At 39.9% G+C, this 284,316-nt stretch overlaps 19 protein-coding genes across 22 annotated transcripts; 7 read left to right on the top strand and 12 right to left on the bottom strand.

Annotated features, from left to right (window-relative positions):
- Window positions 1-9,552: 9,552 nt before the first annotated feature.
- Window positions 9,553-11,998, top strand: snrpd3l (small nuclear ribonucleoprotein D3 polypeptide, like). The gene is made up of 4 exons (XM_029516216.1): window positions 9,553-9,671; window positions 10,386-10,525; window positions 10,809-11,001; window positions 11,787-11,998. The coding sequence occupies exons 2-4, from the start codon at window positions 10,400-10,402 to the stop codon at window positions 11,849-11,851; spliced, it is 384 nt and encodes a 127-aa protein (XP_029372076.1). The 5' UTR covers window positions 9,553-9,671; window positions 10,386-10,399; the 3' UTR covers window positions 11,852-11,998.
- Window positions 11,999-12,430: 432 nt separating this feature from the next.
- camkk2 (calcium/calmodulin-dependent protein kinase kinase 2) lies at window positions 12,431-28,764 on the top strand. Its single transcript, XM_029515637.1, has 17 exons — window positions 12,431-12,741; window positions 16,794-17,071; window positions 17,438-17,779; window positions 19,068-19,115; window positions 20,084-20,137; window positions 21,089-21,140; window positions 21,327-21,460; window positions 22,006-22,042; window positions 22,220-22,241; window positions 22,368-22,456; window positions 23,435-23,634; window positions 23,807-23,860; window positions 23,956-24,029; window positions 24,282-24,369; window positions 24,508-24,639; window positions 25,100-25,203; window positions 26,059-28,764. The coding sequence occupies exons 2-17, from the start codon at window positions 16,838-16,840 to the stop codon at window positions 26,129-26,131; spliced, it is 1,737 nt and encodes a 578-aa protein (XP_029371497.1). The 5' UTR covers window positions 12,431-12,741; window positions 16,794-16,837; the 3' UTR covers window positions 26,132-28,764.
- A 9,695-nt stretch (window positions 28,765-38,459) lies between these two features.
- Window positions 38,460-69,636, bottom strand: nsmfa (NMDA receptor synaptonuclear signaling and neuronal migration factor a). Its single transcript, XM_029516306.1, has 15 exons — window positions 69,566-69,636; window positions 60,668-60,729; window positions 59,464-60,393; window positions 58,696-58,762; window positions 57,287-57,292; window positions 51,828-51,880; window positions 49,353-49,442; window positions 46,210-46,340; window positions 45,494-45,577; window positions 45,263-45,296; window positions 44,294-44,364; window positions 43,601-43,680; window positions 42,701-42,803; window positions 39,575-39,650; window positions 38,460-38,557 (listed from the first exon to the last, which is right to left on the bottom strand). The coding sequence occupies exons 1-15, from the start codon at window positions 69,634-69,636 to the stop codon at window positions 38,460-38,462; spliced, it is 1,956 nt and encodes a 651-aa protein (XP_029372166.1).
- A 19,223-nt stretch (window positions 69,637-88,859) lies between these two features.
- On the bottom strand, window positions 88,860-109,171 carry pnpla7a (patatin-like phospholipase domain containing 7a). The gene is made up of 36 exons (XM_029515616.1): window positions 109,055-109,171; window positions 108,615-108,666; window positions 108,470-108,544; window positions 108,256-108,343; window positions 108,013-108,095; window positions 107,451-107,551; window positions 107,230-107,370; window positions 106,987-107,146; window positions 105,836-105,916; window positions 104,996-105,124; window positions 104,699-104,779; window positions 103,755-103,884; window positions 103,569-103,640; window positions 103,375-103,451; window positions 103,107-103,262; window positions 102,906-102,983; window positions 102,269-102,474; window positions 102,018-102,149; window positions 101,768-101,891; window positions 101,117-101,230; window positions 100,730-100,796; window positions 100,436-100,585; window positions 100,084-100,147; window positions 99,736-99,904; window positions 98,844-99,026; window positions 98,543-98,661; window positions 98,221-98,377; window positions 96,999-97,115; window positions 96,726-96,795; window positions 95,961-96,077; window positions 95,581-95,729; window positions 95,255-95,407; window positions 94,964-95,083; window positions 93,363-93,447; window positions 92,721-92,836; window positions 88,860-92,031 (listed from the first exon to the last, which is right to left on the bottom strand). The coding sequence occupies exons 2-36, from the start codon at window positions 108,663-108,665 to the stop codon at window positions 91,909-91,911; spliced, it is 4,038 nt and encodes a 1,345-aa protein (XP_029371476.1). The 5' UTR covers window position 108,666; window positions 109,055-109,171; the 3' UTR covers window positions 88,860-91,908.
- A 269-nt stretch (window positions 109,172-109,440) lies between these two features.
- Window positions 109,441-115,220, bottom strand: clic3 (chloride intracellular channel 3). Its single transcript, XM_029516010.1, has 7 exons — window positions 115,091-115,220; window positions 112,812-112,908; window positions 111,897-112,006; window positions 111,440-111,565; window positions 111,163-111,269; window positions 110,891-111,066; window positions 109,441-110,780 (listed from the first exon to the last, which is right to left on the bottom strand). The coding sequence occupies exons 1-7, from the start codon at window positions 115,099-115,101 to the stop codon at window positions 110,616-110,618; spliced, it is 792 nt and encodes a 263-aa protein (XP_029371870.1). The 5' UTR covers window positions 115,102-115,220; the 3' UTR covers window positions 109,441-110,615.
- On the top strand, window positions 115,028-118,597 carry fut7 (fucosyltransferase 7 (alpha (1,3) fucosyltransferase)). Its single transcript, XM_029516009.1, has 2 exons — window positions 115,028-115,448; window positions 116,800-118,597. The coding sequence occupies exon 2, from the start codon at window positions 116,836-116,838 to the stop codon at window positions 117,871-117,873; it is 1,038 nt and encodes a 345-aa protein (XP_029371869.1). The 5' UTR covers window positions 115,028-115,448; window positions 116,800-116,835; the 3' UTR covers window positions 117,874-118,597.
- A 1,969-nt stretch (window positions 118,598-120,566) lies between these two features.
- Window positions 120,567-122,659, bottom strand: pou5f3 (POU domain, class 5, transcription factor 3). The gene is made up of 5 exons (XM_029516146.1): window positions 121,901-122,659; window positions 121,703-121,814; window positions 121,454-121,584; window positions 120,981-121,145; window positions 120,567-120,827 (listed from the first exon to the last, which is right to left on the bottom strand). The coding sequence occupies exons 1-5, from the start codon at window positions 122,657-122,659 to the stop codon at window positions 120,567-120,569; spliced, it is 1,428 nt and encodes a 475-aa protein (XP_029372006.1).
- Window positions 122,660-126,376: 3,717 nt separating this feature from the next.
- Window positions 126,377-145,498, bottom strand: npdc1a (neural proliferation, differentiation and control, 1a). Its single transcript, XM_029515943.1, has 9 exons — window positions 145,167-145,498; window positions 134,681-134,767; window positions 129,415-129,510; window positions 129,062-129,295; window positions 128,697-128,763; window positions 128,015-128,105; window positions 127,798-127,877; window positions 127,604-127,703; window positions 126,377-127,507 (listed from the first exon to the last, which is right to left on the bottom strand). The coding sequence occupies exons 1-9, from the start codon at window positions 145,282-145,284 to the stop codon at window positions 127,436-127,438; spliced, it is 945 nt and encodes a 314-aa protein (XP_029371803.1). The 5' UTR covers window positions 145,285-145,498; the 3' UTR covers window positions 126,377-127,435.
- A 1,550-nt stretch (window positions 145,499-147,048) lies between these two features.
- On the bottom strand, window positions 147,049-160,555 carry LOC115052304 (ER degradation-enhancing alpha-mannosidase-like protein 3). The gene is made up of 21 exons (XM_029516358.1): window positions 160,280-160,555; window positions 159,534-159,949; window positions 159,376-159,421; window positions 158,489-158,589; window positions 157,987-158,026; window positions 157,779-157,891; window positions 157,481-157,634; window positions 157,225-157,359; window positions 156,983-157,088; window positions 156,694-156,791; window positions 156,382-156,507; window positions 156,128-156,211; window positions 155,620-155,703; window positions 153,470-153,594; window positions 153,192-153,357; window positions 152,753-152,910; window positions 152,152-152,269; window positions 150,896-151,069; window positions 150,647-150,812; window positions 150,358-150,549; window positions 147,049-149,183 (listed from the first exon to the last, which is right to left on the bottom strand). The coding sequence occupies exons 2-21, from the start codon at window positions 159,680-159,682 to the stop codon at window positions 148,921-148,923; spliced, it is 2,598 nt and encodes an 865-aa protein (XP_029372218.1). The 5' UTR covers window positions 159,683-159,949; window positions 160,280-160,555; the 3' UTR covers window positions 147,049-148,920.
- A 3,567-nt stretch (window positions 160,556-164,122) lies between these two features.
- anxa3b (annexin A3b) lies at window positions 164,123-170,546 on the top strand. Its single transcript, XM_029516623.1, has 15 exons — window positions 164,123-164,239; window positions 164,658-164,697; window positions 164,798-164,845; window positions 165,053-165,140; window positions 165,312-165,406; window positions 165,522-165,635; window positions 165,832-165,922; window positions 166,042-166,121; window positions 166,301-166,357; window positions 166,745-166,838; window positions 167,160-167,255; window positions 167,394-167,452; window positions 167,800-167,922; window positions 168,035-168,126; window positions 168,684-170,546. The coding sequence occupies exons 2-14, from the start codon at window positions 164,686-164,688 to the stop codon at window positions 168,092-168,094; spliced, it is 1,017 nt and encodes a 338-aa protein (XP_029372483.1). The 5' UTR covers window positions 164,123-164,239; window positions 164,658-164,685; the 3' UTR covers window positions 168,095-168,126; window positions 168,684-170,546.
- rcl1 (RNA terminal phosphate cyclase-like 1) lies at window positions 168,617-176,641 on the bottom strand. The gene is made up of 9 exons (XM_029516621.1): window positions 176,399-176,641; window positions 175,865-175,936; window positions 175,313-175,488; window positions 174,670-174,744; window positions 174,457-174,581; window positions 173,901-174,026; window positions 173,624-173,780; window positions 169,734-169,837; window positions 168,617-168,791 (listed from the first exon to the last, which is right to left on the bottom strand). The coding sequence occupies exons 1-9, from the start codon at window positions 176,526-176,528 to the stop codon at window positions 168,638-168,640; spliced, it is 1,119 nt and encodes a 372-aa protein (XP_029372481.1). The 5' UTR covers window positions 176,529-176,641; the 3' UTR covers window positions 168,617-168,637.
- Window positions 176,642-176,990: 349 nt separating this feature from the next.
- Window positions 176,991-184,493, top strand: ak3 (adenylate kinase 3). Its single transcript, XM_029516624.1, has 5 exons — window positions 176,991-177,656; window positions 179,162-179,281; window positions 179,455-179,627; window positions 181,858-181,976; window positions 182,552-184,493. Exons 1-5 carry the CDS (start codon window positions 177,509-177,511, stop codon window positions 182,661-182,663), a joined length of 672 nt encoding a protein of 223 aa, XP_029372484.1. The 5' UTR covers window positions 176,991-177,508; the 3' UTR covers window positions 182,664-184,493.
- An 8-nt stretch (window positions 184,494-184,501) lies between these two features.
- On the bottom strand, window positions 184,502-191,632 carry cdc37l1 (cell division cycle 37-like 1). The gene is made up of 7 exons (XM_029516622.1): window positions 191,281-191,632; window positions 189,921-190,220; window positions 189,706-189,799; window positions 189,055-189,170; window positions 188,200-188,322; window positions 187,740-187,913; window positions 184,502-186,670 (listed from the first exon to the last, which is right to left on the bottom strand). Exons 1-7 carry the CDS (start codon window positions 191,383-191,385, stop codon window positions 186,554-186,556), a joined length of 1,029 nt encoding a protein of 342 aa, XP_029372482.1. The 5' UTR covers window positions 191,386-191,632; the 3' UTR covers window positions 184,502-186,553.
- Window positions 191,633-192,196: 564 nt separating this feature from the next.
- On the top strand, window positions 192,197-226,864 carry exd3 (exonuclease 3'-5' domain containing 3). Of its 3 annotated transcripts, none has more exons than XM_029515573.1 (21): window positions 192,197-192,251; window positions 193,794-193,851; window positions 196,423-196,487; window positions 197,413-197,574; window positions 197,858-198,043; window positions 198,162-198,215; window positions 198,341-198,480; window positions 198,577-198,683; window positions 198,764-198,837; window positions 199,336-199,374; window positions 199,495-199,661; window positions 199,993-200,146; window positions 200,330-200,528; window positions 200,608-200,717; window positions 201,257-201,440; window positions 201,601-201,773; window positions 202,492-202,710; window positions 202,809-202,862; window positions 202,984-203,115; window positions 223,947-224,013; window positions 224,237-226,864. In XM_029515573.1, exons 2-21 carry the CDS (start codon window positions 193,824-193,826, stop codon window positions 224,605-224,607), a joined length of 2,685 nt encoding a protein of 894 aa, XP_029371433.1. In that variant the 5' UTR covers window positions 192,197-192,251; window positions 193,794-193,823; the 3' UTR covers window positions 224,608-226,864. The 3 variants fall into 3 exon arrangements, with proteins under 3 accessions (XP_029371433.1, XP_029371432.1, XP_029371434.1); XM_029515572.1 differs by lacking the exon at window positions 192,197-192,251 and adding an exon at window positions 192,447-192,549; XM_029515574.1 differs by lacking the exons at window positions 192,197-192,251; window positions 223,947-224,013; window positions 224,237-226,864 and adding exons at window positions 192,447-192,549; window positions 203,473-203,649.
- A 3,415-nt stretch (window positions 226,865-230,279) lies between these two features.
- nrarpa (NOTCH regulated ankyrin repeat protein a) lies at window positions 230,280-235,130 on the top strand. Its single transcript, XM_029515971.1, has 2 exons — window positions 230,280-230,694; window positions 230,923-235,130. The coding sequence occupies exon 2, from the start codon at window positions 231,429-231,431 to the stop codon at window positions 231,765-231,767; it is 339 nt and encodes a 112-aa protein (XP_029371831.1). The 5' UTR covers window positions 230,280-230,694; window positions 230,923-231,428; the 3' UTR covers window positions 231,768-235,130.
- An 11,810-nt stretch (window positions 235,131-246,940) lies between these two features.
- ambp (alpha-1-microglobulin/bikunin precursor) lies at window positions 246,941-254,160 on the bottom strand. Its single transcript, XM_029516405.1, has 9 exons — window positions 254,038-254,160; window positions 249,681-249,823; window positions 249,259-249,335; window positions 249,034-249,150; window positions 248,628-248,729; window positions 248,458-248,510; window positions 247,951-248,032; window positions 247,667-247,834; window positions 246,941-247,245 (listed from the first exon to the last, which is right to left on the bottom strand). Exons 1-9 carry the CDS (start codon window positions 254,152-254,154, stop codon window positions 246,941-246,943), a joined length of 1,164 nt encoding a protein of 387 aa, XP_029372265.1. The 5' UTR covers window positions 254,155-254,160.
- Window positions 254,161-256,530: 2,370 nt separating this feature from the next.
- ptgdsa (prostaglandin D2 synthase a) lies at window positions 256,531-260,088 on the bottom strand. Its single transcript, XM_029516059.1, has 6 exons — window positions 259,878-260,088; window positions 258,342-258,481; window positions 258,185-258,261; window positions 257,447-257,557; window positions 257,256-257,357; window positions 256,531-257,148 (listed from the first exon to the last, which is right to left on the bottom strand). The coding sequence occupies exons 1-6, from the start codon at window positions 259,974-259,976 to the stop codon at window positions 257,099-257,101; spliced, it is 579 nt and encodes a 192-aa protein (XP_029371919.1). The 5' UTR covers window positions 259,977-260,088; the 3' UTR covers window positions 256,531-257,098.
- A 1,404-nt stretch (window positions 260,089-261,492) lies between these two features.
- Window positions 261,493-277,439, bottom strand: slc27a4 (solute carrier family 27 member 4). 2 transcript variants are annotated; one of them, XM_029516289.1, is made up of 14 exons: window positions 277,008-277,438; window positions 275,419-275,580; window positions 273,586-273,796; window positions 273,184-273,367; window positions 271,187-271,345; window positions 270,538-270,607; window positions 270,251-270,342; window positions 269,576-269,685; window positions 269,248-269,457; window positions 268,833-268,959; window positions 267,886-268,023; window positions 267,649-267,813; window positions 266,856-267,002; window positions 261,493-266,105 (listed from the first exon to the last, which is right to left on the bottom strand). In XM_029516289.1, the coding sequence occupies exons 2-14, from the start codon at window positions 275,577-275,579 to the stop codon at window positions 265,948-265,950; spliced, it is 1,932 nt and encodes a 643-aa protein (XP_029372149.1). In that variant the 5' UTR covers window position 275,580; window positions 277,008-277,438; the 3' UTR covers window positions 261,493-265,947. The 2 variants fall into 2 exon arrangements, with proteins under 2 accessions (XP_029372149.1, XP_029372150.1); XM_029516290.1 differs by lacking the exon at window positions 275,419-275,580 and having other exon boundaries at window positions 277,008-277,439.
- Window positions 277,440-279,146: 1,707 nt separating this feature from the next.
- On the bottom strand, window positions 279,147-284,048 carry swi5 (SWI5 homologous recombination repair protein). Its single transcript, XM_029516144.1, has 5 exons — window positions 283,871-284,048; window positions 283,106-283,148; window positions 282,923-283,026; window positions 282,533-282,627; window positions 279,147-279,701 (listed from the first exon to the last, which is right to left on the bottom strand). Exons 1-5 carry the CDS (start codon window positions 283,966-283,968, stop codon window positions 279,637-279,639), a joined length of 405 nt encoding a protein of 134 aa, XP_029372004.1. The 5' UTR covers window positions 283,969-284,048; the 3' UTR covers window positions 279,147-279,636.
- Window positions 284,049-284,316: the final 268 nt, after the last annotated feature.

Genomic DNA, 284,316 nt, shown 5'->3' with positions numbered 1-284,316 from the left:
GGGGCAAACACTCCCCCACAGCAGCGTATGTGTGTTTATTTTATTGAGGTGTGTTGTGAGACCTTTGTGTAAGATATGAGTTGGACTATGTTTCAAATCAGAGTCATCTGTGTTGTGAGTTTTTACTCACTTGACATTGATCAATGGCTGTTTCTTCTGCACAGCTGACACAGTCCAGCAGAGAGGTGAGTGGAGCCATGGTTTTAATTGTAGAAACGCAGGGGCTCCACGCAACGTTGATTTGGCGTTAGCACTGATGACCACAGAGAAACACATCAGGCAACAGAAACTTACCGGCACAGGTCCTGCAAGTGGACCCGCTGTGGGAGTTCGGCTTGAGTTGTTGGTTGCGGCTTCTTGGTCCTCTGTTAGCTGGATGCTAGTTGGCTCCATTTAAAGGCCCAGTTGGCTGACGCTGCACTGACAGCTGCACTGGTTCTGTTTCAATCCCATGACAGCAGTAAAAGTTCAGAAAAGTCAGTGTTGTCATTCAGGTGTTTTGTTCATTCAAACCAAATAATGATTGTATCGTCATGACAGTAAAATATGCAGATACTCTCCCCCATACTCTTAAATTTCTGCCAAGGCCTTCTCTTTGTTTACAGTGTACCTTGCTTCCACCATTGCCTTTACTGATGGGTGATGTATGATGTATGATGGGTCCAGGATTTTAATGAAATTATGGAACCCTTCATCAACAACAACAATAGAAAAAGGCTGACCATCTTTAGCTATCATGTCCACCAAGGCCTCAGTCTGGACACTGTGTGGGAGAAAAGTTGCTATATGAATATGATACACAGCATCTACAATAAATAGACACACACACATACATATATACAGTATATATACGTATATATTTAGCTTACTGTCAGGATTTCCAGCGTCCAGTGTTGGCAGTGTTGATGTGTTGTTGCTGTAAGACAACTCTTGTGTGCAGAGCAAACACCTCACCTACAAGCAATTGTAATTTGAGACCCGTTTAAAAATGATCCCAAACTTTAGAATGTCGCTAATTGGTGACACTCGCCATGAAACTTGCCAAAACACTCTCACTCTCACTATCCAAATCTCAATCTCCTCACAACCTCATTTTGAGGCACAATGATGCATCTTATTTAGCTGGTATGGCACCAAACCACTCAAATCTGTCAAGCCTGTCAAGCTGTCATTGGCTCAGAATGCACTGAAACGCCACGAGCCAATGACACACACTGAAAGATTATGAACCAATGAAAAGCTTTGAAACATTTTGAAGCAATGAAGCGTGAAGCGAAACGGGTCACGTGACACTGGTGTTTTGATACAAGCCCCGACGCAGTGTTTTGAATTCCTCCGCTTCAGGATGAGTGGCCCGAGCTCCGAAGCCTCTGTATCATTTGCCCATCACTACGTTTTCTCTAAAATGTTAGTGTTACTAAATTCAGTCTAATTTAAGTAAAATAAATATTTGTATTTTCTCCATAAATATTACCAGGACATTGGCAGAAAGAAAAAGAAAAATAAAGAATCACAACTGCTCCTGCCAGAGAGCAACTGTGTTATTGTACTGCTCAAACAAACCGCAAGGTTCACCACCACAAACTAAGCCACGATCGCAAAGGATGAGAAGTAAATGGGGACAATCCAGGACAGGTAGCTGGAATAGCCGGCATCATTTGGGCGACACTCCCTCATCGTGTCCTGGCGAGACAAGAGATCGAGACTCAGAGAGGAAGCAGGAGAGGCACATGGACTAGATACAAGGTCAAGAACAGTACTGTAAGAAACAAAAGACTTAAGAACAAATAGAGTAATGGATGTGGAGGTGTTTATGTCCAGTTAGAAATAAGTGCCCCTATAGTTTGAATTCTATGCTTCCAGGGTTACCGCTCAGCTGTTGCGTGTTCTCTTACTTTGTGAATCTGTGTACGAGTATGAATAACTGAATGAATGTGTGCACACTTTCAAAATGCTGCTCCAGTTGTTTCCCGTGCACACTTGGTAGAGTGTGATAATGGCAATCCCCAAATGCTTAAATTTGAAATATCGATACAGATAAATTGAGTGCAAATTAAGCAGCCAGATTGTTTTAAGACCCAGCAGAGTAACTGATCTGCTCCTTTGAACATGTCCTTAACCTGGACAGCAAAGGCAGATCCCAAAAGGTTACAACCATGTGCGCTAAAGCTGTTAAGTTTGTGAGCTGTTGTTATGGTTGCTAAGCAACAGAAGCCATGAGTATCACTGCCCTAGGCAGCCAAAGAGCTCCACTCCAGTGTATAATGTGGTGTAATCCGTTGTCCACTGTGTAAAAACATAACTATACCTGCTGGTCTACTCCCACCGCATCAAACCCATCATGCATTATGTTGACCCAGCCATCCCTAAGGAACATTACAAACAGGGTACTCGGAGCCTGGATGGGGAAAAACAGACAGACATCAGCAAACAACTGATATAAATGTGGTAACGGCACGTCCGGCCAAGTAGCTTTCTACCGATTCTTTTTCAAAAGCTAAAAGATATTATTTATTTTTGGGGGGGAGCTTTTTATGCCTTTATCTCAAGAGGCCGCATAGGTCCCATGCTGTAATGAAACCCAGGCTGCTGTGATAACATGGTATGTGTGCTTACCACCCGACCACCAGTGCTGCCTGAAGATATAATTTCTGACTCCTAATTCCCTTCCTCCTGCCTCCTTAACATTGTCCTGTCATTGATGTCCATACTCCACTTATCTCTCTTCCTCTTCCTTTCTCTCCTTCTTTTCAGTGCATTTCCCGAGGCAGGCTGTTAAAGTTGAATGGCTTTTTGACCCATTGATAGTCTGCTGAAAGACACTCGTCCTTGCTGGTGATGTTTCTTAAGTCCTCACCAACACAGTGGTAAACCTCCCTTTGAACCACTACAATGTTTGTGTGAGATAAAAACAGTTTCCATTACTTTACTTTACTTTTAAGCAGCATTAAAGCAGGAAGGTAACGCAATTTTCGTAGTGTTTTAATGGAAGGGATTATACCCATAAAAAAAATATTTGTTGTTTTAAGAACCAAAAACCAAATCTTATTATTATGATAATTTAATCTGACCTGATGTATGAGTAAAAAGCGACTTAGTAATTCTAACTTTGAACAATATGGAACCTTTAAACTATTAATGCCAAAAATAAAAAGAGCAATGTCAGTGTCATTTTGTGTTAAAAAAAAAAAAATCTGTAGGCATGTGTGCAGTGCCAATATACCTGCACCCCGATGAGGCCATAGCATAAGAACAGGATGCAGCAAATGAGAACAATGTTTCCGATGGGTTTGAATGAAGCCATCGGAGCCTTCACAGCCAGCTTCAGTTTTGGTGCTCGCTTGATCACCCTGGAGCACAAACGTCAAGCAACTAAACCAAAACATGTAACACACACACACACACGCAATTAAACGCGAGTACACGCAAGTACCTCAGTGGGCAAAATGCACATGGCAGGCGCAAAACTTTAAAAGTGCCAAAGTTGTTGCTTGCTCCTGAACTGATCAGCTGGAGGATGATGGTGACCAAAGACACGATCCATGGCATTCCACGAAGACCGGCAGTAGCTGTTATCTCCATACACAAACCCCATAGCTACAACCTGGTGTGACAATAACACAACATCAATTCAGAACTTCAGAAAATTTCATAGCTGAAAATCTGAACAACAGGATCTGTTTGCCAATCACACTAACACTGGAGAACCCATTCACGGCCAATCTAAAGTCAGCAGGGGTTGGCGAGAAAAAGAAAGGTCATGAAGTAAATATTTATCAGTGAGTTAAACATTTTTAATGATCATGAAACATGGTTGAGTGTGATTTCAGACATTTCATGAATCACGAATCAACGGACACACAAAGTTAAAATGTTAAGCTAACTTTGTGTGCTAAGATCTTAATCTGGACAGCTAACAATGCTGTAAACATGCCCGTTAATATGAAATGTTGTCAAAATTTTATTAACTCTAACACCCACAAAACAAACTCAGTTGGGAAAAATATTTTCTACTTACCGAAAGAGCAGCAGGGTCGAGGGCAAAAATTGGGCAGCGGGAAAATCAGAGGCATGGACAGCTCCCTAGTCTTGATCGTAGGTGGGTCTAGACCATTTTTAGATTTACTTTGAGGCCCAAACCCCCTTAAATATGAGTTTTTTTGTTTATCTCTGATAACGCAAAATAAATGTTAACAAATTGGCCGCGGGTCTTAGGCTGAAATGTAGTAGTTTAACAATTCAATATGTCAATTATTCAATAACATATTTTCAACAATAAATTATTAGAAGGTTGATATGCTGTTGATTTTTCAACCTTAACCAAAAGTTAACCTTTCTCACCATATATCAATGTTGATTCAATGTAATTTTGCTATCTGGGATATCATCACTGCTTTTGACAACTTTATTTTGAGTCCTTGCTGCCAAAACCTGATGGCATCTGACCTCAGCTGAGTTGCAATTATGTAGCAGGCACTTCTATTGAGATGCACAAAAAAAAAAACAAACAAAAAAAAAAAGCGAGAAATGATTTGGGTAAATGCGTGGGATATGACAGACTGAGCAAAACAACACAACTGTCCAAACTGTAATTACTTTCTCAAGGAATCAGATAGGACGTCACAATAGATTCTGAAGGAAGAAAATGACTGAGGAACTTGCCCTTTCCACATTGTTTTCGTCACTCTGACAGAGGCTGCTCTCAGCATCTGTTGAAGGGGAGTTTTCAACTGAGGTGTCCTAAAACAATGTAATTGAGACTTCTGCAACAACTGTAAAAAAAAACGAAAAGAAAAGAAATTAAAAAAAAAAAAACAAAGCTCGTGTTTTTGGTGGTAAGACAAGAGGTCTCCCACCATGTGTTGGAAGGCCTTGAAAACAATGCCCACTAGTATGTTGAGGAGTGCATATCATCCTCCAGCAATGATGATAAAAAAGTAAAAGAAGGTCCATGGGGAGGTGGCGGCCATTCCATTATATATCACCAGATCTCCCCGTTCAGGATCTACATAAAACTGAACGTCACAGATGGAGAACATTGTACACATTATAATGGAATACGATAATGATGATGATGATGGCACAGATTGGGACTAAAGAAAAACCTGCAATATAACTCAGACAATATGAACATCCTGTAAGTGATGGTCATCACAACATTACAGTAGTGGTGCAAAGGAGAAAGATACATGGAAAGAAAAGATTTTGGTGTGCATGCCTGAAGCTGATATTGAAGAACAGCAGAAGCGGGAAGAGTGAAGCTCCCTCCTTCATGGTCAGCGAGAGTCTGAGTAGCTGTTTCTTCAAGTAAGGGAGCAAACCAAGCAGCTGCACAAGACGCAGTAGACGAAATGCATGCAGGATGGGCAGCCTGCTATCAGTTTTAGCTATTATCTCCCACAAGCTGCAAAACCACAATAAAATAATAATACAATTCTAATGCACTCTTTGGCAGCCACAACCACAAACCCAATTTGGATCATATCCACCTGATGATGACAGTAAGACAGTGACAAAAGCAAAGATTTTGTGTTTTCATGTTTCATTCCTGAAATACAGCAACTAGAAAGCCAGGAACTTTAAGACCAGCTCCACAAGGAATGCAATGGTGAAGATGATGTTACTAATATTCAGTATTTCTGCAACTAACTCAGACTGGAAAGGGCCAAAGGTGAAGAATGTACAAATGCAAAGAGGTATAAAAAAAAAAAAAAAAAAAAAAAGCGGCTGATTGTTCATTCTGCTGTTCCCCTTTAAGATTGCTCCTCACCTTTCCATGATGGTCTATGGCTTTGGTCATGACATTAAATATGATGACTATCATGATAGTGAAAGGATTTGTGGCTGACAATCTCCATAAGCCGTGTCCTGATTGGAAACCACGCAGTGTTCTGGAAGACAGATGAAGTTGGAGTTGGTGAAACATGGTGACGCTGCATCTGATGAAGGTGATTTTGTGTGAATTACACTGTCTTACCTGCAGTTTGGTTTTCACTTGCCTTTGTCATTCTGATCATGAACTCTGAGAACTTAGTGGCAATGACGACCACGCAGACATTCATCGTGATGAAGGAGCCGATCTGGTTGAGAAAGTAAAGAACTACAGTGATGCAGCAGCATGACACATAAAGAGTTATCACTGGCCTTAATTCAATGAAGCCCTGACAAAAAAAATGTGGAAGCATCAGATTTACTGGGTGGTCTCAAAAGAAAAATAAGTTACGCACAACGGTGACGATTATAAAAAATATCCAGAAGTCCAGAAGGAATGAGCATCCATGACATAAAACATGATGTCTGTCCATCCTTCCAGTGTGACAACCTGCACAGGAACTGAAAACTTCACCACCATGTCCTCAAAAGTGATGAAGGGTTCCTCGCAGATGATTAATAGATGACATGCGACAAATCGCACATGAAGAACATTATGTTATACATATATTATGTATATGTTATGTATATGTCCTCCTTAAGGACAAAAGGATATTCCACCAGCTGTTAGGTAGAGCTCTCCTCCGTCCATCCCTCTTTCGCTCTCTCTGCCTCCATGAGTATGATGAGCGAGGGAGGGATCCAGCAAGGGGAGATTAGATTAGATTAGATTTCCTTTATTGTCCCACAATGGGGAAATTCACATTGTTACAGCAGCAGGATTTTTTAACTGAAGAGATAGAGAGAACAACAAACAAACAAGCAAACAACAGAGACACACAATAGGAGGTGTGGGAAGTGGGGGGAAGGAGGGGTGAGACGAGAACTCCAAGAAAGGGTCAGAGTTTAGATAGTCCTTGTGAGATGGGACCAGATGGGGGAGCAGGGGGTGGTGAAGAGTGCGAGAAAAGAGCTGTTGCATTGAGTAGAGCAGGATTGGGAGTGGCAGAGGAGGAGAAGGATGAAGATGGATGGAAGGAGGAGGCGTCCTTGGTTTGTGAAGCTGGATGTAAGAGGGGAGGATGAGAGAGAGGAAGAGGCTTGGGTGAGAGGGGTTCAGGTGGTCAGAGAGAGGTGGGCCTACAAGTGGATGGGACTTTCGTATGTCAGGTGACCTTTGAACTGCCAATGGCATCGTCAGATCTGATGGCTCAGATCCTCCTGCACCCCCCCGCTGCCACCTTTTCCTCCTTACCTCTCATTCTTTGCTCCCCTCTTCCTCGTGTTAACAGTCCTGTCTACACTCTCCTCTCCCTCCCATCATTATTTCTTTCCTCCCAGATGGGAGGAAAAAAATAAGGGCAGAGGAGAGGAAGGAGTGGAATGTGTTGTTTCGTTGTAAAGGTGGAGAACGCATTCTTCCTTCTCTCTCTTTTGGTCTTTCTTCTCTCCATTCATGGATGTGAAAGTTATTGAAGGGGGAAGCAGAGATGAGAGAAAAATATTCTTTTTCCACCTCTCCACCATCAATGCCCTCGTCATCATACATCCCCTCTGTAATATCTTCCTCTTCCATCATCCCTATCGCTCCATCTGCCCTATCTGTTGCTCTTCTGTTTCCAATGCTGTGCCTCCTTTTATTCTGCGCCTACTTTCTCCTGCAGAGCCTGCAGTCTCTTTTTTGCCTCCTCCAGCTGTTCTTTCAGCTCTTCCCTTCTATCCCTCCCTCACGCTTCCTCTCTCCCTCACCCCAAATTCCACTGGATGCAGCTCCGGAACAGCTTCTGGCAGCCTTCCTCAACACATACTCAGAGATTCTATTTTTGCCTGATGCCGGAGCACGGCGTATAAATCAAATCAATTCAAAATAAAATACCCCGTGTTTATGGCGGATCATATTTCATACCTTGCAGCCGTCATAACAGGAGAAGACAGACCTATGTTATGTTATTGTCACTCAGAAGTACAATGTAAACTTAGCTTTTTGTTTTGTATATTTCTTCTATTTCCAACAACACCAATAGTTAACTTTATTTACATGGTCTAGTACTTTCCAAATGCATCAAAAAAGACAACTCAAAATAAATGTTTGCTTTATCATCAGTTTCATTTATAAATATAATGATTGAACTTACTCATGGTTGAATCACAATAATCTCCACAAAAAAGGCGGATCTACAGGACAGCACCTAGTCGATTTCCTTCTACTCCTCTGGATGGTCAGTCAACGCTGATGATGGGTTAATATGCATGGAGAACTATTATAGTGAAACTTTTATTTTATATTTTAATTTACTATCAAGGCTGCAGAATAATGGGCAAAGCACATGATATGAAGATATTGAATCTGGACTGTGGGTCATAATGTGTCTTATTACCACCGCATTGCACACAATAATAATTACACATGACTAGAAAGTGAGCTATTTTGTGGAACAGTGCCGTTGATACAATTATACAATACTATATTTGGGCTGCCATTTTATTTTCGAATACAAGTTCAAGTGCAGGGTGAAAAGTTTAGATTCATATTGTAATATATATTCATATTAATTATGTTGTATTTTCAGTGTATGTCAGTTACCTACTCTTGGTGCTGTGTGGTCAAGAAGCATTGACGCCACTTCACAACCTTCCTGTGCATGCTGCAGGCCAGGAGTGCACTCAGGAATCCAGAGTATACAATGGCGAGACTGAAAACACAAGAATGAATGCAACGTTTTTCAATCAATCAAACAAAACAAATGTTTTCTTTTGTCTTGTTTCTATCTGCAGTGGCAGCAAGAAGCAGAGGCCGCGGTGGAATGGGAAGAGGAAACATCTTCCAGAAGAGGCGATAATTGCTACAGCCTATAAGACTTTTTTTTTTTTTTTGAAACATTTTTGTATTTTTTTGATTGGATTGTGATCTTTATGCTATCTTGTGCTTTGCAAGCCTTTGCTTTATTTACATTTTTTATGAAAATAAATATTCAATTTGACGTGTTCCATGCCCGGTTTGATTCACTGTACTATCAACATTCTTGTTTATTCTTCTCACTGGAGGCTTGATTTGCATATAGTGGATATTTAAAACATAGTCAGTGGTCTGAAAAACACTTTAAATAACTTCTTCCCTCAGTGTTTACCATTGTTATGTTACCAGTAACAAATGTCCCTAACAGGTGAAATCATCTTGAATATATTTTCAAACATACAGTAGGAGCATCAGTGATGCTGCAGGCCAGGTGTATACGGAGTGGACCACAGTGAGTCTGAAAACATTGTAATGTAAGTCAGGAAAAAAAAAGGCCAAATATATGTTTTACAATGAAATGTGTGGCAGGACAGTTGAACTGGATTATATAAATGTATGTGTATGTACATTTGTGCACTCTTTTTGTTGAAATTATGTTTGTAGGTGAGCACAACAGACTTTCCCTGGGGTTAAAGTAGTATCTATCCATCTGACATAAACATGCTTTCAGCACGTTTAGCCTTTACAGTAATCAGGCAAATTAGCAGAGATTCAAGTTTTGCATAGTTGTGGAAATGCAAGCTGTATACAGCTGCAGCTGTCATTCAGAGAACAGTTAAGGGTCAGGCAAAAACAAGCCACTTAATTGGATGTCTCACTAAATGAGTTGAAAAATACAGTTCCCACAATCCAACGCAGCAGGAAGGAAGTGCTTCTTTTAATTACTGTTGCATTGTGGGTAGGCGGAAAAAGGCTCGAAAAGGGACGCGAAAGCGACCAGCGCACGTTGCAGTTTGTCAAGAAGAATACAACAAATAAAGGCTGCAGTGAAGACATAATTAAGGTAACGCTCTTAACACGCTGGGAAAAAAACCGCTTCAATATTTAGTCTACCCAACACGAGTGTTTGTCTTTATTGTCAATGGAGCGCATTCATCGATTTAGCAAACATGGCTCCCTCTGTTTCCCGAACTCACAATTTCTATTTCAAGAAAGAATCAGGTGCAGATCTTCAAATTGTTATTAAACTGCATTAATGTTAGGCTTTTGTACTTTATCAATTATATGGTTCTAGTTATGTGTAAGGCAAGAGCTTTGCCCTTAGTAAGTAACTGCATCATTGGGTAAATTAGCATAGCTAGCTAATGTGGCTAAACTAGCGAGCGGTTTTATTTAATTCCTTCTGCAACGAAAAAGGTTTAACTTTTTCAACTTTCTCACACCGGCTCCTTGTAAATGACGAATCAATTCATGCCATTTTTAAAATAGTCTTTACACACAAGTAGATCGGAACCGGCACCAACATAACAAGGATTAGTTGAATGAATGTGTTCGCTTAAACATTTTTTTTACTCAGATAAAATACAAGTGATGTTTTGCAATTTAAACAGATGATCATGTTTATTATAGTCAAGATGCATTATTTTAGACCAACTGCCTCGTACCTTCTTTAATAATACGTTGAAATCAATGATTTCACAGAATGTGTTGGACAGTAATGCAATATCTAGCACGGTGAAGCACACTGTAATGTGTCTTGCAATATGATGTTTTTCAGAAAAACAGTACAAAATGTCTATTGGCGTACCAATCAAGGTTCTGCATGAAGCAGAGGGACACATTGTGACCTGTGAGACTAACACTGGAGAGGTATACAGGGGCAAGCTGATCGAGGCGGAAGATAACATGAACTGCCAGGTTGGTTTTCAATAAGAAGTTAAAAAAAAAAAAAAAAGATTTACAATGTGCCTCATTTTTAAAGTAAGTCCTGATCCTTAAGTACTGAACTCCTGGAGCCTGACCCAGGCTGCTTAGAAATATGAATTAAAATATAATCAAGAATATTAAAATATCACTTATGAAGATTTTCAAGATTAATATTGCTACTGATGAGTTCTTAGTAATATAATTAAAGACTATTAACTATGTGACAGAATCTGTCATGTAGGTAAAATTTTGACATAATTGTTCATTGCTACAGATGTCCAATATCACAGTGACTTATCGTGATGGCCGAGTAGCACAGTTGGAGCAGGTCTACATTCGTGGAAGCAAGATCCGCTTTCTGATCTTACCTGACATGTTAAAGAATGCCCCCATGTTAAAGAGTATGAAGAACAAGAACCAGGGCTCTGGTGCAGGAAGGGGCAAGGCAGCTATTCTCAAGGCACAAGGTGAGTGGTGTATGATTCAAAGGAAATTGGGATTCAATAGTCTCATCGGATATATTGCACTTTTCTGAATTTTACACATTTAATATCTTTAAAATTGTTATTTGAATTTTATACTATTGGCTACAGATTAGCAGAAAATAAATACTTCTCCCAAAGCTGCTAGACATACATTACCAATACACTGACTCAGTCTAAGCACTTAAATTATAGAGTAGACTCGTTTAAATTTGTAGTAAACTTGTGAGAAACATTGAGCTTTTGACACAGTGTATATTTGGATAGGTGTCCAATTAAGGTCCACACCACATATTGATCGCAAAATTATATTATAGTGACAATGGGGCCATATCCTAGTGTGTATACACAGTGCAGATATAATAATGTTGATACCTGTATATTATCATTCAGTGAACTAAAATAAACCTGCATCAAACACTAGTATGTCCCAGTTTTGGATCTGTGTCAGAGAGACAGTGATTCAATTCTGGTTAATTCAGAGTTCTCTAAGTTCTTCCTAAGGAAGGATACAAGCAAGGATACAAAATCAGACTTGTCTTAACATCTGACAAAAAACAAATAACGAGAAAACTATATATTCACAAAGGCAGAATTTAATGCATGAATAATATACTGCGTTGTATTCATATCTCATTAGTAACTGCATTATCTACCTCTCAAATATTTTTAGCTAGCTTGTAGAACAGCAGTGTCATGTGCAGCATTTCCCCTATCCAAAGGGACAAGATTTTCATAAATGTTTTCTTTTGTCTTGTTTCTATCTGCAGTGGCAGCAAGAGGCAGAGGCCGCGGTGGAATGGGAAGAGGAAACATCTTCCAGAAGAGGCGATAATTGCTACAGCCTATTAGATTTTTTTTTTTTTTTTTTTTTTGAAACATTTTGTGTTTTTTGGATTAGATTGCGATCTTCTTGCGATCCTGTGCTTTGCAAGCCTTTGCTTTTATTTTAATTTTTTATGAAAATAAACATTCAATTTGACGTGTCCCTGTTTCACAATGTTTGAATGTCAGAACCGATTCACTGTACTATCAATGTTCTTGTTTATTCATCTCACTGGAGGCTTGATTTGCATATAGTGGATATTTAAAACACATTTAGTTGTCTGAAAAACACTTTAAATAACTTCTTCCTTCAGTGTTCACCATTGTTACGTTGCCAGCATAGTGAAATATTAACTAAATCCCAGTAACATTCATAAGATGTCTGCTTTGGAGTCCAGGATAATATATTTGTGTGGTATCAAGCTATTTGACGACTGCTATTTTTTAATACCAAGCTTTCAAAAAAGAAATGATCCAAAAAGTTGTGTCAAAACAAAGTTGTTGCCGAGTTTGGGGTGCAGCTCTCCAGCAGCCCGCAGGAGGGAGCCAGTCGGCTGTGAAGCGTCACAGAAATTCCCCAAGATGAACAACCAAGGGTTTCACAAAGAGGTGAGTGAAACAAAGGGACGATCACACCTTGTTCCCAATGTGGGACTGTTTCTTAAGGATATTTGTTTGCGAGTGTGCATGTGGTGAAACAACAGCGCCACACCGCCAGCTGTTTCCACACTTCCTCCATGTGAAGCACGGGATCTGAGTGCTCAGCCGGATTGGTCCTTCCCCTCCTCGGCTCTCAGTCCTCCTCAGCCTCCGCTCCGCTCGGAGCTAGCTAGCCGTCCCAGCTCACACCGGAGCCGTGAAGGAGCCTCGCAGCAGTGACCCGATGGCTTAAGATACCCGGTAAGGCAATGCTTTTGTTTTTCTCACGCGGGGTGTCTCGGTGTTGCCGTGTTGCGGTCGTGCGGTCGGCCGTGCTCGGCTGCTTTCTCACGGTCTCACTAGCATCTCTGACTCCAGACAACATCTGCATGTTGACAGATGAGGCAGCTGCTAACGTTAGCTGAGCTGTTGGTTAGCTTCCTGTCATCCCCCCCCACACTAACTGTGAGTTAGCCGTTACTGCCGTGTTAAAGCTAAAACTTATGTTAGTTACACCCACAGCACTGAGGGTCATTTGTATTTCTGAAATTTAGAAATAGACGCGTCAAGTAGTGTGAATACGTCAAATGATTGCTGCGTTTCATTTTCATTACTATTATTATTGTGGTCATTGTTAACAGAGTCAGGAATTCACCACGTCCACTGACAGTCATTATTTCATTAGTTTCAGCTCTCCCTATTTACATCACAGTTGAAATCATCTGACTTTACTTGGTAACATACTTGGAGGCAAACTTGTTTTTGCTGGTCGACTGTGTGTTTTCTTAAAATGGTCAAAATTAGTTTCATTATCTTGTCGCTGAGCCATGAGAAATTAAATGAGATATACTAAATGACACAGAGGAAGCGTGGCAGTTTATATATTAGAACAAAATATATTAAAAATACTTAAGTTTCGTGTTTGAGTTGTACTCTATTATTAGGAGCTCAGGCAGTTGATTAGTTGGTCAGCAAAACAATTTTGGAAATCAGCAATTATTCACAATATTTCCACACAAAATGTGTCATTGTGAATGGAATATCTTTTGGTTTTGGTTATGGGATTTTGCGAATGGGCATTTGGCTCTTTTTTGTGATGAGTAATTGATTAAAAAAGTACTCTTAGGCAGCTGTTTGATTCCATGTTGGTGATATGTCGACACCGCCCATGAGTATGTCTTGACGACAGTGCCAAACTTTTTGTGTATTTTAGGAACACATGTCAAAGCTTCTGATTAAGTTGTTCAGATTTTCAGCCACACGAAGATGAGACTGTGTGATAACACTGCAGTTAAATTAGTCGATGAAGCTCATCCCTCCGTTTACAGGAGCTCGTCTCTTGTATGGCTCCACAGATCGCTGAAAGGTTTACCCCGTTGATCTTTTAATGAGTCTGGGGCTCCTCCTCTGCTCCAGATGGCACTGTGATGTACTTGTATGTCTGCAGGACTATGTCTGTGTCATTACTAATGCTGTACATGGCTTCATGGCTTGGACCCCCACAAGCTCTGATAAGTCCTCTTCCCCCACCCGCCCCCCGGCCCAGATAGTGAAGGTCAGGTCATGTGACTTTTGTCATAAGAGGCGCAGAATGGCATCTGGAGCTGTGCAGCATCTGTTGATATAAACGACTGCTTATTTTCCGTCAAACTGCTGTGATAAGCAGTGATCAGGGAAGTCTATCCATGATATTGAGTGCCTATGTGTAGGGACATTAGGGACACTGACGGAGGCTAAATTATTTCAGCGGTTTCAATTTCGAAAACTTTTGTCTCTTCAGTGCTTGTGTGTGCCATGCGTGTCTAACAAGCGGGGATTTGATAGTCTAAGCGTTGTACAGAACGCCCATCTAATGTGACGTAAGAGCTGGATGACGTAACAGATTTTTAAATATGGCATGCAAGTTACTTCCGTCAAACTTAGTCAGTAATTTTCTCAGCTCCAAGGTTACAGATTATGAGTGCTAGGCTAACAGAGTTTGAAATGTCAAAATTCAACATGCCAAATAATGGCCTTGCATCATCGGCACAAACCAACTCATTGCTAATCTGGCTAGCCCGACCGATTTACTGATATTATCAGCGTACCAGTGACATCAGCGATATGAGCTATTTGCCGATTGGCCGTTGTGGTGTTTATAATTGTCGATGATATGACAATTAAAAAGGATGTAATGAATTTAGTCTTGTCATATTTCGTCCTCTAGAGGGCACGCCACACCTTCATCTTTTGAAACTTATGAACAAACGCCACAAACGACAACAATCAGATGAGCCAATCAAAGTGGAGCAGAGTCGCCCACAACGGAAATGATTAAGTTGATACATTATAAGATAAATATACGATAAGTAATGATCAGTGGTTACATTCGTAGTAGTAGTGGTAGCTGTAGCAATAATTAAGTCCCCTTTGTTTTTTACATGTTTGGTTTACTGGTTTTTTGTTTAATATTTAGTTTAATATTTTGACACTCGGGTATGGGGTATGTATAAGCAACATCGGAACAATGAGGGATCTGGCACCAGTTGTACCAGTTTGTTCAAAGTATTTTGTATGGTAATAAAATAAGTTAATTTAAAAAAAAATATGCATTATGTCTCATCATTTTGGTGAGGGATCTCAAATAATTATACTTTATGTAATGTTTTTTACATTTACATTTCTTATCGTTTTTTAAAATCCAACAAAAACAACGAAATTGATATCGGTCTTAAAAATCAAATGTCAGCTGGGCTCTAGAGAGTATTTTTTTCTTGCTGTTAGTGCCCATGTAATGCAATGATTTTCTACCACCAGCAATATTGAAACTCTTGATACAAATAAAACAGGCCTTGATGTACGTCTTATCTGAAATCAAAGTAGGTCAAGCTTGGTAAGTTGCCCCTCTTCACTGGATATAAAAAGCCTACTGTAGCTGGTGCACTGTGAGATTCATACAAGGTCATGTCTCTTTTTTTCCTGTACTCTACCGAGCTTAAGTTCATTTGTCTGGGCACACCATGCGGCTTTTGTGGTAGAGATGTTAACTAAATGGGATCAGATGAATACTATCTTTTTTTTTTTTCTTTCTTTTTCCCAGATGTGTGAAATTGGATCGTATTACTTGGGCAGCAAAGAACAGAAGAGTGTCTACTTATAAGAAATTCACAGGTCATTTATCTCAGATTTGATCCTCCAGTTGGGAGGAGTATTATATTTCACCAAGGCTTTTACAGGATGTGTGAAAAGAATTAAAAAGACCAATCTGTCCCCCAGACAGTTGCTTGATATTAATCTCTTTCTGAATGTGTGTTGAGACTTCCTTTTTATTAGTTTATATCTCTATATATGGGTTAGCGATTTAGGTAGATAAGGCCACCCAGAGTAGGTGTCTCTTCCCACACACTGGCTGTAGCTCCCGCTCTCTTGTTTTTCTTGTGGCTTCCCTTTGTTTTGCTGCATCCGTAAGATTTACACAGCTCCCACACACTGGCACTGCCGCAATCCTGTCAAATCCCTGACAAAAAGCAAGGAAACATCTATGTCTCTTTCCTTATTCCTTTTTTTCCCCTTCTCTCTTCCTCCTTGTTTTTCTCCTATATCCATGTCTCTCACTAATGAACAGAGAGTACGCTGAGTGGACTTGGAGAAAGAAATGGCCCTGTTGAAATTATGCAAAAAAGGTTTTGCTCAGATGCTGTGCAGATAATATTTAACCATGTTGCATAACTGACATCAAAAGCAGACTGAGCCATTGCTTCAACAGATGCATTAAGTCCATCCACTTACAGATGAACTTGGTGGTGTCAAACATGTTTGCATGCATTAATTAGCACTTTTTCCACACATAGAATGTGTGGAAAAAGTCCAGACTTCACGGATGCTTCACGTGGAAAGAGCTGTACCTTCTTCTGTTTCAGAGCTAGCACACAAGATCTCTGGTTGTTTTCCCCATAACCTAATACAAGTATTGAAAGGGAGTCAGTGAAGATGTTAATGAAGACTGGAGTAGCTTAAGCTGTTTTTGGGGGGTGCTGCTATGTTGTGGTTTTACAGCACATGCTCACAGCCCTGCCACAGGACTGAGTCTGTGGTCAAAGTCGTTTTTATTATCTGTAGGAAGAGATGATCAGGACATCAGAGCTGACTTCTCTGTTATTGCTTCATGCAAAGCAATATGCTCAAATGACAAATGCACCGTTTTCACAGAAATTTAATTAGTCTTTATTCTGGGCTTTCATTTGATTTGATTTGGCAGATCTTGCAGTGCAAATCAATTTTTTTCCCTAATCCCAACCAATCTTGTCTTGTCTCTGGAACAATTCTCCCTGCAGTTTCCATCTGATGGAGCAGTGGTTGGTCTTTGCGAAGAGGCACTATGTTTCCTTGTCACGTGACCCCATGGCCGTCTGCTGAGACACCAGCCACCTGCAGCAGCCATGCACACCCAGCGCAGCCCTCACCACCCCTTCCTGACCTGCTGTGCAGCTGTCCCGCTCCACCTTTGAACACCTACTCTGAAACACCCTCGCCAGACCCCATGGAATCACTCATTGTGGTCACGGAGTACGAACAAAGCAGGCCACCTGGAGAGGCCTTAGAGGATGAGGAGGTAAGATGAAACATTTCCTGGTAAAACTATATGTCCCAGAGATGTGACCTATTTGGTTATTTGGGTTTCTGCTGATTGGAATGATTGCATGGCACATGGTGATATGTGCCCATAGCTTTATTTTTTCCATGGCACCATTATTGGTCTTTAAGTCAACACTTTGTAGCTATGATTTCAAGATCATGTAAACAATGACGGTATTTTTATTATTTTTTTCACTTCAACATCAAGACATTAATGGAATTAAAACAGGTTTATAGACATTGAAAAGGTAATAATATTAAACTTTTAAATGGTTGGCGTGGCATACAGTGTGTGAATATTCAACAAGGAAAATAAAAAGTATTTTAATGTATCACATCTCAGGTAGAAGAGATGGACAGTTCTGAGACCCCCCAGCCAGCTTCCTCAGTGGCAGCAACTTTCCCGACTCCTTCCTGTGACCTGCTGTCCCACACAGTTGGCCGGTCGGAGGCCCTGTTACCTGAAAGCCAAGGGCAAAGGGGAAGATTAAACCTTTCCGACAGGAAATTATCTTTGCAGGAGCGCTCGCAAAGTACAACATCACCCTGCAGCTCTCCGGGATTCAACGGGCGCTATATTTACCCATCGTTACCTTACTCACCCATCACATCACCCCACTCCTCTCCACGGTTGCTCCGCCGGCCCACTGTGGAGTCTCACAGAGTTTCAATCACAGACCTTCAGGTATGGTGCTGTCGTGGTTCCAGGCTTGCTTGAATTGTTTAAGTTGATTTCACTGTCTGCTATGTGTTGTAGCAAAATCAATTCTGGAAACATATAAGAATGCAATAATTATGGTTTGATTTCAGGTTATTTTGTCTGTGATCAAGAAATCCCCAAAAATGAGCTAATATGTGGTTAAATTCAGCAAAATAATAATTGTAATTATATAATATATGATCTTTCAACCATCCAACCTCTATATTCCTATACTATATTATTATAGGACTGTGCATTAAGTACAGCACATGAACAAACTCATTAACCTTACTATAATGCCAGGTTCTTGTAGAGTTGTTCCTCTTGAACATCAGTTTGTTCATCAGAATATTAGTTTATCACACTCAGTAAATTAGAATTGCCTGTGTGCTTGTCTTAAAAGCAGCAGCACACTGGTAAGGAATGAACATTGTGGATGTGAAGGTAAGGTTTTCAAGTATACTGTATCTGCAGTCCCAGTAATATATAGATTCAGAGTCCTGTAGATGTCATGTATCATAGGTAGAATTTAGTCACAAATTGTAGTCGCGGCAAATGCACATATTCGCTAATTGATAGAAATATTTTCAAATATCATCCCATGGTGGATACTCCTTATGCTGGCATTACTATAAGGTACATGCCATTTAATGCTGGGATTCTCTGAATTCTATATTCACATCGCCAACTGTTTTAACAAGCAAATGATCGAGTGTAGAGAAACCCAATCCAATAAACTACAATTGGAGATACTGGTTTAGTCACTGCATCCTTGATTTTTGCAAATTATTCTCTGTAGGCTGGGATCCGGTTGTTGTAAATCAACACTTATGAGCCTAATTCCCCATAATCATAGCAAAATACAATAATACAAAACAATCGTAGCTATGCAGCGCATCCTATGTCTAGATCCCACGCATACTCCAAGGTTAACAGATAGGATGAAGAGAAGATGTAAAGTTTTTATCCCTGTTCACCTTTTATGTGTTGATTTTTGCTTAATTTCAAATCTGGATTTGTCAAGATCATGGTTTTATTTAAGAATGATTGCTGCACTGAGCACCCTTGGGGAATGCTAGCGTGCAGAGGACTGTGAATGGAAAAAAGGGAAGTTAATTGAAGGGAAATTCAATATGCCAGATTTCAACGTGCTTATGAAAAGCAGAACACATAACGTACATGCAAGTAAGATGTCAAGCTTCTAAAATGTGACTTTATTTGATTTGAAAAGAAAGAATTTTCTCCTCTTTTTATTTCCTTCCCCCTCCTCAAGGACTGCGTTCAACTCAACCAGTACAAGCTGAAAGATGAGATTGGAAAGGTATCATCAGAGACAACTCACTGATTGCTCCCTTTCACTGACTCTTCCATTTGCTTTTTCCTTCCCCCTACTGCATGTCTGTCAAGTAGTAAACATCATCAAGGACATGCAGTAACAGTCTCTTATATCCTCTCTCTCGGTTGTCCTCATTTCTTAAACTCTGTGAAAACTACCAGGCCATGGGAGAGTTGGAAGATGGATGAGAGGCTGGTATAAATAGCACTCTCTAAGGGAGGTGCAAGGCTTAGTGGATACAAGTTTGTGTGTGTGTGTGTGTGTGTGTGTGTGTGTGTGTGTGTACATGCGTGTGTGTGTGAGGGAGTGTGTAGTTGTAGAGACATTTTAGGCTGTGAGTTTTCTAGATCTCTGTTGGCATGTAAATATGTATAGTTTTGTGTTCAGCTGAGAGAATCTAAGCCGTTCAGGATTGTTGGGGAGACTCCTGTTGTCAGACCGTCTCTGGGCCTGTAGGATGAGCCTTATGCTTCTTTTCCAATCTGCGCCCTCTGCATGAGCTGATCCTGCTTGCCCATATTACGCCCCCTGCTCCCTCCGTTTCTCTCTCTCTCTGTATCCATCTATCTAGCTGATTGTTTTTAAGCATGGATTTGTGCACACTGGCTTCTGATTGGGCCTAGTTTTTATCCAGAATTTTCTGTGTGGGCAGGGATGGGGCTTGATGACAGAAACCAGATCCAGTTTACTCAATTAGCCTGAAATCAAAAATGAAAGAGAGAGGGAAAGATGATTTGAATTTCTCTGTTCCCACTTTGAAGCAGCTGGTACTCTTTCAGTGTAGATTGCCAGCCCCCTCACTTCCCTCATGTGTATGCATTTGTGTATTTGTTCCTGTGTGTATCTGTATGCATGTGTCGAACATTTGCTTTGCACTGTGTGATTTAAAAAAAAACTTACTGCGCAATGTCACATCATTGACTTATTTTCTGCTTTACCTACTGCTGGACCAGGGCTCCTACGGTGTTGTCAAACTGGCTTACAATGAGGATGACAACACGTACTATGTGAGTTCTACACACACACACACACACACAAATGTGCTATCTACCCAGCACTGTGTCTGTTTCTCACTTTTCTCCCATTCCTTGTCACTTGTCACACACAGACACAGGCAACCCTCATAATAATCAGCCCATTTGTGGTGTGATTTTATTTGAAACCTCCGCACATGAAAAATGTCTCCTGTTAATTGTTTCCTTGCTGTGCTGTTATGATAAATCAGCTCAAGTTTTTCTGTTTTATACTCGTTATTGCTACAATTCTCATTATGATGCACAATATTAACAGACAATGACATAGGGATTAATTTAATATTCCTCCAAAGTGACAAACCCACATATCGCATTTAGTGATATCATCATTATTGTTGCCATTATAACAGAGGACATTGGGACTATTAAAAAGCGTATTTTATCCCTGAGCAGGGAGGATATCTGTAAACAGGAAGGCTTACAGCACTGCCTCAGTGGTTGTCAGTTAGGGTAAATGTTCTTACTTATGACTCATTTGACATCTATGGAGTATGAGTGTTTACTGTTAGCTTTCACACAGATGGTTTAAATCATTTTGGGATTTTAAGATGTGCAGAAACAGTACAAATCTAAGATAAACCAACGAAATGAAACCAGATTTGTCTCAAAAATAAATATTCTTTCAAGTTATTTTACTTCCAAAAGCGTCTATTCTTCAAGCTACGGAATGATGATGAGCCAATGTACATTACTTGCTTGTCTTCCTTTTATAATCTTTCGATGATGCTGGTCAGTATTAGTCACAGATGGCGAAGGGAAAAATGTATAGGCTGTCGGATATTCTTATGTAGGTGCATGAGTGGGCACATTGTCATCACCTGATGTGCATCACTCCACTCTCCAGTAAATTTCATTCTTTCAGTGGCTCTCTTACCCACCCCACCCCCTTCCCCAACCAAAACTATCTCGCTCTCTCTCCTGTAGGCGATGAAGGTGTTGTCCAAGAAGAAGCTGATGAGACAGGCAGGTTTCCCACGTAAGTCTGGAGCCAGGGGCAGATGATTACCACAACAGAGAGCACAGTCTCCCATAATGCCACAGTGGAACATTAACACAGCAGCCCATTACTGAAACCAAGTCTTGTCTTTGGCCTGATTATTACCTTTCCAGCTTCCCTTGGCTGTCACCTATGCTCGCCCACATTGTCTTTCTTCTTCATCAGGGAGACCTCCACCTCGTGGAGCTAAAGCAGTCCCTGAGGGTCCCCCTAATCCTAAAGGGCCCCTTGAGCAGGTCTATCAAGAAATTGCCATCCTGAAAAAGCTGGACCATCCCAATGTAGTAAAATTGGTGGAGGTAATTTAAATGTACATTTAATATATACAATTTTATGTTTTGAGTAGTGATGAACCTGAACATGTTTAATGAAAATTCATAATTGATTTTATTTTAGGGTGAACAACTGAATGCATTACTGTACATTTAAATAAGAAAAAAGCAACACAGCATTTGAGTGAAAAACACAAACACAAGATACGGCACAGTATATGCACAGGCTATTGAAGATGATTCTCCCCAAAAAGCAACAGAGATAGGCCGCCAACTCATTAATGGAACTGTTTTGAAAGAAGGCATTATGAGTCAAAATTAAATATCTATCAAGGGTAATTAAAATGACCTCATCTGCTTGGAATGAGTGTAAAAGTTAGAAGTTATTACACCGCAGGTGTAATAAAACAGCGTCATAAAGTAACACTTTATTGAATCTTTGCCACATGCAAACACAGATACTCATGCATGACCAATTGACTGTCTTTATGTCTGGGTGTGTGTGTGGGTGTGTATGTGTATGTGTGTGTTTGTGTGTGTGTTCACACTCATTTTCTCTGATTTGATGCAAGGTTTTGGATGACCCCAGTGAGGACCATCTGTACATGGGTATGTTGTAACCACTCTGCCAGCCTTCAGGACACACACACACAGTCAGACTTGTCATGCATGGTGCAAGTGTAAAAGAAGGTCATTTTAAGCTCCCATTGAAATATATATTTAGTTTTTTATGCCTTGGTAGCTGAAAAGCTCTCATCATTAACCTCATCTGTGCTTCTGTGACAGTATTTGAGCTGGTCAAGCAAGGGTAAGCTAAGCCTCTTTTATAGTAATGACTGTGTCACTGAAATAAGCCAAATCTCATTAGTTATTATTGCTAATTAACTCGCTCTCCCTCTGTCTGTTTGGGTGTGTATACCTGAAATGTATTCAGGGCTGTGATGGAGGTGCCAACAGACAAACCTTTCAGTGAAGACCAGGCACGCTTTTACTTCCAGGATGTGCTCAGGGGAATTGAGTATTGTGAGTTTTCCAAACCTCCCGTTTTTATTGCTTTCATTCTAAGACATTATTATATAATGTTAAGAATGTTATGATTGGGATTTTGTTTCTCTTGGATCACTAACATTATCTTGTTGTGTTGGATCACAAAAATAGTACAATTGTAAACCGTAAAGCAGTCTGATTCAAAGCTTATTCACTGTTGATTCCACTACAATTGAATATCCTGCATAGATTCAGATTAGTTTTGACAGTTTAAAAGGAATTTTGCATCAATTGCAAAAATATTCAATGCAATTAAATATTCTTTGAAGAAGAAATACCAGACAGGTATTTAACTAATGTAGAGAATTAGGTCTTCAGAATAAAGCGATCTTGTTGCACATCCCCGAATCAGTTTACCTAACAAGATCTGCAATCGTCCCACAGTTCTTCCCTGCCATGTAGTCCTCCCTCTGTGCTGTGCTTGACTTTAGCCACCCACCACACTCGTTTCACGTCATCTCTGAAGCTCTTACTGTATTTCAGCAAAGGAGAGGGGAGGGAAAGAGAGAGAGCGTTCTGCACCAGGCACACTGAAACAGCCAGAACCTTTTTTATTTTTATTTTTTTTAACTGTGAGTTGTTATAACTGAAAATGTTATGCTTGTTCAAAGTCTTGCCAAAGCATGACACTGTCAGTTTTTTGGTCTTCTACATCTCTAGCAGGAACTGTGTGTGTGATCTTTTTGGATGATGTAATAGCTGAAATGTTTATTCAACTTCCTGTTGAAGTGTGCCACCAGAGATTTCTCTACATGCCAAGCTGTTATCGATTTTTCCCATCAATCCAACAACTGATTTGCTCACAATTACATACACAAATACTCAGAAGGTGAAAATGTTATTTTAAGATCCTTTTGACAACCCAGACTTTTACTTTTAAGATTATATTTCTCTTGCCATAAGCAGATATTCTTAATGAGGCAATATAAGAATAAATATTTCTTATTTCTTCAGTACATTACCAGCGGATCATCCACCGAGACATCAAACCCTCTAACCTGTTGGTGGGAGAAGATGGGCACATCAAGATTGCAGACTTTGGAGTCAGTAACCAGTTTGAGGGAACTGACGCCCTCCTGACGAGCACAGTGGGGACGCCTGCTTTTCTTGCCCCGGAAGCTCTCTCTGAAACCAGAAAGAACTTCTCTGGAAAGGTACTCAACTCACTAGTGCCCTCTGGGGCAGAAAAGAAGGACTTTCTCCTCTTAGTATTAAAAAATGTAATTTACTGGTTTTCATATTTCTCCCAGTACTAAAAAGGTTTTCTCTGTGTTTCTTCACACAATATTCACTTTACACTAACCTCTACTCATTTTATTCATGAAGGCTTTGGATGTTTGGGCCATGGGAGTGACACTTTATTGCTTCGTCTTTGGCGCGGTCAGTCCGTTTTCTTACATAAAACTCTTTATGGAATATATTATTCAGTGACGAACTGCTTCCATTTAAACCAAATACTTCACTTTCATTGACAGTGTCCATTCATGGATGAGCGCATCCTCAGTCTTCATCAGAAAATCAAGACACAACCAGTGGTGTTACCTGAACAGTTGGTCCTTTTTTATTCAAACTCTTTGATGTCTGATCCTCATTTATATACATTTTCTATTTGACATAACTTTTGTGGGTCAGAGGGTTCAGAGTCCAGAGTGTTTTCTGTTGGTGGGGGGAGAGGGATTAACTGTAACTGTAACAGAGACAGGAAGAAGAAGAAGCAATGCCAGCATGATTAAAATTATGAAAATTATGGTTATGATGAATGGATGTAACAACTGTACTCTGTTTGTTCTCGTTTCAACAGTGCCGACTTATCTGATGATCTCAAAGATTTGTTGCTGAAAATGTTGGACAAGAATCCAGAGACGAGAATATCAGTCGCACAGATTAAGGTAAGCAATCTCTTTCAATTAATCAGCTGGTGTATATTTGTTAATGAAGCATGTTTGCTATTAACACATGTACACATTGTAACCTGTTTTACTGTACTGCTCAAACGGAACAATTTCAAAAGTCTTTCCATTTTGCAGCTGCACCCATGGGTGACAAGGCATGGTGCTGAGCCCCTACCCCTCGAAGATGACAACTGTTGTATGCTGATTGAGGTGACTGAGGAGGAGGTGGAGAACTCTGTCAAACACATCCCAAGTCTGGCCACAGTGGTGAGTTCATGAACGTATTTTCTGTCACAGCACATACTTATTTTTGCCTCTGGTGTCACAAAATGAAATAACTCTGGCAGGAAGAAAATATTTGTAGATCATCTTTGTATCAGTATATGGAGAATATTGCGTTACACTTCTTCAACCCAAGCTATAAATTAATGTCAAATAATAAAAATATGTAAGTAATGGATGAATTCAAAGCCTGTTAGTGCTTTGTGTCTGTCTGTTGTTTTATAGGGTGATAGATGTAGGCATTCTAGAAATGCTTATATAGTTGATAAGTTTTTAGGCTGTAAAGTGCATGCAGGATTATCTTTTTACATCACAAAATAAAAGTTACTGCTTGTTGCCACTATTGTCATACAGCGAAACACTTTAGAGTGAAAATACTTTACTTCTTACGTTTTCTGAGTACAATGTTGTGATATGTGTGTTATTGTTCACTATTCTATTTCAGATCCTAGTGAGAACTATGCTAAGGAAACGTTCCTTTGGGAACCCCTTTGACTGGGGCCGCAGAGAGGACCGCAGCAGTTTGTGTGCTCTGGGGCAAGCTAATGCGTAAGTGTTGTTCACAAAAACACAGCAGGCTTTAAACTCTCTCCCTAAGGTTTTTCAGTGATATTACACATACAGCCACACAAGCAGCTGCATTTCTAAATGTGGCATTTATGCCCAAATACTTCACTGCAATGAAGTTACTAAGACTAGTATCTGCAAGTATATTTGAGTATTTTTTATTTCTCATGCATTTGGGGAAGTATGCGCTGTGTCATGCAGAATATCCTTAGCTGCAGGAAGATACACACAGAATTATATCCTGCAGACTGCTAACAAAATGCACAAACTAATGTTTTACTTTGATAAAAGTTTGGAGTAGTATATGAGTAATAATTCTATATATAAGTGGTTTTGTACTGATATCTATTATATTACCCTGTGCCTAATTAAACCTTACCATCCTTACAAAAATCAAACCTTAAAAATGTATGCCTCTCTGACACAATGTAACCATTTGGTGCTTTTGCCCACACTGTCGAACCTGGACCATTCATCTCTCTTGATAGGTTTTCCTCCCTTCTTGCATGAATCCTCGACATGTACCCAAAGCACATACCTGTTAATTAATGTCTCTCTCTCTCCTTGACAAACATCATTTCCCTAATTAACCTGTTCCCTTTACTTATATATATATATATTCCATTTACCCGCCTTTATTTTGTTGAATTTCCCCATGTGAATGATTTATTCCGGCTACCACCTTTTCAGGTTTCCTTGCAGCCTCCTGCCTTGGTTTTTGTAGCAATTAAAAAGTTTCAGTTTCCTTATTTCTCTGAGCTGTGATGTGGGATTGACAGGAAGCTCCCCTCCCTAGCATTTCTATAATTAGTTCTGTATCTCTGGTGTGTTATTTAGAAAACAGGAGAGTGGAGATGGCATGAGAAGTATGGACCTGCCCTATGTGGGAGAAGATGAGACTCTTTCCTGATGCAGAGGGTTATTATGCACGCTGGTATCTGCCTGCCAGCACGACGCCCCTTTACTCACAGGTTTATTCTGGCAGCCTACACCTACGTGCGTTACCTGGGAGGTGTGTGAGCTTGGCAGACTCAGAAGAAAAAATTCCATCTAGGGCACTTTGACATCCCACTGCTAAGTTTTTAATCCATTTCATATGGCTTAGCATGGGTCTGGTTGACGATCCCATAGGAAACTTTCAAAAGAGGCTCAAACTTGTCTGCAGTTCTAATCAAGTAACCCAGTCTTCTTCTCTTATCCTGCATGCATTGACAGTCCTAGCATGCTTTGTCTCAGGCTTCAATTGTACAGTTTTGTGTTTTATCGTAGTGTAGCCATTTGTGTTTCTCCTTGTCTTTACTTGAAGACACTTTCAGGTACACAGGGACATGGGAGCAGGAGATTTTTATGGCTTGCAGGGCGGGATGGTTGTTTTTCACCGTCACCGTGACGTTCGCTTTAGCACACAGCAGGTTTCCTGACGATGATTGTCTGGTTCACCCTGCTTCAGTGGTAGTACCCAGGTTTTGTAATATATTATATTGAGTGAATAATGTGTACAGTTTTCCTGAAATGGAAATGGGAGTGATAAAAATGTTTACTTCATTGAATGCATGTTTATTTTCCCAATGCAACTCTGTATAAGCTATTTATAAACACTGGCACACTCATAGACTTGTTTGATGCAACTTTTCTTTTTTCAGTCTTACCACTGGCTCTTTGTTGAGTCTATTTACTGTAATCAGTAGAAAGCTTTAAAAACACTTGATACAATGCTTTGTGAACAATCAAATTCATCTTTACTTCATACAAGAGAGTATGATTGTAAAAAAGGGTATGTTCTTTTGCAAAGCTTTTGCTTCTAGTAACTTTGTGAGCAATGATCTAATTTGTAGGTGCTTGCTATCTTCTTAAAACGTAGGGCTGCAACAAAGTAAGTAATGAAAGTACTGATCCATATGAGAAAAACAGTGTGTTGGTGCAAAAAAACAAAAGAATCTTAAAGTTAAACAGTAATTCAGTTCTCTCTAATCGTTTGGACAAGGTTGTGTGTTGTGATTCTGAGGAGCAGCAGAGTTTCAAATGTGTCCATTTTTTGTTTCACTTCTCAAACTGGATGTTTGTGTATAGACTTAAATAAGAAAACAATGAGTATTGAACCTCAAGTTAAAATAGTGAATGTTCTTACTTGTTTTGTTTTGTATTGTAAGAATAACTGATATTTTAAAATGGCACATTTTCAGGACGCTAAAAACCTTTGATTATATACAAAGTTGTCAAGTCACTTAAATTAAAAACCTTTAATTTGTTCTTTTTGAACTATGAGAGCTGGCTACGACAGTAGATTTTTAGATGGAGCATAGTGCAGCTGCAGACTTTTTGTACAAATCTATGCATATCTGTACAAGTGTTGAATCGCTGTTAAAACTGTTGTCATCTTTAGCTGGAGATAAATGCCACTCTGCAAATATTTTTCTAATTAATTAGAAAGTCCTTTTGTTATTTGTTGATTTGTTTCATATTAGTTGATCCCAAAGTATAGATAAAGTCACTTGATGTGTGAACGTAGAACATTCACATTATATCAATTATAACATTTGATGCTTCCGTACTCTAATAACCTCAGCACTTAAGTGCTGAATGTATGAGAAAGGGACTGGACTTTGGATTTTTTTTATTTCTTACTACTTGCATGTCACTCTAAACTTTATGTACCATAAGTCTGTTTTTTAAAACAACCACTATGCATATGATATGTCTTTCTCTGTATGGTGCAATGGTTTGCTCTTTCAGATGCAAACTCAGTCAATGGATGAGTCAGGCTTTATGAGAATGACCACCTATTTAGACTTTTGCTTATCCAGTATTTCAATTTAATTAATTTGAGCTGTCCACTGTGGACTGCTGCAATTTGAGACAGCCAGTTTGGCTTTAGGTTTGCACACACCCTTTTCTCTTTTAGAAACTCAATGATGGTAGTCCACTATATTTTATGCCCTTCATTGAGTCAGAAATTTGATTGCAGACATATTTAAAAAAAATAAATAAATAAAATTTCTTTATACTGTGAAATGTTACCTCGTTGAAACATGCTTTCTCAACATTTATGAAAGATTATACATTCTGATATACTGTAGGTTATCTACGTGAGTTTACCTTGAGCAAAATCAGATAGCTATTTGGTTTTGGTCCGACTATGTTGTCATCTGTGAGCAACAGGTATGAACTGAAGGGCAGATGAAGGGCATGAATGCTATGTGACAGAGCAAGCCACAAAACATCTGTATGATAAATGTTTTATACATACAATATTTAAACTTGTAGTTTCTTTAAATGAAGTCTCTGCCCATTCTTGTCCGAATGGCCAGTCTACAGTGAGTGATTAGCCTTTATTATTCATATAAGTTTGAGTTGTACAATGTCATTAATTAGAAAGCTTTGGGGTCTCTTTTCCCCAGAATGCATGCCAACATGATGAACACATACCACTGCATTGTCATAGCATGATGGGTCCTTGACAACAATACTGGACCTTTAAATGAATTATTCTATTAATTCTGTATCTTGTTTATCATTTGAATAAAATATTATTACCTTTCTGTAACATTATGCTCTGGCTTATGAGGTTTTGTGTTTACAGTTCCAGAAACAAAAGTCAAGTTAATTCAACTTGATTTCTAGGGTATGTTCTAATAGATCAAGATTGCCAAAGTGCTTTACAATAGTTAAATAAGTAAAACATGCTAAACAGAAGTAAATATAGCATAAAACATTTTAACATACGACAGAACAATAAAGCAAATGAAGAAAATGCACAATACTGAACACTAGAGGTCAATGTGCACCATAACTTTACTAAAAGCTGTGCTGCTCTGAAAAAAAAAAACAAAAACCTGAATATCACACTTTGTTCCACTCTGATATTGTTTTAACATCAGCCATATTTTTTTTGTTTTTAATGAAATGCACTAAGTTATCTACAGTCAAATAGTTCGGTACAATTTGAATATGACTCATTACTTAAACTGACTATTTTGTGTACATCTTTGAAGTTACTTCTGATTACTTAAAAGAAACTTCTGCAGTAGTACTTTAGATACTACTTAAATTACCTGGATTGGAGTTCCTCTAATGGCCATTAGAGGAAGTGACATTTATGGTACATCATTGGTATCAAGGAAATGATCATTACAAGGGTAGTCTAAAATAAAATCATGTGATTGAAACCCCCAACATAATACACAGTGCCCTTTAATATTGTATGTACTTTCTGCAATGATATTTACAGTGAAGTCTATTAACATGATGTTATTTTTAATCCTTTGTGGACTCTACTGACTCATGCTCAAATCAAATTAAATCAAATCAGATTTATTTGTATAGCGCCAAATCATGACAAAGTTACATCAAGGCACTTTACATATAGAGCAGGTCTAGACCAAACTCTTTATAAAATTATTTAAAGAGACCCAACAGATCCCCCGATGAGCAAGCACTTGGCAACAGTGGCAAGAAAAAAACTTCCTTTAAGAGGCAGAAACCTCGGGCAGAACCAGGCTCAGGGGGGGCGGCCATCTGCCTCGACTGGTTGGGTTGAGAGTGGTAGAGAAAGAGGCATGGGGGGTGTAGTGTAGGGTGAGAAAATTGATGATTCTTCTGTGTACAATATGTCAATATACAAGATTTTGATCTCTGCAAGAATGGAGGGTTCTGACAACTTGTCATAAAGTGTCACACTGACCTCTTGTGTTAATTTCACAGTGCTGCAATTTATGTGTTCCTTCGTGAGACAAGACGTTTAAAGTTTATCTTTTACTATCAACAAATTAAACACACCACATGTTATATTCCAGAGAAAAAGGAAGTACTGTAATAATGATACACGTGCACGTGTCATTTGTGAGGACATTTCAATGCTGACAGTAAAATCTAAATCCAAAGGAAATACAGTTTTATGTATGTAGGCCAATATAACACAAACTTTTTTCTACATGCACTGTGAACATTGAAATGTCAGCATAAAAATGTCAAAAGGGCAGGTTTGAAATTGGTCAGGTCTCCAGGGCTGAAATCTATCACACATTAGGCTCACGGCAGAACAAATGCGATGTTTGTCATGTGAGTTACTGAGTAAATGCAGTTCAGAGGCCATTTCAGGTCAGCTGCTGGCGGTTTGTGGGTGGTGGGGTGGATAAGGGAACCCAAAACCCCACATCAGCAAATGGGAACTCCTGATTGTGGCAGATTTCTAGCCTTTACCCATCATGCTCAGTTAATTGTTTACCTACGGGGGGATGTCAGGTACGAAAAGAACAAAAAACTAAAAAGTAGTTTTTGTTGATTGTTAACTCTTTCTAATGACCCACTTTCCCTTCTGCATCATACTGTCTCTGTAGTCTGCTCAATTAAAGCAGACTGGACTCTCCAACTTCCAACGAATGTTTGAATGTCTATTAGTTAAAAAAAAAAAAAAAGATACAGAATAAAAGCACCTTTCAATTTGTAGCGGAATAAAACTACATGTCCTGCTAATGCTCGAGAAGATTAAGGGAATGTATGAATTATGAAGGCTTGAAAATGGAGCAAAACTTGCATGAGGAAAGAATCTAATTGTGAAAGTTGCCTCTGAATGGATGGCGCGACACTTTGTTTGTCTCGCATTTGAATTGTGAAGTATTTCTCAATGTAGTTTTTGGTAGAGCCGATTTTACAAAGCATTCACTTATTTTTCAAGTATGGCTATCTCAACAAACTTTTGCTCAGTAATTTTAGGGGGAATACATGTTTTGTTTTTTAAAGTAGAAATGACAGGGCTGATGTACAGTATGCTGTTCAAGTAACAGTTCAAGTAAAATATGTCAGCTGCCATTGAAATGATACTGTTAAAACAAAAAAATAGTGGACAAGAATGATTACGCTTTACCCAAATGTGAAAACAGGAGTGGAGGGCGACACAAAGCCAGAAAAATTTACACAGTGGGGGGGGGGGAGGAAAACACAATCTCAATTTCCTTCATGAACAAATTGTTAACAGATGTGAATTGTGTACTCTGTTTGGTTAAATCTGGGCCATATTTGAAAAGCTGATCCAAATATAATCCTCCAGAATATGAGGATGTGATATGGTACATAATCTTGATTATTAGGAAGTGCACAAATATATAAACTCAAATGCTTACTTTGTGTATTCTGTAATCTTCCAAATGTCAAACAGTCTGTTTGGTTCCATAGTTTCCTGGAAAACTGGTCCATGGAGCCTGTTGCCTTTTGAAAAGGTTACATTTTGAGAGCATGGTAATGTAATGCGTTGAATGAAACCTTTGAACTGTTTCAAGTAGAACAATTCCAAAAGCAGTGAAGTGATAGAAACAAATAAATCAGCACGTTAATCTACTCTGTAAAAAAGTGAAAAGAGTAAAATGTTGAGTGACTTGTTTTTTTATTGCACTATTTCAAATGTTTCTCAACTGCGCAGGCAGAAAATATCACATAAAGGTTTTTACTTCACTGCATATAATTATTAACCAGCTGCATAGACTGCATCTTTTTGAAATGAAGAGTTTATCTGCAAGTGGATCATTTTTTAATCGTGCTGAAAATTAACGAAGTGGGCAAACATACAGTGCTTTTATGTTGCTGTGGTTAAGTGTGATAGCACATGAACATTCATGTTTGGGTTTCATTGTTATTGGAGTGTCATTTAGTTGATTTTTATTTATTTGTTTTCATTTTGGTTGTTTCCCTGCTCCTTAAAATAAGTTTTGGAGTGTTGGGATTCCCTCATCTGCATTTTTCCATGCTAATTTTCACCGAAGACAAAATAATTCACGTGTTAGCTTTCTCGTTGTCTCTGTCTTGCAGCGCTTCCCGTTCATTCCCTTTGATTTTGAGGATGAGTGGTCTGTTTGGTCAACTAAGCTTTCTCTGCTGGCTTGTGGTATTTTTGTTGTGGTATTTGCTGCTGCTGCTTACCTGAATGTCTCATATCCATGCAGTGAAGGTATGCATATGGCTGCTTTCCACACTCTACAGCATTTGACAAACTGTCCACTCCGAGCCATTATTTTGTTAACCTTCCTACCCCTTTTCTCTCCCTGGTCTCTCTCATCTTTTTTTTTTTTTTTTGAAGCATTGAAGATCATTGAAGTTTCCCACATGCAATCATGTCGAAATACATAGACGTAGGGATAATTCTAAGTGCAATCATTGCACACGGAGGTGAAGTGGTTTTACAAATTGTATTGCATTGCCCACAGGGAGTGAATGTTTTGAATAGTCGGTTTCATGATTCTGGGTGTAATTGGTCTGAGGCTGAAACCGCTATTGAAAGATCCATGGGTTTTTATCACAACACTGGACAACAGAACGTGGACGCTGATGCAAACACACAGTTACAGTCGATTTCTGTACACATTACAGATATAGTTTTGTGCTTTCCTACTTGATCGATTTTGGCCTGATCATGATTCAGACATTTAGCCCGAGGTAAAACCTTTTACAGTGTGTTCTGTAGTTTATTGTTCTTTGAAATTTTTGACTTTTCACCTCCCAACAGGTGTCATGCTTGCTCGAAATAGCCCCCAGGTTGAGATCTATTGGTGTAGAGATCACTTTTAACGGTTGGAAAAAAATCACTTTACTCAAATAAAATACAGCAGAAGCTCTGAGATTAGTGAGTCAGTTTCTGTTTGAAGAACGACACAGTCTGGTCCTGCTTCATGCAGGGACATGCTGAAAAGCTGATATTTGAACAAACTATCTACATACAGTGTAACCTGTTTACTTTTCCAAATCGGGAAAATCCATTTTCTTTTTATAAAAAGAAGCAAAGGAGATCATTTTTGCACCGCGGTTAAAGCAGCAGAATCAGACAATAATGGCCTATATTAGCATTATTTTTCATTGTTCAAATAAGAAAGAAAAAGGTTTTACTACTTACCAGATGAAACAATTTCTCTTTGATGTCACTAGTAATTTGTCTTGTAGTGACTACAGGAATACTATATTATTTTTAATACACGCATAGATACATATAATATTATATTTATTTTATATATGAAATGGAAGTAATTTTTCACTACAGAGATGCATCATTACGTAGCTATCATATGAGATCACAAACAGCAAACAGACCTACCTAAGAATAATTGTATTTTGAATTGTGCAAGTGGATAAAATACCTCTTTTAGGACCCCTACAAGAGTTAAACATTATGTTATATGTTGTGTTATGTTATGTTATACATAACATAATGTTGAACAAAGTGTGGTTTCTTCAGAAGCATGCGCGCTGTGCCTCAGGAGTTGCAAATCAGATGACGCATATTGACCTTGAGCGAATCAGCTTTAGATCTCCTGCTGTGGGGTGCTTGCTCCCATTAGCTGTCTACGGTACTCAAATGTTGTTTTTTTGTCTTTTCTCTACCCACTTATACATTCCCGCTCAGCTTTTCTCTTTGCCTTATAGCCATGTCTGTGTCTGTCGCATACATGAAATAGAAGGAAAAAACTTAAATTAGTGAGAACGTGAGGTTTGTGTAGGAAAAGAAGTGGACTTAAAGCTTCTGGACACTCAGGATATATTGTAGATTAGGTTAAGATTACAGTAGACTACAAAAAAAAATTAAATTTTTTGTATCAAATCAATGTTAATTCCCCATTTTAATTCAAATGCAGGACAGAAAGTTGTGCAGGTGGAAAAGCAATGCATAGGGGACAGAGTTTGTGAAAGGCAAGTGCATGGAGATTAGGGATCGAGGCATTTCTGGGACAGGGAGATAAGGCCCCTTAAAACTACTTACATGTGAGGACGGCCTTATCTGCATTTTTTCATACTAAGTTTCACCTAAGATAAACTAATTAAAACATTTTGTTTTAACTCTGTTGGTCTTGTTGTGCTTCCACTTTATTTCTGGCTCCTACACTGAACTGAGACTTTTTAAATGAAATCAGCAAGAAAGTTAAACCACCTTCTAAACACGAGACTGTTTCTCTTCCTTTCACTTCTGCTATGAATGTTCTGCTGTTCTTGTGAACAAATCAGTCTACTCTACAGGAAGTGTGCTAGTTGGTTTTTGCAGCAATGGGCCTTTTCATTTGACATTTGACTTTCACATCCAGAGTGATTTCACAGCTCTAATAAACTGTTCACTTTCAGTGTAGTAACAATGGTGTGTAAGTTGACTTTCTTTTGGATGAATGTGGGGAGTGCAAATCACTGAAATGAGAAATGAGTTGAGACATGATTTTTTTTTTTTTCTGTCTGCAATTAACATATATATGGTTTTAAACTTAAATCTCCTTCATTCACCTTTATAAGGGTTAAATTTCAGAGGTGCTGTCAGTCTTTATCTCAGTGAGTGTTGTAAAGGTGGTGTTTTGAAGATCAGAATTTAAATTTCAAAGATGCTGCTGGGGCCAGCCTAGCTCACGTTGGGCGAGGGCATGTCTTTGGATGGGTGGGGTAAACCGGAGCACCTGGAGGAAACCCCCGCAGGCACAGGCAGAACATGGAGACTCCACGCAGAAAGGCCCCAGTGAGGCATCAGTGCTAATCACTATGCCGCCGTGCTGCCCTATTTTTCTACTGAATACTTTATTTAAATTCAAAATGTTTGACTTCCTGCCAGAAAACATCTCTGGCTGTTTTTTTGGGGGCCAAGTTTGATTCAATTCTGAATTAATTAAAAAAATAAGAATAAAAATGAAACTGTGCTCCCTGATGCTGCTGTTATAGTTCAAATTATGGGAAACTGTTTTTGAAAGGCCTCCTGATGGCCTGGGCCAAACGGGAGCAGAACCTGGAGACGGGGTTTCTGCTAGAGTTGGTTTTGGCAGGCGACCTCTCCAGCCCAGCATCAGAAACCCTTCGTCTCGATCTTCTTCGTCTTCTTCTTCAGAGTCCGTTTCTTCAAGCAAACTGCCAGAGTCCTTTAAGCGGTCCTCTCATGGTTCTCCGAAACGGACACATTTTAAACAAAATACGCTCTAAGTGATTCACCTGTTGGAGAACATACCATACAGATGTCAGACCTGAGGCCTTTTGCTACATTACTTTACTTTCATTACTTTTATTACACCTTGTTCCTCTTTTCTTTGATTTTCCCAATATGTTAGCTGAACTGAAATGGCAAGTAAAGCAACAGAGACAGATAGACATAAGGACATGTTTGCATCTTTAATTAGATCTCCGGTGAAGAGGAAAACAAGAAAGCGCTCCCAAGCTCCTGAGTCAGAGTGCTTGTCACATCATGTTCATTTCAGCCCCATAAATTCAAATAAAACACAAATCACCACTAATTTCAGTATGGACTGCGTATGTGATTTTCCTCTCCGATTTCGGCTGCACATCGTGTACAGATTCCTTTCCCAAGAGGAACTTCCTGCATTGACAGAATCTACACAATCATAGCTGCTTGCTTTAGCGTGACCAGTGTCCATTTGTCTGATCTGAAAGTTATGCCTCAAAAAAATATTCCATAAATCCAGCAGCTGTTAAGGGCAACATTTTTGAGGGTTTTGGCAGCACAATGCTTCTGCTGAAATTAGAATGGTTTGACAACATGACAGGTTGTGTAACTGTTGAACTAGAAATCTGTAGCGAAAACATGTAAGCATGACTCAAGCTGAGAGCACCATAGGCCAGCACTGAAATGTCACAGAGAGGACACCAGCAAAGGAAAGCTGGAGTCCTGCTTATAGAGAGACAGAAAACTCTACAATGAGGTAACCATTAACACACTCAAGTAAATCATGACGAATGGAAAAGTATTAATCATAAACAGTTAGAGTATACTTTTATTCTGTGTGTGTGTGTGTGTGTGTGTGTTGGAATAGCTTACGTGTGTGGACATATGTTTGAGCAAAATTTATTATGTAACCAAAACTGTAAACGTTCTCTGCACAGACCACTTATACAAGCACTAAATGGTTCTTAATAATAATGATTTTGTATGACATTTAGGAGCTGTTGTGATTTCAGGACACGCTGTTCCAGATGAGGCATTCTGCTGTGATTATCTCATCTGTGGTGTGACCGACCTATGTCTTCTTGCACTGCCGCTCTCTACCTGAAGTGTGGCAGCATTTTGAGAAGAAGCAGGACAACAAACAGTGTAAAGAATTTCAGACAGCCCTAGTAGACCCTTTTAGTATCTTACATCATTTGCTTCTTCAAGCAAAAAGAAAGAAAGAAATAAGGAAACAAAACAAAAAAAAAAAAAAAAAAAAAACTACAGAAACATAAAAAGTGGAGTGCTGTTACCAAAAAAGTACAAATATTCTTCACTTTACAGGTCGAGAAACAAGCTCATATGCACAAGTTTTTCAGAAATCAGCTTATGGTGCTCAGTTTGCTTCAAATGATGACCTTCTATCTCAGATGAAAACCTGAAGGAAACTTTCTTCACCCACCAGTCCAACCACCGTAACGTTTTCTATACAACCAAACGCAACACCATCCATGCTTTTGAGAGGATTTTCAGAATTCATATGTCCTGCCCCTCTTTATAACAGCAGACCACCCTTTGGACAGTGGTCATTTGGACCAAGTTTAAACAGCATATTTTATGTATTTTGAGTGCCTCTATGCCATTTTTCATGTTAATGAGATTTTAGCAGGCTCCACTCCTCTCAGTAGATGTGTACCTGTCTTGTGTCTGGGTGAATGCATTTAGAAGATCAAAAGCTGTTTTGAAAAGGCTAAAACTGTCACTGTTTAATGTTAATTTTGCCATGATTTGATTTCCTAACCCCCCCCAGCCCTATTGCTTTATCTATGTGCTCTTGTGCTTGGCTACTGCTTTCCGCATTTGATAGTTCTTAAGCTGTCTGAGAAAGCTCAGGTCACTCCAGCAGTGTGACGGCCTCGGACGCAGACAAACACTCAGCACATATTTTCTGGCCTAATAACTAGCTGACACCTGGCAGGAGCAGCACATAGCCGTTAACATCTTAACTTGTGGCAGATCTGTTTCATTCAGAGAGCTTTGGTCCTCCGACTGGATCGCAGCCCAATGAAGTGAGAGGTGCCAGAAGCTTGTTTGGCCATTAAGAGAAGCCAAGTGAGTTTGGCAGAAAGGAGAGCAGCCGGCACTGTTGACAGGGGCAGGCTAAGTATCCTGACTCCTCTGCAAAAGAGCAGAAGGGATCAACAGGGCAACTCCTACTCCACAGCGGTAGGAGCACTTGGATGGCTGTTAGATCCCACTTGACATCATGAATCATACAACACTGTCTAATTGAATATAGAAAGATAATTGAAGGGATAAAGGGGACAATTCTTTTTGCTTCGAAAGAGGAGCAACTAGAGAAAGTACACACAACACATCTGCATGTTTTTTTTTTCTTTTACATGGAAAACACAAACAGACAGACACACACACACACTCACACTCACTCACTCTGGCACTCACTCACACACACATTGCACATTTTTTTTTTTTTTTTTTTAACCAAAACGCAAAGCTCAATTTCTCAAACTGAAAATGCATTTCTAGGGACATAATACATTCATTCCAAGCAATGGCAACAAAGATTACAATATCTTGATAGAATAGACAAACTGAATAATTACTTGATGGCTAAAACCTGAGTTATTCCAAAGTATTTCCATATGAAACTGCACAACAATGCACATCAAAAATAAATGATGCATCATTATTCTCATATAGAGTATTATTTGCATGACTAAAGCTATGCTTATATATTCATGTGATATATACACACATCATTATATGGATTATTCAATCTACATGTATGTATCCAGGGTTTGAGATTATCTAAGCTGTCCAGTCAAAACACAGAACCATAGTATGACAGAATGACTTTCAACGATTTCTCTGAAGCACTTGAGCCTCAAAAAGTGTGTCCTTGCAACATATGTTACTAAAATGGGGTTTTTTGTTTGTTTGTTGTTTTTTTTTTGTTTTTTTTTTTTTGTACACTTTAGAATTTTCTTTTGCTTTCAAACTCAATAGGCAGAGAGAATTGATGTGGATAGTCCCGTTGTGTCTACTTCTTCCTCATTCTTTCTTATATTTGTATTCTTTTGGCCCTTTTTGTTAGTCTTTAAAACTTAATCTGAAAATGAGGAGGAACAGAGGCGCAGCATAATTTAGTTGGTCTTCAGCCATCTTGTCCTGCTGTCCCTCTCCCAGTGACTCTCCAGGATCAAAGCAGGTATATTGAGCTGTTGCTTCGGGTACTACGGGTTGAGCAATGTTCAGTCATTGGATCAGTTTGAACAGGTTCCTCGTGGCACTCGAGGGCTCCTCTGCACCTTTCATTCTGCTGTCTTTGTCACAAAAAATCCTCGTAGTCCAACAGTTTGGAGTGCTGGCGTGTCTTCCAAAGTCGGTACAGGCGGAAGTCAAAGTACATCTCAATCATCTCTTTGCCTTGATTGGGTAAGACATGAAACATTTTAATTCATATTTTAGGGAACAACGATTTTTTTAGGAAGAAACAATATTAGGGCAGGATTTTCTAAACCAGCAAATTAAAATATCGCCACACCTTATATGAAAACACTTGTATGAGGTACAACTTAGACTTAGAAAAATGGTTTTATAAGACCTTCTGTTGCACTAGAGGAACCAGATGAAAGACATTAAAATGTTTTAGGAAATGTCGGATCAGGTATTTGGAGAATGACCCATGGGCAGTACAAGTAAAAATATCTTGGCCTTTACCATGATTGTGACCTTGTGTCTCCTACCTTTACAGGACGTGTAATACGAAACCATAAGAATATCCCCCCTCAGTAAGCATTACAGTTTTTCAGTGGTGACGGAAGAAATTATTTGGTTTTTATAGGTGGTGTCCTGTGCAAATTGATTCTGTTATTGGTGTCACTGTAAATGTCCACGTGTCATTCATAAATCCTCAGGAGGACAAAAGTCTGTGACTTTTTTTTTAATGGACATGTAGCGGCTGATGTACTAAGATCCCATGGGGCGAGGGATCATTTTTCTCTGGACAACTATAGGTGAGCGTTAAGAGGCTTAAAATGACGATATTTGGCTCAAGACAAAAGTTTTGAACCCTTTTGTGATGACCTGTGTCCCTGCACTCCCACCTGAGGCCATGGAGGAGTGGAGTGGGTTTTTAATATGGGCAAAGTACCAGAATACTTAGTACTTAGTACTTGCACTTAGTATGAAGTTTATATGACTTAGCTCTTGGACTTGAACATCATATCAAAGTAGCAAGGATAGAGAGAAAATGTGTGCATGGACTGGATGCTCATATTTGAATTGATGGAGAAGCTAATAAATCAGATATTTATTTATTTGTTTTTTCAGATTTGTCATATTCCTCCCTCAAGTGTTACTGCTTCACATATGACATCTTCTCTCATTCATGTGCGGGTGTCCTTGTGATTGGCATGTTTGAGTGCATTTGCTCACACCCACCCTGTGCTGACAACTCCAGCGGTGACTCAAACTCGACAGAATAAGGCCTCATCAGATTCTTCAGTTTCTGGAACAGCTGTTGGACCGAGATAAGAAACCAAGCACCAATTGATTGCACTGCACTTGGACACGCTCACAGCAGGAGAACCCGCATCTTCAGACATAACACACAATCATACCCAAATACAGCAGTGCGGACAAAAACTGACAAGAAATTCAGCTCAGTTCTGCCAAAGAGACATTTGCACATCCATCCTGGGAAGGTAACAAAGAGGAGAGGAAATGTTGCAAATGCGTTCGGTTTTCTGCCATGATATGACCTTCTGTAGTATCATGAAAAATGGCTTGTCAAAAGGAGAGCAATGTGAGCAGCACGAGCACATTAAGGAATACAGGAAATTAACTAAGCAATTAAAGTCCTAATGTCTTCACTGAAGTTTTAATGTGAATTGTGCAACATTTTTTTCAGTTGTCTCTTCTCATTGTCATGCACATCAAACTTGAATGTCATTGATGCCTCGGTTGGATTTAATCACGAGGCATCTCTAGACCTTCCTGTCAGTGAAATCAAAGGCCAAATTCACCTTTTTCTTTTTTTTATACCGCTCAAAATGAGGTGGTAAATAAAAAGCTGCTTTCATCCTGTGTGTTTTCACTTTGAAGAGGATAAAAGAAGATGGTTAGTTGCCAGACGTGGAGGTTTGGGAGATGCAGGCAGCACAGCTCGTCTGTAAGTGCAAAGAGAGCTGCAGGCAAATAACAGATCTCATGATTGTTCGATTTCTGCCTGTCCTGGGTGGCACTTAGTGGCTGATATTGCCGGGATTCTTTCATATTTTGTGATGATAAAACTTAAACATGGTTGAAATTTTCTGAAAACTGGGTCACACTACATCTCTTTCCTGCTCACCTAAATCCATCTCCAGCTTTTGTTTTCATTTCTATGTCCTCCAAACTGTGTTTCAAAACGACCGTTACAATGTTTAGGTGCTGTGCTCTTAAGTGGAGCCTCTAGTCCAACCTTCACATGGCTGTTTAAACACTACTTATCTGTAATCACCACCAGTTCAGCAGCTACTTAATTTTGCATTCAGATGTGTTGTTTCCATCACTTGGTACATTAATTACAATTAAAATAGTCCAGAGCACAACCCCAGATATTTGCATGCGATATATGAACATACATCAGCCAGTGAGGCAATGGCTTACTTTCAAATGTGTATTAAAAAAAACATGTGCTGCCTAGAGTGAAGCATTTGGCAGCATTTGAACTGTTTAAAAATTGGTTGAATAGGGATTCCAGCAATGAACAGGTTTACAGTTCAACATGCCCCTGATGTGGGCTGTCGTGTATTTGTTTGGCGAGGGTTATGCTAAAAAGTTAAATAGCAAAATTCATTAATTGTATTTTCTAACTGTGCTGAAAAAAGTGCAGTGTGAAGCTATCATTCTTGAGATTGTCCCACATCACTGGAGAAAAAAATTAGCCACACCCAATTGGTTGTTTTAGGATTCACACTCTACTCAAATGATTGCATTTGTGTCTGCAGCAGTGCAGATATCAATGATGTGCAGTCTGTTCTGCTGGCTGCCAGACTGTCCATCAGCGCCAGAGATCCACTTTATATAACAAAGCATTTTGGCAGATGTGGATGGAATCGGCAGTTAGGTCAGACAAACACTGCTGGCTATGGTGTGTGTGTGTGTGTGTGTGTGTGTATGGGTGATTTGTTATTTGTTATAGTCAGGGAGTGACTCAGTGTCACTCAGTTTTTACCAGCATTATTACCCAGAGTGAGATGATAGTCGCTCAGGTGGAATAAGGCAGCGAGGGAGAAACAGGAGATTGATATGCTGATTATCAGACAAAGGCTGACAGACACAGGCACAGCAAGTGTAAATACAAAAGCAAAGAGCAGCAATCAGGGAAATGAACACAAAGACACACAAATCGAGAGCCGTAAGCATCAAGAAGTGTAATGAATAGATAACTTTCAATTCTTAGTTTTTCAATCAGTTTGTGTGGCACAGATTTTGACCATGATGGTGGACTGACACTGGAATAATAGATTATTGGTTTTTGTTATTAGTAGACCAGATGTATTGCACATTTAATAGTCCAACACCATCAGAATGTGAGAGAACTGTATCTGTGAAACGAAATAAACACTAAACAAACAAAAGTAAGTCTCGGCAGTTCGCTCAAGGTAGATTATATACATATTAAATAATACATAGGAGGGACATAGTTTAAAAGGGAAGCAGAGAAGGCCACCCACGTCAAACACCCCCTCATCACAGGAGCAAGTCCGTGACACCACTTGTTCCCAACCTACAATGGTGTCCTATTGTCCCCTCCCAGGAGATCTAACAACCGCTGACACTCTGTGACAGGTGACTCATTACAACAGCCCGACACGCTAACAAGTGACATTTACGATAATGATCCCAGACAGATTAAATACCTGGCTCCCCCAGGTGCCCCACCACCCCAACCAAGTCCAACTGTACCTTAATCCAACATGTCTGGGTATTTCTAGTATACAGCACACATCTAAAGCCTCAGAAACAAAACCAGTATACCTTACATATGATAATCACAAAGCAACTCATGAGACATAAGACAAGAACGTGCCCAGTCTAGTGGATGAAATTAGCTCATCCAGTGTCTTTAAACTTCCACTTTTTAATTTTGTTCTCAGAATTGTTTATCATTTCATTCAAAGAGAGTTCAGATTGGGGGAAAATTTGTGTCAGTAAGTAACAAAGTAAGGACACATTTTGTTCAGTGCAGACCATCAGCTGCTGTCTCATTACCATGCATCACTGGAAGAACAGTAGATACTCGAAAAGAGCCGGATTAGAGAAAAATGGATGGTACCACACAGCTAATGAGCTGTAAAGACTTTCTCATTCTCCTCAGTCTGTCAAGACAGGTTGCTGTTGGTGGGGGGTGCAAATTTGTCCTGTGTTGTAATTTAAATTGAATTGATGCAATTCATTGCTTGGATTAACTTTTGGGTTAATCCATGGCCTAATTTTTAGTGCCATTTGTTATGTGTCATTTGTTATTGTAGTTACGGTTTTTCTGTCTGAACACAGTGTTTTGTGTGTTAGTGTCTATACCTTTTCTCCATTGGGGTTGCCCTGGACATAGCATCCCATAATGTGGATCAGGTTGGGTTCTGGGTTGACTTTGCTCATGAAACGACTCAGTCGCCTCCAGAATCTGACCATAGACAAAGGTAGCAGTCACGTGGATATCCAAAAACAAAAGAACAAATCTAAAATGACTTATTTCCATTCACCACAGCAAAAAAACCCAAAAAACAAAACAACCAAAAAAAAAAAAAAAAAAAAACTAAACCCAAAAACAACATCTGTCAAATATAGACTGCATGAGTAACTTTTTTAAATATTCTGTCAAGTCATTGGCACTCTTTACTGATTTGCTGTCTTGCTTTTGCAGTGAAGCAAGAGTTTTAACAGAATATTTTGCGAAGGAAATTGTGGAACAGAAAGTGAGCCATGTGTTTATATTCCTGAAACAAGCAAACACCACATATTCAAGTATGGCTCCCCTGGGAGAGACAGATCACTCAAAAGTAGGAGTGTGTTCTTATAACTGACAAACAAATGTAGGGAGAACATTGTACAGTCCCAGTGGAACATTTCTAATTTAATCAAGTGGGAGAGCTTTCACAGAAAAACATTAATATACTCTGAAAACACAGCAAGGAGCATTTAGCTGACAAATCTGTTTCAGGGCATGCGATTCTTTGAACACAAAATGAAAATGAAAAGGAGTCCGTTTATTCTGAGTGAAGTGTTGATGTGAGGGACTTCTAACACACCCCTTACTCTGATCACTGGTGCAGTTAAAGTGTGCAGTATGCTAATATTGTTCTCAGTCATGTTTTCTATGTGTTGACATGGAGATTGTTGCTGTCAAGATATATGATGATAGAAAGCTCAAGCTAAGATACGTTAAACACAGATGGACCCAGAAGTCTAGTGATAACTTACTGGCTCATGTCCTCCTCCTTTTCTACCTTGGCAAAGGTTGCCACTTTATTCTTGAGTAAATACAGATGACCAGGGCCACCCTAAGAAACACACACAGGCGCAAAACACACTTCATTTTCAAGTCCTTCTCCATCAAGTGCTGGAGCCAATCCCAGTGGACCAAAACACATTATCAGAACTGCTAATTTGCCTTCCCTTAATTAAGATTTTAAGCACTGAGATCCCAAAAGGAAGGTATTTAATAATGCAGTCTAGCTAATTATTCAGGTCGTTCCTTATGCAGTGTGTGAATAAACAAATATGACTCCACGCTGGGGCAGCACGGCAGCATAGTTATTAGCACAATAAAAAGGTTGCAGGTTCGATTTCCGGGCTTGGGGCCTTTCTGTGTGGAATTTGCATGTTCTCCCCGTGCTTGCATGGGTTTCCTGCCACCGTTAATTGGTGACTCTAAATTTTTCCGTAGGTCTGATTGTGAATGCGAGTGGTTGTTGGTCTCTGTCTGTCTCTGCACGGACTCATCACATCATCACTCATCCAGGTCCCCACCTTTTCCCAGTGTGAGCTGGGATTGGCTCCAACACTCCTTGCGACCCGGAAACGGATAAGCAGTAGAAGATGAATGGCTGAGTGAGTGACTCCACGCTTCCATGCAACAAAACACAATTTTTCCCCTTCCTCTCTTTGCCTCACCTGACAAAAGATGAGCATCCTCCAGAACTTGCATCCTCTCCGGTAAGCTGTGAGCTTCTTCTCTATTTCCTCTGTGAGATAGAAAAAGGCTTGGATTTATGTAATTGACAGGGACCAAAGATGGAGACAGAAAGGAATGGGGAAAAAAAATCCAAGAAACAACGTACAGAGAGACGGAGAAGCAACAATCACTTGAACACAAAATAAATATCGTCTCTGCATGGTGAGTTTGGATACAGATGGAGTAAAAAACAGCTGAGACACTCCACAAAGAAGATGAAGTTTAAATTAAATTGAAGTGCGAACCTGAGACAGCAGTTAAATAAAATCAAAGTCAATGAAAGACAGTAAATTGGAAAGCTGAAATATACAGTACATGTGTAAACCATTTATTGGCAACCTTTCAATCAATGTGAACTTTAGTCCATTCTGAGTTTGCAATGAGTAAAAGAGGCTAATTTTCAAAATGCAAAGACTAGCTGATGTCATTTTGTGGGATTTTAACTGTCTCCCATGGAGCAGATGGTATTAGTCTGATCTCAGCTACATTTTCAGAGTTTTGAGATGTGCAGGTATAAGGTTTAGCCTTTACCTGCAAATCAAACAGTGACCTTTAACTCTCACGGTGTGAGTCACAGTTTAGACTCCAGCTGGTGCAGTTCAACTTCATGACCAGAAATCAGCTTTTCCAGAATCATATTCTCATACTTTTAAATTAATAAAGGTTAATATTCCTCGGTGTTGGAAATTATGGCTATTTCTATTATTACTTATGACTAATAAAAAGAGTTACACACAGAAAATTCAGCAAGAGCTAATTTTAACATATCACATATATACAGCAATAATTATTATTATTTCATATTGATCACTTAATGATTATATTTAAAAAAAAAAAAAAAAAAAAAAAAGGAAAGGAATGAGTGAGGGTCTTCTAAAACAGAGTTGAACAGACAGATCCAAACTTACCCAAAATATCATCAAAAGTTGCATGTTCATGGTCCTGGAAAAAGACATTCATACAAAACATTACCATTCAGTATTTCAAAATATTAATTCGGTATGCCATCTGAGAGAAACGTCTTCAACAGACAGGACTTATCTGAAAGAATCAATAGTGTATAACTGGCACGTCCGTGTGGCTGTAAGCCTAACGGTTGCTGCATGCAGCATGTCAGTGCTTCATTGTGTGTGACTCACATAGAGGATGGGGATAATGGAGGGGTCATCCCTGCGAATTATTGTGGGAACATATTCCGCCTTGGGGACCTTAGAGGAGATCAGCTAAAGGTGAAGTAGAAACAAAGGAGGATCAGGAGAGATTGGGTGGGTGGGTTGGGGGAGGAGAGGGGGGCAGCAGTTTGAGAAAAACAAGAGAGAGAGAAGGGGACAAGAACAAGCTCTATCACCTTGCATGTCTGCAGGGAAAGGTACAGCTCTATATAATATGCACAGTGCTACAGCAGGAGTACTTCAGATGCATAGATATGAATATCATGCTCTACTGTAGTGCCAAGAGTTTGGAATAATCTATCAATATGCTATCGTGAAGAAGAAAACATTTCCTAAAATGACTCACTTACTTAAGAGGGAAAAATTCTGATACCTTTCTTCACATATTTTTAAGCATTTACTTTAAAGTAGACAACTGTGATTGATTTTCTTCATCATAAAATGTTCAAGAAATGACACTGAAAATTAGGAAAAAAAACACATTCATTTCTTTTTGTTCATTACTGAGGATACATGTCAAAGAAATCCAAAAAACAAAACACTGGCGCAACCACCAAAGAATTTACTGGAATATGGAAATTGTCAGCTGGAGGGTAATCTAACATCTTAATTAAAGTAACAGTTCCAGACCAGATACCTGGTAATGAAACAATCTGCAGATGATTAAGATCCTTATCGCCTACCATGATTTTGGGAGGTATAAAGTCATCTCCCTCACAGGCAAGCTGCTCCATTGCTCGCTCCTCCTCCCAGTCTATATTGTCATGAAGACCTCCTTCATCCATGGTGCCACAGGAGGTCTGCAGGTCTCCGCCTAGGAGAGAGCATGTGGAAAATGATTTGAGATAACAGGGTGTAGGCTAAAGTGTTGGAATTAGAGTGGGAGAAGAGAGAGGTGTCAGAGAGAGAGGGGATATCAAAGTGGAGGGAGGATGTGTCCAGTAAGTGGAGAGAGGTGAGAGTGTAGGAGAGGAAAACAGATGGCACTGTTAATAATGGTGACAAGAAAATGACAGATGGGACGGGAAAAAGAAGAGAGAGACTGGCAGAGGCAGAGAAAAAATGGCTGATAGTACTGTAAATGTTCCCGCAGGATTTCTGGCATTACCAAATGTACATTATGAAACTGGAATCAAAAGGCAGCTACTATCTGATGGTGCTTGAAGTCGCGTCTCTCTGACACGTTATAATGCAAACGACAGTCTATTCATCTCTTGAAAAGCCAAATGGTTAAATGCTTGTGAGTCATTGGTTTCTTTTTTTTTTTTTTTTTTTTGCTTTACGTTTCTCTGTACACAGATACTTTAAGTGAATGGAGTCCCAGTAAATGAATCCAGCCCAATGAGAAACAGACTCTGTAATGTCTGTAAGGACTGCGACCAAACAGTACACTCTACTTCACGTCAAGTTTGATCAACATGCTTTCTCAGGCTCATCTAGCCTGAGTTCAGCTGACTCACATTTTAAAGGCAGCAGGTGAATTCACATTTCTACAGCATTCACACTGTTATTTTTAATTTTGGAGAGAAATACAGCTCATTAACAGCAACTTATTATCAAGCTCTGAATGATATATTGTCTTGGCTGATAATGGACTATTTTTGGGTGAGCAAACTTTTAGTGGCTGAAAATGAGACTATAATTAACTCCTTAATTGTCAGAAATGGTCATGAAGATGGATATAAAAAGTTGGCTCCTGGAGATAGTTATGGGCACAAATTCTAATACAATAACAAATGTCTGTACCTTGAGTTTGTTTCATTGAATTTCAGTTTGCCTTTACCAGTCAGTTGCTTCAGCTACCAAGCAACACTTTTCAGCACAAGCTATTTACATTTCTGATCCAGTGTTCACTCCTTCACTGGATAATCCTTGCACATTTGTTTTTCATTTTTCATTTTGATTGGTTTAGCATTCTTCAACTGAATGTTAACAAAGAGATGTCTGATCTGAATAAATGGGATAGTTACAGCCTTTGTTACTGTCGCGTAGAATAGAATGTAGAAGAATAGGCTGATCGATTATTATAACTTGGCTGTGAAATAGTTATTATAATATTAATCTGTTAATTATCAAGTTAAAAGGATCCTTATACGTGTTTGTCCATGTTCTGTTTAGGATTTTAAAACATCTCATTCGAGGATTTTTAACCCCAACATCATCAAAACTCCAGTCAGTGTTCTCCAGTTTCAGTATGTGCTAGTCGTCAATAAGTGGTCTAAATCATCTAATAAAACATTTTATGCGCTCAATGAAAGGTGGCGGTGGTGGAAGGGGGTTTGAAAAGGAGAATGGAAGAACAGCAGGTGAAAAAATGGAAACGACAAGACAAACAATTAATGTCACTCCTCCAGAGAACAATACCTTTCCCTGAGGAAAGGGGGAGACTAAGGGATCAATCATGTCTTCAGCTGCGTTTATCTTTCATCACACTCACAGACACAGACACACTGATGATGGAAGTGACGAAAAAACATAAACAACAGCCACATACTCAGACACTGACAAAACAGCACATGCAAACGTTGTATGGTCAAAACCCTTCAGAAACCCCGAGATGTGCATCACACAGGTCCTTGCATTAACATTTGTACCACGCCACGCTCAGACCGGGACACATGTTCCAGTTTGGAAGACATACTCACAGAAAGAGAGAGCATCACAAAGTTGAAGAAAGAGCCACGGTCATAGGGAAACAGACGGACAGGGGTCAGAGTCGACAGCAGGGACGGTCAGTTTGTACATGTGACTGTGTTTCATGTGCGGGTGTTTCTGTTTTTCTCGAGCCATCAAAGCCCGGAACTGCTGTGAGGATGAGATGTCACCCCTTTTGCAACAGAGACGCTCTCAACACATAAAGTACAGTGTTCAGTTACAGCACGTGTCCTGCAGTGTCCTTGCTGAAAAGTTTAACTCTGAAGTAACTAAATCGCCACTTGCATTTCATGCCCTCCGTTTGCTTTCCAGCATTTCATGTTGTGAGGCATTGTTAACAGTTAACTAATATTGCAATAGAAAACTATTTAATTACTGTCTTCTATTTAAGATGTTTTCATATTTGCAGGAATTTGAGTTTTTCTTTTTTGTTGTTGTTGTTGTTGTTGGTGTGTGTTTGTTCCCCTGACATGTTAAATCATGGAGGGAAATGAAGCAGTTGCCTAATTGTCAGCTCTTGTTCATATATCAAAGCTTTCATTACAAGCCCCTTTTTTTATGGCTGACAAATGTTGCTAGGAGGGTTTCCACGGTTGAGTCACAGCGGAAATAAATTAATGATAAAAGTACTGAGTGAGCACAGAGCAAATGTAAGCTAGCATCAATCTGTCTGTCAAGATGTGAGGACATAAATGGACGTATGAGTAATTTATAGCTAGCCACATGGTATATAGACCAAAATATACTCTCACTCCAGCTGGTCTGGTAGGTCATACACTCTAGAGAGAATTAGGAACTTTTGATACAGCTTTAAATTGACTTTTCTTGTAGTGCAAATGATTTCAAGCTTACATTAGCATTAATGTGACGTTAATAAACGTGTGGTTTTACAGGTTCAGCGTGCATGTTAAAAAGGCAAACCGGGAAAGTAAAAGCAAAAATCCTACATTTACTATTGAAATTCATGAAATTCATCGTTCTTGTTCACATTAAAGCTGCTTACTCTATGCTTGCATATAAGATTAGTTACTTCACAGTTAAAGCCTTGAATTTTTGTCTGCTCATGGCAGTATGAAGGAAGTATGTGAGTCAGCATCTGTGTGGCTTTGTGTTAGTGTGTGTGTTTTCCTGTGTGAGCACATGCACGTGGATGAGTCTTTTGTCAACTCACTGTCTCTGGGCTCATGAGGAGAGTCATTCTTGACAGGGGTGGGGTCACTCCAGGAACGGCTGAAACTCTTCGACCTACGTTCAGCGAATGCTAGTGCAGGTGGGGGGAGAGATAGTCACACGCACACACTCGCACACACACATGCGCGCGCACACACTAACAAGCCAACAAACTGCTTGTTTCCGCTGTATACTCACAACCTAAAATACATCAAGTACAAAGGCGAATGCAGCTCAAAGTGCACAAATATAGTGCGCAGACAGTGCCATCCCTAGACTGCACAAACTCACACACAAATGTCTGCATATACGTAGTGTCCAACAAATGCACACATACAATACAGAAACAATTATATATCATAATCATCCAAAGGATTTTGCTTTTTATGTGATTGTCAGTATGTATTTAAAAGGATGCTTTTTGTTTCGCAGTTTTCACTGTGGTCCTGAATATTTTAGGCTGAGTTGAAAGTGTTTGGCGCAGTCAATCAACACCGTCCCTCAGGGTGCCATATTTAGCCTCTGTAGTTTCTCTCTGCTGTAGCTTCACTAACACTTCTCTTCTCAATTTGTCGCTGAAGATGGCCAACTTGTTTATTTTAAGTACAAATTTTCTTCTGGAAATAACTTCTGTAATGGTATAAAATCATTCAGATGTATTATTTTGTGCTTGTTTGTACACAATATTTAATTTTATTTAGTCAGAACCTGGTGGTTGCAGGCTCCAATGGTTCAAAATTCCCACAGTCGATTGCTATCATTTAGTTCATTGGTCTTGAATTTCCACTGCTCAGCAGGCGATATCCCACCTAAGGTCTGATCTCAGAACAGCTTTCTAACTCTCCCAAAAAGGATGTGAAATCTGCTGGTTGTACTAATCTTTTAATCGTCTGCCTTCTCCTGACCATAGCAGGATATTGTCTCTAGAAGTTGGCTTGACTACCAGCAGCTCCATCTAACACTGATTTCATTGTCATGTTTCCAGTTGCCGAAGGCTTGTTCAGCAGAGGAGGAATAGATCTTTTTCACACTTTTGCGTAAATGGCTTTGAAAATAGTCTGGGGATCTTCATTGGCGACTAGTTATAACTCACACCGGCTAAGTTTGATTTTCAAGCAGCCTCTACTTCTCTGGGATCATTTATAAAATTACACACATTATTATATACATGCCAAAATGCTCCATACTCGCACATAAGAAAATGAGCAAAATTTTTCTTTCTAACTATTAGGAGGTAGCAGTTACAAGTAAGTCACATAGTTGGTTTGGTTCTTTTACTCTGCTTCGCTTTCTGTAGAAGTCTATGCACGCCACTGGACTTAACCAACTTGTGAAACACTGCAGCTTTTACAGTGAATTCTGTGACACCCAGGTCACCCAAAGTTTTGCAGAAATGCAAGAAACTAGAAGAACTATTTGAGGAGGAAGGTAGCTCCAAGAGACCAAGTAATTCCTCACAGCGGGAAAAGTCACAGAGTTGGAACAACATGACACTACTTTCAGCATCAACAAGACCTGGAGCTTAATGAACATCTACATTATGTTATCTGCCAACTTGGGAAGTTTGTCTCTACAGTGATAGGTGACATGTTTGGGTTTTAATTGGGCTCAGGGTTATTAAGGTCAAAGCCCAGCCGAGCTATCATCTTCGTGTAACAACCTTTGCTTTCAAATTCAAAATAATGCAACAATGTTTATTTTATTTTGCCAAAGTTTTGCAGACCTGATAATCAGAAGTCACTTGCAATTCTCAACTTGCATTGCATTACGAGGATGATTTTAAGGTCGATTTTCAATGCAAAACTAAAATATATGAAACCCTCCCAAAACACACCTTCAAAAGCTTTCAGACTATCCAGTAAGAGCTACTGGATTTTTGTTCTCTGAGACAGAAACCAACCAGTTAACGCTTTTTGTTTGGCCCTCATAATGTTATTTTTGTCAAATGTTAAAGCCAACAGATAGACTTCCAGTGAATGCACATACAATCCAGACAGTAGTATTTATAGATTTGTCTCATAGATTCACACAGATTCAAACAAACACTAATTCATTACTGCCCCCCCCCCCAAAAAAAAAAAAAAAAATTATGAAAATTTCCCTATCGTCAAACTGTACAATAAACCAAAAAGAAAAAAAAGAAAAAAACAAAAAGAAGCACCAAAAACACTGAAGCGATGCAACAGGAAAACACCAGCTACACTTAATACACTCATACACCTGCATATACAGATCCATATGGCTGGCTTATCACACACACCAATAAAAATAGACAGTCCTTGAGGAAACACTACAGAGGAATAACTCCAAGCGTAGCAGCAGCAAATAAATAAATAAATAAATCCCAAAAGCCAAAAAAAAAAAAAAAAAAAAAATCCAACAGCAACACAGATGATGGTGGTGTGAACAATATCACAGTCAGTTTTAGCGAACACACACACCCACACCCCCACACACACACACACATCTGACTCACTCTGTGCTTTAATCCTTCTGCTGCCCACCATACGGAGATGCTTCCGGAAGTTCCTTTGGGTGAAAGAATCAAAGCGGAGGAGGGACAACCAAGGACAGAGGAAGAGTAGAGAGGGAGGGGTGAGTGGGAAAGGAAGCAGAGCAAGACAAAAAGAGAGGAGTTTCGTGTCAAGTTTCTATTGTAAAAGAGGTTGAAAGTGAGATAATTAGAGGTAAATATATACATTTTCATGTCAGTAAGAGAATAAATACTGCTCACAGGGTGGTGTGGGTGCAACACACCACAATACAAAAATATCTTAGTTTGTTGGCTGTATATTTAAGAGATTCATTCTTGTTACAAAAGCCAAATGAAAAAACTTCTGTTGTGTTTTTGCACTCTGTGGCACCACTAACAAACTAGTGTGTTGTTGTATGGTTCTCTACTCAATGGTTCAAAATAGATAAGTTGTTGCTTTCTTAACAATGTCTGTGGTCAACATAAGTGTAGTTTGGCAAAGAATTCCAATCTTGGCTGAGTTTATTTACATCTGAGTTTAGAACTTAACATTGGTTTCTGTTATGGTATTGATTTTGGTGACCAATGCAGTGACATTTTTAATGAATAGCCTCTTAAGTTGATTAGAAGGGAACAGTGACCAAAAGGTATTCATCACACCTGTACAAGTGAGACAAGCATATTAGCCAATATCTTTGGAAATGACTCCAAGTTGGAAAAAAAAAAAAAAGGCAAGGTTTGGTGGACAGAGAGACGTTTACATTAACATTGACCAAAATGCAGGGCTTTGCAGTCTGGCTGTAGCATTGTGATACTGACACTGGTGCATCTGTGATATCAACAGATAGTAGTCAGGTTGCCTTTGAGTCCGTTAAGAGTTACCTGACTAGGCACAGAGTTTCTGTTCTTCATTCACAAACCAGGCTTTTTCATGTCATCATGATTCAAATGTTGTAGAAAAGAACTAAAAATACCGTATTTCAACAAGGACAATCACTGCTTCATAAAGCTCTGCAATGAAAATAAATGTTCTGCGGATGCTCACATTCAAAACAGTCAGATAAAAAAAATGTCTTTAAATGTTTGTGATCTGTTTTATGCTGCTGAGCAACATTTGCTTATTGAAAAGAATGCTAATTTATCTGATTTATCTTGGGAAGCCTTCCTCAAAATGTCTACTGCTAAATGTGGGGGGAAAAAAAAAAAAACACCTGAAGTTTAATTTCCAGAGATACAAAATTATACACTGTTTAGTCAAAGAGGAAAGCATTGTTAATTTATCAGTGTTGTTTATTAAAACTCTTTGCGTACCATTTACCAAACCATGCATTTTCTCTATGTATCTGTTGGCAATTACATGTAAAAATGTAAAGGCTTTGCATGACCATGTTGCACCTGAAATCCCTTCCGTGTCTTTAATAACAGCGAAGCAGTAGGGTTTATATGTTTTTCTTTCTGTGACTTGCTCCCAGTCCTGATATGACAGCTGTGCAAGAGCCCCAGATAAACATGCTTTCATCTTTCTGCCTCACTCCCATGTCACATCCACGCAAAGAAGTGTTGCACCTAGCACAGTCGATGCTCATGATTAATGACCTGTCTGTGTTTGCGTGTGTTTATCTGGCAGCACAGAAGCACAAACAGGATGAACATAAAAGGAAATAAACAATCTCTGGGGAATATGGGTCCTTAGTTTACCTCCAAAATGGCGCCAGCCATATAAGGGTTAACTTGCAGCATCAAACAATTCACTGCTCATTATATCTGCAAAAAGCATTGTATTACACCAAAACATCACATGGCTATAAAGAAACCAATGTAACACTCCTAATTACAAATTTGCTACCTTACAACATCACTGTTGCCTCCATGATAAAGAGATCTCAACTGTAGTAATACGGTGTTAAAATCCTTGGTGTCCACATCGGGGTGGTGTGGAGACAGTTAATGAGATTTAGACGGTAAGCTAAAATGTGAGAGGAACCATGTCCACCTCCATCTAAAGATGGTCTGAGATGTGCCCCTCACCCCCTGACTCACTTTAACACTGTAAGTCATTTCCAGATATTTTTTGAAGTGATTAATTGGTGGATTCATACTTTAAATATGAAATTTACAGGCTGTGTCTTTGATTCTGAATGGCACATTATGATCAAGTCTCCATTATCTGATTTTCTCTGTTCTTGACACCTCACTGCAGATTTGTAAAGTAAGAAAAATATGTCCTTCATTAATCAGGAATAAATACATCACATTCTGTACTTGGATTTCTTTTCTCTTAAGATAAAGGCGGCCTTAACATGTTAAATATAATCTTTCTTGAGGAGGCGGTTTCAAGTGAGTGCAGGATTTTTCCCAGTGGAGTTTAGTACAAGAAGGCAAGGCTGCTACATACATACTTTTTTTCTCCAAATCTTCCAAATAATAAGAGTAACTCGCACAACACTAAAAATGCTGACACTGCAGATGGTTGGGACCAAGATGCCAAAGGAATTGGGATGTACTGCAGGGAAATGCATCCTGGCCTGAGTAGAGTGGTTTCCGGATATGTTACTGTCTTGTGAATGTCATTACTACTCCAAGTTTTACTAAACCTGGCTGTGTTTCCAATAACCAACAAATTTAATGTTTTCCAGCTTCATTTCACATTCGGCATCCTGCCTTCAAAAATGTACACATTTTTACAGATTAATTGTGACATATATCTTTTAAAGCTTATTTTAACCCCCAGTTTTGAGGAATTAAATTTCAATTCACTATGGTTGGCTATGGCAGTACAAATCTGGCCTAGAAATTGGGGCACCCAAGCAGGGCACCCAGTAAGCAGATCCTCTTCCATCTTATTGAAAGCTGCTGATGTCCTCACACCTTCACGTCCTCATTCTGAATCTTTAGCTTAGCTTGATTAGATACGGCTGTAAATAAGTCACAATGAAAGTGCACCCAGAAACAAGCTCAAACTGCAGTCAAGCAAAGCACATCCTGGCAGAGGAAGCTTCATACCTCTGGATGACTGCTGCCGAATCCTGCTCCCTCTCTCCCCTTTTTCTCTGCACAAATCCCCGGAAAGCCCTGCCAGGACGTGGCACAGTATTAAAGGGATGAGAGAGGGAGAATGCTGGAATAGCGAGGGGTAGGACAGTGCAGGGAGGCTGATGCCAAGGCTTTTAGCTTTTAGGGTTATTTGGCTGTGAGGGGAGGCTGTTAGCAGCAGCTAGCTTTGACTTATAACGATCAGAAAGTCAAATCACATGCCAGTTTCAATCCTCTTTTCTGTTCACCTCTGTAACAAAATTTGTCCTGAATATGTATGATATACTTTATGATAGAAATGTATGATCTTTTGGTCTTGTGTATCTTTTCTGTGGTTCCACTTCAGGTCAAAGGTTAAAGGGAAAGTTCATATTTGGGGCGTTTTATGATTCCTCATACTTTCCCAGAATCACTCATGGATACTTGTTTTATTTGCAAGCTTTAACAATTGGAGGTGTTTTGGCTTTATTAGGAGCTCCACACAGGAAAGTGCATATAATTCAAAGCCTGAGGCTCACTGTTTTGGATATTAATAATATAAACCACTTGCAAAATTTCTCCAGCAAAATTATGCTATAGTTATAAAGTAATCTGCCTGGTATCAAACTGGACTTTATGGTTGACAGTTTTACAAACACGTTGTAAAATGCATCAATGTCAATGCATTGTTATGTCTTTAACAGCCTTAACTAGCTTTAACCAGAAAGGACTTACCCAACAACCCTGTGAAACTGGTTAACAATTATCTGTGGCAGAGACGGATCAAGGGATGAAGCATCCCCAACAATGTTTAACAGTCGCACGTTTAATGATGCCATAAAGTGTATATTTGGACTCTGGGTAAGCAGAGGAAAGTAGCAAGTAAAATTCCCTCTGGACATTTCCCTTTTATGCAAAAATTTGGTGCTATTTTTGTATCTTAGTGTTACCAAAGCCTATTAAAAGACCAAAGCCAACGCACAGGCTCATCTCAGAGAACTTCCTTGCCTGTGGCCTCAAGCTCTGTATTGCAAACTAACGACATACATTTTTGAGAGCATGTCAGAATACATAGAGACAGTTTTATCTAGGCTGAAATAACTACCTGAGACAGAATGGCTTTATAAGTTTTAATGAATTGTCAAGTTCTGTATTCAAACAAGAGTGACTAATGCATTATGTTACCAATGTTCAACATAGTGGAGGAACATGTCATGCAGATTAATGGCATGGCTAATTAATGCGGCTCATGTTGTATGCTGTAGTTTTTTAGCTGGGCAAGGACCACTATTCCCACTATAGTGCTGGTGATGTGGGAGGTTCAGTCGAGCAGAACAGCTGAAGTCTGTCCTTTGGTTTAAGATCAAATAACTTCCATTTTTTGATAAACTGAGGCAATAGCATAATAAACTTTGTACAGTATCTCCTAGCATTGTCATATGAGTACTTTTTGCTGGTGTTAATTAAACGTAAAAATAAATAAATAAATAAAAAATAAAATTGAATAATTGAATAAATGCCAAATTTATGTCTTGATTTAGTAAGCAAGTTCACTGTGTTATAAGAATAATAAATAAACTTGATAACACGTCTGTGTTTAGGAGCAGCTTGGATTAGCTGAGTTTAGAGTTTAGTTAGCCAAGCTTTGGTTAAGCAGGGAATGTGCAGAATGAAATATCAAATTTTGGCTTGGCAACAACACTTTAGCAAGCTCAGTAAACAGAAGTTAGTGATTGGCATGCAACAATTTCTGTACAGAATATTTACATAACGGGTTCATTAGGGTTATTATTGAATTACATTTGAATAAATAGCTGAAAACTGATTTCATTTTAAACTACAACTGAAAAAGCAGTTTTACAAGAAGACTCTAAAGAGCACGCGTGTGTGTTTGTTTGTGCATGTACTGTATTTGTGTGGGTGTGTATGTCTGTGTGTGTTTGTGTCAAATTGGCAGACGGGCTGGGTGGATATGGGCCGACAGGGTTTACGTCAGCCGATATGCAGAAGGAATTGAATTTACACTGAATAAAAATTCCTAAAAATAAAAATAAGAAAAAAATGAATCAGTAACTCAACCCTCACTTCCAACCTGTTTCTCTGTTTTAAAATGAAATGCATTATCCGTGCTAAGCAGGCTTCTGTCTGAGAATCTGTAAATCTGAAAATTATTCTTTGTTTTCTTCTAAACACAGGTTTAATAAAACAGCAATTAGCGGATTTGCAGTCATGGTTAGTGTAAGCCAGCAGAAAAGACAATAAGTTGCAGCATTACATGGAAACTCTTTATCCATGGTTGCCTGGTGCAATTACTGAGTTTTTTTGTTGTTACTCAAATTCCCAGCCCAAGGATGAAAGTTAACTGGTTGACATAAAGTTAAGGAACAGCAGTTAAGGATAAAAGGTAAGCACACTCAGAGAAAAGAAATCTCCCATGGAAGAATACTCACGATATCCTGTGTCCCAAGAAGAATTAGCATGTAAGAAGAGACCGAGTGAGAGAGAGAGAGAGAGAGAGAGAGAGAGAGAGAGAGAGAGAGAGAGAGAGAGAGAGAGGGAGAGAGAGACAGTTTAGGCACTTGTGCAATGAGTACAATAAACCACGAGTAGAAGTGGGGGAGAAATAATTAGACAGTGAATGTGCCATTATTTGACCTCCATGAATAAAACATCATAATTGTTGCTGGCCTTTACTTCCTTAATGAGCCGAAGTAATAAGTGCTCGTTTATTGACTAAGTCTGACTTTGAGCACTGAACACTGTCAAATAAACATTTGATACAAGATCAAAAGTGAAAGGACAGAATTTACATTTGAAAGCTGATAGATCTTAAATTGAAAGTCCCCTGATTGGAGAAAAGCCTACTCTTTGGTGTGAAGTGGTTGTGACACTTTCAATGTCTTTCAAAGCTCCGGGTGAAGAATATCAGCCCACGTTTATGCCCACTTCCCAAAGCACACACTCAAAAGCCTAAAACCCAAAAAGTAACTGAGTTAGTAATTGAATTAGTCCATTATAAAAGTAACTAGTTAGCAGGCGTTACTTTTCTTTTTTAAGTTTAAGTATGCGTGAGAACTTGAATTTTTTTTCTGAATGGGTATAGGCAGGTACCTGCACAGAACTTATAATATTTATTACACCTCAAAAGACAACAACTGGTAGACATACTGTACTTCAAGTATTTTCCTCATCACAAAAGTAAACAGTTTAGCAGTATTTACTTCATGTGTACGCACTTGCCTTTTACCTCAATGAGGTTAAAGTAGTGCCTTTAAAAACGACAACTTTACCTCTGAATGCTCCGGACTCGTCATTGCTGCAGGATCTCTCTAACAGTTTGAGGCTGCTGTGCATAATCAACGCCCACCAAACCGTCTCTGGCCGGTTTACCATGAAATCTTACTCTACGTTAGCCAAACAGCATCATCATCATCATCTTCTCACACACATTTGAAAATTCCCTAGCACACAACCAGCTTGTTAACATAGGAGCTTGACCGATTTATTGGCGATATTATCAGCACAAAGAGCTATTTGGCGATTGATTCCCATTGGTCAGTTAACATTGTGGCAGTTGTAGCGAGTGAATGAACAACGGTCCTATCATTCCTCCCTCATCAGTTCTAAAAATATTCTGGCATCGTTTTTACAGCAGCCTATAATGTCATCATTGCTGAATGAGGTTAATCACAAAGCTACATGGTGAATGCATTGTTTATCAGTAGAAGGCTGCTTGTATTGATGAACAGATACGCTATAGTGTTTATCCTATTCTGCCTAAATGAAGCAAAGATAAATACACAGTATCTTTGTGTGTACATGTTAGGTGTATATATGTGCCTTAAGGCAGCAGACTCACGCTTGCATGGTTGTTGTGGCAGTTTGAAAGGAGAACATATTTTCCTTGGGGCACCAGTTGGTGTCCTCTGCAATCAAAGAGAAAGAAGTTATTGACACCAATGTTCAATGAGCAGGAAAAAAATCTATCTGCCGTATTGGCAATGAATATAAGGAAATATGAAAGCACCACACCAGCACTTCACAGTCCACTACTCCACAAATGGAGAGAGGGAAACGCACAGGAAGAGACAGCAGAGGAGAAAGACAGGGAGACGGAGAGTCAGAACTACGGACCACCACGTCACATCCAACATCAAACCCCCAATCCCTACCAGACCTGAGAAGATATAGATTTGAAAAATACCAGCTCACCTTCATACTAGTTTATTTTGATTGATCCAAAACTAAGCCAAAGCTATATGATTGGACTGATTTAAGGATGACGTACTTTCAATTTGTTAGTATTTCCTGACTACAATTTTAACCAAAGGTTTAAGTACATCTTCACAGACGTTTTCAAACAGTAAACCACTTGGAGAAAGAAAGCTGAATGGATCTTCTATGTTGAACAAAAAAATGTAGAACTCACTTCCCCCATTCATCGTCACCCTTAGTGTTTCTCCTGCCAAAGATAAAAAAAGATTCAAATGCTATTTCATCTCTGGTCTGATACTGATCCATTCCCTGGCGCAGGGCCTTATGAACAGCCGTGTTTCCCCCTCTTGCCCTTCCACCCTTGTTTGGATTTTAGCGCCTCTCCCTTCCTCTGTGCCCTCCGCGCTCTCACCTCTCTCCATCCCAGTCATCCGGTCCACACTCCACATCCGCTCTAGGTGTCTGTGCTGCTTGCCTGCCTCTCGGCCCATGCTATCCAGGTCCAGTGAGCCCTGGCTCCGTGAGGGGGCCCCGCTGCACGAGTCACAGGTCAGTCCACTGCACTCCACCTCCCCTTTCCCACCATCGCCCCAACTGCGGATGTTGTGGGCGCTGACGGAGGTGTGCAGTGGGGGTTGAGACGGGTGATGGTGGTGGTGGGAGTGGTGTGCTGCATGATGGTAGCGGGACCCAGCCATGTTTAGAGGCTGCTGCGGGTTGCTACTGCCACTTCCGCTTGCCCCACTACTTCCTCCGCTGGTGGAGGGCAAACTGGTGCCAGCAATGGCATGGTGGTTCCCGTGGTGATGGTTACTGTGGTGATGGTTGCCGTGGTGGTGGCTGCTTCCAAAACTGCTGGTGCCACGGCTGCCGCTGGCGCGGTGGTACTGGGTTGGAGATGAAGAGGTCGAGGAAGGGGAAGTGGAGGGCTGGATCAAACCACCTCTGGATCCCACCCCGCCACTCCCCAACTTCTCCTTCAGGACGTCCAGTTCTAGGCTCTCCTTGCTGCCCCGGCGGCTGCTCATCAGAAATCCGTGCTGGGTAGTGATGGTGTACACACAGGCAGGCTGCAGGGTGCACTCCACACACTTCTGCTGGTCTTCCTCTGCTGAGAAGCTGCGCTCAAGGGACAACCGTACCTGCTTGGTAGAAATGGTGATGGAGGGGGGAGGTGGCTGGAGCAAACCCAGTGGCTGTTTCACGAGGCTGGGCTCTGGGTTGTCCTCGCAGCCGTTGGTGGTGTTTTTGCAGGGGCGGAGGGGGTTGTTGTTGTTGGGGCTAATGGTGTCACTTGGAGACTCTGGGTTAGGACCCACCAAGGTTTCACACAGAAGATGAGCTGGAGTGTTGGAGATAAGGACAAACATGGATGTCAGAGAAAGTGACATTAATCAAGAAGCTGAAGCAGCAACTCAAGAAACAGAAAGAGGAAAGAGGCTAAGGTTACGACGACACAAAGGCCCGTTATCAGCCCTTGCACTGACACTAGTGTTCGAAGCATGGGATATCATCTGAGGATGAGGTGAAGCGAGTGGAGGAAAAAGTAAGGACCCACAAGAATACTCAAACAGCGGACAGGGAGGGACAAATGACAGAATGGCAGAGACGCTGACCTGATCCGTTTCGGTTTTCAGAGTGTGTGTGGGACAGGTTCTCTCCAAATGCTCGCGCTGCTCTGTGGGGACACACACATGACACACATAAAGACATTAATTCATGGGTGGAAAGGAGGGCTGAGTGAGAAAGGAGAGGAAAGGAAAGGGCAAGGGAATTGTAAATTATAAACCTAATTGCTTTCTTTGTAGGCTTGTGCCACCCACAGATTAAAATGCAGCTGTTTTATCTCCACACTTCAGGCAGCCTGAGACTGAGAGAGAGACAGAATATGAGACAACAGGAAAAGATAGACAGGATTTTGTTTGGGGCTGGCTTAATTTATCAGTATGACCTCGGTTTGTGTTGATGGTTTTAATTGCTACGATTCGACCATAAGTGTTTTTTTTTCCCTCTTGTTTTACACACAGAATGTATGCATGGATGTATATACAGTGTTTTTCTGTTTAGAGAAACCCTGACAGCAACTGCAGCGGATAAATAGATGTTGCCACCTGGTTCTTTTTTTCCCTCTTCTATCTTTGACTCACCCAGAAAAAGGAAAAGAAACCTCTGAAGATACTCAGCCAGCTGCATGAAGCTAAAATGCAGTATTATATCCCATTTAATGAAATGGCCCAAGGTCTTGCAGTTGAATAATACTGACCTCCTTATCTAGCTCTAGTCACCATCTGAAAGCAGTGACAAAGGAGCAAAAATAGAATGAAATACAATTAGCTGAAGATGTGTTTTCAGTGTCAATATGGCTACCAACTGAGAGGAAATGTACTGCAGTCATAACTATTATTAATAATTATTCATAGTACAAATTAAGAATAAGGAGAGAAGAATGGCAAGCTCTAACACTGTGTGCTATATGAATTCATTCTGAAAGCAAGCACCATGATTTCAGTCATTTCCCCAAAATGACTGAAGGAGGCTTTGCCATATGGTCTAACACATTTTTACATAATTACACATTACGTTTCATTCATTCATTCATCTTCAACCGCTTATCCATTTCCAGGTCGCGGGAGGTGCTGGAGCCAATCCCAGCATACTCTGGGGCACCCTCATCCTGGACAGGTCGCCAGTTCATCACAGGGCCAACACACAGAGACAGACAGAGACCAGCAACCACTCACACTCACACTCGGACCTACAGACAATTTATAGTCACCAGTTAACCCAAACGTGATGTCTTTGAAGTGGGCACGCAGGCACAGGGAGAACACGCAAACTCCGCACAGATAGGCTCTAGGCTGGGAATCGAACCTGCAGCCTTTTTATGGTGCAGCAACAGTGCTAACCACTATGCTCACATTATGCTTACTTAAGTATAAGTTTAAGGCATTGGAACTAGTCATCGTTTCCCTCAGAAATACTGTAGTGTTTATTTATTGACTCTGTGGTTTCCTCTAATTTTGCATTACAGAACACCGACTGTGTGGAAAATGTTCATCACTAACGCTCTTTTAGAAAGGAAAAGGCAGTGCAACAGTTAAAAATCTAAATGTTTTGTTTTTTAAAACCTGATGTGAAAAGCTTTATACATAATTTACACAGTCTATATTGATGTGATCCTAAAAAATAACCTGACAGTGTCACTGTCATGGGCCAATTAACTGTTTTCGCCTTTCATTATTTTAAGGAAAAGAGCCTGTGCTCCTGCTGGTTATGTTTCCTAATGCAGCTTATGTCAGGGGTGACTGCTGACACACACAGATACACACACATTTATGCAGAAGAACCTCCTGTACGGAACAAAATCTGTTGACGTAATCCTTCCTGTCAGCTCTGTCAATTATTAAAGCCTGTCCAACACACCAGGCGCGTGCGCACACACACACACACACACACACACACAACCAGACTACAGTCAAAAAAACCAACTTTTTTTCAAATATGGTTCTGATGTACCTTTCTTTCTCTCTTTCACTCAGTTTGTCATTATTTGTTTTAGTTCCAGCGGACCAGGAAGTAAAGTTAACCTACTACACCTTTTAAAAACAGCAGAGTCATGATGAGATTGAATGAGAAAATTATTTTGTCACTCAAGTTACTTCAACTTCTTCAAAGTCTGACCCTAACTGTCGGATCCATCCAGTTCAATGGAGGATTTTCATTGCCATGCAGTAACTACAAAGATATTAAACAGCATGTGAAGTAACAGAGCCACTTTGGGTAAAATGTAAAAATGACTGCATGAAAACACATCATAGTAAACCAGACTGCAGAATTTTGGGGTGTTACTGAAGCAACGCACGTGCTGCAACACGGTCCAGCTCCCTTCACTATACTTCTAAAAATAGCTCATCATGCATGTCACTGCAATTCTAGCGTGCTACATCTTCTTCCCTGAAATCCCTTACTTCTTCTGTTGAATGTGAACCATGCACGTGCATGTGTACGCACTTGTGTTTATGCACGTGAGTCCCCGTAGAAAGGCTAGATAAGAAATCTTAGCATCTTTGTGCATCCGTGTCCACATGTAATGATGTAACAAGCGACAACCCTTGTTAAGGGTGTTGTGCTCTAATCAGCAGGTGTCCCTCAGACGTGTTAATTTTGCTCTCCTCTATTATTCAACAGACTCTGTACTCTGATAAGAATCACCATACAATGTTTAAAAGAGACTCGCATCATCCATTATGCATGAGAAGAAACTGAGATGGAAACCAAGAGACCAAAAACCAGGCAATCCATCCTTTAAACAAAACCTCTGTCTCCTCTGTGCCATCTCACATTACTATTTTGCACCCTCTCCATATGTGATGATAATGAGCACAATAGCATATTTTGGTGTTAGGTTATGTGGAACAGATACCCCTAAGCACAGGTGAAAATGAAGAAGAGATTGCGCTCAATGGGAAAATTTAAAATTCATCCTTCATGCTTTCAGACATGTGACAGAGGTTTGGGGAAAGAGGCGAGTTAGGGAGGGGAGTTACTGGGAAGGAGGGATGTGATTACAGCAGAGAGGAGAAGGAGTGCACATAGAAAAACGGGGCCATATTAAAAATGGAAAGTGGCATAAACTTGAGGAAATGGAGTCAGACTTTGCAAGCACAGTCGAGATGATGAGAAAGTAAGAAACTAAACTGACAAGTTTCAGGATTATCCTCAGGATATGTGTTTGACCTTAGCCCTAATGCCCTTGAGGTCATTTAATAAGCGTGATATGTATGATATGTATGCATGTATATGTGCATTATGAAATGCGTTATTGCTACCTTTCAAAGATGCTGATATAGTACATTTTATGTTATTTTGGAATGGGACAGTGAAAATTTAGTCTTGGATTCAGATGAGATTGAATATCTTGTGATGGAGAGGTGACTAGAGACTAGCTTTGTGAGAATATAAAGCTAGAATTTTCAAGTCAAAGGGTAACTAAACAATATATTCCACGTAATGGGCTACATATAAAGAGATTATATTTTGGTATGGATGCCTCACACTCATTAATAGCACAGTATTTGTGTATAAGTGATGATAGCCTTACAGCTGTGCAACTGTAAGGTATGTTCTATATTTGATGGAGTTTATATCAAAAAAGTCAGAGTCACACATAGGCTGAATAAAAATTTAAAAAAATAATTTAAAAAAAACCCCACTCTCAACATTCAAATGCATTTCCTCAACAAAAGGTTTCTGATTGACTTCCAGTTTTTCAGGCAGCAGTTTATTCTTAATATTTCACACAGCAGCTTATGGTGTGCTTTCACAAGTATTCCCTCATACAATTTCTGAGCTGATGGGAAATGGGATTTTAGCCCCAGACAAACAGAAATTTAGTATGTTTCGCTCTGACTGGGTCTACAGTTGGACAGATACTTTAGTGTACTTAGTACTTCAAAAGCCCAAGTCAGACATAATTACATGTACTCCAAGTACTCCTGGAACCTGTTCTGTCACAACTGCACTAACCACTCCACACAGAAAAGGATCCTCCGCAAGGTGGATATTAATTCTTTCATCTATTAATCTATCTGGATAAGACAATGCATACATACTTGATACATGGAAACATTACAAAACTGTGGACCCGGCCTCCTCTGCTTCTGAATAGTATACATTAATATTATTCACAACATAGTCCAGTGCTTATTTAACTGATTATCCAGTTGTTTTTTCTTGCGTTGGGTTTCCTCTGACAGGTGAAAAACATTCAACAACATTTGGAGACAACCACCTCACTGACCAAAATACAGATTAATACACTACTTGTAATATAAAATATTATCCCTCTCATATGACAGAGATTAAACTAAAGTGACTATCTTATGTTTGAATATCTGGCCAATTCACAGTCAAAGATGAAAGTCTGTTTTCCTGGTAATTTCCTGTTTTCTGAAACGACTCAATATTAACATATAAAATATATTTTGATTTCATGTTTTCCCTTGTTGTAGCCCTGTCAATAAAATTTCAATCTGAATCAAGTCTCAAGTCCCAAGTGAGTTTATCAGCAAAGAGAGTTTCAGTCAGAATCATCAGGATTGACTCTGACTCAGGCTCCTATGCTCTACAGACCAAGCTGCTATACAGATAAACTGAATTTACCAAATAATAAATGACTAGGCTTATTTGAGTCAAAGAGCTGAACTCAAATAAGACGGTTTTTGCCAATTTTTAGATAATAGATTAAATAAAAAAATATTTCAATGACCAATAACTACGTCCCATTTGTTCCAACACTAAAGGATTTCTATGGTTACAAAATGAATCTAGGACCCTCAGGGAATAATCAATTGATTTAGTGGTAAACATTACAACAACAGCAAAGAGTATTTCCAATATTGATCCATATTCACATATCCTTGGCTGTTTCCCTGTGGATTCTGCTGCAGTTTAACATTTGGCTTTTAAGGACAAGATCAGTGCACAATGCAAGTACATAGACACACACAAAACTGCTCAGCTGAGGTGATGAGGACCTGTTGGGGAACCTGTTGCATATACTGAGGACCAATGGGACTTTGGTATGTCTTGAAAGTGCAGTGCATTATGGGACATGGTGAAGCAACTGATTCGAGGGCTAATTAAAATATCATTGCCCTAGAGGCACACTGCAGCCTCCCCAACCACATCCAGCACTGAGTGAAGCACACACATGCTCACATTAGTAAGATACAACATCCCTGTTGCTCTGCAGCAGCATAGAGTTTTATTTATTTAGTTTACTTCAATTTTGAAAACTGCCAGGTATGAAAAAAACGAGTGTGCCCCTTCATCACACTTAATCGTGATGAACATTGAGATTGTAACTTCTCAAAAAGCAGATGAAACATCAGAGCTGCATGGATTGATGACAAAACCTCCTCAAATTAATTTTAATACAGCTACCTTCACCCGTATATTAATGTGGCATTCATGAATATTAGTTGTAATCCAGAAATTCTAATTAAAATCACTTAAAATCACATCACAAAAACAATTGTGTTGAGAGGGGCCTGGCAGGGACAAATTATTTCAGTAATTCTGTCGGCCATGTCTGAAGGGCTTCCTCAACATTTTACGCTTCTTTGTTACTTGAAAGCCAGCTTAAAGTGAAAGTGGAAAAGTCTGAACATATCTGCACAATTTGAGTCAAGCATATTTGTCATATTGTGAACATCATCACAAAGACACAGGCAAACAATCAGACGATACTGCTGGAGCCCTAATCAGTGAGTAAAGTGAGTAAAATCAGCCTCAGTCAGCACATTTATGGCCCAGAATTAAACCTTCTGATTGAGCAAAGGAGGAAAACAAGAGATGGAGTGGGAGAGAGATGACCTCAGATGACAATATTGATCTTGTTATGATAATTCTAAATACAATGTGTATATCCCTTTAAAATGCACAAGTAAAAAGTAAATAAGAAAGCCTGAAAGGTTTTAGAAAAAAGTGATCAGTTTCTCAAATTGTAAGAGGAAACATTGTTTCCCTCTAGGCATGTGTGAAAGGGAGATTGAAAAAATATTTCGAAAATAGGGCAGGTGTACAGATGGATGACATAAAAGACAAAAAGAACAAAACCAAACTGTTATGTAACAGCCCTTGAGCCTTGAATAAAGGTAGTCACACCTGTGCTGGATAAGCGTAAACATTATATTTCATCTGCACGCGTGAGTAGAATGACTGAGCCTTTTATTTTTCATGCCATCTCTTAAACCCACACAGCTCGTGGATGGGTGCATGCTGCTGTCCGATGCCCTTCAGCACAAATACAGCACATGCCTCTTCACAAACTGACAGAGCGATCAAAGAATTAGCTTTTTTGACTCATTGTTGCAGAATACTGGCATGCACTTCGCTGGTAAGGTCTCCTCTCTTTTCTTCCTGCTCTCACTTTCTCTCCCTCTCGTCAGCTGCTGATGGGGAGAGTGTGACCTGTTTCATAACCAGCTATCTATAAACCTGCGTAAACTGACACAGGCGCAGAATAACGCCAGGTACCAGGACCCTGTCTCTCTGTGGTGTTTCTTACACACTACCACGTGTACACTTTTTTAATTTACGCTCGTGGCATTGGTAATTGGTCTGTTGATCCACCACTTCAGTGTAAAACTGCTGCAGTCTAATAAATAAAGACCAGAGTCCAGTCCAATTTTCATGCACACAGTCACGCTCCCAGTTGACTTTGGTAATCCTCTAACATGACGTCTAACACCACCATGGTGTCTGTCATTTGTGTCTTTAATAGAAATGTTTTTTATTGAGGACATGCCTCACCCTTCAGACACTTCACCATGTTCAGTGCATGGGTTCATTTGTCAGTTTAAGTCTAACACAGTCTAAAAGCGGTGAAAGATAAATGATTTCCAATTGAGAGTTGGACTTGTTTTAGGTTGAGGCCCTGACTTTCGGGAAAGATCATGATTTGGTTTAATTGAAAGGGTGGTGTTGGTGTGGCATTGGATGATGACACAAACACCTGATCCAATTTAGTTTGCGAGGTTCCAAATGAGTGTGAACAAACTGTGTGTTTTTGTGTGAGCATATACAAAGTAGCTGAAGTAAAAAAAAAATTAAAAAAAAGGAATTCAATAGATATGATATATTCAATATATGATATAGCAACATTTTCAGTAGGCTGCATGACAGAGAGAAGGAGCTAACCTGACAAAGTTTTAGTATGTATGATCTGCTAAAAAATAAATAAATGATGATAATGTGTATTTACCTCCAGCACTGCAAACAAGCGACAGTAAGCAGTCTCACCAATGTGAGAAGAAAAAACTGTCTGGCTTTGCATTAACAAAAACAGGGAGGGCATTTCCAGCCATTTCATGACTGATACATAAGATCACTGCAAAGAGTATCACACATCAAATACATATCCTGTCCAATTTTTTTTTTCCAGTGATGTTTATAAATATTTGTAGAAACATAGAGGAGATGATGACACCACAGACAGAGCCCTAACATAGACTGTTCAGGAAAGTATAGGCTGCTTTCCAGATAAAGTGGAGAGAAAACAAAAGAATGAGGAGATGAAATTAAACGAGAAAGTCATCCCTCACGTCCCTGACTGTATGAATGTAGATATGTTTCTCTGCTTGCATATATAAGGCAGGGAGATGGAAGGAATCCACTTTATGGGGTTTATTCCACATTCATGAGGTCAAGTTCAGGTGAACAACTGATAAATAATGGATGTGACTCAGTTGCATTTCCCATCTGTAGGTGGGAAGGTCCATTCTGCTATTAAAGTCTGCCTTGCATTTGTGCAGATGAGAGAGGGCGGGAGATGGATGCAGAGTCTACACAAATATGTGTATGTGTGTGCCTAAGCATTATTTCAGTAGTTCCACTGGGGCTTTGAACAAAAAAAAAAGCCTGTGAGCCTTCACAGTCATTCCCTCACATGCACATACAGTATAAACAAGGTGGCACCAAAGTAGACCATATAATGCAATGAAAGAACGCGTACACACGCACAGTGGGAGAATGACGTAATCAGTCCACGTCTGGTGGAGTCTGCACGCACAAGTCAAGGTCATTCATTGACTGAATTCAAATCACTCAGCGGGGCCTGCTGTGCGGCGAGGCGGCTGTTGATGTGCGCACACAGGGAAGCCAGCCACTGATGTTGTTTCGCGACGCGAACACACAGGCGCACGTGCTTCCCGGCAAACTGCAGCCTCAGCTCGGCCCCTCACAGAGCCGACGCAGATATACTCCGCTGTACCATCCGGATGCAGATGTTGCCACTGATCCATGCAGCCCCATACACACACACTGCGCCTGAGTCCTCGCCGTGGTGGACTCCGGCCAATCTCACTGGCTTTAGAGGATGATTGAATTAACAGCACACCCCCAGAGAAAAAAAAAAAAAAACAAAAAACCTGGCAGCGATATCTGATCGCTCCAGACGACCCGATCGATCAATGTGATCGACTCATTGACAGCTGGCTCTTTTGCCCGCCCGGGTCGATGCGGCCAGACGGGAAGCTTTATCTGCTTTAATGGCAGCAGAAATCAGACGATATGCAGCTGATGGGTTACTTCAGGTGATGGAAAACAAAGAAAGTGTTGCGGGGTTGCGGTGACTCACAGCTTTGCATCGGCATGACTTTCGTTACACAACGACTGTTCATTCACAACATCAGTAAAAGCGCCCCCCGGCCATTTAGTTAGAATAAAGTGAGGCAAATTGGGAATCACTAGGCACTATTCCAGATAAGCTGCATGTCTTCATGACTGGCGCAGTTCATGGAGAGAGTGAGGGGCTGCTGGGGCGCACGTTTGCACCCCCCGGCCAGACTGGACGGTGCAAAAAGCGCAGCGCCTCCCTGCGCACCACAGAGCCACTGTAGCGCAGCAGCTTTTCATCACCAACACTCACCGCCCGGTTTAACTTCACATGGCCCCGATTCTAAGGCTCAAATCCTCCCTTACAAGGGCGGGGGGCTCCAGGTGTCACTCACCTAACTTTTGCTGCCACAGAAGATATTGCATCGTTTCTTAAATTCTTCCTCCTGGACACGGCAGTTCCCATGCTGACATGGAAACGGCGCAGGCAACAAAACTGATCATTCCCAAGACTGGAGGGATGGTGGAAAACTGAAAAAAAAAAAAAAAAACAATCAAACAGAACAAAACAAAAATAAAAACCCAACAAAAAAAAAAAAAACACACAAACCAAAAAGAAAGTTAACTGGCAATCCGAATGCAGGTAAGTCACACAAAAGTCTGCAGAGCGAAGGATGCAAAAGAAGAAAGGGGGAAGACGGGTTTTCTCCCCCCCGCTCTCCCTCTCTGTCTCCGCGGCTCTCCGGATAGGAGCACCTATGGGTGGGCACATCTGTCAGCGTGTGCTGAAAATACACAGAGCTCTCTCTCCTCTCTCTCCCATTGATCTGAAAATGCAATGGTAGGGGTGGCGACATCATCACCGTCATCATCATCATCATCACCACCGCCACAAAGGGAGGGGGCTGTGGAGGTACTGTATGAGGGATACATGAGGGACCTCTGCTTTGTTCTATAGTGCTTTACCATTTTTGGGTGGCTGTGATCTTGAGACACTGGTCATTTTGTGAACCCCATCCCCGTAGCCACCACCTCCTCCTCCCAGGAACACATGCACAATGGAGAGACTCCTCTGCAGCCAAGGACAGGGTGAAGGCAGGGAGGTGGAGACGCTGCAGTGATCTGAGCATCCCTTCCACCAGTTGAACAATAACAATAGATCTACAGAGGGTCTTGTTTTTCTTCTGTTTTGTCTTTGAGCCGTTGTGGTGGGTTCTTTGCTGTTATCAGTGTTCATGACAGAGGGCTACTGGAGAAGGGCAGCCCCTCCACAATTACACCATGGTTACTGATCTACACTCTTTCTTCTTCAGCCGTGGATCAACTGTGTTCCAACTGTCTCTCTCTCTCTCTCTCTCGATTGCAAGGTAATTGGGGATAATTACAGTTGTAGTTGATTAAATGGTGTGGGATTTAAGTCAAAATGGCATACCAGAAAAATCCTCATGCCAGAATCTCACATTTTATTCCAGCACAATATATTCACCGAGAGCACCTTGTAAATTTTCACCTTCAGATTTTGCTATCCTCCCGCAGAGTAAACTGCAACATGGGAAAAACAAAATGAAAACATGACATGTCAAATAAAACAGTTTTGCTTTTTTCTCACTTCTTTTGCTTTCTAAAATGTTATTTCCTTGTCAAATATGCCCTTCTGTTCTCTAAATCATATTGCAGTATCTGTGTTTGGTTGAACTAAACCTGTGATGAGATGAGAGGGCACAAGTGGAGCCCAACAAGTTGAGAAATGTTTCTTAAGAATGGGTGGAAAATTATAGGAAATGGTTAAAATCAGGTCATTAATATTCTCACTTATATCCCTCTATGCATCCATTAAATTGGTCCATTTTAAGGCATAACTAAGCGCTAGCTCTTATCGTAATATAAAGAAGCACTTTAATTTGTGGAAGAACTTCATTTTTTATAACTCCTTCACGCTTTGTGTCTGTGTGCCTATAATGGAAGTCTATGCAGGGAGCTGATTAAGAAACCCTTTAAATCCTACAGATAGTATTACTATATGGTCGTGTATTTTAATTTTTAGTCATACAAATGTAGAAGCTTAACTTGGAAATCTGACCTAAACAGAAAAGAAGAAGAAAAAAAAAAATACTTCGTGCCAGAACAACCATTCTGAAAGCAGTGTCCAGTTAAAGCATACTATGTTAAACATGATTAATCCCAGTACAGATCACCGCTGTATGTACACACTATAGCTTTCTTCCTTTTAAAGTAATCAGTGTTGATCCAGCAGTCAGTAAATTTCATTGAGTCAAACTGCTCAGACATGCATTACTCTTCACCAGGAGGAGATAAGTGAGTTTTGGTCATAGTGGTATATGCACACACATGCACATATGGGCTCACGCACACATCAAATAAACAGTTAGAAACCAAGGCAGCAGATGAATCACCCAGTAACGGCTGATTAGCCTTCAAACACTAAATCAATCAATCTTTCAATCCGCAGGTCATTTCACCAGCAGCTCGAATGTGTAGGACGTCCTTGGGCTTTATGTCTTTTGCTATATGCTTCTACTACACACACACACACACACACACACACACACAAAGATAAAAGGAATGAAAATCGATAAATAAAGCAAAGCACTGCTAGGTTGGTGTGACCTGCTGTCGGCCATTAAGCAGTAAATAATTCCAGGCAGGTCCGACGAGATCGAAGAACTGTGTGTGGATAGACTTTAGATCAGCATGGGGAAGAAGGGATGAATGAATGGGGGGAGGACAGGACAATGCAGCTCCTCACATAAGAACACTGACAGAAAGAGGCGGCATGAATGGAGACATGAATGAACCACAGGAATGCAAAATGGATAGTGGGCAGAGAGAGGACAGCCTGCAAAGGAAAGAGAGAGAGAGTTACGAGGATGAATGAAAGAGTTGCCACTCAGCTGCACACACATTTAACTCAACTTTCATTATAACTTCCTCCTTATTCTATGGTTACTCTCCATTCTTTCACACATCTTAAATCAAATCAAATGTATTTATATCACGCCAAATCATAAAGTTACATCAAGGCACCAGCTCACATCCCATCCTCCTCAGCCCACTATTCTCGCTTGGCATCACTCATACTTCCATCTACCTAACATTAATTGACTCCAAAAACAATATGAAAGTCAGTGAAACGTTGGAGGACCAGAGAGATGCACATGGCCATAAATGTACATCTGTACATTAGATATTCGTGTCTCCTATGACCCTGAGCAGTACTCACTATTTGATTGAGTGCAAAGCTGATCAATATCTGAGTCTGCAAAACTATAAACAGCCAGCCAAGTAGGCCAAGCCATTCACAGACAGCTAAATTAACACATTGAGCTAAAATCAGATTTTTCTTTTGTGAAACAGATTTTCAAAACAATGTATCACCTACAAATCCCAATTGGAATACAATACAGTGTTTGTAAATTTCCTTAAATAACCTTGTCAATGATCCTCCCTCTGGTTCTAGTGCTGCCAGCAGGTCAAATGTGACGTGCCAGGCAAGGAAACCAGGACCCAGAATACAGAGTTTAATCAAAAAGGCAAAAAGTTTATTCAAATACACAAAGATACACAAAGTATCAACAGAAGATCAGTACGCTCAGTACGATGAAAAAACAAAGTAGCAACTAAAATCCTCTCTAAAAGTAACTGTAGGAAAGCAAACAGAAAATCACCAGAAAACTATGAACAGGAAAAAAAATCAAAGCACAACAGAAAATAGTGTCAAGCACCGAACACACTATACAGGAGAAAATGATCGCAGGGTGAGGGGCGAGAGATCTCTGGAAACACACTAGCCAACACTGGAGGAATGATTAGGCAGAACGAGCTGTAGGTGTGCTCCCGGAGATCGCCCCGCCCCTCGACACCTGCTCTGCAGGGAGAGGGAGAGAGAGGAGATAAACAGGGGAACAGGAGATCAGGACCACAACGCCAAAGTTTTTACTTATCCTGAGAAATATCTCAATTCATGTTTCCCTGAGGATGAATCCCGATGACTTGTCACAGTCCCAGATATGTTAGTGAAGCACCATATAAGCTAGAAAGTCCATTTTATTTTCAATTAATTGGTAACTGCAAATTTGGTTGAATTAAATACAATTATGCATTATCTTGCTCATAGCATAATGAGAAATGTTTATTTCTGTATTTAGCAAGTTGCAACTGAACGTATCAGTAAAATACTGACCAATACTGACAATCCCCATATAGCTTCATGGCCACAGTCTGGTGTCTGATGTGCAGTCTACCTGAAGCACTTCCTGAGGACGCTGCTGCATGTAATAAACCACATTGATTTATTTTTTTAAATTGTTGCACTTTAGCTTTGCTGCTGTTGAATGAATATTAACACGCTAACACCCTAAATACAGTTAAACATTGGCACTGTGTGTGTGTTTTCATGCTGTTGTTAGCATGTAGCTCAAGCACATCCTCACAGCTGAGTTTTTACTCGACCAAGCTATAGCAAACATCGAAATTCAGATCTCTGGTATTTCTCTTATCGAAGTCGTTCACATTTGGCTATTCTGACGGTGACAAGGTGTGTGGAGGACAGCTGATAGAAAATGCTGCCAAAGCAACAACTTGGGAGATAGGGCTAAAAAAAATAAGGAAATATTGTGAAAATGCCTTTTCAATTTAAATCTTTGCCAGTCCAGATATGTTATCTGTTACCATCCAAAGCTAATCGTCAAAGCCTTCCCACATTGGAAGACGTTAGGGAAGTAGGTAGGAAAGTTTAAGTGCAGATTAAGGCTGTAAAACCTAGAAAGGCTTTAATTAAGTGAGTCAGAATTAAACTTGGACATAGACGTCAGGGAATGCCAACATTGACCTCTTAAAAATTTGTATTTCTCCAAATATAGTGTTTCAGGATTCAGAATGTCTAACCCAGATTAGAGAATGATGCTTCTCAAAGGAAATGGATTTGATAGTACATTGTAATCTCATCTGCTATATTTGACCATTTCATGAAATCGTACACTGGCAGCCAAGTAGATCACAAACTTTCTTTTTAATAGCGCATCCTACAAGACATAATATCAAGCCATTTTAGGATTTATTATCTGAAAACGTCGCCTTAAATGCTGTGTTTGCAAAGCAGCTGTGTTTTTCTAAAAGCATGTTGATGTACCTGCCTAGCTGGCTGTTATGCTGAAATTACATTTTACTGGTAGAAGGATACCGCAAACTGATTTATCCTGATTTTTATGCTCCCAGTTTTTCTCAGTTTGGTCTAGCTCACAGAAATGGTAGCTTCTGTTGGTGACGTGGTTGGCAAATATTGTAGGAAATCAGATGACCTGGATTGATTTAGCAGTTTTTTTATTTCCCACAATTAAATCTGTCAATAGATAAAATTTTCATCTGACCAATGTGTTGCTTTATGACTAAATACTTGTAAACTGATATTATTCCACACCAAGACTCAGTAAAAACCTTCCAGGATGGTTGGCATGGCTGTAGAGTCTTTATCGATAAGGGATAATTAGTAAGCTACTGATCTGAGTAGGTGGACAAGCATGTGAAGGATGGCACAGCTAGTGCAACCATTACCATTGTCACCACCAGGTTTAGTGTGTGTTATGAGGTTTCATATGGTTCCTGAATAAGTCCAGGGAAAAAACATAAGCTGTTCTAACTCTTAAAGAAAATATGTTTCTGATTTTTTGCATCAATCTGCTGAAACCCTGCTCTCTTGAGGCAGGCAAGTTTTCTGAAGGTGAGAGATGAGCAGACAGTAACAGGGAAAGAGTGCTGAGGAATACACTTTGAAGAGCTGATGAGAGTTTAAAAAAAAAAAAAAAAAAACACAAGAGGAGAAAAAAAAATGTTTGGCTGCTGGCAGTTCTTCATGTATACATATATTAAAATGGACTTGAGAAAAAGTTGACATCTGCACCAGTGCGTTGCTTAAATGTGAATCACTGTCTAGTCAGTGAGGGGGGAATAAAAAGAAAGCTGCAGCATATCTCTGTGTAAGTGAGGACCCCACTTACCTGATAGAGTGGTGGGGGTGAGAGGAGATGGATAGCAGCAGTAAAGTGACAGAAAGCAAGGAAGAGAAATGAAGTGGGCTGGTGGAGAGGGATTTTCATGGGCATATGATGGATAATGCAATCCGTGGGCAGGGAGAGGGAAAGTGGGTTGAGCTTTGTGTATGTGAGTCAGGTTTAACCAAGGGTAACCTACAAGGCAGTGAAATCTCAAGTCTCACTTTACATTGCCAATAAATATATATATTCCAAAACTATCTCCCATGCTGTTGCTTCAACTTTAAAAACATGTTGATCTTTCATCCATTGAGCGAGGGAAATAATTTGAAAAAATATGTTGAGGTTATTGTGTTTTCATCTTGCTACTTGCCAAAGCCAAAGGCCAGAGCCTAAACTGCAGCGATTGCAAATTCTGACCTAAATATGATAAAATGTTGCTTTAAACGAGCATCTCCACTCCCATATTTCTCCCAGGTAGTGGTTCTCTTTTCAGTCTGTTTCACTCCTCTCCTGCTCACCAGCATGCTAGAGCCAACAGCGTAGCGGCAAATCAAATAAACAAGGTCAGCTAAGACACATTTATCCCCTCTGCATATATGGACTAGCCACCAAATCAATCTTGCCCTTAAAAGCCTATGTGAATAGTGCTATGATGGCTCACATTCTCTGTTGCCGATAAACAAACTATGAATGCGTCCACAGGCTGCTGTGCAAACATTCCACAATCACCACAATTGTAGCTTATACCCAAATTTCCAATTAATTTTGGCACCTCTTGTGCATTTGCTACACAGATGGGACAAGCTGCCAGCCGAAGGTCAAACGAGCTGTTTGGTCTAAATGAGTAACTGAGAATTATGTTAACACAGCTTTTGACAAATCGTTCAATGTAATGTGACAGAGCATCTTACCGTTATTTAATATTAGTCATCATGCAGAGGGGCGTGTGCTGGGTTGGAATTGGTTAGCCTGATAAATTAATGTAAATTAAACACTGAATAATAAAAGTCTAACCCTTTGTTGGGATCACCTCCCACGTGCTCTAAAAAGACCAACAGAGAGGCCTACATGTCCCTCCTGAAGCCTGAGCCAGAGTTGTCTACCTGTTTGAAAATGGCGCCACGACCCCAGGATCCACCTCTAAGGTGTGGTTGAGTTTGAACAGGAGGGCATTGGCTGGACGCCAGCGCCCTCAGCAGGGGTCCCCTGTGACATCACACGGGTGATAAAGGCGCTCCGTGGCTCTCCATCTTCGCTTTTTCCCCGTGCCCCAGCTTTCGTCCCAACCGGATTGCAGAAGGGAGCAACACCGGACATTTGGATCCTGCCACCACAAAAACCCGGGTCACAGAGCGCAGACTGCTGTTTTCTCTCTCTTCTTCTCCTCAACCTCGGCGCGGACCGCCGTGCAATCAGCTGATCCACGTGCCAGCACGCCAACTTTGTTACCTGAAGCTAGCAAAGAACAATCGTCTTCTGTGGTCTTCCCCGCCGCCGTTATCTGAGGATAACACGGACCGCTCGACCGAGCTGACACTCGGAGCGAATCTCTCTCTCTCTTTGATCTCCCTCACCCTGGAGGAGCGGAGCAACCAAAGTACACACACATTCACACGCGGCGACCAGCCGCCATCTTGGCCGTTGCAGACGTCACCCACGCGACTCTCCGACCATCTTGACTGCGCACACACACACACATCAAGATCCATAGATAGACTGGTGCGATTGCTGTGCTATTGTGATTATCATTGCTGTCGCTGTTTATTAGTGTTGCTGCATATGATGCTACTATTGTTACCGCTATAGCTATCACCATCGTTAAGGCTATTGATATTGCTAATCCATTCTTCCATCTTCTAGATTGCTAACCTGTTATTGCATGTGTGTTACCCGTTGTAGTTTAGTAGTTGTGTTATTGAATAATCAGACTATAACAGCCATTTATCCAGAGTGATGTTATTTTGAATAATTATTGCTGTGAATACATTTTAGCCCTACTAGTGCACAACACCTTGTAGGGGGTGCTGGAGCCAATCCCAGCCAACGTTCCGGGTGAGAGGCGGGGTACACTCTGGGCATGCCACCAGTCCATCACACGGCCAACACACAAAGACAGACACCAACGTCCACCCTCACCAGTTAATCCAAGCATGATGTCTTTGGATGGTGGGAGGAAATCAGAGTACCTGGATGAAAACCCACAGGGAAAACGTACAAACTCCACACAGAGAGGCCCCAGGCCGGGAATCGAGCCCGCAACCTTCTTACTGTGCGGCGACAGCGCCCAACCACTACACCACTTTTCAGCCATGCTGGTGTAACAGCTCTGCTCTTGCTCACTCTGATCCACTACAATGTCTACCTTACAAAACGTTTTATATGAATGCCCATAGAGGATTAAACTGAAGGTGAAACCCCAGACTCCCCAGAGATTGACCCACGCCAACTTTAGAGAGCCAGACAGCCCTGATCATGTTTTTGTCCATTTTTTACAGTTAAATTTCCTCTGTATAGTGGTTTTGTTCGAAGTTGGCTAATTGTGACTTGTTCTTTGTCTGAGTCACACTGAGTGAGAGAAAACCTTCATAGACATATATCTGGCGGTGTTTTAAATCTGTTGAGCTCAGCAGGGGGCATGTGGCCATGAAGGTAGCTACCATTCACCATTAAAAAGCATTTGTTTCTGTCTCAGCTTTTTGATTCCATATGGGAGTGGTTGTTTTAAAAAAAAAAAGAAAAAGGCTCACTCATCTCTGAAAACAGCTGGTCTGTACAGGTTTTGTCAGTAGCTTTTGCTAAAGAACAAATCAACAGCGCATGTGTTCATCTTTATGAGAGAATGTATTTATTATAGATTTGTTCAACTCTTTTATTCATTTACTGTTTGTTTTGGCTTAACATTAGGGGCAAAAGGAAATCAAAAGGAAAGAATATCACCGACTTATCCCTTAACCTTTGACCTTTGCTGTGGGGTGGTTAATGTGAAACTGTCTCTTTGTTAATGATTTTAAAGGTTTTTTTTTTTGGACCAATGGACCTGCTGTTGGGGCCACAATTCATTAGGTATCTTTGGAGCTTTATCTAACCTAATTGCTGTTTCTCTGAAAATTGCACATCGAAGTAGAGAAAGGAACCCAATTTTTTTTTTCCTCTTTTTTTTGGATATTCCCACATCACATGTGAATCCCTACAGTGCAACTAACTTATTCTCTGAAGAGGAAAAGCTGAGAAGTGACTTCAACAGAGAAGTAAATGGCAAAGTGTGTGTTTGAATTACAGTTCATGTACAGTTCAAATACAGGCAAGTCACCAGATCAACAAACAGTATCTGAATGAAAAAAAAAGAAAAAATACTAAATTAGGTTGTAATCTGTGTACCGTACCATGGCTCTGGACACTGGAAGGAGAACAACTGAGGCAAACGACTTCCATGAATAATAATGCTGTGAATGACCTAGACAGAACGTTTGGCAGACTTGGAAAAAGATGGCTGACCCTAAATGAGCCCAAGGAGAAGTCCAGAACGGAAAGGGGAGAATTCAAAATAGATGACAGTAAGTGGGTAGATGGGAAAGACAAATTTAATAGTCTGTGGTAGAGAGGGCTGTGGGGAATTGAAACAGACTAATGAAATAAGATGTTAGACAAAGAGATATAGAGAATATAACTATCCCCCAGAAAGGGAGTGCCCATATCTAGTATGCACAGGTGTATATTGTGCCTACAAAGTGATACATACGCTATGCCATCCTGCAGTTCCTCCATAATCCCCCAGAGATTTAAGGCAGCCACGTATCATATATCATCACTGGACACAAGCTTGATTAACCAGGGTCTTTCTCCTGGGGACTCATCTCCCACGGCACCATGTCTGTTCTTTTCTCTGCTGGACAAAGGTAGCAGGATGGTAATTGTTATTCTCTGAGGTTAACAGGAATCCTCGCTGTCATATTGTCCACCCACGGCTCTGTGACATTCAGACAGGAAGTAATAAATGAGCCATGGGTTCCCGTAGACGATGTGGAGGATTAAAGGTCTTAATTCATTGGCACAATGTGGGGGGGGCACCAAACAAATGGCACTCTTATTCTTCCCCATCTATCATTATTTTCTTTCTTCTTTCTCTTGATAATTTTTTCTTCAGTTGATGCACATCTGGCCTCAATATCAAAAACGGGGAATCATTTATTTTCACAAAATTAATCCAACAATTTACAGTTAGCATCAAGCATTTGGGAACAGTTTAATAATACATTTCTTATTGGTTTTGGTGCTTGTGGGGTTTTTTAGTAGTTTTTCTGAAAAAAAAAAAAGTGGGAGCCTTAAACTCAACACTCACCATCAACTGCATACAAAGCTTTCCTGGCCAGACTGTACATTCAGTTGCTTCAGTAGCATGATGTTGACAGTAAAGAGACAGCTCTTTGCTCTAAAAAGGTGGCTAAAGCAGAGTCTCACCCAAAGAAGAGTCAGGGCAAAGCCACGAGAGCTAAGTGGTCAAGCAGCCAAATCTTCCTCTGCAGTCTGACTGCTTACACACACACACAACTAAATGTATTTCACTAATATCTACTACAGGAACTGGATCGACCTTGACACAAAACTACATTTAGCATGCAAGCCATTCTTAAAGTTTCAAGTTAAAAATAAAATATTGATGATAGTGTTCACAGCACTGAGGTAAACTAGCGACCCGTCCAGGATGTACCCCAACCTATTAGCTGGGATTGGCTCGAACACCCCCAGCAATCCTGATGGATAAATGGGTTCAAAATGAATGAATGAATATGTTTGTAATTAATAATTTGATTCAATCCTTGGATAGGATTCAAACTGTAATTAAATAATTTCTATAAATGTAGCATGATCTAGATAAAAATCTGAAGCCAACAAAATGAAATATCTCCCTCTCTTGCCCTTTTCTTTACATATATATATATATATATATATATATATATATTACTTAACATTACTCTATTCTAAACTTTGTTTCCATGGTTTGTATTTTAATTATATTTACTTTTATTCTTTTATTAATTTTTCTTGAATAGAGCAATGGATCACTGGCCCTATATCAAAAGCATTCGGTGCAAAAAAAATCAGATCTAAGGAAACTGAAAGAAAGTCGCTCTTATTTAGATGTGTTGGGAGATGAATTGTCATGTATATCTGCCCACTGCAGTTTAAGCTGCTGAATTTATGGTGTTGTAAAGGGCAATATATCTTTAACAGGGCAGTCCTCCAATCTCATTACTGGTCCAGAATCACCTCTGAGACTAATGACATTCATGTCGGCTCTTCAGGTTTAACTATAATGTGTGTGTGTGTGTGTGAGAGAGTGAGAGAGAGAGAGCAAGGGAGAGAGAAAGAAGAGGGGAGGCCTTCTCTGTACGTGACAGCCATGCCTATCCCCACCTTGTCTCACCTTGATACTGCAGCACACCTCCCTTCTTCCATTCCTCCTCCTCTTCATCCTTACCTACTTACTAAATCACTCCCAACATCGGTTTCCTGGTGACATATTTCCACTATGGTTCTTAATGCGTAAAAAAAGAGGTGTTTGCCTAGAGAGGGGGGGGAAACACTGAGGGAAGGAGGAGAACATATAAAATGAGGAATGAAGGTGGAGGGAAAGCGGAACAGAATGGTAAACAATGTGGCAAAAGGAGAAACAGAAATGGGAAATCTGCAACAGAGAACAAAGGACATAGGGGTGGGAGCTGCAGGGGGAGATAAGAGTCGTGGCTAAGAAAGTAGATGAGGGACTGAACTCTTTGACATTGTAGTTCGAATCTGTTTGGTCTGATTAACCATCCAGTGCAGTTTTATTTCTGTTACAGTTAGAACTAGAAGGGCATTGGAAGAGCGCAGACCTCACCAAGGCCAGGGTCAAACAATATAAACCAAAGGATTCAAATTCATCTGAATTAATTTGGGTCTGCCAAATGAATGAATGGGTCCCCCCGGTAAATGTAAAAGGATAATATGATTTTGTCTTTTCAGTAATAACATATATTGTTTGGCAGCCAAATCAAAAAATTGTCCGTGTCTTCCATGGAAACACAGATGTGAACATTTTAAGAAATATTTACTCTTCTCAGTTGAATAAAAAGCACTTCACTGCAAAGTGTTTGAATAAGACATAAATCAAATCAAATCAGATTTATTTATATAGCGCCAAATCATAACAAAGTTACATCAAGGCACTTTACATATAGAGCAGGTCTAGACCAAACTCTTCATAAAATGATTTAAAGAGACCCAACAGATCCCCAAATATTCAGCCCTCATCGCATTGTATTAAACCCTTAACACCATAAAAGGGCTGATTATTTTGTCAGTAGTCTCTCTTATCTAGTGGCCAATGCTGACTGTAAATCCTGGAGCTTTAGAAGGTATTGGAAGGAAAACAAATTTCAACCACTTTGTTGGGAAGCATTCACTGGGCATATTTAAGCTTGGCCTAAAGTGAATGGGACTCCACAACAGTGGTGTTACTCTGCAGATGAATGAAAGACTGAAGCCAGCTCTGGCTGTCCTCCCAGAGGTTGAAAATGAATTATTGGAGGTCTGTTCGTCTCTGTTTGCCCAGACGAACATGCCCTTGCTCAATTCGTTTACCACCAGTGTGTATACGAGAGAGAGACGGAACGGAAAATGCTAAGGTTGTAAAACTGAATCTCAGTGATGTCACCGGACATGAATTGATTGCAGAGTTCCGATCCACACTGACAAACAAACTAGCCTTACTCTGTGCATACTAAAAAACAGCCACAATAATGTGTCCTTGGCAGGGAGGGGAATCATTTACTGTTGTTTGGGAAGCTGAAGCTAAATTTGAAGTCACAGTGTCTGTCTGTCCCGTCCTACAGCTAAACAGAAAGAGATAAACAAGACACAGGAAAGCACAGTGAAATATAAACATAAAGAAAGTCAGACATTGAGAAGAAACAGGTGAACCATCAAGACAAATAGGTGAAAAAAGGCAAACATAAAAAAAAGAGACAAAATGCACATAAAAGGTGGTTAAGATGCATCACATGCTGCAATGCATTCATTAGTTTTGGTTATCTCTTTATTGGCACTAATTTGTGCTTTTTAACAAGCTAAACTGGCGATAATGATCATAATAATGATATTAATCACATCTTTTAAACTTCTGCATGCTCAGTGTGCCAGTTCAACTAAATACATAAATACATGCTCAGAAAGCTTGTTAGCTGTAGCAAGCTGGAATTAAAAGAAAGTTAGTTAAAGAGAAGTTTTCAATTGAAACGTGAAACAATTTTATCATTCTTTGGTTCGCATAAAGAAAATGAAACAAAATTTCTAATAACTGCACAACCTCAGACATATAGTATCTTATTGTCTTATTGCTGTCTGATAAGAAACAATGTATTTTGGCAGAGTGACCCCAACAATGTGTTCCAGGCGCAGCCATGATGGTTGATGGACAGTTGGACAGAGATGAATGGCACACAGAAAATGGATACGCTGATGAACAAACAGACAACAAATGGCAGACAGATACACATACACAGGGCAGACAGTGAGATGACAAAGGGCCCATTGATCTGATTAAACCTCATTTCTTCCCAGCTATCTCCTTTTGTCTCACTGCTTGGCTTGGAAAAGGTCATTTCTACCTGACTCAGTTTTTCGCTCACTGAGGCCCATGAGGGCAGCCCCAAAACACCTTAGATCTCTGAGGGTTAGCAAATAACAGTTCGGGGCTTTCCTGCAACATAAAAACAAATAAAAAAAAAAGAGAGGGGCTGGCAGGGGCAGTGAGAGATGCAAAGGATAAGAGAGGTGTAAGGGGGAAAATGGAAGGAGGCGATGAAAAGCAGCAATCAAGGCCTGGATTAGTAAACTCCACAGGTGAGCTCAAAAAGTGGTTAAATGGGGAAAAGTCACTGAAGGAGAGCAGAGCAGAATCCAGTGCCTGAGACAAGAAGATACAGAAAAATCATAGAGGATAGATAGTCGGAGGGCATGGGGCCACCTCATCCAAAACAGAACGGAACGGACAGATGAGTGAAACTAGCAAGAATGATAAACGAGCTATAGGCGACCCTGGTCCTGGAAAACGATGCGCTCCCATAGACCCATGATACTGATGCACACATTTTTACATGCACTGGTGTCAGGGGGAGGGGCTTTGTTACAGTACATGTTGAGAGAATTGGATCAGGGTTTACAGCGTTGCAGTATCCAGTATATTATATCTATATATCTATCTATGTATAGATATATAGATAGATACTTATTAATGAAAAACTTTTTCTTCAGAGAAGTTGGTCTGACTTTAATATCGGCAGAAAGCATCCAGTGACCTGCAGCAGTGTGCTTTTCGATTTATTGGTTTCCGTTTCTGGTCCAATATCCTCCTTTGCATTCAGTTGTTTTTCTCCCCCTATGATCCCACTGCTATACATCTCTCACTTATGTTGAAACAAACCCACAGCTTAACTTGTTTTTAATTTGGTAAGCTCACTAAAGCACACCATGCTTCTCATGTTTTCTTGTTGTAAATTGATTCCATTATGTTTATGTTGTTGATGATCCAGAAGAGCTGTGCTTAGTGTTCATTTTTGAGGTAGGCTGAAGGAAATGACTTGTTCTATAGAAATGTGAGCCATAAACTTCCCAAGTGTTTTTAAAAGACCTGCAAGGATGACGCCATGCTGAAAGTCATCTGAAGTCTTTCAAATGTATCTTTTACATAAAGGCATCTTCAAAATAGGAACATATAACCAAACCCAGTAAGCCTGTTGTAAAAATACAATGTTCACGTCACTGCATACTGTATTTGCTCTTATAAAGGCTCAAGCAAGCACATGGGAGTGTTTCTTTTCTTCAGAGAATATTCAAAACCCCACTTCCATGTTCTGATCTGTGGGAAAGTTGTTCTTCCTTTAGCAGCTGCAAACCCCAGTGACGTACTTGGACAGCAAGGTGCTCTCACCTCGTGTTCCCAGCCAGCATCATCAGCAGGATAGTCTCAGCCGAAAGCTGATAGAAGTAGCAGCTCTGCCCAGACTTAATGCTGGATCAACTAGCGGCTGTGACTCAATCTTTGTTTTCCTCCTGACCTGGTGACTATGTGTCTGCAAACATATTACACAGAAAACACCAGCTACACTCCCACGCACAAATCTGTAGCCATTTTCATACCTCACTATTTTTTTGTTGTTGTTGTTGTGGTCTTATATCAAGGCAATCATAAGCTGCCATGTGAATATATGATTTTATTTTAAGCTGGCAACATTAGTTTCCCTCTCTCTCAGTTTTTTTTTGTCTACTGTGAATCTTCATCTGTCGTTATTTCTCTTGCATTAGGTTCAGTTGTGGTGTGAAAGTTGTACTCGAGAGCATTTGAGATAAAAACAACCACGTGTAATCAGCAGTGTTCACTGGCAAGAGATCTGCGATAAAGTTGTGATTTAAAATAGTTGGATAGTAGCTGGACAGCACATATATTGTTGTGGTTTGCTCTCTTGGCTGAACATAAGTTATTTCAGTCTGTACAGACACTCGGGTCAGCCACTTTAATTCATACCTACTATTCATCCAATGTAGGCAAAATATAGTCATAGTATTTTTAAGTGCATGCACATAATTTAGCTCTATATCATATAATTCCTAACAAAAGTCAGCTCGACAACCTAAATTATGAAGGAGTAAATTATGTATTATTACTCCGATAAAGGAAATTACTGTCTCTGTTGTGTTTTTTTATTACTATTCAGTCTTCGGACTGGATTCTTCTTCCTGAAAACACTCTACTCTTGTGACAATAGGTATGTTTTATAGGTTCATGTCCCGTTTCCCTGGTTGCAAATATCTTCTCAGACAGCATCACTGACTGATAGCCATGATATTGTTAAAGGCAACCTGCAAAATCTGTGATAACTCACTGGCAATCCATGATAACTAAGTAGTTCAGTAGTGTGTACTTGTGTGTGGGCTCTTTGGCTGAGTTGTGCAGTAATATAACAGAGCAAAAGTGGTCCACGGTATGTGAGAGCAGTCATCCAGAGTTTGAGTTCTGTTATGCACATGAGTGCTTCAGCGTCACTTTCAAGTGTGCCATCACACTTACTGTAAAAGCTTGAGCAGTTTTGTCTGCGAGTCAGAATGGGTGTTATGTAAAGATATATGAATCATCACTTCTGTGGGCACACGTACTGGGTGGGGGGCTGGCATTAATAGCTGCACGTTGATGCTGTTTGCACTGGTAGAGCAGACAATCTAATTTTTTTTCCCTTTATCACTCCCTCCTGCACAAGCCTGAGGCCGTGATCAGCTGACTCACGCTGAGACAGATTGAAACCCAGATGAAAAAGGGGAAAAATCACAGACACAAACTTAAATTACTGGACCCCACTGAGTCTAGAAATAAGGACGCAAGTTGTCAGATATCAAGTTTGGGTGAAAATATTTCCCTCTTCACTATTGCAGCTCTCACACAAAACAAATCTAAGTTTTCTGTACTTAAGAGAGAATACCAATGTGTGAATATTTCAGAGAAATTAGATGATTTGTTGATTTTGCCATGCATGAAAGTAAATTAAAGTAAGCGGTTCAAATGATCTGACTGACTTGACTCAGCACATTGAGATGTCTGATAAGTCTGGCTCCGTCTCATTTGGCCTGTTCTCTTTATACTTCTGCTAAAGGAGGAGAAAGCTTTATCTGGAGAGGCAGGTGCATAGAAGCAGAATGAGGCAATCAAAAAAAAAATCCTGCCCACTGTCTGGCTTGCAAAACATACAATTTACTGCAACATTTCCATGTTAGGCCTTCATCAAGCAAATAGTTTTGGAACAATGAGGAAGCATCTTAAGTAAGAGTAGCTGTTGTTTGGCAGCCCATCAACTCATCCCACATGAAGTGGAGGATAAAAAAAAAATATCAACTCACCAAATAAAAACTAAACTGTTCACAAATTACAATATATAGAAGAAAGGAGACTCCAGATAGTGCCAAATTAATACTTAAATACTACATAAACATTGATACAAAAGTGTGAATCATGAATATACCAAATACCTCTACAATGTGCATTTGAACAAATACCCAGAAATTCAGGCAACATCAATGGTGCATATAAAATCAGGCTGCATGAGACAAAGGAGTTACAAGATATATATATTCATACATGTTCGGAACTGTTTGGAACTGGGAAATATCTCCTATGATAAATCTTCAGAGAGAGTCATACTCTAAGGGCCACAGAAAGGTTTTTTAAGAAACAGAAACAGAAAATATTTGGACTGTGGCATCATACAAACATGCTAAGAAGCTCACAGTTTAGTCACTTAGCAGTCGATCTGTGGAGAGTATAGATCCAATAATCCTGGTACTGCTGACACAAATCTTTCCTAGTTCAGTCACTATATCATCTACGCAAGCTACAAGTTGTTGAAAACAGAGTTTCCATGTGCTACACTGCAGACTGTCACATCAAACACTCAAACAACACCCGTTTATGTGCAATAAAACACCCAAGAGATAGACAGTTCAAGAAATTAGTCTGCAGGCAAGTAAACATTTATACCTGAAATGAGTCTCTGTAGTGCAGTTGGAGGAATCTCATCCATCAGCTGTTCAATAAGAAGGGAGTGTGTGGGGATCGACTGCTGCTCATGTGCTGGAACAAAGCACATGTCTGAAGTTATGGATGGCAGAGACAGATTAGCCCGAGTGCAGCCCAACCTGAACCCGCACACAAAGCGTAAGCACAGCACCTGGTGGGGTCCGACACACTTTGATGGGATCCCATCTGTGAAAGGGAAGATGAAAATATACCTCCACACTGCTGTACCCTAATCAATCCATCAACGCTTCTATTTGTAGTTCAATGAATTGAATTTTCACGTTCATCTGGAATCAAAGAAATGAGATTGAAAACGCAACAAGCATGTAATTGGCACTCAACACCAAAAACATTCATTCATGTGGCTCCTGATGAGGGTTTGATCATGACACAGAATATCAGCATGTTCCTCGTGGGACTGTAGCTGTTTTTAGGAACCATTATTGCTTCCTGCTCAGCAGTTGTTGAGATATTTAAATTTGGACAGTCTTTGTAACAGACAAGTCGCAAGCTGATTTACTCTAGGACTTTTATACGTCTGTATATCTACTGCAGTGTACTCACACGTCACAGATATAGTTTCACTGCAGCAGCACAAAGTGTGACCCACTTACCTGTCTAAGTCTTTTTTGTCCCCATTTTCTAAAAGCCTGTAGGCAAGGAAAGAAGAGCGAAAGGCAGAGAAACGTGAGGGAGGAAAGGAAAAGAGCGGCGCTGTAGAAATGTAAGATGGCTGGTAGAGTGACACGGTATGTAGCTCAGGACTGTTACATATAACTCTGTCTCTGTCTCGCATTCCCTTTCCTCGTCCCTCCAACTCTCTCACTGACACGCTCATTAATTCTGTCCAGAGGTGGGTCAGTGTCTGCCAACACAGCAGCACCTCCTGTCCACCATCAACCAAAATTTCCCTGTCAAAAGATTCTAATTTCCTGGAAGCCAGCACTCACTCCATGTTCTGCCCCTCAGATTTCTTCCCTCTGAGGCTATCGATTAAAAGCTGTGTCACTTATTCCTCTCCTGTTCTCCTCTTTCAGCTCTTCCTGTGACCTAAATTCCCTCCTGTGTGCTCATTAATTAGCTGATGAAGGTCTGTGTTCGCCGGGGTGTTCCTGTGGTGGTGGTGGTGGGGGTTGTGAAAGCTTGTTACAGGACGCATCAATGAAGTGGGAATGTCAGACCAATAATGCCTGTTCGATCTAGTTTTTCCTATAAATATCTGAGGCTTTCTGAGACATTTACCCATCGTTGATCAACAGAAAGGTTTTTTTCTTTTCACTCATTTTGTCCTTCACTGAGAGGTATATCTATGTCAGTCTACACAGTCAAAATCAATAAAGTGCAATATTCATTTTGGAGGACCTGAAATTTAAACCTTATGCTCCGTTCATCATTTTGGGAAGGACAATACACAACAAGTGTGACTCTCTCAAGTACACACCGCATTATTTTGAGGTGTCATTATCAATGTTCTACAGTAGCAGCTCCTCAAAACTCCCAGTAAGAGTTTCACCAATAACTGAACACATCAACTGCAATGAAGGTGCGATTGTTTAACTACTAGATTAGAAAATCACTAACTCCGGAGTCGCACTCCCTTTAGGCCATTTGGACCATTTCCTCATTAGTTGATCTTTTATTTTCCTAATGACGCTTTAGATATATGTTGACACACACCTGAGGGAATTATTTGGGGATGCTGCCGGCAGTCTACACTAAGTATATTTATGAATTACAGCATTAGATTTTCCAGACCTGAGTTATTTTCTACTGGCTTGTGTGATCATGATGTGATCAGATATAAAATGCTGATGCTCAAGTGGTGGGAAAAAAAAAGAGTTGTTCATTGTCAGAACATTACTAAGCAGCAATAGTATCATTCCAGTTTGTCAAATGTGTAACATTTGTTGTTGAAAAATGGAAATCTGACAAAACATGCAATCTGAAGGTAATTTTCATTATTTTAAATTGAATTTGTTGCATCTTAATTGGGGATGACAATGGTGATTTTTTTAAGCACTAAATAGTCAGACTGCTAATCTGCAAAGTCAGAATGTAAAATGAAAAACATTCTAATTAAAATAATAGAGTGGTTTATTAGTAACATTTGATTATTAATCACAATATTTATCAAATAACACATATATAGACAAATACTTGATGCCATATTGTAAAAAATGTCTTCATCATTGAATGGAAATCATCAAAACACACGCCATATGAGGGAACGAGTGGTATATTTTCCATACAGGTCTTCTAAGGCTTTGTTCCATCAACTCCGTGGCACACTTCCACACATTCCTTCTGCCAAACAATATCAATTCATTGTGCTCACCTTTTGGAAACAACCTAAACACCCAGTGCTAACTCCGTCACCTTATTGGTAAACAGCAAATGTTATCCTGACTCCCCTTTGTTCACATTCTGTGACCCGACTCATGAACATGACACAGCTTTGCACTGACTGCATACACATGTAATGCTGTAGGCACTGTGGCAACAGTAGTTCACAGTTTCATACAGAGTTACACATCAAATGGGAAGAAAAGAAAGGTTGCATTGTTGGCATTGATGAAATATTATTTGGGGCCTGGTTAGCTTGTGGCATAGTATATTGAAATTGTCACCTGTAATAACAAATAAACTACAATACATAAATGCCAAAAATATATTTGTGGTAATTTAAACCCGGTGTCACAGCTATATCCCTGTCTGCCAGAGAGAAGTGAAAATATCTTTCAACTGGTTAATGTTTTTGCTTTCCATTTTCTTTAAAATATCAAATTATTGCCTGTGCGCTGTTATCTGACTTTCAACCACTGTTCAGGCTCTAGTCATCCCTTAAAGCTGAAATAATATGTTGAGCAACAAGAAACTATGCTCAGCTATCAAGCCATTTAAAAGTAGCATTACTTTTCTAAGTTGTTTTTCTTGCGACAATTCCAGCTCCTCAGATGTGAGGATTCATTGCTTTCTCCATATTACATTTGCACTGTAAATAAAAACATTGTCACAACATAACAAACACAATGTCTTTGGGTTTGGACTGAAATTGTGATTATCATTATTCAGTTCCTGACAACAAAAGCTGAAACTGTAAATTAAATAAAAAAAGTTAAATAAATCATTACTGAGGATAATCTTGAAATATTAACCCAATAAATATGGTATATAGTGACTCACATTAAAGAATCAAGGCCTATATAATGAGTGGTTAGTTTCACTGTGCATTGCACTGCATTTCTGGAATGATTTTTCAGCTTTTATCTAGTTAGTATACATGTCGTAACACATTCTCTTATTAAAAATGTGAAAAATACAGACTTATTCAATTATTTCACTGTTAAATATGGATGTAATAAAAATCATCTTATTGTTATGATGCCATGAAACTTTAGTTTGCAGTTTCAAAACAAAACAAAAAATATGTTATCACTTGGAAACAACTCAAAAATGTCTTGAGGAGCCAAATAATTTGCATTTCATCATGTTCCTGTGAAGAACTGTCCCGCTGCTGCAAATAGCCCCTTAGCATAAACTGCACTGCGATGAGTGGAGCTGCAGAGTTCACCAACTGTCTGCTGCTCAGTCTGTGCCTGATAGATTCAAACTAGAAAACAGATGGAGGGAGGGGGCTTCTCGCAAGTCGTGAGGGAAACTAGTGCTTTGAAGTGGATCGCAATTATCACATCCCTCTATGCCTCTGTGCTGTGACAAAACTGTGCTGACAGCCATGGCCATAGAGTGCGTGGCTTATTTTGCTCTACTTTTAAATTAGTGTTAGTTGCCATGTAGATGTTGGTGAGGATCATTGTCTTTCTTTAACTCAGATGTCCACACGGACACTGTAATTAGCTCAGCAGTGAAACACATTGAAAGGGGACTTTGAAGCAAAGGTTTCACCCTGTAAGACATCTCCTTCATTTGTCAAACTCTGACTGCTGGAGCCAATTTAGTGCCTTTTCCTTTTTATGGTGTTCCTGGTGAATGAAATTGCCCCGTCTTCACACCTCATCACTATGCACCTTGCTAGGGCAGTTAAGAAATAAGTTGTATATTATGGGATGTTCATTGGGTTTCTGTGCTTGTTCGCAAATCACTTTTTGGTTCAGGCTGTATTTAATATAACCTAATACTAGAAAGGCATCAATTTCCCGTTAGAATGGAAGATTAGGAGTTTTAGCAGTATCTAATAACTCGCCAGTGTACATTTAGGTCCAAATGTTGAACAGGGAAGAAAAAAAAAAAGCATTATATTTAGGCGTTTCTAATATTCTACACAATCAACTATCATTACAATCAACTGTAATCTCAGAAATGAACACTTTTACATTTCTAACAGAATCACCTGAAGATTATTCATTTTGATGACATTGATCCTGTAGGGATTCTAATGATTTAGTATCTGTCCCCTTTAAAACAAAGTGCATCCCTCCCACCAAATCTAGAGTTATGTCCTCATTGTGGACCGGACAGATTGATTTTACCTTCTTAGACTAATTTGAAAGAGGAAATTTTATGAAACCTATATTACACAATTTATATTTTAGTTGTTCAATCATCTTTGAAGATCCTACTGCTTTTAGGTAATGCATTAAGGCTGCCTGTGGCAGAAATCTGTATGTCTTGATAACAAAAGTGTGAAAACAAATATTTTACTTCGGTAAACTGACCCTTTAAACGTTCCAACTCTGGTTAGATTGTATAGACCAATTCTAAGACGGACTAGATACTACATCCTTAATTCTCCCATCCTGTCGTCTTCCACTGGAATGGTGCTATAACATCATAGAGCTATAAAAAGTGATGTTAACCATCTCAATATGAGAAATAACCAACCTTGTAGCTGATCCTGTATGGCTGACTATGTGTTGTACTTGATGCCTGTATTGAAGGTTTGTTTTTGTTTTTTTAAAGAGTTTGTCAAGTTGTTATCACCCAAAACACTAATGAGGCAGGGAACAGAGGGCAACATGTTAACTGTTAATCGTTGTTACTGCGGCAGTCTCAGAGCAGGGAACAGGTGTGGGTCAACGTAAGACAGTCTGGAAGATAAGACATGGCCAAGAGAAGCAGGTTAAATTATTTGAACTGAAGTCATTTCGGCCAGTAACTTAAAGGAGTGTTAGGAGAAGACTTCCTGATTTGACTGCACATCCAGTAGTGTGTCATAGACGGCAGTTGACTGAGATTGACTTCTGGGGAGTGAGGTAATGCTGCACCTGCATCTACTATCCAGCTCTTCATCCTGAGAATCAGAAGCAAGTGGAGACATAAGAGACAAGGGCCTAAATTTACATTTCATCAGAATAACATTCTACAGTTAATGAGATTATCTAGAAGACGTCCTCAGAAATGCATGACCATTCAGACTACTGTTGAAGGATTTTTTCTTTTCAGCAATTTATAAATGTGTATGTTACACTTCCCCCACTCCCTGCATACATGGAAGGGGGGGGGGGGATTTCTTTTGGATTTGGAATTGTGAAAATACAAATCAGAAAGGGCATTAGGGAGATAAAATGTGCCAAATCATTTTTACGTAGCAATAACATAGTCTTTCATATTATATGGTATTTTACTGGGACCTGTTCCAAGTATAATTCCTAGTTTCAAAAATGGATTTTCTCAGATATTTCTTTAATGGCTTGGGCTGGATGCCTCCTATCTATTTTCAATAATTATCCCTTTAGTAGCCTTTTGTGGCTTAATTCCTTGAGAGAGATGCGTATAATTATTTATAATAATTATAAAGTATTTATTGTCTGATTGGAAGAAGTCATACCTTAATTTACTGATGAGCCTAAATACAGACTCATGAATCTCTTTATGTTTGATTCAAAGTCAAAACCTTCCTCAACTTCCTCAAACCCTGGCTGTTAACTACAACTAAAACTAGATCCCATAGGTTCTACACACAAAACCAGAGATTCCCACCGTGTCAGCAGTCTCTTCCCCCTCAGTGTGCTCTCCATATCGATTGCATAGCTCCATGTCAGACAGAGCGCTCTCCACTGCCTCCTCTTCATAGTCAGTGTGGTAGTCTGACTCATCTGATGAAGGGAAGGAGTGGATGGCAGTAGGCAAAGAAGCATGTGGTAGGTGAGTAAATAGGAACATGTGGGGTGTAGAAGAGGAGACAAGAAAAAGTGAGATGGAGATAACTAAGAAAAACAAAATTGGTTGTTGGTTGTTTTGTTTTTTTAGTATTTACTTATACAGGATTTTATTATATTTTTTCTTTTTCAATTTGACTGCAAATGCTTAAATTCAAACGGTATTTTCCCTCAGCATGTTACTACCTCATGTGTGTAGTGTGCACACATAATTAACATACTAAATTTCCCCGCCTTTGGGGTGCTGCAGTCCATCTCCTCTTCCATGTGAAACAAATTCATTTGCTAATGGAGTGTGACATGAAAACAGAAGCCCATTGAAGGACAGAAATAGTAACAGCATGCCTTCTCCCAGACACTGTGTGTACACATATTGTAGAAAAACAATACAAAACAAACTAAAACATATGCTTGTGGGTGTGGCAGACAGTGAGTGAGAGCTGGAGTGTGTCAGTTGATTTACCATTCACTACAGCAGGTTTGACAGGCTCAATGCGGGACACAATTTCTGCCAGGTCAGTGAAGGAAGCATTGGGACATGTCACCACCTGACAGACACACAGATGCATAAACAGTAAAGATACTAGAAAAATATCAAAGCCAACAAACAGATAGAGTCAACCAACTGTGCTCTACAATCACCAGCTGCATGGTGTCAACACCTCATCTGTTAAACCCTTCGGTGAATTCCTGCTTACATACACTGGTGGAAACAGAAGTAGTATCCAGCACTTTCACTAAGGAGAGGAGGAGGGAGCTGATCTGGATAAAATAATTTTCCCTCCATTTAAGCCACATTGTTCAGAAATAGCAAAGCTTTAAACAGTTTTTTGCCCCAATCAGGGGACTTAAAAAAAATAAATCCCTAAATTTCACTGCACCCCTGACTACACAACCAGATGCAGACTTTTTGAGACTCATCTTATCTTTATCTTTCTATTTTCACATTCTTTCAGTCAGACTAATCTGGACTGGTTTGATTTTACTACTTTTATTGCCAATTTATATATTGTATAGAAGCATAGTATGTTACGTAATCATACCGTTTGTCACATTTTGTCAGTTGATCCCTTTTAAATACTGCTGATGCAGCTTTTTTTCCCCTTTGAATTTTTTGTGATACTATTGAACATATAGTGTTGCGTAGAATCCATTAGAGAAAGAGATGCATTATTTCCCCTGAGAGTTGCACCCTTCAGTAGCATTGAAGTAGCAATGAAGAGAAGCCAAATGCCTATGTGGCAAGGCCATTAAGTATGAGGATGGGATTTATTTATAAAACAATCTTTAGCACTATTGCTATTCGTCTCTTCGCTTTTGTTCAGGTGTATTATTTAGTTTGTTGCTTTGAGGCTATTCTTATGACTCTCCTTCATGTAGTTGCTTATGTATGGGTGAAATATCTCATCTGTCTTCATTATTCAATCCTGTTTTGTTGGTCTTATTTTCTTTGATATTGCTAGGGGACAAATCCGGTGTAAAATTAATCTTTCTCTGTACTTCAAGAACAGACTGATTCATAGTTTTAATGTTATTACTTTAACAGCAGTGGAGCTCAAGGCCTAAAATAGGATGATGTTATCAATGAACTGCAGCATACAGTGAGGATATACTGTAGAAAAAATAACAATGAGAAGAAAATGTAAGAATTTCATGAATTACACGGGCAGAGGCTGAAAATGAGTAGACAGGTTCTGAGGAACCTAAAGAGGATGTAAAATTTGTCTGGTAGATTAAAGGGTTTAAATAGCTCAGATATTTAAGGCAGACTGAGTTTCTCTATTTGATAGTACATTGAGCATGTATGATTACTACACTAATCATATATTGTCATATCAATCATTGTCATATTGAGCTGCATTTTTTCTTTTGCATTCTGCTCAAAAGGTTTTATTGAGTTTATAGGGCATTTTCAATTTTAAGTGATGTCTGATAAAAGTTCATAAAGTTATACTGACCCACCATTAAATTGAAACCTTGTGGTTAGTTTAAATTACCTTCATTACACCCTAAATACATAATATTTAAGTGTTCCCATGTGGATTTTCCTCCCTTCAACTTTACATTGTGCTTGCTTTCCGAGTTGTGGAACTCCTCTTGGTGTCTGTCCTTTAGCATTTTCTCCACCACTCCACTGCGACTCCATACATCAAACACAGTCTTGCCATGCTGGTATCCCACTTCCTAGAACAAGGAGACAAACACACCGAAAAATAGGTATAAATGAATTTGAAATTGTGAGTGATTTTGCTATAATATTTGAGTAATGGGAAAACAAAGAGTTAAGAAACAGAAAAAACAGTGACATATGAAGAGAAAATAAATTGAACCACAAGGAGAGTCTCTCAAACTTACAGCAATCTCATCAAACTTGCCAAACTCCAGTGTACGGTATCTGTCAATTGGAGGTCTGATGTACTCGCAGTAGTCACTGTTCTTCACAGACTCCAATTGCCTCACACAGCACACATAGGCCAGTCGAGTCTGAATCTCTGCCATGTTCAACACCTAAGATCACAAGTGTAGAACTGAACATGTGTATCTCTGGGAGAAAAAAAACAAAACAAAACAAAACAAAAAAAAAAAAAAAAAAAAACACTTCCAATATTTGTACAGCTTTTCTACTTTTAAAAAACACCCTTGACAGTATGTTGTGTCTTTATTTTTAATCAATGCATTACCTTAACTTTCTTGGCGAGGGGGTTGAGGCGTTTCCATAGCAGCCACCAGCCTGAGAGCGAGTCGCCATAATTAGTGAGGTTGGTTTCATCCCGGCTGCCTACGTCAATAGCTATCACCACTTTGGCCCCCATGGATCGTGCTACATCAGCTGGGATAAGATGAGAGGGGTAGGAGAAAGTTTTGTGAGGGGGAAAAAATATTCATACGTAAGTAGTTAAATCAGTTAAATCAATCAAAATCAGACTCAGGCTCAACATAATTTTCATCCAGGCTACATACATAGCATGTAGTAGAACAAAATGATGTTTTGACATGAAAATTACATGAACCATCTGCTTTGCCACAGACAGAGGTGAAAAAAAGAGTGAATTTAACAAACCAGGTAGGTTATTGATGTAGCCTCCATCCATCAGTAGGTGTCCATCTTTGGGGTCACAGAGAGGCGGCAGATACCCAGAAAGAGACATGCTGGCACGAACATATCGCCACAGAGAACCTCAAACAGTAAACAGGGAACTTAAAAAGTTCTGTCAATGAAGCAGCAAGTACTTAATACAAAACAACTAAAATGAACTAACAAACAATTAAACTTATGCATAAGCCGAATGAACAGTTCAATTCATCAATGAGGATAGTGGTGGAAAATACTTCAAACAGCTAGAAATACCATCTCAATGTTGTATGCCTCTGCCAATCAGCTGTAGGAAATATGGTAATAATCTGGACCAGAGATGATTGTAGGATGTCACAGTAAAATCAACCTTCAGTATTTTAGGTAAATTATCATTGCTTCATTGTAACCCGTTTGACCTTTGGGTTAAAGTTTGTCATAATTAGCAGGGTTAGGGTTAGGGTTATTAAGTTCTGGAGTGATGTCCACAAACATGTTTTCTGAGGACCATCACAATATCACATTAACAGGAATTGGATGGGCACAGACAAAAAAGGGCATCCAAAAAATAAAATAATAATAGATAATAATAGAAATAATAGAATAAAAATTAACTAAAACTATCTTCAATGACAGCTAAGTAGTAAAACAGGAAAAAAAAAAATAAAAAAAAAATATCAAGCAAATGAGGACTTGGACTTGAATCAAACAAGAACAAGACAATACGTAAAAAAAAACAAACATTGTACTTACCATCAGTATGTACCCTCATGGCTGAGGCAGTGATGTCAGTTGTGATATTGAAATATGGAATCCAAAGGTCCTGCATAAACAAAAGGTTGCATCAAAAAAGATAAACATAATATGAAATAATAAAAAATAATAATATAAAAAATCTGAAAACATTCACCTGTTCGACATTGCAACCAGATTTTTCAGAATTTGAAACAGCTGAAACTAATTTAAGTCCATCTGTCCAATCTCTGCACTCGTCTGTGGGGTCTTTGGTAGCCTCATTTCACTCACCTCAATCTGTTTACTCTTGAAGACATTGCTGATACTGGAGTTGAAAGCAGCACCAGAAAACATAGAGGTAACCGGGTACGTCAGATCCAGAACCTTCTGAAACACTGATGTCATTTGCTAGAGGGAAAGCGAGAAAGAAGAAAGCTCAAGTGGTTTCTGTATTTCACACAACTAAGAGATGGATTATTTTCTTAAGACCAAAGTGGAATTACAACTTCAAATTGAAACTTGACTTTACAGATGACTTCCCAGCTTTTGATTATTTTTTGCAACTTCTTATTTTTCCTTCTTTCTTGTGTGCACACATGCTTTATGACATGTATCCTTTCACAGATAAATTCAAGAAAAATCCTGATCAATTTGACAGATCAGCTTTTCTTGTTTTCACTTTATTCATCTGACTTTGTCAAGGATAGACTACTTTTTCTTTCAACAGTGGTTCTTTCAATTTGATATGAAAGGTGCATCAAGGCAGCCAGCTGCCTCTACAGGGAGAGTTCATAACCAAGGACAGAGTTGGAGCAGGGGGGCTGGGAACAGAGAGCGAGGATAAATCCCACCACATGCTCTGCCTGCAGACAGAGCAGGTGTCTCAAATTAACCATCATGGATGGTCACAGTTTTAAAAACAGAAGCAGAATTGGAGTCTAAAATGCAACAGAAAGAAATATTTAGCTTTTAGAAGGAATAACCATCAGATAGAATGAATAACTCACTGTGGTAAGTCAAGGAACAAGAAAATTTAGACAGCTTGAAATTATTCCTCTCTTTAAAAGATATTGGGTCACACGGAAGAAATCCTTCTGATCATCTTCTCAAGAAACACAACTTCAACTGTTTCTACTAAATGATCCCATTTAAATCATTTGTTTAGTAATCAGCTAATTATTAAATGGCACATTGGGATGAAACATTTGTTGTCAACTTTCAGTGCTCTATAGAGCAGCATGATTGCATGTAACAAGATCATGAAGCATTTAACTGAATCACCCTTGCCTCTGCACACCTTTCCTTACAACTATAGTCACGAGTATATTCCATGCTGAATACTAAAATTAGAAAATTCATTTAAACATTGCTAAGAAGAGACCTTTTTTTTTTCTTTTCAAGTTGTGATGCATATCCAACTATCATTAGCTCTAAATAATAGTTTTGATTACAAGACTGATGCCCCCCCTCTTTTTTGTTGTTGTTGTTTTTTTTTTTTAATTTTGCCTCTCACCATTGCCCATTCTTTGGCCCTTATTCTCATGCGACTGTGGCTGCGGTCCTCAGCATACAGTGCCCCCATCAGGGAACCGATAGAAGTGCCACCAATCAGGTCCACTGGGATGCCAGCCTCGCAGACAGCTCGCATTATTCCTACCTGGGAACAACCTCTGAACAAAAGGGTGGAGAAAAAAATGAGGGGAGTAATAGAAATTTAAAAGGGGAAAAAATATCACGAAATACAACCAATAACGGGTTATAATGTGGGGCTCTGACAATAACAAAATCCTTTCGGCCTAAAACGCAACATATTTAAAATCAGTGGGTAATGTTACCTGGCCCCTCCTCCTCCCAGGATAAGAGCAATAGCATTGCCTGTGAGGACTCGAGCCAAGCGAGAGAAGTCAGAGTGGCGGTCTGTTGGCTTTTCAGACACACGCTGATACAACTCCAACTGAAATATGTAGAAGAAGTAGGAATGAGAAGAATTCTATGAGACTAAATAAGATAAAATGATAATGAAAATACACTAAATGGAGAGACTAGGAGGAGAAAACCCAGAGGAGACAGAGGAAATTGCTTTGATCTGCAGGTGAGGAATAAAAACAAAAACCTGGCCATACTAGTCATTCCTACCAGTTTGGGCAGGCTCCTCTTAGAGAAGACCCTTCGGGGACAGGAAAGGTGCAGGTGCCTGGAGATCCAGCTTCTCATGTTCAGCCAGTCCACAGTTCCTTTGGGTGTGGGACCGTCTTCTCTGTGTAAAAGCACCAGCTGCTTCTGGGCACGCACTGCACTTCCTTCTAACATACGCTCCAGCTAGATGGAAAGATTTGTAGACACACATTTATTAGCTTTTTATATTCTTCACTTTCTCAAGAGTGGCTCATTTGTTGGATGGAGACAATTTTGAACACTAACCCAGAAAATCACTAAAAACTCCTCTCTTCCAGATACTTAATGAATGCAATATCAGCACAGACAGGTACAGGTATGATGGAAATTCCATGTTTATGTTTGGGAATAATCTTAAGTGAGATGTGGGGGATTTTAGATCAATTCCAAAGGGAAACCAACCTTTTGAAACATATTGCTATACCATGATTATTGTATTTATATTCATATTTGACAATAACAGGTAGCAAATTGAGCAATTAGAGCAAAATAGGAAGATTATTTGCGAGATGGACTTCCTTGTATTTCACACACACTTTTGTCACAAGATTATAATAAGTGCAATGTCCCACCTGAGGCATTCTAATTGTCTGCAGTTCATGCATGCAAGTTACATTTTTAAGTAATATTGTATGTTTATGATATCAGTATTTTCTAATTAACCACAAAATATTGTCCATGTAGCCAAAGCATAATGCTCATTGCCACTGTTTTCATTGTTGTATTAAAAGTTAGAAACATAATTAATCTGTGATGTACACAAGCAAACATTGGCTTTACTTGGCTTCTAAACATATTTGTGAACAGCTAAGTTGGTAAATAATTAATATCTAACCCACTCATAACTCCTCACCTCCCCAACAGCAGGGTCCTGCTCCCCTAGTCCCACTATGATAATGCAGTCGGCCTGACGAATGCACCTCTGTGTCCACGGAGTGAGTGTGTAGTCTGTCTGGTAAAGAACGATACGGTGGATGTCTTCCTGTTGGCCCAGCCAGCTAGACAGACGGTATTCATGCACACTGAGGAAAAAATTGGGCCATTAATGGCTGACGGCATTGCCAGCACGTGGTACATTCATTTTCTTGTTGTGCCAATAAAGCATATTTGAACCGAATTTAATGAGTCAGAAAGAGAGATAGCCCCAAAAAAATAAATACGTGAAGAAGTTTATCCAAGATCATTTTGCCACCAAATATACCTGTCTAGGGCTGCAGCTCCAAGTCGCTGTTTGATTATGTCACTGGTCAGCAAAAGAGTGGGCCCTGTATGGGACATGTATCAGTTGCAGTTGTTTAGCATGTGACTATATCCCCCTGATTTATGACAGGTAACATGTATTAGATTACCCCTCTAATGGTGTCCTCCAGCAAAGTCTTGCTCATTATTTTCAAGACCTACTTCCTTAATTCACTGTTTATCGACCCATGTATCTTACTTGACCCAAAACAAACAAACTACTCTTCTCCAGAGTAGTTGTACCTAAGGTTTTCTTAAAAAGATACATATACATGATCAAGAATTGAAATACTTTTTTTAATTTCTCCTTTTACCTATTGCAACAAGTGCATGCTTCAGCTCCAGGCTGAACGCAGTGAGAGGTACTTCCTCTGATACAGGCAGGACTGTCACAGTGGAGAGGTTGGAGGCTTGGTTCCCTGCATCCCATTTACTGCCTGGAGTGTGGAGGGCCAAACTGCGAGCTAAAGAGAGCAAAGTGCAAAAAACAGCGACATTTGTTTAACCTTAAATTACTCAAAGTTCTGAAAACACATAGAAGAAATGCAAATGTGTTGCAACAGCATAAGCCAAAACCAAATACGCACAACACCAACACACGCGCATACCTGTCAAAGGCCCATTGACCTGCTGTAGGATTTTCTGTCCGAGTAAGTGGATCAACCTGGTGACAACCTGATATGCAGAAACATTTTAAAAGCAACAGATTTTTTAATCATCCAACAGAACTTTTTTTTCCTTACCATGTGCACTTTGCTTCCTTTTAAATGTAATTCATTCACAGTATGTGAATATCATTTTAAAACCAAGAAAAAAAAAAAAAAAAAAAAAGATGTAAACACACAATTACTGTTAAATTTCCACTTTGTTCAGGAGAATCTCAATGAACTCACATCATTTTCAAAGAAGTCAATTTCATTAATTTTCCAGGTTTGGTATTCATGAAAATTTACGTTTTTGCTTTCACTGAAGTCAAAATTTGACATAGCTCCTACCTGTGGGAACCTCCTCTTAATGGAGCCGAGAGCTCCTTCCGGTAGCTTGGCCAGCTCAGAGTCTCGGACAGCATGGACCGTGGTGGCTCTGTTCTGATGGGTCAGGGCTTCTACCTGTAGAAAGGTAAGGAAACAAGACAATGAGACAATAATGAATAAATAAACAAAACTATTTGTATATTATACCATTTAACTTTCAAATAATTGGCTTCATGTTACAAGTGCTAGCATATCGTTCACCCTTTTTACCCTCATTCATGTGCAAATAACATAATACAGATTGCTATTTTAATTAATATTCAGTTAAATGTGATTTTAGCTCCATTGCACCTAGTAGTTAGTTACGTTTCCATCCAAGATATTTTAAAGATTTTCCACCCAAGATATTAATATTTTTCATTAATACTGGGATGGAAAACAATATGGATATAGCACACACAGAGTAGTTAGTCAGAAATCAAATCAAATCAAATCAGATTTATTTGTATAGCGCCAAATCATAACAAAGTTACATCAAGGCACTTTACATATAGAGCAGGTCTAGACCAAACTCTTTATAAATTTATTTAAAGAGACCCAACAGATCCTAGTTAGTTAGTTTTTCACCCACTATCCAACACCTGTTTTCATCATTGCTATCATGGTCCTTACCACCCCAATCAAGTCACCACGTCCATATTCTCCTATCAGCTCCTTCTTGCCATCCTCCTTCATGATTACAGAGCGCAGTCGACCACTCAGCACAATGAAAGTACTATCTGATTTTTCCCCTTGCCTGAAAGATATTTAGATACCACACATCTGTAAGTAAGTCTGTGGACAAAAACTTGTCCACAGACTTTAGCTGTCTCCACTGTTGAGTTGTTTGGAGAGATTAAGAAATACTGACTCAGTAAAATACCTGTAGACAGCCCTGCCAGCTTCTACAGCCATCCAGTCGAGGGCAAAGTCTATTTGTCTGACAAAAGAAGACATCCTCTTCACCACTGTGTGAGCAACATTCAGCACTACTTTTGGCTCCACGCGCATTATCCTGAGGAGGAGACGCACAAGAGAATGTAAAAAAAAAATTATAAAAAAAAACTTAAATATCCTTGTCATGAATATGTTATTTTGGATGGAAGAGGGTATGTGTGTGTCAATGTGATTAACTCATAAAAGTGGGTTTTGGAAATGGAAAGAAAGCTGCAGTCTCGCTGGGCTCGGACAGTGAATATAAGGGGCTCGCCGGTGAGAACAGCTAGTTGACCAACAAGCTCTCCGGGGTGTGTAACAAACAGGCGTGTCTCTTCTTCTCGGTCAATCATACGTTGGTAAACATGGAGGAGGCCAGAAATCACAAACTGGATGCTCACTTCCTAAAATATCAGATTAAGAATTAATTTCACAATAATTGTCAACAGTAGATTTAGTTTTCCAATGTTGCATTTGTAGTTTCACAGCAGAATTTCATTGAAAAAACAGAAACATACATGTATATTTTGGCATGTAACTATCTACCTTTTCAAGCTATGAAATTAAGTCTGACCAGCATGTAAAAAAAAAAAAACAAACAAACAAACAACATACACATAAATGGCAGGACTTTACCAGTGACCCTGGTCAAGTAGCTTTATTTACACCATTCAAAGAATGGTGTAAGTAAAATTAAATGCATGCCCAACAATTTAAAGAAATACTGCCCTAAAGTAAAATAATGAAGATTAAAAAAATACATGATAAACACCAACAAATACATACAATCTTTAGCATCATTAAACTGAGCTGCTTAACAAGTTGTTGTACTAACCTGATCTCCCTGACGAGCCACAACAGAACCAGCTTTGACATGATGGAGTGTCACTCTGCCCTCAAGAAGAGTTGGATCCTGCGAAAAAAAAGCAAAAAAAAAAAAAAGGCATGGCAACTAAATCATCATTGCTTTTGTTTTAAAATGATGTAATCCCTGACATGCTTAGTTGATGTTCATTTTCTGTGCTCAGCCTCCAACCTGCAGCTGGATGATTCCCAAGAGGTCCCTCTTAGCAGCCTGGAATATCGCACCGCTCTTACTGAGGTGGATGGTGTCAGAGTGCCCCCCAGTGTCTCTGAAGTGAAACACCTCAGAGGGTGTATGCAGCATTGTCACACTCTTCTTCAAATTGGACTAAAGACATAGACACAAGAACTAAAATGCAATGGATAATGGAATATGGTATTACATCCTCAGAGCCAATCTTTGATGAAAAGATGGTTTGTGGGGGGGGGGGGGGTCTTACCTTCTGAGTGAGAGGACTGGATGGAGACTCATCTATAGTGACGCGGGCTCGTTCACAAGCCATATTCAGGTCATTACCTATAGGGAAGAGGATTAATGTTTAAGAACATCTGTGTGCGTCAGTGTGTGTGTGTCCTTGCAGCTAGTTAAAATGGGCATGTCGTGATCGTTTCTGTTCAAGACAGTGACCCTCACCCACGCAGTCAGTGGGCATTGACATGCAACGTGACTTTCTGTAGCTGTTTGAGGGGCTGTCCTTCACACCATCTGTGTAAGGGTGCAAAATGAAGTGTTAGCACCTAGGCAGTATCAGCGCAACACAAAACACAATTTTGACTGCCATATGGTGCATGTTTGAAATGATGTCTGACATAATGAGACCTGTCTCTGCAGGGCTGTCAATGGTCCCACTAGATAACTCATCCTGAAAATGCAGTCGACGAGTTGTCTTCATAGAATTAGCCTCTCCCATGACACTGTTTATATTGGTCAAGGGCACAGCCTGACTGTCCTGTGAATTAGCAAACAAAACATATCAGATAAAAGTTGCCATTTTAGTTAGTCACAATTAGAATTTAAATTGCAGCAACATTTTTTTTAACAAAACAGAAGAACAGAGAAACTAACAAAGATCATAACTGGGTTATGAGAAAATGAAAACTGTTAAGCAAAAAATAATGTAGGTGGGCAAATAATGGACAGCAACAACACTGATAGTGTAGGTGTTTTAATTTGAATAATTCCAATTAAATAATGAGGTCAGATTGATCGATTAAAAAAGAAAGTGAACCAGCTTCTCAGTAGAGGGCTCAACAGAAGCTAAGTGGCCTGGCTTTGGTGAAAAATAAGTGTCTGAGCATCTACAGTTTAGATTATCACACACATAAGAATAATAATAATCCAAATATATTGGTTTTAGGATGTTATTTAGGCTTATCTACATCTTCTGGAAAAAACGAAAGAGAAGTTTAGTCCAAAAAGGATCATATTAAATCCTATTTTTGGTGGTCATTAAGTCAGACCCATGACAGGTTTCTAAGTTGCTGGGCTTCCTGATTTCTGTGGAGGAGATAATAATAATTTTTATTTATTTATATATTTATTTTTATATTTCATTTCAAATTTATGAAGGACTGGAGGTTATGATCCTGTGCTTAATGTTGTGTGAAATTAGCTAGCATTTGTGATCCAGTGTGCATGTCCCTTTCTGTGTTTGTTTATGTGTGAATTTATAACCATTATTGCCTAGATATACAGTGTGACTCTTGTTGTGTGACTGTGAGTGCATAGACAAGTAAATGTGTGCTAATTAATTTCCCTCCTACCGGATTGAATAGCTCTGTTGTTAGGCCCAGATAATTATGCAACGCCAGGAAGGTGACTCTTTGAAGGCGTACCATGATTATCTGCAATGCACAACAAATCAAATATTGAAGTAAACAAAGCATAACATATTCTATATTAGATTGTATCTGATATAGAATCTGATATGGTATATCTGACATCCAAAAAAGATCAAAATGATTGTGTTTCATTTAGTGATATGCTTCTGAGGCAGTAAAATTGTTTCAATGAAAAACACACAACACATACTGGCTTTTTCTTTGTACATGGTCTGTTACCTGAATGACGCGTACAAGCGTCTCTGGATATTTCTTAAATACAGACTCAAAAGCCGATGCAGGTAAACGTAATACGGTGGAACGAGTGGCAGCTCGCACCAATACAGTCTTGTATGGGGCTGGGAAACCCTGTCAAAGGCAAGAAAAAAAATAAGCAAAGACAGTAGACACTGAAACCTCATCAGCAATTCATAGGAAGGGCATTTTTACCTCTCATTACAGTTGCACATACAGTTACTACTGTATGTGAAAATGTACTTCAGTATAAATGCAATGATTTCTATTGAAGCATGCTACTATCTTTGAACAATGGAAAAAGTCTCAATAGCTTCAGGATTATTAATTTCATAATTATATACAATTTTTCTTTGCTTTAATTTCTATACGTTTAAGAATTTTCAATGTAGGATCAATGGGTTAGTCTCATATATAATCTGATCTGAGCAATAGCAACATGGATACTTGAAAGTATATCAATTATCAATGGGAAAAAAAACTATTATAGACCAATTAAATATGTTCCTAACCATTGGAGGAACTTAAATTTGTTTTAAATAAAACCAAGTACAATTAGTTTTGTTTGAATGGACGAGCTAAGAAGAGTTTGTGACAAAATGGGAACAGCATAGAACATTCCCTGAGTAAAATATGAAGACATGAGTGTAAGAGATGAGCAAATTGAACTGAAAGAAAAGTACAAAAATAAATGTCTCTAATACATGACAAATACATGACCGGTGGAGAAAAGCCTCAACATGGACACAAACAGATCAAAATACCGAAGAGTACAAAATCAGACGATCCCCTGACATTAAGACAAAGGAATACGAAGTAACTCACAGTGATGACATCCAGAATACTCAGCAGACTGTGGACGCTGTCTCCTGGAAGTACATCTTTTACTGGTGGTTCTGTGCCATCCTTTGAAAAAAAGAAACATAAATTCAAAAAAATTAATCAATCAAAAACAGGAGACAGTAGAAAGGGGTTCGCGCTGTTGGATGTGTGTTTGATTCCCAGGCCTGTTTGCATGTGCTCCCTGTGCTTTCATGGGCCCCCTGCATGTACTCTGGCTTTCTCCCCCAGTCCAAAAGGGATACAGGATTAGGTTAGTAGGTTACTCTGAATTGGCAAGGAGAGGTTAAGTAATTAAACTATGGAATTGGATGCCAGTCATGATTTTTTCATAATGATGGAGATAAGATAAGCAACCACAGAAAGAAATATCTGAAATTAAGTTGGGGGTTTTTTTCCCAGAGTTGTTATAAAAAGAGAGTTATGGAAAAAACAAACAAACAAACAAACAAACAAACAGATATTTGATAAATCAAATGAATTTAGTCAAATAAAAATGCTCATGTTCTCTCTCTAAGCAACAGTGAAAGACCAATGCACACATTGATAACCAGCAGGCTAGACTAGTGTAATACACTCCATACTGGCTTGTACCATAAACAAGCTGCAGAGTGTTCAAAATGCTGCAGCTGGAGTTTTGACAAGGACCAGTAGGAGAGCAGACCTCAACCAAATTTTAAGAGTTTTACACTGGTTGCCTTTTAGTTCATGTATTGAGTTTAAAATTCTTTATATAGTTTATAAGGGCATGCATGGCCTTTTGCCTCACTAAATCTTAGTGATTCTTTTAGTCCACAAACACCCAACTAAAGACCGCTCAGATCATCCAGGCCCTCTGTTTTGATTGTTCCACCCAGTTGAACTAAAACATTTGGTGATGCTGCTTTTTATTATGTTCACAGACAGTAGAATCTGCTAGAGGATCTGAGAGGAGCTGAGGACATAGAGATTTATTGCTGAAAGATCTTAGGTCTGCTAGTGTGCATTAATCTTAACATTGAAGTTATTTTTTTATTGGTCGCTTACAATTTGTGTTTCAATCTCCTTGATGTTTTTTTGCATTTGTAAAGCACTTTGTATTGCTGTTTTATGAAATGTGCTATATAATTAAAACCTGACTGATGTTATCGACATACGTTCTCCTGGATACAGAGCTCAAGTCTTCCGTCCTGAACCACGTAGATGCTATCGTCATCATCTCCTGGCCTGAACAAACCTTCGCCCTCCTGCAGCTCAATAAACACCATGTGGCGACACAGCTCCAAGAACAAGGGCTTCTCAAAATGGCCCAGGACTCTACAGCAAGTTACAGGACAAAAACATAATGAAGGAAAAACAATGGAAAGCTAAATCTGTAGAAATCTTGTTTATTTGTCTACCTGACATTCTTCAGCATGTAGAGAACCTCAGAGGGCAGGTTCGAGCTCTGTACATCAAACTCGGTTAGATCAGCTTCCAGCAGTGAGGGAGGGGGTTCCTTGGGCTGCAAGGTGGGAGGATCTTTACGGATCCTTAGGATTCTGTTGAAAGGGCCAGGTAGATCAAATTCCAATATTTCAACATACTGATCTTATTTTTTAGAAGTATTCTAAGTGCATACTTGCGAGCTATGCTGAGAACTTTGGTTCTTTTGCGTATACGCTGCGGTTGTTTTGATACCGAGGTGGAGGTGGTGGGAGGTATTGAGGACAGCGTCTGGACCTTAAAAACAAGAATCCCATTAAGGTTTTAATGTTTACTGTTTTTACTGCAAACAATCACATTTCACAAGTTTGTTTGAAACAAATGTACAGCTAAATACTGAGTACAGAGGAGGGGCTAAAATTAAAAATGTAATTAAAACCGGGGGTAGTATTAATATCAGATCTCTATTCATTACTAAGCAAAATGTATGAAAGTAACTTTCTGTCCTACTGCATTAGGGTGCAGAATAACAAAGTAATAGTTACAGTGGTTCAAGTAGAGTGTTTTCACACATGGTAGCAAGAATATTCTTTCTTGGGGGGACAGATTGCCTTCAGTAATATGCAAAGAAAATGTAGAAATTTCATATTTTACAGCACAGCTAAAGGTAATACATAATTTATTTACCTAATGTGTGTATAAAGAAGAGGTACGTGCTTGTCTACGAGTATGACACAGAGATTTAAATGGAAATGTACCTTTCGCATGATCTTCCTTCCATAGAAGAGCACTTTATCTCTTTTTCTGAAACGGTAGTGAGGTACACCAGGCTGCTGTTCACCTGTAGATCAACAAAAACAACATTCAAATGAAATTAAGAAGATTTCACAAGCTATACAAACATTTCTACAAGGGGCCTTTAAAGTACAAAAGAAACTAATTAAACAACAATTACAGTATCTGAAGAAATACTAAGTTAGGGAAGCGGTTGGATAACTCACGAGCTAGCTTGAATCTCTTGTAAAGAAACAGCACCACAATGCCAATCAGTGAGACAGCGACTACAGCGCCAATCAGCACCCCAGTGAGCTGGAAAACAGATGAGAGCATCACATCAACATTATAGCCATGTGGGACGGCACAAGGGCGTTTCGACTGCATTTCCAAGTATTGTCTCTTTGATGATAATCACACTTTTTCAGCCCTCTCTCGTACCATAGTGGTCTGCATCCTCTTTTCTACAAACTGCTGCACTCGTGCTCTGATGTCATTCTTACTGGTCAACAGCACCTAAAAAAAACACGGATTAGCTCAGTTTTTGACTGATTTGACCTGTTTGAAAAGGCACTGTGGCACTTACTGAGCTGGCCCATTTGCACAGGTCTCTATCATCGTCTCCGCTGCAATCCATCCTGAAAGAAAACAACACTTCATCCCAGCTGCGAAGCTACCTTCGGATGGAATCTCACAGACACAGCAGCGATATTTTGACAATAAGTTACATTTTTATCGGGGGGGGGGGGGGGGGGGGGGGGTCGTTGTGGAAAAGGGGAAACTAGAAAAGAAGAACATGGATTTGGAGGTCAGCAGAATTCTGCCTGACAGTTTCGTATATTTAGTTACATATGATTAAAGAACGATAGCAGTCTGCTGTTTTATAGTTTTAGTTTTTCACTTCATATTTTCTCTACGTATTAGCTTTAGCTAACAGCTGACAGACCGACGGTAGCCGTCAGAGCGGTTATTGCAGATAACCAGAGTCAGCTGTGTTACACTGACAGGAACGAAAACAAGTCTTACTTTCAAAGATGTCCGTCGTCCTTCTTCAGGCCAAAAACATTTCCGAACATACGATGGAGCGAAGTTAGCAGCTAACAAAGTTTTCAGTGTGTAGTCAGTTGCTTAGCTCCGCCCTTGTTTCCGCGTCCACCAATAGCGTGTTGGATATCTGCCGTTGCCTTGGTACCAATGAGCGCAGTCGTCCAATCAGGATTGGATCAGCCACATTCTCGTCTTCCTGTTTGCAACATTAAAGAAGTGGATCTCGTACTGAGAGCTTCTGCTCCATAACCTCCACTTGGGACAAATAAGGCTTTTAACGATGTTTGTTTGGCAGCACAATGCTGATGCAGTGCTTTCATTTTTTTCACAACTCGAACCCTAAAGGACGACATTTAAGAGGCAGCTACTATTTAATTAATTTAATTAACGAGGTTAAAATAAAATGAACAATGGCAAAAATGGCAATGAACAATTTAACTTTTTATAATTTAAGTCCATTTGTTGTTAACGTTTCTGTACTAAGTGTTTCCTTTTCTTCGGATGAACACACATGCAAACCATTTTAAAATAGCCGGAACATCCACTTCATAACATCCTAGTGGATTAGAGAAACCACAGCAGTGGACAGTTACTTGATCTAGTATGCAGGACAGCAAGATATGGAAAACAGTTAATTCCTTCTGCCATCAGACTCCACAAATCCTAAATATCTGGAAGATAAGTTACCAAACAGCAGAAATACCCTCCAGGGATTAATAAAGTATTTCTGTTTCTGATTGTGATTCTCATTTTGACAACAGATGCTTACAAGGTTAAGTAAAGAGCTTTTTAACGACATACATAGGCACCCAGCTGGAGGCAGACAGTATTTGCATACACATTAGGATTCCCTAAAGAGTATACAAACTTTCTGATTACTTATTTTCCATTAAAATTAGCCTTATTATCGTTCCATATTTATTATTTTGTCATTTGCTTGATTGTTCATATATAATATTGTTCTCTTTGAATGTATGATTCTCTTCTTGTGTCATCTGTCATGGAGGAAAACATTTTTCTCACTTCAACTGTAAAACAAAAGCATCTCTACCTGGCTTATTTATATCTTTTTGTTTTAACATTTCTGAATCCGTAGAAGATATAAAATTTAGTTTGTTCTGTTCACAGGATTCAGACAAAAAAATACTTGTCTGCAATCAACGATGAGTAAATACATAGACAGAAAGCATGCATGCACTATGAAAAATAAAAAAAATATTCTGTGCGATTTACAGTGCTTTCTCACTGTCCAGGGGCTGAATAAGAAATCCAAGTACAGCAAGAGCATGTGACAGAACATACAGTATATACAAACAAAAGCTTTAAGGGTCTTTGAAGAGACAATAATACTTTTTTATAAAGATAGATTATTGAACATGTCATCACAAATAATTTCCATTATTTCACTATTTTCTTTGAGACAAATAAAATATAAATCATGTTGGGTTTTCAGACAGTTTTTCAACTTTTCTCTGCGGTTTTCAGACTCTTCATTCTCATCTTTGCTCTAACTTATACTGCTTCATCTCAGCCTCTTGATCTATTTGTTCAGGTATGTGGCCACAGACTGGTAGGCAATGAGGATCTCAGCATCATTTGGGCAGGTGTAGCGAAACTCATCTTTTTTGTAGGCATTATCCAGGTAACGTTTCAGACCTTTCAGCTCTGCAGGGATGGCAAAGTCACGGTACTCCTTGCACACCACCTGAGGAAAGAGGGATTTAAGTTTTATGGTTTGCAAACAACATTAGATGAATTTATTGATGAAAATGTTAGTATTTTTTTGATAATCGGTTATGGCTGTACTCCTCTCACCTTGACAATATTGAGTTTCGGGAGCAGGTTGCAGTCTGCCAGAGTAAGGCTATCACCATCCAGGTAGAGCCGTGAGGACTCAGTGGCATTTGGGTTTTTGTCCAGTTCATGAGGAAGAGGTGTCTCTAGGTACATGTTCAGTTTCACCAGAGTTGTTAGAAATTTGTTCTCCAGCACTGAAAGAAAGTCAGTTGTTATATTCCCTGTGGGATACACTCTCCTTCATGTAGCTACACGTGAAATATAGAATTCATTTTGAATAATGTCCTTACTGTCATTTAAAGAGGGATTGGGATTCTTGATATATGCTGAGAATTTTCTGAAAACGTCCTCCCCCGCACCGATGGACTCTTTGTATCGACAGCACAGTTTTGGGTACCTGCCATTGATTGTGCATGTGTGTGTTTATTGGAGTAGCATTGAAGGAATTACTTGGTATGTTTCAGTCACTGAAAATACATCTCAGAAAGTACAGTAACTAGTCAGATTGGGTCTTGGTGTCAGTAAGTGTTTGCCTGGTTGATTGAAAACCTCATGCTGTCCACTCACTGCGGTGGGGCCAAAGTGTCCTCCAAGAACTCCTCAATTTTGTTCGTGTCTGTTCTGACTTCATCATTGTAGAGGAGAAATGGAGGCTGAGAGCCTGGGGCCAAAGTTTTCAGCACATCAGGAGCCCTGCAACAAAGGCCAAACACAAGGATCACTTTACATAGTTTCTTCCCAAGTCTTTAGCTGAATTTTTCAGGAGGGAGATGAGCTTTTGAGTTTCTTGTTGCTGTTGCTGCACCCAAAGCTATTATATTCGTTTTTGTTTTTGTTTTTTTTTTCTTAAAAATACAAGGGGAAGAGGTGATTGTTGGTCTTCCCATATGTGAAAAAAACTTGATAAATCATCAGAAAACAGTTTAGGAAAATATATGAAATAAAGTAGTATGTATATGTATAATAAATGTTGTCATTTGTCGAAGTGTCAGAAAAAAGACAGACAGAAAAAAAGGGTTCTCACCTTTTCATGTCCACAGTGGTGAGGGTAAAGTTGGCCCCTTTTAACCAAAGAATCATGAAGAGTCTCTGACAGAATGGACAGTTCCCTACACTCTCAGCATCCACACTGGCCTGCCAGACAAATATTATATACATTTGAAACACTTCAGCATTCTTTATGTCGTATGGTGAGGTGAAAACACAGTTTAGTTTATGAAATCACATTCTAAGGTAGTTTGTTATTATTACTGTGAGGTACCTGACAAAACTGTGAATACCTGCAAAGGCATTCTTGTTAGTCCTGCTCTGCATTGACTGTCTAAAGGAAACGTCTTTGGAATTTTAAATGGAGGGCTGAGTCTTCCACCCAGATTAAACAACCTAGATTCTGCTTGCTATTTAAAATGTACAATAGATAACATTTTCCGCTGCATCCTCAGTACTGAGTCAGGCACATGTACACACTAAGGCATTTGACATGGTAGGTCATATTTCCAAACTGGACCACTGTCTTTTTCCATGCTCTACTGTTCACTGATGCAAGACAACACGCAAATGTGTAATTACTGCTGTATCACTGCAACAATTGTATAATGACAAAATGCATTACAGTGTCATCACACTGGTTGTGCGAGCAAGTTAGGCACTGACATTTTGTAGTTGTCACACTTTAACAAGCTAGATCATATTTGACAAGCTAGAACATCACCATGTCCAACACAGCATTAGGAAATAAATTAAGATATTTAACTAACAAAACAGCTAATAAATACAGAACCAAATGTTTTTCTGAGATTTAGGTCCACATGGAAAGCAGTCAAGGAAGCTGTTTATATGTTGAATCCTGAAACTGGATAAAACATTTTTACCCACATCTGTAAATTTGGTTGTCAAGATGTTTTTTCTCCAAGCACATCATAAATATTAAAGGTCATACCTTCACAAAGAGTTCAATCTTTGGGGCCTCAGCCATTTTTCTTTCTGTCTTTCTGTCTTTGTCTTGTAATATCCACCTCTCTGCTCTTGATAAGTTTCTGTTGAAGCAAGACAATCCACAATTTCAAAAATAAGATGTGAATGCAAGGGTTATATTTTCACCCACTCACACTGTCAAACACTCTTTCAAGGGGTTGATGAAACTAGTATGAATATATATTACAGAGGTTTTACTCACAGAGTGGAGGTCACAGCCAGCGCCTGCTTTTCCGTCGCTCCACCTGTATTTCCTTTATTTTAATTCCACTGTTTCACCACTCTCTCTCTCCTCCCTCATTTTTCTGTTTTTTGTTCAACCCTCACCACACCTGTCAGGCTGAGAGGCAGCCTTCTTTCCCTCCTTTCCAGTCCAACCAGTATATCTGGATCTCTCCTCTCAACCTGTAAGGCCTTACAGCATATTCTCTAAAAGACATATCTCACTCTCAATCTGTTACTGTCCTAGTTCGCCCGCTTTGGTCTGAATTTGCCTCTATCTGCCTTGGTTACTCTCTGTCTCGTCTGCCAGATCAAGTTTACGAGTTTTCACAGTCGTGTAGAGAGATGGTTATCAGGTGGGTTGCTCCAAACTAAAATATGTTAGGTATCTAAAATCCTACTGACATGAAATCCTTAAAAATCAATAAAATGTTTTGAGGATTTTTTTTTTTATTTTTTTTTTTTTGCACATCTAAATAGGGAAACACACTACAAGTTAGTGTTTGTGATTCTTGACTTCATTTGTGTTTCTGCCACAAAGATTAATGTCTAATTTCTAAATCATAAATGTGTACTGTTACTATGTTACTTCCATCAAAGGAGATGAGCCAGAGGTAAGTAAGTGTCTCCATACTTTTGCATGATATTATCATGTTGTAAAGTCTTCCGGATGAAGAAAATGGCTACATTGAAGACAACAGAGTGTTATTGTTATTGTTATTTTTCCCTCATCCCTTATTCTCGATGAACGCCTACTTTCTTCAGTGATTTCTCCAGAAGGAGCATTGAGACCAGAGGAACCAGGCCCAAACCTAGCTTCTACCCAAGAGGCTGTGATACTTGCACACATCCACCGATGTGGAAAGCATTTATTGATTACTGTATAAATGGATATCATAATATGGACTGAAAGGCATTCTCAGATTACCATCACCATGTAACACTATGGTTTGAGTTGACTATTGAAAATAAATGGTGAGTATTTTTACAGTCATGTCATGTATTTAAAAATATGTCTTGTTGTGCAGTGCAGCAACAGAATTCAGTCAAATAGCATCAAATATTTTCCCGCCAAAGGTTCAACTTCAAACTTTATTCCTCCAAAATAAAGAGAATGATTGAATACTATAATTTGTAAATAAAATACACAGAAATATAAGAGAGAATAGTACAGAAAACAAAGGGTGGTGCGAAACATTACAGTAATTGTTTACTAGGTGCATTTTAATACATTTGAATATTGTCAAGGAGAATTACTGAAATAAATCAACTTTTAGATGATATTCAAATTTATTGAGATGCACCTGCATTAGCCATTGAAACGTGGGCATCAGATTGTGCCTGTTTCACACTGTAGCACACTCCCCTCTGCTGGTGTTTATGGGATATAACACAACTCCAAGCATGCATTTCAGCTCTGCAGAGGTCTTGGGTGTCACACAGTTCTGATAACAAAAACAAAAGAATCTGGTGCACAGTTTCTTTAAGTTTCTTTCTGTGAAAGAAACCTGCAAAAGGAGGACAGTGGTAGCTGAGCCATATCAGTGTGAAAAAATATTGTTTAGCAGGAAAGATTAACACAAAATAAATTTGCTGTAGACGAAATTATGTTGAAATAAGAATAATACACAGATAATAAGATTAAAAAAAAGCACAACCTATTTTTGTAATGATAACGGTGGAGTGTCTTGATTATTTCAACAGTGCAGAAACCTCCATATATGAAAAGTCATTCATGAACTGAAATGTAACACTTTTTCTTGAAAAACTGTTTCCTGCTGCTGATATATCTGGTTGATGGTGCTTGTCTATTAAATAGTAAAAGAAAATAAACAGGTCTAAGTCTTAAAGTAACATTCTAAATAAAATCTATATTTTCCATGTTTATGTTTTATTTATTTTTTTACTATGATTATTATGTTTATTTTATTTCTTTTTGACTGACAGGTTTGAAACACACAGTCCAATGAAGACGCTATAAATCATATTCTGGTTTGCTGTGCAAAAGTTTAAATCACTAACCTTAATTCCATTTGCTATCCATAACCAATAACGTCACTGATGCTGAGTCACTGGCCTGGGTGCATCAGCCATTACGAGACATTTGCTCCCTTCCCATCAGCAAACTAATTGCATTAGTTGTGCCACAGAGATGAGGGAAAACAAATCGCATCAAACCACTGTAAGGCAGGAACTGGAGGAGGAGGAAGCAGGTAGCGCAATATGAGCTCAAATCATATTCTCCAGAGAGCTGAAACTCGAGAGCTGCTTCACCAAAAGTGTCAGTGTTTTTTGGTTTAAGACTCTTTAAGCGGAGCATCAAGTACCTGTATGCAATCATTCTGGTAGCGCAAGGAGCAGCCAGTCATCTGGTGAAAAGGTTAGTGCACATGTTTGGGGTTTTATCTTTCCTATAGCTTTCTTTGCATTGTGGTCAGACTTAAAAAAATGCATTTTTTACTTATATTGTACAACAGGGCTTCCTGTTCGGACTTTTTGTCATTTACTAAATATATTGGTTTTGCCCAATAACCAACACCACTGCCAGTTTTAACTTTTCACCACATCCTGTTCAAACAGCTTTCCGTCTTCACAGTAAAACAGCAACACATTAAAAGGCTTTACACCGAGGGAGATTCTACAAAGCAAATTGTACATCAAAAGCAACTTTTTCTCATAATGTAAACAACTACATTATGTTGTTTGAAGTAAATATTTAAGAATCAAAACCTAAGAAATGATTTCAGATCTAGGTGTGGTTGCACATGAATCAGATCTGTCTAGTTCAGCAGCCGAGTTCCTATTTTATACAGCAGACAGGTCTTTATGTTTATGTTGTATGCAGATAAGACCTGTATTATTTTACACGGAAAAGCTAATATATGAACAAATATCACTACCGTTTCTCCTACATCCAGTTAAAAGTCTGAATTCACAGAGTTCACGACCGCAGAGTTCATTTGGTCAGTGATACCCACAGCATTTCCATTTTTACTCACTGCACATTTTACAATAATTACCACACATCCAGTTATGACATTTTATTTTTCGATATAATACATTTTTCATTTTCAAACAAAAACACACAAAGAAAAGGATCTCAACTACTCGATGTTTTTTGGTTTCCACATCTTAAGTTTTTATCAGTTTTTATCAGTTCCTTATTGGACTTCCCCAGTGGAGAACACACATAGCAGTCAGCACTTTTCTAACTGAACATTCTCTCCTTTGTCAGAAGGGAAAAAGGTAAAAGACGTTTTTTTTTTTTTTGTTATATGACAGCAGGCACATGTTGCAGTAACAGTTTTATGTGCTTGCACTGAATCATCTTCACCCTGGCAGCAACAGGCTAGGTACCTAAATGACTAATGCGTAAGTGTTGCAACTATTTAAAGAACAAACTAGAGCGAAGTGCGCAATAAAGTTTGTATTAAACAGTCATATATGCTGAGGAATGTAATTCTTTCATTTATTTTTGTATTGAATGGTTTCAATTATTAATTATATTTATATGCCCACTGTAGGTTAGAATAAGCTTACTCTCATCAGCCATATAGTTACTTTGTGCAAGTACCTGCTAAAAACTTTTGGTATTAAAACTTATTCTAAGATTGATATTGTCAGTCAATGTTTAGGGATATTTTTGAAGTTACCACTTAACAATTCCTAATGACAAAAGCAAGGCCATGAAAAATTGCTCCTTCACAATTCTTAATTCCCTTTTGTGACAGGGTTGTGCTAACACTAAGAAGACTCTACTCAACTCAATGAAGAAGCACATCTTCTTCGCCTTCGTTTCTATTTTACTACTGTGTCTTTTCCTGGAATGGCAGCAAGATTTCCAACCTCTGAGAGTTATAAATCCCACTAATGACAAAAACGTGACCACCATCTTGGTCTGGCACTGGCCCTTCAACATAGCGTACAGCCTGAAGGGCGATGTATGCTGGGAGCTTTACAGCATCCCTCGATGCAGACTGGTGGACCAGCGCTCTCTGTTCCCCTCAGCTCACGTGGTGGTCTTCCACAACAGGGAGCTGATTGAGGGTACCCAGAAGCTTCCCTCTTACCTTCCACGGCCACAGTGGCAGAGGTGGGCGTGGATGTCCCTGGAGGCCCCTGCTAACAATGGAAACTTGCAGCAATTTGCAGGCATCTTCAACATGACCATAACCTACAGGAGGGATTCTGATATCACTATTCCCTATGGCAAGCTGGTACCAAACCAGGATGTAGGAAATTTGCAGGAGGACGTCACTGCAAATAAAAGCTTTTTGGCTTGTTGGGTGATCAGTAACTACAGAAGGCAACACAAGAGAAGCCAAGTATACAAGGAGCTGAAAGCTATAATCGCCGTGAAAGTTTATGGCGGCTTGACCAACACACATCTCTCTGCTGAAGCCCTCTTGCCCACAATTTCAAGCTGCTACTTCTATTTGGCTTTTGAGAACTCGATCTCTAAAGATTACATCACTGAGAAGCTGTGGAAGAATGCATATCAGGGCGGGGCAGTGCCTGTTGTCCTTGGACCACCGCTGAATGACTACAAAGCTGTGGCTCCGCCTCAATCTTTCATCCATGTTGATAATTTTGCATCAGTGAAAGATTTAGGAGAGTATCTACAGCAGCTGGCAGAGGACAAAAAACGCTACAATGAATATTTTACCTGGAAGCGCCAATGGAAAGTGAAACTGTACACCGACTGGAGAGAAAGAATGTGTAAGATCTGTTTACAGTACAGCAATTTACCTCCGCAGAAGGTTTACTCTGATCTAGCTGCCTGGTCTAATGCCAATAACAGTTGAACTTGAACAGTTATTTATTTTTGACACATTTGCAGAATGTCGTTATTTTCGGCTTTATATGTATATGTTTTATGTCCTTTTTCTCTGATTTCATTATGTTGATTCTGGCTTCTTCTGGCTACATTTTTCATCTTTGATTACATCAACATAAAGCAAGCCAACCTTACAATGGAGTGGCTTTGGCACACTGGCCTTTAGTGGCCCAGCCATGCACAAGACTGAAACCTGAGAGTTTTAGCTTGCGTGTATGTTGGGTTTTGTTTCTTTCAAAACTATGTTTAATATTTAGAGTGACGTTTCTGCAGTTCATTCATTTCAGCTCCAAACACTGTTTAAGTTACAACTTAAATTCATAAGCTCATATTCAAGATGAACGTACACTCCATCTAAAATTAGTCAGTCAGTGTGCAAAAAACAAAGATGCCTACATGCTGGCTGAATGTTCTGCCTATGGACACGACCAACACAACTGCCACGCCTACTTCAGCACCCTCTAGAATTTTATACCAACTCTGCATTGTGAGAAGTGTACTTAAATTATTTATGTACTTAAGCATTAGATGAGAATGGTAGTACAACTAATATATTAGAAATTGCATGATGCTAAAATAAATGGATGAAATCACTTGTCTGTGTGTGAACTTAAAAAAATAAAAGCTCTTAATGGTAGCAAATGTCAGAATGCTGGAATGCAGATTTTATCTTTGGAGAGTGGCGATCTAACTAGCCAGCCCCATTCTCTGCTTCCAATGGTGAAATATCCCTTTATATTGCTCCCATATAATCGCATTCTATGCACGACTGCTTAAGTTTGAACACAAGATGTACGATTATCTGCTTTAAGTACTTCATCTATTTAAAAAAAAAAAGTTGATCCTTGGTCAAGGGTTAGCGTTACTTTAACACACTGCTCCATTTTAGTTTAAGTGCATTTTCCACTTACTGAAGTCCCCTACCTTGAGATTGGAGGAAGGACCTCCAGTTAGAATAAAGGGAAAGGAAGCCTCCAACCTGAAATTCAACCTCTTTATCTACTATGCTAGAAATGCAGCAAATATGCTGAGCAGTAAAATTTATTGCAAATGGTTACAACTGCCACATGAAAGTGTTTAGAATATGTTAGCAAAATGCTTAAGCTGTATTTGTGAGACGTGAGAAACAGATTTCATGTCTGTCATCCATTCTGAATAAAACCACCTGAACTTGGTGGCGTGCGTTGGGGAGAGGAAAAAAAAAAAAAAAACTTCCAGTCAGTGGTTTTCTAACATTAAATTTCTACAGGAGTTAATCAAAAAATAGCCTGAAACAATTTTTTTCTTTTAATGGGATATGAGGGTTAAAAAAAAAAATAAAAAAAAAATTGAGGGGGGGAAGCTTGAAAAAGTTACTTGTTACTCTACAAGTGTGAGGTGTACGAGTCTTAACATCTGGAGCCAATATTTCAATAAATTATAATCCATTTACAATGTGAGAAAATGTTTATATATTAAAAATAGAGTCAAAGCTGTGACTGTACTGAGGGGAAAAAAAATTAATATAAATTGGTTTGTGCCAATAATGCCATGGCCACTTAAGTCACATAATACAGTGAAAGTGACATTTAATGTCTTCAGCTTTTTTTCCATAAAGCCATTACCTAAATTTAAAAAAAAAAAAAAAAAAAAAATTAAAAATACAAGTTCAGTGAGCGGCACTCAGATTTCATTTGGCATTATTTCATTAGCAAAGTCATTTACAATAAAATCAAGATGAGGTATTAAGACAACTTGATGGGGTCAAGCCTGAAATCTCACTGCAATTTACCTGAGACACTATTTAAAATTTGCAAGAGGCAGAAACTGCAGCTAAGAGGTATCAAGTCAAATTTCCTCACAATATCACCCTCCCACCACATACTGCTGCTGCAAAAAATAAAAAATAAAATAAATGTGTTCATGTTGACAAACAACTATTGACAGATTTTTGGCACACTATACAAATAGCACATCTTTTTAAAAATGATATTCAACATTCCCAAAACAGCTTGTGTAAGAAAAAAATAAAATCAAGGGTTTAAAAAGAAAAAAGTTTATATTTTCCATTTCAATGAAAGACAAGTCAGACAATACCACAGCTGCTCTATTCAGGTTGGAAACATACATATTGCACAAATATTGATCCGACTGTAGAAGATGAGTTCTATTTAAAGAGGCGCCCCTCACATTGTGCTTCCCTTGATAACCCAGATCTTTTCTCATTTACACCATAAAATATTAAAAAAAAAAAATCTGAGGATTTAGGATTGTGCAAGGACTACCCTGGTTGTACTTAAATCATTGTTCCACAGTTGGATGATACTGTAGCACCAACTCCTGTTTTATAAAAAACAAAAACATTGAGTAAAGCCTATGGAATAATTTACTATGACTAATCTGAAGACACAAAGGCACATTTAACGTCAAGCTCAAACGGCTGGTGTGGGTTTTGAGGTTGTGATCCATGGTAATTTGTTTCGATTCTGCACAAGAGGAATTAGCTACTTTGATCCATTTCATTGCTGCAGGTGGGAAAAGAGCCCCTCCCTTGAATTGTTTCAATCCTTGGGTCCACTGAAATCAGCCAATCGTGTGTTTGAGATTGAGAGGCTCATCTCCAGCTGAATGGGGATGATAGAGAGGTAACCTGTGGACATGCCTGGGAGTACCCAAGCACGTTTATCCAGTCAGGTGACTAACAAGTCCTGGGTGTAGAGCTTGTTTCAGGACTTCAGGCCGATGAAGTGGGGGCATGTACAGTGAGGGAGGAGGGGCTCCAGGGTAGCTGGAAGCAGGATAGCTCTGACTGGGAATGGGGGAGGGAGCCATGTTCAGTGGAGAAGGGCTCTGCTCATAATACTGCCCATCACACTCCTCATCCAGCGGCAAAGCCAGGCGCTTCCCTTTCTGTCTTCGATTGCAGAACCAAACACGTACCACCTGCCAAGGACACCATTTCATTATTTCAAAACGAGACCAAGCAGACAGGCATCATTGCGGGACCCAAAAAAAAAAAAAAAAAAAAAAAAAAACCCACACACACCACAACAACCACCACCAACAAAAAACAAACTGTTCCATTCCAGTCCTTACATCTCTCTCCAAGCCCAGGTCATCTGAGATGTGCGTGATCTCTTGGGTGTTGGGTTTGGGGCACTTGATGAAGTATGATTCCAGAGCAGAGCGCACCGCACCCTCCAGACTGGTCCTCCTCTTCCTCTTTCTGGTGTCAACAAAGACCCTCTCAATCTTGTACATCTGTAAAATTAGAAATATGCAAACATTGTCAAATACATCTTGGCTCATGAGGATGCGTATTCTGGACATTGCAGCGTGACAAACCACCCATGAGGATGTGTATCACTGAACTTTAGTAAGGAGCTCAAAGTTCAACCACAGTTTTGCACAATTGCGAAAAACCCAAATTATTCCCACTAGACGGCATGTGATGGTACAGAAAGCTACAGCCCAGCAGGAAGTTGGCTTGACCTGAAAAGACCAACTGATGTCAGTGATCATCTGTTGTCTTGTAAACTAGCTGGCAGATGTCAGAGCCGCAGACTTACATCCTGTGGATTCTCCGAGGTCTCGGCCTCATTCAGCCATCTCTGAAGAAGAGGCTTCAGCTTGCACATGTTCTTAAAGCTCAGCTGCAGGGCCTCAAAGCGACAAATAGTGGTTTGGCTGAACATCTTGCCTGCAAGCATGCACAGAAACAAAAAAAAAAGAAAAAGAAAGAGAAAACACACAACATAACTTCTCAACTCTGGACTGAGGTGATACACCATAATAAACAGTCACCAGTCAGGACTCACCATAGAGGTTTCCCAGGGCAAGGCCAACATCAGCCTGGGTGAAACCCAGAGTAATGCGTTTGTGTTTTAGTTCCTTAGCAAACTGTTCCAGCTCCTCGGTGGAAAGGTTCTCCTGTGTGACAGGACAACCACATAAACAATTTGGCATGGGCTTTAAGAGATTTCCATTGCAGACACCATTTAAGTGGCTGAGCTCACCTCCTCCGAGTCGCTGCAGCCGCCGCTGGAGGATCCGCTGCTCCGGGTGGAGGCGGCCGGGTTCTGGCTCTGAGGCCCGGCCACAGCTTGGGTGGCGTTCACGCCGAAAAACGCATTTGCTGGAAGTCCGTTGCTCGGGGGCGAAGGGGACATGGATGGCGACGATGCAGAGGATGCTGAGGGGTTTTGGTTGCTGCCACCCGGCGGAGTGATGTGGGCGATCCCCGGCCAGAAGGACGGGTTCCAGGCCGCCGGGTAGAAGACCCCATGGGGCATGGCGGCTGAGGCCGGCGGGGTCGGGTACTGCTGAGCCTTCATCTCCGCGGAGTAGTCGTCGCCGGTGTCCTTCTCAGTCTTTATCTCAGGCAACTTGATTTGCTCCCGGGTCTCGGCTATTGGGGGGCTCAGGTTTGTAGGCTGGGTAGCCGCAGTTACGCCGGGTACCTGGCCGGTGTACTCGGGCGCAGCAAATGGATACCAGTGCTTGGGTTGCCCAAACTCTCCAGCCTGCAGGTCGGATCCCCTGTAGTCACCGGCCACGGAAGGGAAGGGGAAGAAGGTCTGCGCAGAGGCCGAGGTGATGCCACTGTAGGCGGACTTGTTGTAGAGGAGGCCCGGGTCTGGCAGGACACCGTGAGGGAGCTGGAATGACGCAGCGCTGCCCAAACCATCCTGACCCAAAACCTGCGTGCAGGGGTTGGCCCGACTGAAGTCGTAAGGCCTGCTTTGGCACTCTGGACTCTGCGACCTTTCAGACATCTTCCACGACTCCGAAATTTCCGAGGAAAACAAAAGTTAGTGGTGGCTGATTTTAAAGTGGCGCATCCGTTTCAAGCTGACGCAAAGACCAAAAAGACATAAGAGGAGGCGACGGTCTCCGGAGACAGCCCAGATCCTGTCCGGTCAGGGTCCGCGTTGGTGCAGAAATGTAGGCCGGAGCAGCTACCGCTTGGGCTCAACATAATACGCCAATGGCCTGTTCCATGAAGTCCCGGTGTTAGCACCAGCCACCCAGCTCACCTTCAAGCTCAAATACTCCGCTCCTGCCAAGACCCCGCAGCTTTTCCTAATCACAGCTGCTGCTGTTGGGAGCGCCTTTTCTCTGCGCCCATTGGCTGGCGCACACAATTGCGCACAGCTGATGGAGAGTTTGTGAATGACCTTGATTCCCCCCAGAGAAGTAGGCGTGTTTTCACATCAACTTTGAGCTCTTTTACTTTCTTGCCTTCTTTTTTTTTTTTTTTTTTTGGATCAGCTATATTTTCTGCTTTTAAGTGAGATGAACCCTTTACTCTGAAGAACATTAACAATTCAACAGGTTTATGTCACATTAAAAAGCATATTTACATTGGGGAGTAGGCACGGGTCACAGCTGTTGGAAACATACTGTAACACTGCTGTAAGTTGCTCACCTTATACATGAATTATAAAGCGGGGTTTGTTTAAATCATTCATCTCTAAGGACATGGCTTTGACATGAAAATCTCTGTCGCATTCATTTCAACCCCTAACGTTTAATAGGCACGGTGTGATAAGCAGGTTAATTTATTTAGGGTGTTAAGGATATTTTACAGCTCGTGAGTTGGCCAACTCATACTGTAAAGGAAAGGCTATTTAGAAAGCATGGAATACACGCGGAGACATTTAAACCCATGAAGGATGGTGTCAGATTTTTAGTTTTATTTTTTATTTTTTAATACCGAGTTGTTTGTTGTTGTAATTTCATAAAAATAATAGACAAAAGACAAATAAAAAAAAAAAAACTTGCTGTTAGATAATAGGGCCACCAACAGGATTCAGATGAACTCCTTCTGCTGAAGCCATTCATCCCTGATCGGTGGCCATTCAAAGGCCTGGATGGCCGATTCACCGGTGCAGATGCGCTCCCCCAGCGCGAGTCGTTGGCCGCAGATTGCGGCAGGAAGACGCACTGCGGGGAGGGAAATGGGGGGTGTCATTGTACGAGCTGGCCCCGGGGCACCCCGTGGATTTCAGATCCCGAGTTGCGATGGTCGACCATTAGCTCCTTTTCAGATTGAAACAATAAGTCTCAACCCTTTGATTCCGCCCCACACCCACCTCCCCCCTTCCTCTCAAAAGAAGACCAGACAGAAGTTTCACTCTGGTCTGCAGGTTCGGGGGTTCACCGAGGGCCAAGACCTCCAGCTTTAAATCTCCTAAAGGTCCAAGCCAGATCTGAGTACCGTGGTGTCGTCTGCAGGTGCAATGACCAAGCGTTGTATGAATATCTCCTGCATGTTTGTTATCAAGGAATGTGTCAGCGCAGATACAGATTTTTCTTGTGGGCCTATTTTGTAGAATTAAGTTTCTCCATTATTTCGGCCCTCTGGCTTTTTGCAATGGAGTTGTGTCTGACTTTCCCTTTTGCACATTTTGCTGTTTGATTACTCACCAGAAGGGGCTTAGATGAATAAATTACGTATGAGGAAGTGGAATGAAAATATGAAAACAAAGGTATCTATGTCGAGATATCTAATCCTAGTGCATCTGTAACTTCTTGTCTGAGCTGAGCTTAGGCTGAATTTCTTCTCAAAAAATCATCACATCATTCACCATAAGCTGCAGATCAGCAGTCTCTGTCCTCACAGATACAAATCCACGATGAGGAAAGCTCTGGGGAGACCACAGGAGCTTGGTCAATAGCTTTAAAGACATCAAACCCCAACTATACAAGCATTGTCCTGGGCCATGGACTTGGGAGTATGATTGTCATGCAAAAGACAGACAGCAAGAGAGATAGTAGACTTTAGGCAGTGCTTCAGAGAGAAAGGGACAGCAGAACACAGCGCTCTCAGGGCGTCCAAGGGGAGGGAGGGAGGGGGAAACCGTGTTGAATAGCTTGGTACAGTGAGGAAGAGATGTGTGAGGGGAGTTTCCAAGGACTTAGTTGAACACCCCTCCCAGATGCCTCAGATCTTGTCTTTAGTGCTTCTTAAGTGGCCTCTTCAAGACACCTCTTAGGTCTGCTTGCTACTTGCAGGGCAGGTCCAGTCAAGCAGAGAAAGGAGGAAAGTTTGAGATAAAGGAAGTCCTGTTGGGAAAGCAGAGTGCAACCAGTCAAACAAGTGAAGGGAAAGCAACCCTCATCTGCAACCAGCGGCAGACTTCTGCCTCTTTCTATATTAGGGGAACAGCGATACATGTGTGGTTGAGAGGTGCTGATAACATGAAACCTGTTTCAGATCAGCACCGGGCAGGTTACAGATGTGTTGTGTGAAAAACACAACCATGTTCTAAATCTATAAAGTAATGATTTAACGTTTCACTGAAGTCTGTCATTGGTATGAACAGGGATGAATGAATTTCGGTTGCATTTATTTTTCTCTTTTTTGTATAATTATTTATCCATTGTTTCAGTTTTCATTTGAGGGCGTACAGGTTAGTTCATGTCTGTATATGCATTTCTGGAAATGAAACATTGGTTTGAATGCAGTTGTCACCACAAATTCACAGTTTCATTCAGTGGTTCCTGTGGTTGTAGCCTTGCTGGGAAATGGTTACCAAATTCTGTAAAATGTCAGAAATCTCAGTTACAAGTTATGGGTTGATAACATGACACCATCCCTCCTGTCGAGCAGTGTAATCATCCCCCACAAACAAGTCTGATGGCTTTTTGATTTTCTTAATGGCCCTGCCTTTGACACCCACCTTCACAGACTCTCCACCCACACAGGTTTTCATCTGAGCGGCCAATAGCTGCCTTCCATCTACTGTCCAACAGCACAAAGAATTTAATGGCCCATGGCATGTGGCTCAGTGGGCAAAAGAGACTGACTTATCCCCTCCCCAACACCCGTAAACAGATAACTATACACATACCGACCAAAGATATGAAAGCTTTCTCTTTGCCACGACCCCTGACATATGTACTTTTGCCAAGTGTAGTCTTTCATTCAACCGCTTATCCGTTTCCGGGTTGCAGGGGGTGCTGGAGCCAATCCCAGGTCACACTGGGTGAGGGCGGGGTACGCCCTGGACAGGTCGCCAGTCCATCAAAGGGCCAACACACAGAGACTAACAACCACTCACACTTTAGAGTCACCAATTAACCCAAACATGACTTTGGACGGTGGGAGGAAACTGGAGTACCCAGAAGAAACTCACGCAGGCCTGGGAAGAACATGCAAACTCTGCAAAGCCCACCGTGCTGTAAAAGTGTAGTCATCTGTGTGAAAACCATGTTAAAAGGTAGCAGAATGCATCTTTGCATAGTGAAGGGAGGATGTGATGGCAGTTCCTGAGAGTGAAAATACCTAAATGACTCTATGGTGCCTTTGTATTACCTGTGTTGATGTAAGAGTTTTGTGCGTTTGAACAACGTTTTCTGCACAGATAAAACCTTCTATTTCGCTTCTGGTCTGTTCCGCATTATCACTATATAATACATTAAAGGTCTTCTGACTCTATTGGATCCATACAATGAAAATCACACAAAGAAAAGGCAAAACAAAGTAATCCTCACATGTGGTAAAAACTTTTTAATTCCTTGGTCTGCATGTACAAATAGCTATAAAAGGTGAACACTTTCACACTTTGTATGTACATTTTGCAGCACGAAGATAACTTGGGACTGACACGAGGACCAAAGAAAGAATGACAATACAAGATAGTGATATTTACCACCTAGACATCCACCAATATAGTTTGTCTCCAAAATTTCATTCAAGTGTTAAGTCACCATTACTGTACATTCCTCCTCCAGCAACAGCATACATACAGGAGGAAGAGTAACCCATCAAAGCATTGCCATGATTCAAACACAGTACAGTAAACCATGCAAACAAACATCATTGAGTAATTCATTTCCAGGTATATATTTATATTCTATAAACTTAAAATCTTTAGGTGCAGCTTATATGACAAAACATAAAATTAGTAACACAACTGGTAACATTTTCAATGGTAAACCCTGTGTTGTGTTAAGTGTTGTCACAGAGATATCAGAGAGCTCTGCTTTTAAATATTTCCTAGGTATTTGTTGAAAAAGCAGTTTTGCAACTGGCTCTGCATGACAACATACAAGAGTTTGTGTGTGTATGTCTTTTGACACAGTATCACATTCTTTGGAAATAGCTGAAGAAATGAGGGGAAGTAACAAAAGCTACATGGTGAGAAGACTTTAACATTCAGACAGGAAAAAACATTAAATTCACAAGGACTCTGAAAACCATATTTTAAAAGACAGCCATGGTCCAAAACAGTCAGGGAAATAAATTAAAAAGGAATCAAACAAAGGTTTGTAACATTAAAAGCTGAGCTGGGACAGACATAGTATGTATTTTGTATTTTCTTAGTTAGAGCCCTATTAGTCAAAAGCAGTGCAACTGACTACTCTTCCCGGGGTCCCATGCATTTATGAACAATAACTGAATGGCAAAAAAAGTAAGGGGGCTACCAGAAAACAATCATTTTCATGATTTCAACTGTTACCAAGATCAGGTGGTGTTTTACTGAGACATGGCTTGTATGTCCGTGTATGTCTGTGTGTGTCTTGTGTTGAGTTGTGTTCAGCATTCATTTGGGATTGCCCTGAAACTGTAGAGTAGAGTCATCAAATAGAGGGTTCTTTACTTCCATCTCTCCAGTCTGTAAAGGAGGCAAAATGAATTCAGATATAAAACAAACACTAGAAAGGATTATTTTTGTACACGCATGGCTGTGTGTGTGTGTGTTTCTACCAACCGGTGCTAATCCGGGGCACTCATATACTGTGAAGTCCCCTCCTACTTCTTCTTCATCTGATGTGACCTCGGTGTCATTTATTTTCTGTTCGGGTTTATGGCTGCAGAGGAAAGTAATGTGCGAGTTAAGATGCAGTCACAAAAGTTCAAAGGATGTGGTTAAAATTGGTTTCAAGTGAAGGTGAAGAAACATACTTTCCCATTGACAGCATTTGTTGTTTCTGATGTTGATAGTGATACATTTGAGCACTTTGGGCCAGAGTCTTGTCTCCCATCTGTGGGAGAAAGTGTGCTTCATGAAATGCTCAATGACAAAATAACAGACATCAAATGTAGATGTTGTGAATATTGCAAAAGTCGAGTGAGAAAGACATCCGATAACAATGGATGTTTGGAGGAAGTATGGGCTCACCACGGCACCAGTGGCTGAGGCAGCAGATGCTCCTTGTCCTCTAAAGGCAGGGTAGTCTACCTTCTGAGCTAGATGTGATTCATTCTGCAATCTGTAGGGAGCCATCATAAGTGTGAGTCTCAGGCAAGATGTTGTGCTGCTTCTGGCTTTAAAACATCTTTTAACTTCAAGGCACAGACGATATATACACAGCAAGCATAAAAAAATATTTGGTTTTACAAAAAGAGTACACTCAGCAAGAATAGATTAGTAAAACTTTGAGCACAAATAGCTAACACCAATTAAAAAGTAGCCGAATATCTAATAGCAGTTAGGTTTCATTGCATGAGCGACGAATTATGATGGTAGAATATGACCTACTATGTAAGTATATATATTTATCAATAGCACCTTTCGAGGAGAATTTTAAAGGCTAGCCCTGCGGTCTGTGAATTGGTGGTGTAATTAGAATAGTTACTGTTCATAATGATTTCACTTAAAGTATGCACCACATACTGTCTGGATTTGATTATTATGACACCATCTTACATTTGTTTTCCAATCACATATAAAATTAGCTATATTTCTTGTTTTATTAAGAGGCTCTTGTTTATCAACGACCCTAAAAAAATATATGATTTTCCCTATGTATTATACTCAAAATGTATCTTCCTCTTGCTTTCCTTTATGTGTTTAGACTTACTTGATGAAACAGGCAGTTGCCAGGATCACTGCTATAGCACCCACTGCCACACACAGTGAGATTATGACTGCATGTTGATAAAAAAAAGACAGAAAAACAGAGAAATAAAAAGAATAAGCAATGAGTAATTAATATTACTGGGAAATGAAGCCACATTAAAGCAATGTCTTTATGTGCAGTGGGCTGTCAGGGCATAACTGTTCTATTGGGACTATAGGAAAACATCACTGGTGAACATCCAGGCAGTAAACACCAAATCTAATCAGCTTGAATTTGCACAAATGGTCTGTTTATATCAGTATCTTGCACCAGCATTTTGAATGACCTTACATTTGCTGTGATGAGGACATAAGATTCATACTCACTGACAATAATTCTGTCATTCCTGGGCACTGGAGCAACTATAGGACCAGCTCTGCCGTCAGCTTCAGTATTCCTAGGCTTTGTTGTCATTGTGTTTGGGAGGGCAGTCCCTGTTGGGCCAGGGGTGGTAGTGGAAGCATGCAGGCTTCCAGATAAGGGGTGAGGCTGGCTTTTCTGTCTGTGTTTGTAAGCATTTGTCATGCCTTTTTGGACATCTGCTTGGGAGGTGGCGACAACTGAAAGAGTGAGAAAGACATTAAGAATGCTGGAACTTGCAATGAACATACTTTCTATACATGAAAGGCTTCTTCCTCCAGATATTTTTTTGACTTCATGCTGTTTTCAGGGTTCTTACATGGTCTATTTTGCTGTTTGATATCAGAGACTTCCTGTTTTTTGATGACAGACTGAAGATAATCGATCTCTTCATCTAGCTCGGGGTGGTAGGTTCCTGTAAAAAGAAATGCACAAGATTAATTGATAAGCCTTTGCAGAAACTGCATTTTTTTAAACATCAACAATTATTTTTTCTATTCATTGTTCAGCCTTAAGACAATCTTCCCAAGAGAAAAACTGGAACCCCATCATTTGTGATATTTTTGCTCTAAAAATTACTGAAATGATTAAAACATTAAAATAGATGAATTTTATCAGATTTTCTTTTTATCTATAGCTAGAAAAATCTATTTATAGCTTCTATGCGACAGGAGGTAATGTGAACTATTCTTGTGTGAAATAGAGAGGCAGAGAACGCATGCATTTGGATTGAACATGCGCAGAGAGCATTTCCTAATCTTTGCAAGTGTTTTTCAGGACCTGGCCTCTGCAGTGATAGACAGGGAGTGTGCCCTTGTGTCTTGTTTGTTTATGGATTGGTAAAAAAAGGAGACAATACTAAACTGTTGTTAACAGCCCTTAAGGCGAGACAGTGAGTCACATTCCTGCTGTACTGTTGATGTCTCCAAAGAGACCAGAGCCGTTGTGTGTGTGTGGCAGGGGGGGGGGGCACTGCAGGGGGCAAGAGCAATCAGCCAAACCTCTGCCTCACCGGGCTTGAGTTGCTACATTTACAATGGCTCCCATAGCTTGCTGCTAATGGAGGTGATCAAAGTTTTGTTTCCCTCTGTAAAGTTACCCTGCAATATATCAAATATCAAATTACAGGTATTTGCACTTAAAGCTGGCGAGGCAGTCAGACATATTAGAAAAGTAGCTAAGAATTGATCTCCAGAGAAGGCTTAATGTCTGAGATCATCCTGTGATTCATTCAAGTCTGGCCCAATATGTACACCAGATGTGTGGAACTTTGAGGTCAATATGAAAGTGTAAATGGCAGATGCCAGTGTATCTATCGAAACAAATGTGTTGTTAGAAATTATGATGACCATCCACTACACTTTTCATGATTGCAGTTCCTTTTCACTCCAGAAGGCTGGCCATCTGGCTGAGCTAATGTGTATGATAAGACATGCCAGCACTTTCACTGCCTGCTTTGTTATTTTCGTGCCCCCCTCCACTAATGGCCATTTAGTGTACTCCATAGCAGGTGTCTGTGGAGGCGGGATGCACCATCTGCACTTTGCAGGTGGCTGAGCACTCCAACTGTGGCCCAGTGCTTGGCAGAAAATTTTTTAAAATATCTTCAAATTTGAGAGAAGACTGAAAAAAGATAAGTAGCTTATTGTTTTTTTTTTTGAATCTATATAAATATACTGGAAATTAGATAAAAATGAATGACAATATTTAGCCAAAGTTGATATTTCAGCTAAAAAAGTGGCAATTGTGTGTGGTTTGTCAAACACTGGCTAAGCACATACACCTTTTCTTGAGTAAGAGAGTTTTGCCACTGTCCTGATAATGACCCATAACCTCTTGAGAGGCACCCGGGAGGTAGTTGAGTACAACAAACAAACACTAACAGCTAAACGGGGATTTTCAGTTACACACACTCTCTTTTCCCACTTCAAACGATTCACATTTCATCCTCCCTAACACCACACCAGGTTGTACAGAGACTCAAATGGCAAAAAAGAAAAACCGGAGCTCTGAGGAGCTCAGGAGAAAAGGGGATCATGAGCTCATCACTCTACAATGATGTCACTTGGCATTAGATCAGGAATTACAAAGATAATAAGTTATCTGTTGATTACCATTTGGAGAATTTTAAGAAATTTGTTTAGTCTTTGACTTGTCAAATCACCACAAGTTGTCAAGAGTCCAAAGTAAAGACTAATTCAACTAGATATGTGTTGTATGACTGATGAACTGTCAAACAACCCGTCATTCAATGGCAGAGTACTGTCCCATTTCCAAACTACAAACCTAGTTAGTTTTTCCATGGTTAAGATTTTAAGGCTCCTCCTGAGGCTTTCCACAGCTCCATTCGTAACCATTTACTTATGCTCAGTGTATCCTGCTGCCCTCTAGTGGGGAATCTAATACATGCAGAGCTACTACTTAGTCTAGTTGAAGCAGGAACTGCTTTTTTCCCCCCAATTCAAGTACAGTTTTCAGTATTGAAGAAATGGCCAATGAGTCAAACGAGAAGAAACGTGGCTTCATATCTACTTTATTATTTTACTGGTTTCACATAAGGGAGTGTCATCCAGTTAAAATGTCATTTTGCCAATAAAACCTAAGTTGGAAGGTTAGTGCTACTCATAATTTGGCAGCGAGTCACCCACCCACATGCTGTAAAAAGTTATTCCCAGCTGAGTGCACAGTTATAAATCACTAACCAGAGGCAGTTACCTTCAATAAACAAGCCCACCTACCTTTATCAGAGTGAAAGAAAAATTGTCTGCAATAAAACATTGTAAATGTTTTACTCTTTTTTTTTGCCTTTAGGCATGAAGTCAGCTGTTGGTGTCAAATGGTCAGGCACTATGAAGTGAAAAAGTTTCATTGATATTTATTAAGAAACAAATATCAATTTAAATACTCAATGTTTCAATAAAGGTGACTGTTAAGACTATTACCTGTGACTCTTACTGGTGTAAAATTGTAAACAGTCCTCAGTAAATGTGCTGCTGAGGGTGATTCATTCATTATATAAGTGAAAGGCTGCAAAACTTTAATATATGACTGTTAGTGAAGTAACCAACTTATTGTTTGGTTCGTCATGAGTTTAATGATCTATTCTCATGCCAGAAGAGCCTTACTGTGGGATATTTTGTCTGTTTTGCCTCCAGAGTGTCTTGGGGCTTTTTAATTGACTGCTCTATTGCATAATGTAAACGTTTATCAACAAAAGGGGGAAAATGAGCAGTGGACATTTAAGTTATTCTATATATGTGGATGTAAAAGAAAGAAAGAAAGCTACAGGAGGACAGAAAGACAACCCAGATAAAACAATCGCTACAGTGTGACAAATCTGCCTTTAGCACAAACACCAATTAATTGCATACAGTAAAAAATACAACGTGTGTTAGTGCTTCTTCTGAACGAAGGATATGGCTTCAAGTCATATTGTATGTTTACCAATGGCAGTGCACACCTCTATGTCAAACACAAGCTGGTCCTACTTTTGCTTGCCACACTTGTTCACCTGCTACACACTCTCATCTGAAAACCCACGAAATTACACAAGCTCCACCACTTTAGTTAGTAGAGTAAAACTTCACTGTGCCATAAAAACGATTAAAAACCCTGTATTTCCGCACGCACCTAGAAAATTGGATTGGAGGAGGAACCAATCTAGGTGAGGACGACTGTGGTATCCTGGATCAACTTGATGGCCTCAGTGTCATAAGTACACCCTACCACTATAAGTACACTGAGCACGAAATCTGAATCTGAAGTAAAGAAACTGAATATAGAGAATAATCGAAATTAATTAGTTTAGTTATGATCTTTAATTTATGTGTGTGAATGAGATAAAAGAAGCACAGAAGGAGAGAAGGGGAAGGCTAAATTAACTGACATTTATTTGACATGAAGGCTCATCATGTGACAAAACTGCTGTCTCTAAAATGTGTTTTCATATTTTAAAAAATGACAGTATATTTATGGGTTTGAAATTGTAATCATTTAATTTTAGTAACTAGGCTGCGTTACTAAATTTGATGTATGCGTGCCTGTCTGTGTCAGTTATCATGCGGATCACTGTATTCTGGAGTCTCTTTGGAGATTATGTAACCAATAGTGGTTTTAGCTGAGGCCTGCCATCAACTGGATTCACCACATGACATAAGCACACAACAGCATCAAATATGTCACTCATAGTCATCATGGTGAAAAATGCATACAGATAACATAAAAGTATCAATATGAAGTCCAAAAGTTGGATTAAAGATCATCACATGAATAGTTAACTTTCTCCCTTGTTCATCCCCTCGTTTCCTCATGCTTCTCATGTTTACTTTCCTCTCTGGTGCTCCTGCCAATAATTTGAGCCAAGTTTGTACTGTGTCCTCTCCTGCCACAGACCCATCTGAATTATTAATGCTGCAGAGAACGTGCACATGCCCACCAACAAGCATGAATATAAAGAGTCACAAACACACACACACACACATTTCGAGCAGAGGCAAGCAAGTTTAAATGTCTCCCTCTAATTGCTGGAGCACCCTTTTGAAAAATGGTGCTTGTACAAGCAGTGCCATGCTGGTGCGTGTAAATCAGAAAAACTAAATCTATTTTTGCAGCTTGGCTCTTGCATTGAGTGGAATTCGACTCTATGAGGGAGATGAAGGGCAAAGGTGGGGGGGGGGGGATGCATGTCATCTAAGTGATTAAAACTGGCAGTACGTGGGTGCCGTGTGTGTGTGGGTATGTTGCAGACACAGCAGGCGCAGGGGCGGATTAACAAACAAAGAGGATGAGACTGCACCACACCATGATGGGAGAAGAGGAGGCGGAGCAAAGACCATAACAAGGTCAGAGGGAAGAGAGCTGCACCAAATAAAAGGAAAGAGACATGAAATCCTGAACACGGAAGAAGGGATAAAGGCATCAAGCTAAGACTGATAGCAGAGGGAAAGAACAGAATCAATAGTCAATCGAAAGAAGAGAGTGGAGGGGAAGAGAGATGATGACAACAAGATACAAAGATCGACTACGAGAAAAGAAACCTAAACAAAGAACATATGTGATGTGAAAATCTAAGCATAGGACCAGAGAGAGAATGAGTGGGTAGGTCAGTCAGTCCCATATACATACACCCTAATAATTCACTGTGAACTACAGAGGAGCAGTTATATCACCTCTCATATAAACCCTACACTGGTTGTTTCCGGGATCTGAGGGTGAGCATAACCTGCTGTTCCATTTTGGTCTTGAAGTGTACTCAAATGTGATGCAGTCAATATCAGAAACAGTGAAAAATGCCCATGTGGGGCAAACTGGCACTGTCAGTGTTTTGAGCGACTGCTTAGCCAAATCCTGTGAAAATATCAGCTTTCAAAGACTTTCATTCTCCTGCTGACAGTCTGATATATAAGAGTGTATGGTCATTAATCCTGATTGAACTAAGTAAAAAACTCCATTCACTGATGAAAAAACATGAAAGATGAAAGAAATACGTCGTGGGACATCCTTCCATTACACTCATGTGAAGTTACTTGGTAAGCCATTTGTGAGCATATGTGCATGATGATATACATAGATCTTTGTCTTCATACCGTGCTGATGATGCCTCCTCCTTTCCATGCAGCAGAAGTGGCGACCCTCTTTGGCACAATCTATGAGGTGGGGGCATTTCCTGCCAGCTGGGAGTGAGTTGGAGAGAACAGGACATCAACAGTTGTATTAGTAAGTAACTTTTATTAACTTTTATTGTAAAACATTCTAAGCTGCATTTGGTGTTATGGGGGAGCTGTGTATTTATTATTCTTGTTATTTCAAGAGAGTTACATGAAGATTTTTTTTGAGTAAAGAAGCGGTAGAAAAACTTCTGAATTACAGATGCATCACTCTAGTAACCAATGCTATGATTGATGGATGTGTTGGCTCTTAAGCTCCATTCAGAAATAGTCTCTGCCTTAGAACAGTTTCAGTTTTCATACACTTCATTTAGCTTTTGCAGTAACCTTATCAAGCCTCCCATAAAGGGAAGGTTTGTTTGATAGGACAAAAATGTTTGTACAGCAAGAAAAGTACAGTTTGATAAATCTTTGGTGAGCTCCACCTTTTTAGAATTAGAGGCAAGGGTGAAATGTGAGTTACAGCTGCTCACAGATCTACCCACAATCAGGTGAGATGATCTCTTGACCTGATTATGGCCAGTTTACATTAAACCGGAGCCCACAAACTGTAGCTGCAGGCACACACCAAAATACATACAAATATATCACATAGATAGAAGTGGGCCAGAAAGCAGCAGGAGAAGGCAGGTAAACCACACGCAATGCTATCATAGCAGATACTGAGCCCACAGGTTCTTCAGATCAGACCAGATGAACAGCACACTGGGTGATGATAGACACAAAGTGGTAACAGGTGGGAAGAGAATAGATGAACCCAGTATTTGTGAGGCACGCAAGGCATGGCAGATTTATTTTTATATCACATTTCATACCAAGGGGCAGCTCAATGTGCTTTACATAAAAACAAACAATTAGAAATGGATTATCTACAATTAGAATGTGAAGAAAAAAGTAAAAGAAAAAGAAAAATAGGAGAAAAAGAATATAAAAAATGTAACAAGCTAGACTAATTTAGAGCATTAAATATGAGTGCAACATAAAATAATGATTTGCATTAAAATCATGAAAAGGATAAACAGTGCAAATGAAAGATTCAGTTCTAAAGTGCATTAAAGGTGCTCAATCACAACCACATGAAAAGAGGTCACATGAAAATGCTCTTTACCTGCATTAAAGAATGTTCACTTTTGGAGCTGATTTATGTTTTGTTGGCAGTTTGTTCCAGTTGTGTGCAACATTACAACTAAAAGCTGCTTCATTGTATCTGCTTTGAGCTATGGGCTGCACTATCTGACCACAATCAGATGATGTCTGAGCCCAACTGAGTTTATTTTCCATCATCATGCCATCCATGTATTCTGGACCTAAACCATTCAATGATTTGTAGAACTGTAGCTGAACTTTAAAATCTATTCTATCGATGACTGGGAGCTTCAGACTTCAGAATTGGACTATTGTGCTCAGGTCTATTCGTTCTGGCCAAAACATGACTTACAGCAGTGCTTCTCAAAGTGTGGCGCACAACCCACTGATGGGGAACGGAGACATGACAGGTGGGGCGTGACAAACGGGAGGAAATGATCAATTTCATGCCTATCTTACTGTAAATGCTTTTCTTTACTGACAATAGAGATAAATCACTCTAAACAAAACACCCACACACAAACAAAGTAATAATTAATGGATAAAATTATTAATGAGCATTAGGAGACTGGGAGAAAAATGTAACCTGGGACTAAAGTGCGAAAACAATGATTGATGTCGGGATGTTAATTGCAGTGGGATAACAAGGTAACAGGTAGCCGTGAGCAACATGGACAAATTTGTGATGCGGACCACAAAAGAGCCAGCACCATCACACACACACACAAACAAACATACAAGACAGACTGTTGCTTCTCTGAAAGAAATACATATCTTGAGACTTGCAGTTCCATGCCTGAAACCCCGTTTTGAGAGGATATGTGGGGCAAAACAGGCACATTGTGGCCACTAATAGAGGGAAAGCTCTCACAGTTTTTTTTTTGCACAGATTGCAAATTAAACACTATTTTCATTATTTGACATTATTTGACTACTGTACTTTTTGTCTTAGATTCAAGATAAGTTGCAACTGCACTCTTTTTTTCTTTTTTTTTTTACTTGGTGTTGTTTTATAAAATTAAATGTAGTTTGTCAAGATTTTTGTTGGGGCGACTGGTTCAAGTGGGGCTTGGAAATCCATACTTGTTCCAAGTGGGGAATGACCAAAAAAGGTTGAGAGTTACAGCACTGAATGACCTGCTGCTGTTTAATGTATTTTGGGAGGAGTCCAGTTGGAAGACTGTTACAGTAGTCAAGTCTACTGGAGATGAAAGCATGGATGAGTTTTGGATAAAAACACTGACTTTGGATGTGTTTTTGAACTGAGAAGACTAAATTAATATGACCTCCAAAAGGTCAGCTCTGAGTCTATCAACACGCCGAGCTTTTGGACCTGATCTTTAGTTTTTGGAAACAGTGACTTTAGTGCAATCCTCTTCTCTTATTCCCCTAATTGAAGAAACATTTGGCTCATCACACTTTTGACTTGCTGTCAACAGTGTGGGGGATAACGAGTTTTTGCCCTGATAAATACTTTTGAGATAATGTATAGTTTAATGTTTTTCAATGAGCTGAAAAAAGGCTTATTGTATAAAAGAATTCAGGTTAAGAACCTATGAAAGATGAAAGTATTTTTTTTGTATTTTGCAACAGACTCCCATCATTGCATCACAGTCCTTTTTCAGTTGCTGCATAAGAAGGGGAAATTACACAGGGAGTGCTGGAGGAGAAATGGCCTCCATGGCAACAAGGCCTATAATATCAGGGAAGATGAAGAGATGAAGGGCAGCTACAGTAGAGGAGGGACAGAAGATTGGAGTTTTTGGGTTTTTGTTTTTTTACACGTGTGCAGGCCCATTTTCTATTAATGAAAATATTTTATACGCAATTCATCCCCACACACTACCAAGAATATGAAACTAGTAGTCCATAAAACAGAATTAAATAGCAAATATTTTAAAATTCTGTGTGGCTGTGTTGTGGATTTACTCAAACTGCTAAAGAACATGTTAAACAAAGTGGCAGTAGATCTGGATGCCATACATCCACAACATAAATGCAGTTCTCAGCAAATTTCAAAATGAAGACATCCATACATCCAATTTGTTTCTTGTACACATGGGTTTTATTTTTGTGGAAGTGGGTGTGGGTTAGTGCATTTTTGTTGTTTAACAACAGTTAAACCTAAAAAAAATAAATAAATAAAAATACTTTAAACAACAACAATAAAAGTGAAAGTTTCACCACCAGAGAGACACCACAGATGAAAAAACATGCTTGTACTAACGTAGGTAAACAGCCTTGCAAACACACAAACATTTCACCAAGTCAACACATTCCAATTACACCTTTGGGAGAAGGACCCGCAAGTCCCCTTCTAATGTCACTGACTGGTTTGACGCCTCAAGGAGAGAGCAGCAGAGTGATGCATGTGTAACCGGAGAAGCTTTGTTTTTCTGTCTGAGTGTGGGAAGATCATGAGCATTTCTATGTTTTGTGAGACATCTGTATGGAAACCAATTCACTGTTGCACCTGTAGGCAGAAAATGAAATGTTTTACTTTGTGCCACAAAACTAAAGTGGAACACTCCACTTAGGCCTTAAGTCATTGCTGCTTCTTGATAGTCACGCTCCCTCTTTGCTCCCACGGTCACTTTTTAAGTTTAATTATTGCATCACCTGCTCAGCCCTTTTTTCGATATATTCAACATCCCTGTGACTTGGTTGTCTCAGCTTCTATTTTTATCTTCCACGTGTCTTCCTTTTCACCCCCCCTCCCAGATTTCAAACCTTTGTCGAATTTCCCACATGTCCTCATTGATTTCACTCAACCCTTCGACCTTAGAGAGAGAAAATACCTGTTACTAGAGACTGTGTACGTGTACATGTGCATGCAGCAATGGACAACTCGTACTATTTTCATTACTCTTTCACTCCGTCAGGACCGCGGGCTGCGTAGGTGAATGTCAACTGCAAACGACTGCACTCGTGCACGAAAGCAAATCATTCACATTACAAAACTCCATGGCCGTTTCCCTAATTGTGAGGAGTAGACACAATGTATTATGCATTTTGTGCCAGTATGTTTGTATGTGTGCACATTAATGGGAATCAAATGGTCATCAAACTTAATTTAAAATACAGATATTTCTGTATTAACAACTGTACAAAAGAACGAAGCAAAAGACATGATAATGACAACTTTGGTTCTGGACACAGCTCTCAATAAGTAGATTAAGTTTGATAATGAACTCACATTTGTTCTCAACTGTAAATTCTAATGTAGTGATAGCAAAACTTATATGTAGTTCCTTCCATACTTGAAATATTCTTTACAATGAAATGTGTTGAAACGAAAGAAGCTCTTTGCCAGAATCATGTCTTTTAAGAAAATGTGTCTATCGAAGTAGAATTTAGTCACATTCAGCTATGGAAAAATAAGCTGGGAAATTCCTTTAGTCACACATAACACAAAACAGTATGTTCAAATATGCCATCAATGAAATGTCAGTCATCTAGATATAATCTACAATGCAATATCATGTTAAATTAATGGTGCAACTACAGCAAAAGTCCGTTTGTGTTGCTGAATTACATGTCGTATTTGTCCAAGCCACCATACACAACAAAAGATATGATTTTACTTTTCGTGGCACATAACACCATTACCGGTGTCCAAGACAAAACAAAAAGGCATTTAATCCCTGTTATGAAAGGGAAATATCAGGGTCTTTCTATTGCATAAAATATCCGCACTGCAGTGTTGATTATAACAAAGCAGTTTGAATTTCAACAACTTTGGTCAGTACTTCATCCGTTATTCATCACGTTGGAAGTTATTGTGGTGGAACCCAATGCAGTCACATGAATGCAAATATTTATTCTCCTCACACACTTGTGGCCACACATACGGAGACACACACGGACTTAATGTATGTGCATGTGTGCCCCATTATAAATGTGTGGGTCGATGAGAAACAGAAACTACCAAAAAAGAAAAAAGGATAAGTGTTAAAGTCGGGGAAAAACTGAAGCAAAATTAAAAACTGCACTTATTACTGTTAATCAGCAGCCGTCATGAAAATCATGTCTTATAATTTGAAGAGGCAAAGGGAACCAGTCGGTTGGAAGGAGACTTAATTAGCATTATTTTACCAATCTTACTGGCATTTACGTCACAGCTCTCTTTCTCAAAATGTTGGAATAATTAAAAGATACGAATCATGATGACCAGACAACAAAGCAGCTCAAATCTATTTAGCAGTATAACAGAGGAGTCAGAGAAGTGAAAGTGAAGCCACCATAGGATGTGGCCTTCAATCGATAAGCCTCCCACACAGCGCTGTTGCTAATTAGACATTTCAATCAAAGGAGACAAGGGAAGACACAACAGACAGAAAACAATGAGCCAGGAAACAACAGAGAAATTTGGAGATGGACACAGAGGAAACAGACTTGTTCCTGTCATGTATGAGGTTGTTTGGTATCTGTGAAAGCAGAAGAGGTGTGAAAAATCGTTATGCAACCAAGGGACTCAGAAAGTAGTCCTTGGATTGAGTGAAAAATGACTTTCCTAAAGATCAGCTGCTGCTGTTGCCAGCCTGTGTCTTCAGCAGCAGCTCTGCCTGGAAGAGCAGAGAGGCAAACAGAGGCATTCCCACACAGCCTGGTAAACACCCACACTTACAGGCACGCACTGTGTCACGTCACCATTAACCTGTGTTGCTGCAGGATGTTCCGACACATCAAATATCACACACCGTGTAGCGTTTGAATGCGCATGTGCATGAGAGAAAGGCTTCGGAGAGGTAGGAAGTGCGCAGGCCAGGAGGGTCATACATTCCCATTGTGTGCATTTCCTGACCCACTGATACAGGACAGGAAGCAAGCCAAATCAAGAAGAAATATTAAAGAGCCAATGAGCACTCTTCACTTGATACACAACAAGTGTTCTTTCCCACATGGTTAACGTGCATTTCCATGACTTCTTGTGCAGCCATGATACTCTGTTTGTCCATCTTGGCTCAGTTTCAAATGTCAAACTCAGCAATCAACCAAACAAGGAAATCTTGTGTACTTACTTTATTTGAATACTTGTGCTCAATTGATTTTCCCGAAATGTTTCAATTACTATTGATACTGGAATGTGAAATTGCAGTAGGAGAGACAGAGGATCTAATATGTAGGTGCCTAACATAGCAGCTATTGTCTAGTTTACATTTAATTTCAAATAACAATTTTGCGCATATGGTAATCACACATTATGTAGCTTTAATGAAACCATTTACAACAAGCTAACTATGGTAGATACACAAGATGCAGTATCCGTTTAAGGCTGAAGTATGATCTTTAGATTTTAAGAATCTATGTGGGATCATCAAAATAATGATAACACATTTTGTATCGAGTCCAAGTAGCTACATCTTGAAACAGCATTTACTTTGTGTAGCCAGGGCATTAAAAAGCTTCCAAGCAAAGCTATAAGCTGACAATGGAGACAAGGTTTCAAAGTCAACTGTCAAAGATAGAAAATCACCAAATCTGACACTTAACCAGGTAACAGGAAAGAAGTGGATCATTAACCTAGATTGTATTCTCAGAAGTCAGCTTCAGAGAGACATTGGCCCAATTCAGATACCCATAACTGTCTGGAAACTGTTATCAGTTACAGATAACGTAGGTGGTGGAATTCTCATATTCAGATTCAATGGCTCCTACGTGTGCAGCATTTTTTGACCCCACTTGGTGTAAAATGGGGCATAACTTAGTACCTATTAAACACATTTGCAAGCACATGCACACATGAATAGACACGATCATCCTGAGGCAGGAAATACACTTGTGGTTTTGTGACTACTGAAAGACAAAGATGAAACGGAAATACAACAAAAAAATGTGAAGAATGTCTTCCTTGGTGGAGTCTTCATTTGTGTTGTGATTCTTTTTCTATATCTCTATCTTTATCTATAACGCTATATCTCTCCTGCATCTGTCATTTGTACTCTGTCAGGGTACAGAGAACTTATGTCATCAGACAATGGCAGGTCTGACCCATTACATGAGGGATAATTACTGTGGCATTATAATGAGAGTGGTGCAGAGAAGCATATCCCTCAGCATACAGAAGAAAGGCTGACAGGATTCATACAAAGGCGACAAGTTAGTGGCACATAAATGCTGCTCGATTTGCTCAGGGTCATTTTCTTTGTTGGCCTTTAGCTGATTCAGTTCAGGGTGGCACAGAATTTTTTTTTTTATTAGTTTATTAGTTTATTCATGCATTGAGTATTTCTAGAAATGTAATATGTAATGTAATAATATCATATTTATTTTTACCTCAAATTTTTACTAGATTTCACACTATTTTTCTAGTTTATTTTCAGTACACTCTCAATTTATAAAGCCTAATATTGGGCTACAAGAAGCCACCACAGCAAGCCTTGGCTTTATCTGTCTCTTTAAACTGAGACACCAGCGAACACAATGAGACAAGTCAATATGTCTTTATTGGCTATTATGTAATTTCAATATGATGGTAACCACCACTCATAAAGCAATGGTTGCCAAACCACCTTAAAGACCACACAGGCAATGTTACAAGTCTATTTGAAACCATACCACATGCTAGCTCAAAATTGCATTTTCTAAATTACCTCCTGGAAATGATGCAGAGTTCAGATCCCTTTTTTTTTTTTTTTTCAAATGTAAGGTAAAACATAATAAGGTATGTGTGGAAGGTATTAATTTGATTGAGTATTACTGAAGAACTTTTGTAGCACTTCACGTTGTATATTTTTAGAAAACAATTCCTTTAGGGCTTTAGATAAGCACTGACTTGTTCCTCATTCCAGCCAGATTTTTTTCCAGCAATTTCCTCTTGCTGGGTCATGACACTGCAGCTTATCAACTAGTCAGCCTACAGAAATTTTGTGATTTTCCATCAAATGCTTTCAGAGGTGATGTAAATATTATTGACAGATCTGGACAGCGCACCGTTTAAGTCCATTTCAATCTGACGGCTCTCATTAGTCCAAGGATAATTTTTTTATTGGAATCCAAAAGACAGTACAGTCTGTCCCATATGGTCTTCTAATCCCTGGTCATACGAGGAAAGTAATCATTACATATGAAGCTGGTCTTTGAGTCAGTGGTGTGTTTGGGCTCTGGCGGAGTGCAGGTATCATTCCACCTTAGTTTTCACTGCTGTAAATCCCCCACTACAATGCAGATGACAGCCAGGTGATTTTGCTGCAGGGCAAAAAAAGGGTGATTGAAAACCACTGAGGCCAGTAGCCCAGTGTGCGTGTTGAGATGGAGCGTGACACCAAAGATATGAATCATTATGGTTTAATCCTGGTAGAAGGAAAGGCCAGAGTTGGCTCTGAATAACACTGACATCAAGTCGATGCGTGGCTTGGTGACTGACGAACCTGGGGTTTAACGTGGCAGCACAACAATGATAAGGCTGAATTAGAATATGCTAATGAAAATTTTCAAACTACAAAGAGCAGGCAAATGGTTTAATTAAATAAAATAAGTTACTTTTCTGGCGCTTCCAATTCAAAATGATCCTGCTGAACTTGGACTGGACCACAAATTCTGCATGCTAAAATAATTAATTCTGTATCTTGGCCAACAGACTAGACATGGTTTATGTAATTGATTGGGTTTATGGAGATTTTGGATTACTTCCATCCCCAGAACACAGTGTTCTGTGAAAGCTTTCGGTATATTCACACATGATGTGATGATGTTCACTGTGTCAAACACCTGATTGCTATGCACTTCATTCTGTTATCACACTCCAGCGAAATCCTGCCGAAAGCTGACTCACTGCTATAATGCATGTGCTTTTTGAAGTTTGATAGATGCATCCAATATATTTAATCCTTTTTAATGTCCTTTAAAGCACGGTGGTTTAGATGTGATCACAGCAACACTGCTGTACAGCGACATTATGCAAGAGTGATGCAAGTCCTCCTCATTTCACATCAGCTTGGAAAAAATTATATCTTACTCTGCCTGAACTTGTGATGTCCACACAACATATGCAAACTATAACCCACACTGACATATTGTCACATGCTGCAATGAACAGGCTGCATTCTGGTGTAACAGGTGTCGTGCTTAAATCAAGTCCCATTGGAGTAGGAAAAAAAAACACAATGAAACCACTTTTTTCTGAGTGTGAAAAAACAAGAGATTACAGATTGCAGTGCACCAACGCCCTGGTCTGTCCACAGTTTGTACAAAATGATGATTATTTTATTCTGACACTGGAAAAGTTTCTCCACATCAGCTAAACTACCGCTGTCTTTTTGTGTCACACTTTTGTTTCCACAGATTTTAGATGAAAGGGGATTTTTTTTTTATTTGCCCTATTGAGGGGAGAAACACAGGATCATAGCCTTTCCATCCTCTTTGCTGTACACAGGCAACAATGACGTCACGCTCTTTAGATTTCATTCAGATTTCAGTGGGTTGAAGTAAACTTCTAAATGATAAAATCTATAAATTCACAAACATCTGTGACATGTTGTAAATGTAAATGTTCAATGCCTGTTTTGTCTGCCTCTCTTTCTCTCTCTACCAGATAAAAGCTGAAGATAGCATGCAATTGTCCATCTGTTGGTTCTCCCACAGGGTTTCTGAGACTAAGATTATCTCCCCTGCTAACATCAGCAGCGGCCATCATTGTGACACGCACACAAGGACCAACTTCCACCTTTCACAAAATCCATTTATTCCATTGAAAAAATATGTATTGTATTGTATGTATTGTCCAGTCGCATGTACACAGTTTACATACTAAATATAAGCAGTTGCTTGATCTATTTGTTTATATCATTTGACTTGTGTGCCTATTGCTCAGTTTATGTATTTGAGCATTGTACTAACTTCACTGTGACAGGCAGTTGTCATTTTTCTGATTTATTCTGAATAATCATTTCAAAAGAAACTGCAATTCTGCCTTCTTCGTGTCACAAACGCTCCCACTATCAGTTCATTAAAGTAAAATGCCTTTCAGTCGACAGGAGGAAATAGACAGGGAAACCTGACATGGAAGGAATTTTTTGGTTGTTGTTTTCACCATTGTGTTTTCTTGTGCTCCCCTTACTCACTCAGAGGCGAAGGCCTACAATTCCTGTTTAACCTGTCTAAAGCAGATTTCATTGTTTTTTTTGTTTTTTTATCCCACAATCAAATAAAAACGGCGGTGTCAGGTGTCCCGGGATAAACGGCCTGCGCCTTCAGGCTTGTTAAAGATGCTTTAACAAACAGACAGACAGCCCCGGGCTCTTTGAAAATGAGTTTAAGGTATTGAGGACAATTGGTTTATCTGGTGACAGTGTGTGTGTGTGTGTGTGTGTGTGTTTACCTGGCAGGCCGGCACCGAGGGAGACGACGCAGAGGAGGACCGCGGCGGACAGCAGAAGCGGCGGCGGCGGCCAGGCCCCGGGCTGGCGTCCGCTCCTTGGGCTGGAAAGCGGCAGCATCCTTGGGGGAGTTCACGAGACCGAGAACCGCGCGGGGTGACTTGGGATGTTGTCATTCCCCCATTCCTTTTTGTTTGACGTTTTTACGTATTTGTTTGTTGGTCTTTGCTTAACCAAAGCGTCACGGCGGCGCGGACAAACACGAAAAAGAGCGATAAGCAGCGCGGGGCACGCCGGCAAGCAGAGAGTTGACACTGCGCACAGTAAGCCGGAGCTGGGCTAAAGATAGCGGAGCCTATCGGGCGGGGAGGGAGGGGGCGTGTGCTCTGCTCTATGTGTGCGTAGTTTCATTGGCTGCCTTCACGGCACCCTCGGAAAAAACTTTGTGTAGCTGTATTACTGTGTTGTGTCATAATCTGATGGTTAAAACAGGTGGGGAAAATGTAGTCCGCTGTGCTGGGGGCGTTTTCGGTAAAACTGTCAATGGTTTTTGTTAATATTATTGAAGAGAAACGTGCGACGCATGAACATTGAGTAAACGTGAATAATTAATAGCTTTAAACGCTCATCTAAACATGCATCGTGAACTTCAGTTTTCCAGTGCTGTGGAAATCTCCACTTCCTCCATTTTCGCCTTTGCCTTATATATGTATATATATATATTTTTTTTTTTCTTTTTTTTTTTTTTTTCCCAAGTGTATTTCACTGCTGAAGGCAGCAGTTTACCGGGAGACCGCAGCCTTCGCGATGACACGTTCATGTACGAGCTGAAGGAGGGAGGCTTGTGGTCTTAATTCTTATTTTAATATTGTATAAATGTTTTTAAAATCAATTTGTAATGAATCAACATAGAGTAACTGACTAATAAAAACCTATTGGGAGAAAAAATAATGAATAGATAAAGTGTCAATGCAGCAGGCTGGAGCAGGTGCTGCAAAAATGATTTTTCAGGACACATGCAAAGAGATATGAATACACATCAAATAAACAAACGTCACATATAATTCCTCTCTATTGTTGTTCACCCACACCCACTAATTATCTTATTCATTTCCAAAAAAGGCAGATGGTGCCTGTTTGTTTGCTTAGAGCTGAAAGAAAATGTACAAACCAAAGGCAAAAACAAAACCTTCAGCTGGCCAACTTCAACAAAGAATAAATTGACACTTAGATTACATTTTATAAAAATTAAATGAAGCATTCATCCTGTTATTAAACTTTTGCTGAATTTAGAAATTTCACAGCACATTGTTGTTGTTTTCTTGTCGCTATTGTCATCATCATTCATTATCAATAATGGCATCAGCATGGCAATAATGGCAGCTGTTACCATCTGACACATCCAGTATGATTACCAAAATGTTAGAAAACAGGCATTTTGGTTTCTGCTTTATGGGCATAATTAATCACAAGATTTCTTCTGTGAATTATTGCATAATAGGAAAATAAATAGGAAGAAATTGTATATGAAATTGTAGTGCTGTACCCATACCTTTATACATAAAAAGCTACCTTGTACAGATGTACAATACATTCAAATACAGCCTGAAAGTCAAATCTTTCATCACTTTGAGCATTCAAGTTGCATTTGAGTGTACCAGACCTGATAATTTAATAGAATAAAAAAATTCTATATTAAATTATTTAGAATTGACTATACAAAATGCCATGTAGGTTCAGCTGACAACAGTATCCTTCTAAATATTACTACATCCTCGCTGACATGAATGAGTCCTAAGAGTCATGAAAATGAGTATGATGCGCAGCAATAGAACTTTCCAGTTGTTTCTCCTCACAGTTTCAATGCAGAGGAAATTACAGAAATAAAAGAAGAAAAGGTTGAGTTTATTGACCAGACTGCTTCAACACACAGTCAGAAACCAAATACAGACCAGATATGTAACAGAAGCAGGAGCATTATCATGCATCTCTTTTGGCACTTTTTGAGAAACAGCCATTGATCAACAGAAACCTTCAAATAACGAGACAAATTAAATATTAGCATGAAAAATAATAAAAAGTTTTTAGTTTTTCTTTAGCCATGGTCCTTTTTCCTGTGTGAACAGTAACATACATAGTCCTGAGGTATATGTTTGGCAGTGGCTCGTACAGGTTAAACACAAAAACAAAATGTTGTGTTGGATTAAGACTTGAGATGTACTGAGCAGCATCAGGAAAAACTGATGTATAAACATAAACGGAAACAGACTGACAGAAAAAGTGCTTTCCCCCAACTTCGGCTCACATTTCATGTACCAAAAAGACAAAAACATGGAATAAGAATAAAACTAGTGAATGTGAACAAGCTGATTAAAGAGATATAAAATTTCCATTGTTGCAAAACATTATATGACATTACATTATTTACATTAATGCCCAAAAACAATTTAGTTTGTGTTGAGTGTGAGTGACACGCAGACTAATAAACTCTAAATTTAGGTCTTGAGAAATAGAACTTAAAAAACCAATTCAAAAATACGTCCAACAACATTGTGGAGTACAATTGTCTATGTCATATTCTGATAACAATTGGGCTTTAGAGCTCAATTAGCATATTTGATCCCACCAGACAGTACAAAACCCACACCCACACAAATGCAATGATGTCCCATGGTCATTCCTATTTAAATCTGCCACAGATAATCAGAGAAGTAGACTGATCTGTTACAATGAATTTACAGCTGAACAAATTTGTCATGCTTGTTGATGTTTTGTGGCAAAAAATCTTCTTGTTGTTGTTGTTGTTGTCATCTTAAATCTTTTTAAGATGACAATTATCACCCGGTTGTGCTGTGAGGAAAAATTGTTTACAGAGAAAAGATCCAAACTGTAAATCAGAAAGTTATTTGTGATCTGTTGTGCAAAACAATTGTTATTAATTCCTTGGATTACTACCAGGCAGCAATATGAGGAGGCTTCACCTGAAAGCAATAATACACATACTTACATACTTTTTAGAAAGAAACACACACTAGCCTTTCATCAAATGGGTAAACCTAGCAAACTGTATTCACTGTTGAAGTTCCCTGAAGTTGCTCACTATTAAAAAGTAAAATAAAATCTTCAAATTGGCCCCAGCTCTTTTACACCATCTACTCTAACACTACTCTGGCCATGTTCACAAACACACTCTACTGACCAGTAATTCATATTTACTAAATATGAAACAGTACCTGCTGTCGCGAAAGGTGCACCCAAGATTGAAAACAATTGGAATTGCATAAAAACATAGCTTGGCAATTTTATGTTGCCCCATCTCCTCTAAGCTGAGGTATTTTAAAATTCTAGTCATTAATATATGGCAATATTACCATGTGCACTTTCTATATACCTACAGTAGCAAAACTACAGGTGAGGTTTAAACAGCACCAACCCAGCCATCTCCTCCTACACATTTGACCCATTAACTACCTAGTTTACTCACATGAGATCACAAAACCTACATTTCCTGCATCACAGCAAATAAGGTCCACACATGACTGTTAAATAAATGTAGAGTCATCTTTATGTTTCAAAGTCAAGGCAGAATGTGAGTGTTGCCATCGCACTGCTTAATCCTCCTTCATGGGCTGTAAACACGCAGGCTCATTCAGTCAGGGCTCCATTTAGGGCAGTGAGGGACTCTGAGGCACATGCCATTCAGAAACTGATGAGGGATCAGTGTAAGGAAATTCTATACTTTGTGACCTTCAGCAGTCAAGGATTTGTGTCTGGTCCAGAGTTGGGAGGGTGAGATGGATCTGCTGAACACGGTTCAGTTCTGTCACTCTCGGCTGCCTCTGCATAAAGTTGCTGCTGTTGTGATTGCTGCTCTTGTTTTAGCTCCTCTTCCTTAAGAAGCACTTCATCTTTGTCCAAGACAAACTCCAGAGTGGGACCTCTGGCTGCTCCGTCCTCCAGCTCCCCCTCCTCTGCCAGACTGAGTTTGATGTTCATGCCAATAGGTTTTTCTGTCTTATCTGGACAAGGAGAAACAATGAGATGTTTCATGCTTTTATTACATCTTGTTTAGACTACTGCAACTACCTGTATGTTGGCATTGAGCAGTCAGAGCTTAACCGCCTGCAGCTTGTTCAGAATGCAGCAGCTCATCTCCTAACTGGGACAAAGAAACATGAGCACATAACTCTGGTGCTCTCTTCACTTCACTGGCTTCCGGTTAGCTAAATTTTAACATTATTTTATTTGTTTTAAAGTCTCTGAATGGGCTGGCCCCCGGAATACCTGTCTGACCTTATTAAGTTACATCAGCCCTCCAAAGCCCTTAGGTCAGCTAATCAGCTGCTCTTAGATGTTCCTCGATCTTTTTAAAAATCTAGGTGCCTTCACAGTTGCGACTCCCACTCCATGGAACCCATTACCCCTCACTGTGTCTCTCCAACAGTCTCTCCATTTTTAAAACACTGCTTAAAACGCATTTGTTCACTTTGGCCTTTCAATACAGTCACTTTATTTGGATCTTTTATTTGTTATATCTTACAACATCGTTATTTCAGGTTTTAATTATTATGTTGTTTTTTTTTTTGTTTTATTATTTTTTTTATTTTATTATTATTGTTTTACTTTAAGCACTTTGGTAGGCCGCTGGCTGTTTTAAATGTGCTATATAAATAAAGCTGACATTGACATTAACATGTAAAATCAAAATGAGAAGAGAGAGAACAATTACATCTGAGACGGTAAGATTTAGGCTTTGAAGGAACAAGACACCTTCAAACCTTTATCATGAAAAGGTGTTGCCAAAGTTTAACAAATTGTGACATGTCACATCAAGAAGATGTGCCATACGTTTATAAAAGTTTCTCTATTTGCCCTCAGGAATAGTAAGTGGCAGCTAACTGTTTTAGCTAAGTAAATTAGATTTTTATCAAAATTCTGGCAGAACTTTAGTCAGTACAGATATTGAAAGACTTCTGCATTATAAATATGAAGATATGTCATACATTAACTTTTAAAGTTCATGCTGGCAATCTAATAAAAAAACAGAGAATTACTTGGCTTCCTGTACAGAAAGCTTATAAGCTATAGTTTAGAGAAATGAAATGACTGGTTTGTTTATTGTCTTGCAGTCAGATTTGTTGGCAATAACAATAAAATGCAGAATATCCCCTTTAGATTCCTTTTGGCTCTCACCACATCCAAGCTGTCTCTCCTTAGGCAGCAGCAGTACATCCACATTGTGATGCTCCTCCAGGGCAGATGTGAGCACTGCACCCTCACGGCTGAACAGGAAGACTAAAGCTAGGGTGATCTCCTCAGTGGAGTCTCCATCTCCAACCATCTGAAAGAGGGGAGTTTCCTCGCTATTACTTCCCTCCCGGTGGTCTGAAAAAGACAATAGGGCAATGGTTAATGTCTATTCACTTTGTGTGAGGTATTTGGCAGTTATTCTAAACTATGAATATTGATTTTAGTTTGTTACCTATAAATATGACTCCTATGGCTCCAGCCTCCTGAAGCCGACGAGCCTTTGCTGCAAACATGCAGTCACCGCGCAGTACCAGAGCGATACGGCCTTTAAGTTCCACTGCGTTATCTATTGGTCCACAGGCAGTGTAGGGGGAAGCTTTCACAATGCTGCCCTTCACCTGCGGCACATGAGTTTAGTTTGTGAAGGTTCAGTTTTGATAATGACATTGAATAATATACTACTTTCAAATTGGAAACTCACTCCATGCTCCTGTTTGGAGAGGTCCATTCCAAACTTAGCAGGTCCTGCTGTGAGGACTGTCTGTCCCAGAAATGGGGGGGAAATGAGCTGAACAACATGAGGCACTACCTCTTCCATCTCCGGTGTTTGGCTTACCTCTGCCACAAGTTTTACTCGGTAGACTCCTTTATGCCCCTGAATGGATTTATATTAAGAAAAGTGGATTGTGAAAAGTGCATGTAGTATTCTAAAGTAGCATGCATTCTGGGCATTTGTAATATTCAATCAGTACACTCCTTGCCATGACCCAATTTTCACTGAATTAATGTTATTATTAATCCAATCCTTATAAATCTTTTACAGAAGCAAACTTGAGATTAGTTATCCATTTGCTTTGCCTTTCCTTTCATCTACACTATTTGAAATCCAGAGTAAGCAGGCTTACTGCTGAAGTAAACAGAGCATAGCATAAGTGATAAGATGATCATAGAAATCATTTTCTAAATCCAAGACTGTGCCACTTGCACAATCTGAAAAATAAATTTGTTGCAGCCGTTAAATCATCAAATTAATTACTTCTGTATATTTGGCACCTTAGTTTTACAGTGGAAATGTGTGTTTTGTTTATGGTATTGCCAAGAACATTTATATTATTTATATTATTGTTTTTTGTTTTTTATGTGTCGAGAGGCCGTGTTGTGTGTGTCAGGAGGATATATAGGTCATGTGATTGGGCGGTGGTGTATGTGGAAAACACAAAATGTTTGGTTAAGAGGCGGTGGTTAAAACTGTTCTTTGGCGACATATCAGTTTTATGTCGTCATAATGGATTTTTTCATTTTCTTTGGAATGTCTTTATAATTTAGCAGGCACTTTGGATCAAGCTTGGACGTGTGAATGAAAGTTATGATCTTTTAAAGGGTGGCAACAGAGAAGTAATTCATGTGCTTAAAGCGAACCACCCCCTTCTACACCATGGCTTTTAACTAGTAAAGGCCAACACAATATGTGTGATTACACCTTTCAGCGGCAGATCTGCTTGTCAGAAACAGCCTGCATTGTATTTATTATCCAAAATTAAAATACTCAGTAATTATTACTATAGCTCTGAAAAAATTGCTTTTAAAGTGATTCAGTTTGAGTTTTAACGCCATTCTTAAGTGATGTATTCAGTTAAATATGTCACTGGGACAATGTTATGGCTTATCGTAAATATTTGGACTTGCTTGTCCACATTTATTGGCCACTTAAAACAGAAAAAAGGAGGGAAACAATACCTTCTGACTTCCAGTGTCTCCTTCAGCGACCTCATTCAGTGGAGAGAGAGAAATGCCCATGCTTTTCAAAAACTCCACAGGCTCTATGCCATGATCATGGAGTGGTAGTTCAATTTCCCTGTAGAGGGAAATAGAAGAATAAATTAAATAGAAATAAATAGCAATGGATAACATCAGTAGGCAGCACGGCCGCATAGTTGTTAGCGCTGTTGCCCCACAACATGAAAGTTGTGGGTTCAGTTCCCGGGTTTGGGGCTTTTCTGTGGCTTTCATGTTCATGTTCTCCCCATGCCTGTGTGGGTTTCCTCTGAGTACTGCTGTTTCCTCCCACTGTTGGTGACTCTAAATTGTCCGTAGGTGTAAGTGTGAGTGGTTGTTTGTCTCTGTCTGTCTCTGTGTGTTGGCCCTTAGGACTGGTGACCTGTCCAGGGTGTACCCCACCCTTGTTCAGCGTGAGCTGGGATTGCCTCCAGCACCCCCCAGTGCCCGGTGACCCGGAAACAGATAGGTGGTTGATTGGTGGTTGAAGATGAATGAATAAATAATTGGATAACATCAGAAAAATTGCGATAAAACCAAAAACTGCTGCCACTGAACAAACCTGACAGGTAGGGGGCGGAATGCTCGTCCCACCCCAGTGAGGTACTTGTAACTGTCCCGGATGGATTTTGCAAATGACGGGTTGTTGGGAAACAACGTCTCTGTGCTGGGGCACGAGTGTGTGAACAGATCTTCTTCTTGACGAACAGGAACAGCCTCCTGGAAAACATTACCCACAGTTAGACTAAATTTCTGCTCTCTTAGATTTAACATATTAAAGGGTCAGTTTGCATTTTAATATAAACATGTAACATGTACTTACCCGCACAACAATAGTAAAAAGTATTGGTGGGGGCAATAAATAATAACTAATTACATCATATAGTGTTGGAAATCTAAGTGCTTTTTTACATGAGCTAAATTGCTCTCTCTGTGTTTGGCAAGTATCAGTGTGCATTAAGCAGACGATTAAAAATCTAAATTGTACTATAAGTTCTTACAGAAATGTTGCCTTGACAGGGCGGCTTGGTGGTAGAGAGAGAGACAGGGAGGAGGTGAGCTTCCGTTGTGAAGATGTAGTCATCAATATCAATGGGCAGCTGGTTTTTCTCAGAAAACAGCAGGTACAGGTATTTGAACATCTCTGCCAGAAAGAAGGAGTCCATCCTACACACACATATACAGATACAGAGGACTATAAAGTATTTTTCAAATTAATTTTAACAGACTTCACCTTTTGAGGTAACATGTTTGATATTGTATTCCTCTCACATAATACCTGTCTTCATGAGCCCCAGTGCGGACATCTTGAACAGCAGCAAACCCACAAGGCACCCTGGCATAAGCATTGAGCTTTTCCACAATGGACTGTCCCACTCTGAGGTAGTAGGGGTCACCAGTGGCCTGCAAAAACAAAATATAATAATGACCATATGACTAACGGAAATCAAAGTGTTTTCAAGAGATATTGTTGTCTAAAGCAGGACGATTAAGTTATATGTAAGTTATTACATGGCTCAAGCGCAACTATATTACTATATTACTAAGTCAAAGTAATCCATGCGTAATTCAATAAGTGTGAATCTTCTGTTGGTTACTTAAGCTAAAATATTATTGGTTGGAAACACTAACAAATATTCTTTTCTCCTTTATTATCAGTCTGGACTGCAGATACCTCTTGGTCTCCCTCTAAATTAGTGGTCCCCAAAATACATCCAGCCCGCCTAATCAACTGGAGTGGCTCACTTAACAATCCCAAACAATCCCTCTAAACATCGCCCATTTTTTAACAGGCACGGCGCCAGGATTTTTTTCTCCCGGTGCTAAGGGTGAGCTTGACCAATACGTTAGGATGCTAAGGAAGTAATTAATTTTCACGACTTCGGTTACTTTATAAGGAGCTCTCATTTTTTCAATAAAAGCAACTATGATACACAGCTACACTACAAGCGACCGCAAGGCAATGGCAAAAATGTTGTATGTGCAAAGGTGACAGCGCCACACCAATAACCAAACAATACATCAAAAATGCGGCAAGAAGTGTGTTTATTCCATATCCACAATTAATGAAAACAAACAACTATTCGTTTGATTCGGATCACAACTTAAGAAATTAAATTAATAGTGAATTTAATAACAGGTTACAAAGTACAGCCGCAACAAGAAGTGCAAACAGCCCGTGGCTGTTAACTGGGCACACACTGAAAGAGCGTAAAAGGAACTGGCTCATCACAATCTTGGGGATTATATTTCTATTGCAAACAAAAATACATGCCACGTACTTCTGTGCGTTCGTTACAGTAACGGATTCAGTGTCGCATCAAATCATCACAACCAGTCTATGATAACGTCAGGAAAAAAAAATCACCTTTGTGTTATTTTAAAGGAGGACGATGCGTCTGTTGTTGTGGTTAAGTGCACGTGAGTCTATAATCTTTTTTTTTTTCTTGATCACAAAACGATCCATTGCAATTGACTGTAGGCTAGCTAGCCTTCAATTTAGCCTAATTTCCACCGGGAGCGGAAGCGGAAGCGCTGCGATCACCGGTACAAATAGCCACCTTTAATATCAGTGAGATAGTTTCCACCGAGAGCGCCGCGGACCGGATCAGCAACGTCCCAGCCACGGCGCGGAGCTGTGAATCCGCAGAAAGTCTATTTTTCATGGAGGCCGCTTCTAAACCGCCTCAATTTATGCTCATCGATCGCACCAGACAGGAAGTCAGATACAGTTTCAACATAAAACTTCCGTCACCTTTCAAAATAACAGTCTACTTCCCGGTGTGAACTGACGCTGGACAAGCTGCAAAGGGCAGCTGCAACAAATTATCATTATAATACTGGTTGTCACTTTCGCCCATATCGTTTCCTGTTATAGACTCATCTCGGCCCCCCCACCACAGAAAGGAAAGTTGATGTGGCCCCAAAAAAGTTTGGGGACCCCTGCTCTAAATCTACCAACACTGAGTGTCAATAAGAGGCCTGCTAACCTTGGTAACTATGGCAACTGATGATATAGAAGCAGCCGCCAGTGGGCTATGTTGACCTGTAAATGGCCTTGTAGGTAGACACTTGGAGACTAACTGAAACGTTCCTTCACAGTACAACATTATATTCAGTGCTTGATGTGAAAAAGCGTTGTGTATACGCTTAACCAAAATTTTATGGCCAACCTTATGTATACAAGCCAAGAAAATAACTCCAACTCAAAACAAGTCTGTGAGTTGTCCCTTAGTTAACCACAGTTAATAGATAGCACTACACACTGGGAGCATCCCACAGGCCTTGCTGTTTCACCTTTTTACTTGCCGTGCAATATATCTCTGACCTTGACACACACCGTCAATATGATATGATAAATGTTACCCCCTCTTAATATTCTGAATCATTGCTGTACAGTACAAGAAATAAGTAAATTTTATTTTTCACCTTATAGAGGTAGTAGGTACTTTCTGCAAATTCTGGTCTCAGTAGATGTTGGCCCCAATGAACTCTGAACTCTGTGGTGAAAGCCTGCAGGAAGATTAACCAAAAGAAGAAACAGCTCTTGGTGAAATTAGGTTCCTGTAAAAATGTGCTTTGCATGGATTTTAGAAAGAAAGAGCTACAACATATTTCAACTTATTTCTAAATTGGGCATTTGTGGCAGCTGCTGCCCACCTATTGTATTTGTTAATGTTGTGGCTTCAAATGGATTTATTGCACATAAACTTTCGTGGATATATGTCATAACCTGAAAAATGCTCGCTATATACATAGAGTACCGTTTTTCTTTATTTGGACAATTTTCTACATTGTAGAGACTGCTGAAGACATGAGAGCTTTGAAAAAATACATAGATTTTATCCATATCCCCCACTTTTATTGAGGAGTATAAATACTTAATCTGGAAAAAAAAAATCATTGAATAGAGGAAATTTTTACCAAAATTCCTTACCTCTGGGAGAAACTTGTGCTGTTTGGTGACTTGGTACAGCATCTCATGAGTTTCAATAGCTGGTTTCAGATCTCCCCTTAAAACCTAAGTGAAAAATAAGATGTCACTCCAGCAACATGAGTGCAACTATTTCTATAATTAAATAAAGTAATTAGCTCCTCGTAGACACCTCTCTGCAATCACCTTCTACCATTCTGTGTTTTAATTTTAGTAAATGTGATTGATTAAGCTCAGCTTAACACAGGATGCCTGACCTGTAAGCCAGGAAAGAACGCCAGGAGAGAGTCCATCCAGCTGCGCACACTCACAGTGGGGTTGTGCATGTGTACATTGAGCAGCAGAGGAGGCTGACTGATGTACTTCATTATGGCACTGTAGTGCTGTTATGAACAAACATAATGAAAAACAGAACAACAGAAAATTCTTCAATCCAAACAATAACAATAGAATCGTGATCAATGGCAGCCTCATGGAATATTGCAGAGGCCAGTGGCTGGACTATAGGCTTATAAACAACCAGAAGATGCAGGGATACAGTGTTTTAAAAAAAAAAAAAAAAAACGTACAATGTTGAATCTCTCCAGAAAGACATGATCTCCTAGAAGAATGTAGGCCTTCATCAAATATTCATAGTATGAGTCGATTCCAGCACCAACGCCACTCTCTATAAACACAGAAGTGATAGGTTAGTCAATTTAATGCAGCGTCACTAAAGTGAAGTAATGTTTGTATCAGTGCTCTGTATTGCGTTAACCGTTCATTGAGTGGCTCTAGTTACAGATTTTTTCCCTTTCTTTTCCTTTCCTACTCTTTTGATCATATTCACAATGTATTTGTGGGTTTAAATTGCCTCACCCCTGCGGACCCATTCTCCATTGTGGATATTGATAACAGTCCCCACCAAATCACTTCCTTTTTGCCTCCTCTCCCAGAGGACATCCATTGCCTTCCTTGCATGTTTCTTTAACAAAGAAAACTTTACGTTATCATTGTACTGTACGATTAGAACTCATTACCTTCATATTAAGGGTGTATTGGAAAACCAAACTGAATATTGAAATTGTCTAATTTTCAACAGAGGAAGAGGGAGATAATACCTCAAAAACAGACTCTCCTGACATTCTGCTGAGGGCAGCAAACTCCAGGATCATTGTCCCTGCACAGGCTGTACATGTGTCTGATTCAGTGCCTGTGCGTGAAAGTGGGTTCAGGACTCCATATCGAAGATTCACCTGGTAAACCAAGTGAAGAAGAATGTTATTCTTTCACTCAGAGCAAATTCTTTTAAGTTCTAGAGTCAGAAATAGCTCCTTCATTCTTTTTTCTTTGTGGTGAGTTTGCATAACCAAGTACCTTAGGGTAGGGAAGGCCACTCGTGGTGTTGAAGGCAGGCAGTAATCGATGCCCCAGTTCTTTGGCCATGTGGAGGAGTTCATCTTGATACCACTGCATCCTATTGCCCTGCTGACGAAGCAGGTCAGCCATTACATGGGCACCCAAAAGCCCTCTGGGGACAATTGCATGAAGGGAAAAAAGAAAGATCTCAAAATCCAACATGAGCTGAAATTTGTTACTGAGATAGTTTTATTGAATAACACCATTAATATTTATATGCTGTACAAAGGTAAATAAATGCCAACATGTTTCCTACCCCAAAACTCTGATGTTGGTCTCAAACACAGACACCACCACATCATTGTCCAGACGTACATCTTTCACAGCCTTCCTTACTGCATCCTCAAATTCATCAAGCTTGTTTAATACCTGCTTACACACAAACAGGAATTGAAAAACAAAACCAGACAAAACAAAAGAGATAACTAATTTCATGCTAATGCAAATGAATAGCAAACACTCACCACTAAGGTATCGAGGGTGTCAATCAATGTGAGAGAAAACCTGCACAGAAAGAGGAAGAAATGCAATAATGAGAGGCTCAGCACATTAGACCTGGTATCCTACTTTATCACTGATGCAGTTTAAATTGTAATGAAGCGTAAATTTGTAAATGTCAAATCTGTTGTACTTATAATGCAATTACGTTATGTAACATATGCAGGATATAAATAGATGTGTTGTATCATACATAACAGAAGACTGTACAAGACTTGTTTCCAGACTGCAATTAGCATATACTACATAATCCTAGACAGGCAAGACATCACAAAAAACTAAGCATTTATCTTCCTATATGTTTGATCTCCTGTACTACTATCATGACCAATGACCAAAACCACAAAGTGGTGCCAACTGATTTACTAAAAATGTATGGCTCGGTTGACTGACTGAGTTTAACTGACATGGCTAAATAACTTCATTGGATTCTTCTAGACCCCAGATGCCTGTGGGGGATGAACTTACTTTCCCAAAGAGTCATCTATGTCGCCTCTGTTGGGCTCCTCGCCACGGACTCTCCCCCTGCAGCTCAGAGGCATCAGTTCATCTGCTGGATAGGCATATTTCTGCGACACAAAAAACAGTGAATGTCTTTAAGCCTTATTTAACAGTCTATTGAACAAGAAGCATTGAAAACAGATGGCTGGAGGGTTGAAAATCTCTGGGAGGAAAAATAAATGAGTAGTTCAGAGATCATACAACTGCAGAATCAATAATGCAACAGTTTATTGTCTCCCATTTCCCAATTTTCTTGCATTTTAACACATAAATATTATCACTATTTCATTATTGAATTCAGGACAAATTTCAATTTAGTATACCAGATTTCAGATTCTTTAATGATGGCTTGAAAGAAAAATAATTAAGGCTCTGGGCACTACAGACCAAAAATGACACCTACCTCAGAGGCACAAAAAAAAAAAAAAAATTAAAAAAATCAAAGCAACTAAATAGAAAGATTCTAACTGAGGAAGGTATTTTACTAAAGCTTGTATATGGTTATTAGCTGCTTGGAGGAGTTGTAATAAACTCTTTCTTTAATATTAAATAATACTTCATAACAGGCCTCGGCTTTGTAAACAGTAGTGGTGCCCACCACTCTCTTGCAAATGGTCTGTCACTGAATGCTTCAGTTTGCCCTATTCCATTTTCCAACATTTTCACAGCTCTTGTTTTTAGCTATGATCGTCAAAATCTTAGCAACATTTGACTTCAAACCACACACGGCTTAATTGCAGTGAGCTGCTGAGGGGTTCAAGCCAACTCATAACAACTGAACTTTAAAAGTCAAACAGCAAGCAAATCTCAATGTAGTGGTAATAGCAGTTATTACATTCAAGTGAACATCTTACCATATAACTACCATAAGCGTGATCAAACATCTCAATAATCTGGTCCCTGTAAGAAAAAAGAAAAGAAATATAAAGTAACAAAATGGGAAAATGTCACACAAACACACTTTTCAAATTGCAGTGACTTGCGGACGCACGTTCGTGTAGACATTGCTCACCTGATAGCAGTCTTCTCCTCTGATGTCATGCTCTGGCCCTCATGACATTTTACCCAGCCAAGAAGACTGGTGATCAGAAGGGTCTTTATCATCATCATTCCGGGGCCAGACGGTCGGAGCCAGCGAAGTTGACTTTTCACGCTCCTCATCTAGAGTTGCCTCAGGCTTAGTTGTAAAATGGACAGACAACCTCCTGTCCTTTGTCCCACGCCCTGATAAGAATCACACAGCCCAGCAGGGGCAGTTGTGCTCATTTGGAGCCCAGATATTCCTCATTTTTGGTGGGGAGTGGGCTGTGCACTTCTGGCTAAAGTCGACTAGACGTTAGCTCGCTGTCAGGTCCATTTCCATGTCTCCACTGCGATTAATCTGCAGTTGATCCGGTCTTGCCACACACAGGGCAATCCAGCTGACCGCTATCCATGTAGACGCATGTAAACAATACTGCAGCTCAGCTTCGATTAACAGTATCAACTAACGTTATCCTGAATATAAAAACAAGCACTTGCTAACCCTAAAGAAACCCCCAAACCTCTTCAAAACAACATTTTGAAGAGATATGAGGAAAATAAGGTAGTTACCAAGCTGAGAGCAGAGTGAGACAGTGTAGCTAGCTAGCCTTAGCTAGCTAACACAAAGCTGTGAGGGTTTCTGTCGTCGCTAATAAGTTGCTAACGTACCGTCAGTCCTCTACAGCTGACAGTTAGCTACAAACCTGCCTGTGTATGAAGAGTTGACTCGTTCACCTGAAAACAAACGGTTCGTCCAGCGTGCACAGTAACTGTCATTTAGTTAAATGGCCAGTGACACGTCCTCAGTACAGACAGGCATCGAGCGCCGGGCTGTCAAAGTGAAGGCGGAATGTTATCGCTGCCCAGATAGAAATTGCCTGAGGTCTTAGGCAGGTCCAGCCTCCGTATGGGCTAACGCCGCTAAAACTACCTCCTCTATACATTGAAGCAGCTGTAAAGACCCGGGGTAAAATTAAGGTTGTAGTCTGACACGTAAGTAGCATCAGATTGTCGTCTAGGAGGACGGAGTTACCTTGCAGTCCTTACTTAGGGCAAAAACAACCAAAACAACGGACTGCAACAGAGACGTCACTGAGTGGGTGGAGTCAAAGAGGGTCGATCACAGATCTGGCCCATCAATGAACTCTGATCGGCCCAATGATCGATGATCGATGATAGATTAGGAATAAATAACACTTGAAAATGAATAATAGTATAAAAAAAAATAATGATCTAAATAATCCAGATAATAAAAGGTTACACTACAGTAGCCCAATGGGCGTCTCGTATAATAATCCTCTCGGGTAATATTACCGTAACCTACTGTTTTTGTAAAGAGTTGCAACCTTGTCTAACATGATATTAAAATCAGTGGGATTTTATTTGAAAATGAAAATAATATAGTATTTGACTAAAAATATATCAAAAAGACTAGAGTGAACGAGTTTCTTGGCCTGTCACCTGGTGGTGTAGAGTTAACTGTTAGCCACAAGATGTCACAATCACCGCTTCCTCACACATAAATAAATAAATCACCTATTTTTTCTTGCTTTTATGTTTTGTTTTGGTGGTTTGTATGTTTGTGTGCTGGTTTAATCTGTATTGTTATTTTTTTCCCCTCTGCTTCAAGTCTTTCCCTCTGTTTTCTCCTGAGCCAAACAACTAAGCAAAACTACAGGATCAAGGATGTTGTGTTGGGTGCGTGGCTGAGCTGACTTTGAATAATTTCTTTTCATTTAAATCCTACATGCATTAGAGATGTTTTACTTCTGCTTAAATAAGAGGCAGTGATGTAGAGACCCTTTTTCCTGTTGCTTAAATAGAAAACCCATGGTTTTCTTACTCCTGCCACAAAGCCCAGAGGACTGCCAAAAGGCTGCTGTCTTGAATTTTACAGCTCAACGGTCTACAAATTGCCACCTTTCTTTTGTAAATGCAGCCATTACATCGGAATGTGGTGGACCACCATTACCACCAGAATACTCAGATTAAGGGGAGGGGTATGCTTGAATACAGCCTGGAAGCTTCAAACATCTACTGAGAGTTTCTGGTGTTGGGCTGTAGGAGTGTAGGGCCATTGTAGCTGTAAATATATGTGATATGATTAGAAATACAATTTCTTATGTAGTCCATATTAAAGTGGCCTTGTGCAAAACCGCCATTGAGTTTTTAGTTTAAGCTTTTATTTGATATGATTTTTATTTATTTTGAAGTGTTTTATTGGCATATTGTTTTTTTATTCTTCTTGATAGAACTATGTTTATGTGTATATAATTGTATGTGTATGTTATATGTTGTTTTTATATACCGTATTTTGCGGGCCGCATTATAAGGCGCAATATCAATGAACGAGTCTATTTTCATACTTAAGGCGCATGATAAAACACTTAAAGCAAAAAGGGGCGGAGATAAGCGGGTAAAAGGTAAACTGTTCTCTGATTGGTTTATCGTTACCAGCGATAGCAAACGCCTGAAGTTAGTGTGACGTGGGAACAACGTTGTCTCCCAACATTTGATTATAATTGGATTACGATATGGGTTTGAAAATTGGGTTCACATTAAATAAACCTACCTTTGGCTTGACGTCTAATTATAGTGAGGTAACACTGACTAAATGTTGGATGGTGGTTGGTTGTCAGCACTACATAATTAGTTATTTGACGTTGTCTGACGTTGCAACCCATATCCAACCAAGGACCAACTATAATACAACGTCCCTTTGTCAGCAGGGAAAGCTCCTACAATCCATCAAGCCGAGCGGCTTCGTTGCTTATCAAAGTCGCACTATAAATTTAGTTTCATACATCCCAAGTGCGTACATACGCATTCCTGGTGCCACCTAAAGACCTAACTTTGAAGACATGTGTATTACATGACAAAAATCCAGTGTTATTAGTTTAAAGTTTGTATTAGTATTAGTTGTAAGTTTGTAAAGTGTTGTGCAGCGCATCTCAAGCGTGAAAACTTGACACGGGGTGCTTGATTAGCCTAAATAAAGGTTAAAATTTTTACCTTTATTGCTGACAAACACAGAAATCCTGGTGAAAACAGCAAAAAAAAAAAAAAAAAGAAAAGAAAAGATAAATAAAAAGTACTTATAAAGATTGATGGGAAATGTAAAAGTAGGCCAGGTGTGTGTGTGGTGGAAGGGTGGGCGTGGTTGTGAACGATGATTATACTAGGGACCTCATTTACAGAACAATAGTGACAAGTTGGGCTGTTCACACGTGAGTTAGGATATTAGTTCCAGACTAATCCAGTCATTTGGCTGCCCATTGGGCTTTGTGGGTAGAAAAGCCAAATGGCTGGGCTGTGGTAGTTCTAGCGTTAATTTCCTTCTTCCCACTGACTGACATTGCTTTGTGCTCCTGCCCTGAAAGCAAACAGGACATTGGACCCAGTTAGAATTATTACTGAAATACTTCTGATGTTATCAAAATGCTCATTTTGTCGGTACCTAATGGCATATCAGGGGTGTTTTTTTCACGTCAAACGTATGAACTATAAAATAAGTGAACTTCTGCTATCTTTACAGAATGCTGCACCTACAGATCTGGGATTGTAATCAGGAAGACACCAATGAAGAGTCACCGACAGAGTAGGAAAAAACAAAAACAAACAACCCAAAAGATTTTATATGCTCCATTGATAATTATTCATTCACAATGTTGGGATGTCTGACCTTATGCTATTTACATACTTTTGTACGGTTGATGCTGTTTTAACCTAATGCATTACATATTGTTTTAATATCTAATTTTATATCTTTTACATGTTTTTATATGAAATATCCATATACAGTATATTACAAACACGAACTTTTTGTTACTAAATGAAGGAGATGCATTGGGGTTCTGGACGTTGTGGTTTGTGTCTGTTCTCCTTCCTCATCCACAGAAAACAGGGACCATCAACACCCACTGAGGGCTGATCGCGGGAATGGAGCCAGATAATACGAAGAGGAAGTGTGCAACCCGGAGAAGACAACACTCACAAATGTCATTTCCTTTGTGTAATCCTAACATAAACTGGACCACGGAAAGATAGAGCGTCAGACTTCGTGGACTGATGCTGGGATTGTCTGCTTGTCAGGGAAACATAGTCTGGTCCAGAGCTCTGTGAATGACCTCTCTTTTATAGTATTCAAATAAAATATATGAAATTAATTTGGACGTCTCCTGCATCCTTCATCAAACGAACGCGCTCACTTTCGGAACTCAACAGCAATTAAACAAAAAAAAAATATGGTTGTAAGAATTTCTTAAAGTTTCAAAATGTAACCAGTTACCATAAGGTCGTTTGAAGGTAATTTTACAATAAAAGCCACAGAACTTTCCTTAAAAGCGTCTTAACATTTGTGGAAGTTTTATCTAAAGCTATGCCATCTAATTCATTCTCGGTGATTTTGTTGCACGTCTTACAGTGGAAATGTTTATTTAAGAAAAAGTGTTGCGCGGACACTACGACACTAGTTAGTGGTGAGCTGGGTAGATTATGTAGACGTCATTTCAGAAAACGTGGCTGAACTGTGAGTGTGTACACATGAGGAGGAGTTTCTAAAAAAAAACGTCTCCATGATTCAACTTCCTCCAACAAAATAATGGGCGTTGCCTTCACGATCTGCTTTGAAAGGTGTGGCGACATCGACTCACTGTAAAATTCCTCATTTGACATCAGTCACGTCTTCTCATATAGGTAAGAAAAAAAAATTGCACCCTGATTTTTATTTCAAGTATTTCTTCCGTTTGTCGCCCAGCTGATCGATTAAACTGTTTTAAACTTTAAGCGGCCGAGATAAATATGTTACAGGTTCGGGTCTGTTCATGTGTCCTCTAAATTGGCTCGGATTACGCAATCTGTAACTGTCTGTTTCTATAGATTTATCTGAATGTAGACAATATTGATCCAGAGGATTTGTTTACTTTATTCACGGAGACAGAAAACACAAAAGGCCGTGAGTGAAAGTCATGAAAATTGAGGACAAACGATGAAGTGGAAAAATGTGCAGACAGCAAGGACAGTCAGAGGAAAGACTGCATAGGAGAATAAATGCATCACATTACTCTGGAGTGATGTGAAGGGATTAATGCCATGTGATTCTTATTCTCCCTAGTGTAAGACTTTACTCAAGAAATACAACGATGTCAGTTTGGGTGAGTAGTCGTTGATAATATTCGATTACAATTAAACCTGTGCTTGAAAATATGAGAAAATGACTGGTGATCATGTAATTGTGTTTGACTCCTATTGTAGGATGACTTGGACCTGCTTTTAGACAACCCTTCCTCGCTGACTGTCACAGTAAGTTGGACATGAACATGTACCTCATGTGCAGCGCCTGTTCACAGGGATGATGATAATAATAGTTCTGATTATCTTCACACAGTTTGCTGATGCTTGAATGGACAGTGAAAAGTGCTTCAGTCTAGAATATAGGATGTTATCAATAGCAAGCATTATAATTGTTGTATGATATAATAAAATGAGGACTGTGCCCGTGTTCACCAGTCAAGTGCAAGGGGAACTATAAAGGACAAGGCAAACTTCAAAGCAGAAGAAGATGTTGCTGCACTGAAGAAAGCCATAGAGGGCCTTGGTAAGCTGATTAATTACCATTATGAGCCCATATCAGAAAAGCATATAAAGCACTTAATGTGCAGTGTGTGCATATTTCAGTTTGGGGGAAAAAAAACTCGTATAATGTTAAAATGTTTTTCCAAGGCCAGTGTGGGTTGTAAGCTTACTTTTTCTTTCCTCTCCATTAAAGGCACAACAGAAAAGATCCTGATTGAGGTGTTGACTCAAAGAAGCAATGCTCAGCGACAGCTTATAGCAAGGGCCTATGAGAAGGCCACAGGAAGGGTGTGTCAGCCATTCTCATAAGTTTACATTTTTTTGAACTATATTGTCTTGTATTCAAATGTTTGTAAATGAGAAATGGGTTCAAGCATGTATTAATATTACCCTGATCCAACAGAAATTAAAAGCTGACCTGGAAGGTGACACCCATGGAGACTTTGAAGACTTGCTAGTAGCCTTGTTAACACCTCCTGAAGTGTATGACTGTAATGAAATCATCCACGCAATCAAGGTGAGTCTTACTACCCCGAAACTTGTTTCCTTCAGTGTTTCACAAGTGGTGCAGTGTAAGTCATCTCAGCAGACTTATTTTTCTTGATATTTGTTTGGATGAATAAAATTGTACCCTACTTTGCACTACACTCTATTATCATTATCACTGCCGTCATTTGTTCATGTACATTACATTTTGTGTTTATCACATCCAGGGGCCAGGAACTTCAGAGAGCACACTGACAGAAATCTTTGCATCAAGATCAAACAGACAGATAAAAGTCATTAATGAGACATACCTGGCAGGTTCGCCTCGACAGCACAACAGCACAGTGTATATGTAATTTCCCATATTAGGTAATAACTCTTAGTGCCGCCAAACAGGTGTCAGACATTCGTAATTTTGAAATTCTTTGCTTTCAAAGAAACAGGAAGGTCGCTTATTCATGACCTGCAATCAGAGGTATCTGGAGATTATGGCAAAGCACTGCTCATCTTGGCTGAGGTACAGTAAATTAAAATCAATACAATACAACCACTCTTCCTGAAGGCCTTATGTGTTCTCAGATCATGCCTTAACAATGTTTAGCTTTCGATGTCAGGTCATGATAAGGATGTTGAAAATGTCATTCAAAAAGGCTCAACTTTAAATAGATTTCTGTTTTGTTGTGGTCATCCTCATAGGGGAAGAGAGATGAGAACACCAAAGTGGATAATGCCAAAGTTAAAGCAGATGCAAAGGTATTGTCACTACATGTACACGATTGATTGTGTAACCAATCATTGTTTTTCAGCATTGCTCAACAAAGACACAAAGCCCATGTAATAAATGAAGTTGGAATTGTGCTTTTTTAGATGCAAAGAACTTAGAGCAGTTGGATTAAAAAAAGAAAAACTCTGTGACTATGTCAGAGACTTGTTCATTTGTAACGTGGGTATTTTTATCTTGACCAAGCACCTTCAAGGGGCAAGAAGAAACCGCTCAACTCAGTTAACACACCTTACTGGCTGATGTGATGCAAGCCTGAACCTGCATACTGTTCCCATGCTCAGTGTGTCAGTGTCCTTTTTGTTGCAGTTAAAGGATTTGGCTATGAAGCGGCACTCATTTTCTTTTTTTTTCCCCAGGCACTGTATGAAGCAGGGGAGAAGAAGTGGGGGACTGATGAGGGCAAGTTTATAGACATCCTGTGCCACAGGAGCATTCCCCAGCTCAGACAGAGTGAGTACACCGCTTCCATGTTCTCAGTTGGTACAAATGTAATTAAAGACAAAGCAGCAGTCCATTTTAGGGCACATTATGTGGCAGGCACAATGGTGCATTGAGCCAAGAGCCTCAGTTGACCCCTTCTGGGGTCCACGAATATCTGTACAAATCAAAGTCTGAGATATTTTAGTTTGGACTGAAACATGGTGGATTGGTGACTGAACACCAAACTAACCAATCCATGACACCTTGTGTGGCTAAAAAATAAAAACTATGACAGAATATATATTTTTGACAGACAAAAGTTGCATTGAAATCTCTGTTACGTTTTGGCAGCCTTGATTGAGTACAAGAATATTGCCAAGAAGACTCTCCAGGAGAGCATTGAGTCTGAGATGTCCGGAGACCTGGAGAAGCTGCTAGTGGCTGTTGGTGAGAAGAAAAACATGTCACAATGTCTGCTGCTTACTAAACCTAACATTAAGCAGTGGTCCATTTCATTAATTGTGTCTATAGTTTTGATGCTTATGAAGAAAATGTCAAAATTTCAATAAATTATCTTCTGTCTAGTTAAATGTGTGAAGAACACTCCTGCATACCTCGCCGAGAGGCTTTTCAAGAGCATGAAGGTAAGCTGTGCAAAATTACCGACAAAATCCACATATTGTTAGGTGGCAGCCCGTGTTCTTTGTAACCATGGCCAACATTTGTATTGGTTACTGCTGGTGTGGAAAGGAATGTTAAGCCACTGTTTTATTGCTGCTGCTTTGTCAAAATGTGCAACATTGATTGAAATTCGTCAACAGGCTGTAGAGCAGCAGATAAAAGAAATGTAAAGCTACACAGCAGCAGACTAAGGCATCGCATCAAACTAGGGATGCTTTATTTGAAATGAGTAGGAGTCAGGATTTGCCCCTTCAAGAATCTACTTACACCTTGTTGTTTTATCCTAAAATTCACTGTGCTGCTTTTTCAGGGTTTGGGGACCACAGAATCCACTCTGACTAGGATCATCGTCAGTCGCTCAGAAATCGATTTGATGGATATCAGAGCTGAATACAAGAAACTGTTTGGATATACCCTTTACTCCCAATTAGAGGTCAGTACATGCACCCAGAGATAAATCTAAATCTAATGTTACGATGGCGGCCAAGAATGTTGTTTACATGCCTTTAAACAAAAAACACCCCCCCCCCCCCTTGTTTCTGCAGTCTGAAGTTTCAGGCAGCTATGGCAACGCCCTCAAGAGCATCTGTGGCCAAGATGATTAACTTCAGCCAACTCCTGCAACAGGACACATATGGTGTGTAATGCAGCTTTGTAAAAAAAAAAGTGACATATAGATCCACATTGAATGCTGACTGGATTACGACCTTTTCATTTGATTTTCACTGAAACATTTTCCTAGGCTTACTCCAGACAATGACAGGAACCATTTAAAAATGCTTTATCATGCAGAATTCCAATAGTGTGTGAACAGACATTTGTTTTCAATTTGGTACCGCACAAAATGGATGAGTCAAACAAAAAGAGATAAATAATCAGCTGTGGAAATGTGTGCATATGTAGATGCTTTTGATTGTATTCTAGGAGGCATACATGTAACTGATAACTCTTACTCTACATTTCTTACTAAACTATCATATTGTATAATAATAATAATAATACACACAGCCTTAAAGTAGACAAGATACACACAAATAACTGATGTCATAACCTCTGCATTTAAACTAATAAAAACACTATATTATACTACTGGATGTGAGTAAGCAAAGAAATACAAGAACACACCATGACATTTCTATAAAAATACTTTATTTAAGACTCTTGTTAATGTTGCTATAACCTATTCCTACACAGGTCATCAGGACCTTGTCTCCACCTTTTCTTTCATCTTCCGGAGGCTTCTGGACCTCTATCTTGAACATGATCTGGAAGAAATCTCTAATATGTCTGAGAAACTCGATCCTGGAGGGATAGCAAGAGAGATGGATGCAGGAGGAAGAGAGAGGGAGGAGAAAGTTAAGAAGAGAAATTGGAGAGGAAACTTCAGTCTCATTTTTATGCGTTTTTTCTTACAAAATGTCCAGCATTTTCTTAATAATCCCAAAGGAGAGGGCTTCACCCTGTGCTGGATAAAATATATTCCACACATTAAATAAGTGCTCTGACAGTGTTCTGGGTGCACATCATGGTGTATGCTTCAGTAAAGGTAAAATGCAATGAGTTGTTTTTGTTTTTTTTAATCTGAAATACAGATTCAGTTCATAACGCTAAGGTGCCAAAAATTACAAGACAAAGACTAGAATAAAAATAAAAAAAGCCAACACAAAAGCAGGCAGATGCACATCAGTGAGGTAAACTTTATCATTAGCTTTACCTGAGAAGAGAGAGGATTGTATTGTGATGGCACTGCCAATCTTCAGTTATCATAGTACTGTACTTGAGAGGGACACAGCACCGGTACCATGATAACTGAAAATGGACAGTTCATAGTTCACTCCCTGTATATGGTGACAATGTCTGAAAATCAGCTATGGGTTCAGTTGACTTTATTTTTGACTCCTTCCCCCCCAGATATTTGAACGCATTTACTTAGCACCATGATAATGTAGTGATGATAGCAATCAAAAGCATATGGGAAAAAAGTGGAACAAAAACAAGTTAAAAAGGACTTGTTAGCTACCATTCTTTAGAGAGAGAGAGAGAGAGAGAGCGAGAGTATGCTTCTAATACGTTATTATATTACTAGCAGCTGAGTGTTTATCCGCTCTGTTGTCTATTTGTCCAGTATATTTGTGCCCTACAGTGGGTCAAGACCTTTGGATTATTGTCACTGGCCCAGAGAACTCTAGTAGAAGAATAACTAAATTAAAGGCCACTGTGTTCTACATTTGGACAATGGCTTACGTGTATGGGGAGAGGGGTCCGAGCAGGACCTTCGACACATCTTGTTGGCCAAGAGTCATCAACAGCAGTGCCAGACTCTGATTGGTCGAATCCACACAGCCGCCCTAAAACAGAGGTAGAGGAGGGGGACATGTTTCAGCACCAAAAAGAGAGAAAAATGTCAGAGATGGAGATGTTTAGAAAGAACTCAGCAACTCCTCGATGGGGGTTATTTATCAGAGGTACACACACTGATAGCTTCCCACATTTGAAAAACATAGGGCAAGTCCATGAGAGCTGCAAATGGTACTGCATTTTTCTGCTTCCTCTGACCTGACCTCAACGGACACTCTGTTTCCAAGTGATCACATGCCATCATGATTACTCTACAACAGTTGCTATGTCGCTCATATGAGGCCTACGTTAGACAGGACACACCCAAATGCATTTTATGAACTGAGGGGACTTAAAAATGATCCTGAAGGATTTCATACTCTGCTAACCTGATACACAAATATGTGACAGCTTAACTCCAGCTAAATAGGATAATTCTTCCATACTACAATGCCACTCATTCAGGCATTGTGACAGCTTGTCAGCAGGAATATGATAATCATATCACTGAGACCACACAGCAAAATGAAGTGGCTATTTTTATTCCTGATGAAGCAGATTTTTTGACATCTACATTCCTTGGACAGGTAGATATGATTTATGAGACCTGGTTTAAGTGAATTCTAAAATTTTAATTATACAGATTTCTAGCTTCATTCCATTTCTTCATTTCCAATATTTTACTTCATTAAAAAAAAAAAAAAACCTGTGAGAGTACAAGTATGACCAACCAACGCAATTTAAATATTTTGACAGGTTTTACCATCTTAAAAGGTTTTTACTTTGTTATAAAATTTATCACAGGACATTTTACCATATGAAAACATGCTGTTGGCATCCACTAAAAACTAATCAATGTTCTTCAAGAGAATAAAACTTTCATTACAATTTAAACCAAGTTTTTTTTTGCACTTTAGTGAACTCTAGTATTGTCCACAATGTGGTTGGCTATTGAGAAAGTGGTGGCCCAAGAATCTTACCTTGCTGTGTTGCAGATGTGGACAACAGCAGTATGAACTACTGAGGCTTTTGCATAAAATATTCTGCATTTTAAACTATGAAAAATTCTTGACAGCTAGTTTCAGGCCCCGCCTCCTAAAGGAAACGACTCACAGTTAAGATATCCAGCAGCCTCTAACCAGCCGCAAGGCTTTATGGAAAAGTCCCTTAAAGCCTTCACACAAATTGAAACCCCTTGTCCCAACAGGCAGCGAAAGAAACGTACAGTCAAAGCCAAGTGATTTCTCCTGTTCTACAATATCCTACTCTTTTTTTTTCCAATTTTGAACTAAACCTGTAAAACTGCATATCATAAAACCGAGTAGGACACGTTAGTGTAACCATGAACAACACGGTCAATCAAGGCCAAAGTTCTGTTATTTCCACACTGGAGGAAAAAAAAAAGGCGGTCTGAATCTTTTGAGAACACTTCTTGAATTAAAAAAAATAAAAAAAATAAATAAAAAGAAATTTGCAAATAAAACTGAATAAACAAAAAACTAGGCAATGACATAGAAACTCTTACTGTCAACTCACGCCTTCAAGGTGTGCTGCGATACATTTTACATTTCTGAAAAACTGAAAGATAATTTTGAATAAACAAACAAACCAGAGAGTGTAACCACTTTCATCAGCTCCTGCCCAGCGTTGACGTTGCTGACAAAAACGAAATGTCTATCATGTAGCTTTGGTTTACCACAGGGAGACTCTACTGATTAACCATAAAATAAACAAAACGGCTTCACGCGCACTGAGTGCTTTTGCCTTCTGATGCAAATCCTGCAAATTTCCTTTTCCTTTCTCATTTTCTTTAAAAATTAACAATCCATGCAGGAGAGTCACACATTTTACCCTGGAGTTATCTTTCCCCTTTTCTTCATCGTCCTCCCTTCCTGCTACAGTTAAATATTAAAATTAGCAGTTATTCAAATGCTGTTCAACGTGGTGGATATACCTACTCTTCTGGCAGCTGTAACTGTAAAAAAGAAAGTCAATGGATTACTAATCCACCATTCTCGAAGTCTGCTTCATAGAGCCAGCGCTGCTGTTTGGTGCTAAGAAGATGGATCCAACAATATTCCTTTTTCAGAGTTAATCAGCACTACCATGACCAGCTAACTGGAATCACATGGCTCCTATGAGGAGTTTGAGGCAGAGCCATGTGGAACCAAAGTGAAGTCACAGTCACCCCATATAACTGTGTATATTCTGATGAAGTGGACCTCTTTGTGCATGTAAATGTTCACAGTGGCAACAAGTTACTTCGTCTTCCATCTACTATTGTGAGTCACATATGTGCACACACCACATAGACAAATAAAACACTTGGACAGTTCTGTGTCCATGTAGCCAGGTAAACACTACGCAGCTGACACATCACCTAATGAATTAAAATATTGCTGTGCTTAGGAAATTTTGAATGCAATCACTAAAATGTGACACCAGTGAGGTCTGGCTATGCCATTAAAGTAGATACCTAATAATAAAAATAATTCCATGGTTTAAAATTATTAAAATAAGCACCATGGCATATTTTGGTAGTTTTGCTGGCTTGTATATTTTAAGAAAGACGGTTAAAGGAAGGGAAAGGTACATAGACACAACCAAAGTAACCCTGTGGTAAATTGGAGGAAGAAAAGAAGGAACTGATTATATGTAAGCCTGTTGCTAAATCCGGCAACAGGGTTACATATATTAGCATTTCTTTTATTTTTAGCTTTATTGACTTGTATCTAGTCATACATTAAATCATACTGCTAAGACAGTTTTGGTCCATGAGATGTGAACGGTCAACTAAGATGAGTAATTTTGCGCTATCTATTGTAGGACTGCACAGAAACAGCTTTTCACTTGAATTCCAGACTAGAGTTTATGGTCATTACCCAAGAATGCTAGTAAACAAGAGCACTGAAGTCACTGTATCATGCTGGGTGTGTAATGCATTTTCTCTGGTATATCAGGTATTTCCCAGCAATTTTGAATCCTGCAGGGCTGCAAACTGATCCTCCAGTGGCTGTATGTGAGGTAATTAACTCCTGATATTAATTTTCAGGGATACTACAAGTTTTCCAGCATGGTAGCCAAACAAAAAACAAGTTGCTTTTGAAGAAGTCAAACTTCAGTATCATGTCATAGCATTACATTTGTACTGTTAAACATACCACAAGAGATTATAGATAAAGTTTAATAGTGATCTTAAATGATACATTAGTGCAAAATGTTGGTCTGTGTAAACCCAAATCAAACTTGTTGGAAGAGGCAGTTGCTTTGTAGATCAGTTGAGCCAAGAACTTTCAGTTCCCTCAAATATTACAGAAAAACTGTGTGGGCAATGATGCTGTAAGTTTTCTTGTTTGCAATTTGTTTGTTGATTTAATTTTGTCTGTGTCTATAAAAACACCAAGCATATTTTGACAAAATTAATGATATATATATATATATATATATATATATATATATATATAAAAGACACTATGTCCTGAGCAAACTATTCATTGTTTGACTAAACAATAGCTTAGCTCTTTAGGAACACAAAAGTGCAAATGCTGCCACACAACTTTGGGACATTCCTGATTACATTTGTTCACAGTGAACAAGACCTGTATAAGATTTTCAGGACTGCCAAACTAAACTTGTAAAATCTTTATGTTAAATGACAAACTACATAAACAATGAGCAAATGAGCAAAACAAATCTGATCTTACATTTTCTATTATAGTCAACCCCAAAAACCCAAACACTGACACAAGCAAGAGAAATGTATATGTGTAGCAAATGTGGGGTTTTTGTGTGCTTACCCGATATATCTCCTCTAAAAGTAACTTGGCACAGTTCCTTCCAAGGTCCTCTGGCAGTACAGGGTCTCCCTGCCCCTGCGGCGTGGATGACATCTCAGCACTAAGGAAGGAACCATTTAGCGTCTCAGCCACCAAGGTCAGTCCAAAACCTGGAGACCTGTGATTTACCAAAATGAATTGTTTTGAGTCTTTTTAATAACCAGTCGTTGAGTTACATAAACTTACAAAAAAAACAGCTGAAACTTACTAGTCACTAAATGTACATTGAGGTACTCACTTTCCTGAGTTGGCTCCTTTCATGTGATCAGTGTAGATGTAGATATCTGGAAGGAACTGGTTGAGGACGGCTCTGGCAGACTCCACTATCCGGTTGGCCATCTGAGGAGAAACTCGCAGCGAATATCTGGGTTTAGACAGTCAAGGCTTGTAATAATATAAGTTCATAGGTGTTCAATACACTGCCATTTGAGTTTCACCAAGTCACTTATATAAAAATTTTCTCCTCTGTAAAAGGAAGAAACTGGAGAAACAATCCAATGACCTCTGATACAAATATGTATAAACAAAAGAAGTCTCCCAAGCTTTACTCTCATATCTTTGGCTAGTCAGTTAAACACTTGTTCGGCTATTGATTATCAATATATGGTATGACTCAATCCTTGTGAAAATGCTCAAGGCAATCCTGTTTGAGTGTTTCTCGCTTTTCTTTATTAGCTGAATATCCCTGGTTGACCTAACTGTACTGTAAAAAAGAACAGGTTTTAATTATTTTTATTACTCTAAATTTCTGTACAAATTAAGAACAGCCATGATTGCGAGCCTGAAGAGGATACGCCACTCCTCTTATCCTCTTGATCTTTCCTGGCTCAGTCAACTGGACTGGCCTGATTGTCCTGCGAACTGGACATGTAAAAACAACTTCTCCTCCCCCTCCTGGTGCCATCCCCCTCTTCACCACCTGAGGGAGCACCAAGAGAGAAGAGAATGAGACAAAGTAAGCTGTAACTAATTAATTAAGTAAATAACATATTTTTGAAAATGTTAACCTTAAGGTCAAAGCCCTCTCCATCAATGCCAAACTTCTTCATCAGAGGAAGGGCTGTGGACTTCAGCAGATCAACCTGCAGGAGACAGTGCTAAAATTTTAGCTTAAAAATAGCAACTACATGGCAGAAAATATATACATTTATAATAAGCTAACAATAGACTAGCAACAAGCAAAGATGATCCTCAGTGCTCACATAATTTTACTTCTCAAATTCTTATTGGTTCATTTTCTCACAACTCATAGTAAAGAGCTATTATAGAACAGATAATGCAGTGTCTAAGACTGGGTTGCTGAAACAAACAAACAAAAAAACAAAAACAAAAAACAAAACAACCTGAATACTGTCATAACTGATTGTGCCATATTCAGCGGCTCTACTTCAGACTTGATACATAAAAACTAAACTGTTTAGTTCAACAGTCATTTAATTGCACATAATGCTGTGTGCACTAGAGGGCAGTGTCCATTTGGATTTGAGAGGTGTGTACTTAACCACAACATAGTTTACATAGCATGCAGAAGCATGCTTCAACTCCACCCAGTATGATCAGGAGCTAGTATAGTCCAATTTAAACCAGGACAAATCTGAGAAAACTGAATCACTGGTTTGAAGATTATCACAGTAATGAATGTGTCCTCACAGTTGGGTCCACCAAGTCATTGGTGACTCCTCTCAGAGTGGCCTTCAGAGAGTTCTTCATAAATGGAGCTAGCATGAGCAAAGCTTCCAGATAGTAACCAATGGAGCGCTGCGTATTACAGTCATGTTCCACTGTGCCTCCATACAACAAACCAGGCTGGTAGAATAACACAGTACCTTGAATGGACAGAAACAATGAGACAGTGAGTGAGTCTGCAGACTATTAGCAGATTTCCCCCTTCAACACTAAGATGAGTAGGCCAATTGCAACAGAGCAGCCATTACAACAAATGAAGAAAGTGTTCACACATTTAACAAAAATGTATTAAATGCAGTAAACTTTTCTAGAGAAAAACAGGTGGTTTACAGCTGCAGCTTTGAATACCATAGGCAGAATATTAACCAAAATAATACAGAAAAGAATAACTACATTTACCTTAGGCATATTATTCAAGATGAAAGTGCCAGCTTTGCTTAAATATCAGCAATAATAACCACTGAAAGTAAATGGAGATAGTCTGTGACAAAGATGCCACTGCAGCTCTACACTCACCAGTTTGGTTGATCTCTATTCTGGAGCCATTAGTCACTTTGTCTAACAGTCTGATGAAGCTGGCCTCAAAATCTGGAAAAGATGAAAAGGAAAAGGAACAAGAAACAGAAAATGACAGCTTGTTCGTTTGGATTTGGATTAAATCAAAGTTTATCTCAACTTTTAATGCCTGTGTGTCATTTAGGCAAACTGATGCATCGTTTTAAAAGAGTCCAAAACATATGGAATCAAGCAAGTGGTATAAAGTTGATGTATTTCCAATGGCAATTTCCGATAACCCTCCCTCATATATTCCCAGCTAAATCCCTCAAACAATATAAAAACAGAACTCTTCAGTGCTGTTTCGGTGTAAAAACAACCACGCAGCTGAGGACAGTAAGGTGAGGTTGTCTTCATCTCACATGTACGCCACTTCTCTATCGATCCCTCATGTCCGACGCCCAGTGATTAACCACACTCCCAACTGCGTAACAGCTAGCTCGTTAGCCGCAGAGCTAACTGCGACGCCACATGCATTGTGAAGCTGCCACTCACCACGGAGTCCCGGCTCGTCATCTTTGGACCGTATGTTTTTAATTTTGACTCGCTTCCCGCTGAGTGTGGACAAAACCAGCCGCTGCCTCAATAAATTGCAGCCGTCGTAGTCGAGCCCCTGACTTGCCATGTTATTGTTGTTTCTGCCTGTCGTCAGTTAAAATCCACGTGTGTTTGTGCAGGAAGACGCTGGTCGGAGACAAGGATACGGCAGAGCAAGAGGGTCAAAAAGGTATTTTTTTAATAAAGGTGTACTGCCAAAGATGGCCACTGAGAGGGAGCATATTACCCTTTATTAACATAAAGGGGCGTGGTTGGGGAAAAAAAACTCGTTAAAGGCACAAACTGTGGTGAAAATGTAAACAATAAATATTTACACAAATGATCGCCTTTATATTTCTTTCAAAACTATTTCAGCTCTCACACAAAGTAAAGTTACCCTCATCTTACAGATATTTTTATACACTGCCAACACTAACACAATAACTAGATGTAGTGCAATGTAATGCAAAAGTTATTGGTGTATAGATCTATAGATCGATCGATTGAAATCGCTTTTAAAACGCCCAAAGAGGTTGAAGCGGGCTTTGGGGAGCAGATGGGTTGGTCATTACAGCCCGGCCGACTATTTGCAGGTCTGTCAGCTGAAGGGATCGGCGCTCGGAAGGGATTAATAATCGCAACCTTGCCAGTGGACCAATTGCATAACCGTGTGGAAGAATAAATACACCTCAACTAAAGCGTTAACAGAGCAAGAGGGGGATGTTTGTGTGCAGGCTGCAGAAACGGAGTCATTTCTGTCGGCGTCACAGGGCTGCATCCTCCCTTCTTTTCTCCTCCGTACCACGTCGTGCAGAGTTCATCTTCCTCCTCCCCCTCTTCTTCTTTCTTCTGTTTTTCTGCAGGGATAAGGGGAAATAAAAGTCAAGGTCCAGTGAGAGTCTAGACTGGCTGAAAAAGACGCGCCCACTCTCGGTTACGTTGCGCATTTATTTTAAAGACGGCAAAACCGATCCAGTTTTAACTGAGCATCCGCTGAAGGGAGTTTCATGAACTGTGTTCGGCGGTTATACTCGCAGAAATATTTATTTTCACAGGAAACTGTCTGAAATGGCTCTTCAAAAGATTTTTCGTGCTGTTATTATGGGCCCACCAGGGTCGGGGAAAGGAACAGTCTCTGCGCGCATAACCAAAAGTTTCGGGCTGACTCACCTTTCCAGTGGGAACATTTTGAGAGCCCACATCAACGCAAAAACCGGTAAGCTTTAAATGTCCTGCTGCAAACTAATAAGAATGCGTTAGTATGGGTATGTGTAATTCTAAAGAGAAATCTTGCAGGTTTTTTAGCCTTTGAGTCAACACAACAAACCTTAACAAAGAGGCAAGAGAAAATGTTTCTCTTTTCTTTCTGTAGCATTTACTCTCCTGGAAGTCTACAAAAACATATTATCATGGAAACACACGCACACACACACACACAAACGCTGACGACACACTATATTTTTTAGTGTGATTGTGGATGAGTTAATGTTCTGGACCCCTGTGATAAGAACACCACTCCTACAGTTTGACTTCTATGTCTCAGAGGAGCTGCACAGGTTAGGCAAGAAGCTGTTTTCTCGAGTCAAGGTCAAAATGGTTAGAAGGGTTATAGAGCATTGTTTTGGTGTTTGCCCACTACACCTCAGTATCACCTTAGATGATGATAATAAAATCTAGATATGAAAGGCTGGGCACATTTTTACCAGGGCTGTAGATGAGGTTTTTTTTTAAACTACAAGACTGGACAATCTCACAGCAGTAATGTTGGCTGAAAGGAGGTTTGAAGTCCCTTGCAATGGCTGCAGCTGCAAGCTTTAACCATTCATTATACATTCAAGCAATCCTTTTCACACTCTGTTATACCCTCATTCTGTGTATGTGCAGTCATACTGGCTCAGTAATTAAGACCTTGCATTGTTAGAGGTTGAGTAGGTCCTTGGATCTGAACGACTGACCTGCTTCTGGAACTTCACTAACTTCTCATACAGAATATTTATAAAAATCCCCTTTTTTGACTTTTTTCAAGTCTACTACAATTTATAAAATTGAGTGATATATTTATGAAATATGGGTTAGGGGTTAGTTGTTTCTTTGCCAATTGCTTTGCTTCACTAGTAGTAATATATCAGTATAGTATAGTATAGTATATCCATCAGTAGTATTTAGTGTGCTGACTTTATTGGGCTGTATTTATATTAATCATGTATTTAATACAAAGGAAACAGATAGATTTTTCCTGTACATGTCATTATATAATACTGAGAAAAACGCCAAGCGGTCCTTCCCCATTAGGGGAAGTTATATAGTCAGCTTTACCCTTTGCTCTCTTTCAGAGTGGAATTAGAGTAGTGTTTTACCACAGTCAGGTCAGTTCTGCAAGGCTTGTCAGGAAATTCCTGTCTTTCGCTAGACTCCAACCAATTAAAGTGGGAGTGACAAAAAAAAAAAAAGAAAATCATGGGTTGACCTCATAAATGCAGAGAATCCATTGAAAATGTTACTTTTTAGTAAAAAAAAAAAAGATACCCATAAATTTTATAGTACACAGTATAATTAGATATTAATAATAATATGTTACAAACTAACAGAATTGAAGAAGGTAACTGATGCAAACAGTGCAGCCTGTCTTTCAGGTTGTGATTTCAGCTGAGATTCATAAGAAAAGGATTCCCCTGTTTGTAATTAGAATGATCAGAATCGGCCTCTGGTTTTCTTTCTCAGAGTTCGGCTTGCTGATGAAGTCCAGTATTGATCAGGGTCAGCTGGTACCTGATGATGTCATATCTCGTCTCATCCTGAGTGAACTGAAAGCAATAGGCCAGTGCAGCTGGCTGCTAGATGGTAAGTTTGTATCACTACTCAGTCGCATTTTAGTTTGGTACGTCCTTTGTCTGGGTCTGTCATTTTCTTCTCTCAGCATAAAAGTTTCCTGTTGTCATTTGGGATTTTGTCTTTTAATTCAAATCTTGGTACAGTTATTTGTTTGGTCTTATTCTTATCTGTCTCTCTTGTAGGCTTTCCCCGGACAGTTTCTCAGGCAGAGGCTCTCGATTCCGCCTACATTGTGAATACAGTCATTAATCTCAATGTGCCTTTCCAGACCATCAAAGACAGGCTGACCTCACGCTGGACTCATCTTCCTAGTGGCAGAGTCTACAACACAGATTTCAATCCACCTAAAGTCCCTGTAAATACTTTCTTACTCATCAGTCAGATGCACTTAGAATTTCTTTTCAAACAAAGATATCCCACTGCTTTATTTGGCTAACAATTGGCTTTACTTATTGTCGAAGAAGTAAACCATGCTGCTCAGTTTCTGAACCTCCCTGTGGAAAAAGGAGATGATGAATGTTGGTATGGGAGTAATACAAATGATCAAGGGGCAAAAGGGATTGCTAGAAGAAAAGGAAGAGAACAAAGAAGCTTTGTGACCAAGTTGCATAAAATTAAAGTCAATGGAATTGAAACCAAACAAAATGCTGTGAGATTGCTCCAAGACAGATTGACAGATAAAGGTCATAATGAGATGCAAGCAGTGATAGACTGAGAGGAGATGAAACAACAGTCCCCTTGTTTGCTGCGAAAAGTGTGGACCTTTGGTCTCATCAAATACAATCACACAAGTACAATGAAAATGGACGTGAGAACAATGGAGGAGCTGCAAGGCAAAAGAAAAAAAGTCTCAAAATCATTCATTCACTTTATTCACTTGTTTGCCAAATCAAACAGAACACAATTGTTACTGTGACTCGGGTTTCTAGCTGTTGAGGTTTTGTGAAGATCAGCATTAGCTGTTTCCATTGTGTCAGAAAGAGCTTTTCGATAATCTAAGTAGAGAACAATGCTTTACTGGACCTTCTTCCCATTTGTGAAAGACTTTCATGTGCATTCAAGGTTATTTTAGAAGGAGTTTTTGTTTAGACCTGCTCCATAAGTAATGTGCATTTATCTAACTTATTTAGGATTTGGTGCTATATAAATGAACTTTGATTTGATTTGATTTGAAGAATGGGTTGCTTAGATGTTGGTGGTCAAAGGTCACACAGCCAAAAGTGTGTAAAACCAATATCTCAGTTACGCCTTTAGGGCATTTCAAGAACTTTGGTACAAACTTACACCTAGACCCAAGATGTCTAGCATCTTTGCTTTGTTTGATCGGTAGGCTCGTTGGTGTTTTTATAGTCTTATTCTGGTTGATTGGTTGCTAATCTACTCTGATTGGTTTAGTTGTGGCCATATTTTCATTAGTAGATTGGTTTTTATCTAAACTAAATGACAAATAGGAATAGTATTCAGGGCCTGTGCACACACTCTTCATTTAAATCCCAAATAATCTCATATTGAAATATAGAAGAAGCAGATTTAGAAGGGCTGCAGCTGGGTGTTGGGATTACGTATTCGCTGTGCTTAAATGATGCTCCATGGGAACAGTCATATTGAGAGAAGTACCTCTACTCCATTATTATTATCCATTGTTATTATTATTATTGTATTAGTGTCAAGATTATTTAGAAAAAGAGACATTCAGAAATCAAGTTTGCTGACAGTATTAATCCTTTTCTGCTAGCACAATTATAAAGTGACCATTATAAGTTTTTAGTAAAATTTCATGTCACCAAATACTTGAAAAAGTAATGACAGCATGTTCAATTTCAACTTGTAGCACCAGTCAGGAAATGTGCTTAGATGGAAACAATCCCCAATGGGGTTTAAGGATATGAAAGTAAGAAAATACCCTTTGCTATATATAAGTTTAGATTCAAGCCTTTCATAGAAGACAATTGTACATGTCACCATTTGAAAAGCAAATTATAAAGTAAATGATAGGTGAATTAAATTTAGCTGCTGTGATCTCATTCAGTGGCCTCACTGCAGAACCTTCTTGATACACTTGAAAAGAGCAGAGCCACCATTAGTGTTGTTAGTAACACATACCCTTTCCTACTGTGACAAGGCAAAATGTCAACCACTGCAGTCACATGTCCTGCTTTGTACTGTCTCTGTATTAGATCATCATTGGAGTGGTGGCCCGTTGCTCTGCTGCCTTATTGCTAAAGCTGTATCCTTCAACAGAAACAGTTCTGACATTTCACAGAGTGAAAATGCAAGAAAATCTGTGAGCATATAAAATAAATTTCAGCGTTAAGCTCTACTGTTGTCAGCCCCGTCTCTCTTCAAAGTTAGTTTGCACTACTTTGGGTTTGATGAACAGTGTTTACATTCCAGGAGGTGTATTGTTTCTGTTCTTTAACTAGAGATATCCTGCTCTTCTTGGAAGACGACTAGTTGTTTGAAGTTAATGCCTGAAGCATTTGTTTAGCAACGGCGTGAAGAAGTCTCATAATCTTTTTCTGCTAAACGTGTATTCTATGGTATGTCTGCTGATTGAGCATTGACCTTCATTGTGTTTTCTCCAGGGTTTGGATGATGTGACGGGTGAACCGCTGGTCCAGAGGGATGATGACACACCAGAGACAGTGACTCGGAGACTGAAGGCCTATGAAACTCAGACAGAGCCTGTTTTAGAGTACTACAGGTAGGAAAGTACAAATCAATTAAAATGTACTTGAAGCACATCATAACTATTTGTTTCACAGAAAATTAGGAACGAGTGGCACGTGTTTGACTGCAATTTAGCACCATTTGTCATTGAAGTCTAATTCACACAATTACCTTAAAATCTTAAGCCACATGCTGTTTTAACGTTGACCTTAGGCTTTGACCTCCTGCACACTCTTGAGTTGCTTGCTCAACTAAAACAATACTGAAGAACCGCATTTTCCAGAGCATTAGCTAGCAAGAAATGAAAACAAATACTTGTAGAATGTGAAAATGTGTTTCTAATCTCAGAGGTTAACAAAAAAAACAACCAAACAGGAAAACAAAAGGGTAAGGGGTTCACTGGAAAGGAGGAAAAATGGTTTCAGCATGTTTTATTTACTGCAACAAATTTTAATATTGTTCTCATCTATCTATGTGGAATAACAGCAGATGTATGAATTTATGTGTTGTTTTTTTTTTTTTTGGTTTTTTCTGATTGTGTTGTAATACTAAAAAACAGTTGAAACAGTGACTGGAAATAAAGATATTTCCGTTTGTTTTCCTCTGCAGGAGTAAAGGTGTGCTAGAGACATTCTCTGGCACAGAAACAAACAAGATCTGGCCTGATGTGGAGGCTTTGCTCTACAGAAAACTCTCCCTGATCAATCAAAAGGTTGCATAGAATTCCTAAAGAGAAAAGCTTGAAAAGTCTGAAAGTTACCACCAGAAATCACCCCATACACACCATTCCATCAAAGTGCCACTGTCTGACACATCAGAGGAGATCTGTGTGTGAAAACCTATTCTGATAGTTCAACATGAGGTGCAAGCGTGCAGTTTATAAAAGTCGTAAAGCCACTATGTTGTTTGGAAGAGCCTGATATTGAAGTGCACGTGATGCCACTGATTTCATAATGTTGCTGAAAGCATGTTGGGAAACTGTCAGGACTTGGGCATACATTTGTTGTGAAAAGTTTTCACACATTGGATCTATTCTATGATGTGCCTTTAAAAAGCAACACATCACTCAAGCAGACTTTTACATTCTTCAAAGTGAAATATGTAATAAATATATGTAAAATATTGCAATACAACAGGAGCAGTTGTAATGGAAGGAATGAAGTACTGTATACTGTATATGTTTTTTATGCTTAGGTTTGTAATGATTGCAATGATTAATTATAGTGTTTGTTGAGGGGAATTGACAATCTAGTCAGTTTGTAACTGCCTTATCGGGACTGTTTCCTACGCAGTGGTAGTTGCTCTAAAGGGAAATGTGCCATGTTGTTCAGCAACTTCCATGCTGAAGTGCCTCTTGCTGCTTTTTGGAGAAGTACAAGATAGCTCAGGGAATATAGTTTCTAGATACTTTTTCATGAAAAAGGACCACTAATAGAATAATGTATGCAAAGACCAGACTTATTAGATTATATTTAATATTATTAATTAAACCATCTGTTTCTTTTAACTATTTCTTAAGTCTTAATAATGTTGCCTCTTAAATATGCCAGCGTCCATTCTAACCAGGGGCTCTGACGATTTCTATCAACAACAATGTTATTTGACAGTTGAAATTATCACTGTAAAATATAATGAGTGAAAACATTAAAAGCACAGTATGCACGGAGTGTTGGAAGGTATTACAGGGTTCAAGGTTGATCTGCAGCTGTCTGTTTGCACTTTGGTCTTAAGAATGCTTTACCATGTGAAGAGCCACAGAAATACTTACCTGTTTAGATTTATGCCGTGAATGTTTCCTGAATTGTACTGTCTGTACAATACAAAGTGTAAAATCATGTCTCCTCTCTCTGGACAACTTACAAGAATGTGACTATTTATTATGTAGCACAGTAACCTTCTGAGGATTATTGCTGTATTTAGGGTATAATTGTAAACCAGAACAACGCAGGTGGATCATTTTCTGATCATAATTTTATTTGATAGATTTCAACAGTAACTCGGCTGCTCCTACAACAATTGTGAGTACAAAAGTGAGTACTCCAAATACTAACTTGACATTGTCAAAAGTAACAAAGTTAATGCAGCAGAACAATATATAGAAATTTCAATTTACCATATTCTTTTTCCTTTGTCAAAACCCATAATGCAACTCATCATTTGATAGTATCCTTTAGGAATTTAGGATAAAGCAAAATGATTTATAACGGCTCACAAAAAGTTAATGATTTTCATTGCGGTAGTTGACAGCAAAACACAAACATTTAGCACTGGTTTTACAATCATTTCACAGGAGCACAAGAAGCCAAATCTTACTGTTGTCTACTGTCAGTGGGTTTACAGTAGAAAGTAAAGGCAGCAGAGACATTGGCCAAAAGTTTGGTACAGCAGTTTAAGCTCACACTTATTTTTGCATAGAGTCATCGAAGGAGTGAAAAAATAAAAAGAATGAGGACGGGAAGCGAATTGTTTCTCGCATTACTGCTGACAATCCCTGTATTTATGATGCTCTTCATACTCTGACTCTTTTGTTGGCAAATAAACAAGGCATAACACAGAAGCTCGTGATAAATTGTTTAATGATTTGAGTGGGGTTTCTTTTCCACAGCCTGATAAAAATCTTGCTGATTGTCTCACTCAGCAAGTATTTACTCTAAACAGACCGAGGGGACAGTTACTGGGTAGGCTAGTAAATCTGGCAAGAACTCCCTTGAACAGAATACAAAAGTAAAACAAAATCAAAGATCACAGAGCACAACCCAGTAGTTCCTACAAGGATTGCATCTAAAACTCTTTAGATTGAATTCTGGATGACTGAGAGCACAAAAAAGTGACAAAAACAGTAAAAGAGAAATATAAAGTGCAGGACACATTCAGACGCAGAGAGCTCTGCTCTGCATACAGCTTTACAGTAAGTCTTTATGGAGAGAACAGCCCTTTTTTCCTCCCCTTCACACTGGTGCATTTCATCTCCTTCTCAGGTATAGATCCCAGAATTGAGTACACACAATCAGCAAGTGTGCACAGTGCACTAGTTTAAGGGAATGGGTGGTATCAACACTTATAGTAAGCCAGGTAAAACACGGTGAGCTGTAAAAGTAAGATGAAAGTGTATTTTACACAAACATCTCCCTCAAACAGAGAAAAATAAATATGCAAAGCACAGAGACATAGGAGAGCCTTTATTAACTTAAATATTAAGAATTTGCAGTGATTTGTTTATTAATCGCCTGTGTGCAGGTTGAAATTTGATGCTCTGATTCAATTTCACACCTGATGAATAACCAACACATGAATAACTTGTGCCCTCTTTACACCTTACATCACCATGCCTCTTGCACCCAGAAAATACCTGACTTTAAATTAGTTATTGTTACTGTTATCTAAAATTGTCTCACACATGCAAAAATTACAGGTACAATATAGCCTTACATAATCCTGATACAAAAACAATGCACTACTGTCTTCAGTTTACCATTGGTCAAATGTCAAGCAACGTAAAACATGAGCAACTAATTAAGTTTTACTTCAAGCCTGAACAACACAAATGAGATCCAAGTGCACACCAATGATTGCTTTCTTTCAAAAACAGTGTATATTATCTTATTAGGAACTCATCTTTTGTTGTATCTTAATTCCTTGTTGGCTTTACATACACACTGAGTGAATTTGTACTTGTACTCTGGGTAAATGTGAATGCCATAGTTGCATGGTAATGGCAGATATAAAGGCGGTTACACAATTTAATTGCTTCTTGAGCCTCTCCAGACAACATAGGAATACTTTAACATTAATACTACTTCAGAAATGAATGAACTTCATGCAGCTGCATGCAGCAGTGTTCAATGCCAACAATGTACAGCCACATTGATATTAACAAATTTTCATTTTGGATTTATGATAGAAGGTTTTTAAAATAACTTTAATTTTCTACTTCATGAGGATTAAGGCTAACTGCTCCTCTTGGTCCTCTCTAGGACATCAGTGAATGGCAAAAATCGCCGACAAAAGCCAATGGAAATATTAAAAGTTTTAACCAAAACATGCCATCTTGGCCCACCTGTTTGTTCTGTCTGTTTCAGAAGATCAAGTAGGTGGACATACCGCCATCCACGCTGCCTGTATTATTAATCCTCTCCCAATAATCAGGATCCTTTGCAACTCATTCCAAATCACTTGCAACTCTTGGCATGCACCTGTTGTCACAGGTCCAGCCCACCAGCCCAAGTTCTCCAGACAATGGATTTCATTTGCTTTTGGCAAATAGACTTGGGTTATTTTTATGGGTGTATTTGGACTTTTTGCTCTGGCCCAAGAGAAATAAAAAAAAAACACCTTTAAAGCTAATGAGAAATCTGTAAAACCAGTGTTCTAGTATAATATGTGCAATAAGCTTCCAAGTGCCACTGCAGGAACCAACTCAATTCACTGATATATCAATGGCGACAATGAGAAGCATTTGTCCATAAAACATAATAATTAGCCCACTTATTCCTATTCAGCACTGCTGCTGAGGAGCCTGGTCTGCTGTTGAAAAAGGGCATAGAAATCAGTTTATTCCTGAATGGGGAGACAATTGAGATGGAAGAAAAACAGGGGTTGGTGCCACATTCCCTAGGAAGTCTCCATCATGCGAATGTCCTCTGTTTCTGTTGTGTCATCCTTTGTCCACTTTCCTGTGCTTGTCCACAGTTCGGAGTCTAAACAACGCTTCAGAGGGTACTCTGACACCTGGTGGGGGGGAACAAAGACAGGAGCGTTCAATGATACAATAAAACCAATCACAGCAGCGGTCTGCCATGCAAAAAGCAAACCTAAAATAGGTAAAAAAACAGACAAAAAACACACTAGCACTACAGAGATGTACACTAAAGGATTTACCTACTGCTGTTCAGTTACAGGATTAAAATATTTGAATAACCGCATTCTGACTCCACCTTTCAAATCAGACCTGAAACTAAAATTATGATCCTTGATTCACACCATCAACTAATCTGGGAGGGCACAAAGATGGTCTGCTCTGTTTACAGACAGAATGAGTTTTCAAGCTAAGGGCAAAGAAAGGTGCAAGAAGAAGGCAAAAAAAAAAAAAAAAGCTCCAAAAACTGTGCCAGAGCAGTTTCACTTTCTATGGGCATGATCACATTCCTCTATGTGAGAAGGGGAGGGTTTTTTTCTTTTCTCTGAGTAGATCTTGGCAGCTTATCGTGCTGAGAGGCCAATAGAGGGGAGAAGGCTTCATTCACTCTCACTTAGAAAAGGCTTTGAAATTAGATAGAACAACTTAAACCGAGAAAACTGTAACATACACTTTTTGAAAAAATTCACAATTGACTTGATCTGGATATTAAAATAAATATAAATGTCATAAACGGAAGAGCTTTTTCATTTGTATGGGACAATTGTCATTTACCCTTTTAAAAGTTTATTTCAAAAACGTAACTATGAAAATTAATAATTGAAATAATTCACTTCAGTTGTATTCAGAGGTAACCCACACAAGCAAAGGGTGAATGTACAAACAACAGAGAAGCTCAGGGCCTGGGATTCATACTTATAAGTGTGAAACAATTATAGTGGGAATTAGCTACGATACCCAAGTGGCTGACAGAGTGTAGGGTAGGTGATGTTGATGCTCGAAAAGTGTATCTCTGAAGAATACGGAAGAGACTAGCACAAAGCACCAGTAGATATGTAAGGGAAGTGCTTCATTACATTTCTGACATTCCTCAAAACAATATATTGAAGACTATATATTGTGACTTGATTTGCAGTTTTAGAGGGATGATGGGACACTTACTGGAGGTAAAGAGTCCTGGGGTTCTTTGGGGTTAAGTCTGCAGTTTGTGCCAGTGTTATGTTGCTCAGCATTGCTGGGTATACCACCTTTACACTTGACTGCATATTCTTTAACTCTATGTTTGAAGGCCTCAAGCTCTGTATGGAAGACTTCTAAGTAGACATCTTGTCCTTCCTGTAGAGAATTAAAGACATCAATAGAAGGACACACAGCAGAGAATGGCCTAAATAACAATATCCATCCAAAGTAATAGGAATTGAACTTCAATTAGGCATGCTTTATTTAAGCTTTCGTTACAAAAGAAACCAAATCAATGTTTAGCATACATTTTAAAATTTAATTGCCTTTGTGATAGCCATTAACCCTGAAAATATGCTAAATTATGGCAAATATGAAAAACACAAAAGGTATGAAGGCCTTGGGCCTGAGTCAATCCAGTACATAAAGCAGTGATCTGTACTTTGGCTTTGTGGAAGAACTGTCTGAAGCAGCCTCTGGGGTCCCTCTGAGAGTTCAACGCCATCTCCAGGATGAACTGCATGACTACAGCTTGGTGCGCCACCTGTTCCATCAGTGCTTCTTTCTGTAGGACACACAACAAGATTTCAGAGAGCCTGCGTGTCTTTCAGTAAGCATTTTTGATTTTGAGACTTAAAACAGCCTCTGTGTGTCACTGTATTAGTTTAAAATAGTTTCATAATGAACGTGAAAATTTAAACACACATGAGACTTATAAAGCAGGTGAGGCCATTCCTTCTTTGGAGGGGTAATATTCTCAGTGTGCATCAAGAGGAAGAGAACTGCTACACATAGACAATGCCTGAATATTGGAGACATATTTTGATAGCCAGAGTACCCATATTTAAGCACTGATGGATGGGAAATTCCTCATTGTTGTTTACCTGGTTCTGCTCTAGCCCTAATCTCAAACGGGTCAAAGCAAAGACAGCAAAAGGATAAATCTGCCATTCTTTCATCTTTTTTAACGTCAATAAATCTCCTGGAAAGATTGTGTTGTTCACACTGATTTTCTAGTCTGACGAGCTGAGAGAAACAAAATCTAAGCTTATTGTTGGCTATATTCATCATGATGATAATGAAAAATATTTAATCTACAATTTATACCCATCTGTAATGATGATAAAAAAAAATACTGGTTTGTGAGTTAAATTATTATTATTAAATAATTTTTAATTATTTAGTTACATTATTATTATTTCTCAACTTTGGTCACTTGATGATATTGTTATGAAAGAATCGTTTATCACAACTAAATTGATCTAGTAACATAAGCCTAAGCCGATCAGTACATTACCCCTTCTCGCTGAAGTCTCATGCACCACAGAATTAAGTAATTGGCCATTTCCTCACAGATGAGCTGAGGCATGCCTGCAAGGAACCGTTGACTGTCATCCCATCTCCTCAACATACCTAAAAAAATTGATAGAAGACTTGTCAATTTGTTCTATGAAGCCCTATTATGTAAATTTTGTATTTTCTGTTTGTATGATTTGGTGGATGAAAAAACACAATTTATGAGGAGCAATAAGACATTTAAGGCTGAGAAACAGTCAAAGACTGAACACCTGCACAATTTGCTACTGCTTTGTAAAAATGTTGCTGGTCATATCTATGGCATGCCAGAAAAATGTACAATCCAACAACATTGCTGTACAATTTCATTAGAGTTCATATTATGAATAAACAGGTTAAAAAAGGCTAAGGAAATCAAACTATTTCTGCTATTGCTTGATTGTCATGATAGTATTTTGAATTATTCAGCACAGGAAACTTGATGATTCAGATATTAACCTGAAAACTAACTAAGATTTCTTCCAAGGCAGGAGAAACAATTCTGCCAAAACTCATAACAATCTTCTAGGGCTTTAACTGACAATACACTAGTTTCAGGTTTTTAACAATCTGAGGGCGAGATTCTATACCATTGATTTAGTGTGCCACTTACCAAAATGCCTGATCTCTTTCTCATACTTTTGGAGATGAATATCACACTTCTCCTGATCCATTTCAGCAGGTTGATTTTGGACATTAATGATACTCTAGAAGACCAAGAGGATATGGACTGGGTATTTATCATGTCACCATTGCCACATGATCATCAAACACTAAGATCACTCAGTCTAACTTAAAATGCTCTAACAATGACAGAGGTTCTGTTACCTTATCAAAAACGTCCCAACTTCCGACAGCTCCAAGCACAGGACTGCAGCTTGGTTCCTGACCTCCCAGCATGCTTTCCTTGCGCCGCCACTCTTCCTCAGTGTGCGTGAGTTCTGAGGGGCAGACCAGTGTCCGTGCACGTTCCTGTTCCAAGGACTCTGAGCTATGGACACCTAGGGAACATAGCTGGTCTTGTGCCTCAGCCAGTCTCCAGCTAGAAACAATAGATGCCTTCACGCAGCGTTGCTGACTCTGGCAGAGAGACGCCATGGCACAGTCACAAAGTTGTGATGATGGTAACTGTTGTGAGGTAAATGGAAAGAAAATTAGATTTGGGATATTCAGAGAGTCACTGTCACGGACTCCCAGTTCATGCTCTGTATGATTAGAACAGACTGAGACTTAAATAAATGAGTACAAAGTGGCAAATGCATACACAAATCAGTCCTGTTGTGCAGGATTCCATTTAGTTTGCTTGACAGTGCATCTATGCTAACTTTTGACAAAATGTGCAAAAGCCCCAATGTCAAAACAACATCATCCAGGGGAGAGGGATTTATACTGACTAGATACTGTTATCATGAGCGAGCCTAACTAGTTCTACCACAGCACCCAATGAAGTCTACATGCATTTTCCCATTGAATGATGGTTGTCCTGGGACTAAACAGCTGAGAGCTACAAACAGCCGCTGGATTACAAACCAAATGTTAGCCCATTGGGCTTTTAAGCTTTAATGACCACATCTCTGCTGCATTTGGAAAAGGGTGGGGCAACGGGGCTAAAAATGCACAAGTACTTGTATCCATCTTGTCAATGGCTACCAAACAGCCAAATGCCCTTTGTAGCACCCCCTGCAGTGATCACACACAGCTGCCAAGTGTCTGACAATGCGCAGGACCTAGGAGACATGTGAGAGAGAAATGCGGCTGCTACGCGTCCTGTTGTGACCTCTGATCTCACCAAGCATCCCACACACGGATGATCTCTTTCCGATACTGATTTAGCATTCCCAAACAAGATGATGACATTGTTCGTGATCTGTTTACCTTGTTACATTATAGAGGAATATTAGGAAAAATCTGGGTTGGCGTCAGGTTAGCCTGCAGCCTAGACACTGATGTTTGGAAACTGCCCTCACCTAAGATAACCGATGAGATAACTATTCTTATTTTAAAGTTTAAAACCGGGCAAAGTAATAAATAACAATAAACACACAATGGTGTGTGCCAAATATCACAGTGTGTTACTTTACAACTTCAACGATCGGGCTTAGGATAATTTAAAACCCAAAACTCGCCTCAGTGCACAGTAAGGTCCACGGTTAATCCCAGGACTAGACCCCTACCATGAGCTAATTACCTGCTGGTGATGGTAAACACCATCGTAACCCCTTGCTGTTGAAGCCGGATCACTGCTGGGGTCCTCACCGGGGTAAACCGGAGCTCCGTTGCCCCGCCACTCCATTGCTGCTAAGCAACTAGCCGTTAGCTCTGCTGTGGGACCCGCTAGCTAACGCTAGCTGTGCTTGCAAAATTAGAGACAGGGTGGTCTTCAGAGTTCAGCTGCCCGCCACAGTTATATATTAAGGACCAGGAGGACCGTCCGGGGAATAAGATGCACCGCAGCGTGGTCGGGGTAGCGAGGTTGGGGGGTGGGAGGGGGACTCCCTAAATAACAACGCTAGCTGCAGCAGCATCCACAGTGACTCCTATGCCCAGTTGCGTATTTTTAAGAAGTGACACACAACACACGTGGTAAACAACTTTGACCACGTGACACCGCGTCAAGTTTCTCTAATGTTAATGCTTATTTAAGGTAAAAGTCATTAAAAATCCAGGATCGAATTTCTATATTTGATGATAATACTAACAACAACAACAACAACAACAACAATAATAATAATAATAATAATAATAATAATCAAAATAATAACAATATTAACAACGATAATAATAAATAATAAATCTATTATGTATCTATATGCGAATACATCAAATTCATTGGCTTGTGTGGCCAAATAAATCCATTGGTTTATTGTTAGGTTTCTCATATTTGACATCAATACGAGTCTTATTGGTTATTTCTTAAATGTTTTTTATTAAATGAAGGTATTTCAGGAGTGTTTAGCTTGGCTTGAGTCATACTTCTGCATGAGCCTCACGATCAAAAGGGCTGGTTTAAAAGAGAACATCTGGTCGTAGAACCAGCAGGGGACGACAGAGCACCAACAAATGACGTGACGTCTCAAAAAAAAAAAAAAAAAAAAGAAAAAAAAAAAAAAGAAGCAAACAACAAAAAACAAAAAAAACAAGCAGTTACTCAATGACAAGGTAGGTTGTATTGCCCTTTTTAGAGTTTTCCATGCAGCGTTATTTACATTGTGAGTTTTTTTCAGCTCCATCAAATCAACCAGTGTCCATTTTGTGATAAATAGATCCAGGGCAGGTTTTAGGAGTCATGATGCGTACATTATTGGGATTTGTACATGAGGGTTAGAGGCGCCTGAGAGGTTAAACACAGGGCAATGTAAACCCAGTTAACATGGAGACAGTGAATCACAGAAACTAACGAGAAGAAGCCAGTCAGTCACTAAGGTATCCGGAGGTAGTGGGATGAAATTAGCACGTGGTGAGTCATTTCATGTCGATAAAATAACGTTTCAGGAGTAAAACTGAACAAGTGTCGGTTGTTGACACGTGTTAAAAAAAAAATGAAGTCGATAACATGACAACCAGGCATTGAGCTCAGGGAGCTAGCTTAAACAGACTCACCGTAGCTAACGTTTGTAATTCATGTCGGTAAAACGACAAACAGCGTTTGTGTTGTTCATGTTGCTGTTGAAGCACAAATACAGCAGCAGCAGCAGCTCGGACAGTAATAATATACATTCAGTTGGGCTATGAGTGAGCTTTCCCCGACTGGGCCATACGAGCTAAAGTGGGCTAGCATGAAACATTGAGGAAGTAGAGTGTATTTATTGCCACCACCAGGTGGCGATAGGGGATAACAACTATAAAAAAAGACTGGACTGCAGGTGCAGCATCCCTGATCTCGCCCTCCTCCATTCCTCTGGAGGAGTACAGTTGCCCGCACAGTGTTGACTGCCAAAGCCCGCCTCCAGAGCCTGCAGACATCCAGACAGGGAGAAACAACCAGACTTCAGGCCTAAAAAAACATCCTCAGCCTGAAACCTAGTCTCACAGCCAGCTGGCATCTTGCCCTTTCTCAGGCTGCTGTTCCCACAGGTTTCTGTGGATGTGTGTGTGTGCGTATGGAGGAATGATGTTATCAACTAAACTTGTCCATAATCATTAGGTGCTGAACAGTTTTCCTCGATGTTGTGTTAATCTGCTGTTATATATGATATGTTCCCACTCTTCATTTAATACCTTTCGTACTTAAGTGTTGGTGCCCAATATAGTTTAGAAGAAATATCGAGCATCTTGGCTCAGTGTGGCTTTACTGTATTGCTGTTTGCTGCATAATAACATACTACTAGAAACAATTGAATCAGCAGCCATTTTAGTGAGTGAATGTTTTTTTTTTTTTTTTTTTTTTTCCCCCCCAGACACAAAATGTGGAAAAACAAATTTTGTCTAAAGCCTGTAAAATGAATCCTCCTTTACTTTTAAATCAGCATTTGTCGCCATTGTAAACTTGAGAGCCTTTGGGTATTGACTGTTGGTCAAACAATGAAAGCTAACATTTGGCTCTAAAAAGTTTTCATGACACATATTTTTGGCAATGGATATACTGTAAAAATAATTGGCACATTAAGTGCTAGTAAAATAGTTATCTGTTACTGTGCATGTGATAGTTGTGGAGACTTCTTATTTACCGTTCTATGTTGCTCTTTGTGCTTCCTTCTACAGTGACCACAGCATACCATTCTGAGGACAAAAATGAGCTGTACTGCTCCAGAGGCAACAGGTTTGTATCAAGTTATTTTCGACACAGAAACTTTGGTAGCGGTACATGACAGTGATGGGGGGTATATGGACTCTAAGGTGATGCCTTATTTTAAATGCAACATAGCACTTATAAAGTACTTGTGTGGTAAGTGTATTCACATTCAGCAGTTCAGCTGAAAAAAATGCATTAACCTCTAATTATCACGGGAGTTAACAGAAAGGAAAACAACACCATAACCATGTGGGTTTGGTTTAATTGAGGTTTTGCCAGCAGATTGTTTGTCTGAAAGCTGAGCATGTCAAATCACCCATCCTTTGAACTCTAGTGTCTTTATTCCATAAATAAAAATGTTGCTATAAAATAAATGCTTGATTATTTTGAAATTAAGTGTATTCGGTAAATGAATGTACTGTCTCTGCACAGTGATGAACTGATTTGTAGCTTTGTTCTCACACGTTTTTTGGCAACACAAAAAACACAGTGACCTCACAGGCTTTATGAAGATATCAGCATTAGAATTTCTTTTTCAGTCAAGAGCCTGTAGGTATATGCCAGTCCACACTAGTACAGTATCCAAGATGAAGTGGGTCAGTTGAGAGGTAATTAACATGCAAACATTACTTTAATAAGAATCAAATTCTGCAAGTGCTGGTACTCTCCTCATTTCAAGATTCTGTAACCTGTTGAAAGCTTTTTTTCAAGCACCTACAACAAAATACAAAAAAGAGAAGCACTTGTAGAAGAATGTTGTGGCATTCTTCCAATTTAGTTGAGCCACTTGCACAACCTCTGCCAAGTCACACTGAAGCTGTTCTGGTGGCTGTAGTGACACCAAATGCCCCATTTAGACACTTGATCTTTGTGTTTCCTTTGTTTTGGCAGCTGCCTGGCAACAGGCTGTCAGACCTGCCTGCTCGCTGTCTAATTTTAGTGAAAATCATGTGTGTCTTATATTATTTCTTCAAAAGTGACAAGCCGGTTCAAAGTCAGATTACTTTTAACCCTAACCCTCCACTAAATGAAGATGTAGTATTTTCTCATATTTCAAATTCTCCTGGCTGAAAAAATAAAAAGAACCTCTCACTTTCCCAGAGGAAATATCAGTCCTTTTGCACATCCATTTATTCCAAATCTGATCAACCCTATTGTTGAACATTTTCCATTGCATGTTGTAACATTCTTGTCAAAGCTTTGGCATCATGATGAAATACAGAAGTGCTTTTACAAAAAAGGTACTAAGTAATTGGAAACACATTTTCCATTCAAGTGGAAATTATTTAAAAGCTCTGTGATAGGTAGGAAATTTATAAAATTTCTGAAATTACTTTGGAGGCTCTGACACCAATGTAAAGCATACATTGTTTATATGAACTGGACCAGAAGATGAGATTTCTTTCTGTGCTGTTTTAAAAACAAAGACCAAAATGATTTTCAGGGAAGGGGGAGAAACTCAGAAAAAATTATAAACAATATGAAAATTATAAACATGGAAGGGTGCACCTTGAGGATAAGTACAGGAAAAGATTCTCTGGCAGGCAAAGTTCATTTTTACAGAACAAAAAGAAAAATTGAAGAAGATTAAAAACTTGGAGAGGTACACTAAAGAAAGAGGCCAGCTTAGAGAGAGGGAGAGACCTTTTGGTCTGCTTTCCCAGGCTATGCATCAGGAAGGCATGTATTTTTTACACCATGACCACCGCATAGCCCTTTCCTGGGAAATCCGAGACAAAATCGAGAGAGGCTGCTGCAGGGAGGGAGAGGAGAACAGGAAAGCTAGCCCTGGGAAGGAGGGAGATTGGGGGGGGCAGGTACTGAGGAGCCCACACAGCACGAGCAACAGAAAAACCTGAAGCTATTGGGAAGGCTCAGTGGAAAACACAAAGGCAGTTAGACACAAAACAGGAAACACACATGCACATCTTTTGTTTTTTCCAACCCATTTTACCCACTGTGGCCTTCTAAAAAATTGGGTTGGCTTCTCTTGAGCATTTTGGTTGCAGATTCAGCTGGAATGCAGAGCTAATGCTGGGTTCCTCCACTATCCAACCAGCCTCAGCTGATAATCCCATGTTATGGCTACTCTGTTGTGCCTGTTAAAGAAATAATATTTGAAATTATGGCTATTCAGCTATGCCTGAGTTAACAAAGTATTGCCAGTATATTGCATTAACATGACTAGATCTTAAGAGGAAGGGCAAATCAGCATTGAGACTTTCCGATTTGTTACTTTCGCTTGCACCAGGTTTATATTCCATTGTCCATTAAATCAGAAAGCTGTTTGGAGGAGTTTGAAACCATCAATTTTGCTAATAAAACAGGAAATTGACTGGAAATGTAAATTACAGGAAAGTATTTCTTTTCATTATTGGCAGAAGCATTTTTCAGAACTCAAGCTTAACTGTTGTATTTAATGACCCAGTGGCAGGTTTAACTTACTCATATCAGATTTCTTTACCATTAGACCCCAAAGTCTCAAAAACTAACGTACTGAAGAGGCCCATGAGTGTGATTCCTTGACAGGTTGACAGAGGTCAAAGGTCTAAGTGAAACCCCACCTCTTCTATGTGTGTGTGTTGTGTGATCCCCTAGGTCTTGACCCTGACGTGTTGAGAGACCAACTCTTCGAGGTATGGAACCGGAAAGATATGCAAACGGTGAGAGTCACTTTCACAACGTGTTAGCTCCACATATGTAAAATTGAGTGTGTGTGTGTGTTTACAAAGGTAGAAGCATGGAGCCTTTGTGTCTGCCTAAAGATACATTTGCACAGGAAGGAATGAAACAGACAGAGAGCCTGGTTAGAGACATGTTTAAATGAAGCTCACCAGTGTGTGTGACTACAAGAGTTTGTTAATGAGGAAACCAGAGTGTCTGTCAGTAGGCAGGAAGGAATTTGCATTGCACTGAATGAATTTGAGATCTGTGTGAGGAGGATATTGAGTGGATGACATCTGTTTTGCAAATTAAGATTATAGCGCAAGGCATTCTCACACAGATATTATTTTCTTATGTCGGAAGTTTACCGTTTTCATTCTTAATCTGAGATTTCAAATGTGTCACAACTGTGTGTCTGCAGGGCTTAGAGAGGGAAGTTAGGTGTTCCTCTTCATGTGAATTGCCCTGAGGCTGGTCTAAAAATTTGTGTGCCAGTTGGCTAATTATACAAACCACTGTGATGCATCTGGAGATGATGATTTAGAAAAAATGTACAATACAATATCTACTGCAAAATTTTCACTCTCATCTAACAGTTAACATTAATAAATATTGTTTGTGTACTCCAAAAGTAGTAACTCATTTATTTTCTGAGAAATTCACAAACTAGTTGTATGGAAATGGTAGCAAACATCCACTCTGTGTTTCAAAACTACATTTGTGTTTTGGACCCAAATGTGTAGAGATTCCCTTTAACGTGCTCTGCAAAGTCTGATTGGTATACTTTTCAGTAAATACTCTGTAGCACTCTGTAGCTAGATGCCAGAACATGCAAGATTAAAAAAATGAGCAAGCTATAATGTTTTATCCATTCAACCTTTCCTCTAATACTTTCCCATTCTCTTTTTCTGTATCTCCACGCAGCTACATTTGGTAGCCCTCCAGGGATTCTCAAAGCTGTCTGAGCCTCTGGAGGCCTTACTCACTGTCCTGGAGAGCTGTATAGGCAAACAGAAGGGTCGAAGCCACACCCTCGGCTATCAGATCCTCGTGGAATTCAAGTTGTGGATGAAGGAGCATCCTCAGGTAGACCAGCTTCATCAATGAAACCTGTAAAAAGATATGCTGAAGAGACATAGTTTGAGTTTCTTCAGGTCTGTACTTTCAGGCAGTACTACTGTATCACTAAGGACACCATAACAGTATGATTAGACCCAATGGTTTCAGTGTTGCCTGCTGAGTGATCTGTATCAGAGACAATGATTCCCTAATGGCCTAGTCATTTCTTTTTTAATATCCTTTCTTTTGCCACAATATAAACCAATCTCTCTCTTTTTTTTTCTTTTCTTTTTTTTTTCACTCCCACCAGGTGACAATGAGTTCACTCTCAGAACAGCAAGCGCTGAAGCTCCAGCGTCGTGCTCTGAGCTTGCTAACAGATGCCCATCCCACTATTTTAGACAGCCTCATCAATATCTATCACCTGAGCTCCATGGATCCAGCCATACTCCGACTGCATATTATGAATTTGCAGACATGTTGCTACTACAAAGAGGTCAATGTGAATTTTGATGTTGACAGTTTTTTTATGGCATTTTACTAAAAGATGTAAAAACTCAAATAAATGAAGACGCATGACTGCAAGACAACTTTTTACTCTCTAATGTTCACAGGCAGCAGTGCTCTGCATCAAAATGAAGCTGCAGAAGGAAGTGATTATGGAGCAGGTGAGATCAATATTTTAATCTGATATTTCCATGTAAAGGTGATTCATCTTTATTAGCAGTGAATACATAAGATTATGTCTTGAGATGTGAAATTTCTAAACTCCGTTCTACAATTTTCTCTGCAGATATGTATACCGTTAATCTTGCAGGATAAGTTGTCTTTGGCAGAGTCCTTTGTCACAGGCCACAATCAACTAGAACAACAACTCGTCACACTGCTGGACTCCTGGTGCCACCCCAGCTTCAGTCTAGAGGAGATAATCAAGTATGGAGCATTTGTGAATATATGAGAACCTTCAATGGACATGCAGAGACCAATGTGCTCCTGTGAAAATCTGCATGATTGTGTGTGATTTTGCAGACAGTTCCCTCACATCTCACTGTCCAAACACTGCATGAACCAGATTCAGCCAAAATTGCTCATCAAACACATCTTACGGCTCGTGGAGAAATTCAACATTGATAAGGGTTTGTAACAAGATGGAGAACAGTTTTTTCATGCGCTTATCTAAGGCAGCAATAATTGTGATTCCCTGTTTTTGACACAGGTCTGTGTCCAAATGCTCTTCACAACAGGAGACTGAGCTCATTGCGTTATCTCATGTACAAGAGGTTTGTGGAGGTAAAGGAAGCTAACCCCTAACCCTAATTCCCCACACTGATTTAATTTTATGTAGTTGTACATAATTAACACAATTGAACCAAAGGTATTAGTAGATCAGCTGATTTCTTGGTAGTCTTGCTTTTTAGCAAATTCCAAAACCATATTAAAAACAAACTTCAGTGTTCCTTCCTTTTATTTGAAAGAAACTTATCAAATTAACATTTTTGTCACTGCACCACATTTACAGTTTATATGGTTGCCTGCCTTACTTAAATAGTGTTACTATTCTGTAAATAAAGTAAATCTGTTGAAATTAGACCTTTGAATTTATATAAAACTGTGATCATGGGAGAAATTTCTTGTGTATATATATAATGTAGGTGAAAGAGGAGCAGGGACATCGTAAGTCTTAATAAAGTAATTTGGAACTCAACAAATGCCGTTCTGATCACTTCAATCTAGAAGTTTTATTTCAGTATTAAAAATACTGACAATATTTATATCTCATAATTTTAGAAAGGCATGACGGAGGAGAACTGGAGTGACCATGTACAGGTAAGTAGTTCTTATACATGTATATAAACATGGCACTGTGTGGATAAACTACTTAAACAATGGTCTAAATAAGATGTCCAGGATGATTATATTCTAATTGCCTTTTTTATTTATGTATAGTATGTAGTGGCAGATGACCTTGAGCTGCAGTTATGTTTGGTGGAGATGCTGGTGAAGTACAGTAGTCTCCAGAAAGCTGCTCAGTGGTCACTGAGATACAAGATTCCCAGAAATCAGCTTCCGTATCGGGTATGGAAAACTCAGCAGAGTCTACCACCTGATCTGCAGTAAGTAGGCTAAAATATACGTAAGCATATCATCTTACACAACTTGTGGTATGCACAGCCTGTAATTGTTTATATAAAGAAGCATACTTTAAGCCATAACATTTTGTGCCGCAATTGCAACATTAGGCTGAATTTTGTTCACACCATTATCACAGCACTTCATTGTGTTTCAAAATTGCTGATTTACACCTCATACTGCTCAACTCTTCCTACTAGTGTGTATTTTAAACAAACATCTTGAAGTAAATTATATCTGTTGGATTGTTCTGCTGAAGTCATTATTTGCTCTCAGAGTGACCGTTAATACCGTACAACTCTTAACTCTGCTCAGGGAGATAGGTTTAAGTGGTTCGCCACAAACTGCAGAGTGGGTGCCATCTCCATCTCACTGTCAGAAGTTCTACCAGGTGCCACTCACCAGAGGCAAAGTTCACTTTGTGGACACAGCAGAAGCTCTCCAGAGATGTCAAAAGATTGTGTTGAAGGTACCCAATTGTTAATGCCACAGACAATAAAATACCTGCCCCAATTTTATGATTTTTCACCCGTTTTGTTCATGGACTGGGAGAGACTTGGGGTAATTCGTGAAAGTATCAATGGTTAACCTGTTTTGCCTTTTTGCACAGAGAAATACTGACTTGTACACTCTTGTTGATCTGTTTTATTAGGAAGGGGGCATAGTAGGAGTTGATATGGAGTGGCAGCCTACATTTGGTTGCATCTCAACTCAGCAAGTTGCTCTGATACAGCTTGCAGTTTCTGACCAGGTTTTCTTATTAGATCTCTGTGCAAATGGATTCTGCCAACATCCAGACACTGTAAGCTTCATCAGAAGCTTTTTTTCTGATAGAAATGTCCTCAAACTGGGTAAGCTACAATCTTGCTAAAGGTTGAGTCTAGTTATTTGAGGCTTTTCTGTTAATTCTATTCTATTATCTAAATTTAGGTTACGGTATGACTGGCGATCTCAAATCACTCGTGGTCACCTGGCACCAGTTTATAGAAGAACCATTGAAGATGCAGGGTGTGCTTGATCTACTTAGTGTACACCAAAAGGTAACATTATTTTTGTCTGGTGTTTGTTGATTAATGTTTCCTGAAAATTAGGCTCTGATTTATTGCATTTGGTTTATAAAAAAAAAAAACAAAAAACACTTTACCATGGTCAGTGTTGTTGACCGCTTCTACAAGCCACTGTGTGTCATGCAACAAAGGACAGACCAGAGGTTGTAACTAATTTGTTGTTTGTAGTGAATGCTGTTCTTGCCTATATTTGGATGCTATTAATTTGTCTAGTATTTTGCATGAACTATGTGTAGCTCAAGTCACAGTCTCTGAGGGTGACAGGAATATGGAAATGGCAACACGAGACAGTAACTGATGAGGTTTATTCACTATTAGTTTCAATTTGCTGCATGTTGAACAATATGAGTAATGCACATTATATTTTGGAGAAGGAATCACAAGGCAGGCCATAAAAAGGGAGGGACTTTTGCTGGATGCATTCCCTGGAGCTTTGCATTGTGACAAATTCCAGACTATTTGAATGAGTACATTTTGGCCGTTAGTTCAAATGTCTGTGATGTTGTCTATAGATACAGAGTAGTAAAGTCGACAGGACTCAAAATGGACCAAAAGAGGTGCTGGTGGGAGAGAGCTCTGCAGAGAAAGGACTCAGTCTGCTGGTACAACAGGTCCTGGGAAAGCCCCTGGACAAGACAGAACAGATGTCCAACTGGGAGAAACGTCCACTCCGCCTCAGCCAAATTAGATATGCAGGTAAAATATTACGCATGCAGTGACACAATGACAAGGAGACAGATGGTAGCTATTTTTTTCACTATAAAATATCAAAGATTGTGAATGACAAACAGCAAACAAATCAATTCACCCCCTCCGTCTTTTGCTCCTTTTTTTTTTCTCTCATCTCTTCTTCTAGTGGCAGATGCCTATTGTTTGTTGGATGTGTACTCTGTCCTCTCCAGCAAAACAGCATACTTTGGGCTGCCAGACGACCTTCACAGCATAATTTCAAGCCAGTCAGAGAAGCGTGGAGAGAAGAAGCAGAAGGAGAAACAGGCTAAGCAGAAGATTCCCACCCTTGGCCAAGAGGTCAGGGGTCAAGTAGCATTTTTTTTCCATTGATATCAACAGAGTTCATTTATTTTTGTGAGGATGCCAGGAACATACATGTCAGCATATGTGGTAGTGAAATACTGTGCTCCACAGATCAGACTACAGTCCACATTTTAAAAGATGTAACATTATACACAAGACTCATATGTGTGACATAAAAGCATGGCAAGAGAGCGGCATTAAAAACAGAAGATGTAGATGTTGTCCAGGGAAACTTAATTTTTTCCCCTCTACTTTTTCTGGATAGTTGTCAGACAGATGTTTTAGCAATGAACTGGAATCAGTAGAAGAAACATTTATCTGTGAGAGACTAAAATGAAGATGCCACGATCCAAGAACTATATAACAACATATATATATATTCCAGTGAAGGGATTGTTTTAAATTTGGGTCCTTTTCTACAGGCTGTAAATGTCAATTATAAAGAACTTTTTTAAAATTTGAAAGTTATTGTTTGTTAAGGATGCAGTAACCTTGATTCTTATGAATGAATGCAGAAAAAAAGAACCTTGGTTTGAACATCCAGCCTACAGGGAGAGATAATGTGCTTGTAACACAGAGGCTCTTTGACCTCCAGGGGTGCAGTTGTATAGCTCACCCTGTGCTTTGACCGTGCTGCACAATGGTGCTAGTGAAAAGAAAATCCCCCTGTGGGCATCAGTTAAGTATCACATTATTGCCTCTGTCCATTTAGGAATTTCAGGGGGCTGAAAGGGTCAGTCCTCCTCACTCTGACACAGAGAACAGCATGCTGTGTGGCAAGAAGCCCTCAGAAGACAACGACCCTCTGCCTCCCCAGCAGTTGCGGGTTGTGTGTGACAACATGCTACAGGGGCTTGGGAGGTACCTGCGCTGTTTGGGAGTTGATGTGGTCATGTTGGAGAACACTGATGATCACAGAGTAGCAGCAAAAGTGAGTTAATGGTCTGGTCTGAGGGCATACAGAGACAATAAATCCATATGATTGTGATATTACATTTTGTATCTGTTTTAATTTGTGTTGTGTATCAGTTGGCACAGGCTGAAGACCGAGTCATACTCACATGTGGACAACCCTTCCAAAGTGTAAGTAGCAAGGAATGTAAGGTCAGGAGCCTATCTTGTGTGTAGAAACTAATGACACATTTCACATGTGTTCCTTGTCTTCTCGTATACTCTCATTGCTTCTGTCCTCCTGTATTTCCAGTTGCGTTCCCAAGTGGCTGAAGGTCGCTGTCTGTCCCTGGACTGTTCAGAAAAGGCCAGAGATCAGGCTATTCGAGTCCTTAAACACTTCAATGTCCAACCAACTCCTTGTGATATATTCAGCCGCTGCCAGGTAGGAAAGTTCAAGCTGGTTCTGAATGTATTTTTAAAATTAACCCTGTATAATCTCTGAATCATCTTAGATCAGTTTATCTTCCTCCTAAAATGGTATCAGTGATTTTCATTCTTTGCACACATGAAAAAATTAATCACAGTGTCGTTCGTGCATCCATCAATCCATTTTATCCATGGATGGGATCCTGAGGGTGAAAGACCTGATATTGGGTGAGGTCAGGGAATACCCTAGAGAGATCAATTAAATCCAAAGTCAAAATGTTCACAAATACTGAAAACAGTCCCACTGTAATACAATTAAGGGCTTGTGTCAGGTGGGTGTGTTATTGAATGAATGACCTGCGGCTCCTTGCAGGGGAGGGTGGACATCTAGGTATTTTTATGACTCCAGGGCGCTCTCCTCTCGAAGGCAGTCCTTTGTCTTCCTTGTGTTATGCTGAAAGTGGTTACGTTCGCACCAGTCCACAAAGTGAATGAGGACTTTGGAAGATCATTGGGGCCAACCTGCCCTCCATCCAGGACCTTTACGGGTCCAGAGTTAGGAACCAGGCAAGTACTATCGCTGCAGACCGCTCACACCCTGGACACAAACTGTTCAGGCTACTTCCCTCTGGTAGGCACTACAGAGCTCTGTTTACTGAAACCACCAAATTTAAACACAGTTTCTTCCCCCAGATCTCCCCATAAGACCAATGGACAACCTCTTGAACACTTGCACATTACTGCACTATTGTACATTGTACATTACATGATTATATATTTCCTTTTATTTATTACATTTTTTATTTTTGTCTTTCCTTTGTCCAAGTTTGAAACACCAGAGTCAAATTCCTCGTATGTTTACACATACCTAGCAATGAAACTATTTCTGATCTCTGAGTCTGATAACCTTCCTCCTCTTGTTCGTCCCACTCTGACACACCCCACAATGTCTGTGTTGTTGGAGAACTTCTGCAGGTGACAGCTCCAGGAGCTGTAGCTTAAGGCTAATGTGTATGTGGTGAAGAGAAAGCGAGAGACTGCTGTACTGTCTAGCAACAGTGCTTCAGAGCACCTTATAAGACACACAGTCCTGAAGCCTTACACACTGTGGTGAGAAAGAGGAAAAAGTTTGAGTTCCTGTATCAGTGAGAATTAGAAGCACCATAAATGCTGGGGAAATATTTCTGTGGTTATGAATCACTGCTGAACTTCTTAATTCCCTGAATTGTGAGAGCAAAGCTTGTGGTGTGTTGTGTAATCCAGAATGAAATGGGAAGAAATTAATATATAATAAAAGGAACTGGAGAAAAGAACTCTATTGTACTTGGTTGTTTGGAGTGGGGCAGACAAAGTTTAGAGCGTCAACATACCAAACTTTCTTTTCATGTGGTATGCCACTTCTGATTTGGGGAAGAAGTTGAAGCTAGTTCAGAAGGTGAAGCCACACTCATTTGATTTAGTTTTCCTAACCTGCATAATCTGGAACCAAAGTCTTGCATAAGGCCTGGGACTTTTTCCCAGTGTTGTTAGGGGGAGATAATGTCTGAGTTCTCACTTCTGTAGGATTGCATCTTGGGGTCTTTTCCAGAAGTGAGGTTAAGATGCAATGAGAGATTGTCAAGAAGATTGGCAGTATTATGTGCTGTACTGGATTGTAATAGTGATAGCGACCAAAAAAGGAGATAGCAGATATAATGGCAAAAATTGGCTAATTTTTACTTCAAGCTCGTTAGTTATCCTTTAGCAGACCTGGTTTCCTCTCCGTGGAGATATTCTGGGCATGTCCAACTGGCAGGACACCTGAGATCCTTGAGGGATTGCATATCCAATCTGGCCCAGGAGTGCCTCAGGACCCTCAGAAAGGACGCCTGGGTTATGTTGCTTAGTTTGTCATCCAAAATTGGAATTGTACAAATGTCTTTAAACAGGAAGGTATGGATAAAAGAATGAGGACGAAGGTATAGGAAAATGGAACCTGATAAATTTCCCTGGTGTTTATATATATATATATATATATATAGATGTGTTTCACTAGCCAATTTTGGATTTTCGATACTTGCCCTGCACATATCTCCGTGGGTGGCTGTGTAGAGAAATCTGTGTTTGTGTTTGTCAGCAGTGGTGGTCACTGGAAGAGTGGTGTCTCTCTAGGACAGTTTCTAAACTTGGGTGTTCTGGTGGTTTCTTGGGAGGCACCAATGGGTGCATTTGTGTCAAGCATAGTATGTTGAAAACCTGGACCACCTTGATGCTACCTCCAGTCTTAATGATATCATGATGCCACACAGACAAAACATGAAGGAATCCCCCCCCCCCCCCCCCCCCCACCCGAAAAAAAAGAAAAGAAAAGAAAGCAACAGCCTGGAATGGTCAGTAACCAAATGGTCACTCACCTACCTTCCCAATTTATTGGTTACTGCTCACCCCCAAAATAGGAAGTGACTTTAATGTATTATCATCAATTTAAGACCAAATGTGAGCTCTAAAATCATACTAGTACAATCTCTGCCTCAGATCTTTCCCAACACTAGACTTGACAGAACTTTTATCTTAGGATGTGGATAATTTATTTACAACCTCTACCAGAGCATGACCATCTGTTTAAAACAGGATGAAAAGAAATGACAATTAACTGAAAAGACCCTGCCTATTCCTTTTCATTATTCCTCAAAGAATTCTGGAATCATATATATTAAATGTTATTATCTTAAAGTGTGTTTTATACAAATTTCCAATAAAACAACTAGGGTTGCCTTGAGGAATTATGCAAATTAAAGCAATATGCAATTCACAATAGCACTTATCTAAATATTATATGAATTATTTAGATTTATATTCTAGAATTTTACTCAAATGTTGAAACTACAATACCATTTAATGTGAAATTAAGATGGACATGATTTGTGTGTGTATAGGGGTGAGTCTCACAGAGTTTTACCCTTGGGGCTGCTCCACAGGCTACCCGGGTGAAGTTAATCCCATTGTTAACTGATTGTAGAGCTCTGTGATTGGAAATGGATTGGCTAGCTTCTCTCCCTTTGCCTTTCCCTCCCTCTCTTACACAACTGATGAATTTCATGAGGGAAAGGAAGTAAACAAGAAAAAAAGAGGGAGAAATTAACTAAAGACTACATTTTTGTGTAATGATTGTGCAGGTAAAGGGTTAATGTTTGTCTTTGTATATCAATAGGCCACACAGATTTCAGAGACATGGGAATGTGTATCTACCATGGAGACCCTAAGAGTGAAGGAGAGATCTATGTCTGCCCTGTGATTTAACTCGCAACACTAAGTCCATAAATAGTAAAGAAACATTAATTATTTCAAAGAAGAACTTACCAGTTAATTGTCAAGTCTTTAAATTATTAGGCAAAATGTTGATATTCATCCATATTACTATATCAAGATGAAGAGAAGATGTGATGTGTTATAACATTTGGCTTGGTCATTAATCCTTAAATTTCATCTCTGTGGATTCCAGCAACAGGCAGGGCAAGAGGGTGGAGTGGTGATTGGGCCATCACCGTTTCCGTACTCAGCTATCCTATCCTCACTAATAATGCCTGGTCCGTCTATACTTTCCATCCCAACATACTTCCGTTGCACAGTTCCATCAGATGTCCCATAGTGGCCTTTTATAGACATGTTGAGATTGCAGAGATTGCTTGAGAGATAGACATGAAACGAACAAAGTGCGCACAACCGCCCATAGAGCAATGCAGAGTCTACACCCAAAACTGTCACACACATTCAACACCCTCATGCACACATACAAAGTCACCTAAGCAGCTTTTTATATGAGCACAACTTGAGAGCACAGCAAGTGTTTCACAGAAGCACACATACTCTGCCGTAGACATTAGTGAAGTAGAAACGCTGGTTCCCACGCACCAGACCACTGTGGAAGTGAAAACAAGAGCAACAGGAACTGCCACACCGTGAGAGGGAGGGGTGGGAGAGATGGGGGGGTAAGGGAGAGGAAAAGGGGAGGAAGGAAGGGAAAGAAGTGAGAACAGAGGTGATGGGAGGGAGGTAGAAAAAAAAAAAGAAGAAAAGGAACAGCAGCAAAACAAAAAAGAGCCAGTGTATCAGAGATTTGGTGAATGATATAGATAATATGGCTTAGTTTAGATAGCATTAATGGGAGGGAGGGGTGCAAGTGGGATGAGTGCATGTTGAGTGAGAGGAAGAGAGAGCGTCTGTGAAAGGTGGCTTTGAAGGAATGGGGGAGGAGGAAGGCAAGATGATAGAAAGACTTGTCTATCCTTTGATCTACAAAGAGAGCCGTGGGCTGCGAAACAGGAGGAATGTGAGAGGTTGAAACACGTTTAAAGTTACTCTTGACTGGTGATGTGTGAATGCATGTGTGTATATTTGTCCACTTGTGAGTGTATGATTGATCATGTCATTGTCAGGACATGCATAAGTGTTCAAATTTAGCAGGTGATACTTGATCTCACATCAATTGTCATTGAGACTCATCTTTACACTTCCACTTGGCGCATTATAGCTCCAAATATATACAGCGCCGCTTTTTGGTTGCACGTAGTCTTTGTAATTGTCATTCATTCATTGTTTATGTACTGTAGCTTCATCTAAATTCTCTGTGCAGATAGCGTTCTTCATGCATGGTGACAAAACAAGGGTCAAATTTGTATGTCCCGCCTATTTTCCCACTCTCCCTGCCCTCTCCGGAGACTAGAGGGGAGTGACAGCAAGAGATGGGGGGGGGGGGTGCATTCCATAGGCACGCCAAGACATTCCAAGGGAAACCATCCCAAATATTTCCCACTGTGTGTAGCGAGGGCTGCACTCCTCCTGTTACTCTCCAACACACACACACACACACACACACACACACACACACACAATTTGAGACAGTGCTAAAAGTGAACACACACACACACACAGAAAGTGGTGCTCACAATCTCTCTCTCTGGCATACACACATGTGGATAGTTAATGGATGTAGCTATGAGGTATGGCCATCATGTATGTTTGACTTTGTGTCTGACAGGTGCAATTTGCTGTCTGTCTGTCCGTCTTCTCTCTGTTTGTTCGGGAGCCAGATCAGAAAAAAAGCTTTTGTAGTTCTTGGGGCACTCCAGTGTGCAAGTTTATGAATGAGAGTGCAAGTAATACATAACTACAAACATTAAGCCTTGAAGAAGGGTGTGATGTTCTCTGGTGAGGAGTCATTCATGAGTAAACTATTCCTCTGTGCTTAGCTGAAAAACAAGCCATTCCTAAGGAAGTCATTGTTGAACAAAGGTTCATAGTCTTGTGATGAGTAAAGACATTTGTGTTGTACATTTATGATATGGACAATAGATGTATTGGTTTTGAGTATTGGATAGATAATATGTAAATAAATGTCAGGACTAGGGGATGTAATTGAAATTTCTAAGAATTTTAATATTTTCTTATTTACTGGATGTGCATTATAATATAGCAGATGATAACAGATGTCAAAGCAGTGTCCTCCACTCTTTTGGGACCCTCATGTGCAAAAGAAAAAAAATCATAGTAAATTAGTTTTCATAGCTTGAGTAAAGAATTTTGTAGAATTCGATCATAAGGTCATAGTATCAGAATAATTATTTCAGCTATTGACTGGTTATTACAACACATTTGCTGTATTAATATTTTCATTGCAGTATTATTCACGTACACTACCAGTCAAATGTTTGGAAACACTTTCCCATTCAAATGAACAGGAAAGTGTTAAGCTAGAAGAGTATAAATATTCATGATATTCACATTTGAGCTGCAGTAGATGTGAAAAATAGCTAGTGTTGTGTTGTATCACAGTTGTGGTCCAGTGTCTGACAAATAGGATTTTTTCACCCCATAAAAAGTGTGAAAATCCCTCAGAGAACCAGCAGCTTTGCGGGCAGTAACCTGTGGGATGTGTCAGCAGTGTCCCTGAGTCATTCTTAAGAAGATTCTCATGGCTGGCTCTGCAGACACAATAGCAGACACACACACACACACACACACACACACACACAAACGGATAGATAAGGAAGAAGATGAGCCATCACTCACCAAGCATCTGCCCAATAAAAAAAAAATCATGCCTGCTCTCTTTTCCCACAGTCAAGTTGGCCCCAGGGATAGCAGAGCAATGCAATGATACCTGTGTGTGCGGGTACATGCATGATATGAATCTGTGTGTGCGCACATGCGCACAAATGTATAGTTGCTCAAATGATGCTGAGCTTTAGGACTTGAGGGACTGGATGAATTGTTTACGGCTTGTTAGGACATTTAATAAGTATTCAAAATCTGTTGAGCTGCTTTTTGCAGTTTTTGTGTGATACTTATTTTGTAAAAGTGGCATCGATCACACAGTGCAGGTGCTGCTGTGTTGTGACAACTACCTATTTTTCTATTTGTGTTTGAAGATCAAGACATTCATTTGTTCGGATCAACAGGCATATGCCTTCCAGTCATGACTCTTATACCGCTGCACAGCAGTCTGGAACCTCACTCAGAAATAAACGTGTGAGCAAACGCCTGCACTGTGAAAACTGCATATTGAAGCATGTCAAGTCATCTCTTTGTTTGTTTGCCAACCACCCACAGCAAACCCTCAAAAACTGATACAGCAAAGTCACCTTTGTGGGAAAGATTTCAACATTTTTTTTATTTTTTTTTTGCCCACAACATTGTAGATGTGGTCTGATGTCTCTCTTGTCCCATTGCTCACTGCTTTTTGTTACTCTTCTCTCCGTTTTCTTGGTCCATATACAAACCATCATGTTTGTTCCATTAAACACACATGCCCCCCCCCACCCAAGAAGTAGCTGAAGAAGCTATGATTTAAAACAAACTTGCCATCTGCCTGATATGTAGAGAACTTGATTTGCCTAATTATCATGTATGCATTAGACATGCGCAATGACACAATTATATGCAAGCATACCGGACAAAGTATCCCGTTATTGTTTCACAATTTCTCAACTTTGATTCACCTTCTGTAATACTCCCCTTCCAATTTGTACCCTGTGTTGTTTTTTTCTTTGGATGTTTCTCTCTATTTGTTCCTCCTTTTCACCCTCTGCGTGGCCCTCTCACTCTCCATCGCCAACTCCATCTTCCTGTTCTCACCCAGCCTCCCTACTCTGCTCCACTCCCAGTCTCACTCTCCGTTTCAGATTAGCCAAAGCGAGGAATCCGGTGCAGCCGGCAGCTGGAATGTCCTGTTTGTCTTGTGCTGTGTGTTTCTGTCTGTGTCTGTGTGTCTGTGTCTGTGCCTGTGTGTGTGCATGAAGTTGGTGAGGCTGGTGCTGCTTTTTGATGTGTTCCATTGTCTGAGAGCCAAGCTGCTTCCTGCTCCTGCTTTACCCCAGAAGCATGAGAGGAGGAAAAAGAGAATGGAGAGACATTGCAAGAGAAGCATTACAGTGACAGGTTGATATGGAAGGAGGGAAACATGAACGGGGAATAAGAAGAGGTGAATAGCAAGAAATTGGGGGGAGATGGGTACAAGGAGAAAGAAATGGCAGGAAGTGATGGAAGCGGGAAGAGAGAGTTAGAGAGAGAGGAAGAGAGGTGAGAAGGAAGGAGGGAGAGCTTCAATAGGGCTTTTCCTCCAAACACCAATACAATGAAGTAGTGCGTAATTTCCCATGTCCCCCACACCCACACACACACAAACACTTTCTCATAGGTTGCATAGCTTTATTCATTTATTTGCCCTTTTTGCATAATTTGGCCTTACATTTTCCTCATGTTGACGATCTGTCGCTGTGATCTACATGTAGTCTGACTCTGCAGATAGTACAGGCAATACAAATATGACAATGAGAAAGTATTACAGGGGGAGGATAAGCAAAACAAGCATGATAAAGATATGTGAGGAAATGCACAGGGGAGGGGATGTCTGAACAGTGAGAAATGAAACACTATTGCAAACTAAGAAAATGTATGTGGAGAGAAAATTCTTCTAAATTATTTCTATGTATATGCATTTAGTGTATATACTACATGTTCCTGTGAAAATGTGAATGTGCATAAATCATTCAACATGTGTTTTTGTGTATGCAATTTGCTAGCTGGTGGAGGGCTTTTGACAGGGCAGAGCAGAGCATTCCTGCTGGGTGGTGATGTCATGAGAACTAGCTCTCCGCTTGCAGACAGACAGCCCTGTTTATGTTCCCCTCCAGAGGAGAAACCACACTGTGTGTCTGAGTGTGCATGTGTGTGTGTGTGTCTCTCGCACTCTGTCTGACTGCATTATTGGCTCATGGGGGAGGTGGGGAAGCCGAGAGGCACTCGAGAGGGTCTACTTTCCTCTGCCGCTCAGGGAGAGGGAACCACTTACTTATGCCTTCCTCTCAAACACGCACAGAAAGAGGAAGTTTCTCATGTTTTGCAGAGCACAGTAGCTACGCAGCCAGACTTTGCTGCTTTGAGTGATTGCCCTCTGCTTCTAAATAATCTCCTAAGGGAGGCAGAATTCTTTGCAGTATAAAAACAATGCTTGGGTCAGCTAATAACAACAGTACCACACAGAAAGCAGATATGTAGCTATTAAAAATGCATTGTTGTTCATTTTGCTGGAGAACTGGAAGATTGATGCATTTGGAACTTAGATACATGAAACCAATTTCAAAAGTAGGTCAAATATTTTATTTTATTTATTTATTTATTTATTTTTTCAAAAACATTTTTAATTATTGGCTTTAACAATTTATGTGCCCATCCAAAGATTTACTTTTAGATTATTCACGAATGTTTTCTTCCCTCAATAAAATGGAAATCAAATGGCCAAGTTTACAAAAATGTTGTGAGAACCAGTCTGAACAATTGTGTTTTCCTCTCCCAGATACTGCAGGTATGTCTTTGTGTCTGTGGTCATGGTATAATGGTTTCCCTTGCAAAAGTGAAATGTGATCTTCGGTCTTTGCAGCTTAGTGAATCATACATCATTCTCCCACACTAAATGCGTAGTGCAACACAGCAGTGCGCCTGAGCTCATTCTGCCTCTGCTGCACACAGCTTGGATGATAAAGAACTCTAGTTAGCCATGTTAATACCTTCCATGAGAAATACAGAGGTTAAGTGTTGTTACAACTATGTGCTTTATGAGTTTGTTAACTTTTTCACATGCAATCATGCTTTTGAGGCAGCTACACAAGGGACACTTGAAATGATCTTGAAGTTGAGGTACAACCTCGTAAGTTTTAGCTAATAAAAAGAGTGCCAAATCCATTTTGGTGAAGCGAATTGCCTCCAGTTGTAATGGAGCCAGTCTTTTGTTCATCTAGTTACTTGTGTGGTGTTGAATTGTTCCTATGTTTCAGACACCAGCATAAGCTCTGCTAAACATTTAACAGTTCTACAATATTTGAGAAGAAGAGTTACTTGGTCCAAGGAAGGTTTTACTTAAAATAACATTACATCCCTGATGACATGAAGGCATTCTAGGAAGTGAATCATCATATCTATCTCTCCTGTGTTTTTCTAATGTTGGGTTACTGACTACATAATTTCAGATACTTTTCAGCTTATGATGGTTGTCTCGCTACATGATGAATGTGTGTGGTCTGTTGTCTGTGCTTAGAGTCACACAGTATTGAAATGCTGTGGTTGTATGTGTTTTCCTGCCTCCTGTTTATAGTTATGGTCCTGTAGATTAAAAAGAAATTCTCTGTCTGAGTTTTTTGTTGTTTTTTTTTTCCCCAAAATAGTGGTTGTCAACTTCTCATTTGCAAATGTAAAAATTGATGACAGAGTAGAACATCAAAAACTCAGGTACTGATCTTGGTCCACACGAACCAGAGCAGGTTTTAGTTGTAGCCATGAATAAACAAATGATTTACACCTTCAGTGTAATAAGAATGGGGTTAATGCAGCTGATAAGACCAACAAGACTGGAAAACACTGGCCTATATATCTTAATACTAATAACCCCGTCCATTTGTTTAGCCTGAGTTGTGTTTTCATTTTCATCACCCCTGTGTATGTGCATGCTGTGTGTGTGTGCAGTTTCCACGAATGAGTTGTGTCAACAATTAGATTTAAACCTCATGGAGACAGAAATAATAGATGGTAACCCCCCACATAGTCTGTGGTTTGTGAACTCCATTTTTGTGTGTACATGCATGCATGCATTTTGTTTTCTGAAACTTCTCTGATATTTTGCTATTTTTTCTTCGTAGTCTAAAAGTGTGAACAGCATCATTTCAACCGTGTTTTTGCAGTGTATGTGGCGTGTACATTCTTTAGATGCCTCGTGTGCTTGTCTGCTTGCTAGCTGCCTGTACTTACAAGTGTAGTTCCAGGGAATGTGAGACAAGCTCAGCCTTAAAACCTTAACCTATATCTTGCACTGCTATCAGGAGGTTAGAAGTCTGTTTGCTTTGGGAGCTCCAGGCTTGGCGGGCGCACACACACATCTCCTCTGTTTTGTTCTCTCCTTCTCATCTGCTACCCACAGAGTAAGATTAAAGTGAAAGTTGTTGCAGGGTGGCAATGGTCACAAACACCCCTGACTCCACCCTCAGGCAAGCAAAGAGGTAGAAAACTGGAAAGGTCATGCTGCTTGGCCTGGGAAAGGCCTGAAAGAACAAAGGGGAGGGGCAGTGTAGATGGCGAGAGAGGGTAGATGGATCAGTAGGAATTGGACAGAATAGCTCAACAGAGGGATATAAGGAAAATAAATTAGGCTGTTGGTCTGGTCTTGAGGATTGTTACTGACGAATGAGAAAAAGTGACAAAGGAAATCAGACATAAATAGACCGAATTATACACCAACACTAAGTTTGGAGAGGGATACAGGGAGAGAAAATGAGAGGAGAAGGAAAGACTCAGCTAGTAAGAGATAGATATAAATGGAATGGAAAATTAGACCCCAAGTAGGTTTAAAAAAAAAAAAAAAACATGACGAAGCGCAACTTGCATCTTTTCTCATTTCCTCCCCCTCCTCTTTCAGATCAAGGAAAACCAACATCAAATGTTTCTCATACAAATTCCATACCAGCATTTTAAATCGTGATGTGCAGCCTGACAACTGTCTTTAAATGTTTGTGTGCATTATAGCTATGATGTGGTGGAAGGAATCACATATCACAATATGTTTTTTGGTACATTGCTAGACTGTGGTATGTGTGAAGAAATGAACAACTGGTCTCTAAATTCAGTCCCTACAGGTGCAATCGCAATTCAAGTGAACTCCATGATATTTATAGTGGCGTACAATTTTTCAAAATTCTTAGTTATTTTTTAGGTAGGGCATTTCCTGAAATTTTTCAGCAAAAAAATCTGCTTAAAAAACCAAATTATTGTCCAATTTATGAGAAAACCACCTGCAAAATCAAGACTTTTGGATCGGAACAATTGTAGAAAAAATCTATGAGATCTGACTAAATACAAAAAATAAAATGATGATATTAAATGTGTTATTATGTGCTTCGTAATGAGAAGATAAGAATACTTGACTATTTGCATTATTATGCTTTTTTTCTAAATAGTTAAGTTTAATTTTTAATTAAGACCATTGCAGCACTAATTTGATCACTTTCAATTGCATCATCATCACCACTGAAACTTAGAGTAGTCTTTTCAACACTATTCATATGTTTCTGAATACCAACGTTTCCAGTCGTATCATTCCTGAAGTTGTGTAAACTTCAGTCTGAACTCTTCTGTTTGCATGTGAGCGTTTAGAGGTGCAAGGTTGTGGGTGTGTCTGGGTGTGGAATAGTGTAGTATTAGTGTGCAGTTTGGGTGTGGGTGTTTGTGGTTGAGGGTGGTGCCTTTTCATGTGGGACACTGCTATCAAGCAAGTGTATGACTGGTGAAATGTGTATGTGGATCTGTGAGAAGGGGAGCTTTGAGCATGTCCCACCAACTCAAACCAAAGCTGCACACCCATTAATGAATTAATGTAGCAACTCAAGCCACCCAGCGTCCCTCTTTGTTGCCGTTGGAAACCAGAGGTGACTGGCGTGCCTGAGTACCTGTCGGTCTGGATGATCCCATGGACCTCCTCCACAAACACACACACACACACGTATACACATGCACACACACACACAGGCCTCCTTAGACGCAGGGAGCCCTTTCTTTCTTTCTTTTTTTCCCTCCATTTTCCTGCTGTCTATTTTGGTCAACTGGTGGCCCGTTCCCACAGTGCTGCTGTTCCCATGGTTATCGCCGCGGAGATAGCAAGTGGGGGTTGGGGGTGGTGGTGGTGGGCTTGACAGAGAGCCAGAGAGACAGCGTTGCTCTGTTCGATGAGATAGGGGACTCTGTGGCTGTAGAAGAGGCGGGGGTAGGGTGAGGTGGAGTGGAGGGGGGTGAATGAAGGGTATGGGGTTGAGTGTGCGCATATGTGTGTGAGTGCATGTGATGTGTTGCTCCCATGAACATCATAGGTGGCCCGCAAGGATTCAGCCATAATGATTTTAATCATATTTTCAGTGTGCTTAAAATTGTCACTTAAAAACAAAATTTGTGTGTACTGGCAGGTATGTATAGTTGTAGATATGGATTATGCTGCCCTGGAGATATTTTGATTTCGATATAAGGTCAGTATCAGTCTTGGGTGTCAGCATATTCTGCCCTCCGCCATGTGAGACTTCCTTCTGAGGGTAGATGCCACTTCCTAAGATCAAGAACAGAGGTGGGCTACAAAAAGAGAGGTGGCAAAGGAAGTGCTGGGGAAGGGTTGGGGCCGAATGCTGGTTTGGGGTGGGTAAGGGAGGGAGGTGTGCAGGGCTCAGAAAGAGGGACGGATTCAGTTCCCACACTTCTAATTACTGTGTCACTGGAGACTGAAAGGGGACTGCCCCTGGCCCTAGGGAATTTGCTGGGCCCGGTCGCAGAGAGGGAGCAGTGGTGGAGGGAGGGAAGGGGACAGAGGAGAGGAGGGGAGGGAAGGAAGGGTGGAATTAAAGAGGGTGTATGACACAGGAACTCTCTCTATCGTCCTTTCTTTTGGTTTTACCTCTTTACCTATTGCATTCACACTAGAGGTGAACCTTTCACCATGAGTCTCCCCCAGCCTCCTCTGCCCAAATACCCCAACCTCTCACCTCCGACCTGCTTCTCCTTAACCCTCCTTTACCCTCCTCCACCTCAGTTCTCGCTTTCCCTTCAGCCTTTGTTCAAAACCATGTACTGCTTCCTTTTTACCCCCACCTCTTTTTTTTTTTTACCACCCCCCCACCTCACCCCACAGCCCCCTTTTTACCTCACCCTTGACATGAACAAGGCTAACAGAGACACTTTGAAGTGAGTTTGAACTCTCCTTCCCTCTCTCCCTTTCTCTCTCTCGCTTGCTCTCTCTCTCTTTCTCTCTCACACACACACACACACACACACATATAGATGTCTTATCCTGCAGCATTGCTGCCACTTAACCTTAACCCCTCATTTATCTAGCCTTTGCATAACCTCTCCACCATGAGTTGTATGTGCATCCTCTTTGTGTCCTGATAATACCTGTGTATTGTTTGTTTGTAGCTGCAGGAGTTCAGCAGTGCTCTTAGTTTGATAACAGTTTAAAGCAGTTTGTCATTTGTTGTTCTAATAAACTCAAATGTTTGCTGTCCCTTGGTCTCTGTCATGGCTTGTAGATAAGTCCAAAAGCAAATGCAGACATTGGATGCACACTCAGGTCCTACACACACACACACACCCACTGACAAGAACATAATGATGCACAGCCCCCTGTGCTTTAAATCACATTATTTGCTGGTACACCAGCCCGAAGTTAACACTTTATCTGTCAAGAAGCCATGTGGAAGGGTCACTTCCTGTCCTTTCTCTCACAGTTATCTGGAAAAGAACAGATCTGACCAGCAGTAGCAGCCACCACTGTCAATATTTGCAGTCCTGGATGAATCACCCTGCATTACAAAAACATTCCCAGCATGCCTGTTTATGACAAACAAGGAATGAGAAAAATTAGTGAATATGTGAAGATGTGGGCTCAAGGGTGAAATATGCACCTGCAGTGATAAACATTGAGCAAAGGAACCCGCTGGTGGCTCTCCCATGACAGGAGACTCTGCCTGTGTTTGTGTGTGCATGCATGTGTGTCTTTGCACAGATGTAGTTCAGGTTGATGTATTTAGGACGAGTGGGTGGAATTTCTGTTTGGGCTGTGTGGGTGTAGTGACAGTTTGAGAACTGTTAGTGCATGTTGAGGAAAGTTGTAGATGTCGTAACACAGGGTTGAATTGGTGCAGTGAAGGCATGGGAAAAATTTGGACCCCTGGAATCCCGGGGTGTCCCCAACCTGATGTGGCTGAACATTTCTCTCAGCCTTTTCAATAGTTGTGATAATAATCCATAGTAGTATTTTGTTCAATACATAAAACTTGAACTACATATTCATTACTGCTCAGGGTCAAGTTAGGTGTATGCTTAAGCGGGGCTGTTTTTTACAGTGACTGGTTTTGTTCCAGCGTCTTTTACAATACTTACTGTCAAAATGTCAACCTTTCTTCATATGAACAAAGTTGAACAATGCTTAATGTTTAACTGAAGACTTGGCTTAAAAGAAAAGCTTTAGTTGCCATTAAGCTTTTTTCTGTCCAATTAAGTAAACTGTAATACATATTCACTACATACAAAGCTATTTTATAAATCTGGTTGTTTAGTGTTGTCACCAAAAACAGAAGTGTGATTCTGTTGTTTTTAGAACAGTTGCAATTTAACTTTGGTTTCCTCAGAGCATAGATCTCAAAATACTTCAAGTGTTGAAACTATCGATTATTTTCCAATAATGACTTTTCTTTCTCATCATGCCTCTGAGGCAGCTACCGCTGTGGTCGAGGCCTTTTTTTTTTTTTTTTAATATGTCCCTAACTCATTACCACAGCATTTCAGAAATTGCTTGGGGAAATTTCTTCAAATTTGATGCAAATGTTTAAGAGTCAAGGACGGACTAATTATATTTCAGTGGTCAAAGGTGAAAGGTCACGATTGATGTGACCTCTCATCCTTTGTGTTTTCATGAAATTATGAATCAGGAAAACCTGGTGAGAATTGCACAATCTCGCACAATGTCCAATTTTACTCACGGTTGAACTGACAAGCATTTCATGGTCAAAGGTCACTGTCACAAAGACTCAAGGAGTAATAGACTAATTTTGAGACAACTTTACACAAATGTGTACTTGGATTAAATGATAAAGTGATGACATTTAATTTTCCACCACATCACACTGTTCCGCAAAAACACTTGTGGCCATTACTCCATGCTTTAACTCAGGAAGGGGAAGCTGACGATATTTCCTGCAACCTGGTCGGTTGGCAGAAGCGAGCAACTATGAGATGGTAATTCATATCATAATTTCCTATTGCCAAAGGTTATGCCTAAACATTATTTGTTTTACAGCGAGAAAAAGCCAAAAATACCCAAACACAAATGATTGCTTGATTGTGAGCTAATAAATTGGTAGATTAGTTGTGTCTCCTTTGACCAATCTACTCCTCATACAGCAGCCATTGGCCAATATGTTTAGAGGCTCGACATGTGAACACGAATATAACCCAAAATTGACCTTGGAGTGAACTGATACACCTGAAAAACACAATAGGGCAAGTTTTGAATGTGGAACTAATCACACTGTCCCTCACACTTGTTTAGTCTGGTTGTTTTAATTTTAACTAAAAAAAATGCAACATATCAATAGAGGCTGGCTGGTGGTTTAATCCGGCTTTTTATGTTTTTTAGATTAGCTGTTTCTCATCCCTCTTCAAAACCCATTGCCCAGTGAACAGCATTGTCAACGGACCTTTTCAGCATGCTGTTTTCCTGAGCTGTTTGGCTTAGAACGGCCCCAGCTATCTGGCATCTGAAGAGGGAGGAAAAAAATAGTACTTAGAGATTGAGAGAAAAAGAGAGGTTAAAGGTGAGAGACAACCAGAGAAGGAGAGAAGCAGACTGAGGGGAATACTGCAAGGGGGTAGATGGAGCTTCGTGCAAGAGAGTAGACATAGGTTCAACTGGAGAGAGAGAGAGAGAGAGAGAGAGAGAGAGAGAGATGGAGGTTGAGGTTGAAGGTTGAGTGGGTAAAGAAAACAGAATGAACTGACCGTGCCAAGCCGAGGAAAAGCATTAGTGCTATTTGTGTGACGGCTAGACTGTTATCTGCTAGACTCTAGACTATTATCTTCTTCATTACCCCTTTTAATGAGCTCCAATAAAGAGGGACTAAGGGAGCAAACGAGGGAAGGAAGAAAAGGCAGAAATGTTGAGACCAAGAGGAGGGTGAGAAAATGGTCGAAAGAGCAGAAGAAAATTGACTAGAAAGTAACAAAAAGCTTGAGCAAGAAGGAAATAAAATAACGATAAGGGGAAAGAAACTAGCAATGCATGAAATGAGAAATGCTCCTCTTCATATTCTTGGTGGATGAAAAAAAAAAAAAAAAAAAACAACTCAGTGCTGGGACTGATTACCTGGTACAATTTTGACCATGACACATTCATAATAATTCAATAGAAAGCATAGCCATTTTTAATGTAATTTCCCTTAAAAATATCAATATACTGGATGTCATAACTGATATAATGTAATGTCGTAGTTAATTTTTAGTTGTCAAAAATAATAAAAACTATTTTGAAAATAAAAACAATAAATATAAAATCTATTGTGTTATATTGAATTTTGATATTTACACATAATTTCTTCATTTACTTATATAGGTTTCTACTGGGTGATAGGCTTCTTGATAAAAAAAAAATAGAAACAAAAAGAAAGGTTTGAACTTTTAATCTGCTTGTTGGATGTTATTTTTTGATATTGTTGCCAAAAATGTGCTGGTGAATGTGGTGATTGATTTAGTGGCACACAAAAAAATATCCAAACGAGTGAAACAAGTGAAGAAGATATAAAATTAATAAAGTACTTTAATATACATTGGAAACGGGATTTGAAAAAGATGGCTGTTTTAGCTGATTTGCAAATATGTTCTCTGGATTTGTAAAGTCATCTTCATACACACCAATATGCAATCGTTATCTTGCACAGCATAAGAAAATGTTCACTTTCTAGGCATAGCTGTTCCATGGAAAATCTGGGAGGAAATAATGACTTCTCCAATTTGTGCTTCATGCAGGTGAAATGAGTGGGCGCACCATGAGTCAGGGAAGGGAGAGTGTTTGAGAGAGAGAGAGAGTGTGAGTTGCATGTGAATTTTTACGTCCTCTACATGCCTTTGCAGCATGTGTGAGTGCATATGTTTGTACGTTTGTGTGAGTGAGATGAGTCAGAGGAAGGCGTGTGTGATGTCAAGCCCAAACAGGCTCTGCTGTGATCCAAGTTCAGGCTGCTGTCAGGTGGTGGTGGTTAGTTAACAGGCCTGGTAATTACCTGACTGTTGCGCTGAGACACTGGCCAGACCCTCAGCATACTGTGGGAAAGTACATTTAGTAGGTCACCGCAGTGTTTCCCTCATGGTCCTATTGCAACAGAAGGCTGACCTGTACCCAAGGTGTTAAGATACACTACATGCTGAAAGACCTCACTTTGATAAGGATATTTGTTTTCTGCTAAGGCCTAATGCTTTTTTGTGCAGTTTTTTTCTGTCACCATTGTATTACACATTTTACATATTTTTTTATGTTGTCTGACTTATAGAGTGATATTTCACATTCCGTTCCAATAATATGCATAATTTTGTTATTTTCAGGTATTCTGCATAGGCTTGAAATTGAAATAAATTTTTAATGTATTTCATACTATATTTCATTTTCTAATATAGCATATAATCTTATTCCATGACCATCTCTCACCTTGCCCACCATTTCAGACTACATGCAGGTCTTATTTTCCACTTAAAGATAACAGCTTGATTTAATGATTAACAGTGAAATGATGTCAGAGTGCTAAGAAACCTAAGTTATTTCCAGCCCTTTCTCTTATCCATCTCCAACTTTCAGTAAAAACGAAATGAAATTGTCAGTAGTTAGAACACCTTCAGATTTAATTTGAATCACTTTGGGGCTTTGTGGGAAAGCAGAGAAAGGAGTCCATGCTCTCTTTACTCATCATGTTTATGGAAGCATGAACTAGCTTTTTCCAATTTAGCCTTTTCATCTCGCACACAGTGGACATTTCACAGTGGTTTAAAAAAAAATGACAGGAAAGCAAAGATGGCAGAATATCTCAGATATGGACCATTGGATGCAAACAGTGAATCTCTGCTGTTTTTTTTTGTCTCTCTTTGGAAGGGACCACAGAAATGCAGTGGAATTACAAATTTCTGCCTGTAGTTGGTATTGATATTGCAAAGCTAAAGGAAGAATTTTCAAAGGGAAAAGATGATGGAGTTATTGCTCCCCTCTTACTCTTCTTCTCTCCAATTCCCACGATGCCCCTTACCTGACTTACCATAATTTGAATCATATCACCAGTGCCCAATTGGCTGCTCTAACCATGTGACCTACATCAGCCCTAAAAGCACCGCCTTTTGAGATTGGTCTAGGATTTTCCCATGGGAGCTGCCCACAGAACCAATACACTGTGAACTTGTGTGTGCGTGTGTGTGTGTGTGTGTGTGTTTGAGAACGTTAGGGGAAAATCTCCCACCCCCCTCCTACCTCCTCTCCACTATCCCCCTTTCTCTCCTCTTTTTTCCACCATCTCCCATCCTTTGAAACACAGTATCACACTTTAGATAGCCTTTGTTGTCACAGCAAGGAACATTCTTTCTGTGGCATAGCCACACGAAGTGTGAGAATGCAGGAGGCTCTCTGAAAAACACAGACAGAACAAAGGACTACAAGTAGCTACAGAAATACTACCTATGAAAAATGTCTTCAGAGTTAAATAGATGTAAAAGTAGTTTATTTATGTGTTAAGAATGTGTTAAAGTGTGATTTCAGCTTCCATTAGGGGAGACATCTGTCCAAAGAACACATAATAACCGCACAATTAATAAGGTGGCGGTTTGGACTGATTGGAGCCATCAGTCTTAATAACTGGATGTTGATCAGCCTGCACAGATAACTGTGACTGATGCCAAGTGGCGTGCTGATCACAAACAGTATTTTCCCCGTGCAAGCATTCCACATTTGAGTTTGTGTGACAGCACTTTCATTCTAATGCTTTCCATGTTGCTGGGTTTGTAGGAAGTATAGGGAGGGTACCTGTTGGTCTTTGTGCTTTGCATGCACTCCGTGACATTTGCATGTCTGAAAATTCTATTTCTGAAATAGTTCTTTGGAAAAATCAAGGCTGAAGGTCCTTGCAGCCAGCCAAACATACAAAATGTCACCAACATCAAGGACGACACAGTTTCCAGCCGTAGAAGAACATACAGAGCTAACATCTGTATTCATTTAAATGTAATTCTTTATTACTTTGACCAAGCTTTTTTTGTTACATACATTACCATGTAGAACATTAATCCACTCAAAGCAAATCTCTTTCATCTATAAATCTGTTAACATCATTTCAATTTTTATTACATCACCAATATTAGACATTTCAAAATATTTCATAATTCCACTTTTGACATAATTTATTTGTTTTAATTGATCTCTGCTGGATTTTTGTATCGGTAACTGGCTGTGTTTGGATTAAGTATATATAGAAATATTTTCATCCAGGTTGCGTGTGTGAGAGCCACTGTGCGTGTGTGCCTGCCTGTCCATGGCTTAGCCTTGAGAGTTCAGAGCAGGTTCTGGCTTGCTCAACTCTGGGAAACTTTGAGCTGAGCAAATAACTGGGTCTGTTTTCCTGGCTGCCGCCACACTCATATGTGTGAGCCATGTGCATGCGCCATGAACATTTCTATGTGTGTGGAGGTTTTTGCACACTGGAGTGTAACCTGTGTGAATTGTGGGGTGTTTTGTCTGTGTGGTGCATGCGTTTCAGTGGGTTAGTGCATGTGTTTAAGGCAGACACAAAGAGGGGAATACAGAATGTACTGAGGGAGAGCTGAGCTTTATTCCCACAGACAAGACAGAAGAAGACACCTCTGCTATTCCCACACCACCACTGTCTCGCCACTTTCTCAAATCCTGACCTCAGATACCACAGAGGCAAACATCGCTCTATATGTGCACTCAAAGGAGAGCACATCATTTTGCATTGGATGGGTGCATGCTTCTGATTTGCAGCTTTAATTAAACTTTTCCCTATTAAAAACAGAGAAACTGACTTAAACTGAGCTTAAAGCTTTTGTGAGGTCTGTGAGGCTGGTTTGATTTACAGCCCACCTCTAAGTGGAATGCTGTTTGCTGGGTGGAGCTCAGGTGTGTTGACAAGGCTTTTAGCACTGAAGTGCTGTCAGGATGGCTTACAGACAAGTGTGTGTGCACGTTAGGGGCTGGCAAACAAGAGGTCACTAATGTCCCACCAGGGAGGCCTTTACCGCGGAGAAGGATAGCACGTCATGGACATGTGAATGCTACTGAGGCGTAAATGCTGTCTCTGGACACACACTCACACAGTCATCTGCTCTTTTTCTAGCACTTAGGCTCTTTCACACCAAACCAACAACTGGGGGAAAAAATGTCTGTTTGCCACTGGTGTGAATGGGTCAACACAAGTTACTTGGGTCTGCCACCCTACTGTAGACCAGGTTGTAACAGAGGTGCGACCTCTTTGACTTTGTCACTGTCAGTAAAGAAGTTTTATACTGCTTTATGAAAGAGGAAGTTAAAAGAAGAAAGTCATTGCCCCCCAGGAAGATAAAGATTGTGCATTAAGACATTTAACTCTGGAAACAATGGAAATACTTCTTGGGCATAATAAATAAATATGCAAAATAAAAGAACAACAAAACTGTAAATGGCCCAGGAAGTATTGACACAAATATTGACAACATTTTCAAAACAAACCTGTTTCTAGTGACAGTTTTCATCTGTTTGTCCAGGCATGTAACAGTGATCAGTATGTGGCAGTGCCGAGAGAAGATATGGCCAAGATGCTGAAAGAGAAAGGTGAGCCAAACACTTCCAGCCACATGGAAACTCACTGAGTAATATAAGGCACAGGGTGGATTTTTTTTAACTCCAAATGGTGCTGAACAGAATAAATGAGGAAGTATTCCCTTATCTCCTGAATGTATCTCTATCAGTGCTCCAGTTGTGTCTGTCACACTGTTGTGAAGATGGTTTTGACTAAGCTGTGATCAATCTCACAACTGTGGTGTGTTACCTGTAGGATTTCTGCTGGACCAAGCCAACATTGATTACAAAGAACAGAGATCCCATCAGTGGGAAGAGGAGAAGCTTGGTGACATCTCAACCCCCATCGTGACCCCTGCACTCCCCAGGTATGCCCTTCAGTGTCGCTGGGCCCCCCTTTCTGAGCTGGACCCTGACACTCTGACCTTTCCTGGGGGTGCACCCATACAGCTCCACACCGTACACCTTTCCCTCCTGCTGAAGATATCACTCTTCTATGTTTGCACCAGATGTGGCAAAGTGTTCTGGGAAGGCTCTCACTTTAGCCGGGTCCTTTCTATGTTTCAGGAGGTCTTAAAAATAACAGATGAGGATGCTGTGCCCGTTAAAGCGGCAGAGCTGAACTGACAGATGTAGGGTTCTTGCATTTACCAGATTAGGAAATCCAATTAAACTGTCTCGCACATAGAAGCATTTCTATTTGATAAAAGAATAAAATACACATAGCAAGCTTTAAAATTGGGTTAACATTATAAGTGAGAAGTTTAAACCACAAATTAATATTTGTTTTACTTGAAATGACTTATAATAACTTGATATTTCTGATAAAAATTTGATGATTTAATTCATTTTTCTTTTTTTTACATTTCAATAAACTTACTGTTCCCAGTGGTAAGAGCTCCTGTTACCGAGGGCATTGAAACTTTTCATGGGGGATATGGATGAAAGCTTTTGTCATGCCAAACTTCCTTTTTTAATAGTTTTGAATTTAATTTTGTCTCTTAAGAATTTAGAACTCTTAACCAATGTCAATGAACCAAAGAGTCATACTCCTGTTTGACCTATTTATTCTTTTTTGTTGTATTAATTGCTAAATGTTTTATGCTGATTTATGATTTTTGTTGGGATCGAATGAGTTGTAATTGGTTTATTCCTCAAACACTCTCCAGAGTATGCTATCCCCATACTTTGAAAAGATAAAAATATTTTTGTAGTCTTATAGATTTAAACTAAAAACTACGGTTAAAAGATGACAGGGCTCAGCTCCTGTGTGTCTCTTATACTGTAAACTTACATGCTCTGTAATAACGTATATATTTTTTTGGGTTACTTCGACAAAAGCTGAATAATTGTAAATAAAAAGACTTTTCATCCTTTCTTTATTCTCACACACACACACACACATATATACATATTTATATATGTGTGTGTGTGTGTGTGTGTCAAAATTGTTGGTGGGTGTTTTTATGCTTCATTTCAGAATTTACAGAGCAGGTGATAGAGAACTAAGAGTGGATAAATTGAAGAGCTGATTTAAGCTTCACTCATGTCTGTCGGGTCTATCACTAACAGTGTGGGGTTTTCCTGCCCCAGGGCTCCATCGCACAAGGGTCACAGAGTAACCCAACACATAAGCCACTTAAATCCCCTCATATTTCCTCATACCGCCCCCCTGTCCATAAGTCAAACTTTACATTACATGATTGCAGAAAATGGGATTGCCCAAAAGGGTTTTAAAACTTTAAGTGTGGAAAATTTAACAATGAAAGATTTTCTGGTGTTTTCTGTGCCTTTTGTTGAAACTGAAGTGCAGAGGCTCAGTCTGTTTAAACCCATAAAAGATAAAAAACAAAAGCCAGATGTGCATTATACTTTATGGATCTTTTAACCTCCATCAAAAGAGCCACACTTACTTCCCGAGACAAGTCGTACTGTGAATCAGAGGTAAATGAGTGTTTGGTGGCTGTTTGAATCACAGCAGCTGCAGTAGGAAGTCACAGAGATTTGAACCTTAGGATGATTCACTGGCACAAGACAATGGGAATGTTCCTCTTGAGTAATTTTGATGCTTTTATTTTTAAATAACATTGTATAATTTTCACCACATTGAAGCCGCAGATGTCAAATGCTTTGTCAATATTACCAGCTGCATGATGTTAAGGACATTCTAAAAAGTAGGCATGATGCTTTTTTTTTTTTTTTTGTTGGAAGTAACATTACCATCCATAATGCAGTTGTACGCAAGGACATGTATTGTCACCTCTGAAGAATAATGTGACAAAAGTGAGCGCATACACATGTCTGTCTCAGACATGACTTCCGTGTTCTCAAGCAGAGCATCCTGGGACAATCATGATGATCATCACGATGATGATTTTAGTAATGCCACCTACTACACACAATAGAATGTGCAATCTTGCAATCATGCTTTTTTAAAGAAAAATGACACCAATGTGTAACCCATCATATATCACTAGTGAAACCAAATATAAAATAACACCTGTGACTGGAGTCATGCTGGAAGTCGTTAGTCTTTTTATTTATGAGCTTATTCAACAAATTTATTACTCCGTATTATGTGATGTCCCATTGCACTTTAAAGTGTGAAAAAAGATGGATAATAAACTTGATTCATGACTCATGGCAGCAAAATAAATGCTGTTGAGGTCAAGCTTATCTTATCTACAGGGAGAAAAATCTTTACATCCAAAAAATGAAGGTTTAGGAATGTGTCTAATGTTTTAGCTTTTGTCTGTCTATGGTGATATAGTTGTAAATATTATTACTTTTTTCTGACTGAAATGTACATCCCAAACCACAAAGAAACCTGGCGTATTTCCATTCTTTTCTTTTTAATAAAAAAAAAAATAAATAAACTGCGATAGCATGGGGCTTCCCTGAAGTATTTTTATTGGTATGAATGAAGTCGACACCCAAGCTCCCAAAATAAGCCCCTGTGTGTGCGCCCTGTGCCGTCCTTGTCCGGGTGGTCGCAGCCCCAGCCTCTGCAGAGCGAGCTTTCTGCTGCAGCACCGTGTCATTTGATCCTTGCTCTTTCTTTGCTGGGAAGAAAAGCTCGCCTCTTTCCCACGCTCTGAGGACACGTGGTGCCCGGAATGAATTGGATTCAGAAGCCCCTCCCTCCTGGTAAAACGTCATTGCTCTGTCTCTTTCTCCCTTTCTCTCTCTCTCTCTCTCACACACACACACACACACACTGGGAGAGCTCAGTTCATCATGCTTTTGGCTCCAGTGTTAAAAGAACAATATTGCCACATGAAAATTGTCATTTTTGCCTGACACTTACACATATTTCTCTCCGGGTCCGATCTCCTCTCTGGACTCTCGCTTTACGCATCGCAGACCTCCCGGCTCTGGACCGGAGGCTCCTCCTGTCCTGTCTGGCTCCGGCTGCTCTGGGTGTCGGCGCCAAATACCGGCCCAGCGCGTTGCGCGCTGAGCAGCCCCGATCTGTAAGGCGCCCCGTTTACAACTCAACAACCTAACACAACACTCGACTTTCTCTGTAAGGTTGGAAAAAGTCACGTCTTATTTATGAGCACCCAATACAGCCACCTAAACAGAGCAAGAATAGACTGCTAGCATCTCCCCTGCGCCCAGGTCACCCTTCATCCCAACTGCACTACTTGTTGGGATACGCTCACGTGGAATAATTGCACTTGTTTTTGAAAACATACCAAAGAGATTTAGAGAAGTATTTTGTCTCTGCTTGAACAAGTTTACCGACACAGCAGTCTCTACTATTCTGTCTGGTCTTGACTGCTTCCCAGACAAACGGAGAGTCGGGGGCGAAGTGGTGGGGAGCAGGGGACAGAGGAGAAGCGCAAATGCCACAGAGTTTGGAGCAGAAACGCATCCAATCGTAAAAACTTTTGGCTCCTGCGGTCTGTGCAAATGTTTTCCAAGTGTCCAAACGCTCTGCAGCCAAAACTTCTGATAGCGGACAGATGTTCCTAATTTTCCAGAAGATGAGAAGAAGAGTTTATTCCTAAAACTATTCAAATGTGAAAGTAACCATAACCCATAACACATGTGTATTTGGATTTTTTCTAAAAATGCATTTATTTGTTAATTATTTATTTATATATATATATATATTTTTTTTTCTTTCTCTCTTTCTTTTTTTTTGGGGGGGGGGGGGGTTGCACCAAAATACTGTGCTGTTATTTGAAGACCACAGAGAGGAACGCACATCTGCTGCTGTGGCCTACACAAGAAGTTCAGAGTTGAGTATTCACCACATTTTTGTAAATGACTCAGAGTCACTGTCTTTGTTTTGGGCCATTTGCAGCTGTGGGCAGAGGAACAAACAAAAATTAGACGCCTTACAGACTCAAAACCTATCACCTGCAGATGGTCCTACGGGCTAAATTCCCAAAGTAGATGAATCAGTCACCACAAACCTGTTCCCAGTCCTTTTACTCTATGTTGAGTAGGTCCTGAAGCTAGAAATACAATTCTCAACAAATCTGTGACAGCATGTAAGATGAGCAGAGGGAAGCCTGGTGATTTCCTGACAGGTGTCATGTTAAGTGGCATAAACATTGGTAGACAGAGTCCACTGTAACCAAAACTTTCCATTTGCATAAAAAAGAAGATAACCAAAACATCACTCACTGATGAACTATTCGTAATTGTGGTTGGTTAAGGTTCCGTAAGTTTTATTTAAGCCGTATGTCACCAAATAACAAACTTTCTCTGCAATAAAATAATAGACCCAGATCTTACAGGTTCCTTAACATGATCAATTGGGTTAATCAGTGGTGGTGTTGTAGATCACTATGACATCTCCAGTTAAATTTGATTGTTTTTATTGGCCTACTGGATTTTAAAAGCGGTAACTCAGGAGTAACAAAATTTGAAACAATAAATGATTTAGCTGTTCTTAGACCAATAAATTAACTCTAATTGACCGAGACGCGCGGTAAATTGTCACTTCCACGTGACCCCGTGGAGTGATAGCCTATAATGAAACCATCTATGGAATATGTCCGCGCCGCCATGTTTCCACGTGGCTTTTATTTTCTGGGTGCCTTAAATCAGGTCATGACCTTTATGCTTTGCAGTCTCTCTCACACTGAAACGCGCGCTCATACCGGCAGATGCGGTCGCAGACATGCGCCAAATGTACAGTTCAGAGTGTGGGAAAAAGGACAGTGTGAAACCCTCCAAACCATCAGAGCAGAGAGTGCTTTATAATGTGTTACACCAATGAGCGGGAGGATGCGGCAGCCAAACGCAGCAAACGCCCCGATGAAGCCTGAGATGCTGAGATGTAATACCTGTAATAACCCCCCCCCCCCCCCGTCTCCATCTGTCCATCTTTGTCACTTTCACACGCATTCTCGCTGTCGAAACAACTCTGTCTGTATTTATCGCCACCTCTCTCTCTCTCTCTCTCTCACACACACACACACACACACACACTTTCTCTCTCTCTCTCTCTCTCACACACACACACACACTCTTTCTCTCTCTATCTCGCACACGGGCTCCAGTTCCCATGGTGGCTGGGGTAAGCCGAGCGGTGTGTCAATCTGCGCACAGCGTCACCTCTTTTCACTTGCAAAAAGGAAGTAGCGCAGGGCTTTTGTTATTTGACGTCCCACCGCCTCGTCATTTTAAAAACAACTGGAATATATTCGCACTTTATGATTTAAACAGCCGCCTGTAATCTCCCCGACTGGGAACCCTGGACCGTTTGGTTCAACAGGGACGGTTTGTCTCTCGGGTTTTCACCAATATGCGTTCACACCTGCCACTTTGTCTCTCTTGCACAGAAAATGCGCAGCTCTGGCACAAATCGGAATTATTTTATTCCAAATGTGTGCAAATATTAACAGATATGTTTACCTGGTAGTTAGTAAACCATGTCAGGGTTACGGTGACGGGGTCGTTTGGCTAGCCTCCAGCCCTAACCCTAACCAATGTCACCTTTTCAATACCTTCACATTTTACAACATTCTCATACATTTTTCGTTCTATAAAAGAGGAAAATGTCGGTGCTTCTCTCGAACCTTCACCTACTGTAGCAGACAAAACGAACTTACATTGTCATGTTTTGATTTTGCGTAAAAACATATCATATGTGTGTTTTCTGATGATAATATTTTGGTTTAGAGGGGAGTTTCCGTTTGGGTTATTCTCGTGCAGTCCTCGAGCTTAACTGGTTCCGCAGTGAGAGCTTTCTGATCTGTCAACGAGACCCGACAGATTTGCGTTTCACACTCGGGCCGATGATAATCCGGTGGTTGCTCTTTTACAACGTGCCCCCTTGTCTCACCAGAGTCGTGCTCTGACTCCGGGTCTACTTTCTGGGGTCGGCTGCAGGAGATGGGACAGGCCCTATACAGCTCACTGTAACTTCGCTGCGGGCGGCTTGTTTAATATTTCTGCAACACCGTTTACCCCCACACACACACCAGCCACCCCTATCGTCAGGCCACGCCCCCACCCTGCAGATTCACAGCGTCCTGGTCCCGCCCATTCACCGAGCCAGCAGCCTATAACCTCCCCGGGTTTCCGCCCATTCCTCCACAGTTGATTCTTTGGGAAGGCATTGTCATGCATATAAAGGACGCGTAAAATTTTACCCCGGAGCGCAACTCAGGGTAGAGACTCACACGGACCGTACGGAGGACGCAGACTGGGCCACAAGGTGGATTTCTATGGTTTTCGTCGCCACTGTCACAGGTAAGACACACGTCTGAGGCGGATTATATTTCAAGGTGTGTTTTATTGGCAAACAAAAAAAAAAAAAAAAAATCCGAGCAGTGAATGTGTGCGTAAACGTGTGCGCACCCGGCTCAACTCCTGGATGTTGCGGAATGCGGGCTCTCTCCCGGTCTGTAGGTGTGAAAACGAGACTTATGCGGTGTTTTCTCTTCTTCTCCCTTTTTCTTTTTTTTTTTTCTTCCGCAGACACCCTGGCCACATGTGCAGCAACATATAGCCTGGAACAGCCAGGAACCAGGTCGGACCGTTCAAGGAAAAGTCTGTGGGGACCCAGACACCTGGAGGCTGCTCTGTGGAGATAGTGACCGGGCTTCCAGTTTCCCACCGAGTGAAGTTGGAAGCTTCTCCATCCCCAGCGATAGACTACCTGCTGCTGCTACAGAGGGGAGACCAGCTACATCTAGGGGCCCCTGGATCGCACGAGAGAACCCATCAATGTTTTAGGGATTTTAGGATCTCTCAAATATTAACATTTTTGCACACCGAGTGTGTTATTCCCTCTCTTGTCCTTTTTGGGATATATACAGTGATCCTTTTTTTATTTTAGTACTTTAAAGTGCCTTAATAGCTGGTTATAACCCAACTGTGGCATTACTACCAGACCAGAGACGCTCGACAGGGAGAAGACATAATTATCAGCTTTAGAGCCCAGGCAGGATTACTGGTTCCCCACCATCCAGCGAGCTGCAACCATGAGCCAGGCGGATGTGTCGACTTGCTCTGCGCCCCAGAGGGTTTTCCAGGAGGCGGTGAAGAAGGGCAACACCAAGGAGCTCCACTCATTGCTGCAGAACATGACAAACTGCGAGTTCAATGTCAACTCCTTCGGTCCAGAAGGACAGACTGCCCTCCATCAGTCCGTTATTGACGGAAACCTGGAGCTGGTAAAACTGCTGGTGAAGTTTGGTGCAGATATCCGGCTGGCCAACAGGGAAGGGTGGAGCGCTTTACACATCGCCGCCTTCGGGGGCCACCAAGACATTGTGCTATACCTCATCACCAAGGCCAAGTACTCCTCTGGTGCCCGGTGATCTGTCTCTGCTGTCAGGTAAAAAGCTGAAAGAATAACCTTAAATGAAACAACAGCAACAAGTGGAACACAAAACTACAACACACAGGAAAGTCAGGCTCTTTTGAAAAAGCAAAACAAACTGCCATTCTATACATAGTTGTGCCAAATTATATATATAAAAGGAAATACAAAATAGGCCTGCACAATAGTCTTCCCTCACTGTAAACCAAACGGGGCCCTCTCTGCACTCCTGAGTGAAGCCACCGCAGGGTTCACACTCAGCGCTACAACGCGACTCTTTAACAAAAGAAAAACGCCATTTCGGTGAGTTTGTTGGTACTAAAGCTTTCTTCTTGAATGTGTAAACTAGATCGTGTCGTCCACTATAAGAGAAGCCAGTCTCCGTGTATCACATATGTGTGTGTGAGTGAGTGTGTGTGTGTTTGGACTCCAGAGTGCAGATGGCCCAGTTTTTTTTTTCTTCCTCTTATCCATGACCTCCCATCCTCTGTACAGCTGAATAGTTTCTTTGTGGGGGCTGTGGGGGGCATATTTGACCTGTTGCTCCCCATTGTTCAGTTGTAACCCCCCCCCCCCCCCCCCCCCCAAAACTCACTCGCCCTCTCTCTCTCTCTCACTCACTCACTCACCCTCTCTCTCTTTAAGTTATTTTAAATGAAACACGGCACTTGATGCTATATGGCTGCATGCTGGAATATCTGAAAGGGAAGATAGATGAACAGGAGAAGAAGGGTTACCTTCTGTTGGCTGTCACTGGTCTATTTTCTTTAATAAATTCATTGATTTTTTTTTTTTTTTTTTTTACTCAAAGAGCAGCATTGTGGCTACCCAACACGCTTTTCAGATGTGTAATCATTATATAACAACAACTGACTTCATCATTGTTGTGAAGTACTGTACACAATAGCTTTACTATATTTTTGTGTTTTGTTTTGTTTTGTTGTTTTTTTTTTTTTTTTTTTTTTCAAGAGAAAAGAGACAGTAGCTGATTGCGCTGCGCCTGCTGCTGTGGGCAGATTTTGCCATGCTGGCGTCCAACTTTTCAGGCCAGTGCGACCACTTTGCCAATGGTCATTGTGTTACTAAAAAAAAAACGCTGCTTTCGCTTTGTGTAAAAAAAAGTCGCATTTGGAATTCACTTTATAATCTCCTTTCAGTATTTTATTAACATCCTCGTCATCACTGTGAAAGCAGGCTGGGGTTGTTTCTTATTTTATTTTTATTTTTTTTATTATTTTTTTTAATTTATGAAGGTACATTGAGAAGATGCATTTTTTTAATATGTTGTGGTTCTTAAACAAAAAAATCTATGAGTATAAAAATATCTAGGGTGACTCAAGCTGCTTCAGACTCGTAGTATATACTGTCCCGTGTGGAGGAAGACCTGCCACTCTTCCTCACTCAGACACCCCCCCCCCTTCAACCCCTGTTTTAGCCTGTTGAGCCCTCAAGAGGACTTTCTCCCCCATCTCCTTCCATTTAAAGGACTTTGTTTGGTTGTCTTTTGCCAGCTACCTCGACTATAAAGTATTCTCAACTTGTTCAGCTCTCTCACCACTCTGCCACGTTGTTTGGAGTCTGAGGAGATTCCCAATTTGTCTGTGATCATCCGCATGCCAGTATGTTTTTGTTTTTTGTTGTTTTTTCATGTCATGTAGCCTGACAGATGGACTTCGATACAGAAGATGCAATGAACCCATCCCAGCATCCTCAGTCGGGACAGTTCACACTACAACCAAACCAACAAGCAAAGCGTGTTTTGTTTTTTTTTTTTGTTTTTTTTGTTTGCCTTTTTTTCTGCATGGGAGTCTGTGGTTCTATCTTTCTCTGTCACTGCCGTTGTTTTCCCTATAAACTTCTCTCTTTCTTTCTCTTTTTATTTTTTCTGCTCTCATCCCTTCTTCAGGCTGTTTGGTCGTTTTTTTTCAGTCATATAAACATGGAATTGTATTGCATGACTTATAAATGCAGGGAGTTTTATTGCACAAAAAATGCGGAGCCTTGTGCGCCCCCAGTGTTTGTAGGGGTAACTGCAGGAGCCAAGGCTTTGGAATAGTTACTACTACTGAGCAGGACCCTAATACTGTTGGATGATGAAGACTTAATGAATTAAAACACATGACTGTTGCAGGATGTCACAGAAAAGGAAAAAAAAGGAGAGAATCTGGTTCCACAAACTTGCCTGCTGCATTTTGAAAGTCATGGCACCCTAACATTTGTATCAATGCTGCTTGTATGTTTCTTTTATTTTTATTGTTTTTCTTTGTTAAAGTTGATGTTATTTTTTTTTTAAAGCCTACTGCTCAAATGGCCAACAGTTGTACAGAAGCTTCACAGTGGCACTGGTTCACCTCATGGGAAGCTGCTGAGTGTGGGTTGAGTGTGTTTGTTTGTTATTCGTGTGTGTGTTTGTGTGTGCGTGTGCAACATCATGAGGCCCCAAGTTGCTGTGTTAAACAGTCATCCAGACTGAGAACCCATTAAAACCTGGAACAACCACAAGCAACTGAACCGATAGATCCGTACATCAAGGTGTAGATTGATATCAGACAACAAATGAAATATGCATTGCTTGTCTTAAACTTGATGTTTTGTTTTTTTTTTGTTGTTGTTGTTTTTTTTTTTTTTTGAATATTGCACTGATGACTGTTGTTGAAAAGTTGGCTTTTATATGTCAACATTTATTTTTTTTTCTGAATAGAAAAAAAAAAACAAACACAACAAAATACTATTGTATAAATATATGCTCCAGGTGATAATGTCCTAATGTGTGTGTTAACTTTGTGAGAAAAACATGGAGGTGTTTTTTTTTTAACAAAGATGCGTGTATCTCTGTGATTGGGTGTATGTATATATACATATGGATATATATATCAACTCTGATGATGATGATGATGATATCTTGGGGCACTTTCTTTTCTGAAGTGCTGTCTTCCTGTTTTTTTTTTAAAGGGGAATAATACATTTGATGGTAAGATCATTGTAACATGATTAAAAATTGCACGGTTGTGTGGTTGTTTGGCTTACCAGGGTCATAACATTTATGATGTAAGGAGCCAGCCGCTGGATTGGTGTACATGAGTGAGATGATTTTTTAATAAAAATTTTAAAAAGTGCTGACTTCTTTGGACCAAGTTATGTTTCTGGACTTGCTTCATTTCAAGCAAGAGGAAACGGCTGATTTTTCATGAGTGATGCAGATGTTCCATCATGTTTAATTTTAGATTTATTTTTTTTTGTTGTTTGTATTCTTTTATTTTTGAACGTTTGTAACACTGTGATGATGACATGATGTCATGTGGAGATGAGTGCTGTATTATTTTTGTACGTTTGTGTACAAGCCAGTAAAGAAATCATTAAACTCAAATTCAGTGTGTATGCATATGTTTCTTCTCCCAAGTTTTCTGCAACTCACCGTCTCCTCCCTCCTGCATATTTCATAGAAAAGGTTGGTTTGGGAAAGACCAACACGCCCCCTCTCTCCTCACCCTCCCCTCTCTCTTTCTCTCTCCCCTCCCTCTCTTCCAATCCGGGCCCAACCCAGATCCCCATTCTCTCCTTTTGTCATTCATCTGGCCTCATCCTTTCACTGCTGGGATAAAAGAGCCCAGTGCATTGTGGGTAGGCTCAGTTTAAAGAAGGGTCCCCTCCCCTGTGTGTGTTGTGGGAGAGCCGGTTTTATGTTACCCTCACACACTCCTCTCTTGTGCTTTCTAACGTCTAAGGCTGAAGCTTTGCACCACAATTCAGATCTCGGCTAACAACCTGCTTCTGCCTCTCGTTCTTTGCTTTTCTGCACACTTGAGTATGTCTGCCACTCATTACTTGTGCTCTTTTTCTTAAACTTTTACTTGTTTCATTCTTTTCTCTCACCCTCTTTGTGATCCTTCTATAATGCTTCTCCAAAGAAAGATTTATCTGTTCCACATTAGCACCATTTTTGCTGTAAGGGGAAAGCTAATGCTGCTTGGGATTTTGTCTGTTTTTTGTGTGTTTTTTCACAAATATGTACTTTGAAGCCTCCTGCCCTACAGTGTTTGAAGTGGCCCAGAAAATGTTTTTTTTTTTTTTTTTTACATTTTTACATCTGCATCAATCACGAGTCATAAAGTTAATAAATGCTGTGTTAGTGTGAGTGTATTCTGCACAGCTTGTAAATGGGAGTGTTTTATCAATTGGTTCATCTTCTGCATTTGTCTCCTCAACCTTAAAACCAGTTTAGTTACAAGAAAACCTCAGATTTCCTGCAAATGCTGAGCTGCAACTGATATTACTCGGCAGCAGTGGGAGGGTCGTGGGAAAAGCAACACAACAATACCTCTATTTTACATTTCAGACCTGGTCATGTTGCAACATATACTGGGACCAGCAGTTCGCGGAAAATGCTTGAGTTAAGAGGGGATTGCAAATGTAATGGGAATGGCCTAACAGACGTGGTTTTGGGGTTTTCATTTCAGTCTAATCCTGAATTTGAATGCCAAGTGAAAATAAGGAGTAGCAGCAGCATACATCTGGTTTTCACTGACAAGTAAAAGTTCATGCTATTGTTAGAGCAGCTGCTAAACTTGCAACTCTGAGCTGCTGCTGAACCATCGGTGACCTCAGTTTAAATGTTGTGCACTGACCACATCAAGTGCACTGGGCTGATGTGTTTCTCTGTCAGATAGAGAGTCAAAACCCGGAAAGTTAGCTCTCTAAACACCAGGCCCTCTGTGTTTTGATACCGTGGCAGGCTGAACAGGCTATCTGGCTTGCTGTCCCTTCCTCCCTCCCTCCCTCTCACCCAGTCTCTCACTTCTGCAGGATGTTTTTGTTGAGCTGGGTTCCCATTGTTCACACACTGAGTTGGCAGGCCTCCCAGGGTTGCTGCTGGCTGCTAGGCCCCCTAATAGGTTCTTCATGTGCCTTGGCTTTCCGTGTTCATCTTGGTCTGGCCTTTGCATAGAGCAGCCCGCTTTAGTAAGCCAGGTAGCACAAGGCACTTGAGGAGGAATTTTGCAGAAGAAGACAGAAAAATCAGATGAAGAACTGAATGGCAACAGACTCCAGAGATCCAGCAAAATTTTGGAAAGTGGCGTCAAAATCACTTAAATATCTGTAGTTCCGATCCTGTGTCTGAGGGAAAGGACATATTCATATGTATAACATCTGTTTTCGTCTTTCTCTGATGAATAAGAGTTAAATGTTGTTGGTGCATTGATGTTACAGCACCTCAAGAGCATCTGCGTAATTATCTTTCATCTCTACTCAAAAGGCCATTGTTCAGTGGCTCATAAAATATTCATATCCAGGCTTAAAGCCCTCATTTGAAGGGTTACACTTGATCTGCAAGACACAAGATTAAAAGAACATCTTGATACGTGTAAAATGCATTTTAATTGGTTTGGCAACATTGAATTCCTCATTTTGTAACGGCTCTTCTTCAACCTGGGCTCTTATTGTGAGAACCCCGTGTGTGACTTCCTCAAAGTCCCCTTTAATCTGACACAATTGCTTTCTGATTGAGTAACAATATACAAACAGTCTGAATGAGCTCTGCCTTGTATTTAGGATAAGAGATATGAGGAACCTTTAAAGTTGCTACAGGAACATATTGAATGATGAAAGCCACGTAAAGAGGAACTCAGGGAAACGTTTAACAGACTTTCTGGTGGTTGAAGTGCTTCAAAGTACATTGTGTTTTACGTTCTCATTTCACACTCTGTAAAGAGTTTCTATTTGCCTGTGTCAGCTTTTACAACTTGTTGCCTTTCGGTGTTTTTGCTCTAAGGACATTTTAAAAATTGTTGACGATAAGTAACTATAACCATATGTGCTGAAAGTCACCCTTTCTAAAACTAATCATGACAAGATTGTGGATTCGATGCTGCAAAGCCGCTGAAGCCCTTATGTTTTCAGTTTGTTTCAAATTTTCATTTTTGTGCCATTTCTATTTCAGCTCCACACAGTTCTACGTGACCCTGACTACCTAATCAGTTAGAGTAACAGAAAATGTGGATGTGATGCAACTTTATGCGCATATACAACAAAGAATCAAAAAGAGTAGCAGCTCTGGCTTGTACTCAGTTCTCGCAGCTGTTAAGTGAATTTTCCACCTTATACATGCCTGCCTGCCTTCACAGGATGTTCCTCAGCTTGATGATATTAAAGAAATGGCGTTAAATATTGATTTGCTAAATTAAATATATGTTTATTGGCTTGTTTAGCACAGGCAGCAGGGACACACTCATGTCATCATCCCATAAAAACAAACTCTGCACAGAAAGGCCCCAGACCAGGAACCATACCCGCAACCTTTGCTAACCACTACGCTGTCATGCTGCCCCTCTCTGCTGAAAACATCTCCAGTCAATTCATTCAATCAGTCAAAGGACCCATTGGATCAAATTTTGATCATGACTTTAAATGGGATGCTCATCCATTATGGTTTCTCTTAGCCCATGTAACAGATTGACATCCTCTGTTGTTAACGTCTGATGGAAGGTGAACTTTGTTTACTGCCTCTTTTCGTTTGTTTGCAATAACACAGCTGCAAAAAAACAAAACAAAACAAATACAGCATGAGTTGAAACGAAACCCGCTGAACACGTAAATTCCCCTACATTTCCCTCACTACCCCTTGAGGCATTCAGTTTCATCATCTTTCAGTGACCTGACTAAGAGCAAGAAGAAAGGGACAAAAAAACATGTCAGTGTCATCTGGAAATGTTTTCTATACTGATTAACTGATTTGTCAAATAATCACCACTTTTTCTGTGCGCTCATCCTTTTGTTAAGCTCAGTGATTGCGGTGATTTCACAAAATGAAGCACAATATAATTCTAACCCCAATATGAGCCCATCCTGTGTGAAATCAGCAGAGAGTCAGTAATGCCGGGAGATGACAATAAGCAGTGAAATCCTGCTGATGCTGCACTTTCTTTTTGAAAACAAAAACATGTCTGTTGCTAAACACGAACAGCGATCGCCTCCTCTCCCAAAGTCTGCCCATGAGTAAGAAGGGGAGTAAAAGAAATAAATTGAGAGAGGGGGAGAGAGAGAGAGACAGGTGGTTGAGCTGTCTTTTCCTTGCCCTCCGCTCCTTTTTGAACTTTTCTTTCATTCTTCCAGTTCATTCTATGCTTCTTTCCATAGCTCTAGTGACAAGGCGCTCCATTCACTGCCTCATTCTTCCACCCCTCCCTCACACACCCTGACCCCATCCCCTCCCTCCCAGCCCCTTTTGTCTAGCTTGTGGGGGCCTGCTTTAGCTGCTATTCACCAGCCAGACGGACTGCCATTGACTGCCCCCCCCCCCCCACCCATCACCCCTTCCCTCTCTCACCCCACCCAACATCCCTCCCTCTACAAAACACCCTCACACACATATGCACACAGCAACCTGGTCATTCCCCACCCTACGCCCTGTATCAGGCAGCTGCTATGCTAATAGGGCGGAAGGGATGGATGAAGGGAGGGATGAGGAGGAGAGACAGAGCAGCCAGCCTATAGTAAAGGAACAGGGGGAGGGAGAGCAGGGAGAGTGACCCTGCTCCTCCATCTCCATAGCCATGCCATAGCTGCAGCAGACCTCCTCTTACACAAAAGGAGTCCCCCAGCCCTCCTCCTCCCCTTTCTCACCCCTCTCCCTCCCCCCTCCACCCCTCTGTTCCTCTCTTTCTCATTCTAATCCATTTTATACCCCAGTGGTAAAGGGAGCTGTAAGTGCAGTATGTAAAGTAACCTTGCTCCTGCCCTGCGGGCGTAACTATTCAGGGCTCAATACACAGAGACCAGCCTGTGTGTGTGTGTGTGTGTGTGTGTCCATTCCCCTGATTTGTTTAGGACTGCAGCCCATACCTCCACACACACACACACACACACACACTCATACAAACACCTGTCCTTGAGTTGATTCCCCTTCATCGTCAAACAAGTGTTAGCGACGTAGGCACATACGTGCCTCACACGCTCAGACACGACCTAATCATTTATAACAACATTTTTTACTTACACTCAGTTTACATTTTGTAATGCAAAAATCACTACAACTGAGTTTTGCAGTAAATAAATTGTGACATTCACTTAAATAGTTTTAAAGATCTGCAGATTGAACGTCATGGCAATAAATGGCTTCCCTATTCTTATCAGCGAGGTTCTTCTGAAATCCTTTATTGCATAAGCCAACTGCAGAGTTGCAAAATAGTATCAGGAGTCTACCAGAATCATGCATCATTAAATAACACAAGTAGACGATAGGATGAATGCAGAATATACCTTCACTAGATTTTCAGGAAAGTTTCTGATCACTAAGTGAGGAGCTATCACACACAGGCACCACTTTCACCACTTTCATATTAAAGTCTCATTTACATTTTATTCACAGCCATCATATGTGTTCATGTTTTTATGCCTTTGAGTGTACATTCTTTACATCCTTCTTCTTGAGACCAATTTGAAAGTGATTCATTTAAATCAAAGGTTTTGTTTGATGTGCTACTTGGAAATAATAGATTTATGCCGAGGACTGTGTGTTGGTATGTTTGTGTCAGTACGTCTCTCTTGGTGTGTTTTTGGGTGGGGGGACTTGCTGGCAGGAAGGCATCTCTCTCCCTCCCTCCTGTTCTGTTATTTACCCCTGTGCAGTGTGACCCTGTGCCCTCTCAGGGAGGCACGTCCCATTTGACATCTGCCTGTTTGCAAGGGGAAGGAGGGGTGATGCAAGGGGTGGGGTGCCCATATGGACCTTCAACACCCCCACCAGACCCAGCTACTCCTGTCCCTGACAAACACACACACACACACACACACAAACACATATTACCGCAACATCACAGCCCCTGCTGCCTGCCTTTATTCCAGTGTGTGTGTGTGTGTGTGTGTGCATGCGTGCGTGTTTGTGTGATACCATGCCATTCCAACACACAGACCTGCCGTAAACTGAGAATGGAAATTTTGTGTGGTGTTTGAAAAAAAAAAATAAATAAATAAAGATACATAGATAGATAGATGGAGGGATGAATGGATGAACTCCCTGTCATGCATTTGATGGACCACACCACACATCCATCCATACCTAAACCCTGTATGGATTATCCTCTTACACAATGATTCAGTGTGCGGGACACACAATGAGCAGGCTGGCAGCAGGGCTGGATCTAGGCTAACAAGCTCGATGGAGTTTAAATTGCTCAATGTAACGCTGACAAAAGCTGTCGCCGATACTGCACCCTGTGACAGGACTTTCTTTGTGAAGGCCTGCTGCCTTTGTCTGACAGGCTGTTAATCATAATACCTTGTGTTACAGGACTTACAGTGAATTGGGTTGTTAACACATATTGTGACACAGCTGTTGGGTTCTTTTTTTTTTTACTACAGATAAGAAAATAAGCTTTGGATATTGATGTCTATCCGTATTGATTGTTTCAATCCAGTGTTACTGGGTTCACATCCTGTCCTATATTTGGCCTAAGTGCTGAAAAACGACGGTCAGCAACAGAAAAAGCTGATTACTTGCAGATGTTTGTGAATACGTAAACACAATAAGTCACAACTATTTTGCAGATATGGGATGATCAGTTTGTCAAGTTTGTCAAAACAAATGACATCACTTTTTGGAGTACTGTGATGCGGTTTTCATGAATACGTCTATAATTAAAAACAGGGTGTCAACTACAGATCATGACATACTGCTCACATTGCTGCTGGACACTTGGAGGTGGTCAGACTTCAGCCTTGTGATGATCAGAACGGTACATTCCGATGAAATGTTCACAGTTTGCAGGAGATAATCCTTGATGTACATTGGTATGGTTCTCTGAGATAATGAAATACAGCCTGGACTAGTTCTGTAAATGTTTTATGCACGGGATGATGATCAGGATGATTATAGAATATATGCACATATTTCAGTGCAGTTGAGTTTATGAGTCAGGAGTCAGTCATTTCTGTTTGTCAGTTATTTGATATATAATATATAATGGATGTATATGTGCGTGTGTGTGTACGTGTTTGTCAAGGAGTGAATACGGAGAATAAAGGCCTGGTTGTACAGAGTAAAACTGTGGGTTTTGAAGTGAGATGGGAGATGCTTTTCTGTTTGGCTGAGCAGACTCAATGGTCCCATTCAGCCAGCCCCCTGACTGCCCATTGTCCTCCCACCACAAGCTCTCTACACACACTCACACCCAGCACACACACACGTCGCTGTGGGGATTGTGGAATAGAAGTGGAGGCCTGGAGGAGAAAGAAGGATGGAGTGTTGGGGGATGAGCAAGCTCCTGCTGAATCTCAGGGCTGAAGTGACGAAGAGAGGTGACCTGAAGAAGGAGACATTAGTCAATGAAGAGTTCCAAAAACAATGTAATTGCACTGCCAGAATTTTTGCCTTGATGAAATCTGTTTTCCTGCAGGAGCTTGTTGTCGAACTGGCAGTGATGTAAACATGTTTATTTACCCCAAAAATAGTTTTTTTTTTAGGTGTGTTTAGGTGCCAAAGTTACCCCCCCCGCCAAAAAAAAAAAAAAAAAGATGAAATCCCTGGAGTTGGGCTGGGATAAATGCTGTTCCGCAGCTATAATCAGATCATCTCATTTAATGTCCAAGAGAGAAGGGAACGTCTTTTTTGTGTCTCTGTATGTTATATGTCTGTCCATAGTTTATAGAGGTCAAGAAAACACGTCACCGTCTCACTCAGATTTCTACTGCAGTTAACCAGCTCCACACAACAGAAAAAAAACCTCACTTTTTTGTCCGTATATGAACACAAAGTGGTCTCAGTCCGGCTGAGGGTTTGAGGAATTCCCACTCGTTGGGGGTTAATGATCATCCACCATTGGTCTGAAGCCCATTAGGCCATTGATCTGGCTGTGTCTTTTATACCACCTGAGGAAAGGAATGTGCTGGGTCTCCTATTGTGTCTGTCTGTCTGCGAGTGTCACTGAGTGGTCATATACCCTGTAAGTGTGTGTGTGTGTGTGAGTCAAATAGAGGCCAGTCAAAGAAAAATGGACCAGAGCATTACACATTGTGCAGGAAGAAAGCGGTGAGTTGAATATTCTTGAGGCCACTTGGTCAGAGATCATATGGTCTGGATTGACTTGAATTCAAAAGTTAAGATGTGCAAGAAAACTCTTATGACAACAAAGTGACTGAACATGAACACACATTCGCACATTTAGATGCACAGACTCACAAAAACATGCACACACCGCTGCGCTGTCCTTGAAAACGAAATTACAAGAGCGTTAGATAAATGATAATGCAGAGCTCAGCACCTTTGGTGACTACGTGAGGTGCATGCACACGCAGCACAAACAAAAGAAAGAAAAGAGCTTCATTCATAGCTGCTTCTATTAGGTGGGTGAATTTATTGCCGCCTATCCTATTTTCCATCCTTGTCTGAAAACAATAACACTTCTCTACAGGTGGGGCACAACTAATTACAGGCAGCTTTTTTCCGCAATCCTCTACTTTTGGAAAAAACAAAAAAAAAGTAGACGTTGGATGAGGCAGACAGGTGTATAAGTTGGATTTTACAACCTACAAATTGTTAATCGAAGCTTCATAAACAGTGAATCTACCATTTACTAAAAAAATGTCTGGTTGAGAAAAAACTGAGAAATCTATGACTCTATGACTTAAAGAAATAATTAAGTATGTGTTGCAGTTTACAGTTGTTAATGTAACTGTGCTGTTAATCTGTGGATTTGTAAATGGCCAGATCGCCTGTTGGAGGGTTCCTTATGATGACTTGGGAATGGGGATATTACATTTTTCATTAAATCAATTATTGATTATGTATTTATTAACCCTTTAATAATTAGGCTTTGTATCATTACCCCCAATATAATTTATTGTATACATTTTTACTTCCCTTCTGATTTCCAACATTTCTAGGAAACTTTAAATTGTTTTCATGAATGGCATTTGTGTCCACGTGACTAACTGTATGTTTCATACATTTAAATGTGACATTGTCTGTATTTCTTAAGTAAGACAAACAGATGGATTTGGAGGAACTGGAACTGGAGGAAGTACAAATAGGGAACAAATGAAGGGAGTAACTAGCATAAAGTATCTTGGTTCTGATGATGTTGGGAACACCAGCACAGGGTCCTTTGTCCAAGGTCTCAGTAAAAAATCTCAGAATTATACTATACTATAACTATTTTTCCAAAAGTTATTTCCTCATTTGGTGTTTTGATGGTAGCAATGGCGAGACCTGTCCAACACATCAGTCCACGATTGTCACAATCATAGCACACAATTCACATAACTGTCATCACAGGTTTTTTAAATCATTTAAGCATGTGTCTTTATGTGCATGTTCTCAGAGAGTTTGGAAAATATTCCCATGTTTATCTTTTATATTTACAAAACCCGCTAGAAACTTGAGTCACTATAATTTTCCCATATTCTTTCCAAACCTGAAATTCTTTGCAAATTCTGTCTTTTTTTTCTCTTTTCTTTTTTTTTTTTCCTTTTTTGGAGCAAACGTCTGTTGAGATCTCCGATGTGCTGAAAAGACCCAGATGACACAGCTGGGATTTGAGGGAGGGGGCTCACAGGGCCTTTAAATGCTGGGGGCTGCCAGTTTGCCGGCCATGTAATCAGAGCTGAACTTGAAGAAAGACAGAAAGTGATGTCCAACACAAGATAAGAGAGAGAGAGCGTAATGCGTGCGTGTGTGTGTGTGGAGGGGGTCCTCTGTTGGCAGGACAATAGTCAGTGGCAGCAGCAGCAGCTGACCAGAGAATCCCTTCTTCTTTTGTCATCCAGCATAATGATGTCTCCACCACACACACTCTGCCACCCCCCCTCCCCCCTCCCCGGTTGCTTCGCGTCCCCCCTAGTGGAGCACCAAGGGGCAACAGAATCTTCTGTCTTCACCTCTCCCATCCCCCTTTCACTGCCTCTATCTTCTTCCTCTTTCATTTCATCCATCCCTGTGACATCCATGTGTTTTTCCAGACTTCACCCGTCTTTCTATATGTGTATATGTGTTTTGTTTAGCCCTTGCTCCTAAGACTATAACCACTAACTCGCTCTCCAGCCACAGTAAACATCTCCACAGCAGGCCATGTGTTTACTGTGCGCAGGGCCAGCTCCCATCTGTGTGCAACCTGTGTGTATTGACTGTACGTTACTATTCAGTGAAAGAGATGTCATCTTGAACAGAAGCATTATCAGCAAAACATACAAGACAAAGGTGCTTGTTCTGCATAAATATGGCATCTGAGTTGTGTCATTAATGGTGATGCATAAATGTGTAAGCTGCATATTTTGCTGAAAAGAGTGATTTTAACCAGTACTGTCTGGCTCCTTCAAAGGATTCCACACGATAAATCTGAGAGGTTGTGAGAGGATTAATGGGGCAAGAAGGATAAATAACGGATGAAATGTGAAATAGTTTAATATACTATGAAAGAAGTTAAGATAGGAAATCCCCTTTTATTGAACAAGTCATAGACATATGGTTTAATTGTTGATATTTTACCTCATGAGCTTCTTATGTTTAGATGTAAACTCTGAATTTGTCATGGAGTACAAATATAGGAATGCATAAAATGTAAGTATTCAGTCCAGTGTTGGTGATAAAATGTGTGTCTTCATTGATTATATATCTCAATCCGCAAGTGAAGCAAATTCAGTGTTTGGGACCCTAGCAGGGGTTAGTGTGAAGGAGTTGTAGCTGAGGGAGAAGCATACATTCAGAGGGATGGTGGAGAATCTGGAGGCCTGCAGCTTCGGTTGGACATCAGGGCGTCTTAAGTCCATATTGGTCATCTCTCCCTTTAACCTGTTAAAAACACTTCACTTTAACTCCAACTGTCTGAGGATTGCAGTGCATCACAAACTGCAGCTCATGCAGTTGAAATGAATAATTCTGACCACCTCAGAGCAGTCAGCAAGAAAAAGAAGATGTAAAGGGATAGCAAGACAGAACTCGTCAGATATTGCGACGAACTCGCTCAAGTGTGGTGAGACTTTTTCTGTCAGACATGTGGTTAGCTCATACTGTGTATGCAAAATATTGGAAAGTTCTGTGCATGACCAGTTTAAGTTATCGCTTCCTCTCGCCGTTCGTGGGAAATTTGCTCAAAGTTATTCTCTCACTCTTTTCAGAGATTCTCTGATCTCCTGGAAAGCAAACTGAGGGCAGACAGAGGAGACCAACAGTGTCATGAAGCTTGGTTAGTGAGTGTGTTTCTGTGCTAATAACGAGCAAAATCCTCTATATGCCTCTGATTATCTCTCTGTGTGTCCAGTGTTTGTGTGTGTGTGTATGTTTGAACTTGTTTGGTAGCTCTCCTCCCTTCAGCACCAGGTGATATGGCCTGGTACGGAAGGTCACCGCTGTGATGTCACTTCCCCTTCCTCTCCGGATATTCCCAGCATTCTACTGCAGCCGGGAACTCTGGGAACTAAGAGCAGGAAGCCTGGCTCCTTCGTAGGAGAGAGAGAGAGACAGAGTAGTGTAGTGTGTACAAGTAGTGTTGAGGCTGTGTGGTGATGACTCATTTTCTGTAAAAAAAAAAAAATGTGTGATTGAAATTGTGTGAAATAACCGTGCAAATTTTCTTTAATTGGAGAGGTATCACTTTAAATAGGGAAATATCACCCCCTCCTGGTTATACCCATACACTGAACATCAGTAGTTCCAGTTTGGGACAATATCTTAGTTAATTCCTGCTGACCATTTCCTTTTAAAGACAATTTTGGAAAGCTGTATGTCAAAAAATCTGTAAAGTCAGCCAGTTGAAGTAATGTGCTTTTTTGTTGTCTTTTTTAAGTGAACTGTTGGGATGCAAATTTATATGTCACTACAGATAGTAGAAGCAGTTAGGCGGCACCTTGAAGCTCTGAAACAACAGCATATAACAGGAATAAAAGACAAAGGTTCTTACTGAATTAGTATTTATAACTAATTCGATCAGCAGGAGCCTATAAATCAATGATCAATAAAAACAACAGCCAAACAGAGTAATGACTTGGTTTATTGTTGATCTGCGGTGTTACAACTTGGCATATTTTGACTGATAAACTTGTGTCTTTACTGCTCAACTTCTGTGATTCTGGCTCAAGCTGCACAAATGAGATGAGATGAGCACCTTGCGTCTTTCAGTTTTCACCCAGGAGCTCTGCAAAAACAAAGAAAATCCAATAAATCAAAAGCAGGCAAAATCAGCTTCACCAGCATCTCTTCGTGGTGGTATCGGTGGTTATATCTGTGTTTGGGGGTTTTCCACAGGTTTGGTCATTGAGATGTGTCTGTGTTTCTATTTGCTTTATGTTTCTACTGCTGCTCTGCATTATCTCACCATCCTCTTTAACCCCGCAGTACTCAGCACACTCAGCCTTGCTGTAGAACTTGTTGCCATTGGTCTGGCAGTAGCCCTGTTTGTAGGGCACACACACACCGATTGTGGAGTCAAAGGCCCAGATGAGTGGCTTCCCAGTGCAGGGACTGGGTGCCAGGGGCAGACGGCACACAGCTGTAAGGACAAGACATTGTTTAGTTGGTTTTTTTTTTTAGATCAGCTCACACACGAGTAGCATGACACAGATGTGTTTTGGTAGTTCTGTTCTCAAACTGTCATTCATGAAGGCTTGGAGTTCAGTAAAAGACCTCAAAGGGGAGTCACATGGGGAAAACTCCTGCCAAACATTTAGCAAGCTAAATGTAACTCCCTGGTTGGCAGCCTCTGATTGTTGAAAAGAAGTGGCTGCAACTGTATATTTTTTTGGAGTGGTAATATTTCTACATTCTACTACAGTTAGTGGCAGGAAAATGGCTCTTCCACAATGGGGAGAAATCCGCAAATGAATCAGGAAAGACATAATAAAGTTGAGATGGGAAAAAATATTGATGTTTTACATATTAGAACATACAACGTGATGGATTTTGCTTCTCACCCTCAGTGCGACATCTCTGCAGACATTCTCTCTCGTCCACAAAGTTGTTCTGGTTGCCCAAACAGCCTCCGTACTTAAATAGATCACAGCTCATTGAGGAAGCGTTGTAGTAGTAACGGTAGTGCAACCCGAAACATGGACCTGTATCTGGGGCTGCCTGACAGGCCTCTGCAGAGAGAGGGGATGGATATTTCCATAGTTACAACAGAAACTACAGCACACACTCAATTTCATGAAAGAGACACGCTGCACTGTTAGCATTAGAATATAAGGTGATTTCTTACCAGTTCCACCGAAAAGAACTAATTCAGCACCAGAACCCTCCTCTGCAGAAAACAAAGCAGGAGCCACATCTCTCCTCACCCGCTGTATCACAGCCAAAACACGCTCAGTCAAACAGATAAGCCTTCATCATATTTTTATCTTAAACAATAACGACATTGTATATTTTGTAACTCATTGCTCCGGTGTCTTATTAGAACCAGATCAACTCACACAAACACAAATGTAGAAAACTGTAGCTGCAGCATTGGACATTATAAAAACAAAACTTGGAAATGGTGTAATCTTATTAATGTAACAAGTTCACACTAATCTGAATGACTTCAGAGGGACAACTTTTTACACTATATACTCTTACCTCAAGGTTTACTGTACATTCGGTTTCTAATTAATTTAATATTTACAAAATTTTTAACTGATTATATTGAGAGTATTTAACAAAAACAACAGTTATTGAAAAGATAGATAATACATTGTCTGACAACACAAGTCAGATGAATGAAATGTACCTGAGGCTCAGGTCGAGCTGGTTCTGCCACCACCTCTCCAGGAACACAGTCGCCTGCAAAGAAATTAAATGAAAGCATTCAGACTCTAACACCTTTCCTTCCATTTTCTGTCATTTAATGAAGATGAACTGTATTTCAGTCTCTTCTTGTTTTCATAATCTGTGCAGCACCTTTGTTCTGTTTAATGATAATAGTGTCGTCACTCATCCCCTGTTCTTTGACCAGTGTTTTGAAGTCCTCCAGCACCGTATCTCTCACCTCCATAGTCCGACCTGAAGAGGACAGAGTCATTAGCAGGAAGCTGATGCAAAGTCAACTCTAATAACAGTTTCTGTGGTTGGAGGATTCTTTACAAATTCATTTTAATTTTCACTTAAACTAATCAGAAACTGGTTTGAGCTATATTGCCATGATCATGATATTTAAATTGAAAGGATAACTATTTACAAAGACTAGTACTGTACTGGTACTAGAGTAATAGTTTCACTTTGTGCACCATTCAGGAGAATTTGTATTGAAATCCTGCTGAAACACAGATGCACCATTCAGATTACAACTGGGGAGGGGATCACTTACTGTAAAGTTTAAGTGAGATACTAGTCTGCCCTGATGACCTCTTCATGCTCATTATCACTATTCCATACTCATTGTAGTTTGTGTGAACCACATAGGCATCCACGTCTGACGCATACTCTGGAAGGAAAGCACAGGGAGAGTCACAGAACGTGTCCAAACTACACTGGAGAGAAAACCACATCCACAAAAGGTTATACAGACGGAGGACGACAGACAAATACATACTCGCAACATGGTAGGAAAATCGTCCTGGTGTGGTAGTTAACTCGTAATCCCCAGAGATCTCACGACATATTCCAGATCTACAGACACACAGGAATACACGTTCTCTTTTGCATCATGTATAATGGAGCGAGTATCCTGATTTTGGACTCTTTGTTTTAGTTGCTATAAAGAGATGTTCTAATCTAATCTTGAAAAACAATCTCTGCACATTCATTTTAGCTCGGCCGTAGTTTACACCAATTTCACTCTCCTAAAACAGTTTACACTAACTGGTGCTCTTTGCGGAATTTTTCATTTTGCACTAATTGCAGTTTTTTTCTCAACATTGATTTGTCTTTTCTTAATATGTGTGATAGAAAATACAGGTTTCTAAAGATGAATATATCTTCTGTGTTTGTGTCATACATACACTTCTTACAAACCTTTGTACAGTTCGTGTCATCTTGAGTTTGTCTTCGCTTGAACCTCTCTGCAGAATCAGTTTGCCAATGGCCGCGTCTGTCCTGTGGCGCTGCATATGGGGACACGAAGTTGCCACAGCAACATCATGCCAAGTTCCCAAGAACTGTAAGAGAAAAAGGCCACAATATATAATGCAGTTTATTCGAATATCGTACCTGTTGCTGACATAGGAACAATTTCATTTCAGCTGGATGAAAATCGGTGGCTGGTTGCGGTAGTTGTGTTACGTCATTTCCGGTCACCGGTGGTTGTGCTCTGTGCCACCTCGTGTGTTGTCGCGACTATTCTTTCCTATTCACTCGATTAATCTGACAGCAAATTGTTGTCACGCCGACACTGGTATAAAACTCAATATCTCTCCCATTTCCAAAGGCTACAGCCGATTCTGCAGCTCCGCTAATCAAACCACACGATTAGCTATGTCCTCTAGCTCTCTGTCTCCACTCTCCCTCTCCTCTCCTGTTCTGTGTGTTTCGTGTGTTCTTCTGTGTGGTCTTCTGCCTCCTTTTATGATAGCACTTCCTGTCATAGATGCAGGATGATGGTAGAAATTGAGGCGAAAATTAGCGAGTTAGAGTCGCGGCTCTGCACCTTAGCTAGCCCAGCCTATGCTAGTGTAGCTAGCCTCCCCCCTGTAGCCAGCGCGGGCCGACCTGGACCAGCTCCTACGGCAGCCGAGAGGGTCAGAGCGGTCACCTGTCGAAAATAGAATACAGTCTCTGTCTACGTTTAGGTCTATAGAAACTGTGTCTGTCCCCCGACCACCTAAATTTAGAAAAGTTAACAAACCCAAATTAAACAGTTACAGTTTACCGTCCACTTGGTCCGTGCTCAGAATTCCTATCAGAGTTAGTACTCAGCACAGATAAAATCACTATCCTGGGAGATTTCAATATACATGTAGATGTAGAAAGCAACAGTCTTAGCTCTGGATTTGTTTCCCTGCAAGACTCAGCATGTGAATGAACCCACTCACTCCTACAATCATATCCTTGATCTAACATATGGCATTGAAATTGACAAGCTAAAAATTTTTCTTCAAAACTCTCTCCTGACTGACCATTACCTTATTACATTTGAGTTTACTTTAATGGGCTGCATAGCATTGAGGAATAAACTCAGCAATAGAAGATGTTTATCTGAAAGTGATGTGGCTAAATTTAAAGAGAACATTTGGTCACATTCCCAAAAATGCCATATCTAAATTCAAATGAGGATTTCTCCCATATACAGGTTGATGACCTTGTGATTAGCACTATGGCCACACTATGTTCAAAACTTGACAATGCTGTCCCTCTCAAAAAGAAAATAATCAAACAAAGGAGGCTGGCTCTCTGGTATAATTACCAAATCCGTGCCTTAAAGCAGACATCAAGGAAATTAGAAAGAAATTGGCGTTCCATTAAGTTGGAAGAGTCTCACAGAGCCTGGAAAGAAAGCTTAAAAGAATATAAAAGAGCTCTCCGCTGTGCTAGAAGTTCATATTACTCACTAATAGAAGAAAACAAGAACAACCTCAGGTTTCTCTTCAGCACTGTAGCCAGGCTGACAGAGAGCCATAGCTCAGTTGAACCTTTAGCTCTAAGCAGCGACTTTTATGGACTTTTTTACAGATACAATTCTCACAATCAGAGAAAGAATTCATCAGCTGTTACCTACATTAGACAGTAATTTTCTCCTGAATCAACTGCAACAGGACTGGAATAATTCTCACCTCTGAATCTCTCAGAACTAGCTTCTATAGTTTCATCATCCAGACCGTCAACCTGTCTATTAGGCCCAGTACCAACTAGCCTCTTTGAAGAGATTTTTTATTTAACTGAGCTGTTCATTCTAGATCTGATTCATTTGACTTTATCTTTGGGTGATGTACGTCAGGCTCTTAAGACCGCAGTCATCACACCCCATCTTAAAAGGCTGAATCTTGATCCAGATGTTTTGGCCAACTATCGACCCATATCAAAGCTTCCATTTATTTCTAAAATCATTGAGAAAGCCGGAGCAAGACAACTACAAGACCACCTGGATGGGAACAGTTTGTTTCAAAAGTTTCAGTCAGGATTTAGAGCCCATCATAGCATAGAAACAGCGCTGGTTAAAGTCTCCAATGATATTCTAATGGCTTCAGACAATGGATCAGCCTCCATACTTCTCCTTCTAGATCTTAGTGCTTAGTGCTAATATTTTACTACAGAGACTGGAACATGAAATTGGAATTAAACGAACTGCACTAAGGTGGTTCAAATCCTATTTATCAGATAGATATCAGTTTGTTCATGTTAACAACAGCTCATGCACTGCAGTCAGTTATGGAGTCCCACAGGGTTTGGTACTTGGACCAATCCTCTTTACGCTTTATCTGCTTCCTCTAGGCAACATTATCAGGAAACGCAGCATCAACTTCCACTGTTACGCAGACGACACGCAGCTGTACTTATCAATGAAGATAAATGAAGTCAGTGAGATAGTCAGACTGCAAACATGTCTTGAAGACATAAACGTCTGGATGACCAAAAATTTCTTACCTCTCAACTCTGACAAAACTGAAGCTATTGTACTTGGCCCTAAGCACCTCAGAGAAATGCTACCTAATCATCTCATCAGTCTGGACGGCATCACTTTGGATTCCAGCTCCACTGTAAGAAACCTTGCAGTAACCTTTGACCAGGACATGTCCTTTGTCCTTCACATAAAACAAGTTAGTCGGGCAGCTTTCTTCCACCTGAGTAACATTAGGAATATCAGAAACATCCTTTCTCAGGATGATGCAGAAAAACTAGTCCATGCTGGACGACTGTAACTCATTACTATCTGGATGTCCAAACAAATCTCTGAAAGGCCTTCAGTTGATTCAGAACCCTGCTGCATGAATATTAACAGGAACAAGGAAAAGAGATCACATCTCTCCTGTGTTAGTTGCTCTTCATTGGCTGCCAATAAAATATAGAGTAGAATTCAAAATCCTTCTTTTAACGTATAAAGCTCTTAATGGCCAAGCTCCATCGTATCTCAGAGAGCTCATAGTTCCTTACTGTCCTAGAAGGCCACTCCGCTCTCTAGATGGAGGTTTACTTGTGGTTTCTAGAGTCTCCAAGAGTAAATTTGGAGGCAGATCTTTCAGTTATCAGGCTCCTCTTCTATGGAACCAACTTCCAGTATCGGTCTGGGGGGCGGACTCTTTAGTAATTTTCAAGATCAGGCTTAAAACTTTCCTGTATGACAGAGCTTATAGTTAAAAAGTTAAAGTCCTCTACTCTTTAGCTATGCTGCTGTAGGCCTAGGCTGCTGGGGGAAGGACTGAGGTTCTCTCTCTCTCCCCCTCTCCAATCCCTCCCTCTCTCTCTCCTTTCCTCCCCCCTTGCATGCGCTGATAAGAACCATGCTTCTTAAAAATCACTGTTTCTCCCAGCTCTAAGCATTTGTACTGCATTTACTAACCATGTTCTCCCGTAGTCTCTGTCTCTCCCAGCTCCTCTCCTCTCTCTCCCTGTCCTCATCCTGCAGGTGACTCATCACCATCCCATGTTCCTGCAACACCTGCTGGTCCCATATCTTCATGAATTCTGTACTACAGCTCATCCCCATAAGCTTCATGTAGCAACATGTTCCTGCCTGTCTCCCCCTCCATGCCTCTCTCTCTCTCTCTCTCTCTCTCTCTCTCTCTCCCACTCTCAACCCAACCAGTCGAGGCAGATGGCCACCCCCCCTGAGCCTGGTTCTGCCCGAGGTTTCTGCCTCTAAGAGGAAGTTTTTCTTTGCCACTGTTGCCAAGTGCTTGCTCATCGGGGGATCTGTTGGGTCTCTTTAAATAACTTTATAAAGAGTTTGGTCTAGACCTGCTCTATATGTAAAGTGCCTTTATGTAACTTTGTTATGATTTGGCGCTATACAAATAAATCTGATTTGATTTGATTTGATTTCAGGGAGTTCACTGAATTTCTTGAATTAATCATTGGTACAAATCATTGGTAATGTAAATGAACAACGGACATACAAGTCGAAGTATTCAGGATATTAAGACAGCCTAGTTCAATTTAAAAACGAGGTAGACAAAATCTCATAATTTCACTTAGACAATACAACACTTGACTTTTACTGACTCTGTGTAACTAAACCTGCATCTTTGTTCCAAACTGCTTTAACCATTTTATTCAACATAAACCAGATTTTATCTTAACTACATATTCAACGGCCATTATCATACACATTTTTCCTCTTCCTGCTGAATGTTCATCAGATAGTAATTTAATTACTGACTAAATATGTCACATGGAAGGGGAGAACTAAATTGTAATATTGCAGGACTCGGATATTTACCTGGGCAAGATCAAAGTTCTCCTGTGTGGGGTAGAGAGGTTCTGGGAGGATAGCAAACCCATTGAGGGTCCAGGTCCATCCCAGGATCAGCAAGGGAACCAAAATCACTTTCTGCATCCTGTCAGTCTGTCTGCTCATTCGTCTCGGACGCGACTAACTCCTGGAACGCTGAATCCCAGAAAAACTCAACTCTTCATATGGGGGAGGGGGCATTGACCTGTTGCATGTGTGCTGTGTCCCCTTCTTGTACACACTCCCACATCCAAGTAAAAAACAAACAAGTAAGAGACCAAAGTCTCCTTCTCTCCCTCCTGAGCTCTGGCTTGTCTTGGCAGCGGATCATGAGAGCGATGGACTTCAGAGGTTTGGCAACAGCAACAAATCCTCTGTTATACTCTGACATACAAAAGTAACAACTATGCTATTTAATTCTGAATTATGCACATGTGATAAATGTGAAATTTACATTTAGAACTTGCTTCTGCTGGATGTTTCTTTTTTATGGCAAGTTATCTTGTTAAATTGAATCTGGTTTAATCTCTGGAGCAAGGTCCAGTTCCCAACTCAAGCCCTGCTCTACATTTTGGAAATACAGCTCCCATAATGCTATGGGAGCCATGGAGTCAGTGGGTCATATACTCCAGACCTGTTTGATTTAACAGAATGAAACAGGCCTATTAATATGAACAAATGTATTCATATTTTTGCAGTTAGGTACCATCAAAACTGCTGATTTAGCTATAAGGAGGATCTGCATATGGAGGTAAAAGTTATGATCACAAAATCAATTTGACATAAAATAAATACTGATTCTGCAAATTTGAGAGGAGATTTGTCTCTAAGATTTGTGAGTGAGTTTGTGGCCTTACATTCAAAGCAGACAAATCATTATGTCTTGTGTTCAAATATGATTTAAGGAAAAGCTTTAGTTAAAAAGCATCTGTGCGTATGTTCCACAGCATATTATTTTTCAATAACCAACCAATATGTCCTAATAATAAGCGCTGCTCCTAGCTGTCTTTTTAGTGTTCCACTTTCAGTCAGTAATTTGTGCAACCAACCCTCAGCAGATAGACAGAATTTTTAACATTTACTCATTCATTTATCTTCATCCACTTATCCGTCAGGGCCTTGGGGGGGTAATAGAGCCAATCCCAGCTAATGTTCTAGGTGAGGTGGGTGCACCCTGGACAGCTGAGAAGGTTTAACAAATCAATCAAATACACTTGTGTACATTTCTTTCTGTCTTTTTTCGCCTTTAACACATTTCACATGTTTGAAATTTATTTGTGACCAACCCTTACATTTCTAAATAGGGTCTAAACTACTGCTAATATGTGGTGTCGCGTGCCATTCTGTCAGTTTGTACATTTTTAATACAAAAAATAAAATAAAATAAACACTAGAGTTTGCGTAAAGTGACCTTTACACAATGACTCAGTTGTCCTCTCATCTGGTCAAATATTACCAGAGTCCACAGGAAGCAGTGCGTTTTCCTTTGTCTTCTTGGTAACAGAAATCTGAATCATGGATGTATAAGGCAAACACAGCCAGTGCACATGCATTCTCAGACACAGATCTGTGCGTAATCTGTATGTAACTGTTTTTTCAGCTGTGTACCTGAGGAGCAGTGGGCTCGGCCCCCGGCTGGCCTTGAATACAATTGCCTGGGACGAGAGTAAAGTGGAGAGGGGGCTTAATGTTTTTCATTCAGACAACTTTTGTCTGAAAATGTGATTTGTGATTTAAGGGGAATGCTATTCCTTGGCAGCCTCACCATCATACCTAAAGTGAATGAAGTTACTGTTCTTGCAATATGCTGAAAAATGTGATCTAAAAGCCAAAATCTGCGCAGTAAGAAAAAGAAATGTAAACTGGAAAACGTCTACAGTCTGCTGAGAGAAAAAAATTATTATTACAGCAATGTCATGGCAAAACAGACAAAAAATGGGAACACGTACTTTTCTGATTCATGATGATATCACCATCTTCCATGCCATGCTGTCTCACAAATGTTTTAAAGCTGTCCGGCACTGGACTACAAAACTAAAAGAACAAAGTTCTGATCATGCAATGACATGATCTTACTGCTTTGTGTGTCTAATGTGTGTGTGTGCACACGTGATTATGTGTCTGTTGTTCCACCTAATCAGCGATGAATAGCTGGACTTCAGAATCTGTAGCTAAAACAAAGAATCAATCAATACATGTCAGGATTTCACAGCTGATATTTAGTAGCGAAAAGGCTGCGCTGACCCTGTGAGACTTTCTTTAGGAAAGTTTGTTGAGACAGAGAACATCTGGTGAAAATTTTTAATGTCAGTAGCACCTTTAGAAATATATTTACTGAGAAATAATAGTGATGTGTTCAATACTTATTTTATCCACTGTATATTTAAACAAAACACAATTCAGCAACTCAACCTAAACCATGCACAGCGTGCAACAGAGGGTTCACACACACACACACACAGTAAAAATATACCAGTGTAAAAATACTCGATTAAAAGAAAAGGTCTTGCCTTAAAATTTTTATTAGGTTGTTTTTTATTTCAGAAAAAATGAAATACTTCCACCAAAATGTGCAGAGCAGACCAAAAGTAATTGTATGACCGGGCTTATTATGTTATTGGATTATAATTATGAAAGTATTTATGTTTACATCTCTTTGGGCGTTCAAAATTGTAATGTAAGTATGTGATGAATTTCCCTGATCATAAAAAGTCTATATAAAAATATTCATGCATTGTAGCAATGTAGCAAATGATGTAAAGGCAAATTTTATTTATCAAACGGTGTCAATGCAACAAAATTGTGAAAATCAAACAACAACAACAAAAAAAAAAAGGATTTGTCATTTTAGTGTTGGCTATATATAATGTTTTTAGCCAGAATGAGGTTGTTTGCTTTGCTGAAAGATAATTAATTGCAGTAAATGCAGGAAAAGAGATCATCAACACACACTGCCACCCTCACTGCAGGTACGTATGGAAACCTGGAGGGAGAAAGAGAAACTCATTCACGCCCTTACTATGGAATTCATGAAACTACAGTGTCGTTTTCACATGTTCCTGGTAGACCCACGTCCAGATCCAGATGGTGGGCAATTTTCTGTTGGCCAGAAAAAAAAAAACAAAAAAAAAAAACACACACATGAATAAGAACTAGGAAACAAAGATTGATGTTCATTTAATGCTCCATATTATCTGTGCATGTACCTGCTAGAGGAGGAGTCAGGATAGACTCTTTGGAGAAACCCCGGGATAAGGCAAAGGCTTTAAACTTCTGAATGATTTCAGGCCTGAGTCTTTGAGAACGGCCTGCAAGGTACAGAGACACATGGACAGTGTTGACTCTGGAGTAAAGTTACAGGATACATGCTAGGATGTCACATGAAGGTGTGTCTCACCGTAAAGCGCCACCTGTGTGTATTCTCTGTGAAAAACCTTGTGTTTGAGGACCAGAGCGTACTCTGAGTAGTTTGTGTCGACCACTGTGATGTCCTTCACCATGTTGTGGCCTGAGAGAAAAAGTATTTGTGAACATGAAAAATCCAGAAGTGTTCCAAATCCAAAAATTGTCATGCTGCACAAAGTGACGACAAAAAATGAGAGAAACCAAGAATGAAAATTTTTACTTGTGTATGTATGGAAATAAATCCAGGTGTGCGCTGTCATTGTCAAGTATAACACATTAACTATGAATCATTTATAATATCTTTTCATTCCACCTACAGCGCCTTTAAAAAGTGGACTTTGAGTTGAAACAAATAGCAATAAATAAACCGCAGTAGAAAGACAAAATTCAAGTAAAACTGTCAGTTTCATGTTCTTGTTAAATAAAACAGAAACTAACGAATTCCTGCTTCACTTTCACTTCTGTTCTCAAACTTCATGTGAGAAAATTCATCCTTACATTGTGTCATGTGATGAACCCACCGTGACTGAGGTCTGGGCTTTTCCTTGAACTGATGGTGATTCCAAATATCAGCCTTAGCTGAGCTCACCCACTGACAGTCAGTAACTGTCAGTAGAGTTATAACACTGAACCTTAGCAAAACATATTAGTATTTAAGTTTTCCTATTTCTTTGAGGATCAGAACTGAAACTCTGTTATCTTTAGGAAAACTGGAGAGTCAGAGACTCACGTGAGCTGAAGTAGGTGAATTGTCCTGGGATGCTGGTCTGCTCATACTGGTACACCTTACTCTGACAGCCCAGAGGCCTGAGGCAGACAGAAGAAACACACCCAGTCTTTATCGTCATACTTCACCACTGTACACAAATGCAAATGCGCACACTCACGTGATGTCCCACATTGTGAGGTTAACATTTCCGTTTGGCAGTGGCGTGACGGTCCCCACTGAGGCCTTCAGTCTGTCTCTGTAGGGGACAAAACCCGGAGAGTCGTAGGCCAGGCCCAGACGATACCATTTCCCTGCAAACTAAATGTAACACACACGTTAGTTTTAAAAAAATCTTCCTGTGCTTCACACCATGGCTTTTAAGACTAGTTAATATTCATGTCATTCTGACTTTACCACTCTGTATGTTCTTCTCTGCTATAAGGCCATTGATTCCTGTTGAAGATGCTGATTCTCTATAAGCAGGCTGCATCATGTAGATGTAGTTCCTCTTTTAAAAATAGCTGCAGTCTTTTAAAAGTCTCTGAGCACGCATTGACGTGCAGAGACTATTTCCATTCATGGATTTGTTGTGTAAATGAATATTTAAGGAAGCATGATGCCACACGTGGGATCAACTTGACATAAAATGCAGTGCCAGCGTTCATCATAGTGAAGTACGATGATGTTGCTCACTGCTGACGAAAAAATTTTGAAGTTTGTGGTACAGAAGAAGGAACTTTTGCTTTTGCTGAGCTTGGTGTTAAAATTGGACTGTCACTCGTGTCCTTGCTTGGTGGAACATTTGCTATTTTCTGTCTGTCTTTAATATATTTATGTGCAATTTTAGCGTCTACATTTTTGGCATGAACAGACTCAGCGAGGAAAACAAGGGAGCTGTATTGCTACCATGTTGCAAACACTGGATTAAACTGCAGCATTTCTCCTGATCCATAAACAGATCCTTTAAAACACAAACTGGATGTGAGGAACTGTGAGTGGTGATTAACCATCTGGATACTGAGTACCGAGGCAGTGGCAGCGTGTAGCTTTCTGTTAGGAATAAATTCTTATTGACTACTTGAAGCCTGATAATAATAAACTTGTGAATCAGAAGGTAAAATACATAAAAGCAAAAAAAGATCAAATAAACCATCAAAAAAAACAAAAAAAACAGAGGCAAACATAGTGAGAATTTCAGGTTGGGTCTTGTTGTGGGTTTTACATGAACTCATGCCAGGTTGGCAAGTTGATAAATCTGGAAAAATCTTACCAGAAAGATTTTTAAAATACTTCTATCAAAGTAGCCACAGGAAACAAGTGAGGATCTTCCTTTTCAAGACATTTCCCATGGCAGACGTACCATGGGAAAAGACAAACTGACCTCTCTCAACATCTGCAGTGTGACGAAACCAGAAAAACAGGGATTCACAATTTTATTAATCATAACAATTTGTGAAAGGACTGTCAGTGTGGAGGCAAAGCTTAAACCCATAGGCTTATTGTTTATTTTGGGTCACCATCTTGGAAACCGTTCTCAAACTTGGAGACAGACAGACACACACACACACCAGTACACAGTGTTCCCACACAGATGGAGTCACCTATAATAAACAGGACCAACAGCAGAATCCTTTCACTTAACAAACCAAAGTCAGTTCAATAACTTCATGCTTAAAAACAAACACTAAGAGCTGATTGTGTGTGTCCAGCTTACCCTCTGCAAGTTGAAGTCTCCCTGTGTCTTCACATCTGCGTTCAACATCATTGCAGACAATATCCCCATGACAACAGTAGCAACCCCCGTGGTTCTCATGGTTGTGGAGGGAAGACAAAGGAGGCTGAAGTGGATGTGCTGAAAAGTTGAAAGAGGGCGTCTGACCTGAGCCTAAAGTGAACTGTGGGCAGTCAACAGACAGGTACAGAGTGGCAAAGCCTGTGGCAATGTTTGTTTTTCTGCTGATCCACCCACCTGGTTGCCAGCCAATCATCGCTGAGGATTGGCTGAACAGTGGCCAAGTGTTGAAGATGTTTGGCTCCAAAACAACCTGGACCTATACTCCACTTCCCATATGTACAGGAATATATCATGCTTGTGGTTCGCTAACATCAACTGAGACTCATAGGGTGTCTGTCATAAGATCTCACACACAAATTTCATAAGACCATAGCCCAAAATGACACATATAACCAAGAAGTTTGTTTTTCAGCATATAATTATGATGTTGCTATTTTGAAGATGTGAATCAAGTAGATCAAGTAGAAGAAACACACTATTGCCTAAAATTTTCAATTAACACTAAACACTAACACTTCAACCCTAAAATTCTTAATTATGAGAAAAAGTCCTGCATTTAAAGCCAAACTTGATAAATAAACTTGAAAAATAAGTACTAGCAACAAAATAGAAAAGGGACATAACATAAAGCACAAATTCCTCAGATCAGCAGTTAATTACACTAAATATACTTTCCATCACAGCTAAGAGGTAAGATATGTGCAAGATGCAACAGCTTTCAGTACGAGTTTTGGCTAAAGTACGAACTCACACTCATGTCCTGACAAGAGAAACTTCTCAACTGTTTTTAGTAAAAGAGTCCCATGGGTTCATTTCAATTTCTGTCACTGAGAATAATTTTCTCACATGGAAAGTCATTGCTTTCCAAGAAATGGTTGGCTTCACTACTCCAGAAAAGACAAAATTGAAAATATATTTTTCCAAATATCAGTGAACCATTTATTTGATCAGGCTAAAGCTGAATGATTGCAAACAAAAAATAGCTGTCAAATTTCAGTTCCTGGGGCCTCCTAGCTATGAGCTCAACATCAGGACGAAGGCCAGGCTAAAATCCCAACTGTGGCTCTGATGAATGCTGTGGGCTGAGGAAAATGTAAAAATAGGGCAACAGTGAGGACAGTAGATGAATATACAGAACATACGATTGATATTTAAAGTGGGATTGCACAGCACAACAACTGTCTTGAGCCTTTTAGAATTTGCTGTGGGTCAAATTCAATTTTAGTTTCTCATTTAGTCACTCTTTTTCCATGGAGTGGTATCTTATCTCCAAAAATGTCCTTACAGGTGCAACTTGTCACATGAGTGAACAAGTTCAATGTATAGAGATCAGATGGGATTAAGAGGGAATCATTTCTTAACACAACAAAGCCATTAAAGTTTAGCTTGAGGTCTTTTACTCAAAATTGGTGCAACCTTTGAGGGTAAATGGTCATCATAGTCATAAAGTAAACAAACTGCGTGTGGAGCTCCACTCAGAAGTGTGGTGTCACTCATACTGTTAAAAATGTTTTCTACAATAAGAGCCTGAATGAACAATTTAAATTGTTTTTATTAATAATGATTTTTCCATTTGCAGCACTGCTTTTATCTCATTTTCTTTAAATGCATGATGTATACCGCTATCCTTCAGTGGACAAGAGGACATCAGTGTGTCTCACACACACAGCACACCTCACAGACCTCCCCTACACACTCTGCACAAGTTGGTGCCTGTGCGATGAGACGATAAAATAAAAATAACAAGAAAAACTTTTCACACAAAGGCAGACATGTACAAACTTCTCTAGTTTGTGCTCTTTTTTTCAAGTGTCCTACTCTAGCAGTGTTTGATGTTCCTGAGGACCATGACCGAAAGGAAGAGACAAACAAAAAGTGCAAATAGAGAGAGAGAGAAAAAAAAAAATAACAATACAAAAATGGTAAGAAATGTTGATCATATGACCAGAGAGACAAACAGATATACACAAATCTTCAGTCAGGGCTTGCTATTTGTGGTTGCCTGGTGGCTACTGATCCTCACATGGTCACAAACGTCACTGTGATTGGTTCTTAGATCACATGTCAGTGGTTTACACTCAGAAACTCTTGATTGAGCCGAGCAAACACTGAGGACATTGATGTATGTGAATCTATCACATTCATAACGGAGATTGGCTGAATAAACATTTACATGAAATAAAATGGCCAAATTTACCATTTCAGTGTTTAGGCTAGAGGCATTATATTAGTTTAATGATTTTAACCATTGTCATGAAACAGTTGCATCTCTTTAAAGTTGGTGAACAAAAAATCCACATTTTAAAACACAGCATGTTAAGTTTCATTTAAACTATTATTTCTATATCAGGGGTCCCTAACCTTAGTCCTGGAGGGCTACTGCCCTGCAGGATTTAGATGTTTCCCTCCTTGAAAACAGCTGACCCAAATGATCACTTTGTCATCAAGCTCTGCAGTCACTCATTAGAATGCAGGCCAGTAGCCCCCCCAGGACCAGGCTTAACAGAGTTAACCTGAACCCTGCTCCATATCCTGGGCTGAGGACATTACAGTCCGTCTCTTTGAGTCTCCTTTGTAAAAGGAAGTATAAATTAAGGTTTACTGCCCTCCTCTGGTCAAACAGATTATTTAAATCCTCAATACCCACTGTCCCATTGAACCCGTCCCTGCAGGCCTAAAGCTGGAAAATGGCTCCTGGACAAGATTTACCACCAATTTCACCCAGAAAAGTAGATCCATGGCTGGTTCCTTGTGCCAAACAGTAGAAAACAAACAGACAAATTAAACAAAACAAAACAAAAATAAAATAAAATAAAATATATAAACTAAAAAGAAAAAAAAAAACCTTATTTGATTGTCTTCCACTCACTCACAAATCCTTTTTTAAAAAAAAATACTTAATCACAAAGCTATAATTTCACACAAACAATACAAGAGCAAACACAAAGAGCAGTGAAACAATCACAGAATAGTACAATTCTTCAAAAACAATAATTTAAACTCATAAAAAAGAGAGAAGAAAATTGAAACATCTTATTCAGAGTGCTCTATCTGGGGCTGTTGAATCATGCGCCCCCTTGGTGGGCTGGGTCCATAAATGTAACCCTCAGTCAGAAGCATCATAACAGCCAAATTGTGTTCCTTCAGATACATAAATCACACTTCACAAATTCATCATCATCGATCACTCATTTGCTTGTCAGACAGTCATGAGAACATTTCACACTCATCATTAAAGAATAAAATATGTGTGACTACATAAGAAGCAGGGATGAATCTCTCTCAAATGGCTCTTTTGGTCTTCTTCCCAAAACAGTGGAGTGATGAGTGAGCGCAACGTTGCCGAGTGCTGTCGGTAGACTACAGCCGACAAGGCTGACTGTGCAAAGTACAAACTAATTAAAGCCATTGAAAACACTGAGACTCAGTCTGCAGAAAACAAAGCAGCCTAAGCACTGCCATGAAAAGGTTTCTGAATTGGAAGTTGTCTACATTAAGGTCCGACCTTAAATGCTGGAAACATCTGGCCTGGCTGTACTGTAGGTAACTTAGAATGTGGTCAGTTGCAAAGGTAAGGAAAAAATTTAATTAAAAAAAAATTAAAAATAAAAAAAATCACAAGCTAATGACAGACTACACACAACATTGACAATAGATACTTGAAAACAGTTTTGAGTGTGTAGGAGGAAGTTGATGTTGCCAATCCCCCTGACAAATCCCAAAAATTGCTGAAGGAGAGAATCCCTCTAATGTGTCTAGGAGGAGGGTGGGGGGCTGCACAGTCAGAAGCCAGAGGAACGAGGACAGAGGAATTGCGAAGGAATGGAGTGGTTGGCGGGCAGAAGACAAAGGCTTGTGATAGTGATATCTTAAAGAAAACCCAAGGAACAAATAAAAACAGCTAAAGGAGATTATGGTCACAGTCAGGGCTGGGACATCTAAGGAGAACAAAGAAAGAACCCTACAAAATTTTGTGACAGCAGCCTTGCAGCAATTGGATACCAGGTGAGACAGCAACACAAACCGGTCCTGCACCTGGCAGGATAAAGATGTCTATTGCTGGGCTAGTTCTGCTTCCTAGGAAACGATTTACAGTGTAAAATTTGAGCTCCAAGTGTTTGGGCCAGCATTGTGAGGCCACTATAACAGAAAAATTGGACACAAACAAATGAAATTGTGGTAGATTGCCGAAGCTGAATGAGAGGAGTGAAGGTAAAAGTCCAACACAGGGACCATATGAGACACAATGTGTGGGGCAGGGCCTGTGAATCTGGGAGGTGAACTCACAGTAAGGCACAGTGCTCTGCTTGTGGTTGACGATGCTCTTTCATGCTGCTACAACCTCTGATGACAGCTACTGCAAACAAAAGACAAGACGTCGATAACAGAAGACAAATTATTTTCTTCTACTGCTCCATTTTGAGACATCCTCTCAGTTGCAGTGTCCGTACTCCCCATTTATGAATCTTTGGATCGTTCGGCTCTCCTGGATCTGGCAGAATATCCAACTTCAGCACCAGAATATTGTTAAAAACACAAGTCCTCTCAATTAATGCTAGTCGGTGCTTCTCTCTCGCTTCAGTTCTCTTCAATTGTTTCAGAAGAATATATATGAGAGTGGACTACCTCTTTGGACAAAACCTGCACAATAGAGTCAGGCAACCTTGCTGCATGTTAGCTTGGTAGGTGAGCAGTGATGTGTATGGAAGTAGCCCCATGTATTTAGCCCAGGGTTGAATCAGTCAGTGCACTTCACTGTGTGTTCCAACAGCTGATATAAAAATTCAGAAAGCAGTTTAATTCATGAAGACTATTGAAGCATGGATTTGGATTCACATAAAGCAGAAAAAAAAACCTGATTCATTTGCACTGCAAATAAAGATAAAGCTTTTACAACAACATAAATTGCTAAAACATTCATATTTCTTTAAACATGTAAACAAACGTTACGAATTAAATATATCTGGTGCAATGAAGACATATTTTTATACAAAGCTTGATTTTATATCAGCTGTCATGTGGTGCGGCTCATTATTGCACTGCAAACTCTGAAGCCATATCATACTTTAGAAAAACTTTCAGCTTCAACCACTGGTCTAACTTAACTCATGAAGCCGTTGGTTATATGCCAAAGGCTCTCCAAGATCGTTCACTTCTCACTTTACACAGATCTTTATGTGTTACTTTTTCACTCTTTGTGTCCTCAAACAGAGGAAAGGCGTTATTGTCACTGGCAGCTAATTGTGCAGATCAAGTCAACGACAGAGGCTCCAGTCTTTCACAAAACAATCTCACTAAAATAACAACATCCAGAGAGACAGTTGACATCCTCATAGGTCCTCAAGTGTACTGAATTTGCGTTCCTCTTTGTCATGGATCAAGTTTGCATTTTCATGTTTTTGCGTTCTGGATGCTAGGCAGCCCCACCCCCCCCAAAAACACACACTCACAAACTGGTCTCTCCCAGTCAAACATCCGGTTTGATAGACCATGATCGGCAGGCAGGGGTCGTCTGAGGGCTGTGTGCACTGGGATTGGTGGCTATGAAGAATGGTTTCAAGTTACCAAACAGACCTGGTTACTGAGTTTGTGCCTCTCTCTGTGTTTGCTGAGGTAGCGAGAGGAGATGCTGCTGAGGAGACTTCAAGAGGGATGGATCGAGAGGTGCTGTGTGTGTGTGTGTGTGTGTGTGTGTTTGGATATATATATGTCTGTGGATGATGAGCATAAGTCCGTTTTTAGAGATAAAAGAGCAAAGTGGGTTGAGAATACAATGTTTAAGTGTGTGTGTGCCTGCGTGCGTGTGTGTGTAAATGTGTTGGCATTTGAGATTGGGTGTGTGGAATGTGTATGGCTCTTACTTTAAATTGTATTTTTGCGTATATGGGGACAAGGTCCTGCTTTCTGCTATCCTGCTCTTACAATATTATTTTCTGTTCTGTGTTTGTATATGTGTAGATAACGTGTGTAGATGCAATGGTCATCCTTATCATAATTTGTGGTTCCCTGATACTATGGAATGGTAAATCTCCTCATTCAGCTGCCGATAGCACCCTCTGCTGGAATCCAGGAAGTAGAGTCTGTCTGACACCGTGCTGGGGTCAAAGCCGTCACTACGCAACTCAGTCTTCTGAAACTTAAATGTTCCTGAGAGACAAAAAGATATTAAGTACATATTTCAGTTTCCCTTACATAACCTCTAAGCTTCTTTCCACATACCAGTGATTAGGAATTACCAGAATTACTCGAGAAAATGTGTTCTTGCTATTCAATCAATTATTTTTATTATTGTTACTATTAATAAATTAGTAGTAATGATTTTGAATTGGAGTGGTTGCTTCAATGAACAGTCACAGATTTGCTTATATCTAAATGTATGTGAAGCCAATATCTAAAACATTCAATTTGAAAACTGCAAATGTAAACTGAACTGAAAGGAAACATTTTGTTTTTTTCTCTGAACAGACACTTCTGATCAACTTTTTACTTGTACTTGTCTGTGTTGTTTGAAGTGTTGCCGAATTGGAGTGAAAAGCAGGACGTAGGGGAATGTGAAGTAAAATGAGGGAAAAAAATTACAAAATATAAAACCTTTGATTTGTATTTTGGCCCAGATTGAAGAGAAAAAAATAAATAGAGGCAGGAAAATGAGACAGCATTAACTGGCTGAACCAAACTAAACTGCTGTCAGTGAGGTGCCACTTTTAGATATGTGCATTGGGAATTTGCCTTTGAAAAAAATATTCTACAATTACTGATTCTCTGCTGGCATCAAACAGTATACATGATGTTACAAATGTGCGCTTGTTCCCACACAGACTGAGACAGAATTATATTTATATTTCCTGTTTTCCCTCTTTATGTTTGACACAAACAGCAAAGAAAGGCATATTTTACCTGTCTTGCTGACTTCTGGAAGGAAGCGGAGGAATACTGGTCTGGCGTATGTTGGGAGAGCCTTCTCCATGTCCTTCACAAACCTCTGCAGGTCAGTGGACTGAGATGGATCAGCAATGGCTGCCATTCCAGCCTTTCCCTCTGCTCCTGTGCACACAGATAGAGCCAAGTTAGCAGTTCAATTCCGCGGATGACTCAGGATTCAGGTCAGATTCGTACTTGTGTTTGTGCATGGAGGTGATGAGTCCGGTGCGTGTCTTAACACAGTCTGCTGTCGTCTCTATGATGTGCATCTCTAGTTAAAGGTCACTACTAGTAGGATTAATACATGTTTTTAATCTTGCCACAGTGGCTGGAAAGTGGCATCTGGAATTTCCTGTGCCAGTGTGCAGACGCTTAACAACAGCGCGTTTCTTTTTTTTTCTCGAATGGCAGAAATAGTTTAATGTCACTATAGGTCAAGAGACTGCAGCTGTAAAAACACTGTATTGGTCAGCTCTCATCTATCCATTCATCTCCTTATATACTCAGCAGTAAAATGTGATGCGGTCTTTGTTTGTATCCACTTTATGTATTTATTTATTTTCTTTACATCAGTGATTGTGGTTTGATCTTTGAGACTTGTTTTTGGGGACTGAATTTGGTGTAATTTGACACAATTTTACGCAAATGGGAAAACTCTTCGAAAAAACCTGCCAAGGATCCCTGAAGTATATTTCAAGTGCAAGGAAGAACCCTTACCCTAAAAATGGAGAAATGACTTACGCTCAAAATGTCTGTTTGAAGACATTACCTGGTACTTCCACTCCATACACAACTACATCTTTCATGTCCAGTAGTCGGCTGAGAGTTCCCTCCACCTCGGTTGTTGAGACGTTCTCTCCTTTCCAGCGGAATGTGTCTCCTGTCCGGTCCTTGAAGTACATGTGACCGTTTTTATCCATGATCAAAACATCACCTAGTGAGAAGAGGCCAAAAGATAAGCAGGGAACACAGCGTATAACTGTGTGTGCATGTGTGAGTCACTAACCAGATAGATAGGCTCTATCTCCCTTCTTAAAGACATTATGAGCAATCTTCTTGCTGGTTGCTGATTGGTTGACATAGCCATCAAACCTCCTCAGAGGGTCATTCTGACTGATCCTGCCGACTAGCTGGCCTGGCTCACCTAGAAGAAGATGGAGAAACAAAGAATGGGAGAGATGAAGCATGAAAGAAAGGTGTGACGTGGGATTTACAGTATGATTGTATAAATGCCTTCGTGTGAATTTGAATTAACCATACAGAGTGTATTCTTTTCAGAGGGCTAATGTTAAAAACATCTTTTAAGCTGCCTATTCAAGGAAGGAATGCTGTGCCATTCTTCTCCCCGGCTGCTCTGTATGAACTGTACAAACACGTAATGGAGTCCATTGTCCTTCCACCTTTATGACGGCAGTAGAGGTCACACTGCCAAATGGCCATCTGTGTAAAGGCAATCTCACTTCACACCTCTAACTCCAGAATGCTGGCATACAATCTAAAGCCATACGCTGGGATGGAATTATGGCAGCCTTCTTTGGTTGAGTGTATAAATGCCAAAAAACAAGGGACCTTCTTAATGGCAATATAGTTTAACCTTTTTGTAGAAGGGTTGAATGAATTGTTGAATATTAAGCCACAAATTTTCAATTTCTATTTTGTTTTAAGCAGAATAACTCAGCCAGTGACTTTGATTTTGAAAAAAAAAAAAACAAAACAAAACAAAACAAAACAAAACAAAACAAACAAACAAACTAACTAACAACAAACACCCAGCAATGTAATTCACTAAAAGCTGCACTTGGTCAAAAATCCATGTTTATTGGTTTGAGTGATGGTATCAGAGTTTTGAGTTAAAATGCAAATGTATGCAAATACTAAATCAGAATCAGTATCAGTTGTATTGACAAGATTTTTACCACTTCCCTCTTTGCAGACGGGATACGGAAAACGTACCAGGCTTACAGGGAATGCAGACCCCATCAGGTCCTCTAATGAGCTCCATGGTCTCTTCATTAACCCTCACCAGTCTGATGGGGTAGATGTAGGGTAGAATTTGACTGTTAAAGCCACATGCTCCAACCTAGAGGAAATTAAAAAATGTGAACATGAATGCTTCAGTTAGTGAGGGAGATTTAAGGCACACAAGTCTTAACTAACCAAACAGGACTGTTTTGTATTGAAGCTGCCAAGACTTGTACAACACACTTACAGATCATTAGATGACTCAATGTGAGGAGGCTTTTAATTCAATGACCTAAAGAAAATCCTCTGATGCGAAATTCTTTCAGGTTAGAAAACTTGCGTGGTAGTCTAAGGATTTTATTCTGTCAGAGCATTATCACCACTTCTTTGCAGGATGTTTTCCCACCTTGTTATCAAAGTTGCCCAGGCTGCAGTTGCACTCTGTAGCTCCGTAGAACTCTGCAATCTGTGGGATATTGAAGCGCTTCATGAACTCCACCCATATGGACTGGCGAAGGCCGTTGCCCAGAGCCATGCGCACCCTATGCTGCCTCTCTGTGTCGCGAAATGGCTGGTTCAGCAGGTATCTGCAGATTTCACCAATGTATTGCACAATCTGGAAGATGGCAGTAAGAAAAATTTAAATTAGTTAGCGACATAAACACCAAGAGGCTACAGTGTGCTGCCAAGTAACTAAATCTTTGACAGGGGCTTTTAATTTACACTATGCTTACAGTGCAGTTGTATTTGACACAGTCGTCCCAGAAACGGGAGGCGGAGAACTTTTTTCTGATGACCACAGTCATGCCATGTATTATACACTGGCCCACTCCTACAATGTTTCCTGCGGACAGAGAAATACGGATGGTCATGGTTGCAGCATCCCAGCCACAGCAAGGACATATACAGACACAGCAACATGCAACTTCTACTTTTATTTAATATTATATTATATCTTTGTAACATTATCTGAATTAAGTGTTGTGCAATTCTTGTCTTTGCAAACAAGTGAAAGTGTATGAGTATGAAGTAAAAACTTGGAAAAACCCACAGAAACATTAAATGATAAACTACTTGGAAGTGTACTGCTCACCTTGAGGAAAAACTGCATTGTTTAGACAAATCTGATAATCCCTAATACCCTATGTACACCCTACACCCTAAAAAGAGAGTTGTCTGAGTATGTTTAATAAAACTTTTTTAGTTTGTTTCAAAGGGCCTAGTCTGGTGGTTTGAGTTAAAGGTTCCTGTAGCTGGATGCTCTGTACTGAGCTGTGGATAAGCCAAATCAGCAGTTGCTTGCACTTAGCTGGAGCGTAAACCTTGACCTGACCAAGACAATGGATCAAAAGGTTTGAAAAGAGCCTTACTGTACTCTTAACTTTCCAGGCACACAGTTATGGCTTTACCTGCAGAGTGGTAAAGTGGAAGGCAATCATACAGCACATCATCTGATGACATCCGAAAGCCATAATATACCAAAGCTGCCATGCGGTAGTATCTGGAAATCAGGGTCAGGAGAGGCAGGAAAGAAGAAGAAAGTAAAATTAGTCGAAAGAAAACCAACATACTCTGTTATTTCTTGTCCATTCTCGTCTAACAGTATTTGTTCTCCACATGAAAGCTGCATGGATCAAGAAAGAGAGCAGGTGCAGTTCCTGTGTGTCTGTTAGTTAGCCGCACGGCTCCTTCCTACCTGCTGTGCACCACAATAGCAGCTTTAGGCATCCCAGTGGTTCCTGACGTGTAGATGTAGAATAAGCGATCTGAAACACAGAATGATATAACACAGATAAACTAACAACAAAATGCTCTTTGAATGGTCACAGTCTGAGCGTGTTATGTGTTAATGCACTTCTGATAACTTCAGCAGTGTAGATTCTTGGCATTCATCCTTAATAAGACTAACAGTTATGATTGCCAGCTCAAAATCAATAACTATGCTTTTTCCTCACTTGACCAAGGACTATCAAATTTGTTTAAATTATCTAATTTATCAGATTATCAAATTGGGTTTAATTGTTAAATAGTAAAACATTCTTTCATTTGGTCTATGAACATCATATGATTAATCACACAAATACCAGTAATAGAAGCAAAACATTTCAATGGTTATTTTCTGGATATTTTAGTTCAGTGAATGTTTATTTTTCTCTATGATAAACTGGTGAGGTACCATTAGACTTTTGATGGAAAGAATGTTCGAAAATGTTATTACTAATGACCAAGTCTTGTGTTGATTGGTGAATTATTATCACACCACAGAAAAAGTCACCTATAATCGGTTCCAAAAGCAAAACTCCTAATTGTTAATTGATGGACTTGATGGACACAGAATTTCTCACCCACAAAGGAGCTTTGTGGTGGGCTGGGCAAGTGGGATGGGGATGCGTCCAGCAGAGGCTCTAGGCACTCTGTTCCCTGTGGGACTCGTTTGGGGTCCCAGTCTCCAGAGCAGAACATCTGCACTGTCTTCCCCATTGCATTGTGGACCTCGGAGACAGCTATGAGAGGGAAACACACACATTAAAGCAAATAAGATTTGTTTCACAATCTGAAACTGCAAGAGGACCGCATATGGCACAGCATTTACTGTAAGCAGCACGCCGGACAGACGCCTTAGAAGGCGTAAGGCAAGTTTAGGGCTTAGGGTTCAAATAATTCTGTGGTGGAAGGTGGGAAAATGAGAGAAAAAAAAGAAAAACAACTTTGTACAGAGAGAGTAAGTGCAATGTGACTTGGTGAAGCAGAAAAAAATACAAGCAACAACAAATTAAAGTCTATCCTGAAAGAACAGACAGCGTTTCTTATTTTAAAAGCCTCGTGATTTGCTAGCTCAATACTAATGCTGCCGCTTTGACTTTAGCCTCCTCAATGGCCAGGAGGCAGAGTTTCCAATTACTTAAAGGCACAAAGCACATGACAGGTCCAGGATCTAATACAAAGACTGCTCCATCAATCTCAGGGTGAGCAGCTCAAAACTCGTTCTCTCTTTATAGCTGTTGAAATCAGAGCTTTTGGATTGGGCAGAGACTCAGAAAGCATCACGATCAGATTGAAATAGATCTATAATTTATGTTTGACCTCTTGACTGACCTGCTGCAGTTTGACATCATTAGTGCCTCTAAGTCCAAGCAATATGAGGTGTAAATGCTCACTCATAATTATTGAACACATACATGATCAGTTAAAGTGATTGAAATTTTTAGAAGCTTGTACACTTTCATTGCTAAACTGACACTGTGACTTTCATGATCACAATAGAATCTACATGCAGTACCCTGGTTTTTATGAATACTCTCGACAGTATGTATAGGCTTATCAAAACCAAAATAAGGCTTTATACAAATATCTGAAACTGGGATAAACTGGGATAAACATGCCCAAATCATACCTAGGATACTGGTGGGAATGTATACTGCTCAGTGTTAGGTAAAGTGCAGTACTAAGCTATTCAATTTTCTGTGCTATAATTTTTAATTATTCAAGGACAAATTTTCTCTAACAATATTGCTCATATAGAAAATAGTGTGTGGCTCACTGGGGCCTTACAGTGGTTTCAAAGCAGCTCTTTTGTCGTAGTCTTTATTTTAAATCTCTGTTTTTTATTGTCTAATCAGTTCCTAGCTGAATATTATGCTGTATATGTCTACACCCGTGCCTGTGTGGGCTTCCTCCAGGTACTCTGGTTTCCTCCCACCGTCCAAAGACATCATGTTTAGGTTGAGTGGTGACTCTAAATTGTCCGTAGGTATGAGTGTGAGTGTTTGTCTCTGTCTCTGTGGTGAACTGGCAACCTCTCCCGCCCTCGCCCAGTGTGAGCTGGGATTGGCTCCAGCACCCCCCTCAACCCGGAAACAGATAAGCAGTTGAAGATTAGAATGAATGAATGAATTAATGAATGAATGAATATCTATACCCCTGTGCTGTAGGTCAAACCAGCCCTCCTCCTTTGTCTCTTATCTATTTCTGCTTATCAATTACAAATATTCTTTGCTCAGACCTTGAGCAAAGCAGACTGAAGACTGAAATATTTCAACACTTGCCCTGTCATTGCTTCATCCCTTCTTCCCATCCATCAGCCATCTAAAGCTCCATTGACCAATAATACAGAAACACCACCCATCTGCCTTTTATGACCTCTGCTTTCACCACTCACCTCTCTCAACCCAGAAGAAGCAAAAGAACACTCATCAGCATGAGGGAATGCCATATAATGCTTGTCATGTCCTCTTGGACAAACTTCACACTTTTAGCTATAAACTTTACTTACTGTTACTAAAAAGAACAAAATCTGTCACATATCAGTTTATTCCCCTTTTTGATTATATCCTACTCTCACCATCAGTCAGCTCTGAGCCAAACACCACAGCCTTGGCACTGGAGATGGTGACACAGTGGACCAAGGCCTCCAGTCTCAGATTGAAGTTGATGAGAGCGGCCTCTACTCCAATCTTGGCCATACCCAGCCAGAGGCCCACGTACTGGGACCTGTTCTCCATGAAGAGCGCCACAACGTCACCCTCCTGAGCAGACAAACAGAGGGGTTCATCAGATTCTCTGCCCTTCAACTGATTCATTGAAATTTAATTTGGATTATCTTGTTTCCCTATAGAAGGGAGGATCAAAAATACTCATATGCAATAGACATTAGTTGGAAAGGTGTCTGCACATAAAGTGTCACATTTCACATAGAAGTCTATTTTTCCAGTCGTCCTTTAAGGAAATTATTTTATACATCTACCTTGAAACCCCGTTCCAACAGCAGGTTGGCCACTCTGTTGGAGTACTCATCCAGCTGTCGGAAGGTCCACCTTTCCCCGGTCCCTTCAAAGATGAGTGCCGTTTTGTCCCCGTGGCGGCGCACTGTCTCAGCAAAGATCTTAGGAATTGTATTCTTCTCTCTGAGGTGACGTTTGACATTCATCCTCACCCGCAATAACACAACAGCCGCACTGAAGAAACAAACGAACAAGGTAACCAAAATCAGCGAGTTGATATAATGTTATTTGTCCTTTGATTGTAAAAGCAAATGTATCTTACCTGGCTGACCTTTGCACATACTTTCCATACATTTTATTAGTTTTATCCCAGAGTATTTGTTTTTTCAGTGTTAAAAATATGGTCCCACAGTGGGGAAATTGTAAATATATCCTATATTCTCATATATTACTACATTCTAAATATGTACAGTGTGCAAAATTTAACAGCGCTAGTCAGTAAAAACATTATGACTGGCTGGTTAGATTCAAGGGGCAAAGTCTGTATCCCATTCACTACTTTTCATTTATGTTCCACTGGTACAGGTAGTGGGCATTCTACTGAGCAACATCATAAAAGTCTACTAAACCAAGTCACTCCATGGAAACACTGGATTTCTTCATTACATAATTTTATGTCTGTCCAAATAACCATCATTTATTGCTGCTTGTTTGTTTCATTTGTGCACCTTACCCCAAAGCACACCACACAATAAAAACGTATGCATCCCTGAGGAAATTTAATAATTTAATAGGGATATGTTAAAATTTTAACTAAGAGAGTGTCAGTACGCGGAGCTGAAGTTTGATGTATTTGTGTCCGAGTAGATGCACTGATCTTTTCTCTTTTGAAGTAGAGGCATGTAGATCGTTTTGGATTATTCCTCATGGAGGGTCATAAAATGCCATCTTTTACAATAAGAAAAAGAGGAAAACTAAAAGGAAGTTAACCGCAAACCAATTACCACAGCAACTTACAACTGTAAATATTGGCTTGAAGTAAGCATTTGGTGGTTAACACTGTTTAAAGAAAGCCTCAGGTCCTAGCTGCGGATTTATTTGAAGGTGATTTCAAAGAAGCTACACTGCATTTTTGTAGGGTTCAAGGTTTGAAAACATTTTACATGTTGAAAATGATAATCCTATGGACAAACATCGCTGGAACAAGCAGAAGTCAGATGATGGATCATTTTGAGTAACCCCATGATTTTCTTCCAAAATACAAGGACACTGATGCGATATCAGTTATCAGTCATTGTTTCATCACATATTATTACACTGACCCGTGATAAACATCATTCTGATTGACAAAAAGGACTTGCAACACTTTTATTGGTCCTATGTGTGCATGATACCAGATGTGTACCACTTTGTATCCAAGGTCTTGTTGTGGCTGACTATAATTCTCCCCCATTATCCAAAGAATTTGGATGGTATCCAATTTTTGTCAATCTTGATTTGTCAAATTTGATTTGGCTGTTTTCTATATTGTGTGAATTATATTTTTTTCTATACAAAAATAAAAGTGATTTAATATCTCTTTGACCTTGTGACCACAATAATGTTTTCGCTCCTTTCCAGTTGATACAATCTAAATGTTCGTACTCTCAAAATTAAAAATTTAAAGTAAGTACCACTATGGTGGTAAAGTGCTTTGGACCTGAGGGTCAATATTCTGGATGTTAGCGTCAGCGTAACATGATTGTTGTTTTTTTAAATGTTTTTTATATTTTACATGCCTGAAAAAGAACACAATTTTAAATGCTAAATGTATCTATTTTTAATCATTTACCCATAACACACAACCCCATGCTTACTGTAAGTCTCGGCCAATAGTTTTAGCAAAAATCTGCAGGAAGCTCCATCCTCCGCTTCCCAGGTAGAAGATGAAGATGGCTGGGCAAACCTGGTACCAAGGCAAGCCCACCAGCAGCCTCAGCACAAACAGCAGGGCTGTGCAACACACTAGACGCATCATGCTGAAAGAATACACACACATATAAATAGACAGAGATACTAGCTACAGACCCCAGATAGTAGTCGCAAACACCCCTGGCACCAGTTTTGTATATGAAAGATTACGAGATGTTTACTGAAGTAAAAGTGAGCTTGAATCTACATTTTCATGGTAGTTTTCAACTCAGCCACATAACTATGTTATCTTGGATTTTGTTTACAGAGCATGTGTATACAGTCAGTCCAGCAGTGACTCAGCTCTAGTAGGCTGAGCTTATAGTTAATTAAATATATGTTGTCGTCTTGCATCAAGTCTGCTAGTGACCATAGTCATATAAAAAGAACACATGTTTTGTTCAAATATACAACTAAAACTAGGACAGTTTGTGTTTCTACATGCATGGGTCTGATAAGAATCCGGAAAACCCCTGATTGCCTTTCTTCTTGGAGCTGAACAGAGACCAAGGCAGGACCTTGGGAGAGCCCTAACTCTAATTAATATATTTTAACAGCTGCGAGCAACAGAGGGCAGCATGGGCCGACATTAGTGTTCAGTTCCACCTGATAGCGAGGAAAGCGATCCTAACCCAGTAAACGACAGGTTTAGTCTGCTTATTATCTATTCATTAGGCTACTTAGAAAAAACACTTGGGGGGGGGGGGGTCCCTTTATCATAAAGGAACAAGAACTGGGCCTTTATTGAAGCCTTCATTTCTGGAGTCAAGGTGCTGATAGGATCTTTGCCTGCCTGGCTGTAGTGCTGATGGCGGCTTTTACTGTGCTCGGTGTGGATGATTAAATTACTCTGAACGTCCGACGGATGGACGTGTCGGGATTTCTCAGAGGAGATAAATACAGGAATACACTGCTTCAGTCGGGGGGGGGGGGCCCTCATCATTCGCATTTGCTACACCCGGAAATTTAAAAGGCGCGTAGCATCATATTGCGGTAGTGGATGGGGAGAGCACACAGATGCTAAGCCCACTACGCACATTCATATATCTGTTTTTTTTTTGTTGTTTCTAAGAAGGCCCATCACAAACAGCGTGCGCGGGCCTTCAATCGTGACGGCGTCGGACAGTTTAGCTGACTGGTGCGGGTTTGTATGGAGACAGGCGCACCGGGGCAGCAGGATGCGCAGCGTTTGGTGCGCATCGGCTTAAGCGAGGAAGCGGATGGACAGTGTGACGGCACCGGTAACCTCACTCTGTCTGTGAAGATGAAGAAACAATATGATGCCCTCATCCATATAAGTTCCCCCTCCCGGACCGAGAGCCCCCTGATATTAAAGTGTCAAGCCACATTTCAAATGGCCAGCCGGTTTTGGGACCTTTCTCCTGCCAGATAATAACCAGACCCATGCGCGAAGTTGAACATGACGGGGACGTCCAGTCACCTTGGGCTGTGGCTGAGATGGCCAGTGTTTTGTTTTGTTTTTTGGCTTACATACCTTGCTCTCCGCTCACACCGTCACAGCATGCAGATGCGCAGAAATTTCCTGACGTGAACCTCGCCTGGCCTTGTGCGGTCCCACCTTGATCGGATTAAAAGACTCTACGGCTCGGGCCCCCTCCGCTCCTCGCCGCCGCTCACTCGGGTTTCAGAGACGGGCAGGGACGCACACAGAGGCGGACAGACAAGCTTCTGGGTCCACTCCTGTAGTTAATACCACACCGAGCTTCCACCGCTCCTCCTCCGGGTGGGGGGGGGGGGTCGGGAATCAAATTCTCTTGGCGGTGCGCGTCGACTTTGACCACGAGATCATTATCGGTTTATTGTCACACACGCTGATATCATTTCTGGATTCATTGTAGCCGATAACCTCGCTAGCAAGCGTAATTCAAATGACCTTATAATTTTCTTAGCTGCGGCCGCCCACCGCCGTCAGCGTGTAGTGTGTGTCAGGCATAAGCGCTGACGGAAAGCGGCAAGGGCCAATAGTGAACTGCGGTTCTTCTTTTTTTTTTTTTTTTTTAATTCGAGTCCTCATCCGGTTAAGGGCGGGGTTTGCGGCTTCAGCAAAGAGGAAATGCGGCGTAGCCCTGCCTACCATCCCGGCGCACAGCGGACTCCACTCACAAATGACAAGGCCATGATGCTGAACAGCGCGGCGAAAAGTGAGCCCTGCCTCTCCCCGTAGAGTCTCGTAGGGTCCCCGTCTCCATCCATTATTTCCGTGTGCTTTATATATCCGTCTGTCAACGCTGGGGACCCAAAGAATGAAGAAGGACATCTAGTCCAACGGCAGCCCGGTCTCCTGGATCATGTGCCACTGCAGGCCAAAATCTACAATAAAGGCTTAAACCAAAAATGTGATTAAAATGTTTGGTCTAACTCATTCAATGTATAAATGTAGTCTTTTTTTTTTTTTTATATAAACCACGAGTCTTGCAGCACAACAGAATAACGTCGGCCTATTTCAAATCATACAACTAGGCTGGCTTCTATCACAGCAATTTGACATTTCACCCTCATTGCATAATTAGCTACATAGTTAAAACAGTTTACCAAAACTAATGGCATCATATCACAAGAGGTTTCAGTGGTGGAGTGGAGAGCTGAAATTGAAACCGACATACTAACATAGGAAAGTGTCAAAATGTATGACTTTCCCATTCATTTGAATGGGAAAGTGTGTACAAACTTGACTGGTAGTGTATATTTTCATTTCTTGCAGAACACCTTACAAGTAATATATTTTCAATAGCCATCCCCAATCTGCTAGACTAAAGCGGCCTCATCACATAAAAGTAAACATTTAACCGCTTGATTGGGCTTTATCACCTGGTGTTGTCTAGTGCCTGAAAGATAAGTATTCGAAGATCAAGATATAATACTAAGACTAGTTTTGACCTGCAGGTGAGAGATTAAAGTGCACTCACGTTTTCACCGCACACAAATTTTACACAAGAGAATAAATGTACATTGACGCGCAAACACAGTCAAACAGCACTGTCACAACTGTGCAGTGTCTCAGCTAACAGTTGAAGAGAACACATTATCAGTCACTCTCAGACAGATAAAGGCACACCCAGTATATTACAGTATGCCCTTTACTTGCCCATTCTGTCGCTGAATATTTCAGGCAAACAGAGTAGCATTGGGGACCCTTCTTAAATAACAATGGGTAAAAATTAATGAAAAATAAATAAAATAATTGCTCCACGATGATCCCCCAAATCTTCACTGCCCCCTTGCACTGATTTGCAAGTCCCTTAAATCTGCTAGAGGGATATATGATTGTGGAAACATTGCCTAATACATTATCCTGAAATCTCCCAGAGGTGTTTAGTTGGGTTGAGGTCTGGAGACTGTGAAGGTCATCAGTGTTGGTATGATGAAACCTTCTTGAAGCACTGAGGCTCTCAATCAACTACTTTGATATTTTATATAAATATATTTCTAAAATAGAGACAATATTTTGTCATCTCAGTGCAGGGCTAACATAAACCTAATTTATAATCACACTAAGTAAATTCAGTGAGCCCTGGTTGATCGCAGCCATTTATTTATTGACTGCAAACAATCATTTCACGAAACAGACAGGAAAATTGTAGCTGAATGTGACAGTTATCTAACTCCGCCCCCTTCCCATTAGGACTTTTATGTGGGTGGCCTTAAGATGACCCCAAGGGATGTTACACTACTTAATGTGTCACAATCTAAGTCAAACTGCCAGGCCTGGTTTAAACGTTGCATCTCTTTTTAACATTGGTCTTAGAGGTGATAATAGAAATGGGAACATACTATATGAAGTCATCTTTTAATGTGTTATTTTCAGTCCAGAGTATAATACAGTAATAGCGGAAACTGCTTATTTCACATTTTAAGGTCGAGCATTGCCACTTTTGAACAGGCATTCATATAACCAGGGTTGTATTCACACAGTTACCAAACTCCACTTATTTAAGGTCAAATTGCCTCTAAAATGTATGTCCCCAAAGCAAACAAGCAAAACAAATTAATCCCTCTATATAGATTTTTTATACATTTTTGTTCATCCTCCTTTGATCTTTATGCTCCTCTCCACTTGGTCTTAGGAACAACTGTTCACACTGTGTTTTCACTATTTTCCTTTCTCAGTCATCCAAATCCAAGCCAAAGTGGCTGTAGAGATCTCTTGTGGTGGTCCCTCTCAGGGCAGCTGCAAGACAAAGTAAAGTGAGGGGTAGGCCCTTTCAGCAGATTATATTGCAAATTTCCTCATTTCTTTCATACAATCTTGAAAACAGTCAACAGACCAAGCCAACAATGATAGGACTAAACAACCACTTTAAACATAAAGCATTTAAAAAGGATACAGAAGTTTTACAGTTAAGGTAGTATAGAACAGAGATGTTAGTCCTTCTATGCGGAAATTTCCATTTACACTTAAAATATAAAAATGAACCTTTTTCAAAAGGTCTTCTTTATTCTTGTTTAAGTAGAACTTATTGCATATAACACCACTGAACACACAAATCTCTGCCTCATTTTGATTCAAACCAAGTTGCATTGGGCTGACCAGTCTGCCGCTTCTGACAAAACTGTAACTTCTATTGGTGCAGTATTCTCATGCATTGTACTGGTAGGATCATTCTGGGGCTGAAGATTGCACATATATATGGACTTCATTAAATCAACTGAATACTAATCTCCAACTGTGAGATCATGACAAAAATTCAGATTTTTTTCCCTCACTAGCCTTGAATATATTATATGCAATAGTCCAACACTAAAGCGCTGCCAATGTAATTTTTTTTTTTTTTTTAAACGTAAATTTTTTTATGTAAATATCCATCATTCTTGTTCGGATTTTTGGGGGCTTGTTATGTCTTAATTTCACACAGCAATAGGCAGAGAGGTTGACAGGAAATGAATGACCCTCAGCATGGGATTCGAACCCAGGACGCTGCAATTACATGGCACAGGCACTAGCTACTTGACCACACGCACTGCCCTCCATACAAATGGAACTCTTAATAAAGTTCATTATTCATTTCATCAATAAGATCAATCATAAGCTGACTGAACTTCACTTATGGGTGAAACTTAGCTTATTCGGACTAAGGAATCTTTACCAAATCTGAATATTTCACAGAATATATATGGAAAAACAGATAGTTCTAAATGACAATGATCTTCACCCAGATTGACAGACAGTCAAATGGACATTGTGAAAGACAATAGGGACCGTTGTGTTTCGAGGGTAACAGCAGGGCATCTCCACTTGTCTCCTGTCTTTTTCTATAGCCTGGCCACTGCTGTGCTCCCTCTCAGCTCAACAGCATACAGTACAAAAGCAACTCAGTATTTAAGTGTAGACTCTTTGTTAAAGTGCGTATGTGTCTAAGAGAAAGTGAGAGAGAAAGAGAGCAGGAAGGGGGCAAGAGGGGATGATAGCATGTACACTTTGTGCACATGTGAGTTTATGCATGTTTCTGCATGATAGAGAAATTGTAATTGTGTATGTGTGTTTTCTGTGCGTGCGGCGTGGGGGTGTGTGTGTGTGTGTTGTGAAAGAGTGTCATTGTGTCAGAGGGGAAACGCCATCTCCATTCACTAAGAGGTCATTATCATCCTGACTCCACTGTACTGAGGGAGGATTTAAAGGGATAACCACCTTTTAAATTCCAATACAGTTTTTCAACAAAGACTGTTACGGAAAAATTTAAATATGCAATTTAGAGCATACCAGGAAAAATTCTGATTATCTAGGCACATATTCTGCAAAGACTGTATGTAGTAGCATTTTAACACTACACAGACAAATGCATACATGTAAAAGTAGGTAAAAAGTCATGTTTGTTATGAATCATGCACAGTAGGAAGTTTGTATCCTCACAGACACACACACACACACACACACACACACACAAAAATAATAATAAAATAAAAAAAAACCCACTTCAGCAATTTAAGTGCTAATCTTATGGGACAGAATAGTTCATGTGGAAGGCTATTACTATTTGAACACAGATGCAATTAGTGTTGTGGAATTACACGAGGTCTAAAGTCAAATCATAGACTAACCTTGGCTTTTGCTTTACCCCCGAGAGGCAAAAAGTGATACAGCTCTGTTGCCCTCTGGTGGCAGGTTGTACAAACATTTCAATATGGATATGCTGTTCACAATTTGCCTACATGCAATCTCTGAAATACCTAAAACCTTTATTCAAATGTTTCCTCCCATGATAGTTGTTATGAATCGACAGAGACTATCAATCATGCACATCAAAATAATGTAAAAATGTTGATATGATTGGGTGGTGAAGCTGATATTTCGTGTAAAGGTGATTTGACTTATTGCAGTCATATAGGTAACCTTTAAGGATGCGATAAGCATTTTTGTTTGTTTTGTTTTAGGTCCAGCTGACACCACAAAAAGGCATATTGTTGTATATGTCATCAAGTCTGTTCGGGGTTCACACTGATAACTGTCCCAAGAGTTGTAAAAATTTGTCACAAAGACAGGCAGCTCATCGTTTTTTTTTTTTTTTTTTAAACACGCTGTCACACAAAAGAAAAAAGCCAGAAAATTTATCTTAAGCAACTGGGTGTAAAAGGAGCGGTAGACATGTTTTTACAAGGACTATGCCTTTAATTATTAAAAGCTGTGCATTTTTGACTTCTAAAACTAATGCTATTGGGGAACTTTTTTTCATGGGGTGTGTGGTAATGCTGTCCAAAAAAAAAAAAAAATAAATAAATAAATAAATAAATAAAAATCATCACAGTCATCACTAATGTAGGATTTAATTAATCATAACCAACTACTGGTTAGTACAGTTAAAGGTAAATTATATCAGAAGATTAAATTATATTAAATTAAGGTATGCTGAAATGTTAATAGTACACTATTGTTGACGAACAAGGCCTTACAATTTAGCGGTATTCACATTATAAAGTATGATATTCATAATATTCTATGCTCCAACAATTATTGTCACCTTTATATTCTACCTCAGACTACGGTCACTATGTGCATTGTCTTACCAATACGGCCCAGGAGTGATTGTCCAATGTCTTTAATGTCATTGTACTCATGCAGCTTATCAATATGATGTTCCAGCTCCTCTACGCTGTATCCTCTGGAGACATACATACATACATACATGCATAACAAAAGAAAATCTTTGCAAATGCTTATACAGAGGCATACAAAAATAGCAATACCTGTAAAAGGCTAATCCCACTGTGTGCAGAAAAGAAAATACTGATATTATGGGTATTTCAGAAAAAAACTTGCGATATCCTCACTATCTCCTGTCCCCACATTCTGAACTAAACCATTAATAATCACTTTAACATGCTTAACGTCATCATGTATTATTCAAAATTGACTTCAAAAAACAGAGAGGGAAGCACATACACAGCTGTACTTACTCAGCTTCCAGCTGTGCTATGTCTGTGTCCAGCTGGTCTCTTCTCCTTTTCAACTCGGCCACCTCCTCTGCAGGACTAACTTTAGCACTCTTGGTAACCTGAGTCTGTGAGGTGCAAAACAGGAAACCATGATAGAGGCATGTACAGTTGCATTAAATGCAGGATGTGTGTTTGTTCACATACAGGTGATTTGAAGCTGCATTGAACTTTCTTTAAGAGTGGCGTCCTAGAGAAAGAGAGACAATATTGTTAAAGAAAGGGCAAAACAAAATGACAGATAAACAGAGTAAAGTATCTCTGAGGTGATTTGTTATTTGCTCAGCAACTCTCCAGTGTCCTTCGTGTCAATAATAGCAATGAATTGCTGTCAGTTCTGAGACATTTTAGCCAGGGGGAAGGAAAAAAAAAAAAAAAAAAAAAAAAGGATTTACAAGACTGCCAACATCCCACAATAAACTGTCTCCCTTAGCTGCAATTAATGGTTATTATCAAACTAAGAATTACCCAGAGACAAATTAGTAGTTTCCAATTGTTTGCAAGACAACAAAAACTTTCAACACTTTGAAAGATAAAGATTCAGATTAACCTTTTGGAGATGATAAAATGGATTGATTGTTGTTTAAAAGGTAAGATTCAATATGGTCCAACTTTAGCTAACGAAACAAACATTATTATTACAATAAAATATTGAACGTACGTGAGACGATCTAACCAAGATTTTGTAAATAAAAGGTGGGCAAACGCAAAACATCAACAACTCGACAGAAGAAACGTTATCATTAGCAGTAGCAGCACATGTCGCCTCAGACGGTCTGGATTAAATAACTAAGCCAGACGTCAGAGAGACTGCTTCATACCAGATATAATAAAACGATGCAGTTAGTAAATAATACCACATACGGTTATCCACGCTAGCCCTGACAAGCTAACATTAGCCTTATATTTTACCTTGTCAGACCTCCTCTCCTCAAGTCTTTCGCCTCTAGCGTTGAAACTGAACAATCGTCTGCACTTGGGTGGCTTTGAGGAGAGTGCTCTGTGCTCATAGTGTCTTAAATATTGTAAAAAAAATGCCTTTTATACTTAATTTATCACGAAAAATACGAGGAGAGAAACCGGCAGGAAGTTTGCAGTTCGCGGCTAACAGTAAACACACCGGAGCTAAGGCCCGATTGGCGTTTTGAAGCCAAGGGGCGGGACTTCATTTGGTTACCCCGGTAACGACAGAGCCACAAAAGACGGTCATGTATCTTATCTCCAAGCTTCAGTTTTATATTTCAACTCCAAATTTTCAACTATTTTTTATAAATGTGAAATTTATCGTCTAATGTAAAGGCCTATAAGCTTTCAGCTTTGAGGTAAATTCTGCTATTCACCAGCATTGTTTCAGGAAG

This window comes from Echeneis naucrates, chromosome 12 (assembly GCF_900963305.1).
Source record: "Echeneis naucrates chromosome 12, fEcheNa1.1, whole genome shotgun sequence".
Classification (NCBI taxonomy): domain Eukaryota; kingdom Metazoa; phylum Chordata; class Actinopteri; order Carangiformes; family Echeneidae; genus Echeneis; species Echeneis naucrates.
The sequence above is the reverse complement of the archived record's forward strand: the minus strand, read 5'-3'. Positions and strand labels throughout refer to the sequence as shown.

What these genes read in the sequence shown, in the direction of transcription:
- ak3 (XM_029516624.1), top strand. Translation starts at nt 177,509, where the DNA reads ATGGCTCTTCAAAAGATTTTTCGTGCTGTTATTATGGGCCCACCAGGG. An exon ending in CCACATCAACGCAAAAACCG is followed by an intron (nt 177,657 to 179,161) that starts GTAAGCTTTAAA and finishes TTTCTTTCTCAG; the next exon opens with AGTTCGGCTTGCTGATGAAG. An exon ending in GTGCAGCTGGCTGCTAGATG is followed by an intron (nt 179,282 to 179,454) that starts GTAAGTTTGTAT and finishes TCTCTCTTGTAG; the next exon opens with GCTTTCCCCGGACAGTTTCT.
- fut7 (XM_029516009.1), top strand. Translation starts at nt 116,836, where the DNA reads ATGAAGAAGCACATCTTCTTCGCCTTCGTTTCTATTTTACTACTGTGT.
- snrpd3l (XM_029516216.1), top strand. Translation starts at nt 10,400, where the DNA reads ATGTCTATTGGCGTACCAATCAAGGTTCTGCATGAAGCAGAGGGACAC. An exon ending in AAGATAACATGAACTGCCAG is followed by an intron (nt 10,526 to 10,808) that starts GTTGGTTTTCAA and finishes TCATTGCTACAG; the next exon opens with ATGTCCAATATCACAGTGAC. An exon ending in AGCTATTCTCAAGGCACAAG is followed by an intron (nt 11,002 to 11,786) that starts GTGAGTGGTGTA and finishes TTCTATCTGCAG; the next exon opens with TGGCAGCAAGAGGCAGAGGC.
- npdc1a (XM_029515943.1), bottom strand. Translation starts at nt 145,284, where the DNA reads ATGCTGCCGCTTTCCAGCCCAAGGAGCGGACGCCAGCCCGGGGCCTGG. An exon ending in GAATGACAGAATTATTGTCA is followed by an intron (nt 128,764 to 129,061) that starts GTGAGTATGAAT and finishes ATCAACATGCAG; the next exon opens with TCATAATCTCACTGTGTGTG. An exon ending in CAAATGCTGTCAATGGGAAA is followed by an intron (nt 127,704 to 127,797) that starts GTATGTTTCTTC and finishes TTTCCTCTGCAG; the next exon opens with CCATAAACCCGAACAGAAAA.
- slc27a4 (XM_029516289.1), bottom strand. Translation starts at nt 275,579, where the DNA reads ATGATGCGTCTAGTGTGTTGCACAGCCCTGCTGTTTGTGCTGAGGCTG. An exon ending in TGTTGGAACGGGGTTTCAAG is followed by an intron (nt 273,368 to 273,585) that starts GTAGATGTATAA and finishes TTGTCTGCTCAG; the next exon opens with GAGGGTGACGTTGTGGCGCT. An exon ending in GTATGGAGTGGAAGTACCAG is followed by an intron (nt 267,003 to 267,648) that starts GTAATGTCTTCA and finishes CTGTGTGCACAG; the next exon opens with GAGCAGAGGGAAAGGCTGGA.
- camkk2 (XM_029515637.1), top strand. Translation starts at nt 16,838, where the DNA reads ATGTTTCCTTGTCACGTGACCCCATGGCCGTCTGCTGAGACACCAGCC. An exon ending in TTTGAGCTGGTCAAGCAAGG is followed by an intron (nt 22,242 to 22,367) that starts GTAAGCTAAGCC and finishes AAATGTATTCAG; the next exon opens with GGCTGTGATGGAGGTGCCAA. An exon ending in GAAAGAACTTCTCTGGAAAG is followed by an intron (nt 23,635 to 23,806) that starts GTACTCAACTCA and finishes TTATTCATGAAG; the next exon opens with GCTTTGGATGTTTGGGCCAT.
- ambp (XM_029516405.1), bottom strand. Translation starts at nt 254,154, where the DNA reads ATGCAGAAAGTGATTTTGGTTCCCTTGCTGATCCTGGGATGGACCTGG. An exon ending in TATCTCACTTAAACTTTACA is followed by an intron (nt 248,730 to 249,033) that starts GTAAGTGATCCC and finishes TGTCCTCTTCAG; the next exon opens with GTCGGACTATGGAGGTGAGA. An exon ending in TATCATTAAACAGAACAAAG is followed by an intron (nt 248,511 to 248,627) that starts GTGCTGCACAGA and finishes ATTTCTTTGCAG; the next exon opens with GCGACTGTGTTCCTGGAGAG.
- exd3 (XM_029515573.1), top strand. Translation starts at nt 193,824, where the DNA reads ATGAGCTGTACTGCTCCAGAGGCAACAG. An exon ending in CATGTTGCTACTACAAAGAG is followed by an intron (nt 198,044 to 198,161) that starts GTCAATGTGAAT and finishes TAATGTTCACAG; the next exon opens with GCAGCAGTGCTCTGCATCAA. An exon ending in ATATATTCAGCCGCTGCCAG is followed by an intron (nt 203,116 to 223,946) that starts GTAGGAAAGTTC and finishes CTGTTTGTCCAG; the next exon opens with GCATGTAACAGTGATCAGTA.
- pou5f3 (XM_029516146.1), bottom strand. Translation starts at nt 122,659, where the DNA reads ATGTCTGAAAGGTCGCAGAGTCCAGAGTGCCAAAGCAGGCCTTACGAC. An exon ending in TGCCCTGGGAAACCTCTATG is followed by an intron (nt 121,585 to 121,702) that starts GTGAGTCCTGAC and finishes GCATGCTTGCAG; the next exon opens with GCAAGATGTTCAGCCAAACC. An exon ending in CCTCGGAGAATCCACAGGAT is followed by an intron (nt 121,146 to 121,453) that starts GTAAGTCTGCGG and finishes CTAATTTTACAG; the next exon opens with ATGTACAAGATTGAGAGGGT.
- LOC115052304 (XM_029516358.1), bottom strand. Translation starts at nt 159,682, where the DNA reads ATGAGGAGCGTGAAAAGTCAACTTCGCTGGCTCCGACCGTCTGGCCCC. An exon ending in CCTGTCAAGGCAACATTTCT is followed by an intron (nt 152,911 to 153,191) that starts GTAAGAACTTAT and finishes AATGTTTTCCAG; the next exon opens with GAGGCTGTTCCTGTTCGTCA. An exon ending in CATAGGAGTCATATTTATAG is followed by an intron (nt 150,550 to 150,646) that starts GTAACAAACTAA and finishes TGTCTTTTTCAG; the next exon opens with ACCACCGGGAGGGAAGTAAT.
- ptgdsa (XM_029516059.1), bottom strand. Translation starts at nt 259,976, where the DNA reads ATGAGAACCACGGGGGTTGCTACTGTTGTCATGGGGATATTGTCTGCA. An exon ending in GAGACTTCAACTTGCAGAGG is followed by an intron (nt 258,482 to 259,877) that starts GTAAGCTGGACA and finishes TGTTACATTTAG; the next exon opens with TTTGCAGGGAAATGGTATCG. An exon ending in CTCACAATGTGGGACATCAC is followed by an intron (nt 258,262 to 258,341) that starts GTGAGTGTGCGC and finishes TGTCTGCCTCAG; the next exon opens with GCCTCTGGGCTGTCAGAGTA.
- nsmfa (XM_029516306.1), bottom strand. Translation starts at nt 69,636, where the DNA reads ATGGGAACTGCCGTGTCCAGGAGGAAGAATTTAAGAAACGATGCAATA. An exon ending in AAGGAGGAGGACATGAGCCA is followed by an intron (nt 42,804 to 43,600) that starts GTAAGTTATCAC and finishes GTCTATGGTCAG; the next exon opens with ATTCTGGAGGCGACTGAGTC. An exon ending in GCTGGAGTTGTCAGCACAGG is followed by an intron (nt 38,558 to 39,574) that starts GTGGGTGTGAGC and finishes TACCCAATCAAG; the next exon opens with GCAAAGAGATGATTGAGATG.
- clic3 (XM_029516010.1), bottom strand. An exon ending in AGATTGAACTCTTTGTGAAG is followed by an intron (nt 112,007 to 112,811) that starts GTATGACCTTTA and finishes TTTGTCTGGCAG; the next exon opens with GCCAGTGTGGATGCTGAGAG. An exon ending in CGAAACTCAATATTGTCAAG is followed by an intron (nt 110,781 to 110,890) that starts GTGAGAGGAGTA and finishes CTCTTTCCTCAG; the next exon opens with GTGGTGTGCAAGGAGTACCG.
- swi5 (XM_029516144.1), bottom strand. Translation starts at nt 283,968, where the DNA reads ATGAGCACAGAGCACTCTCCTCAAAGCCACCCAAGTGCAGACGATTGT. An exon ending in AGGAGAGGAGGTCTGACAAG is followed by an intron (nt 283,149 to 283,870) that starts GTAAAATATAAG and finishes CTCTTTCTCTAG; the next exon opens with GACGCCACTCTTAAAGAAAG. An exon ending in ATAGCACAGCTGGAAGCTGA is followed by an intron (nt 282,628 to 282,922) that starts GTAAGTACAGCT and finishes GTATGTCTCCAG; the next exon opens with AGGATACAGCGTAGAGGAGC.
- pnpla7a (XM_029515616.1), bottom strand. Translation starts at nt 108,665, where the DNA reads ATGGATTGCAGCGGAGACGATGATAGAGACCTGTGCAAATGGGCCAGC. An exon ending in TGACAGCCCTGCAGAGACAG is followed by an intron (nt 103,641 to 103,754) that starts GTCTCATTATGT and finishes ACCCTTACACAG; the next exon opens with ATGGTGTGAAGGACAGCCCC. An exon ending in CATGAGGGTACATACTGATG is followed by an intron (nt 96,078 to 96,725) that starts GTAAGTACAATG and finishes TTACTGTTTGAG; the next exon opens with GTTCTCTGTGGCGATATGTT.
- anxa3b (XM_029516623.1), top strand. An exon ending in AAATCATCCACGCAATCAAG is followed by an intron (nt 165,636 to 165,831) that starts GTGAGTCTTACT and finishes TATCACATCCAG; the next exon opens with GGGCCAGGAACTTCAGAGAG. An exon ending in AAGTTAAAGCAGATGCAAAG is followed by an intron (nt 166,358 to 166,744) that starts GTATTGTCACTA and finishes TTTTTTCCCCAG; the next exon opens with GCACTGTATGAAGCAGGGGA.
- rcl1 (XM_029516621.1), bottom strand. Translation starts at nt 176,528, where the DNA reads ATGGCAAGTCAGGGGCTCGACTACGACGGCTGCAATTTATTGAGGCAG. An exon ending in TGACGAGCCGGGACTCCGTG is followed by an intron (nt 175,937 to 176,398) that starts GTGAGTGGCAGC and finishes CATCTTTTCCAG; the next exon opens with ATTTTGAGGCCAGCTTCATC. An exon ending in AATAGAGATCAACCAAACTG is followed by an intron (nt 175,489 to 175,864) that starts GTGAGTGTAGAG and finishes TGTCCATTCAAG; the next exon opens with GTACTGTGTTATTCTACCAG.
- nrarpa (XM_029515971.1), top strand. Translation starts at nt 231,429, where the DNA reads ATGAGCCAGGCGGATGTGTCGACTTGCTCTGCGCCCCAGAGGGTTTTC.
- cdc37l1 (XM_029516622.1), bottom strand. Translation starts at nt 191,385, where the DNA reads ATGGAGTGGCGGGGCAACGGAGCTCCGGTTTACCCCGGTGAGGACCCC. An exon ending in AGTTCTTCCACAAAGCCAAA is followed by an intron (nt 187,914 to 188,199) that starts GTACAGATCACT and finishes AATTCTCTACAG; the next exon opens with GAAGGACAAGATGTCTACTT. An exon ending in CCCAGGACTCTTTACCTCCA is followed by an intron (nt 186,671 to 187,739) that starts GTAAGTGTCCCA and finishes CCCCCCCACCAG; the next exon opens with GTGTCAGAGTACCCTCTGAA.